The sequence below is a fragment of the Phyllobates terribilis genome, unplaced genomic scaffold (genome assembly GCF_046119375.1).
Source record: "Phyllobates terribilis strain yellow unplaced genomic scaffold, ASM4611937v1 Scaffold_5__5_contigs__length_657084704, whole genome shotgun sequence".
Lineage (NCBI taxonomy): Eukaryota > Metazoa > Chordata > Amphibia > Anura > Dendrobatidae > Phyllobates > Phyllobates terribilis.
Window position 1 is genome coordinate 648,794,004 of NW_027362765.1, and position 288,358 is coordinate 649,082,361.

Here is a 288,358-nt window from a genome sequence, read left to right on the forward strand (position 1 = left end):
TTAAATAATGCAGCAAAGTCCTTATATACCACAGCAGAGTCATTAAATAATTCAGCAAAGTCCTTAAATAATGCAGCAGAGTCCTTAAATAATGCAGCAGACTCCTTAAGTAATTCAGCAAAGTCCTTAAATAATGCAGCAGAGTCCTTAAATAATGCAACAAAGTCCTTAAATAATGCAGCAGAGTCCTTAAATATTGCAGCAAAGTCCTTTAATAATGCAGCAGAGCCCTTAAATAATGCAATAAAGTCATTAAATAATGCAGCAGAGTCCTTAAATACGGAAGCAGAGTCCTTAAATACTGCAGCAAAGTCCTTAAATAATGCAGCAGAGTCCTTAAATAATGCAACAAAGTCCTTAAATAATGCAGCAGAGTCCTTAAATAATGCAACAAAGTCCTTAAATAATGCAGCAGAGTCCTTAAATAATGCAGCACAGTCCTCAAATGCTTCAGCAGAGTGAATAAATAATGCAGCAGAGTCCTTAAATAATGCAGCAAATTCCTTAAATATGCAGCATATATCCTTAAATAATACAGCAGAGTACTAAAATAATCCAACAAAGTCATTAAATAATGCAGCAAAGTCCTTAAATAATGCAGCAGAGTCCTCAAATAATGCAGCAGAGTTCTCAAATGCTTCAGCAGAGTCATTAAATAATGCAGCAGAGTCCTTAAATAATGCAGCAAATTCCTTAAATAATGCATCAGAGTCCTTAAATAATGCAACAAAGTCCTTAATTAATGCAGCAAAGTTCTTAAATAATGCAGCAGAGTCCTTAAATAATGCAACAAAGTCCTTAAATAATGCAGCAGAGTCCTTAAATACTGAAGCAAAGTCCTTAAATATTGCAGCACAGTCCTTAAATAATGCAGCAGAGTCCTTAAATAATGCAACAAAGTCCTTAAATAATGCAGCAGAGTCCTTAAATAATGCAGCAAAGTCCTTAAATAATGCAGCAGAGTCCTTAAATAATGCAGCAGAGTCCTTAAATAATGCAACAAAGTCCTTAAATAATGCAGCAAAGTCCTTAAATACCACAGCAGAGTCATTAAATAATTCAGCAAAGTCCTTAAATAATGCAGCAGAGTCCTTAAATAATGCAGCAGACTCCTTAAGTAATTCAGCAAAGTCCTTAAATAATGCAGCAGAGTCCTTAAATAATGCAGCAAAGTCCTTTAATAATGCAGCAGAGCCCTTAAATAATGCAATAAAGTGATTAAATAATGCAGCAGAGTCCTTAAATACGGAAGCAGAGTCCTTAAATACTGCAGCAAAGTCCTTAAATAATGCAGCAGAGTCCTTAAATAATGCAACAAAGTCCTTAAATAATGCAGCAGAGTCCTTAAATAATGCAGCACAGTCCTCAAATGCTTCAGCAGAGTGAATAAATAATGCAGCAGAGTCCTTAAATAATGCAGCAAATTCCTTAAATATGCAGCAAATTCCTTAAATAATACAGCAGAGTACTAAAATAATCCAACAAAGTCCTTAAATAATGCACTAAAGTCCTTAAATAATGCAGCAGAGTCCTCAAATAATGCAGCAGAGTCCTCAAATGCTTCAGCAGAGTCCTTAAATAATGCAGCAGAGTCCTTAAATAATGCAGCAAATTCCTTAAATAATGCATCAGAGTCCTTAAATAATGCAACAAAGTCCTTAATTAATGCAGCAAAGTTCTTAAATAATGCAGCAGAGTCCTTAAATAATGCAACAAAGTCCTTAAATAATGCAGCAGAGTCCTTAAATACTGAAACAGAGTCCTTAAATATTGCAGCAAAGTCCTTAAATAATGCAGCAGAGTCCTTAAATAGTGCAACAAAGTCCTTAAATAATGCAGCAGAGTCCTTAAATAATGCAGCAAAGTCCTTAAATAATGCAGCAGAGTCCTTAAATAATGCAGCAGAGTCCTTAAATACCGCAGCAGAGTACTTAAATACTGAAGCAGAGTCCTTTAATATAGCAGCAAGTTCCTTAAATAATGCAGCAGAGTCCTTAAAAAATCCAACAAAGTCATTAAATAATGCAGCAAGTGCTTAAATAATGCAGCAGAGTCCTCTAATAATGCAGCAGAGTCCTCAAATGCTTCAGCAAAGTCATTAAATAATGCAGCATAGTCCTTAAATAATGCAGCAAAGTCCTTAAATAATGCAGCACAGTTCTTAAATAGTGCAACAACGTCGGTAAATAATGCAGCAGAGTCCTTAAATAATGCAGCAAAGTCCTTAACTAATGCAGCAGAGTCCTTAAATAATGCAACAAAGTCCTTAAATAATGCAGGAGAGTCCTTAAATACCGCAGCAAAGTCCTTAAATAATGCAGCAGAGTCCTTAAATAATGCAACAAAGTCCTTAAATAATGCAGCAGAGTCCTTAAATAATGCAGCAAAGTCCTTTAATAATGCAGCAGAGTCCTTAAATAATGAAACAAAGTCCTTAAATAATGCAGCAGAGTCCTTAAATACTGAAGCAGAGTCCTTAAATAATGCAGCAATGTCCATAAATAATGCAGCAGAGTCCTTAAATAATGCAACAAAGTCCTTAAATAATGCAGCAGAGTCCTTAAATAATGCAGCAGAGTCCTTAAATAATGCAGCAGAGTGAATAAATAATGCAGCAGAGTCCTTAAATAATCCAACAAAGTCCTTAAATAATGCAGCAAAGTCCTTAAATAATGCAGCAGAGTCCTTAAATAATGCAGCAAAGTCCTTAAATAATGCAGCAGAGTCCTTAAATAATGCAACAAAGTCCTTAAATAATGCAGCAGAGTCCTTAAATACTGAAGCAGAGTCCTTAAATATTGCAGCAAAGTCCTTAAATAATGCAGCAGAGTCATTAAATAATGCAACAAAGTCCTTAAATAATGCAGCAGAGTCCTTAAATAATGCAATAAAGTCCTTAAATAATGCAGCAGAGTACTTAAATAATGCAACAAAGTCCTTAAATAATGCAGCAAAGTCCTTAAATACCACAGCAGAGTCATTAAATAATTCAGCAAAGTCCTTAAATAATGCAGCAGAGTCCTTAAATAATGCAGCAGACTCCTTAAATAATTCAGCAAAGTCCTTAAATAATGCAGCAGAGTCCTTAAATAATGCAACAAAGTCCTTAAATAATGCAGCAGAGTACTTAAATAATGCAGCAAAGTCCTTTAATAATGCAGCAGAGCCCTTACATAATGCAATAAAGTCCTTAAATAATGCATCAGAGTCCTTAAATACGGAAGCAGAGTCCTTAAATATTGCAGCAAAGTCCTTAAATAATGCAGCAGAGTCCTTAAATAATGCAGCAAAGTCCTTAAATAATGCAGCGGAGTCCTTAAATAATGCAACAAAGTCCTTAAATAATGCAGCAGAGTCCTTAAATAATGCAGCACAGTCCTCAAATGCTTCAGCAGAGTGAATAATTAATGCAGCAGAGTCCTTAAATAATGCAGCAAATTCCTTAAATATGCAGCAAATTCCTTAAATATGCAGCAAATTCCTTAAATAATACAGCAGAGTACTTAAATAATCCAACAAAGTCCTTAAATAATGCAGCAAAGTCCTTAAATAATGCAGCAGAGTCCTCAAATAATGCAGCAGAGTCCTCAAATGCTTCAGCAGAGTCATTAAATAATGCAGCAGAGTCCTTAAATAATGCAGCAAATTCCTTAAATAATGAATCAGAGTCCTTAAATAATGCAGCAAAGTTCTTAAATAATGCAGCAGAGTCCTTAAATAATGCAACAAAGTCCTTAAATAATGCAGCAGAGTCCTTAAATAATGAAGCAAAGTCCTTAAATATTGCAGCAAAGTCCTTAAATAATGCAGCAGAGTCCTTAAATAATGCAACAAAGTCCTTAAATAATGCAGCAGAGTCCTTAAATAATGCAGCAAAGTCCTTAAATAATGCAGCAGAGTCATTAAATAATGCAGCAGAGTCCTTAAATATCGCAGCAGAGTACTTAAATACTGAAGCAGAGTCCTTTAATATAGCAGCAAGTTCCTTAAATAATGCAGCAGAGTCCTTAAAAAATCCAACAAAGTCATTAAATAATGCAGCAAGTCCTTAAATAATGCAGCCGAGTCCTCTAATAATGCAGCAGAGTCCTCAAATGCTTCAGCAAAGTCATTCAATAATGCAGCATAGTCCTTAAATAATGCAGCAAAGTCCTTAAATAATGCAGCACAGTTCTTAAATAGTGCAATAACGTCGGTAAATAAGGCAGCAGAGTCCTTAAATAATGCAACAAAGTCCTTAACTAATGCAGCAGAGTCCTTAAATAATGCAACAAAGTCCTTAAATAATGCAGCAGAGTCCTTAAATACCGCAGCAAAGTCCTTAAATAATGCAGCAGAGTCCTTAAATAATGCAACAAAGTCCTTAAATAATGCAGCAGAGTCCTTAAATAATGCAGCAAAGTCCTTTAATAATGCAGCAGAGTCCTTAAATAATGCAACAAAGTCCTTAAATAATGCAGCAGAGTCCTTAAATACTGAAGCAGAGTCCTTAAATAATGCAGAAAAGTCCTTAAATAATGCAACAAAGTCCTTAAATAATGCAGCAGAGTCCTTAAATAATGCATCAAATTCCTTAAATATGCAGCAAATTCCTTAAATAATACAGCAGAGTCCTTAAATAATCCAACAAAGTCCTTAAATAATGCAGCAAAGTCCTTAAATAATGCAGCAGAGTCCTTAAATAATGCAGCAAAGTCCTTAAATAATGCAGCAGAGTCCTTAAATAATGCAACAAAGTCCTTAAATAATGCAGCAGAGTCCTTAAATACTGAAGCAGAGTCCTTAAATATTGCAGCAAAGTCCTTAAATAATGCAGCAGAGTCATTAAATAATGCAACAAAGTCCTTAAATAATGCAGCAGAGTCCTTAAATAATGCAACAAAGTCCTTAAATAATGCAGCAGAGTACTTAAATAATGCAACAAAGTCCTTAAATAATGCAGCAAAGTCCTTAAATACCACAGCAGAGTCATTAAATAATTCAGCAAAGTCCTTAAATAATGCAGCAGAGTCCTTAAATAATGCAGCAGACTCCTTAAATAATTCAGCAAAGTCCTTAAATAATGCAGCAGAGTCCTTAAATAATGCAACAAAGTCCTTAAATAATGCAGCAGAGTACTTAAATAATGCAGCAAACTCCTTTAATAATGCAGCAGAGCCCTTAAATAATGCAATAAAGTCCTTAAATAATGCAGCAGAGTCCTTAAATACGGAAGCAGAGTCCTTAAATATTGCAGCAAAGTCCTTAAATAATGCAGCAGAGTCCTTAAATAATGCAACAAAGTCCTTAAATAATGCAGCAGAGTCCTTAAATAATGCAGCAAAGTCCTTAACTAATGCAGCAGAGTAATTAAATAATGCAACAAAGTCCTTAAATAATGCAACAGAGTCCTTAAATACCGCAGCAAAGTGCTTAGATAATGCAGCAGAGTCCTCAAATGCTTCAGCAGAGTCCTTAAATAATGCAGCAGAGTCCTTAAATAATGCAGCAGAGTCCTCAAATAATGCAGCAGAGTCCTCAAATGCTTCAGCAGAGTCATTAAATAATGCAGCAGAGTCCTTAAATAATGCAGCAAATTCCTTAAATAATGAATCAGAGTCCTTAAATAATGCAGCAAAGTTCTTAAATAATGCAGCAGAGTCCTTAAATAATGCAACAAAGTCCTTAAATAATGCAGCAGAGTCCTTAAATAATGAAGCAAAGTCCTTAAATATTGCAGCAAAGTCCTTAAATAATGCAGCAGAGTCCTTAAATAATGCAACAAAGTCCTTAAATAATGCAGCAGAGTCCTTAAATAATGCAGCAAAGTCCTTAAATAATGCAGCAGAGTCATTAAATAATGCAGCAGAGTCCTTAAATACCGCAGCAGAGTACTTAAATACTGAAGCAGAGTCCTTTAATATAGCAGCAAGTTCCTTAAATAATGCAGCAGAGTCCTTAAAAAATCCAACAAAGTCATTAAATAATGCAGCAAGTCCTTAAATAATGCAGCCGAGTCCTCTAATAATGCAGCAGAGTCCTCAAATGCTTCAGCAAAGTCATTCAATAATGCAGCATAGTCCTTAAATAATGCAGCAAAGTCCTTAAATAATGCAGCACAGTTCTTAAATAGTGCAATAACGTCGGTAAATAAGGCAGCAGAGTCCTTAAATAATGCAGCAAAGTCCTTAACTAATGCAGCAGAGTCCTTAAATAATGCAACAAAGTCCTTAAATAATGCAGCAGAGTCCTTAAATACCGCAGCAAAGTCCTTAAATAATGCAGCAGAGTCCTTAAATAATGCAACAAAGTCCTTAAATAATGCAGCAGAGTCCTTAAATAATGCAGCAAAGTCCTTTAATAATGCAGCAGAGTCCTTAAATAATGCAACAAAGTCCTTAAATAATGCAGCAGAGTCCTTAAATAATGCATCAAATTCCTTAAATATGCAGCAAATTCCTTAAATAATACAGCAGAGTCCTTAAATAATCCAACAAAGTCCTTAAATAATGCAGCAAAGTCCTTAAATAATGCAGCAGAGTCCTTAAATAATGCAGCAAAGTCCTTAAATAATGCAGCAGAGTCCTTAAATAATGCAACAAAGTCCTTAAATAATGCAGCAGAGTCCTTAAATACTGAAGCAGAGTCCTTAAATATTGCAGCAAAGTCCTTAAATAATGCAGCAGAGTCATTAAATAATGCAACAAAGTCCTTAAATAATGCAGCAGAGTCCTTAAATAATGCAGCAAAGTCCTTTAATAATGCAGCAGAGTCCTTAAATAATGAAACAAAGTCCTTAAATAATGCAGCAGAGTCCTTAAATACTGAAGCAGAGTCCTAAAATAATGCAGCAATGTCCTTAAATAATGCAGCAGAGTCCTTAAATAATGCAACAAAGTCCTTAAATAATGCAGCAGAGTCCTTAAATAATGCAGCAGAGTCCTTAAATAATGCAGCAGAGTGAATAAATAATACAGCAGAGTCCTTAAATAATCCAACAAAGTCCTTAAATAATGCAGCAAAGTCCTTAAATAATGCAGCAGAGTCCTTAAATAATGCAGCAAAGTCCTTAAATAATGCAGCAGAGTCCTTAAATAATGCAGCACAGTCCTCAAATGCTTCAGCAGAGTGAATAAATAATGCAGCAGAGTCCTTAAATAATGCAGCAAATTCCTTAAATATGCAGCAAATTCCTTAAATAATACAGCAGAGTACTAAAATAATCCATCAATGTCCTTAAATAATGCAGCAAAGTCCTTAAATAATGCAGCAGAGTCCTCAAATAATGCAGCAGAGTCCTCAAATGCTTCAGCAGAGTCATTAAATAATGCAGCAGAGTCCTTAAATAATGCAGCAAATTCCTTAAATAATGCATCAGAGTCCTTAAATAATGCAACAAAGTCCTTAATTAATGCAGCAAAGTTCTTAAATAATGCAGCAGAGTCCTTAAATAATGCAACAAAGTCCTTAAATAATGCAGCAGAGTCCTTAAATACTGAAGCAAAGTCCTTAAATATTGCAGCAAAGTCCTTAAATAATGCAGCAGAGTCCTTAAATAATGCAACAAAGTCCTTAAATAATGCAGCAAAGTCCTTAAATAATGCAGCAGAGTCCTTAAATAATGCAGCAAAGTCCTTAAATAATGCAGCAGAGTCCTTAAATAATGCAGCAGAGTCCTTAAATACCGCAGCAGAGTACTTAAATACTGAAGCAGAGTCCTTTAATATAGCAGCAAGTTCCTTAAATAATGCAGCAGAGTCCTTAAAAAATCCAACAAAGTCATTAAATAATGCAGCAAGTCCTTAAATAATGCAGCAGAGTCCTCTAATAATGCAGCAGAGTCCTCAAATGCTTCAGCAAAGTCATTAAATAATGCAGCATAGTCCTTAAATAATGCAGCAAAGTCCTTAAATAATGCAGCACAGTTCTTAAATAGTGCAACAACGTCGGTAAATAATGCAGCAGAGTCCTTAAATAATGCAGCAAAGTCCTTAACTAATGCAGCAGAGTCCTTAAATAATGCAAAAAAGTCCTTAAATAATGCAGCAGACTCCTTAAATACCGCAGCAAAGTCCTTAAATAATGCAGCAGAGTCCTTAAATAATGCAACAAAGTCGTTAAATAATGCAGCAGAGTCCTTAAATAATGCAGCAAAGTCCTTTAATAATGCAGCAGAGTCCTTAAATAATGAAACAAAGTCCTTAAATAATGCAGCAGAGTCCTTAAATACTGAAGCAGAGTCCTTAAATAATGCAGCAATGTCCTTAAATAATGCAGCAGAGTCCTTAAATAATGCAACAAAGTCCTTAAATAATGCAGCAGAGTCCTTAAATAATGCAGCAGAGTGAATAAATAATGCAGCAGAGTCCTTAAATAATCCAACAAAGTCCTTAAATAATGCAGCAAAGTCCTTGAATAATGCAGCAGAGTCCTTAAATAATGCAGCAAAGTCCTTAAATAATGCAGCAGAGTCCTTAAATAATGCAACAAAGTCCTTAAATAATGCAGCAGAGTCCTTAAATACTGAAGCAGAGTCCTTAAATATTGCAGCAAAGTCCTTAAATAATGCAGCAGAGTCATTAAATAATGCAACAAAGTCCTTAAATAATGCAGCAGAGTCCTTAAATAATGCAATAAAGTCCTTAAATAATGCAGCAGAGTACTTAAATAATGCAACAAAGTCCTTAAATAATGCAGCAAAGTCCTTAAATACCACAGCAGAGTCATTAAATAATTCAGCAAAGTCCTTAAATAATGCAGCATAGTCCTTAAATAATGCAGCAAAGTCCTTAAATAATGCAGCACAGTTCTTAAATAGTGCAACAACGTCGGTAAATAATGCAGCAGAGTCCTTAAATAATGCAGCAAAGTCCTTAACTAATGCAGCAGAGTCCTTAAATAATGCAACAAAGTCCTTAAATAATGCAGCAGAGTCCTTAAATACCGCAGCAAAGTCCTTAAATAATGCAGCAGAGTCCTTAAATAATGCAACAAAGTCCTTAAATAATGCAGCAGAGTCCTTAAATAATGCAGCAAAGTCCTTTAATAATGCAGCAGAGTCCTTAAATAATGAAACAAAGTCCTTAAATAATGCAGCAGAGTCCTTAAATACTACAGCAGAGTCCTTAAATAATCCAACAAAGTCCTTAAATAATGCAGCAAATCCTTAAATAATGCAGCAGAGTCCTTAAATAATGCAGCAAAGTCCTTAAATAATGCAGCAGAGTCCTTAAATAATGCAACAAAGTCCTTAAATAATGCAGCAGAGTCCTTAAATACTGAAGCAGAGTCCTTAAATATTGCAGCAAAGTCCTTAAATAATGCAGCAGAGTCAGTAAATAATGCAACAAAGTCCTTAAATAATGCAGCAGAGTCCTTAAATAATGCAGCAGAGTCCTTAAATAATGCAACAAAGTCCTTAAATAATGCAGCAAAGTCCTTAAATAATGCAGCAGAGTCCTTAAATAATGCAACAAAGTCCTTAAATAATGCAGCAGAGTCCTTAAATACTGAAGCAGAGTCCTTAAATATTGCAGCAAAGTCCTTAAATAATGCAGCAGAGTCATTAAATAATGCAACAAAGTCCTTAAATAATGCAGCAGAGTCCTTAAATGCTTCAGCAGAGTCATTAAATAATGCAGCAGAGTCCTTAAATAATGCAGCAAATTCCTTAAATAATGAATCAGAGTCCTTAAATAATGCAGCAAAGTTCTTAAATAATGCAGCAGAGTCCTTAAATAATGCAACAAAGTCCTTAAATAATGCAGCAGAGTCCTTAAATAATGAAGCAAAGTCCTTAAATATTGCAGCAAAGTCCTTAAATAATGCAGCAGAGTCCTTAAATAATGCAACAAAGTCCTTAAATAATGCAGCAGAGTCGTTAAATAATGAAGCAAAGTCCTTAAATATTGCAGCAAAGTCCTTAAATAATGCAGCAGAGTCCTTAAATAATGCAACAAAGTCCTTAAATAATGCAGCAGAGTCCTTAAATAATGCAGCAAAGTCCTTAAATAATGCAGCAGAGTCATTAAATAATGCAGCAGAGTCCTTAAATACCGCAGCAGAGTACTTAAATACTGAAGCAGAGTCCTTTAATATAGCAGCAAGTTCCTTAAATAATGCAGCAGAGTCCTTAAAAAATCCAACAAAGTCATTAAATAATGCAGCAAGTCCTTAAGTAATGCAGCAGAGTCCTCTAATAATGCAGCAGAGTCCTCAAATGCTTCAGCAAAGTCATTCAATAATGCAGCATAGTCCTTAAATAATGCAGCAAAGTCCTTAAATAATGCAGCACAGTTCTTAAATAGTGCAATAACGTCGGTAAATAAGGCAGCAGAGTCCTTAAATAATGCAGCAAAGTCCTTAAATAATGCAGCAGAGTCCTTAAATAATGCAGCAAAGTCCTTAAATAATGCAGCAGAGTCCTTAAATAATGCAACAAAGTCCTTAAATAATGCAGCAGAGTCCTTAAATACTGAAGCAGAGTCCTTAAATATTGCAGCAAAGTCCTTAAATAATGCAGCAGAGTCATTAAATAATGCAACAAAGTCCTTAAATAATGCAGCAGAGTCCTTAAATAATGCAATAAAGTCCTTAAATAATGCAGCAGAGTACTTAAATAATGCAACAAAGTCCTTAAATAATGCAGCAAAGTCCTTAAATACCACAGCAGAGTCATTAAATAATTCAGCAAAGTCATTAAATAATGCAGCATAGTCCTTAAATAATGCAGCAAAGTCCTTAAATAATGCAGCACAGTTCTTAAATAGTGCAACAACGTCGGTAAATAATGCAGCAGAGTCCTTAAATAATGCAGCAAAGTCCTTAACTAATGCAGCAGAGTCCTTAAATAATGCAACAAAGTCCTTAAATAATGCAGCAGAGTCCTTAAATACCGCAGCAAAGTCCTTAAATAATGCAGCAGAGTCCTTAAATAATGCAGCAAAGTCCTTAAATAATGCAGCAGAGTCCTTAAATAATGCAGCAAAGTCCTTTAATAATGCAGCAGAGTCCTTAAATAATGAAACAAAGTCCTTAAATAATGCAGCAGAGTCCTTAAATACTGAAGCAGAGTCCTAAAATAATGCAGCAATGTCCTTAAATAATGCAGCAGAGTCCTTAAATAATGCAACAAAGTCCTTAAATAATGCAGCAGAGTCCTTAAATAATGCAGCAGAGTCCTTAAATAATGCAGCAGAGTGAATAAATAATACAGCAGAGTCCTTAAATAATCCAACAAAGTCCTTAAATAATGCAGCAAAGTCCTTAAATAATGCAGCAGAGTCCTTAAATAATGCAGCAAAGTCCTTAAATAATGCAGCAGAGTCCTTAAATAATGCAACAAAGTCCTTAAATAATGCAGCAGAGTCCTTAAATACTGAAGCAGAGTCCTTAAATATTGCAGCAAAGTCCTTAAATAATGCAGCAGAGTCATTAAATAATGCAACAAAGTCCTTAAATAATGCAGCAGAGTCCTTAAATAATGCAGCAGAGTCCTTAAATAATGCAACAAAGTCCTTAAATAATGCAGCAAAGTCCTTAAATAATGCAGCAGAGTCCTTAAATAATGCAACAAAGTCCTTAAATAATGCAGCAGAGTCCTTAAATACTGAAGCAGAGTCCTTAAATATTGCAGAAAAGTCCTTAAATAATGCAGCAGAGTCATTAAATAATGCAACAAAGTCCTTAAATAATGCAGCAGAGTCCTTAAATGCTTCAGCAGAGTCATTAAATAATGCAGCAGAGTCCTTAAATAATGCAGCAAATTCCTTAAATAATGAATCAGAGTCCTTAAATAATGCAGCAAAGTTCTTAAATAATGCAGCAGAGTCCTTAAATAATGCAACAAAGTCCTTAAATAATGCAGCAGAGTCCTTAAATAATGAAGCAAAGTCCTTAAATATTGCAGCAAAGTCCTTAAATAATGCAGCAGAGTCCTTAAATAATGCAACAAAGTCCTTAAATAATGCAGCAGAGTCCTTAAATAATGAAGCAAAGTCCTTAAATATTGCAGCAAAGTCCTTAAATAATGCAGCAGAGTCCTTAAATAATGCAACAAAGTCCTTAAATAATGCAGCAGAGTCCTTAAATAATGCAGCAAAGTCCTTAAATAATGCAGCAGAGTCATTAAATAATGCAGCAGAGTCCTTAAATACCGCAGCAGAGTACTTAAATACTGAAGCAGAGTCCTTTAATATAGCAGCAAGTTCCTTAAATAATGCAGCAGAGTCCTTAAAAAATCCAACAAAGTCATTAAATAATGCAGCAAGTCCTTAAATAATGCAGCAGAGTCCTCTAATAATGCAGCAGAGTCCTCAAATGCTTCAGCAAAGTCATTCAATAATGCAGCATAGTCCTTAAATAATGCAGCAAAGTCCTTAAATAATGCAGCACAGTTCTTAAATAGTGCAATAACGTCGGTAAATAAGGCAGCAGAGTCCTTAAATAATGCAGCAAAGTCCTTAACTAATGCAGCAGAGTCCTTAAATAATGCAACAAAGTCCTTAAATAATGCAGCAGAGTCCTTAAATACCGCAGCAAAGTCCTTAAATAATGCAGCAGAGTCCTTAAATAATGCAACAAAGTCCTTAAATAATGCAGCAGAGTCCTTAAATAATGCAGCAAAGTCCTTTAATAATGCAGCAGAGTCCTTAAATAATGCAACAAAGTCCTTAAATAATGCAGCAGAGTCCTTAAATACTGAAGCAGAGTCCTTAAATAATGCAGAAAAGTCCTTAAATAATGCAACAAAGTCCTTAAATAATGCAGCAGAGTCCTTAAATAATGCATCAAATTCCTTAAATATGCAGCAAATTCCTTAAATAATTCAGCAGAGTCCTTAAATAATCCAACAAAGTCCTTAAATAATGCAGCAAAGTCCTTAAATAATGCAGCAGAGTCCTTAAATAATGCAGCAAAGTCCTTAACTAATGCAGCAGAGTCCTTAAATAATGCAACAAAGTCCTTAAATAATGCAGCAGAGTCCTTAAATACTGAAGCAGAGTCCTTAAATATTGCAGCAAAGTCCTTAAATAATGCAGCAGAGTCATTAAATAATGCAACAAAGTCCTTAAATAATGCAGCAGAGTCCTTAAATAATGCAACAAAGTCCTTAAATAATGCAGCAGAGTACTTAAATAATGCAACAAAGTCCTTAAATAATGCAGCAAAGTCCTTAAATACCACAGCAGAGTCATTAAATAATTCAGCAAAGTCCTTAAATAATGCAGCAGAGTCCTTAAATAATGCAGCAGACTCCTTAAATAATTCAGCAAAGTCCTTAAATAATGCAGCAAAGTCCTTAAATAATGCAACAAAGTCCTTAAATAATGCAGCAGAGTACTTAAATAATGCAGCAAACTCCTTTAATAATGCAGCAGAGCCCTTAAATAATGCAATAAAGTCCTTAAATAATGCAGCAGAGTCCTTAAATACGGAAGCAGAGTCCTTAAATATTGCAGCAAAGTCCTTAAATAATGCAGCAGTGTCCTTAAATAATGCAACAAAGTCCTTAAATAATGCAGCAAAGTCCTTAAATAATGCAGCAAAGTCCTTAACTAATGCAGCAGAGTAATTAAATAATGCAACAAAGTCCTTAAATAATGCAACAGAGTCCTTAAATACCGCAGCAAAGTGCTTAAATAATGCAGCAGAGTCCTCAAATGCTTCAGCAGAGTCCTTAAATAATGCAGCAGAGTCCTTAAATAATGTAACAAAGTCCTTAAATAATGCAGCAGAGTCCTTAAATTCTGAAGCAGAGTCCTTAAATATTGCAGCAAAGTCCTTAAATAATGCAGCAGAGTCCTTAAATAATGCAACAAAGTCCTTAATAATGCAGCAGAGTCCTTAAATAATGCAACAAAGTCCTTAAATAATGCAGCAGAGTACTTAAATAATGCAACAAAGTCCTTAAATAATGCAGCAAAGTCCTTAAATACCACAGCAGAGTCATTAAATAATTCAGCAAAGTCCTTAAATAATGCAGCAGAGTCCTTAAATAATGCAGCAGACTCCTTAAGTAATTCAGCAAAGTCCTTAAATAATGCAGCAGAGTCCTTAAATAATGCAGCAAAGTCCTTTAATAATGCAGCAGAGCCCTTAAATAATGCAATAAAGTCATTAAATAATGCAGCAGAGTCCTTAAATACGGAAGCAGAGTCCTTAAATACTGCAGCAAAGTCCTTAAATAATGCAGCAGAGTCCTTAAATAATGCAACAAAGTCCTTAAATAATGCAGCAGAGTCCTTAAATAATGCAGCACAGTCCTCAAATGCTTCAGCAGAGTGAATAAATAATGCAGCAGAGTCCTTAAATAATGCAGCAAATTCCTTAAATATGCAGCAAATTCCTTAAATAATACAGCAGAGTACTAAAATAATCCAACAAAGTCCTTAAATAATGCACTAAAGTCCTTAAATAATGCAGCAGAGTCCTCAAATAATGCAGCAGAGTCCTCAAATGCTTCAGCAGAGTCCTTAAATAATGCAGCAGAGTCCTTAAATAATGCAGCAAATTCCTTAAATAATGCATCAGAGTCCTTAAATAATGCAACAAAGTCCTTAATTAATGCAGCAAAGTTCTTAAATAATGCAGCAGAGTCCTTAAATAATGCAACAAAGTCCTTAAATAATGCAGCAGAGTCCTTAAATACTGAAACAGAGTCCTTAAATATTGCAGCAAAGTCCTTAAATAATGCAGCAGAGTCCTTAAATAGTGCAACAAAGTCCTTAAATAATGCAGCAGAGTCCTTAAATAATGCAGCAAAGTCCTTAAATAATGCAGCAGAGTCCTTAAATAATGCAGCAGAGTCCTTAAATACCGCAGCAGAGTACTTAAATACTGAAGCAGAGTCCTTTAATATAGCAGCAAGTTCCTTAAATAATGCAGCAGAGTCCTTAAAAAATCCAACAAAGTCATTAAATAATGCAGCAAGTGCTTAAATAATGCAGCAGAGTCCTCTAATAATGCAGCAGAGTCCTCAAATGCTTCAGCAAAGTCATTAAATAATGCAGCATAGTCCTTAAATAATGCAGCAAAGTCCTTAAATAATGCAGCACAGTTCTTAAATAGTGCAACAACGTCGGTAAATAATGCAGCAGAGTCCTTAAATAATGCAGCAAAGTCCTTAACTAATGCAGCAGAGTCCTTAAATAATGCAACAAAGTCCTTAAATAATGCAGGAGAGTCCTTAAATACCGCAGCAAAGTCCTTAAATAATGCAGCAGAGTCCTTAAATAATGCAACAAAGTCCTTAAATAATGCAGCAGAGTCCTTAAATAATGCAGCAAAGTCCTTTAATAATGCAGCAGAGTCCTTAAATAATGAAACAAAGTCCTTAAATAATGCAGCAGAGTCCTTAAATACTGAAGCAGAGTCCTTAAATAATGCAGCAATGTCCATAAATAATGCAGCAGAGTCCTTAAATAATGCAACAAAGTCCTTAAATAATGCAGCAGAGTCCTTAAATAATGCAGCAGAGTCCTTAAATAATGCAGCAGAGTGAATAAATAATGCAGCAGAGTCCTTAAATAATCCAACAAAGTCCTTAAATAATGCAGCAAAGTCCTTAAATAATGCAGCAGAGTCCTTAAATAATGCAGCAAAGTCCTTAAATAATGCAGCAGAGTCCTTAAATAATGCAACAAAGTCCTTAAATAATGCAGCAGAGTCCTTAAATACTGAAGCAGAGTCCTTAAATATTGCAGCAAAGTCCTTAAATAATGCAGCAGAGTCATTAAATAATGCAACAAAGTCCTTAAATAATGCAGCAGAGTCCTTAAATAATGCAATAAAGTCCTTAAATAATGCAGCAGAGTACTTAAATAATGCAACAAAGTCCTTAAATAATGCAGCAAAGTCCTTAAATACCACAGCAGAGTCATTAAATAATTCAGCAAAGTCCTTAAATAATGCAGCAGAGTCCTTAAATAATGCAGCAGACTCCTTAAATAATTCAGCAAAGTCCTTAAATAATGCAGCAGAGTCCTTAAATAATGCAACAAAGTCCTTAAATAATGCAGCAGAGTACTTAAATAATGCAGCAAAGTCCTTTAATAATGCAGCAGAGCCCTTACATAATGCAATAAAGTCCTTAAATAATGCATCAGAGTCCTTAAATACGGAAGCAGAGTCCTTAAATATTGCAGCAAAGTCCTTAAATAATGCAGCAGAGTCCTTAAATAATGCAGCAAAGTCCTTAAATAATGCAGCGGAGTCCTTAAATAATGCAACAAAGTCCTTAAATAATGCAGCAGAGTCCTTAAATAATGCAGCACAGTCCTCAAATGCTTCAGCAGAGTGAATAATTAATGCAGCAGAGTCCTTAAATAATGCAGCAAATTCCTTAAATATGCAGCAAATTCCTTAAATATGCAGCAAATTCCTTAAATAATACAGCAGAGTACTTAAATAATCCAACAAAGTCCTTAAATAATGCAGCAAAGTCCTTAAATAATGCAGCAGAGTCCTCAAATAATGCAGCAGAGTCCTCAAATGCTTCAGCAGAGTCATTAAATAATGCAGCAGAGTCCTTAAATAATGCAGCAAATTCCTTAAATAATGAATCAGAGTCCTTAAATAATGCAGCAAAGTTCTTAAATAATGCAGCAGAGTCCTTAAATAATGCAACAAAGTCCTTAAATAATGCAGCAGAGTCCTTAAATAATGAAGCAAAGTCCTTAAATATTGCAGCAAAGTCCTTAAATAATGCAGCAGAGTCCTTAAATAATGCAACAAAGTCCTTAAATAATGCAGCAGAGTCCTTAAATAATGCAGCAAAGTCCTTAAATAATGCAGCAGAGTCATTAAATAATGCAGCAGAGTCCTTAAATACCGCAGCAGAGTACTTAAATACTGAAGCAGAGTCCTTTAATATAGCAGCAAGTTCCTTAAATAATGCAGCAGAGTCCTTAAAAAATCCAACAAAGTCATTAAATAATGCAGCAAGTCCTTAAATAATGCAGCCGAGTCCTCTAATAATGCAGCAGAGTCCTCAAATGCTTCAGCAAAGTCATTCAATAATGCAGCATAGTCCTTAAATAATGCAGCAAAGTCCTTAAATAATGCAGCACAGTTCTTAAATAGTGCAATAACGTCGGTAAATAAGGCAGCAGAGTCCTTAAATAATGCAACAAAGTCCTTAACTAATGCAGCAGAGTCCTTAAATAATGCAACAAAGTCCTTAAATAATGCAGCAGAGTCCTTAAATACCGCAGCAAAGTCCTTAAATAATGCAGCAGAGTCCTTAAATAATGCAACAAAGTCCTTAAATAATGCAGCAGAGTCCTTAAATAATGCAGCAAAGTCCTTTAATAATGCAGCAGAGTCCTTAAATAATGCAACAAAGTCCTTAAATAATGCAGCAGAGTCCTTAAATAATGCATCAAATTCCTTAAATATGCAGCAAATTCCTTAAATAATACAGCAGAGTCCTTAAATAATCCAACAAAGTCCTTAAATAATGCAGCAAAGTCCTTAAATAATGCAGCAGAGTCCTTAAATAATGCAGCAAAGTCCTTAAATAATGCAGCAGAGTCCTTAAATAATGCAACAAAGTCCTTAAATAATGCAGCAGAGTCCTTAAATACTGAAGCAGAGTCCTTAAATATTGCAGCAAAGTCCTTAAATAATGCAGCAGAGTCATTAAATAATGCAACAAAGTCCTTAAATAATGCAGCAGAGTCCTTAAATAATGCAACAAAGTCCTTAAATAATGCAGCAGAGTACTTAAATAATGCAACAAAGTCCTTAAATAATGCAGCAAAGTCCTTAAATACCACAGCAGAGTCATTAAATAATTCAGCAAAGTCCTTAAATAATGCAGCAGAGTCCTTAAATAATGCAGCAGACTCCTTAAATAATTCAGCAAAGTCCTTAAATAATGCAGCAGAGTCCTTAAATAATGCAACAAAGTCCTTAAATAATGCAGCAGAGTACTTAAATAATGCAGCAAACTCCTTTAATAATGCAGCAGAGCCCTTAAATAATGCAATAAAGTCCTTAAATAATGCAGCATAGTCCTTAAATACGGAAGCAGAGTCCTTAAATATTGCAGCAAAGTCCTTAAATAATGCAGCAGAGTCCTTAAATAATGCAACAAAGTCCTTAAATAATGCAGCAGAGTCCTTAAATAATGCAGCAAAGTCCTTAACTAATGCAGCAGAGTAATTAAATAATGCAACAAAGTCCTTAAATAATGCAACAGAGTCCTTAAATACCGCAGCAAAGTGCTTAAATAATGCAGCAGAGTCCTCAAATGCTTCAGCAGAGTCCTTAAATAATGCAGCAGAGTCCTTAAATAATGCAGCAGAGTCCTTAAATAATGTAACAAAGTCCTTAAATAATGCAGCAGAGTCCTTAAATACTGAAGCAGAGTCCTTAAATATTGCAGCAAAGTCCTTAAATAATGCAGCAGAGTCATTAAATAATGCAACAAAGTCCTTAATAATGCAGCAGAGTCCTTAAATAATGCAACAAAGTCCTTAAATAATGCAGCAAAGTCCTTATATACCACAGCAGAGTCATTAAATAATTCAGCAAAGTCCTTAAATAATGCAGCAGAGTCCTTAAATAATGCAGCAGACTCCTTAAGTAATTCAGCAAAGTCCTTAAATAATGCAGCAGAGTCCTTAAATAATGCAACAAAGTCCTTAAATAATGCAGCAGAGTCCTTAAATATTGCAGCAAAGTCCTTTAATAATGCAGCAGAGCCCTTAAATAATGCAATAAAGTCATTAAATAATGCAGCAGAGTCCTTAAATACGGAAGCAGAGTCCTTAAATACTGCAGCAAAGTCCTTAAATAATGCAGCAGAGTCCTTAAATAATGCAACAAAGTCCTTAAATAATGCAGCAGAGTCCTTAAATAATGCAACAAAGTCCTTAAATAATGCAGCAGAGTCCTTAAATAATGCAGCACAGTCCTCAAATGCTTCAGCAGAGTGAATAAATAATGCAGCAGAGTCCTTAAATAATGCAGCAAATTCCTTAAATATGCAGCAAATTCCTTAAATAATACAGCAGAGTACTAAAATAATCCAACAAAGTCATTAAATAATGCAGCAAAGTCCTTAAATAATGCAGCAGAGTCCTCAAATAATGCAGCAGAGTTCTCAAATGCTTCAGCAGAGTCATTAAATAATGCAGCAGAGTCCTTAAATAATGCAGCAAATTCCTTAAATAATGCATCAGAGTCCTTAAATAATGCAACAAAGTCCTTAATTAATGCAGCAAAGTTCTTAAATAATGCAGCAGAGTCCTTAAATAATGCAACAAAGTCCTTAAATAATGCAGCAGAGTCCTTAAATACTGAAGCAAAGTCCTTAAATATTGCAGCACAGTCCTTAAATAATGCAGCAGAGTCCTTAAATAATGCAACAAAGTCCTTAAATAATGCAGCAGAGTCCTTAAATAATGCAGCAAAGTCCTTAAATAATGCAGCAGAGTCCTTAAATAATGCAGCAGAGTCCTTAAATAATGCAACAAAGTCCTTAAATAATGCAGCAAAGTCCTTAAATACCACAGCAGAGTCATTAAATAATTCAGCAAAGTCCTTAAATAATGCAGCAGAGTCCTTAAATAATGCAGCAGACTCCTTAAGTAATTCAGCAAAGTCCTTAAATAATGCAGCAGAGTCCTTAAATAATGCAGCAAAGTCCTTTAATAATGCAGCAGAGCCCTTAAATAATGCAATAAAGTCATTAAATAATGCAGCAGAGTCCTTAAATACGGAAGCAGAGTCCTTAAATACTGCAGCAAAGTCCTTAAATAATGCAGCAGAGTCCTTAAATAATGCAACAAAGTCCTTAAATAATGCAGCAGAGTCCTTAAATAATGCAGCACAGTCCTCAAATGCTTCAGCAGAGTGAATAAATAATGCAGCAGAGTCCTTAAATAATGCAGCAAATTCCTTAAATATGCAGCAAATTCCTTAAATAATACAGCAGAGTACTAAAATAATCCAACAAAGTCCTTAAATAATGCACTAAAGTCCTTAAATAATGCAGCAGAGTCCTCAAATAATGCAGCAGAGTCCTCAAATGCTTCAGCAGAGTCCTTAAATAATGCAGCAGAGTCCTTAAATAATGCAGCAAATTCCTTAAATAATGCATCAGAGTCCTTAAATAATGCAACAAAGTCCTTAATTAATGCAGCAAAGTTCTTAAATAATGCAGCAGAGTCCTTAAATAATGCAACAAAGTCCTTAAATAATGCAGCAGAGTCCTTAAATACTGAAACAGAGTCCTTAAATATTGCAGCAAAGTCCTTAAATAATGCAGCAGAGTCCTTAAATAGTGCAACAAAGTCCTTAAATAATGCAGCAGAGTCCTTAAATAATGCAGCAAAGTCCTTAAATAATGCAGCAGAGTCCTTAAATAATGCAGCAGAGTCCTTAAATACCGCAGCAGAGTACTTAAATACTGAAGCAGAGTCCTTTAATATAGCAGCAAGTTCCTTAAATAATGCAGCAGAGTCCTTAAAAAATCCAACAAAGTCATTAAATAATGCAGCAAGTGCTTAAATAATGCAGCAGAGTCCTCTAATAATGCAGCAGAGTCCTCAAATGCTTCAGCAAAGTCATTAAATAATGCAGCATAGTCCTTAAATAATGCAGCAAAGTCCTTAAATAATGCAGCACAGTTCTTAAATAGTGCAACAACGTCGGTAAATAATGCAGCAGAGTCCTTAAATAATGCAGCAAAGTCCTTAACTAATGCAGCAGAGTCCTTAAATAATGCAACAAAGTCCTTAAATAATGCAGGAGAGTCCTTAAATACCGCAGCAAAGTCCTTAAATAATGCAGCAGAGTCCTTAAATAATGCAACAAAGTCCTTAAATAATGCAGCAGAGTCCTTAAATAATGCAGCAAAGTCCTTTAATAATGCAGCAGAGTCCTTAAATAATGAAACAAAGTCCTTAAATAATGCAGCAGAGTCCTTAAATACTGAAGCAGAGTCCTTAAATAATGCAGCAATGTCCATAAATAATGCAGCAGAGTCCTTAAATAATGCAACAAAGTCCTTAAATAATGCAGCAGAGTCCTTAAATAATGCAGCAGAGTCCTTAAATAATGCAGCAGAGTGAATAAATAATGCAGCAGAGTCCTTAAATAATCCAACAAAGTCCTTAAATAATGCAGCAAAGTCCTTAAATAATGCAGCAGAGTCCTTAAATAATGCAGCAAAGTCCTTAAATAATGCAGCAGAGTCCTTAAATAATGCAACAAAGTCCTTAAATAATGCAGCAGAGTCCTTAAATACTGAAGCAGAGTCCTTAAATATTGCAGTAAAGTCCTTAAATAATGCAGCAGAGTCATTAAATAATGCAACAAAGTCCTTAAATAATGCAGCAGAGTCCTTAAATAATGCAATAAAGTCCTTAAATAATGCAGCAGAGTACTTAAATAATGCAACAAAGTCCTTAAATAATGCAGCAAAGTCCTTAAATACCACAGCAGAGTCATTAAATAATTCAGCAAAGTCCTTAAATAATGCAGCAGAGTCCTTAAATAATGCAGCAGACTCCTTAAATAATTCAGCAAAGTCCTTAAATAATGCAGCAGAGTCCTTAAATAATGCAACAAAGTCCTTAAATAATGCAGCAGAGTACTTAAATAATGCAGCAAAGTCCTTTAATAATGCAGCAGAGCCCTTACATAATGCAATAAAGTCCTTAAATAATGCATCAGAGTCCTTAAATACGGAAGCAGAGTCCTTAAATATTGCAGCAAAGTCCTTAAATAATGCAGCAGAGTCCTTAAATAATGCAGCAAAGTCCTTAAATAATGCAGCGGAGTCCTTAAATAATGCAACAAAGTCCTTAAATAATGCAGCAGAGTCCTTAAATAATGCAGCACAGTCCTCAAATGCTTCAGCAGAGTGAATAATTAATGCAGCAGAGTCCTTAAATAATGCAGCAAATTCCTTAAATATGCAGCAAATTCCTTAAATATGCAGAAAATTCCTTAAATAATACAGCAGAGTACTTAAATAATCCAACAAAGTCCTTAAATAATGCAGCAAAGTCCTTAAATAATGCAGCAGAGTCCTCAAATAATGCAGCAGAGTCCTCAAATGCTTCAGCAGAGTCATTAAATAATGCAGCAGAGTCCTTAAATAATGCAGCAAATTCCTTAAATAATGAATCAGAGTCCTTAAATAATGCAGCAAAGTTCTTAAATAATGCAGCAGAGTCCTTAAATAATGCAACAAAGTCCTTAAATAATGCAGCAGAGTCCTTAAATAATGAAGCAAAGTCCTTAAATATTGCAGCAAAGTCCTTAAATAATGCAGCAGAGTCCTTAAATAATGCAACAAAGTCCTTAAATAATGCAGCAGAGTCCTTAAATAATGCAGCAAAGTCCTTAAATAATGCAGCAGAGTCATTAAATAATGCAGCAGAGTCCTTAAATATCGCAGCAGAGTACTTAAATACTGAAGCAGAGTCCTTTAATATAGCAGCAAGTTCCTTAAATAATGCAGCAGAGTCCTTAAAAAATCCAACAAAGTCATTAAATAATGCAGCAAGTCCTTAAATAATGCAGCCGAGTCCTCTAATAATGCAGCAGAGTCCTCAAATGCTTCAGCAAAGTCATTCAATAATGCAGCATAGTCCTTAAATAATGCAGCAAAGTCCTTAAATAATGCAGCACAGTTCTTAAATAGTGCAATAACGTCGGTAAATAAGGCAGCAGAGTCCTTAAATAATGCAACAAAGTCCTTAACTAATGCAGCAGAGTCCTTAAATAATGCAACAAAGTCCTTAAATAATGCAGCAGAGTCCTTAAATACCGCAGCAAAGTCCTTAAATAATGCAGCAGAGTCCTTAAATAATGCAACAAAGTCCTTAAATAATGCAGCAGAGTCCTTAAATAATGCAGCAAAGTCCTTTAATAATGCAGCAGAGTCCTTAAATAATGCAACAAAGTCCTTAAATAATGCAGCAGAGTCCTTAAATACTGAAGCAGAGTCCTTAAATAATGCAGAAAAGTCCTTAAATAATGCAACAAAGTCCTTAAATAATGCAGCAGAGTCCTTAAATAATGCATCAAATTCCTTAAATATGCAGCAAATTCCTTAAATAATACAGCAGAGTCCTTAAATAATCCAACAAAGTCCTTAAATAATGCAGCAAAGTCCTTAAATAATGCAGCAGAGTCCTTAAATAATGCAGCAAAGTCCTTAAATAATGCAGCAGAGTCCTTAAATAATGCAACAAAGTCCTTAAATAATGCAGCAGAGTCCTTAAATACTGAAGCAGAGTCCTTAAATATTGCAGCAAAGTCCTTAAATAATGCAGCAGAGTCATTAAATAATGCAACAAAGTCCTTAAATAATGCAGCAGAGTCCTTAAATAATGCAACAAAGTCCTTAAATAATGCAGCAGAGTACTTAAATAATGCAACAAAGTCCTTAAATAATGCAGCAAAGTCCTTAAATACCACAGCAGAGTCATTAAATAATTCAGCAAAGTCCTTAAATAATGCAGCAGAGTCCTTAAATAATGCAGCAGACTCCTTAAATAATTCAGCAAAGTCCTTAAATAATGCAGCAGAGTCCTTAAATAATGCAACAAAGTCCTTAAATAATGCAGCAGAGTACTTAAATAATGCAGCAAACTCCTTTAATAATGCAGCAGAGCCCTTAAATAATGCAATAAAGTCCTTAAATAATGCAGCAGAGTCCTTAAATACGGAAGCAGAGTCCTTAAATATTGCAGCAAAGTCCTTAAATAATGCAGCAGAGTCCTTAAATAATGCAACAAAGTCCTTAAATAATGCAGCAGAGTCCTTAAATAATGCAGCAAAGTCCTTAACTAATGCAGCAGAGTAATTAAATAATGCAACAAAGTCCTTAAATAATGCAACAGAGTCCTTAAATACCGCAGCAAAGTGCTTAAATAATGCAGCAGAGTCCTCAAATGCTTCAGCAGAGTCCTTAAATAATGCAGCAGAGTCCTTAAATAATGCAGCAGAGTCCTCAAATAATGCAGCAGAGTCCTCAAATGCTTCAGCAGAGTCATTAAATAATGCAGCAGAGTCCTTAAATAATGCAGCAAATTCCTTAAATAATGAATCAGAGTCCTTAAATAATGCAGCAAAGTTCTTAAATAATGCAGCAGAGTCCTTAAATAATGCAACAAAGTCCTTAAATAATGCAGCAGAGTCCTTAAATAATGAAGCAAAGTCCTTAAATATTGCAGCAAAGTCCTTAAATAATGCAGCAGAGTCCTTAAATAATGCAACAAAGTCCTTAAATAATGCAGCAGAGTCCTTAAATAATGCAGCAAAGTCCTTAAATAATGCAGCAGAGTCATTAAATAATGCAGCAGAGTCCTTAAATACCGCAGCAGAGTACTTAAATACTGAAGCAGAGTCCTTTAATATAGCAGCAAGTTCCTTAAATAATGCAGCAGAGTCCTTAAAAAATCCAACAAAGTCATTAAATAATGCAGCAAGTCCTTAAATAATGCAGCCGAGTCCTCTAATAATGCAGCAGAGTCCTCAAATGCTTCAGCAAAGTCATTCAATAATGCAGCATAGTCCTTAAATAATGCAGCAAAGTCCTTAAATAATGCAGCACAGTTCTTAAATAGTGCAATAACGTCGGTAAATAAGGCAGCAGAGTCCTTAAATAATGCAACAAAGTCCTTAAATAATGCAGCAGAGTCCTTAAATACCGCAGCAAAGTCCTTAAATAATGCAGCAGAGTCCTTAAATAATGCAACAAAGTCCTTAAATAATGCAGCAGAGTCCTTAAATAATGCAGCAAAGTCCTTTAATAATGCAGCAGAGTCCTTAAATAATGCAACAAAGTCCTTAAATAATGCAGCAGAGTCCTTAAATAATGCATCAAATTCCTTAAATATGCAGCAAATTCCTTAAATAATACAGCAGAGTCCTTAAATAATCCAACAAAGTCCTTAAATAATGCAGCAAAGTCCTTAAATAATGCAGCAGAGTCCTTAAATAATGCAGCAAAGTCCTTAAATAATGCAGCAGAGTCCTTAAATAATGCAACAAAGTCCTTAAATAATGCAGCAGAGTCCTTAAATACTGAAGCAGAGTCCTTAAATATTGCAGCAAAGTCCTTAAAGAATGCAGCAGAGTCATTAAATAATGCAACAAAGTCCTTAAATAATGCAGCAGAGTCCTTAAATAATGCAACAAAGTCCTTAAATAATGCAGCAGAGTACTTAAATAATGCAACAAAGTCCTTAAATAATGCAGCAAAGTCCTTAAATACCACAGCAGAGTCATTAAATAATTCAGCAAAGTCCTTAAATAATGCAGCAGAGTCCTTAAATAATGCAGCAGACTCCTTAAATAATTCAGCAAAGTCCTTAAATAATGCAGCAGAGTCCTTAAATAATGCAACAAAGTCCTTAAATAATGCAGCAGAGTACTTAAATAATGCAGCAAACTCCTTTAATAATGCAGCAGAGCCCTTAAATAATGCAATAAAGTCCTTAAATAATGCAGCATAGTCCTTAAATACGGAAGCAGAGTCCTTAAATATTGCAGCAAAGTCCTTAAATAATGCAGCAGAGTCCTTAAATAATGCAACAAAGTCCTTAAATAATGCAGCAGAGTCCTTAAATAATGCAGCAAAGTCCTTAACTAATGCAGCAGAGTAATTAAATAATGCAACAAAGTCCTTAAATAATGCAACAGAGTCCTTAAATACCGCAGCAAAGTGCTTAAATAATGCAGCAGAGTCCTCAAATGCTTCAGCAGAGTCCTTAAATAATGCAGCAGAGTCCTTAAATAATGCAGCAGAGTCCTTAAATAATGTAACAAAGTCCTTAAATAATGCAGCAGAGTCCTTAAATACTGAAGCAGAGTCCTTAAATATTGCAGCAAAGTCCTTAAATAATGCAGCAGAGTCATTAAATAATGCAACAAAGTCCTTAATAATGCAGCAGAGTCCTTAAATAATGCAACAAAGTCCTTAAATAATGCAGCAAAGTCCTTATATACCACAGCAGAGTCATTAAATAATTCAGCAAAGTCCTTAAATAATGCAGCAGAGTCCTTAAATAATGCAGCAGACTCCTTAAGTAATTCAGCAAAGTCCTTAAATAATGCAGCAGAGTCCTTAAATAATGCAACAAAGTCCTTAAATAATGCAGCAGAGTCCTTAAATATTGCAGCAAAGTCCTTTAATAATGCAGCAGAGCCCTTAAATAATGCAATAAAGTCATTAAATAATGCAGCAGAGTCCTTAAATACGGAAGCAGAGTCCTTAAATACTGCAGCAAAGTCCTTAAATAATGCAGCAGAGTCCTTAAATAATGCAACAAAGTCCTTAAATAATGCAGCAGAGTCCTTAAATAATGCAACAAAGTCCTTAAATAATGCAGCAGAGTCCTTAAATAATGCAGCACAGTCCTCAAATGCTTCAGCAGAGTGAATAAATAATGCAGCAGAGTCCTTAAATAATGCAGCAAATTCCTTAAATATGCAGCAAATTCCTTAAATAATACAGCAGAGTACTAAAATAATCCAACAAAGTCATTAAATAATGCAGCAAAGTCCTTAAATAATGCAGCAGAGTCCTCAAATAATGCAGCAGAGTTCTCAAATGCTTCAGCAGAGTCATTAAATAATGCAGCAGAGTCCTTAAATAATGCAGCAAATTCCTTAAATAATGCATCAGAGTCCTTAAATAATGCAACAAAGTCCTTAATTAATGCAGCAAAGTTCTTAAATAATGCAGCAGAGTCCTTAAATAATGCAACAAAGTCCTTAAATAATGCAGCAGAGTCCTTAAATACTGAAGCAAAGTCCTTAAATATTGCAGCACAGTCCTTAAATAATGCAGCAGAGTCCTTAAATAATGCAACAAAGTCCTTAAATAATGCAGCAGAGTCCTTAAATAATGCAGCAAAGTCCTTAAATAATGCAGCAGAGTCCTTAAATAATGCAGCAGAGTCCTTAAATACCGCAGCAGAGTACTTAAATACTGAAGCAGAGTCCTTTAATATAGCAGCAAGTTCCTTAAATAATGCAGCAGAGTCCTTAAAAAATCCAACAAAGTCATTAAATAATGCAGCAAGTCCTTAAATAATGCAGCAGAGTCCTCTAATAATGCAGCAGAGTCCTCAAATGCTTCAGCAAAGTCATTAAATAATGCAGCATAGTCCTTAAATAATGCAGCAAAGTCCTTAAATAATGCAGCACAGTTCTTAAATAGTGCAACAACGTCAGTAAATAATGCAGCAGAGTCCTTAAATAATGCAGCAAAGTCCTTAACTAATGCAGCAGAGTCCTTAAATAATGCAAAAAAGTCCTTAAATAATGCAGCAGACTCCTTAAATACCGCAGCAAAGTCCTTAAATAATGCAGCAGAGTCCTTAAATAATGCAACAAAGTCCTTAATTAATGCAGCAGAGTCCTTAAATAATGCAGCAAAGTCCTTTAATAATGCAGCAGAGTCCTTAAATAATGAAACAAAGTCCTTAAATAATGCAGCAGAGTCCTTAAATACTGAAGCAGAGTCCTTAAATAATGCAGCAATGTCCTTAAATAATGCAGCAGAGTCCTTAAATAATGCAACAAAGTCCTTAAATAATGCAGCAGAGTCCTTAAATAATGCAGCAGAGTCCTTAAATAATGCAGCAGAGTGAATAAATAATGCAGCAGAGTCCTTAAATAATCCAACAAAGTCCTTAAATAATGCAGCAAAGTCCTTAAATAATGCAGCAGAGTCCTCTAATAATGCAGCAGAGTCCTCAAATGCTTCAGCAAAGTCATTTAATAATGCAGCATAGTCCTTAAATAATGCAGCAAAGTCCTTAAATAATGCAGCACAGTTCTTAAATAGTGCAACAACGTCGGTAAATAAGGCAGCAGAGTCCTTAAATAATGCAGCAAAGTCCTTAACTAATGCAGCAGAGTCCTTAAATAATGCATCACATTCCTTAAATATGCAGCAAATTCCTTAAATAATACAGCAGAGTCCTTAAATAATCCAACAAAGTCCTTAAAAAATGCAGCAAAGTCCTTAAATAATGCAGCAGAGTCCTTAAATAATGCAGCAGAGTCCTTAAATAATGCAACAAAGTCCTTAAATAATGCAGCAGAGTCCTTAAATACTGAAGCAGAGTCCTTAAATATTGCAGCAAAGTCCTTAAATAATGCAGCAGAGTCATTAAATAATGCAACAAAGTCCTTAAATAATGCAGCAGAGTCCTTAAATAATGCAACAAAGTCCTTAAATAATGCAGCAGAGTACTTAAATAATGCAACAAAGTCCGTAAATAATGCAGCAAAGTCCTTAAATACCACAGCAGAGTCATTAAATAATTCAGCAAAGTCCTTAAATAATGCAGCAGAGTCCTTAAATAATGCAGCAGACTCCTTAAATAATTCAGCAAAGTCCTTAAATAATGCAGCAGAGTCCTTAAATAATGCAACAAAGTCCTTAAATGATGCAGCAGAGTACTTAAATAATGCAGCAAACTCCTTTAATAATGCAGCAGAGCCCTTAAATAATGCAATAAAGTCCTTAAATAATGCAGCAGAGTCCTTAAATACGGAAGCAGAGTCCTTAAATATTGCAGCAAAGTCCTTAAATAATGCAGCAGAGTCCTTAAATAATGCAACAAATTCCTTAAATAATGCAGCAGAGTCCTTAAATAATGCAGCAAAGTCCTTAACTAATGCAGCAGAGTAATTAAATAATGCAACAAAGTCCTTAAATAATGCAGCAGAGTCCTTAAATAATGCAACAAAGTCCTTAAATAATGCAGCAGAGTCCTTAAATAATGCAACAAAGTCCTTAAATAATGCAGCAGAGTCCTTAAATAATGCAACAAAGTCCTTAAATAATGCAGCAGAGTCCTTAAATAATGCAGCACAGTCCTCAAATGCTTCAGCAGAGTGAATAAATAATGCAGCAGAGTCCTTAAATAATGCAGCAAATTCCTTAAATATGCAGCAAATTCCTTAAATAATACAGCAGAGTACTAAAATAATCCAACAAAGTCCTTAAATAATGCAGCAAAGTCCTTAAATAATGCAGCAGAGTCCTCAAATAATGCAGCAGAGTCCTCAAATGCTTCAGCAGAGTCATTAAATAATGCAGCAGAGTCCTTAAATAATGCAGCAAATTCCTTAAATAATGCATCAGAGTCCTTAAATAATGCAACAAAGTCCTTAATTAATGCAGCAAAGTTCTTAAATAATGCAGCAGAGTCCTTAAATAATGCAACAAAGTCCTTAAATAATGCAGCAGAGTCCTTAAATACTGAAGCAAAGTCCTTAAATATTGCAGCAAAGTCCTTAAATAATGCAGCAGAGTCCTTAAATAATGCAACAAAGTCCTTAAATAATGCAGCAGAGTCCTTAAATAATGCAGCAAAGTCCTTAAATAATGCAGCAGAGTCCTTAAATAATGCAGCAGAGTCCTTAAATACCGCAGCAGAGTACTTAAATACTGAAGCAGAGTCCTTTAATATAGCAGCAAGTTCCTTAAATAATGCAGCAGAGTCCTTAAAAAATCCAACAAAGTCATTAAATAATGCAGCAAGTCCTTAAATAATGCAGCAGAGTCCTCTAATAATGCAGCAGAGTCCTCAAATGCTTCAGCAAAGTCATTAAATAATGCAGCATAGTCCTTAAATAATGCAGCAAAGTCCTTAAATAATGCAGCACAGTTCTTAAATAGTGCAACAACGTCGGTAAATAATGCAGCAGAGTCCTTAAATAATGCAGCAAAGTCCTTAACTAATGCAGCAGAGTCATTAAATAATGCAAAAAAGTCCTTAAATAATGCAGCAGACTCCTTAAATACCGCAGCAAAGTCCTTAAATAATGCAGCAGAGTCCTTAAATAATGCAACAAAGTCGTTAAATAATGCAGCAGAGTCCTTAAATAATGCAGCAAAGTCCTTTAATAATGCAGCAGAGTCCTTAAATAATGAAACAAAGTCCTTAAATAATGCAGCAGAGTCCTTAAATACTGAAGCAGAGTCCTTAAATAATGCAGCAATGTCCTTAAATAATGCAGCAGAGTCCTTAAATAATGCAACAAAGTCCTTAAATAATGCAGCAGAGTCCTTAAATAATGCAGCAGAGTCCTTAAATAATGCAGCAGAGTGAATAAATAATGCAGCAGAGTCCTTAAATAATCCAACAAAGTCCTTAAATAATGCAGCAAAGTCCTTAAATAATGCAGCAGAGTCCTTAAATAATGCAGCAAAGTCCTTAAATAATGCAGCAGAGTCCTTAAATAATGCAACAAAGTCCTTAAATAATGCAGCAGAGTCCTTAACTACTGAAGCAGAGTCCTTAAATATTGCAGCAAAGTCCTTAAATAATGCAGCAGAGTCATTAAATAATGCAACAAAGTCCTTAAATAATGCAGCAGAGTCCTTAAATAATGCAATAAAGTCCTTAAATAATGCAGCAGAGTACTTAAATAATGCAACAAAGTCCTTAAATAATGCAGCAAAGTCCTTAAATACCACAGCAGAGTCATTAAATAATTCAGCAAAGTCCTTAAATAATGCAGCATAGTCCTTAAATAATGCAGCAAAGTCCTTAAATAATGCAGCACAGTTCTTAAATAGTGCAACAACGTCGGTAAATAATGCAGCAGAGTCCTTAAATAATGCAGCAAAGTCCTTAACTAATGCAGCAGAGTCCTTAAATAATGCAACAAAGTCCTTAAATAATGCAGCAGAGTCCTTAAATACCACAGCAAAGTCCTTAAATAATGCAGCAGAGTCCTTAAATAATGCAACAAAGTCCTTAAATAATGCAGCAGAGTCCTTAAATAATGCAGCAAAGTCCTTTAATAATGCAGCAGAGTCCTTAAATAATGAAACAAAGTCCTTAAATAATGCAGCAGAGTCCTTAAATACTGAAGCAGAGTCCTTAAATAATGCAGCAATGTCCTTAAATAATGCAGCAGAGTCCTTAAATAATGCAACAAAGTCCTTAAATAATGCAGCAGAGTCCTTAAATAATGCAGCAGAGTCCTTAAATAATGCAGCAGAGTGAATAAATAATACAGCAGAGTCCTTAAATAATCCAACAAAGTCCTTAAATAATGCAGCAAAGTCCTTAAATAATGCAGCAGAGTCCTTAAATAATGCAGCAAAGTCCTTAAATAATGCAGCAGAGTCCTTAAATAATGCAACAAAGTCCTTAAATAATGCAGCAGAGTCCTTAAATACTGAAGCAGAGTCCTTAAATATTGCAGCAAAGTCCTTAAATAATGCAGCAGAGTCATTAAATAATGCAACAAAGTCCTTAAATAATGCAGCAGAGTCCTTAAATAATGCAATAAAGTCCTTAAATAATGCAGCAGAGTCCTTAAATGCTTCAGCAGAGTCATTAAATAATGCAGCAGAGTCCTTAAATAATGCAGCAAATTCCTTAAATAATGAATCAGAGTCCTTAAATAATGCAGCAAAGTTCTTAAATAATGCAGCAGAGTCCTTAAATAATGCAACAAAGTCCTTAAATAATGCAGCAGAGTCCTTAAATAATGAAGCAAAGTCCTTAAATATTGCAGCAAAGTCCTTAAATAATGCAGCAGAGTCCTTAAATAATGCAACAAAGTCCTTAAATAATGCAGCAGAGTCCTTAAATAATGAAGCAAAGTCCTTAAATATTGCAGCAAAGTCCTTAAATAATGCAGCAGAGTCCTTAAATAATGCAACAAAGTCCTTAAATAATGCAGCAGAGTCCTTAAATAATGCAGCAAAGTCCTTAAATAATGCAGCAGAGTCATTAAATAATGCAGCAGAGTCCTTAAATACCGCAGCAGAGTACTTAAATACTGAAGCAGAGTCCTTTAATATAGCAGCAAGTTCCTTAAATAATGCAGCAGAGTCCTTAAAAAATCCAACAAAGTCATTAAATAATGCAGCAAGTCCTTAAATAATGCAGCAGAGTCCTCTAATAATGCAGCAGAGTCCTCAAATGCTTCAGCAAAGTCATTCAATAATGCAGCATAGTCCTTAAATAATGCAGCAAAGTCCTTAAATAATGCAGCACAGTTCTTAAATAGTGCAATAACGTCGGTAAATAAGGCAGCAGAGTCCTTAAATAATGCAGCAAAGTCCTTAACTAATGCAGCAGAGTCCTTAAATAATGCAACAAAGTCCTTAAATAATGCAGCAGAGTCCTTAAATACCGCAGCAAAGTCCTTAAATAATGCAGCAGAGTCCTTAAATAATGCAACAAAGTCCTTAAATAATGCAGCAGAGTCCTTAAATAATGCAGCAAAGTCCTTTAATAATGCAGCAGAGTCCTTAAATAATGCAACAAAGTCCTTAAATAATGCAGCAGAGTCCTTAAATACTGAAGCAGAGTCCTTAAATAATGCAGAAAAGTCCTTAAATAATGCAACAAAGTCCTTAAATAATGCAGCAGAGTCCTTAAATAATGCATCAAATTCCTTAAATATGCAGCAAATTCCTTAAATAATTCAGCAGAGTCCTTAAATAATCCAACAAAGTCCTTAAATAATGCAGCAAAGTCCTTAAATAATGCAGCAGAGTCCTTAAATAATGCAGCAAAGTCCTTAAATAATGCAGCAGAGTCCTTAAATAATGCAACAAAGTCCTTAAATAATGCAGCAGAGTCCTTAAATACTGAAGCAGAGTCCTTAAATATTGCAGCAAAGTCCTTAAATAATGCAGCAGAGTCATTAAATAATGCAACAAAGTCCTTAAATAATGCAGCAGAGTCTTTAAATAATGCAACAAAGTCCTTAAATAATGCAGCAGAGTACTTAAATAATGCAACAAAGTCCTTAAATAATGCAGCAAAGTCCTTAAATACCACAGCAGAGTCATTAAATAATTCAGCAAAGTCCTTAAATAATGCAGCAGAGTCCTTAAATAATGCAGCAGACTCCTTAAATAATTCAGCAAAGTCCTTAAATAATGCAGCAGAGTCCTTAAATAATGCAACAAAGTCCTTAAATAATGCAGCAGAGTACTTAAATAATGCAGCAAACTCCTTTAATAATGCAGCAGAGCCCTTAAATAATGCAATAAAGTCCTTAAATAATGCAGCAGAGTCCTTAAATACGGAAGCAGAGTCCTTAAATATTGCAGCAAAGTCCTTAAATAATGCAGCAAAGTCCTTAACTAATGCAGCAGAGTAATTAAATAATGCAACAAAGTCCTTAAATAATGCAACAGAGTCCTTAAATACCGCAGCAAAGTGCTTAAATAATGCAGCAGAGTCCTCAAATGCTTCAGCAGAGTACTTAAATAATGCAGCAGAGTCCTTAAATAATGTAACAAAGTCCTTAAATAATGCAGCAGAGTCCTTAAATTCTGAAGCAGAGTCCTTAAATATTGCAGCAAAGTCCTTAAATAATGCAGCAGAGTCATTAAATAATGCAACAAAGTCCTTAATAATGCAGCAGAGTCCTTAAATAATGCAACAAAGTCCTTAAATAATGCAGCAGAGTACTTAAATAATGCAACAAAGTCCTTAAATAATGCAGCAAAGTCCTTAAATACCACAGCAGAGTCATTAAATAATCCAGCAAAGTCCTTAAATAATGCAGCAGAGTCCTTAAATAATGCAGCAGACTCCTTAAGTAATTCAGCAAAGTCCTTAAATAATGCAGCAGAGTCCTTAAATAATGCAGCAAAGTCCTTTAATAATGCAGCAGAGCCCTTAAATAATGCAATAAAGTCATTAAATAATGCAGCAGAGTCCTTAAATACGGAAGCAGAGTCCTTAAATACTGCAGCAAAGTCCTTAAATAATGCAGCAGAGTCCTTAAATAATGCAACAAAGTCCTTAAATAATGCAGCAGAGTCCTTAAATAATGCAACAAAGTCCTTAAATAATGCAGCAGAGTCCTTAAATAATGCAGCACAGTCCTCAAATGCTTCAGCAGAGTGAATAAATAATGCAGCAGAGTCCTTAAATAATGCAGCAAATTCCTTAAATATGCAGCAAATTCCTTAAATAATACAGCAGAGTACTAAAATAATCCAACAAAGTCCTTAAATAATGCACCAAAGTCCTTAAATAATGCAGCAGAGTCCTCAAATAATGCAGCAGAGTCCTCAAATGCTTCAGCAGAGTCCTTAAATAATGCAGCAGAGTCCTTAAATAATGCAGCAAATTCCTTAAATAATGCATCAGAGTCCTTAAATAATGCAACAAAGTCCTTAATTAATGCAGCAAAGTTCTTAAATAATGCAGCAGAGTCCTTAAATAATGCAACAAAGTCCTTAAATAATGCAGCAGAGTCCTTAAATACTGAAGCAAAGTCCTTAAATATTGCAGCACAGTCCTTAAATAATGCAGCAGAGTCCTTAAATAATGCAACAAAGTCCTTAAATAATGCAGCAGAGTCCTTAAATAATGCAGCAAAGTCCTTAAATAATGCAGCAGAGTCCTTAAATAATGCAGCAGAGTCCTTAAATACCGCAGCAGAGTACTTAAATACTGAAGCAGAGTCCTTTAATATAGCAGCAAGTTCCTTAAATAATGCAGCAGAGTCCTTAAAAAATCCAACAAAGTCATTAAATAATGCAGCAAGTCCTTAAATAATGCAGCAGAGTCCTCTAATAATGCAGCAGAGTCCTCAAATGCTTCAGCAAAGTCATTAAATAATGCAGCATAGTCCTTAAATAATGCAGCAAAGTCCTTAAATAATGCAGCACAGTTCTTAAATAGTGCAACAACGTCAGTAAATAATGCAGCAGAGTCCTTAAATAATGCAGCAAAGTCCTTAACTAATGCAGCAGAGTCCTTAAATAATGCAAAAAAGTCCTTAAATAATGCAGCAGACTCCTTAAATACCGCAGCAAAGTCCTTAAATAATGCAGCAGAGTCCTTAAATAATGCAACAAAGTCCTTAATTAATGCAGCAGAGTCCTTAAATAATGCAGCAAAGTCCTTTAATAATGCAGCAGAGTCCTTAAATAATGAAACAAAGTCCTTAAATAATGCAGCAGAGTCCTTAAATACTGAAGCAGAGTCCTTAAATAATGCAGCAATGTCCTTAAATAATGCAGCAGAGTCCTTAAATAATGCAACAAAGTCCTTAAATAATGCAGCAGAGTCCTTAAATAATGCAGCAGAGTGAATAAATAATGCAGCAGAGTCCTTAAATAATCCAACAAAGTCCTTAAATAATGCAGCAAAGTCCTTAAATAATGCAGCAGAGTCCTCTAATAATGCAGCAGAGTCCTCAAATGCTTCAGCAAAGTCATTTAATAATGCAGCATAGTCCTTAAATAATGCAGCAAAGTCCTTAAATAATGCAGCACAGTTCTTAAATAGTGCAACAACGTCGGTAAATAAGGCAGCAGAGTCCTTAAATAATGCAGCAAAGTCCTTAACTAATGCAGCAGAGTCCTTAAATAATGCAACAAAGTCCTTAAATAATGCAGCAGAGTCCTTAAATACCGCAGCAAAGTCCTTAAATAATGCAGCAGAGTCCTTAAATAATGCAACAAAGTCCTTAAATAATGCAGCAGAGTCCTTAAATAATGCAGCAAAGTCCTTTAATAATGCAGCAGAGTCCTTAAATAATGCAACAAAGTCCTTAAATAATGCAGCAGAGTCCTTAAATACTGAAGCAGAGTCCTTAAATAATGCAGAAAAGTCCTTAAATAATGCAACAAAGTCCTTAAATAATGCAGCAGAGTCCTTAAATAATGCATCAAATTCCTTAAATATGCAGCAAATTCCTTAAATAATTCAGCAGAGTCCTTAAATAATCCAACAAAGTCCTTAAATAATGCAGCAAAGTCCTTAAATAATGCAGCAGAGTCCTTAAATAATGCAGCAAAGTCCTTAAATAATGCAGCAGAGTCCTTAAATAATGCAACAAAGTCCTTAAATAATGCAGCAGAGTCCTTAAATACTGAAGCAGAGTCCTTAAATATTGCAGCAAAGTCCTTAAATAATGCAGCAGAGTCATTAAATAATGCAACAAAGTCCTTAAATAATGCAGCAGAGTCTTTAAATAATGCAACAAAGTCCTTAAATAATGCAGCAGAGTACTTAAATAATGCAACAAAGTCCTTAAATAATGCAGCAAAGTCCTTAAATACCACAGCAGAGTCATTAAATAATTCAGCAAAGTCCTTAAATAATGCAGCAGAGTCCTTAAATAATGCAGCAGACTCCTTAAATAATTCAGCAAAGTCCTTAAATAATGCAGCAGAGTCCTTAAATAATGCAACAAAGTCCTTAAATAATGCAGCAGAGTACTTAAATAATGCAGCAAACTCCTTTAATAATGCAGCAGAGCCCTTAAATAATGCAATAAAGTCCTTAAATAATGCAGCAGAGTCCTTAAATACGGAAGCAGAGTCCTTAAATATTGCAGCAAAGTCCTTAAATAATGCAGCAAAGTCCTTAACTAATGCAGCAGAGTAATTAAATAATGCAACAAAGTCCTTAAATAATGCAACAGAGTCCTTAAATACCGCAGCAAAGTGCTTAAATAATGCAGCAGAGTCCTCAAATGCTTCAGCAGAGTACTTAAATAATGCAGCAGAGTCCTTAAATAATGTAACAAAGTCCTTAAATAATGCAGCAGAGTCCTTAAATTCTGAAGCAGAGTCCTTAAATATTGCAGCAAAGTCCTTAAATAATGCAGCAGAGTCATTAAATAATGCAACAAAGTCCTTAATAATGCAGCAGAGTCCTTAAATAATGCAACAAAGTCCTTAAATAATGCAGCAGAGTACTTAAATAATGCAACAAAGTCCTTAAATAATGCAGCAAAGTCCTTAAATACCACAGCAGAGTCATTAAATAATCCAGCAAAGTCCTTAAATAATGCAGCAGAGTCCTTAAATAATGCAGCAGACTCCTTAAGTAATTCAGCAAAGTCCTTAAATAATGCAGCAGAGTCCTTAAATAATGCAGCAAAGTCCTTTAATAATGCAGCAGAGCCCTTAAATAATGCAATAAAGTCATTAAATAATGCAGCAGAGTCCTTAAATACGGAAGCAGAGTCCTTAAATACTGCAGCAAAGTCCTTAAATAATGCAGCAGAGTCCTTAAATAATGCAACAAAGTCCTTAAATAATGCAGCAGAGTCCTTAAATAATGCAACAAAGTCCTTAAATAATGCAGCAGAGTCCTTAAATAATGCAGCACAGTCCTCAAATGCTTCAGCAGAGTGAATAAATAATGCAGCAGAGTCCTTAAATAATGCAGCAAATTCCTTAAATATGCAGCAAATTCCTTAAATAATACAGCAGAGTACTAAAATAATCCAACAAAGTCCTTAAATAATGCACCAAAGTCCTTAAATAATGCAGCAGAGTCCTCAAATAATGCAGCAGAGTCCTCAAATGCTTCAGCAGAGTCCTTAAATAATGCAGCAGAGTCCTTAAATAATGCAGCAAATTCCTTAAATAATGCATCAGAGTCCTTAAATAATGCAACAAAGTCCTTAATTAATGCAGCAAAGTTCTTAAATAATGCAGCAGAGTCCTTAAATAATGCAACAAAGTCCTTAAATAATGCAGCAGAGTCCTTAAATACTGAAGCAAAGTCCTTAAATATTGCAGCACAGTCCTTAAATAATGCAGCAGAGTCCTTAAATAATGCAACAAAGTCCTTAAATAATGCAGCAGAGTCCTTAAATAATGCAGCAAAGTCCTTAAATAATGCAGCAGAGTCCTTAAATAATGCAGCAGAGTCCTTAAATACCGCAGCAGAGTACTTAAATACTGAAGCAGAGTCCTTTAATATAGCAGCAAGTTCCTTAAATAATGCAGCAGAGTCCTTAAAAAATCCAACAAAGTCATTAAATAATGCAGCAAGTCCTTAAATAATGCAGCAGAGTCCTCTAATAATGCAGCAGAGTCCTCAAATGCTTCAGCAAAGTCATTAAATAATGCAGCATAGTCCTTAAATAATGCAGCAAAGTCCTTAAATAATGCAGCACAGTTCTTAAATAGTGCAACAACGTCAGTAAATAATGCAGCAGAGTCCTTAAATAATGCAGCAAAGTCCTTAACTAATGCAGCAGAGTCCTTAAATAATGCAAAAAAGTCCTTAAATAATGCAGCAGACTCCTTAAATACCGCAGCAAAGTCCTTAAATAATGCAGCAGAGTCCTTAAATAATGCAACAAAGTCCTTAATTAATTCAGCAGAGTCCTTAAATAATGCAGCAAAGTCCTTTAATAATGCAGCAGAGTCCTTAAATAATGAAACAAAGTCCTTAAATAATGCAGCAGAGTCCTTAAATACTGAAGCAGAGTCCTTAAATAATGCAGCAATGTCCTTAAATAATGCAGCAGAGTCCTTAAATAATGCAACAAAGTCCTTAAATAATGCAGCAGAGTCCTTAAATAATGCAGCAGAGTCCTTAAATAATGCAGCAGAGTGAATAAATAATGCAGCAGAGTCCTTAAATAATCCAACAAAGTCCTTAAATAATGCAGCAAAGTCCTTAAATAATGCAGCAGAGTCCTCTAATAATGCAGCAGAGTCCTCAAATGCTTCAGCAAAGTCATTTAATAATGCAGCATAGTCCTTAAATAATGCAGCAAAGTCCTTAAATAATGCAGCACAGTTCTTAAATAGTGCAACAACGTCGGTAAATAAGGCAGCAGAGTCCTTAAATAATGCAGCAAAGTCCTTAACTAATGCAGCAGAGTCCTTAAATAATGCATCAAATTCCTTAAATATGCAGCAAATTCCTTAAATAATACAGCAGAGTCCTTAAATAATCCAACAAAGTCCTTAAATAATGCAGCAAAGTCCTTAAATAATGCAGCAGAGTCCTTAAATAATGCAGCAGAGTCCTTAAATAATGCAGCAGAGTCCTTAAATACTGAAGCAGAGTCCTTAAATATTGCAGCAAAGTCCTTAAATAATGCAGCAGAGTCATTAAATAATGCAACAAAGTCCTTAAATAATGCAGCAGAGTCCTTAAATAATGCAACAAAGTCCTTAAATAATGCAGCAGAGTACTTAAATAATGCAACAAAGTCCTTAAATAATGCAGCAAAGTCCTTAAATACCACAGCAGAGTCATTAAATAATTCAGCAAAGTCCTTAAATAATGCAGCAGAGTCCTTAAATAATGCAGCAGACTCCTTAAATAATTCAGCAAAGTCCTTAAATAATGCAGCAGAGTCCTTAAATAATGCAACAAAGTCCTTAAATGATGCAGCAGAGTACTTAAATAATGCAGCAAACTCCTTTAATAATGCAGCAGAGCCCTTAAATAATGCAATAAAGTCCTTAAATAATGCAGCAGAGTCCTTAAATACGGAAGCAGAGTCCTTAAATATTGCAGCAAAGTCCTTAAATAATGCAGCAGAGTCCTTAAATAATGCAACAAATTCCTTAAATAATGCAGCAGAGTCCTTAAATAATGCAGCAAAGTCCTTAACTAATGCAGCAGAGTAATTAAATAATGCAACAAAGTCCTTAAATAATGCAGCAGAGTCCTTAAATAATGCAACAAAGTCCTTAAATAATGCAGCAGAGTCCTTAAATAATGCAACAAAGTCCTTAAATAATGCAGCAGAGTCCTTAAATAATGCAACAAAGTCCTTAAATAATGCAGCAGAGTCCTTAAATAATGCAGCACAGTCCTCAAATGCTTCAGCAGAGTGAATAAATAATGCAGCAGAGTCCTTAAATAATGCAGCAAATTCCTTAAATATGCAGCAAATTCCTTAAATAATACAGCAGAGTACTAAAATAATCCAACAAAGTCCTTAAATAATGCAGCAAAGTCCTTAAATAATGCAGCAGAGTCCTCAAATAATGCAGCAGAGTCCTCAAATGCTTCAGCAGAGTCATTAAATAATGCAGCAGAGTCCTTAAATAATGCAGCAAATTCCTTAAATAATGCATCAGAGTCCTTAAATAATGCAACAAAGTCCTTAATTAATGCAGCAAAGTTCTTAAATAATGCAGCAGAGTCCTTAAATAATGCAACAAAGTCCTTAAATAATGCAGCAGAGTCCTTAAATACTGAAGCAAAGTCCTTAAATATTGCAGCAAAGTCCTTAAATAATGCAGCAGAGTCCTTAAATAATGCAACAAAGTCCTTAAATAATGCAGCAGAGTCCTTAAATAATGCAGCAAAGTCCTTAAATAATGCAGCAGAGTCCTTAAATAATGCAGCAGAGTCCTTAAATACCGCAGCAGAGTACTTAAATACTGAAGCAGAGTCCTTTAATATAGCAGCAAGTTCCTTAAATAATGCAGCAGAGTCCTTAAAAAATCCAACAAAGTCATTAAATAATGCAGCAAGTCCTTAAATAATGCAGCAGAGTCCTCTAATAATGCAGCAGAGTCCTCAAATGCTTCAGCAAAGTCATTAAATAATGCAGCATAGTCCTTAAATAATGCAGCAAAGTCCTTAAATAATGCAGCACAGTTCTTAAATAGTGCAACAACGTCGGTAAATAATGCAGCAGAGTCCTTAAATAATGCAGCAAAGTCCTTAACTAATGCAGCAGAGTCATTAAATAATGCAAAAAAGTCCTTAAATAATGCAGCAGACTCCTTAAATACCGCAGCAAAGTCCTTAAATAATGCAGCAGAGTCCTTAAATAATGCAACAAAGTCCTTAAATAATGCAGCAGAGTCCTTAAATAATGCAGCAAAGTCCTTTAATAATGCAGCAGAGTCCTTAAATAATGAAACAAAGTCCTTAAATAATGCAGCAGAGTCCTTAAATACTGAAGCAGAGTCCTTAAATAATGCAGCAATGTCCTTAAATAATGCAGCAGAGTCCTTAAATAATGCAACAACTTCCTTAAATAATGCAGCAGAGTCCTTAAATAATGCAGCAGAGTCCTTAAATAATGCAGCAGAGTGAATAAATAATGCAGCAGAGTCCTTAAATAATCCAACAAAGTCCTTAAATAATGCAGCAAAGTCCTTAAATAATGCAGCAGAGTCCTTAAATAATGCAGCAAAGTCCTTAAATAATGCAGCAGAGTCCTTAAATAATGCAACAAAGTCCTTAAATAATGCAGCAGAGTCCTTAAATACTGAAGCAGAGTCCTTAAATATTGCAGCAAAGTCCTTAAATAATGCAGCAGAGTCATTAAATAATGCAACAAAGTCCTTAAATAATGCAGCAGAGTCCTTAAATAATGCAATAAAGTCCTTAAATAATGCAGCAGAGTACTTAAATAATGCAACAAAGTCCTTAAATAATGCAGCAAAGTCCTTAAATACCACAGCAGAGTCATTAAATAATTCAGCAAAGTCCTTAAATAATGCAGCATAGTCCTTAAATAATGCAGCAAAGTCCTTAAATAATGCAGCACAGTTCTTAAATAGTGCAACAACGTCGGTAAATAATGCAGCAGAGTCCTTAAATAAAGCAGCAAAGTCCTTAACTAATGCAGCAGAGTCCTTAAATAATGCAACAAAGTCCTTAAATAATGCAGCAGAGTCCTTAAATACCGCAGCAAAGTCCTTAAATAATGCAGCAGAGTCCTTAAATAATGCAACAAAGTCCTTAAATAATGCAGCAGAGTCCTTAAATAATGCAGCAAAGTCCTTTAATAATGCAGCAGAGTCCTTAAATACTGAAACAAAGTCCTTAAATAATGCAGCAGAGTCCTTAAATACTGAAGCAGAGTCCTTAAATAATGCAGCAATGTCCTTAAATAATGCAGCAGAGTCCTTAAATAATGCAACAAAGTCCTTAAATAATGCAGCAGAGTCCTTAAATAATGCAGCAGAGTCCTTAAATAATGCAGCAGAGTGAATAAATAATACAGCAGAGTCCTTAAATAATCCAACAAAGTCCTTAAATAATGCAGCAAAGTCCTTAAATAATGCAGCAGAGTCCTTAAATAATGCAGCAAAGTCCTTAAATAATGCAGCAGAGTCCTTAAATAATGCAACAAAGTCCTTAAATAATGCAGCAGAGTCCTTAAATACTGAAGCAGAGTCCTTAAATATTGCAGCAAAGTCCTTAAATAATGCAGCAGAGTCATTAAATAATGCAACAAAGTCCTTAAATAATGCAGCAGAGTCCTTAAATAATGCAATAAAGTCCTTAAATAATGCAGCAGAGTCCTTAAATGCTTCAGCAGAGTCATTAAATAATGCAGCAGAGTCCTTAAATAATGCAGCAAATTCCTTAAATAATGAATCAGAGTCCTTAAATAATGCAGCAAAGTTCTTAAATAATGCAGCAGAGTCCTTAAATAATGCAACAAAGTCCTTAAATAATGCAGCAGAGTCCTTAAATAATGAAGCAAAGTCCTTAAATATTGCAGCAAAGTCCTTAAATAATGCAGCAGAGTCCTTAAATAATGCAACAAAGTCCTTAAATAATGCAGCAGAGTCCTTAAATAATGAAGCAAAGTCCTTAAATATTGCAGCAAAGTCCTTAAATAATGCAGCAGAGTCCTTAAATAATGCAACAAAGTCCTTAAATAATGCAGCAGAGTCCTTAAATAATGCAGCAAAGTCCTTAAATAATGCAGCAGAGTCATTAAATAATGCAGCAGAGTCCTTAAATACCGCAGCAGAGTACTTAAATACTGAAGCAGAGTCCTTTAATATAGCAGCAAGTTCCTTAAATAATGCAGCAGAGTCCTTAAAAAATCCAACAAAGTCATTAAATAATGCAGCAAGTCCTTAAATAATGCAGCAGAGTCCTCTAATAATGCAGCAGAGTCCTCAAATGCTTCAGCAAAGTCATTCAATAATGCAGCATAGTCCTTAAATAATGCAGCAAAGTCCTTAAATAATGCAGCACAGTTCTTAAATAGTGCAATAACGTCGGTAAATAAGGCAGCAGAGTCCTTAAATAATGCAGCAAAGTCCTTAACTAATGCAGCAGAGTCCTTAAATAATGCAACAAAGTCCTTAAATAATGCAGCAGAGTCCTTAAATACCGCAGCAAAGTCCTTAAATAATGCAGCAGAGTCCTTAAATAATGCAACAAAGTCCTTAAATAATGCAGCAGAGTCCTTAAATAATGCAGCAAAGTCCTTTAATAATGCAGCAGAGTCCTTAAATAATGCAACAAAGTCCTTAAATAATGCAGCAGAGTCCTTAAATACTGAAGCAGAGTCCTTAAATAATGCAGAAAAGTCCTTAAATAATGCAACAAAGTCCTTAAATAATGCAGCAGAGTCCTTAAATAATGCATCAAATTCCTTAAATATGCAGCAAATTCCTTAAATAATTCAGCAGAGTCCTTAAATAATCCAACAAAGTCCTTAAATAATGCAGCAAAGTCCTTAAATAATGCAGCAGAGTCCTTAAATAATGCAGCAAAGTCCTTAAATAATGCAGCAGAGTCCTTAAATAATGCAACAAAGTCCTTAAATAATGCAGCAGAGTCCTTAAATACTGAAGCAGAGTCCTTAAATATTGCAGCAAAGTCCTTAAATAATGCAGCAGAGTCATTAAATAATGCAACAAAGTCCTTAAATAATGCAGCAGAGTCTTTAAATAATGCAACAAAGTCCTTAAATAATGCAGCAGAGTACTTAAATAATGCAACAAAGTCCTTAAATAATGCAGCAAAGTCCTTAAATACCACAGCAGAGTCATTAAATAATTCAGCAAAGTCCTTAAATAATGCAGCAGAGTCCTTAAATAATGCAGCAGACTCCTTAAATAATTCAGCAAAGTCCTTAAATAATGCAGCAGAGTCCTTAAATAATGCAACAAAGTCCTTAAATAATGCAGCAGAGTACTTAAATAATGCAGCAAACTCCTTTAATAATGCAGCAGAGCCCTTAAATAATGCAATAAAGTCCTTAAATAATGCAGCAGAGTCCTTAAATACGGAAGCAGAGTCCTTAAATATTGCAGCAAAGTCCTTAAATAATGCAGCAAAGTCCTTAACTAATGCAGCAGAGTAATTAAATAATGCAACAAAGTCCTTAAATAATGCAACAGAGTCCTTAAATACCGCAGCAAAGTGCTTAAATAATGCAGCAGAGTCCTCAAATGCTTCAGCAGAGTACTTAAATAATGCAGCAGAGTCCTTAAATAATGTAACAAAGTCCTTAAATAATGCAGCAGAGTCCTTAAATTCTGAAGCAGAGTCCTTAAATATTGCAGCAAAGTCCTTAAATAATGCAGCAGAGTCATTAAATAATGCAACAAAGTCCTTAATAATGCAGCAGAGTCCTTAAATAATGCAACAAAGTCCTTAAATAATGCAGCAGAGTACTTAAATAATGCAACAAAGTCCTTAAATAATGCAGCAAAGTCCTTAAATACCACAGCAGAGTCATTAAATAATCCAGCAAAGTCCTTAAATAATGCAGCAGAGTCCTTAAATAATGCAGCAGACTCCTTAAGTAATTCAGCAAAGTCCTTAAATAATGCAGCAGAGTCCTTAAATAATGCAGCAAAGTCCTTTAATAATGCAGCAGAGCCCTTAAATAATGCAATAAAGTCATTAAATAATGCAGCAGAGTCCTTAAATACGGAAGCAGAGTCCTTAAATACTGCAGCAAAGTCCTTAAATAATGCAGCAGAGTCCTTAAATAATGCAACAAAGTCCTTAAATAATGCAGCAGAGTCCTTAAATAATGCAACAAAGTCCTTAAATAATGCAGCAGAGTCCTTAAATAATGCAGCACAGTCCTCAAATGCTTCAGCAGAGTGAATAAATAATGCAGCAGAGTCCTTAAATAATGCAGCAAATTCCTTAAATATGCAGCAAATTCCTTAAATAATACAGCAGAGTACTAAAATAATCCAACAAAGTCCTTAAATAATGCACCAAAGTCCTTAAATAATGCAGCAGAGTCCTCAAATAATGCAGCAGAGTCCTCAAATGCTTCAGCAGAGTCCTTAAATAATGCAGCAGAGTCCTTAAATAATGCAGCAAATTCCTTAAATAATGCATCAGAGTCCTTAAATAATGCAACAAAGTCCTTAATTAATGCAGCAAAGTTCTTAAATAATGCAGCAGAGTCCTTAAATAATGCAACAAAGTCCTTAAATAATGCAGCAGAGTCCTTAAATACTGAAACAGAGTCCTTAAATATTGCAGCAAAGTCCTTAAATAATGCAGCAGAGTCCTTAAATAGTGCAACAAAGTCCTTAAATAATGCAGCAGAGTCCTTAAATAATGCAGCAAAGTCCTTAAATAATGCAGCAGAGTCCTTAAATAATGCAGCAGAGTCCTTAAATACCGCAGCAGAGTACTTAAATACTGAAGCAGAGTCCTTTAATATAGCAGCAAGTTCCTTAAATAATGCAGCAGAGTCCTTAAAAAATCCAACAAAGTCATTAAATAATGCAGCAAGTGCTTAAATAATGCAGCAGAGTCCTCTAATAATGCAGCAGAGTCCTCAAATGCTTCAGCAAAGTCATTAAATAATGCAGCATAGTCCTTAAATAATGCAGCAAAGTCCTTAAATAATGCAGCACAGTTCTTAAATAGTGCAACAACGTCGGTAAATAATGCAGCAGAGTCCTTAAATAATGCAGCAAAGTCCTTAACTAATGCAGCAGAGTCCTTAAATAATGCAACAAAGTCCTTAAATAATGCAGGAGAGTCCTTAAATACCGCAGCAAAGTCCTTAAATAATGCAGCAGAGTCCTTAAATAATGCAACAAAGTCCTTAAATAATGCAGCAGAGTCCTTAAATAATGCAGCAAAGTCCTTAACTAATGCAGCAGAGTCCTTAAATAATGCAACAAAGTCCTTAAATAATGCAGCAGAGTCCTTAAATAATGCAACAAAGTCCTTAAATAATGCAGCAGAGTCCTTAAATAATGCAGCACAGTCCTCAAATGCTTCAGCAGAGTGAATAAATAATGCAGCAGAGTCCTTAAATAATGCAGCAAATTCCTTAAATATGCAGCAAATTCCTTAAATAATACAGCAGAGTACTAAAATAATCCAACAAAGTCCTTAAATAATGCACCAAAGTCCTTAAATAATGCAGCAGAGTCCTCAAATAATGCAGCAGAGTCCTCAAATGCTTCAGCAGAGTCCTTAAATAATGCAGCAGAGTCCTTAAATAATGCAGCAAATTCCTTAAATAATGCATCAGAGTCCTTAAATAATGCAACAAAGTCCTTAATTAATGCAGCAAAGTTCTTAAATAATGCAGCAGAGTCCTTAAATAATGCAACAAAGTCCTTAAATAATGCAGCAGAGTCCTTAAATACTGAAGCAAAGTCCTTAAATATTGCAGCACAGTCCTTAAATAATGCAGCAGAGTCCTTAAATAATGCAACAAAGTCCTTAAATAATGCAGCAGAGTCCTTAAATAATGCAGCAAAGTCCTTAAATAATGCAGCAGAGTCCTTAAATAATGCAGCAGAGTCCTTAAATACCGCAGCAGAGTACTTAAATACTGAAGCAGAGTCCTTTAATATAGCAGCAAGTTCCTTAAATAATGCAGCAGAGTCCTTAAAAAATCCAACAAAGTCATTAAATAATGCAGCAAGTCCTTAAATAATGCAGCAGAGTCCTCTAATAATGCAGCAGAGTCCTCAAATGCTTCAGCAAAGTCATTAAATAATGCAGCATAGTCCTTAAATAATGCAGCAAAGTCCTTAAATAATGCAGCACAGTTCTTAAATAGTGCAACAACGTCAGTAAATAATGCAGCAGAGTCCTTAAATAATGCAGCAAAGTCCTTAACTAATGCAGCAGAGTCCTTAAATAATGCAAAAAAGTCCTTAAATAATGCAGCAGACTCCTTAAATACCGCAGCAAAGTCCTTAAATAATGCAGCAGAGTCCTTAAATAATGCAACAAAGTCCTTAATTAATGCAGCAGAGTCCTTAAATAATGCAGCAAAGTCCTTTAATAATGCAGCAGAGTCCTTAAATAATGAAACAAAGTCCTTAAATAATGCAGCAGAGTCCTTAAATACTGAAGCAGAGTCCTTAAATAATGCAGCAATGTCCTTAAATAATGCAGCAGAGTCCTTAAATAATGCAACAAAGTCCTTAAATAATGCAGCAGAGTCCTTAAATAATGCAGCAGAGTCCTTAAATAATGCAGCAGAGTGAATAAATAATGCAGCAGAGTCCTTAAATAATCCAACAAAGTCCTTAAATAATGCAGCAAAGTCCTTAAATAATGCAGCAGAGTCCTCTAATAATGCAGCAGAGTCCTCAAATGCTTCAGCAAAGTCATTTAATAATGCAGCATAGTCCTTAAATAATGCAGCAAAGTCCTTAAATAATGCAGCACAGTTCTTAAATAGTGCAACAACGTCGGTAAATAAGGCAGCAGAGTCCTTAAATAATGCAGCAAAGTCCTTAACTAATGCAGCAGAGTCCTTAAATAATGCATCAAATTCCTTAAATATGCAGCAAATTCCTTAAATAATACAGCAGAGTCCTTAAATAATCCAACAAAGTCCTTAAATAATGCAGCAAAGTCCTTAAATAATGCAGCAGAGTCCTTAAATAATGCAGCAGAGTCCTTAAATAATGCAACAAAGTCCTTAAATAATGCAGCAGAGTCCTTAAATACTGAAGCAGAGTCCTTAAATATTGCAGCAAAGTCCTTAAATAATGCAGCAGAGTCATTAAATAATGCAACAAAGTCCTTAAATAATGCAGCAGAGTCCTTAAATAATGCAACAAAGTCCTTAAATAATGCAGCAGAGTACTTAAATAATGCAACAAAGTCCTTAAATAATGCAGCAAAGTCCTTAAATACCACAGCAGAGTCATTAAATAATTCAGCAAAGTCCTTAAATAATGCAGCAGAGTCCTTAAATAATGCAGCAGACTCCTTAAATAATTCAGCAAAGTCCTTAAATAATGCAGCAGAGTCCTTAAATAATGCAACAAAGTCCTTAAATGATGCAGCAGAGTACTTAAATAATGCAGCAAACTCCTTTAATAATGCAGCAGAGCCCTTAAATAATGCAATAAAGTCCTTAAATAATGCAGCAGAGTCCTTAAATACGGAAGCAGAGTCCTTAAATATTGCAGCAAAGTCCTTAAATAATGCAGCAGAGTCCTTAAATAATGCAACAAATTCCTTAAATAATGCAGCAGAGTCCTTAAATAATGCAGCAAAGTCCTTAACTAATGCAGCAGAGTAATTAAATAATGCAACAAAGTCCTTAAATAATGCAGCAGAGTCCTTAAATAATGCAACAAAGTCCTTAAATAATGCAGCAGAGTCCTTAAATAATGCAACAAAGTCCTTAAATAATGCAGCAGAGTCCTTAAATAATGCAACAAAGTCCTTAAATAATGCAGCAGAGTCCTTAAATAATGCAGCACAGTCCTCAAATGCTTCAGCAGAGTGAATAAATAATGCAGCAGAGTCCTTAAATAATGCAGCAAATTCCTTAAATATGCAGCAAATTCCTTAAATAATACAGCAGAGTACTAAAATAATCCAACAAAGTCCTTAAATAATGCAGCAAAGTCCTTAAATAATGCAGCAGAGTCCTCAAATAATGCAGCAGAGTCCTCAAATGCTTCAGCAGAGTCATTAAATAATGCAGCAGAGTCCTTAAATAATGCAGCAAATTCCTTAAATAATGCATCAGAGTCCTTAAATAATGCAACAAAGTCCTTAATTAATGCAGCAAAGTTCTTAAATAATGCAGCAGAGTCCTTAAATAATGCAACAAAGTCCTTAAATAATGCAGCAGAGTCCTTAAATACTGAAGCAAAGTCCTTAAATATTGCAGCAAAGTCCTTAAATAATGCAGCAGAGTCCTTAAATAATGCAACAAAGTCCTTAAATAATGCAGCAGAGTCCTTAAATAATGCAGCAAAGTCCTTAAATAATGCAGCAGAGTCCTTAAATAATGCAGCAGAGTCCTTAAATACCGCAGCAGAGTACTTAAATACTGAAGCAGAGTCCTTTAATATAGCAGCAAGTTCCTTAAATAATGCAGCAGAGTCCTTAAAAAATCCAACAAAGTCATTAAATAATGCAGCAAGTCCTTAAATAATGCAGCAGAGTCCTCTAATAATGCAGCAGAGTCCTCAAATGCTTCAGCAAAGTCATTAAATAATGCAGCATAGTCCTTAAATAATGCAGCAAAGTCCTTAAATAATGCAGCACAGTTCTTAAATAGTGCAACAACGTCGGTAAATAATGCAGCAGAGTCCTTAAATACCGCAGCAAAGTCCTTAACTAATGCAGCAGAGTCCTTAAATAATGCAACAAAGTCCTTAAATAATGCAGCAGAGTCCTTAAATACCGCAGCAAAGTCCTTAAATAATGCAGCAGAGTCCTTAAATAATGCAACAAAGTCCTTAAATAATGCAGCAGAGTCCTTAAATAATGCAGCAAAGTCCTTTAATAATGCAGCAGAGTCCTTAAATAATGAAACAAAGTCCTTAAATAATGCAGCAGAGTCCTTAAATACTGAAGCAGAGTCCTTAAATAATGCAGCAATGTCCTTAAATAATGCAGCAGAGTCCTTAAATAATGCAACAACTTCCTTAAATAATGCAGCAGAGTCCTTAAATAATGCAGCAGAGTCCTTAAATAATGCAGCAGAGTGAATAAATAATGCAGCAGAGTCCTTAAATAATCCAACAAAGTCCTTAAATAATGCAGCAAAGTCCTTAAATAATGCAGCAGAGTCCTTAAATAATGCAGCAAAGTCCTTAAATAATGCAGCAGAGTCCTTAAATAATGCAACAAAGTCCTTAAATAATGCAGCAGAGTCCTTAAATACTGAAGCAGAGTCCTTAAATATTGCAGCAAAGTCCTTAAATAATGCAGCAGAGTCATTAAATAATGCAACAAAGTCCTTAAATAATGCAGCAGAGTCCTTAAATAATGCAATAAAGTCCTTAAATAATGCAGCAGAGTACTTAAATAATGCAACAAAGTCCTTAAATAATGCAGCAAAGTCCTTAAATACCACAGCAGAGTCATTAAATAATTCAGCAAAGTCCTTAAATAATGCAGCATAGTCCTTAAATAATGCAGCAAAGTCCTTAAATAATGCAGCACAGTTCTTAAATAGTGCAACAACGTCGGTAAATAATGCAGCAGAGTCCTTAAATAAAGCAGCAAAGTCCTTAACTAATGCAGCAGAGTCCTTAAATAATGCAACAAAGTCCTTAAATAATGCAGCAGAGTCCTTAAATACCGCAGCAAAGTCCTTAAATAATGCAGCAGAGTCCTTAAATAATGCAACAAAGTCCTTAAATAATGCAGCAGAGTCCTTAAATAATGCAGCAAAGTCCTTTAATAATGCAGCAGAGTCCTTAAATACTGAAACAAAGTCCTTAAATAATGCAGCAGAGTCCTTAAATACTGAAGCAGAGTCCTTAAATAATGCAGCAATGTCCTTAAATAATGCAGCAGAGTCCTTAAATAATGCAACAAAGTCCTTAAATAATGCAGCAGAGTCCTTAAATAATGCAGCAGAGTCCTTAAATAATGCAGCAGAGTGAATAAATAATACAGCAGAGTCCTTAAATAATCCAACAAAGTCCTTAAATAATGCAGCAAAGTCCTTAAATAATGCAGCAGAGTCCTTAAATAATGCAGCAAAGTCCTTAAATAATGCAGCAGAGTCCTTAAATAATGCAACAAAGTCCTTAAATAATGCAGCAGAGTCCTTAAATACTGAAGCAGAGTCCTTAAATATTGCAGCAAAGTCCTTAAATAATGCAGCAGAGTCATTAAATAATGCAACAAAGTCCTTAAATAATGCAGCAGAGTCCTTAAATAATGCAATAAAGTCCTTAAATAATGCAGCAGAGTCCTTAAATGCTTCAGCAGAGTCATTAAATAATGCAGCAGAGTCCTTAAATAATGCAGCAAATTCCTTAAATAATGAATCAGAGTCCTTAAATAATGCAGCAAAGTTCTTAAATAATGCAGCAGAGTCCTTAAATAATGCAACAAAGTCCTTAAATAATGCAGCAGAGTCCTTAAATAATGAAGCAAAGTCCTTAAATATTGCAGCAAAGTCCTTAAATAATGCAGCAGAGTCCTTAAATAATGCAACAAAGTCCTTAAATAATGCAGCAGAGTCCTTAAATAATGAAGCAAAGTCCTTAAATATTGCAGCAAAGTCCTTAAATAATGCAGCAGAGTCCTTAAATAATGCAACAAAGTCCTTAAATAATGCAGCAGAGTCCTTAAATAATGCAGCAAAGTCCTTAAATAATGCAGCAGAGTCATTAAATAATGCAGCAGAGTCCTTAAATACCGCAGCAGAGTACTTAAATACTGAAGCAGAGTCCTTTAATATAGCAGCAAGTTCCTTAAATAATGCAGCAGAGTCCTTAAAAAATCCAACAAAGTCATTAAATAATGCAGCAAGTCCTTAAATAATGCAGCAGAGTCCTCTAATAATGCAGCAGAGTCCTCAAATGCTTCAGCAAAGTCATTCAATAATGCAGCATAGTCCTTAAATAATGCAGCAAAGTCCTTAAATAATGCAGCACAGTTCTTAAATAGTGCAATAACGTCGGTAAATAAGGCAGCAGAGTCCTTAAATAATGCAGCAAAGTCCTTAACTAATGCAGCAGAGTCCTTAAATAATGCAACAAAGTCCTTAAATAATGCAGCAGAGTCCTTAAATACCGCAGCAAAGTCCTTAAATAATGCAGCAGAGTCCTTAAATAATGCAACAAAGTCCTTAAATAATGCAGCAGAGTCCTTAAATAATGCAGCAAAGTCCTTTAATAATGCAGCAGAGTCCTTAAATAATGCAACAAAGTCCTTAAATAATGCAGCAGAGTCCTTAAATACTGAAGCAGAGTCCTTAAATAATGCAGAAAAGTCCTTAAATAATGCAACAAAGTCCTTAAATAATGCAGCAGAGTCCTTAAATAATGCATCAAATTCCTTAAATATGCAGCAAATTCCTTAAATAATTCAGCAGAGTCCTTAAATAATCCAACAAAGTCCTTAAATAATGCAGCAAAGTCCTTAAATAATGCAGCAGAGTCCTTAAATAATGCAGCAAAGTCCTTAAATAATGCAGCAGAGTCCTTAAATAATGCAACAAAGTCCTTAAATAATGCAGCAGAGTCCTTAAATACTGAAGCAGAGTCCTTAAATATTGCAGCAAAGTCCTTAAATAATGCAGCAGAGTCATTAAATAATGCAACAAAGTCCTTAAATAATGCAGCAGAGTCTTTAAATAATGCAACAAAGTCCTTAAATAATGCAGCAGAGTACTTAAATAATGCAACAAAGTCCTTAAATAATGCAGCAAAGTCCTTAAATACCACAGCAGAGTCATTAAATAATTCAGCAAAGTCCTTAAATAATGCAGCAGAGTCCTTAAATAATGCAGCAGACTCCTTAAATAATTCAGCAAAGTCCTTAAATAATGCAGCAGAGTCCTTAAATAATGCAACAAAGTCCTTAAATAATGCAGCAGAGTACTTAAATAATGCAGCAAACTCCTTTAATAATGCAGCAGAGCCCTTAAATAATGCAATAAAGTCCTTAAATAATGCAGCAGAGTCCTTAAATACGGAAGCAGAGTCCTTAAATATTGCAGCAAAGTCCTTAAATAATGCAGCAAAGTCCTTAACTAATGCAGCAGAGTAATTAAATAATGCAACAAAGTCCTTAAATAATGCAACAGAGTCCTTAAATACCGCAGCAAAGTGCTTAAATAATGCAGCAGAGTCCTCAAATGCTTCAGCAGAGTACTTAAATAATGCAGCAGAGTCCTTAAATAATGTAACAAAGTCCTTAAATAATGCAGCAGAGTCCTTAAATTCTGAAGCAGAGTCCTTAAATATTGCAGCAAAGTCCTTAAATAATGCAGCAGAGTCATTAAATAATGCAACAAAGTCCTTAATAATGCAGCAGAGTCCTTAAATAATGCAACAAAGTCCTTAAATAATGCAGCAGAGTACTTAAATAATGCAACAAAGTCCTTAAATAATGCAGCAAAGTCCTTAAATACCACAGCAGAGTCATTAAATAATCCAGCAAAGTCCTTAAATAATGCAGCAGAGTCCTTAAATAATGCAGCAGACTCCTTAAGTAATTCAGCAAAGTCCTTAAATAATGCAGCAGAGTCCTTAAATAATGCAGCAAAGTCCTTTAATAATGCAGCAGAGCCCTTAAATAATGCAATAAAGTCATTAAATAATGCAGCAGAGTCCTTAAATACGGAAGCAGAGTCCTTAAATACTGCAGCAAAGTCCTTAAATAATGCAGCAGAGTCCTTAAATAATGCAACAAAGTCCTTAAATAATGCAGCAGAGTCCTTAAATAATGCAACAAAGTCCTTAAATAATGCAGCAGAGTCCTTAAATAATGCAGCACAGTCCTCAAATGCTTCAGCAGAGTGAATAAATAATGCAGCAGAGTCCTTAAATAATGCAGCAAATTCCTTAAATATGCAGCAAATTCCTTAAATAATACAGCAGAGTACTAAAATAATCCAACAAAGTCCTTAAATAATGCACCAAAGTCCTTAAATAATGCAGCAGAGTCCTCAAATAATGCAGCAGAGTCCTCAAATGCTTCAGCAGAGTCCTTAAATAATGCAGCAGAGTCCTTAAATAATGCAGCAAATTCCTTAAATAATGCATCAGAGTCCTTAAATAATGCAACAAAGTCCTTAATTAATGCAGCAAAGTTCTTAAATAATGCAGCAGAGTCCTTAAATAATGCAACAAAGTCCTTAAATAATGCAGCAGAGTCCTTAAATACTGAAACAGAGTCCTTAAATATTGCAGCAAAGTCCTTAAATAATGCAGCAGAGTCCTTAAATAGTGCAACAAAGTCCTTAAATAATGCAGCAGAGTCCTTAAATAATGCAGCAAAGTCCTTAAATAATGCAGCAGAGTCCTTAAATAATGCAGCAGAGTCCTTAAATACCGCAGCAGAGTACTTAAATACTGAAGCAGAGTCCTTTAATATAGCAGCAAGTTCCTTAAATAATGCAGCAGAGTCCTTAAAAAATCCAACAAAGTCATTAAATAATGCAGCAAGTGCTTAAATAATGCAGCAGAGTCCTCTAATAATGCAGCAGAGTCCTCAAATGCTTCAGCAAAGTCATTAAATAATGCAGCATAGTCCTTAAATAATGCAGCAAAGTCCTTAAATAATGCAGCACAGTTCTTAAATAGTGCAACAACGTCGGTAAATAATGCAGCAGAGTCCTTAAATAATGCAGCAAAGTCCTTAACTAATGCAGCAGAGTCCTTAAATAATGCAACAAAGTCCTTAAATAATGCAGGAGAGTCCTTAAATACCGCAGCAAAGTCCTTAAATAATGCAGCAGAGTCCTTAAATAATGCAACAAAGTCCTTAAATAATGCAGCAGAGTCCTTAAATAATGCAGCAAAGTCCTTAACTAATGCAGCAGAGTCCTTAAATAATGCAACAAAGTCCTTAAATAATGCAGCAGAGTCCTTAAATAATGCAACAAAGTCCTTAAATAATGCAGCAGAGTCCTTAAATAATGCAGCACAGTCCTCAAATGCTTCAGCAGAGTGAATAAATAATGCAGCAGAGTCCTTAAATAATGCAGCAAATTCCTTAAATATGCAGCAAATTCCTTAAATAATACAGCAGAGTACTAAAATAATCCAACAAAGTCCTTAAATAATGCACCAAAGTCCTTAAATAATGCAGCAGAGTCCTCAAATAATGCAGCAGAGTCCTCAAATGCTTCAGCAGAGTCCTTAAATAATGCAGCAGAGTCCTTAAATAATGCAGCAAATTCCTTAAATAATGCATCAGAGTCCTTAAATAATGCAACAAAGTCCTTAATTAATGCAGCAAAGTTCTTAAATAATGCAGCAGAGTCCTTAAATAATGCAACAAAGTCCTTAAATAATGCAGCAGAGTCCTTAAATACTGAAACAGAGTCCTTAAATATTGCAGCAAAGTCCTTAAATAATGCAGCAGAGTCCTTAAATAGTGCAACAAAGTCCTTAAATAATGCAGCAGAGTCCTTAAATAATGCAGCAAAGTCCTTAAATAATGCAGCAGAGTCCTTAAATAATGCAGCAGAGTCCTTAAATACCGCAACAGAGTACTTAAATACTGAAGCAGAGTCCTTTAATATAGCAGCAAGTTCCTTAAATAATGCAGCAGAGTCCTTAAAAAATCCAACAAAGTCATTAAATAATGCAGCAAGTGCTTAAATAATGCAGCAGAGTCCTCTAATAATGCAGCAGAGTCCTCAAATGCTTCAGCAAAGTCATTAAATAATGCAGCATAGTCCTTAAATAATGCAGCAAAGTCCTTAAATAATGCAGCACAGTTCTTAAATAGTGCAACAACGTCGGTAAATAATGCAGCAGAGTCCTTAAATAATGCAGCAAAGTCCTTAACTAATGCAGCAGAGTCCTTAAATAATGCAACAAAGTCCTTAAATAATGCAGGAGAGTCCTTAAATACCGCAGCAAAGTCCTTAAATAATGCAGCAGAGTCCTTAAATAATGCAACAAAGTCCTTAAATAATGCAGCAGAGTCCTTAAATAATGCAGCAAAGTCCTTTAATAATGCAGCAGAGTCCTTAAATAATGAAACAAAGTCCTGAAATAATGCAGCAGAGTCCTTAAATACTGAAGCAGAGTCCTTAAATAATGCAGCAATGTCCTTAAATAATGCAGCAGAGTCCTTAAATAATGCAACAAAGTCCTTAAATAATGCAGCAGAGTCCTTAAATAATGCAACAAAGTCCTTAAATAATGCAGCAGAGTCATTAAATAATGCAACAAAGTCCTTAAATAATGCAGCAGAGTCCTTAAATAATGCAATAAAGTCCTTAAATAATGCAGCAGAGTACTTAAATAATGCAACAAAGTCCTTAAATAATGCAGCAAAGTCCTTAAATACCACAGCAGAGTCATTAAATAATTCAGCAAAGTCCTTAAATAATGCAGCAGAGTCCTTAAATAATGCAGCAGACTCCTTAAATAATTCAGCAAAGTCCTTAAATAATGCAGCAGAGTCCTTAAATAATGCAACAAAGTCCTTAAATAATGCAGCAGAGTCCTTAAATAATGCAGCAAAGTCCTTTAATAATGCAGCAGAGCCCTTACATAATGCAATAAAGTCCTTAAATAATGCATCAGAGTCCTTAAATACGGAAGCAGAGTCCTTAAATATTGCAGCAAAGTCCTTAAATAATGCAGCAGAGTCCTTAAATAATGCAGCAAAGTCCTTAAATAATGCAGCGGAGTCCTTAAATAATGCAACAAAGTCCTTAAATAATGCAGCAGAGTCCTTAAATAATGCAGCACAGTCCTCAAATGCTTCAGCAGAGTGAATAATTAATGCAGCAGAGTCCTTAAATAATGCAGCAAATTCCTTAAATATGCAGCAAATTCCTTAAATATGCAGCAAATTCCTTAAATAATACAGCAGAGTACTTAAATAATCCAACAAAGTCCTTAAATAATGCAGCAAAGTCCTTAAATAATGCAGCAGAGTCCTCAAATAATGCAGCAGAGTCCTCAAATGCTTCAGCAGAGTCATTAAATAATGCAGCAGAGTCCTTAAATAATGCAGCAAATTCCTTAAATAATGAATCAGAGTCCTTAAATAATGCAGCAAAGTTCTTAAATAATGCAGCAGAGTCCTTAAATAATGCAACAAAGTCCTTAAATAATGCAGCAGAGTCCTTAAATAATGAAGCAAAGTCCTTAAATATTGCAGCAAAGTCCTTAAATAATGCAGCAGAGTCCTTAAATAATGCAACAAAGTCCTTAAATAATGCAGCAGAGTCCTTAAATAATGCAGCAAAGTCCCTAAATAATGCAGCAGAGTCATTAAATAATGCAGCAGAGTCCTTAAATACCGCAGCAGAGTACTTAAATACTGAAGCAGAGTCCTTTAATATAGCAGCAAGTTCCTTAAATAATGCAGCAGAGTCCTTAAAAAATCCAACAAAGTCATTAAATAATGCAGCAAGTCCTTAAATAATGCAGCCGAGTCCTCTAATAATGCAGCAGAGTCCTCAAATGCTTCAGCAAAGTCATTCAATAATGCAGCATAGTCCTTAAATAATGCAGCAAAGTCCTTAAATAATGCAGCACAGTTCTTAAATAGTGCAATAACGTCGGTAAATAAGGCAGCAGAGTCCTTAAATAATGCAGCAAAGTCCTTAACTAATGCAGCAGAGTCCTTAAATAATGCAACAAAGTCCTTAAATAATGCAGCAGAGTCCTTAAATACCGCAGCAAAGTCCTTAAATAATGCAGCAGAGTCCTTAAATAATGCAACAAAGTCCTTAAATAATGCAGCAGAGTCCTTAAATAATGCAGCAAAGTCCTTTAATAATGCAGCAGAGTCCTTAAATAATGCAACAAAGTCCTTAAATAATGCAGCAGAGTCCTTAAATACTGAAGCAGAGTCCTTAAATAATGCAGAAAAGTCCTTAAATAATGCAACAAAGTCCTTAAATAATGCAGCAGAGTCCTTAAATAATGCATCAAATTCCTTAAATATGCAGCAAATTCCTTAAATAATACAGCAGAGTCCTTAAATAATCCAACAAAGTCCTTAAATAATGCAGCAAAGTCCTTAAATAATGCAGCAGAGTCCTTAAATAATGCAGCAAAGTCCTTAAATAATGCAGCAGAGTCCTTAAATAATGCAACAAAGTCCTTAAATAATGCAGCAGAGTCCTTAAATACTGAAGCAGAGTCCTTAAATATTGCAGCAAAGTCCTTAAATAATGCAGCAGAGTCATTAAATAATGCAACAAAGTCCTTAAATAATGCAGCAGAGTCCTTAAATAATGCAACAAAGTCCTTAAATAATGCAGCAGAGTACTTAAATAATGCAACAAAGTCCTTAAATAATGCAGCAAAGTCCTTAAATACCACAGCAGAGTCATTAAATAATTCAGCAAAGTCCTTAAATAATGCAGCAGAGTCCTTAAATAATGCAGCAGACTCCTTAAATAATTCAGCAAAGTCCTTAAATAATGCAGCAGAGTCCTTAAATAATGCAACAAAGTCCTTAAATAATGCAGCAGAGTACTTAAATAATGCAGCAAACTCCTTTAATAATGCAGCAGAGCCCTTAAATAATGCAATAAAGTCCTTAAATAATGCAGCAGAGTCCTTAAATACGGAAGCAGAGTCCTTAAATATTGCAGCAAAGTCCTTAAATAATGCAGCAGAGTCCTTAAATAATGCAACAAAGTCCTTAAATAATGCAGCAGAGTCCTTAAATAATGCAGCAAAGTCCTTAACTAATGCAGCAGAGTAATTAAATAATGCAACAAAGTCCTTAAATAATGCAACAGAGTCCTTAAATACCGCAGCAAAGTGCTTAAATAATGCAGCAGAGTCCTCAAATGCTTCAGCAGAGTCCTTAAATAATGCAGCAGAGTCCTTAAATAATGCAGCAGAGTCCTCAAATAATGCAGCAGAGTCCTCAAATGCTTCAGCAGAGTCATTAAATAATGCAGCAGAGTCCTTAAATAATGCAGCAAATTCCTTAAATAATGAATCAGAGTCCTTAAATAATGCAGCAAAGTTCTTAAATAATGCAGCAGAGTCCTTAAATAATGCAACAAAGTCCTTAAATAATGCAGCAGAGTCCTTAAATAATGAAGCAAAGTCCTTAAATATTGCATCAAAGTCCTTAAATAATGCAGCAGAGTCCTTAAATAATGCAACAAAGTCCTTAAATAATGCAGCAGAGTCCTTAAATAATGCAGCAAAGTCCTTAAATAATGCAGCAGAGTCATTAAATAATGCAGCAGAGTCCTTAAATACCGCAGCAGAGTACTTAAATACTGAAGCAGAGTCCTTTAATATAGCAGCAAGTTCCTTAAATAATGCAGCAGAGTCCTTAAAAAATCCAACAAAGTCATTAAATAATGCAGCAAGTCCTTAAATAATGCAGCCGAGTCCTCTAATAATGCAGCAGAGTCCTCAAATGCTTCAGCAAAGTCATTCAATAATGCAGCATAGTCCTTAAATAATGCAGCAAAGTCCTTAAATAATGCAGCACAGTTCTTAAATAGTGCAATAACGTCGGTAAATAAGGCAGCAGAGTCCTTAAATAATGCAGCAAAGTCCTTAACTAATGCAGCAGAGTCCTTAAATAATGCAACAAAGTCCTTAAATAATGCAGCAGAGTCCTTAAATACCGCAGCAAAGTCCTTAAATAATGCAGCAGAGTCCTTAAATAATGCAACAAAGTCCTTAAATAATGCAGCAGAGTCCTTAAATAATGCAGCAAAGTCCTTTAATAATGCAGCAGAGTCCTTAAATAATGCAACAAAGTCCTTAAATAATGCAGCAGAGTACTTAAATACTGAAGCAGAGTCCATAAATAATGCAGAAAAGTCCTTAAATAATGCAACAAAGTCCTTAAATAATGCAGCAGAGTCCTTAAATAATGCATCAAATTCCTTAAATATGCAGCAAATTCCTTAAATAATACAGCAGAGTCCTTAAATAATCCAACAAAGTCCTTAAATAATGCAGCAAAGTCCTTAAATAATGCAGCAGAGTCCTTAAATAATGCAACAAAGTCCTTAAATAATGCAGCAGAGTCCTTAAATACTGAAGCAGAGTCCTTAAATATTGCAGCAAAGTCCTTAAATAATGCAGCAGAGTCATTAAATAATGCAACAAAGTCCTTAAATAATGCAGCAGAGTCCTTAAATAATGCAACAAAGTCCTTAAATAATGCAGCAGAGTACTTAAATAATGCAACAAAGTCCTTAAATAATGCAGCAAAGTCCTTAAATACCACAGCAGAGTCATTAAATAATTCAGCAAAGTCCTTAAATAATGCAGCAGAGTCCTTAAATAATGCAGCAGACTCCTTAAATAATTCAGCAAAGTCCTTAAATAATGCAGCAGAGTCCTTAAATAATGCAACAAAGTCCTTAACTAATGCAACAGAGTCCTTAAATAATGCAACAAAGTCCTTAAATAATGCAGCAGAGTCCTTAAATACCGCAGCAAAGTCCTTAAATAATGCAGCAGAGTCCTTAAATAATGCAACAAAGTCCTTAAATAATGCAGCAGAGTCCTTAAATAATGCAGCAAAGTCCTTTAATAATGCAGCAGAGTCCTTAAATAATGCAACAAAGTCCTTAAATAATGCAGCAGAGTCCTTAAATACTGAAGCAGAGTCCTTAAATAATGCAGAAAAGTCCTTAAATAATGCAACAAAGTCCTTAAATAATGCAGCAGAGTCCTTAAATAATGCATCAAATTCCTTAAATATGCAGCAAATTCCTTAAATAATACAGCAGAGTCCTTAAATAATCCAACAAAGTCCTTAAATAATGCAGCAAAGTCCTTAAATAATGCAGCAGAGTCCTTAAATAATGCAGCAAAGTCCTTAAATAATGCAGCAGAGTCCTTAAATAATGCAACAAAGTCCTTAAATAATGCAGCAGAGTCCTTAAATACTGAAGCAGAGTCCTTAAATATTGCAGCAAAGTCCTTAAATAATGCAGCAGAGTCATTAAATAATGCAACAAAGTCCTTAAATAATGCAGCAGAGTCCTTAAATAATGCAACAAAGTCCTTAAATAATGCAGCAGAGTACTTAAATAATGCAACAAAGTCCTTAAATAATGCAGCAAAGTCCTTAAATACCACAGCAGAGTCATTAAATAATTCAGCAAAGTCGTTAAATAATGCAGCAGAGTCCTTAAATAATGCAGCAGACTCCTTAAATAATTCAGCAAAGTCCTTAAATAATGCAGCAGAGTCCTTAAATAATGCAACAAAGTCCTTAAATAATGCAGCAGAGTACTTAAATAATGCAGCAAACTCCTTTAATAATGCAGCAGAGCCCTTAAATAATGCAATAAAGTCCTTAAATAATGCAGCAGAGTCCTTAAATACGGAAGCAGAGTCCTTAAATATTGCAGCAAAGTCCTTAAATAATGCAGCAGAGTCGTTAAATAATGCAACAAAGTCCTTAAATAATGCAGCAGAGTCCTTAAATAATGCAGCAAAGTCCTTAACTAATGCAGCAGAGTAATTAAATAATGCAACAAAGTCCTTAAATAATGCAACAGAGTCCTTAAATACCGCAGCAAAGTGCTTAAATAATGCAGCAGAGTCCTCAAATGCTTCAGCAGAGTCCTTAAGTAATGCAGCAGAGTCCTTAAATAATGCAGCAAAGTCCTTAAATAATGCAGCAGAGTCCTTAAATAATGCAGCAGAGTCCTTAAATACCGCAGCAGAGTACTTAAATACTGAAGCAGAGTCCTTTAATATAGCAGCAAGTTCCTTAAATAATGCAGCAGAGTCCTTAAAAAATCCAACAAAGTCATTAAATAATGCAGCAAGTGCTTAAATAATGCAGCAGAGCCCTCTAATAATGCAGCAGAGTCCTCAAATGCTTCAGCAAAGTCATTAAATAATGCAGCATAGTCCTTAAATAATGCAGCAAAGTCCTTAAATAATGCAGCACAGTTCTTAAATAGTGCAACAACGTCGGTAAATAATGCAGTAGAGTCCTTAAATAATGCAGCAAAGTCCTTAACTAATGCAGCAGAGTCCTTAAATAATGCAACAAAGTCCTTAAATAATGCAGGAGAGTCCTTAAATACCGCAGCAAAGTCCTTAAATAATGCAGCAGAGTCCTTAAATAATGCAACAAAGTCCTTAAATAATGCAGCAGAGTCCTTAAATAATGCAGCAAAGTCCTTTAATAATGCAGCAGAGTCCTTAAATAATGAAACAAAGTCCTTAAATAATGCAGCAGAGTCCTTAAATACTGAAGCAGAGTCCTTAAATAATGCAGCAATGTCCTTAAATAATGCAGCAGAGTCCTTAAATAATGCAACAAAGTCCTTAAATAATGCAGCAGAGTCCTTAAATAATGCAGCAGAGTCCTTAAATAATGCAGCAGAGTGAATAAATAATGCAGCAGAGTCCTTAAATAATCCAACAAAGTCCTTAAATAATGCAGCAAAGTCCTTAAATAATGCAGCAGAGTCCTTAAATAATGCAGCAAAGTCCTTAAATAATGCAGAAGAGTCCTTAAATAATGCAACAAAGTCCTTAAATAATGCAGCAGAGTCCTTAAATACTGAAGCAGAGTCCTTAAATATTGCAGCAAAGTCCTTAAATAATGCAGCAGAGTCATTAAATAATGCAACAAAGTCCTTAAATAATGCAGCAGAGTCCTTAAATAATGCAATAAAGTCCTTAAATAATGCAGCAGAGTACTTAAATAATGCAACAAAGTCCTTAAATAATGCAGCAAAGTCCTTAAATACCACAGCAGAGTCATTAAATAATTCAGCAAAGTCCTTAAATAATGCAGCAGAGTCCTTAAATAATGCAGCAGACTCCTTAAATAATTCAGCAAAGTCCTTAAATAATGCAGCAGAGTCCTTAAATAATGCAACAAAGTCCTTAAATAATGCAGCAGAGTACTTAAATAATGCAGCAAAGTCCTTTAATAATGCAGCAGAGCCCTTACATAATGCAATAAAGTCCTTAAATAATGCATCAGAGTCCTTAAATACGGAAGCAGAGTCCTTAAATATTGCAGCAAAGTCCTTAAATAATGCAGCAGAGTCCTTAAATAATGCAGCAAAGTCCTTAAATAATGCAGCGGAGTCCTTAAATAATGCAACAAAGTCCTTAAATAATGCAGCAGAGTCCTTAAATAATGCAGCACAGTCCTCAAATGCTTCAGCAGAGTGAATAATTAATGCAGCAGAGTCCTTAAATAATGCAGCAAATTCCTTAAATATGCAGCAAATTCCTTAAATATGCAGCAAATTCCTTAAATAATACAGCAGAGTACTTAAATAATCCAACAAAGTCCTTAAATATTGCAGCAAAGTCCTTAAATAATGCAGCAGAGTCCTCAAATAATGCAGCAGAGTCCTCAAATGCTTCAGCAGAGTCATTAAATAATGCAGCAGAGTCCTTAAATAATGCAGCAAATTCCTTAAATAATGAATCAGAGTCCTTAAATAATGCAGCAAAGTTCTTAAATAATGCAGCAGAGTCCTTAAATAATGCAACAAAGTCCTTAAATAATGCAGCAGAGTCCTTAAATAATGAAGCAAAGTCCTTAAATATTGCAGCAAAGTCCTTAAATAATGCAGCAGAGTCCTTAAATAATGCAACAAAGTCCTTAAATAATGCAGCAGAGTCCTTAAATAATGCAGCAAAGTCCCTAAATAATGCAGCAGAGTCATTAAATAATGCAGCAGAGTCCTTAAATACCGCAGCAGAGTACTTAAATACTGAAGCAGAGTCCTTTAATATAGCAGCAAGTTCCTTAAATAATGCAGCAGAGTCCTTAAAAAATCCAACAAAGTCATTAAATAATGCAGCAAGTCCTTAAATAATGCAGCCGAGTCCTCTAATAATGCAGCAGAGTCCTCAAATGCTTCAGCAAAGTCATTCAATAATGCAGCATAGTCCTTAAATAATGCAGCAAAGTCCTTAAATAATGCAGCACAGTTCTTAAATAGTGCAATAACGTCGGTAAATAAGGCAGCAGAGTCCTTAAATAATGCAGCAAAGTCCTTAACTAATGCAGCAGAGTCCTTAAATAATGCAACAAAGTCCTTAAATAATGCAGCAGAGTCCTTAAATACCGCAGCAAAGTCCTTAAATAATGCAGCAGAGTCCTTAAATAATGCAACAAAGTCCTTAAATAATGCAGCAGAGTCCTTAAATAATGCAGCAAAGTCCTTTAATAATGCAGCAGAGTCCTTAAATAATGCAACAAAGTCCTTAAATAATGCAGCAGAGTCCTTAAATACTGAAGCAGAGTCCTTAAATAATGCAGAAAAGTCCTTAAATAATGCAACAAAGTCCTTAAATAATGCAGCAGAGTCCTTAAATAATGCATCAAATTCCTTAAATATGCAGCAAATTCCTTAAATAATACAGCAGAGTCCTTAAATAATCCAACAAAGTCCTTAAATAATGCAGCAAAGTCCTTAAATAATGCAGCAGAGTCCTTAAATAATGCAGCAAAGTCCTTAAATAATGCAGCAGAGTCCTTAAATAATGCAACAAAGTCCTTAAATAATGCAGCAGAGTCCTTAAATACTGAAGCAGAGTCCTTAAATATTGCAGCAAAGTCCTTAAATAATGCAGCAGAGTCATTAAATAATGCAACAAAGTCCTTAAATAATGCAGCAGAGTCCTTAAATAATGCAACAAAGTCCTTAAATAATGCAGCAGAGTACTTAAATAATGCAACAAAGTCCTTAAATAATGCAGCAAAGTCCTTAAATACCACAGCAGAGTCATTAAATAATTCAGCAAAGTCCTTAAATAATGCAGCAGAGTCCTTAAATAATGCAGCAGACTCCTTAAATAATTCAGCAAAGTCCTTAAATAATGCAGCAGAGTCCTTAAATAATGCAACAAAGTCCTTAAATAATGCAGCAGAGTACTTAAATAATGCAGCAAACTCCTTTAATAATGCAGCAGAGCCCTTAAATAATGCAATAAAGTCCTTAAATAATGCAGCAGAGTCCTTAAATACGGAAGCAGAGTCCTTAAATATTGCAGCAAAGTCCTTAAATAATGCAGCAGAGTCCTTAAATAATGCAACAAAGTCCTTAAATAATGCAGCAGAGTCCTTAAATAATGCAGCAAAGTCCTTAACTAATGCAGCAGAGTAATTGAATAATGCAACAAAGTCCTTAAATAATGCAACAGAGTCCTTAAATACCGCAGCAAAGTGCTTAAATAATGCAGCAGAGTCCTCAAATGCTTCAGCAGAGTCCTTAAATAATGCAGCAGAGTCCTTAAATAATGCAACAGAGTCCTCAAATAATGCAGCAGAGTCCTCAAATGCTTCAGCAGAGTCATTAAATAATGCAGCAGAGTCCTTAAATAATGCAGCAAATTCCTTAAATAATGAATCAGAGTCCTTAAATAATGCAGCAAAGTTCTTAAATAATGCAGCAGAGTCCTTAAATAATGCAACAAAGTCCTTAAATAATGCAGCAGAGTCCTTAAATAATGAAGCAAAGTCCTTAAATATTGCAGCAAAGTCCTTAAATAATGCAGCAGAGTCCTTAAATAATGCAACAAAGTCCTTAAATAATGCAGCAGAGTCCTTAAATAATGCAGCAAAGTCCTTAAATAATGCAGCAGAGTCATTAAATAATGCAGCAGAGTCCTTAAATACCGCAGCAGAGTACTTAAATACTGAAGCAGAGTCCTTTAATATAGCAGCAAGTTCCTTAAATAATGCAGCAGAGTCCTTAAAAAATCCAACAAAGTCATTAAATAATGCAGCAAGTCCTTAAATAATGCAGCCGAGTCCTCTAATAATGCAGCAGAGTCCTCAAATGCTTCAGCAAAGTCATTCAATAATGCAGCATAGTCCTTAAATAATGCAGCAAAGTCCTTAAATAATGCAGCACAGTTCTTAAATAGTGCAATAACGTCGGTAAATAAGGCAGCAGAGTCCTTAAATAATGCAGCAAAGTCCTTAACTAATGCAGCAGAGTCCTTAAATAATGCAACAAAGTCCTTAAATAATGCAGCAGAGTCCTTAAATACCGCAGCAAAGTCCTTAAATAATGCAGCAGAGTCCTTAAATAATGCAACAAAGTCCTTAAATAATGCAGCAGAGTCCTTAAATAATGCAGCAAAGTCCTTTAATAATGCAGCAGAGTCCTTAAATAATGCAACAAAGTCCTTAAATAATGCAGCAGAGTCCTTAAATACTGAAGCAGAGTCCTTAAATAATGCAGAAAAGTCCTTAAATAATGCAACAAAGTCCTTAAATAATGCAGCAGAGTCCTTAAATAATGCATCAAATTCCTTAAATATGCAGCAAATTCCTTAAATAATACAGCAGAGTCCTTAAATAATCCAACAAAGTCCTTAAATAATGCAGCAAAGTCCTTAAATAATGCAGCAGAGTCCTTAAATAATGCAGCAAAGTCCTTAAATAATGCAGCAGAGTCCTTAAATAATGCAACAAAGTCCTTAAATAATGCAGCAGAGTCCTTAAATACTGAAGCAGAGTCCTTAAATATTGCAGCAAAGTCCTTAAATAATGCAGCAGAGTCATTAAATAATGCAACAAAGTCCTTAAATAATGCAGCAGAGTCCTTAAATAATGCAACAAAGTCCTTAAATAATGCAGCAGAGTACTTAAATAATGCAACAAAGTCCTTAAATAATGCAGCAAAGTCCTTAAATACCACAGCAGAGTCATTAAATAATTCAGCAAAGTCCTTAAATAATGCAGCAGAGTCCTTAAATAATGCAGCAGACTCCTTAAATAATTCAGCAAAGTCCTTAAATAATGCAGCAGAGTCCTTAAATAATGCAACAAAGTCCTTAAATAATGCAGCAGAGTACTTAAATAATGCAGCAAACTCCTTTAATAATGCAGCAGAGCCCTTAAATAATGCAATAAAGTCCTTAAATAATGCAGCAGAGTCCTTAAATACGGAAGCAGAGTCCTTAAATATTGCAGCAAAGTCCTTAAATAATGCAGCAGAGTCCTTAAATAATGCAACAAAGTCCTTAAATAATGCAGCAGAGTCCTTAAATAATGCAGCAAAGTCCTTAACTAATGCAGCAGAGTAATTAAATAATGCAACAAAGTCCTTAAATAATGCAACAGAGTCCTTAAATACCGCAGCAAAGTGCTTAAATAATGCAGCAGAGTCCTCAAATGCTTCAGCAGAGTCCTTAAATAATGCAGCAGAGTCCTTAAATAATGCAGCAGAGTCCTTAAATAATGTAACAAAGTCCTTAAATAATGCAGCAGAGTCCTTAAATACTGAAGCAGAGTCCTTAAATATTGCAGCAAAGTCCTTAAATAATGCAGCAGAGTCATTAAATAATGCAACAAAGTCCTTAATAATGCAGCAGAGTCCTTAAATAATGCAACAAAGTCCTTAAATAATGCAGCAAAGTCCTTATATACCACAGCAGATTCATTAAATAATTCAGCAAAGTCCTTAAATAATGCAGCAGAGTCCTTAAATAATGCAGCAGACTCCTTAAGTAATTCATCAAAGTCCTTAAATAATGCAGCAGAGTCCTTAAATAATGCAACAAAGTCCTTAAATAATGCAGCAGAGTCCTTAAATATTGCAGCAAAGTCCTTTAATAATGCAGCAGAGCCCTTAAATAATGCAATAAAGTCATTAAATAATGCAGCAGAGTCCTTAAATACGGAAGCAGAGTCCTTAAATACTGCAGCAAAGTCCTTAAATAATGCAGCAGAGTCCTTAAATAATGCAACAAAGTCCTTAAATAATGCAGCAGAGTCCTTAAATAATGCAACAAAGTCCTTAAATAATGCAGCAGAGTCCTTAAATAATGCAGCACAGTCCTCAAATGCTTCAGCAGAGTGAATAAATAATGCAGCAGAGTCCTTAAATAATGCAGCAAATTCCTTAAATATGCAGCAAATTCCTTAAATAATACAGCAGAGTACTAAAATAATCCAACAAAGTCATTAAATAATGCAGCAAAGTCCTTAAATAATGCAGCAGAGTCCTCAAATAATGCAGCAGAGTCCTCAAATGCTTCAGCAGAGTCATTAAATAATGCAGCAGAGTCCTTAAATAATGCAGCAAATTCCTTAAATAATGCATCAGAGTCCTTAAATAATGCAACAAAGTCCTTAATTAATGCAGCAAAGTTCTTAAATAATGCAGCAGAGTCCTTAAATAATGCAACAAAGTCCTTAAATAATGCAGCAGAGTCCTTAAATACTGAAGCAAAGTCCTTAAATATTGCAGCAAAGTCCTTAAATAATGCAGCAGAGTCCTTAAATAATGCAACAAAGTCCTTAAATAATGCAGCAGAGTCCTTAAATAATGCAGCAAAGTCCTTAAATAATGCAGCAGAGTCCTTAAATACCGCAGCAGAGTACTTAAATACTGAAGCAGAGTCCTTTAATATAGCAGCAAGTTCCTTAAATAATGCAGCAGAGTCCTTAAAAAATCCAACAAAGTCATTAAATAATGCAGCAAGTCCTTAAATAATGCAGCAGAGTCCTCTAATAATGCAGCAGAGTCCTCAAATGCTTCAGCAAAGTCATTAAATAATGCAGCATAGTCCTTAAATAATGCAGCAAAGTCCTTAAATAATGCAGCACAGTTCTTAAATAGTGCAACAACGTCAGTAAATAATGCAGCAGAGTCCTTAAATAATGCAGCAAAGTCCTTAACTAATGCAGCAGAGTCCTTAAATAATGCAAAAAAAGTCCTTAAATAATGCAGCAGACTCCTTAAATACCGCAGCAAAGTCCTTAAATAATGCAGCAGAGTCCTTAAATAATGCAACAAAGTCCTTAATTAATGCAGCAGAGTCCTTAAATAATGCAGCAAAGTCCTTTAATAATGCAGCAGAGTCCTTAAATAATGAAACAAAGTCCTTAAATAATGCAGCAGAGTCCTTAAATACTGAAGCAGAGTCCTTAAATAATGCAGCAATGTCCTTAAATAATGCAACAGAGTCCTTAAATAATGCAACAAAGTCCTTAAATAATGCAGCAGAGTCCTTAAATAATGCAGCAGAGTGAATAAATAATGCAGCAGAGTCCTTAAATAATCCAACAAAGTCCTTAAATAATGCAGCAAAGTCCTTAAATAATGCAGCAGAGTCCTTAAATAATGCAGCAAAGTCCTTAAATAATGCAGCAGAGTCCTTAAATAATGCAACAAAGTCCTTAAATAATGCAGCAGAGTCCTTAAATACTGAAGCAGAGTCCTTGAATATTGCAGCAAAGTCCTTAAATAATGCAGCAGAGTCATTAAATAATGCAACAAAGTCCTTAAATAATGCAGCAGAGTCCTTAAATAATGCAATAAAGTCCTTAAATAATGCAGCAGAGTACTTAAATAATGCAACAAAGTCCTTAAATAATGCAGCAAAGTCCTTAAATACCACAGCAGAGTCATTAAATAATTCAGCAAAGTCCTTAAATAATGCAGCATAGTCCTTAAATAATGCAGCAAAGTCCTTAAATAATGCAGCAGAGTTCTTAAATAGTGCAACAACGTCGGTAAATAATGCAGCAGAGTCCTTAAATAATGCAGCAAAGTCCTTAACTAATGCAGCAGAGTCCTTAAATAATGCAACAAAGTCCTTAAATAATGCAGCAGAGTCCTTAAATACCGCAGCAAAGTCCTTAAATAATGCAGCAGAGTCCTTAAATAATGCAACAAAGTCCTTAAATAATGCAGCAGAGTCCTTAAATAATGCAGCAAAGTCCTTTAATAATGCAGCAGAGTCCTTAAATAATGAAACAAAGTCCTTAAATAATGCAGCAGAGTCCTTAAATACTGAAGCAGAGTCCTTAAATAATGCAGCAATGTCCTTAAATAATGCAGCAGAGTCCTTAAATAATGCAACAAAGTCCTTAAATAATGCAGCAGAGTCCTTAAATAATGCAGCAGAGTCCTTAAATAATGCAGCAGAGTGAATAAATAATTCAGCAGAGTCCTTAAATAATCCAACAAAGTCCTTAAATAATGCAGCAAAGTCCTTAAATAATGCAGCAGAGTCCTTAAATAATGCAGCAAAGTCCTTAAATAATGCAGCAGAGTCCTTAAATAATGCAACAAAGTCCTTAAATAATGCAGCAGAGTCCTTAAATACTGAAGCAGAGTCCTTAAATATTGCAGCAAAGTCCTTAAATAATGCAGCAGAGTCATTAAATAATTCAACAAAGTCCTTAAATAATGCAGCAGAGTCCTTAAATAATGCAATAAAGTCCTTAAATAATGCAGCAGAGTCCTTAAATGCTTCAGCAGAGTCATTAAATAATGCAGCAGAGTCCTTAAATAATGCAGCAAATTCCTTAAATAATGAATCAGAGTCCTTAAATAATGCAGCAAAGTTCTTAAATAATGCAGCAGAGTCCTTAAATAATGCAACAAAGTCCTTAAATAATGCAGCAGAGTCCTTAAATAATGAAGCAAAGTCCTTAAATATTGCAGCAAAGTCCTTAAATAATGCAGCAGAGTCCTTAAATAATGCAACAAAGTCCTTAAATAATGCAGCAGAGTCCTTAAATAATGAAGCAAAGTCCTTAAATATTGCAGCAAAGTCCTTAAATAATGCAGCAGAGTCCTTAAATAATGCAACAAAGTCCTTAAATAATGCAGCAGAGTCCTTAAATAATGCAGCAAAGTCCTTAAATAATGCAGCAGAGTCATTAAATAATGCAGCAGAGTCCTTAAATACCGCAGCAGAGTACTTAAATACTGAAGCAGAGTCCTTTAATATAGCAGCAAGTTCCTTAAATAATGCAGCAGAGTCCTTAAAAAATCCAACAAAGTCATTAAATAATGCAGCAAGTCCTTAAATAATGCAGCAGAGTCCTCTAATAATGCAGCAGAGTCCTCAAATGCTTCAGCAAAGTCATTCAATAATGCAGCATAGTCCTTAAATAATGCAGCAAAGTCCTTAAATAATGCAGCACAGTTCTTAAATAGTGCAATAACGTCGGTAAATAAGGCAGCAGAGTCCTTAAATAATGCAGCAAAGTCCTTAACTAATGCAGCAGAGTCCTTAAATAATGCAACAAAGTCCTTAAATAATGCAGCAGAGTCCTTAAATACCGCAGCAAAGTCCTTAAATAATGCAGCAGAGTCCTTAAATAATGCAACAAAGTCCTTAAATAATGCAGCAGAGTCCTTAAATAATGCAGCAAAGTCCTTTAATAATGCAGCAGAGTCCTTAAATAATGCAACAAAGTCCTTAAATAATGCAGCAGAGTCCTTAAATACTGAAGCAGAGTCCTTAAATATTGCAGAAAAGTCCTTAAATAATGCAACAAAGTCCTTAAATAATGCAGCAGAGTCCTTAAATAATGCATCAAATTCCTTAAATATGCAGCAAATTCCTTAAATAATTCAGCAGAGTCCTTAAATAATCCAACAAAGTCCTTAAATAATGCAGCAAAGTCCTTAAATAATGCAGCAGAGTCCTTAAATAATGCAGCAAAGTCCTTAAATAATGCAGCAGAGTCCTTAAATAATGCAACAAAGTCCTTAAATAATGCAGCAGAGTCCTTAAATACTGAAGCAGAGTCTTTAAATATTGCAGCAAAGTCCTTAAATAATGCAGCAGAGTCATTAAATAATGCAACAAAGTCCTTAAATAATGCAGCAGAGTCCTTAAATAATGCAACAAAGTCCTTAAATAATGCAGCAGAGTACTTAAATAATGCAACAAAGTCCTTAAATAATGCAGCAAAGTCCTTAAATACCACAGCAGATTCATTAAATAATTCAGCAAAGTCCTTAAATAATGCAGCAGAGTCCATAAATAATGCAGCAGACTCCTTAAATAATTCAGCAAAGTCCTTAAATAATGCAGCAGAGTCCTTAAATAATGCAACAAAGTCCTTAAATAATGCAGCAGAGTACTTAAATAATGCAGCAAACTCCTTTAATAATGCAGCAGAGCCCTTAAATAATGCAATAAAGTCCTTAAATAATGCAGCAGAGTCCTTAAATACGGAAGCAGAGCCCTTAAATAATGCAATAAAGTCCTTAAATAATGCAGCAGAGTCCTTAAATAATGCAACAAAGTCCTTAAATAATGCAGCAGAGTCCTTAAATACTGAAGCAGAGTCCTTAAATATTGCAGCAAAGTCCTTAAATAATGCAGCAGAGTCATTAAATAATGCAACAAAGTCCTTAATAATGCAGCAGAGTCCTTAAATAATGCAACAAAGTCCTTAAATAATGCAGCAAAGTCCTTATATACCACAGCAGATTCATTAAATAATTCAGCAAAGTCCTTAAATAATGCAGCAGAGTCCTTAAATAATGCAGCAGACTCCTTAAGTAATTCATCAAAGTCCTTAAATAATGCAGCAGAGTCCTTAAATAATGCAACAAAGTCCTTAAATAATGCAGCAGAGTCCTTAAATATTGCAGCAAAGTCCTTTAATAATGCAGCAGAGCCCTTAAATAATGCAATAAAGTCATTAAATAATGCAGCAGAGTCCTTAAATACGGAAGCAGAGTCCTTAAATACTGCAGCAAAGTCCTTAAATAATGCAGCAGAGTCCTTAAATAATGCAACAAAGTCCTTAAATAATGCAGCAGAGTCCTTAAATAATGCAACAAAGTCCTTAAATAATGCAGCAGAGTCCTTAAATAATGCAGCACAGTCCTCAAATGCTTCAGCAGAGTGAATAAATAATGCAGCAGAGTCCTTAAATAATGCAGCAAATTCCTTAAATATGCAGCAAATTCCTTAAATAATACAGCAGAGTACTAAAATAATCCAACAAAGTCATTAAATAATGCAGCAAAGTCCTTAAATAATGCAGCAGAGTCCTCAAATAATGCAGCAGAGTCCTCAAATGCTTCAGCAGAGTCATTAAATAATGCAGCAGAGTCCTTAAATAATGCAGCAAATTCCTTAAATAATGCATCAGAGTCCTTAAATAATGCAACAAAGTCCTTAATTAATGCAGCAAAGTTCTTAAATAATGCAGCAGAGTCCTTAAATAATGCAACAAAGTCCTTAAATAATGCAGCAGAGTCCTTAAATACTGAAGCAAAGTCCTTAAATATTGCAGCAAAGTCCTTAAATAATGCAGCAGAGTCCTTAAATAATGCAACAAAGTCCTTAAATAATGCAGCAGAGTCCTTAAATAATGCAGCAAAGTCCTTAAATAATGCAGCAGAGTCCTTAAATACCGCAGCAGAGTACTTAAATACTGAAGCAGAGTCCTTTAATATAGCAGCAAGTTCCTTAAATAATGCAGCAGAGTCCTTAAAAAATCCAACAAAGTCATTAAATAATGCAGCAAGTCCTTAAATAATGCAGCAGAGTCCTCTAATAATGCAGCAGAGTCCTCAAATGCTTCAGCAAAGTCATTAAATAATGCAGCATAGTCCTTAAATAATGCAGCAAAGTCCTTAAATAATGCAGCACAGTTCTTAAATAGTGCAACAACGTCAGTAAATAATGCAGCAGAGTCCTTAAATAATGCAGCAAAGTCCTTAACTAATGCAGCAGAGTCCTTAAATAATGCAAAAAAAGTCCTTAAATAATGCAGCAGACTCCTTAAATACCGCAGCAAAGTCCTTAAATAATGCAGCAGAGTCCTTAAATAATGCAACAAAGTCCTTAATTAATGCAGCAGAGTCCTTAAATAATGCAGCAAAGTCCTTTAATAATGCAGCAGAGTCCTTAAATAATGAAAAAAAGTCCTTAAATAATGCAGCAGAGTCCTTAAATACTGAAGCAGAGTCCTTAAATAATGCAGCAATGTCCTTAAATAATGCAACAGAGTCCTTAAATAATGCAACAAAGTCCTTAAATAATGCAGCAGAGTCCTTAAATAATGCAGCAGAGTGAATAAATAATGCAGCAGAGTCCTTAAATAATCCAACAAAGTCCTTAAATAATGCAGCAAAGTCCTTAAATAATGCAGCAGAGTCCTTAAATAATGCAGCAAAGTCCTTAAATAATGCAGCAGAGTCCTTAAATAATGCAACAAAGTCCTTAAATAATGCAGCAGAGTCCTTAAATACTGAAGCAGAGTCCTTAAATATTGCAGCAAAGTCCTTAAATAATGCAGCAGAGTCATTAAATAATGCAACAAAGTCCTTAAATAATGCAGCAGAGTCCTTAAATAATGCAATAAAGTCCTTAAATAATGCAGCAGAGTACTTAAATAATGCAACAAAGTCCTTAAATAATGCAGCAAAGTCCTTAAATACCACAGCAGAGTCATTAAATAATTCAGCAAAGTCCTTAAATAATGCAGCATAGTCCTTAAATAATGCAGCAAAGTCCTTAAATAATGCAGCAGAGTTCTTAAATAGTGCAACAACGTCGGTAAATAATGCAGCAGAGTCCTTAAATAATGCAGCAAAGTCCTTAACTAATGCAGCAGAGTCCTTAAATAATGCAACAAAGTCCTTAAATAATGCAGCAGAGTCCTTAAATACCGCAGCAAAGTCCTTAAATAATGCAGCAGAGTCCTTAAATAATGCAACAAAGTCCTTAAATAATGCAGCAGAGTCCTTAAATAATGCAGCAAAGTCCTTTAATAATGCAGCAGAGTCCTTAAATAATGAAACAAAGTCCTTAAATAATGCAGCAGAGTCCTTAAATACTGAAGCAGAGTCCTTAAATAATGCAGCAATGTCCTTAAATAATGCAGCAGAGTCCTTAAATAATGCAACAAAGTCCTTAAATAATGCAGCAGAGTCCTTAAATAATGCAGCAGAGTCCTTAAATAATGCAGCAGAGTGAATAAATAATACAGCAGAGTCCTTAAATAATCCAACAAAGTCCTTAAATAATGCAGCAAAGTCCTTAAATAATGCAGCAGAGTCCTTAAATAATGCAGCAAAGTCCTTAAATAATGCAGCAGAGTCCTTAAATAATGCAACAAAGTCCTTAAATAATGCAGCAGAGTCCTTAAATACTGAAGCAGAGTCCTTAAATATTGCAGCAAAGTCCTTAAATAATGCAGCAGAGTCATTAAATAATTCAACAAAGTCCTTAAATAATGCAGCAGAGTCCTTAAATAATGCAATAAAGTCCTTAAATAATGCAGCAGAGTCCTTAAATGCTTCAGCAGAGTCATTAAATAATGCAGCAGAGTCCTTAAATAATGCAGCAAATTCCTTAAATAATGAATCAGAGTCCTTAAATAATGCAGCAAAGTTCTTAAATAATGCAGCAGAGTCCTTAAATAATGCAACAAAGTCCTTAAATAATGCAGCAGAGTCCTTAAATAATGAAGCAAAGTCCTTAAATATTGCAGCAAAGTCCTTAAATAATGCAGCAGAGTCCTTAAATAATGCAACAAAGTCCTTAAATAATGCAGCAGAGTCCTTAAATAATGAAGCAAAGTCCTTAAATATTGCAGCAAAGTCCTTAAATAATGCAGCAGAGTCCTTAAATAATGCAACAAAGTCCTTAAATAATGCAGCAGAGTCCTTAAATAATGCAGCAAAGTCCTTAAATAATGCAGCAGAGTCATTAAATAATGCAGCAGAGTCCTTAAATACCGCAGCAGAGTACTTAAATACTGAAGCAGAGTCCTTTAATATAGCAGCAAGTTCCTTAAATAATGCAGCAGAGTCCTTAAAAAATCCAACAAAGTCATTAAATAATGCAGCAAGTCCTTAAATAATGCAGCAGAGTCCTCTAATAATGCAGCAGAGTCCTCAAATGCTTCAGCAAAGTCATTCAATAATGCAGCATAGTCCTTAAATAATGCAGCAAAGTCCTTAAATAATGCAGCACAGTTCTTAAATAGTGCAATAACGTCGGTAAATAAGGCAGCAGAGTCCTTAAATAATGCAGCAAAGTCCTTAAATAATGCAGCAGAGTCCTTAAATAATGCAGCAAAGTCCTTAAAAAATGCAGCAGAGTCCTTAAATAATGCAACAAAGTCCTTAAATAATGCAGCAGAGTCCTTAAATACTGAAGCAGAGTCTTTAAATATTGCAGCAAAGTCCTTAAATAATGCAGCAGAGTCATTAAATAATGCAACAAAGTCCTTAAATAATGCAGCAGAGTCCTTAAATAATGCAACAAAGTCCTTAAATAATGCAGCAGAGTACTTAAATAATGCAACAAAGTCCTTAAATAATGCAGCAAAGTCCTTAAATACCACAGCAGATTCATTAAATAATTCAGCAAAGTCCTTAAATAATGCAGCAGAGTCCATAAATAATGCAGCAGACTCCTTAAATAATTCAGCAAAGTCCTTAAATAATGCAGCAGAGTCCTTAAATAATGCAACAAAGTCCTTAAATAATGCAGCAGAGTACTTAAATAATGCAGCAAACTCCTTTAATAATGCAGCAGAGCCCTTAAATAATGCAATAAAGTCCTTAAATAATGCAGCAGAGTCCTTAAATACGGAAGCAGAGTCCTTAAATATTGCAGCAAAGTCCTTAAATAATGCAGCAGAGTCCTTAAATAATGCAACAAAGTCCTTAAATAATGCAGCAGAGTCCTTAAATAATGCAGCAAAGTCCTTAAATAATGCAGCAGAGTCATTAAATAATGCAGCAGAGTCCTTAAATACCGCAGCAGAGTACTTAAATACTGAAGCAGAGTCCTTTAATATAGCAGCAAGTTCCTTAAATAATGCAGCAGAGTCCTTAAAAAATCCAACAAAGTCATTAAATAATGCAGCAAGTCCTTAAATAATGCAGCAGAGTCCTCTAATAATGCAGCAGAGTCCTCAAATGCTTCAGCAAAGTCATTCAATAATGCAGCATAGTCCTTAAATAATGCAGCAAAGTCCTTAAATAATGCAGCACAGTTCTTAAATAGTGCAATAACGTCGGTAAATAAGGCAGCAGAGTCCTTAAATAATGCAGCAAAGTCCTTAACTAATGCAGCAGAGTCCTTAAATAATGCAACAAAGTCCTTAAATAATGCAGCAGAGTCCTTAAATACCGCAGCAAAGTCCTTAAATAATGCAGCAGAGTCCTTAAATAATGCAACAAAGTCCTTAAATAATGCAGCAGAGTCCTTAAATAATGCAGCAAAGTCCTTTAATAATGCAGCAGAGTCCTTAAATAATGCAACAAAGTCCTTAAATAATGCAGCAGAGTCCTTAAATACTGAAGCAGAGTCCTTAAATATTGCAGAAAAGTCCTTAAATAATGCAACAAAGTCCTTAAATAATGCAGCAGAGTCCTTAAATAATGCATCAAATTCCTTAAATATGCAGCAAATTCCTTAAATAATTCAGCAGAGTCCTTAAATAATCCAACAAAGTCCTTAAATAATGCAGCAAAGTCCTTAAATAATGCAGCAGAGTCCTTAAATAATGCAGCAAAGTCCTTAAATAATGCAGCAGAGTCCTTAAATAATGCAACAAAGTCCTTAAATAATGCAGCAGAGTCCTTAAATACTGAAGCAGAGTCTTTAAATATTGCAGCAAAGTCCTTAAATAATGCAGCAGAGTCATTAAATAATGCAACAAAGTCCTTAAATAATGCAGCAGAGTCCTTAAATAATGCAACAAAGTCCTTAAATAATGCAGCAGAGTACTTAAATAATGCAACAAAGTCCTTAAATAATGCAGCAAAGTCCTTAAATACCACAGCAGATTCATTAAATAATTCAGCAAAGTCCTTAAATAATGCAGCAGAGTCCATAAATAATGCAGCAGACTCCTTAAATAATTCAGCAAAGTCCTTAAATAATGCAGCAGAGTCCTTAAATAATGCAACAAAGTCCTTAAATAATGCAGCAGAGTACTTAAATAATGCAGCAAACTCCTTTAATAATGCAGCAGAGCCCTTAAATAATGCAATAAAGTCCTTAAATAATGCAGCAGAGTCCTTAAATACGGAAGCAGAGTCCTTAAATATTGCAGCAAAGTCCTTAAATAATGCAGCAGAGTCCTTAAATAATGCAACAAAGTCCTTAAATAATGCAGCAGAGTCCTTAAATAATGCAGCAAAGTCCTTAACTAATGCAGCAGAGTAATTAAATAATGCAACAAAGTCCTTAAATAATGCAACAGAGTCCTTAAATACCGCAGCAAAGTGCTTAAATAATGCAGCAGAGTCCTCAAATGCTTCAGCAGAGTCCTTAAATAATGCAGCAGAGTCCTTAAATAATGTAACAAAGTCCTTAAATAATGCAGCAGAGTCCTTAAATTCTGAAGCAGAGTCCTTAAATATTGCAGCAAAGTCCTTAAATAATGCAGCAGAGTCATTAAATAATGCAACAAAGTCCTTAATAATGCAGCAGAGTCCTTAAATAATGCAACAAAGTCCTTAAATAATGCAGCAGAGTACTTAAATAATGCAACAAAGTCCTTAAATAATGCAGCAAAGTCCTTAAATACCACAGCAGAGTCATTAAATAATTCAGCAAAGTCCTTAAATAATGCAGCAGAGTCCTTAAATAATGCAGCAGACTCCTTAAGTAATTCAGCAAAGTCCTTAAATAATGCAGCAGAGTCCTTAAATAATGCAGCAAAGTCCTTTAATAATGCAGCAGAGCCCTTAAATAATGCAATAAAGTCATTAAATAATGCAGCAGAGTCCTTAAATACGGAAGCAGAGTCCTTAAATACTGCAGCAAAGTCCTTAAATAATGCAGCAGAGTCCTTAAATAATGCAACAAAGTCCTTAAATAATGCAGCAGAGTCCTTAAATAATGCAACAAAGTCCTTAAATAATGCAGCAGAGTCCTTAAATAATGCAGCACAGTCCTCAAATGCTTCAGCAGAGTGAATAAATAATGCAGCAGAGTCCTTAAATAATGCAGCAAATTCCTTAAATATGCAGCAAATTCCTTAAATAATACAGCAGAGTACTAAAATAATCCAACAAAGTCCTTAAATAATGCACCAAAGTCCTTAAATAATGCAGCAGAGTCCTCAAATAATGCAGCAGAGTCCTCAAATGCTTCAGCAGAGTCCTTAAATAATGCAGCAGAGTCCTTAAATAATGCAGCAAATTCCTTAAATAATGCATCAGAGTCCTTAAATAATGCAACAAAGTCCTTAATTAATGCAGCAAAGTTCTTAAATAATGCAGCAGAGTCCTTAAATAATGCAACAAAGTCCTTAAATAATGCAGCAGAGTCCTTAAATACTGAAACAGAGTCCTTAAATATTGCAGCAAAGTCCTTAAATAATGCAGCAGAGTCCTTAAATAGTGCAACAAAGTCCTTAAATAATGCAGCAGAGTCCTTAAATAATGCAGCAAAGTCCTTAAATAATGCAGCAGAGTCCTTAAATAATGCAGCAGAGTCCTTAAATACCGCAGCAGAGTACTTAAATACTGAAGCAGAGTCCTTTAATATAGCAGCAAGTTCCTTAAATAATGCAGCAGAGTCCTTAAAAAATCCAACAAAGTCATTAAATAATGCAGCAAGTGCTTAAATAATGCAGCAGAGTCCTCTAATAATGCAGCAGAGTCCTCAAATGCTTCAGCAAAGTCATTAAATAATGCAGCATAGTCCTTAAATAATGCAGCAAAGTCCTTAAATAATGCAGCACAGTTCTTAAATAGTGCAACAACGTCGGTAAATAATGCAGCAGAGTCCTTAAATAATGCAGCAAAGTCCTTAACTAATGCAGAAGAGTCCTTAAATAATGCAACAAAGTCCTTAAATAATGCAGGAGAGTCCTTAAATACCGCAGCAAAGTCCTTAAATAATGCAGCAGAGTCCTTAAATAATGCAACAAAGTCCTTAAATAATGCAGCAAAGTCCTTTAATAATGCAGCAGAGTCCTTAAATAATGAAACAAAGTCCTTAAATAATGCAGCAGAGTCCTTAAATACTGAAGCAGAGTCCTTAAATAATGCAGCAATGTCCTTAAATAATGCAGCAGAGTCCTTAAATAATGCAACAAAGTCCTTAAATAATGCAGCAGAGTCCTTAAATAATGCAATAAAGTCCTTAAATAATGCAGCAGAGTACTTAAATAATGCAACAAAGTCCTTAAATAATGCAGCAAAGTCCTTAAATACCACAGCAGAGTCATTAAATAATTCAGCAAAGTCCTTAAATAATGCAGCAGAGTCCTTAAATAATGCAGCAGACTCCTTAAATAATTCAGCAAAGTCCTTAAATAATGCAGCAGAGTCCTTAAATAATGCAACAAAGTCCTTAAATAATGCAGCAGAGTACTTAAATAATGCAGCAAAGTCCTTTAATAATGCAGCAGAGCCCTTACATAATGCAATAAAGTCCTTAAATAATGCATCAGAGTCCTTAAATACGGAAGCAGAGTCCTTAAATATTGCAGCAAAGTCCTTAAATAATGCAGCAGAGTCCTTAAATAATGCAGCAAAGTCCTTAAATAATGCAGCGGAGTCATTAAATAATGCAACAAAGTCCTTAAATAATGCAGCAGAGTCCTTAAATAATGCAGCACAGTCCTCAAATGCTTCAGCAGAGTGAATAATTAATGCAGCAGAGTCCTTAAATAATGCAGCAAATTCCTTAAATATGCAGCAAATTCCTTAAATATGCAGCAAATTCCTTAAATAATACAGCAGAGTACTTAAATAATCCAACAAAGTCCTTAAATAATGCAGCAAAGTCCTTAAATAATGCAGCAGAGTCCTCAAATAATGCAGCAGAGTCCTCAAATGCTTCAGCAGAGTCATTAAATAATGCAGCAGAGTCCTTAAATAATGCAGCAAATTCCTTAAATAATGAATCAGAGTCCTTAAATAATGCAGCAAAGTTCTTAAATAATGCAGCAGAGTCCTTAAATAATGCAACAAAGTCCTTAAATAATGCAGCAGAGTCCTTAAATAATGCAGCAAAGTCCTTAAATAATGCAGCAGAGTCATTAAATAATGCAGCAGAGTCCTTAAATACCGCAGCAGAGTACTTAAATACTGAAGCAGAGTCATTCAATAATGCAGCATAGTCCTTAAATAATGCAGCAAAGTCCTTAAATAATGCAGCACAGTTCTTAAATAGTGCAATAACGTCGGTAAATAAGGCAGCAGAGTCCTTAAATAATGCAGCAAAGTCCTTAACTAATGCAGCAGAGTCCTTAAATAATGCAACAAAGTCCTTAAATAATGCAGCAGAGTCCTTAAATACCGCAGCAAAGTCCTTAAATAATGCAGCAGAGTCCTTAAATAATGCAACAAAGTCCTTAAATAATGCAGCAGAGTCCTTAAATAATGCAGCAAAGTCCTTTAATAATGCAGCAGAGTCCTTAAATAATGCAACAAAGTCCTTAAATAATGCAGCAGAGTCCTTAAATACTGAAGCAGGGTCCTTAAATAATGCAGAAAAGTCCTTAAATAATGCAACAAAGTCCTTAAATAATGCAGCAGAGTCCTTAAATAATGCATCAAATTCCTTAAATATGCAGCAAATTCCTTAAATAATACAGCAGAGTCCTTAAATGATCCAACAAAGTCCTTAAATAATGCAGCAAAGTCCTTAAATAATGCAGCAGAGTCCTTAAATAATGCAGCAAAGTCCTTAAATAATGCAGCAGAGTCCTTAAATAATGCAACAAAGTCCTTAAATAATGCAGCAGAGTCCTTAAATACTGAAGCAGAGTCCTTAAATATTGCAGCAAAGTCCTTAAATAATGCAGCAGAGTCATTAAATAATGCAACAAAGTCCTTAAATAATGCAGCAGAGTCCTTAAATAATGCAACAAAGTCCTTAAATAATGCAGCAGAGTACTTAAATAATGCAACAAAGTCCTTAAATAATGCAGCAAAGTCCTTAAATACCACAGCAGAGTCATTAAATAATTCAGCAAAGTCCTTAAATAATGCAGCAGAGTCCTTAAATAATGCAGCAGACTCCTTAAATAATTCAGCAAAGTCCTTAAATAATGCAGCAGAGTCCTTAAATAATGCAACAAAGTCCTTAAATAATGCAGCAGAGTACTTAAATAATGCAGCAAACTCCTTTAATAATGCAGCAGAGCCCTTAAATAATGCAATAAAGTCCTTAAATAATGCAGCAGAGTCCTTAAATACGGAAGCAGAGTCCTTAAATATTGCAGCAAAGTCCTTAAATAATGCAGCAGAGTCCTTAAATAATGCAACAAAATCCTTAAATAATGCAGCAGAGTCCTTAAATAATGCAGCAAAGTCCTTAACTAATGCAGCAGAGTAATTAAATAATGCAACAAAGTCCTTAAATAATGCAACAGAGTCCTTAAATACCGCAGCAAAGTGCTTAAATAATGCAGCAGAGTCCTCAAATGCTTCAGCAGAGTCCTTAAATAATGCAGCAGAGTCCTTAAATAATGCAGCAGAGTCCTCAAATAATGCAGCAGAGTCCTCAAATGCTTCAGCAGAGTCATTAAATAATGCAGCAGAGTCCTTAAATAATGCAGCAAATTCCTTAAATAATGAATCAGAGTCCTTAAATAATGCAGCAAAGTTCTTCCATAATGCAGCAGAGTCCTTAAATAATGCAACAAAGTCCTTAAATAATGCAGCAGAGTCCTTAAATAATGAAGCAAAGTCCTTAAATATTGCAGCAAAGTCCTTAAATAATGCAGCAGAGTCCTTAAATAATGCAACAAAGTCCTTAAATAATGCAGCAGAGTCCTTAAATAATGCAGCAAAGTCCTTAAATAATGCAGCAGAGTCATTAAATAATGCAGCAGAGTCCTTAAATACCGCAGCAGAGTACTTAAATACTGAAGCAGAGTCCTTTAATATAGCAGCAAGTTCCTTAAATAATGCAGCAGAGTCCTTAAAAAATCCAACAAAGTCATTAAATAATGCAGCAAGTCCTTAAATAATGCAGCCGAGTCTTCTAATAATGCAGCAGAGTCCTCAAATGCTTCAGCAAAGTCATTCAATAATGCAGCATAGTCCTTAAATAATGCAGCAAAGTCCTTAAATAATGCAGCACAGTTCTTAAATAGTGCAATAACGTCGGTAAATAAGGCAGCAGAGTCCTTAAATAATGCAGCAAAGTCCTTAACTAATGCAGCAGAGTCCTTAAATAATGCAACAAAGTCCTTAAATAATGCAGCAGAGTCCTTAAATACCGCAGCAAAGTCCTTAAATAATGCAGCAGAGTCCTTAAATAATGCAACAAAGTCCTTAAATAATGCAGCAGAGTCCTTAAATAATGCAGCAAAGTCCTTTAATAATGCAGCAGAGTCCTTAAATAATGCAACAAAGTCCTTAAATAATGCAGCAGAGTCCTTAAATACTGAAGCAGAGTCCTTAAATAATGCAGAAAAGTCCTTAAATAATGCAACAAAGTCCTTAAATAATGCAGCAGAGTCCTTAAATAATGCATCAAATTCCTTAAATATGCAGCAAATTCCTTAAATAATACAGCAGAGTCCTTAAATAATCCAACAAAGTCCTTAAATAATGCAGCAAAGTCCTTAAATAATGCAGCAGAGTCCTTAAATAATGCAGCAAAGTCCTTAAATAATGCAGCAGAGTCCTTAAATAATGCAACAAAGTCCTTAAATAATGCAGCAGAGTCCTTAAATACTGAAGCAGAGTCCTTAAATATTGCAGCAAAGTCCTTAAATAATGCAGCAGAGTCATTAAATAATGCAACAAAGTCCTTAAATAATGCAGCAGAGTCCTTAAATAATGCAACAAAGTCCTTAAATAATGCAGCAGAGTACTTAAATAATGCAACAAAGTCCTTAAATAATGCAGCAAAGTCCTTAAATACCACAGCAGAGTCATTAAATAATTCAGCAAAGTCCTTAAATAATGCAGCAGAGTCCTTAAATAATGAAGCAGACTCCTTAAATAATTCAGCAAAGTCCTTAAATAATGCAGCAGAGTCCTTAAATAATGCAACAAAGTCCTTAAATAATGCAGCAGAGTACTTAAATAATGCAGCAAACTCCTTTAATAATGCAGCAGAGCCCTTAAATAATGCAATAAAGTCCTTAAATAATGCAGCAGAGTCCTTTAATACGGAAGCAGAGTCCTTAAATATTGCAGCAAAGTCCTTAAATAATGCAGCAGAGTCCTTAAATAATGCAACAAAGTCCTTAAATAATGCAGCAGAGTCCTTAAATAATGCAGCAAAGTCCTTAACTAATGCAGCAGAGTAATTAAATAATGCAACAAAGTCCTTAAATAATGCAACAGAGTCCTTAAATACCGCAGCAAAGTGCTTAAATAATGCAGCAGAGTCCTCAAATGCTTCAGCAGAGTCCTTAAATAATGCAGCAGAGTCCTTAAATAATGCAGCAGAGTCCTTAAATAATGTAACAAAGTCCTTAAATAATGCAGCAGAGTCCTTAAATACTGAAGCAGAGTCCTTAAATATTGCAGCAAAGTCCTTAAATAATGCAGCAGAGTCATTAAATAATGCAACAAAGTCCTTAATAATGCAGCAGAGTCCTTAAATAATGCAACAAAGTCCTTAAATAATGCAGCAAAGTCCTTATATACCACAGCAGAGTCATTAAATAATTCAGCAAAGTCCTTAAATAATGCAGCAGAGTCCTTAAATAATGCAGCAGACTCCTTAAGTAATTCAGCAAAGTCCTTAAATAATGCAGCAGAGTCCTTAAATAATGCAACAAAGTCCTTAAATAATGCAGCAGAGTCCTTAAATATTGCAGCAAAGTCCTTTAATAATGCAGCAGAGCCCTTAAATAATGCAATAAAGTCATTAATTAATGCAGCAGAGTCCTTAAATACGGAAGCAGAGTCCTTAAATACTGCAGCAAAGTCCTTAAATAATGCAGCAGAGTCCTTAAATAATGCAACAAAGTCCTTAAATAATGCAGCAGAGTCCTTAAATAATGCAATAAAGTCCTTAAATAATGCAGCAGAGTCCTTAAATAATGCAGCACAGTCCTCAAATGCTTCAGCAGAGTGAATAAATAATGCAGCAGAGTCCTTAAATAATGCAGCAAATTCCTTAAATATGCAGCAAATTCCTTAAATAATACAGCAGAGTACTAAAATAATCCAACAAAGTCATTAAATAATGCAGCAAAGTCCTTAAATAATGCAGCAGAGTCCTCAAATAATGCAGCAGAGTCCTCAAATGCTTCAGCAGAGTCATTAAATAATGCAGCAGAGTCCTTAAATAATGCAGCAAATTCCTTAAATAATGCATCAGAGTCCTTAAATAATGCAACAAAGTCCTTAATTAATGCAGCAAAGTTCTTAAATAATGCAGCAGAGTCCTTAAATAATGCAACAAAGTCCTTAAATAATGCAGCAGAGTCCTTAAATACTGAAGCAAAGTCCTTAAATATTGCAGCAAAGTCCTTAAATAATGCAGCAGAGTCCTTAAATAATGCAACAAAGTCCTTAAATAATGCAGCAGAGTCCTTAAATAATGCAGCAAAGTCCTTAAATAATGCAGCAGAGTCCTTAAATAATGCAGCAGAGTCCTTAAATACCGCAGCAGAGTACTTAAATACTGATGCAGAGTCCTTTAATATAGCAGCAAGTTCCTTAAATAATGCAGCAGAGTCCTTAAAAAATCCAACAAAGTCATTAAATAATGCAGCAAGTCCTTAAATAATGCAGCAGAGTCCTCTAATAATGCAGCAGAGTCCTCAAATGCTTCAGCAAAGTCATTAAATAATGCAGCATAGTCCTTAAATAATGCAGCAAAGTCCTTAAATAATGCAGCACAGTTCTTAAATAGTGCAACAACGTCAGTAAATAATGCAGCAGAGTCCTTAAATAATGCAGCAAAGTCCTTAACTAATGCAGCAGAGTCCTTAAATAATGCAAAAAAGTCCTTAAATAATGCAGCAGACTCCTTAAATACCGCAGCAAAGTCCTTAAATAATGCAGCAGAGTCCTTAAATAATGCAACAAAGTCCTTAATTAATGCAGCAGAGTCCTTAAATAATGCAGCAAAGTCCTTTAATAATGCAGCAGAGTCCTTAAATAATGAAACAAAGTCCTTAAATAATGCAGCAGAGTCCTTAAATACTGAAGCAGAGTCCTTAAATAATGCAGCAATGTCCTTAAATAATGCAGCAGAGTCCTTAAATAATGCAACAAAGTCCTTAAATAATGCAGCAGAGTCCTTAAATAATGCAGCAGAGTCCTTAAATAATGCAGCAGAGTGAATAAATAATGCAGCAGAGTCCTTAAATAATCCAACAAAGTCCTTAAATAATGCAGCAAAGTCCTTAAATAATGCAGCAGAGTCCTTAAATAATGCAGCAAAGTCCTTAAATAATGCAGCAGAGTCCTTAAATAATGCAACAAAGTCCTTAAATAATGCAGCAGAGTCCTTAAATACTGAAGCAGAGTAATTAAATATTGCAGCAAAGTCCTTAAATAATGCAGCAGAGTCATTAAATAATGCAACAAAGTCCTTAAATAATGCAGCAGAGTCCTTAATAATGCAATAAAGTCCTTAAATAATGCAGCAGAGTACTTAAATAATGCAACAAAGTCCTTAAATAATGCAGCAAAGTCCTTAAATACCACAGCAGAGTCATTAAATAATTCAGCAAAGTCCTTAAATAATGCAGCATAGTCCTTAAATAATGCAGCAAAGTCCTTAAATAATGCAGCACAGTTCTTAAATAGTGCAACAACGTCGGTAAATAATGCAGCAGAGTCCTTAAATAATGCAGCAAAGTCCTTAACTAATGCAGCAGAGTCCTTAAATAATGCAACAAAGTCCTTAAATAATGCAGCAGAGTCCTTAAATACCGCAGCAAAGTCCTTAAATAATGCAGCAGAGTCCTTAAATAATGCAACAAAGTCCTTAAATAATGCAGCAGAGTCCTTAAATAATGCAGCAAAGTCCTTTAATAATGCAGCAGAGTAATTAAATAATGCAACAAAGTCCTTAAATAATGCAACAGAGTCCTTAAATACCGCAGCAAAGTGCTTAAATAATGCAGCAGAGTCCTCAAATGCTTCAGCAGAGTCCTTAAATAATGCAGCAGAGTCCTTAAATAATGCAGCAGAGTCCTTAAATAATGTAACAAAGTCCTTAAATAATGCAGCAGAGTCCTTAAATACTGAAGCAGAGTCCTTAAATATTGCAGCAAAGTCCTTAAATAATGCAGCAGAGTCATTAAATAATGCAACAAAGTCCTTAATAATGCAGCAGAGTCCTTAAATAATGCAACAAAGTCCTTAAATAATGCAGCAGAGTACTTAAAAAATGCAACAAAGTCCTTAAATAATGCAGCAAAGTCCTTATATACCACAGCAGAGTCATTAAATAATTCAGCAAAGTCCTTAAATAATGCAGCAGAGTCCTTAAATAATGCAGCAGACTCCTTAAGTAATTCAGCAAAGTCCTTAAATAATGCAGCAGAGTCCTTAAATAATGCAACAAAGTCCTTAAATAATGCAGCAGAGTCCTTAAATATTGCAGCAAAGTCCTTTAATAATGCAGCAGAGCCCTTAAATAATGCAATAAAGTCATTAAAGAATGCAGCAGAGTCCTTAAATACGGAAGCAGAGTCCTTAAATACTGCAGCAAAGTCCTTAAATAATGCAGCAGAGTCCTTAAATAATGCAACAAAGTCCTTAAATAATGCAGCAGAGTCCTTAAATAATGCAGCACAGTCCTCAAATGCTTCAGCAGAGTGAATAAATAATGCAGCAGAGTCCTTAAATAATGCAGCAAATTCCTTAAATATGCAGCAAATTCCTTAAATAATACAGCAGAGTACTAAAATAATCCAACAAAGTCCTTAAATAATGCAGCAAAGTCCTTAAATAATGCAGCAGAGTCCTCAAATAATGCAGCAGAGTCCTCAAATGCTTCAGCAGAGTCATTAAATAATGCAGCAGAGTCCTTAAATAATGCAGCAAATTCCTTAAATAATGCATCAGAGTCCTTAAATAATGCAACAAAGTCCTTAATTAATGCAGCAAAGTTCTTAAATAATGCAGCAGAGTCCTTAAATAATGCAACAAAGTCCTTAAATAATGCAACAGAGTCCTTAAATACTGAAGCAAAGTCCTTAAATATTGCAGCAAAGTCCTTAAATAATGCAGCAGAGTCCTTAAATAATGCAACAAAGTCCTTAAATAATGCAGCAGAGTCCTTAAATAATGCAGCAAAGTCCTTAAATAATGCAGCAGAGTCCTTAAATAATGCAGCAGAGTCCTTAAATACCGCAGCAGAGTACTTAAATACTGAAGCAGAGTCCTTTAATATAGCAGCAAGTTCCTTAAATAATGCAGCAGAGTCCTTAAAAAATCCAACAAAGTCATTAAATAATGCAGCAAGTCCTTAAATAATGCAGCAGAGTCCTCTAATAATGCAGCAGAGTCCTCAAATGCTTCAGCAAAGTCATTAAATAATGCAGCATAGTCCTTAAATAATGCAGCAAAGTCCTTAAATAATGCAGCACAGTTCTTAAATAGTGCAACAACGTCGGTAAATAATGCAGCAGAGTCCTTAAATAATGCAGCAAAGTCCTTAACTAATGCAGCAGAGTCCTTAAATAATGCAAAAAAGTCCTTAAATAATGCAGCAGACTCCTTAAATACCGCAGCAAAGTCCTTAAATAATGCAGCAGAGTCCTTAAATAATGCAACAAAGTCGTTAAATAATGCAGCAGAGTCCTTAAATAATGCAGCAAAGTCCTTTAATAATGCAGCAGAGTCCTTAAATAATGAAACAAAGTCCTTAAATAATGCAGCAGAGTCCTTAAATACTGAAGCAGAGTCCTTAAATAATGCAGCAATGTCCTTAAATAATGCAGCAGAGTCCTTAAATAATGCAACAAAGTCCTTAAATAATGCAGCAGAGTCCTTAAATAATGCAGCAGAGTGAATAAATAATGCAGCAGAGTCCTTAAATAATCCAACAAAGTCCTTAAATAATGCAGCAAAGTCCTTAAATAATGCAGCAGAGTCATTAAATAATGCAGCAAAGTCCTTAAATAATGCAGCAGAGTCCTTAAATAATGCAACAAAGTCCTTAAATAATGCAGCAGAGTCCTTAAATACTGAAGCAGAGTCCTTAAATACTGCAGCAAAGTCCTTAAATAATGCAGCAGAGTCATTAAATAATGCAACAAAGTCCTTAAATAATGCAGCAGAGTCCTTAAATAATGCAATAAAGTCCTTAAATAATGCAGCAGAGTACTTAAATAATGCAACAAAGTCCTTAAATAATGCAGCAAAGTCCTTAAATACCACAGCAGAGTCATTAAATAATTCAGCAAAGTCCTTAAATAATGCAGCATAGTCCTTAAATAATGCAGCAAAGTCCTTAAATAATGCAGCACAGTTCTTAAATAGTGCAACAACGTCGGTAAATAATGCAGCAGAGTCCTTAAATAATGCAGCAAAGTCCTTAACTAATGCAGCAGAGTCCTTAAATAATGCAACAAAGTCCTTAAATAATGCAGCAGAGTCCTTAAATACCGCAGCAAAGTCCTTAAATAATGCAGCAGAGTCCTTAAATAATGCAACAAAGTCCTTAAATAATGCAGCAGAGTCCTTAAATAATGCAGCAAAGTCCTTTAATAATGCAGCAGAGTCCTTAAATAATGAAACAAAGTCCTTAAATAATGCAGCAGAGTCCTTAAATACTGAAGCAGAGTCCTTAAATAATGCAGCAATGTCCTTAAATAATGCAGCAGAGTCCTTAAATAATGCAACAAAGTCCTTAAATAATGCAGCAGAGTCCTTAAATAATGCAGCAGAGTCCTTAAATAATGCAGCAGAGTGAATAAATAATACAGCAGAGTCCTTAAATAATCCAACAAAGTCCTTAAATAATGCAGCAAAGTCCTTAAATAATGCAGCAGAGTCCTTAAATAATGCAGCAAAGTCCTTAAATAATGCAGCAGAGTCCTTAAATAATGCAACAAAGTCCTTAAATAATGCAGCAGAGTCCTTAAATACTGAAGCAGAGTCCTTAAATATTGCAGCAAAGTCCTTAAATAATGCAGCAGAGTCATTAAATAATTCAACAAAGTCCTTAAATAATGCAGCAGAGTCCTTAAATAATGCAATAAAGTCCTTAAATAATGCAGCAGAGTCCTTAAATGCTTCAGCAGAGTCATTAAATAATGCAGCAGAGTCCTTAAATAATGCAGCAAATTCCTTAAATAATGAATCAGAGTCCTTAAATAATGCAGCAAAGTTCTTAAATAATGCAGCAGAGTCCTTAAATAATGCAACAAAGTCCTTAAATAATGCAGCAGAGTCCTTAAATAATGAAGCAAAGTCCTTAAATATTGCAGCAAAGTCCTTAAATAATGCAGCAGAGTCCTTAAATAATGCAACAAAGTCCTTAAATAATGCAGCAGAGTCCTTAAATAATGAAGCAAAGTCCTTAAATATTGCAGCAAAGTCCTTAAATAATGCAGCAGAGTCCTTAAATAATGCAACAAAGTCCTTAAATAATGCAGCAGAGTCCTTAAATAATGCAGCAAAGTCCTTAAATAATGCAGCAGAGTCATTAAATAATGCAGCAGAGTCCTTAAATACCGCAGCAGAGTACTTAAATACTGAAGCAGAGTCCTTTAATATAGCAGCAAGTTCCTTAAATAATGCAGCAGAGTCCTTAAAAAATCCAACAAAGTCATTAAATAATGCAGCAAGTCCTTAAATAATGCAGCAGAGTCCTCTAATAATGCAGCAGAGTCCTCAAATGCTTCAGCAAAGTCATTCAATAATGCAGCATAGTCCTTAAATAATGCAGCAAAGTCCTTAAATAATGCAGCACAGTTCTTAAATAGTGCAATAACGTCGGTAAATAAGGCAGCAGAGTCCTTAAATAATGCAGCAAAGTCCTTAACTAATGCAGCAGAGTCCTTAAATAATGCAACAAAGTCCTTAAATAATGCAGCAGAGTCCTTAAATACCGCAGCAAAGTCCTTAAATAATGCAGCAGAGTCCTTAAATAATGCAACAAAGTCCTTAAATAATGCAGCAGAGTCCTTAAATAATGCAGCAAAGTCCTTTAATAATGCAGCAGAGTCCTTAAATAATGCAACAAAGTCCTTAAATAATGCAGCAGAGTCCTTAAATACTGAAGCAGAGTCCTTAAATATTGCAGAAAAGTCCTTAAATAATGCAACAAAGTCCTTAAATAATGCAGCAGAGTCCTTAAATAATGCATCAAATTCCTTAAATATGCAGCAAATTCCTTAAATAATTCAGCAGAGTCCTTAAATAATCCAACAATGTCCTTAAATAATGCAGCAAAGTCCTTAAATAATGCAGCAGAGTCCTTAAATAATGCAGCAAAGTCCTTAAATAATGCAGCAGAGTCCTTAAATAATGCAACAAAGTCCTTAAATAATGCAGCAGAGTCCTTAAATACTGAAGCAGAGTCTTTAAATATTGCAGCAAAGTCCTTAAATAATGCAGCAGAGTCATTAAATAATGCAACAAAGTCCTTAAATAATGCAGCAGAGTCCTTAAATAATGCAACAAAGTCCTTAAATAATGCAGCAGAGTACTTAAATAATGCAACAAAGTCCTTAAATAATGCAGCAAAGTCCTTAAATACCACAGCAGATTCATTAAATAATTCAGAAAAGTCCTTAAATAATGCAGCAGAGTCCATAAATAATGCAGCAGACTCCTTAAATAATTCAGCAAAGTCCTTAAATAATGCAGCAGAGTCCTTAAATAATGCAACAAAGTCCTTAAATAATGCAGCAGAGTACTTAAATAATGCAGCAAACTCCTTTAATAATGCAGCAGAGCCCTTAAATAATGCAATAAAGTCCTTAAATAATGCAGCAGAGTCCTTAAATACGGAAGCAGAGTCCTTAAATATTGCAGCAAAGTCCTTAAATAATGCAGCAGAGTCCTTAAATAATGCAACAAAGTCCTTAAATAATGCAGCAGAGTCCTTAAATAATGCAGCAAAGTCCTTAACTAATGCAGCAGAGTAATTAAATAATGCAACAAAGTCCTTAAATAATGCAACAGAGTCCTTAAATACCGCAGCAAAGTGCTTAAATAATGCAGCAGAGTCCTCAAATGCTTCAGCAGAGTCCTTAAATAATGCAGCAGAGTCCTTAAATAATGTAACAAAGTCCTTAAATAATGCAGCAGAGTCCTTAAATTCTGAAGCAGAGTCCTTAAATATTGCAGCAAAGTCCTTAAATAATGCAGCAGAGTCATTAAATAATGCAACAAAGTCCTTAATAATGCAGCAGAGTCCTTAAATAATGCAACAAAGTCCTTAAATAATGCAGCAGAGTACTTAAATAATGCAACAAAGTCCTTAAATAATGCAGCAAAGTCCTTAAATACCACAGCAGAGTCATTAAATAATTCAGCAAAGTCCTTAAATAATGCAGCAGAGTCCTTAAATAATGCAGCAGACTCCTTAAGTAATTCAGCAAAGTCCTTAAATAATGCAGCAGAGTCCTTAAATAATGCAGCAAAGTCCTTTAATAATGCAGCAGAGCCCTTAAATAATGCAATAAAGTCATTAAATAATGCAGCAGAGTCCTTAAATACGGAAGCAGAGTCCTTAAATACTGCAGCAAAGTCCTTAAATAATGCAGCAGAGTCCTTAAATAATGCAACAAAGTCCTTAAATAATGCAGCAGAGTCCTTAAATAATGCAACAAAGTCCTTAAATAATGCAGCAGAGTCCTTAAATAATGCAGCACAGTCCTCAAATGCTTCAGCAGAGTGAATAAATAATGCAGCAGAGTCCTTAAATAATGCAGCAAATTCCTTAAATATGCAGCAAATTCCTTAAATAATACAGCAGAGTACTAAAATAATCCAACAAAGTCCTTAAATAATGCACCAAAGTCCTTAAATAATGCAGCAGAGTCCTCAAATAATGCAGCAGAGTCCTCAAATGCTTCAGCAGAGTCCTTAAATAATGCAGCAGAGTCCTTAAATAATGCAGCAAATTCCTTAAATAATGCATCAGAGTCCTTAAATAATGCAACAAAGTCCTTAATTAATGCAGCAAAGTTCTTAAATAATGCAGCAGAGTCCTTAAATAATGCAACAAAGTCCTTAAATAATGCAGCAGAGTCCTTAAATACTGAAACAGAGTCCTTAAATATTGCAGCAAAGTCCTTAAATAATGCAGCAGAGTCCTTAAATAGTGCAACAAAGTCCTTAAATAATGCAGCAGAGTCCTTAAATAATGCAGCAAAGTCCTTAAATAATGCAGCAGAGTCCTTAAATAATGCAGCAGAGTCCTTAAATACCGCAGCAGAGTACTTAAATACTGAAGCAGAGTCCTTTAATATAGCAGCAAGTTCCTTAAATAATGCAGCAGAGTCCTTAAAAAATCCAACAAAGTCATTAAATAATGCAGCAAGTGCTTAAATAATGCAGCAGAGTCCTCTAATAATGCAGCAGAGTCCTCAAATGCTTCAGCAAAGTCATTAAATAATGCAGCATAGTCCTTAAATAATGCAGCAAAGTCCTTAAATAATGCAGCACAGTTCTTAAATAGTGCAACAACGTCGGTAAATAATGCAGCAGAGTCCTTAAATAATGCAGCAAAGTCCTTAACTAATGCAGAAGAGTCCTTAAATAATGCAACAAAGTCCTTAAATAATGCAGGAGAGTCCTTAAATACCGCAGCAAAGTCCTTAAATAATGCAGCAGAGTCCTTAAATAATGCAACAAAGTCCTTAAATAATGCAGCAGAGTCCTTAAATAATGCAGCAAAGTCCTTTAATAATGCAGCAGAGTCCTTAAATAATGAAACAAAGTCCTTAAATAATGCAGCAGAGTCCTTAAATACTGAAGCAGAGTCCTTAAATAATGCAGCAATGTCCTTAAATAATGCAGCAGAGTCCTTAAATAATGCAACAAAGTCCTTAAATAATGCAGCAGAGTCCTTAAATAATGCAGCAGAGTGAATAAATAATGCAGCAGAGTCCTTAAATAATCCAACAAAGTCCTTAAATAATGCAGCAAAGTCCTTAAATAATGCAGCAGAGTCCTTAAATAATGCAGCAAAGTCCTTAAATAATGCAGCAGAGTCATTAAATAATGCAACAAAGTCCTTAAATAATGCAGCAGAGTCCTTAAATAATGCAATAAAGTCCTTAAATAATGCAGCAGAGTACTTAAATAATGCAACAAAGTCCTTAAATAATGCAGCAAAGTCCTTAAATACCACAGCAGAGTCATTAAATAATTCAGCAAAGTCCTTAAATAATGCAGCAGAGTCCTTAAATAATGCAGCAGACTCCTTAAATAATTCAGCAAAGTCCTTAAATAATGCAGCAGAGTCCTTAAATAATGCAACAAAGTCCTTAAATAATGCAGCAGAGTACTTAAATAATGCAGCAAAGTCCTTTAATAATGCAGCAGAGCCCTTACATAATGCAATAAAGTCCTTAAATAATGCATCAGAGTCCTTAAATACGGAAGCAGAGTCCTTAAATATTGCAGCAAAGTCCCTAAATAATGCAGCAGAGTCCTTAAATAATGCAGCAAAGTCCTTAAATAATGCAGCGGAGTCCTTAAATAATGCAACAAAGTCCTTAAATAATGCAGCAGAGTCCTTAAATAATGCAGCACAGTCCTCAAATGCTTCAGCAGAGTGAATAATTAATGCAGCAGAGTCCTTAAATAATGCAGCAAATTCCTTAAATATGCAGCAAATTCCTTAAATATGCAGCAAATTCCTTAAATAATACAGCAGAGTACTTAAATAATCCAACAAAGTCCTTAAATAATGCAGCAAAGTCCTTAAATAATGCAGCAGAGTCCTCAAATAATGCAGCAGAGTCCTCAAATGCTTCAGCAGAGTCATTAAATAATGCAGCAGAGTCCTTAAATAATGCAGCAAATTCCTTAAATAATGAATCAGAGTCCTTAAATAATGCAGCAAAGTTCTTAAATAATGCAGCAGAGTCCTTAAATAATGCAACAAAGTCCTTAAATAATGCAGCAGAGTCCTTAAATAATGAAGCAAAGTCCTTAAATATTGCAGCAAAGTCCTTAAATAATGCAGCAGAGTCCTTAAATAATGCAACAAAGTCCTTAAATAATGCAGCAGAGTCCTTAAATAATGCAGCAAAGTCCTTAAATAATGCAGCAGAGTCATTAAATAATGCAGCAGAGTCCTTAAATACCGCAGCAGAGTACTTAAATACTGAAGCAGAGTCATTCAATAATGCAGCATAGTCCTTAAATAATGCAGCAAAGTCCTTAAATAATGCAGCACAGTTCTTAAATAGTGCAATAACGTCGGTAAATAAGGCAGCAGAGTCCTTAAATAATGCAGCAAAGTCCTTAACTAATGCAGCAGAGTCCTTAAATAATGCAACAAAGTCCTTAAATAATGCAGCAGAGTCCTTAAATACCGCAGCAAAGTCCTTAAATAATGCAGCAGAGTCCTTAAATAATGCAACAAAGTCCTTAAATAATGCAGCAGAGTCCTTAAATAATGCAGCAAAGTCCTTTAATAATGCAGCAGAGTCCTTAAATAATGCAACAAAGTCCTTAAATAATGCAGCAGAGTCCTTAAATACTGAAGCAGGGTCCTTAAATAATGCAGAAAAGTCCTTAAATAATGCAACAAAGTCCTTAAATAATGCAGCAGAGTCCTTAAATAATGCATCAAATTAATTAAATATGCAGCAAATTCCTTAAATAATACAGCAGAGTCCTTAAATGATCCAACAAAGTCCTTAAATAATGCAGCAAAGTCCTTAAATAATGCAGCAGAGTCCTTAAATAATGCAGCAAAGTCCTTAAATAATGCAGCAGAGTCCTTAAATAATGCAACAAAGTCCTTAAATAATGCAGCAGAGTCCTTAAATACTGAAGCAGAGTCCTTAAATATTGCAGCAAAGTCCTTAAATAATGCAGCAGAGTCATTAAATAATGCAACAAAGTCCTTAAATAATGCAGCAGAGTCCTTAAATAATGCAACAAAGTCCTTAAATAATGCAGCAGAGTACTTAAATAATGCAACAAAGTCCTTAAATAATGCAGCAAAGTCCTTAAATACCACAGCAGAGTCATTAAATAATTCAGCAAAGTCCTTAAATAATGCAGCAGAGTCCTTAAATAATGCAGCAGACTCCTTAAATAATTCAGCAAAGTCCTTAAATAATGCAGCAGAGTCCTTAAATAATGCAACAAAGTCCTTAAATAATGCAGCAGAGTACTTAAATAATGCAGCAAACTCCTTTAATAATGCAGCAGAGCCCTTAAATAATGCAATAAAGTCCTTAAATAATGCAGCAGAGTCCTTATATACGGAAGCAGAGTCCTTAAATATTGCAGCAAAGTCCTTAAATAATGCAGCAGAGTCCTTAAATAATGCAACAAAATCCTTAAATAATGCAGCAGAGTCCTTAAATAATGCAGCAAAGTCCTTAACTAATGCAGCAGAGTAATTAAATAATGCAACAAAGTCCTTAAATAATGCAACAGAGTCCTTAAATACCGCAGCAAAGTGCTTAAATAATGCAGCAGAGTCCTCAAATGCTTCAGCAGAGTCCTTAAATAATGCAGCAGAGTCCTTAAATAATGCAGCAGAGTCCTCAAATAATGCAGCAGAGTCCTCAAATGCTTCAGCAGAGTCATTAAATAATGCAGCAGAGTCCTTAAATAATGCAGCAAATTCCTTAAATAATGAATCAGAGTCCTTAAATAATGCAGCAAAGTTCTTACATAATGCAGCAGAGTCCTTAAATAATGCAACAAAGTCCTTAAATAATGCAGCAGAGTCCTTAAATAATGAAGCAAAGTCCTTAAATATTGCAGCAAAGTCCTTAAATAATGCAGCAGAGTCCTTAAATAATGCAACAAAGTCCTTAAATAATGCAGCAGAGTCCTTAAATAATGCAGCAAAGTCCTTAAATAATGCAGCAGAGTCATTAAATAATGCAGCAGAGTCCTTAAATACCGCAGCAGAGTACTTAAATACTGAAGCAGAGTCCTTTAATATAGCAGCAAGTTCCTTAAATAATGCAGCAGAGTCCTTAAAAAATCCAACAAAGTCATTAAATAATGCAGCAAGTCCTTAAATAATGCAGCCGAGTCTTCTAATAATGCAGCAGAGTCCTCAAATGCTTCAGCAAAGTCATTCAATAATGCAGCATAGTCCTTAAATAATGCAGCAAAGTCCTTAAATAATGCAGCACAGTTCTTAAATAGTGCAATAACGTCGGTAAATAAGGCAGCAGAGTCCTTAAATAATGCAGCAAAGTCCTTAACTAATGCAGCAGAGTCCTTAAATAATGCAACAAAGTCCTTAAATAATGCAGCAGAGTCCTTAAATACCGCAGCAAAGTCCTTAAATAATGCAGCAGAGTCCTTAAATAATGCAACAAAGTCCTTAAATAATGCAGCAGAGTCCTTAAATAATGCAGCAAAGTCCTTTAATAATGCAGCAGAGTCCTTAAATAATGCAACAAAGTCCTTAAATAATGCAGCAGAGTCCTTAAATACTGAAGCAGAGTCCTTAAATAATGCAGAAAAGTCCTTAAATAATGCAACAAAGTCCTTAAATAATGCAGCAGAGTCCTTAAATAATGCATCAAATTCCTTAAATATGCAGCAAATTCCTTAAATAATACAGCAGAGTCCTTAAATAATCCAACAAAGTCCTTAAATAATGCAGCAAAGTCCTTAAATAATGCAGCAGAGTCCTTAAATAATGCAGCAAAGTCCTTAAATAATGCAGCAGAGTCCTTAAATAATGCAACAAAGTCCTTAAATAATGCAGCAGAGTCCTTAAATACTGAAGCAGAGTCCTTAAATATTGCAGCAAAGTCCTTAAATAATGCAGCAGAGTCATTAAATAATGCAACAAAGTCCTTAAATAATGCAGCAGAGTCCTTAAATAATGCAACAAAGTCCTTAAATAATGCAGCAGAGTACTTAAATAATGCAACAAAGTCCTTAAATAATGCAGCAAAGTCCTTAAATACCACAGCAGAGTCATTAAATAATTCAGCAAAGTCCTTAAATAATGCAGCAGAGTCCTTAAATAATGCAGCAGACTCCTTAAATAATTCAGCAAAGTCCTTAAATAATGCAGCAGAGTCCTTAAATAATGCAACAAAGTCCTTAAATAATGCAGCAGAGTACTTAAATAATGCAGCAAACTCCTTTAATAATGCAGCAGAGCCCTTAAATAATGCAATAAAGTCCTTAAATAATGCAGCAGAGTCCTTTAATACGGAAGCAGAGTCCTTAAATATTGCAGCAAAGTCCTTAAATAATGCAGCAGAGTCCTTAAATAATGCAACAAAGTCCTTAAATAATGCAGCAGAGTCCTTAAATAATGCAGCAAAGTCCTTATCTAATGCAGCAGAGTAATTAAATAATGCAACAAAGTCCTTAAATAATGCAACAGAGTCCTTAAATACCGCAGCAAAGTGCTTAAATAATGCAGCAGAGTCCTCAAATGCTTCAGCAGAGTCCTTAAATAATGCAGCAGAGTCCTTAAATAATGCAGCAGAGTCCTTAAATAATGTAACAAAGTCCTTAAATAATGCAGCAGAGTCCTTAAATACTGAAGCAGAGTCCTTAAATATTGCAGCAAAGTCCTTAAATAATGCAGCAGAGTCATTAAATAATGCAACAAAGTCCTTAATAATGCAGCAGAGTCCTTAAATAATGCAACAAAGTCCTTAAATAATGCAGCAAAGTCCTTATATACCACAGCAGAGTCATTAAATAATTCAGCAAAGTCCTTAAATAATGCAGCAGAGTCCTTAAATAATGCAGCAGACTCCTTAAGTAATTCAGCAAAGTCCTTAAATAATGCAGCAGAGTCCTTAAATAATGCAACAAAGTCCTTAAATAATGCAGCAGAGTCCTTAAATATTGCAGCAAAGTCCTTTAATAATGCAGCAGAGCCCTTAAATAATGCAATAAAGTCATTAATTAATGCAGCAGAGTCCTTAAATACGGAAGCAGAGTCCTTAAATACTGCAGCAAAGTCCTTAAATAATGCAGCAGAGTCCTTAAATAATGCAACAAAGTCCTTAAATAATGCAGCAGAGTCCTTAAATAATGCAATAAAGTCCTTAAATAATGCAGCAGAGTCCTTAAATAATGCAGCACAGTCCTCAAATGCTTCAGCAGAGTGAATAAATAATGCAGCAGAGTCCTTAAATAATGCAGCAAATTCCTTAAATATGCAGCAAATTCCTTAAATAATACAGCAGAGTACTAAAATAATCCAACAAAGTCATTAAATAATGCAGCAAAGTCCTTAAATAATGCAGCAGAGTCCTCAAATAATGCAGCAGAGTCCTCAAATGCTTCAGCAGAGTCATTAAATAATGCAGCAGAGTCCTTAAATAATGCAGCAAATTCCTTAAATAATGCATCAGAGTCCTTAAATAATGCAACAAAGTCCTTAATTAATGCAGCAAAGTTCTTAAATAATGCAGCAGAGTCCTTAAATACTGAAGCAGAGTCCTTAAATATTGCAGCAAAGTCCTTAAATAATGCAGCAGAGTCATTAAATAATGCAACAAAGTCCTTAAATAATGCAGCAGAGTCCTTAAATAATGCAACAAAGTCCTTAAATAATGCAGCAGAGTACTTAAATAATGCAACAAAGTCCTTAAATAATGCAGCAAAGTCCTTAAATACCACAGCAGAGTCATTAAATAATTCAGCAAAGTCCTTAAATAATGCAGCAGAGTCCTTAAATAATGCAGCAGACTCCTTAAATAATTCAGCAAAGTCCTTAAATAATGCAGCAGAGTCCTTAAATAATGCAACAAAGTCCTTAAATAATGCAGCAGAGTACTTAAATAATGCAGCAAACTCCTTTAATAATGCAGCAGAGCCCTTAAATAATGCAATAAAGTCCTTAAATAATGCAGCAGAGTCCTTATATACGGAAGCAGAGTCCTTAAATATTGCAGCAAAGTCCTTAAATAATGCAGCAGAGTCCTTAAATAATGCAACAAAATCCTTAAATAATGCAGCAGAGTCCTTAAATAATGCAGCAAAGTCCTTAACTAATGCAGCAGAGTAATTAAATAATGCAACAAAGTCCTTAAATAATGCAACAGAGTCCTTAAATACCGCAGCAAAGTGCTTAAATAATGCAGCAGAGTCCTCAAATGCTTCAGCAGAGTCCTTAAATAATGCAGCAGAGTCCTTAAATAATGCAGCAGAGTCCTCAAATAATGCAGCAGAGTCCTCAAATGCTTCAGCAGAGTCATTAAATAATGCAGCAGAGTCCTTAAATAATGCAGCAAATTCCTTAAATAATGAATCAGAGTCCTTAAATAATGCAGCAAAGTTCTTACATAATGCAGCAGAGTCCTTAAATAATGCAACAAAGTCCTTAAATAATGCAGCAGAGTCCTTAAATAATGAAGCAAAGTCCTTAAATATTGCAGCAAAGTCCTTAAATAATGCAGCAGAGTCCTTAAATAATGCAACAAAGTCCTTAAATAATGCAGCAGAGTCCTTAAATAATGCAGCAAAGTCCTTAAATAATGCAGCAGAGTCATTAAATAATGCAGCAGAGTCCTTAAATACCGCAGCAGAGTACTTAAATACTGAAGCAGAGTCCTTTAATATAGCAGCAAGTTCCTTAAATAATGCAGCAGAGTCCTTAAAAAATCCAACAAAGTCATTAAATAATGCAGCAAGTCCTTAAATAATGCAGCCGAGTCTTCTAATAATGCAGCAGAGTCCTCAAATGCTTCAGCAAAGTCATTCAATAATGCAGCATAGTCCTTAAATAATGCAGCAAAGTCCTTAAATAATGCAGCACAGTTCTTAAATAGTGCAATAACGTCGGTAAATAAGGCAGCAGAGTCCTTAAATAATGCAGCAAAGTCCTTAACTAATGCAGCAGAGTCCTTAAATAATGCAACAAAGTCCTTAAATAATGCAGCAGAGTCCTTAAATACCGCAGCAAAGTCCTTAAATAATGCAGCAGAGTCCTTAAATAATGCAACAAAGTCCTTAAATAATGCAGCAGAGTCCTTAAATAATGCAGCAAAGTCCTTTAATAATGCAGCAGAGTCCTTAAATAATGCAACAAAGTCCTTAAATAATGCAGCAGAGTCCTTAAATACTGAAGCAGAGTCCTTAAATAATGCAGAAAAGTCCTTAAATAATGCAACAAAGTCCTTAAATAATGCAGCAGAGTCCTTAAATAATGCATCAAATTCCTTAAATATGCAGCAAATTCCTTAAATAATACAGCAGAGTCCTTAAATAATCCAACAAAGTCCTTAAATAATGCAGCAAAGTCCTTAAATAATGCAGCAGAGTCCTTAAATAATGCAGCAAAGTCCTTAAATAATGCAGCAGAGTCCTTAAATAATGCAACAAAGTCCTTAAATAATGCAGCAGAGTCCTTAAATACTGAAGCAGAGTCCTTAAATATTGCAGCAAAGTCCTTAAATAATGCAGCAGAGTCATTAAATAATGCAACAAAGTCCTTAAATAATGCAGCAGAGTCCTTAAATAATGCAACAAAGTCCTTAAATAATGCAGCAGAGTACTTAAATAATGCAACAAAGTCCTTAAATAATGCAGCAAAGTCCTTAAATACCACAGCAGAGTCATTAAATAATTCAGCAAAGTCCTTAAATAATGCAGCAGAGTCCTTAAATAATGCAGCAGACTCCTTAAATAATTCAGCAAAGTCCTTAAATAATGCAGCAGAGTCCTTAAATAATGCAACAAAGTCCTTAAATAATGCAGCAGAGTACTTAAATAATGCAGCAAACTCCTTTAATAATGCAGCAGAGCCCTTAAATAATGCAATAAAGTCCTTAAATAATGCAGCAGAGTCCTTTAATACGGAAGCAGAGTCCTTAAATATTGCAGCAAAGTCCTTAAATAATGCAGCAGAGTCCTTAAATAATGCAACAAAGTCCTTAAATAATGCAGCAGAGTCCTTAAATAATGCAGCAAAGTCCTTATCTAATGCAGCAGAGTAATTAAATAATGCAACAAAGTCCTTAAATAATGCAACAGAGTCCTTAAATACCGCAGCAAAGTGCTTAAATAATGCAGCAGAGTCCTCAAATGCTTCAGCAGAGTTCTTAAATAATGCAGCAGAGTCCTTAAATAATGCAGCAGAGTCCTTAAATAATGTAACAAAGTCCTTAAATAATGCAGCAGAGTCCTTAAATACTGAAGCAGAGTCCTTAAATATTGCAGCAAAGTCCTTAAATAATGCAGCAGAGTCATTAAATAATGCAACAAAGTCCTTAATAATGCAGCAGAGTCCTTAAATAATGCAACAAAGTCCTTAAATAATGCAGCAAAGTCCTTATATACCACAGCAGAGTCATTAAATAATTCAGCAAAGTCCTTAAATAATGCAGCAGAGTCCTTAAATAATGCAGCAGACTCCTTAAGTAATTCAGCAAAGTCCTTAAATAATGCAGCAGAGTCCTTAAATAATGCAACAAAGTCCTTAAATAATGCAGCAGAGTCCTTAAATATTGCAGCAAAGTCCTTTAATAATGCAGCAGAGCCCTTAAATAATGCAATAAAGTCATTAATTAATGCAGCAGAGTCCTTAAATACGGAAGCAGAGTCCTTAAATACTGCAGCAAAGTCCTTAAATAATGCAGCAGAGTCCTTAAATAATGCAACAAAGTCCTTAAATAATGCAGCAGAGTCCTTAAATAATGCAATAAAGTCCTTAAATAATGCAGCAGAGTCCTTAAATAATGCAGCACAGTCCTCAAATGCTTCAGCAGAGTGAATAAATAATGCAGCAGAGTCCTTAAATAATGCAGCAAATTCCTTAAATATGCAGCAAATTCCTTAAATAATACAGCAGAGTACTAAAATAATCCAACAAAGTCATTAAATAATGCAGCAAAGTCCTTAAATAATGCAGCAGAGTCCTCAAATAATGCAGCAGAGTCCTCAAATGCTTCAGCAGAGTCATTAAATAATGCAGCAGAGTCCTTAAATAATGCAGCAAATTCCTTAAATAATGCATCAGAGTCCTTAAATAATGCAACAAAGTCCTTAATTAATGCAGCAAAGTTCTTAAATAATGCAGCAGAGTCCTTAAATAATGCAACAAAGTCCTTAAATAATGCAGCAGAGTCCTTAAATACTGAAGCAAAGTCCTTAAATATTGCAGCAAAGTCCTTAAATAATGCAGCAGAGTCCTTAAATAATGCAACAAAGTCCTTAAATAATGCAGCAGAGTCCTTAAATAATGCAGCAAAGTCCTTAAATAATGCAGCAGAGTCCTTAAATAATGCAGCAGAGTCCTTAAATACCGCAGCAGAGTACTTAAATACTGAAGCAGAGTCCTTTAATATAGCAGCAAGTTCCTTAAATAATGCAGCAGAGTCCTTAAAAAATCCAACAAAGTCATTAAATAATGCAGCAAGTCCTTAAATAATGCAGCAGAGTCCTCTAATAATGCAGCAGAGTCCTCAAATGCTTCAGCAAAGTCATTAAATAATGCAGCATAGTCCTTAAATAATGCAGCAAAGTCCTTAAATAATGCAGCACAGTTCTTAAATAGTGCAACAACGTCAGTAAATAATGCAGCAGAGTCCTTAAATAATGCAGCAAAGTCCTTAACTAATGCAGCAGAGTCCTTAAATAATGCAAAAAAGTCCTTAAATAATGCAGCAGACTCCTTAAATACCGCAGCAAAGTCCTTAAATAATGCAGCAGAGTCCTTAAATAATGCAACAAAGTCCTTAATTAATGCAGCAGAGTCCTTAAATAATGCAGCAAAGTCCTTTAATAATGCAGCAGAGTCCTTAAATAATGAAACAAAGTCCTTAAATAATGCAGCAGAGTCCTTAAATACTGAAGCAGAGTCCTTAAATAATGCAGCAATGTCCTTAAATAATGCAGCAGAGTCCTTAAATAATGCAACAAAGTCCTTAAATAATGCAGCAGAGTCCTTAAATAATGCAGCAGAGTCCTTAAATAATGCAGCAGAGTGAATAAATAATGCAGCAGAGTCCTTAAATAATCCAACAAAGTCCTTAAATAATGCAGCAAAGTCCTTAAATAATGCAGCAGAGTCCTTAAATAATGCAGCAAAGTCCTTAAATAATGCAGCAGAGTCCTTAAATAATGCAACAAAGTCCTTAAATAATGCAGCAGAGTCCTTAAATACTGAAGCAGAGTAATTAAATATTGCAGCAAAGTCCTTAAATAATGCAGCAGAGTCATTAAATAATGCAACAAAGTCCTTAAATAATGCAGCAGAGTCCTTAATAATGCAATAAAGTCCTTAAATAATGCAGCAGAGTACTTAAATAATGCAACAAAGTCCTTAAATAATGCAGCAAAGTCCTTAAATACCACAGCAGAGTCATTAAATAATTCAGCAAAGTCCTTAAATAATGCAGCATAGTCCTTAAATAATGCAGCAAAGTCCTTAAATAATGCAGCACAGTTCTTAAATAGTGCAACAACGTCGGTAAATAATGCAGCAGAGTCCTTAAATAATGCAGCAAAGTCCTTAACTAATGCAGCAGAGTCCTTAAATAATGCAACAAAGTCCTTAAATAATGCAGCAGAGTCCTTAAATACCGCAGCAAAGTCCTTAAATAATGCAGCAGAGTCCTTAAATAATGCAACAAAGTCCTTAAATAATGCAGCAGAGTCCTTAAATAATGCAGCAAAGTCCTTTAATAATGCAGCAGAGTAATTAAATAATGCAACAAAGTCCTTAAATAATGCAACAGAGTCCTTAAATACCGCAGCAAAGTGCTTAAATAATGCAGCAGAGTCCTCAAATGCTTCAGCAGAGTCCTTAAATAATGCAGCAGAGTCCTTAAATAATGTAACAAAGTCCTTAAATAATGCAGCAGAGTCCTTAAATACTGAAGCAGAGTCCTTAAATATTGCAGCAAAGTCCTTAAATAATGCAGCAGAGTCATTAAATAATGCAACAAAGTCCTTAATAATGCAGCAGAGTCCTTAAATAATGCAACAAAGTCCTTAAATAATGCAGCAGAGTACTTAAAAAATGCAACAAAGTCCTTAAATAATGCAGCAAAGTCCTTATATACCACAGCAGAGTCATTAAATAATTCAGCAAAGTCCTTAAATAATGCAGCAGAGTCCTTAAATAATGCAGCAGACTCCTTAAGTAATTCAGCAAAGTCCTTAAATAATGCAGCAGAGTCCTTAAATAATGCAACAAAGTCCTTAAATAATGCAGCAGAGTCCTTAAATATTGCAGCAAAGTCCTTTAATAATGCAGCAGAGCCCTTAAATAATGCAATAAAGTCATTAAATAATGCAGCAGAGTCCTTAAATACGGAAGCAGAGTCCTTAAATACTGCAGCAAAGTCCTTAAATAATGCAGCAGAGTCCTTAAATAATGCAACAAAGTCCTTAAATAATGCAGCAGAGTCCTTAAATAATGCAGCACAGTCCTCAAATGCTTCAGCAGAGTGAATAAATAATGCAGCAGAGTCCTTAAATAATGCAGCAAATTCCTTAAATATGCAGCAAATTCCTTAAATAATACAGCAGAGTACTAAAATAATCCAACAAAGTCCTTAAATAATGCAGCAAAGTCCTTAAATAATGCAGCAGAGTCCTCAAATAATGCAGCAGAGTCCTCAAATGCTTCAGCAGAGTCATTAAATAATGCAGCAGAGTCCTTAAATAATGCAGCAAATTCCTTAAATAATGCATCAGAGTCCTTAAATAATGCAACAAAGTCCTTAATTAATGCAGCAAAGTTCTTAAATAATGCAGCAGAGTCCTTAAATAATGCAACAAAGTCCTTAAATAATGCAACAGAGTCCTTAAATACTGAAGCAAAGTCCTTAAATATTGCAGCAAAGTCCTTAAATAATGCAGCAGAGTCCTTAAATAATGCAACAAAGTCCTTAAATAATGCAGCAGAGTCCTTAAATAATGCAGCAAAGTCCTTAAATAATGCAGCAGAGTCCTTAAATAATGCAGCAGAGTCCTTAAATACCGCAGCAGAGTACTTAAATACTGAAGCAGAGTCCTTTAATATAGCAGCAAGTTCCTTAAATAATGCAGCAGAGTCCTTAAAAAATCCAACAAAGTCATTAAATAATGCAGCAAGTCCTTAAATAATGCAGCAGAGTCCTCTAATAATGCAGCAGAGTCCTCAAATGCTTCAGCAAAGTCATTAAATAATGCAGCATAGTCCTTAAATAATGCAGCAAAGTCCTTAAATAATGCAGCACAGTTCTTAAATAGTGCAACAACGTCGGTAAATAATGCAGCAGAGTCCTTAAATAATGCAGCAAAGTCCTTAACTAATGCAGCAGAGTCCTTAAATAATGCAAAAAAGTCCTTAAATAATGCAGCAGACTCCTTAAATACCGCAGCAAAGTCCTTAAATAATGCAGCAGAGTCCTTAAATAATGCAACAAAGTCGTTAAATAATGCAGCAGAGTCCTTAAATAATGCAGCAAAGTCCTTTAATAATGCAGCAGAGTCCTTAAATAATGAAACAAAGTCCTTAAATAATGCAGCAGAGTCCTTAAATACTGAAGCAGAGTCCTTAAATAATGCAGCAATGTCCTTAAATAATGCAGCAGAGTCCTTAAATAATGCAACAAAGTCCTTAAATAATGCAGCAGAGTCCTTAAATAATGCAGCAGAGTCCTTAAATAATGCAGCAGAGTGAATAAATAATGCAGCAGAGTCCTTAAATAATCCAACAAAGTCCTTAAATAATGCAGCAAAGTCCTTAAATAATGCAGCAGAGTCATTAAATAATGCAGCAAAGTCCTTAAATAATGCAGCAGAGTCCTTAAATAATGCAACAAAGTCCTTAAATAATGCAGCAGAGTCCTTAAATACTGAAGCAGAGTCCTTAAATACTGCAGCAAAGTCCTTAAATAATGCAGCAGAGTCATTAAATAATGCAACAAAGTCCTTAAATAATGCAGCAGAGTCCTTAAATAATGCAATAAAGTCCTTAAATAATGCAGCAGAGTACTTAAATAATGCAACAAAGTCCTTAAATAATGCAGCAAAGTCCTTAAATACCACAGCAGAGTCATTAAATAATTCAGCAAAGTCCTTAAATAATGCAGCATAGTCCTTAAATAATGCAGCAAAGTCCTTAAATAATGCAGCACAGTTCTTAAATAGTGCAACAACGTCGGTAAATAATGCAGCAGAGTCCTTAAATAATGCAGCAAAGTCCTTAACTAATGCAGCAGAGTCCTTAAATAATGCAACAAAGTCCTTAAATAATGCAGCAGAGTCCTTAAATACCACAGCAAAGTCCTTAAATAATGCAGCAGAGTCCTTAAATACCGCAGCAAAGTCCTTAACTAATGCAGCAGAGTCCTTAAATAATGCAACAAAGTCCTTAAATAATGCAGCAGAGTCCTTAAATACCGCAGCAAAGTCCTTAAATAATGCAGCAGAGTCCTTAAATAATGCAACAAAGTCCTTAAATAATGCAGCAGAGTCCTTAAATAATGCAGCAGAGTCCTTAAATAATGCAGCAGAGTGAATAAATAATGCAGCAGAGTCCTTAAATAATCCAACAAAGTCCTTAAATAATGCAGCAAAGTCCTTAAATAATGCAGCAGAGTCCTTAAATAATGCAGCAAAGTCCTTAAATAATGCAGCAGAGTCCTTAAATAATGCAACAAAGTCCTTAAATAATGCAGCAGAGTCCTTAAATACTGAAGCAGAGTCCTTAAATATTGCAGCAAAGTCCTTAAATAATGCAGCAGAGTCATTAAATAATGCAACAAAGTCCTTAAATAATGCAGCAGAGTCCTTAAATAATGCAATAAAGTCCTTAAATAATGCAGCAGAGTACTTAAATAATGCAACAAAGTCCTTAAATAATGCAGCAAAGTCCTTAAATACCACAGCAGATTCATTAAATAATTCAGCAAAGTCCTTAAATAATGCAGCAGAGTCCTTAAATAATGCAGCAGACTCCTTAAATAATTCAGCAAAGTCCTTAAATAATGCAGCAGAGTCCTTAAATAATGCAACAAAGTCCTTAAATAATGCAGCAGAGTACTTAAATAATGCAGCAAAGTCCTTTAATAATGCAGCAGAGCCCTTAAATAATGCAATAAAGTCCTTAAATAATGCAGCAGAGTCCTTAAATAATGCAGCAGAGTCCTTAAATAATGCAGCAAAGTCCTTAAATAATGCAGCGGAGTCCTTAAATAATGCAACAAAGTCCTTAAATAATGCAGCAGAGTCCTTAAATAATGCAGCACAGTCCTCAAATGCTTCAACAGAGTGAATAATTAATGCAGCAGAGTCCTTAAATAATGCAGCAAATTCCTTAAATATGCAGCAAATTCCTTAAATAATACAGCAGAGTACTTAAATAATCCAACAAAGTCCTTAAATAATGCAGCAAAGTCCTTAAATAATGCAGCAGAGTCCTCAAATAATGCAGCAGAGTCCTCAAATGCTTCAGCAGAGTCATTAAATAATGCAGCAGAGTCCTTAAATAATGCAGCAAATTCCTTAAATAATGAATCAGAGTCCTTAAATAATGCAGCAAAGTTCTTAAATAATGCAGCAGAGTCCTTAAATAATGCAACAAAGTCCTTAAATAATGCAGCAGAGTCCTTAAATAATGAAGCAAAGTCCTTAAATATTGCAGCAAAGTCCTTAAATAATGCAGCAGAGTCCTTAAATAATGCAACAAAGTCCTTAAATAATGCAGCAGAGTCCTTAAATAATGCAGCAAAGTCCTTAAATAATGCAGCAGAGTCATTAAATAATGCAGCAGAGTCTTTAAATACCGCAGCAGAGTACTTAAATACTGAAGCAGAGTCCTTTAATATAGCAGCAAGTTCCTTAAATAATGCAGCAGAGTCCTTAAAAAATCCAACAAAGTCATTAAATAATGCAGCAAGTCCTTAAATAATGCAGCAGAGTCCTCTAATAATGCAGCAGAGTCCTCAAATGCTTCAGCAAAGTCATTCAATAATGCAGCATAGTCCTTAAATAATGCAGCAAAGTCCTTAAATAATGCAGCACAGTCCTTAAATAATGCAGCAAAGTCCTTAAATAATGCAGCACAGTTCTTAAATAGTGCAACAACGTCGGTAAATAAGGCAGCAGAGTCCTTAAATAATGCAGCAAAGTCCTTAACTAATGCAGCAGAGTCCTTAAATAATGCAACAAAGTCCTTAAATAATGCAGCAGAGTCCTTAAATACCGCAGCAAAGTCCTTAAATAATGCAGCAGAGTCCTTAAATAATGCAACAAAGTCCTTAAATAATGCAGCAGAGTCCTTAAATAATGCAGCAAAGTCCTTTAATAATGCAGCAGAGTCCTTAAATAATGCAACAAAGTCCTTAAATAATGCAGCAGAGTCCTTAAATACTGAAGCAGAGTCCTTAAATAATGCAGAAAAGTCCTTAAATAATGCAACAAAGTCCTTAAATAATGCAGCAGAGTCCTTAAATAATGCAGCAGAGTCGTCAAATGCTTCAGCAGAGTGAATAAATAATGCAGCAGAGTCCTTAAATAATGCATCAAATTCCTTAAATATGCAGCAAATTCCTTAAATAATACAGCAGAGTCCTTAAATAATCCAACAAAGTCATTAAATAATGCAGGAAAGTCCTTAAATAATGCAGCAGAGTCCTTAAATAATGCAGCAAAGTCCTTAAATAATGCAGCAGAGTCCTTAAATAATGCAACAAAGTCCTTAAATAATGCAGCAGAGTCCTTAAATACTGAAGCAGAGTCCTTAAATATTGCAGCAAAGTCCTTAAATAATGCAGCAGAGTCATTAAATAATGCAACAAAGTCCTTAAATAATGCAGCAGAGTCCTTAAATAATGCAACAAAGTCCTTAAATAATGCAGCAGAGTACTTAAATAATGCAACAAAGTCCTTAAATAATGCAGCAAAGTCCTTAAATACCACAGCAGAGTCATTAAATAATTCAGCAAAGTCCTTAAATAATGCAGCAGAGTCCTTAAATAATGCAGCAGACTCCTTAAATAATTCAGCAAAGTCCTTAAATAATGCAGCAGAGTCCTTAAATAATGCAACAAAGTCCTTAAATAATGCAGCAGAGTACTTAAATAATGCAGCAAACTCCTTTAATAATGCAGCAGAGCCCTTAAATAATGCAATAAAGTCCTTAAATAATGCAGCAGAGTCCTTAAATACGGAAGCAGAGTCCTTAAATATTGCAGCAAAGTCCTTAAATAATGCAGCAGAGTCCTTAAATAATGCAACAAAGTCCTTAAATAATGCAGCAGAGTCCTTAAATAATGCAGCAAAGTCCTTAACTAATGCAGCAGAGTAATTAAATAATGCAACAAAGTCCTTAAATAATGCAGCAGAGTCCTTAAATAATGCAACAAAGTCCTTAAATAATGCAGCAGAGTCCTTAAATAATGCAACAAAGTCCTTAAATAATGCAGCAGAGTCCTTAAATAATGCAACAAAGTCCTTAAATAATGCAGCAGAGTCCTTAAATAATGCAGCACAGTCCTCAAATGCTTCAGCAGAGTGAATAAATAATGCAGCAGAGTCCTTAAATAATGCAGCAAATTCCTTAAATATGCAGCAAATTCCTTAAATAATACAGCAGAGTACTAAAATAATCCAACAAAGTCCTTAAATAATGCAGCAAAGTCCTTAAATAATGCAGCAGAGTCCTCAAATAATGCAGCAGAGTCCTCAAATGCTTCAGCAGAGTCATTAAATAATGCAGCAGAGTCCTTAAATAATGCAGCAAATTCCTTAAATAATGCATCAGAGTCCTTAAATAATGCAACAAAGTCCTTAATTAATGCAGCAAAGTTCTTAAATAATGCAGCAGAGTCCTTAAATAATGCAACAAAGTCCTTAAATAATGCAGCAGAGTCCTTAAATACTGAAGCAAAGTCCTTAAATATTGCAGCAAAGTCCTTAAATAATGCAGCAGAGTCCTAAAATAATGCAACAAAGTCCTTAAATAATGCAGCAAAGTCCTTAAATAATGCAGCAGAGTCCTTAAATAATGCAGCAGAGTCCTTAAATACCGCAGCAGAGTACTTAAATACTGAAGCAGAGTCCTTTAATATAGCAGCAAGTTCCTTAAATAATGCAGCAGAGTCCTTAAAAAATCCAACAAAGTCATTAAATAATGCAGCAAGTCCTTAAATAATGCAGCAGAGTCCTCTAATAATGCAGCAGAGTCCTCAAATGCTTCAGCAAAGTCATTAAATAATGCAGCATAGTCCTTAAATAATGCAGCAAAGTCCTTAAATAATGCAGCACAGTTCTTAAATAGTGCAACAACGTCGGTAAATAATGCAGCAGAGTCCTTAAATAATGCAGCAAAGTCCTTAACTAATGCAGCAGAGTCCTTAAATAATGCAAAAAAGTCCTTAAATAATGCAGCAGACTCCTTAAATACCGCAGCAAAGTCCTTAAATAATGCAGCAGAGTCCTTAAATAATGCAACAAAGTCGTTAAATAATGCATCAGAGTCCTTAAATAATGCAGCAAAGTCCTTTAATAATGCAGCAGAGTCCTTAAATAATGAAACAAAGTCCTTAAATAATGCAGCAGAGTCCTTAAATACTGAAGCAGAGTCCTTAAATAATGCAGCAATGTCCTTAAATAATGCAGCAGAGTCCTTAAATAATGCAACAAAGTCCTTAAATAATGCAGCAGAGTCCTTAAATAATGCAGCAGAGTGAATAAATAATGCAGCAGAGTCCTTAAATAATCCAACAAAGTCCTTAAATAATGCAGCAAAGTCCTTAAATAATGCAGCAGAGTCCTTAAATAATGCAGCAAAGTCCTTAAATAATGCAGCAGAGTCCTTAAATAATGCAACAAAGTCCTTAAATAATGCAGCAGAGTCCTTAAATACTGAAGCAGAGTCCTTAAATATTGCAGCAAAGTCCTTAAATAATGCAGCAGAGTCATTAAATAATGCAACAAAGTCCTTAAATAATGCAGCAGAGTCCTTAAATAATGCAATAAAGTCCTTAAATAATGCAGCAGAGTACTTAAATAATGCAACAAAGTCCTTAAATAATGCAGCAAAGTCCTTAAATACCACAGCAGAGTCATTAAATAATTCAGCAAAGTCCTTAAATAATGCAGCATAGTCCTTAAATAATGCAGCAAAGTCCTTAAATAATGCAGCACAGTTCTTAAATAGTGCAACAACGTCGGTAAATAATGCAGCAGAGTCCTTAAATAATGCAGCAAAGTCCTTAACTAATGCAGCTGAGTCCTTAAATAATGCAACAAAGTCCTTAAATAATGCAGCAGAGTCCTTAAATACCGCAGCAAAGTCCTTAAATAATGCAGCAGAGTCCTTAAATAATGCAACAAAGTCCTTAAATAATGCAGCAGAGTCCTTAAATATTGCAGCAAAGTCCTTTAATAATGCAGCAGAGTCCTTAAATAATGAAACAAAGTCCTTAAATAATGCAGCAGAGTCCTTAAATACTGAAGCAGAGTCCTTAAATAATGCAGCAATGTCCTTAAATAATGCAGCAGAGTCCTTAAATAATGCAACAAAGTCCTTAAATAATGCAGCAGAGTCCTTAAATAATGCAGCAGAGTCCTTAAATAATGCAGCACAGTGAATAAATAATGCAGCAGAGTCCTTAAATAATCCAACAAAGTCCTTAAATAATGCAGCAAAGTCCTTAAATAATGCAGCAGAGTCCTTAAATAATGCAGCAAAGTCCTTAAATAATGCAGCAGAGTCCTTAAATAATGCAACAAAGTCCTTAAATAATGCAGCAGAGTCCTTAAATACTGAAGCAGAGTCCTTAAATATTGCAGCAAAGTCCTTAAATAATGCAGCAGAGTCATTATATAATGCAACAAAGTCCTTAAATAATGCAGCAGAGTCCTTAAATAATGCAATAAAGTCCTTAAATAATGCAGCAGAGTACTTACATAATGCAACAAAGTCCTTAAATAATGCAGCAAAGTCCTTAAATACCACAGCAGAGTCATTAAATAATTCAGCAAAGTCCTTAAATAATGCAGCAGAGTCCTTAAATAATGCAGCAGACTCCTTAAATAATTCAGCAAAGTCCTTAAATAATGCAGCAGAGTCCTTAAATAATGCAACAAAGTCCTTAAATAATGCAGCAGAGTACTTAAATAATGCAGCAAAGTCCTTTAATAATGCAGCAGAGCCCTTAAATAATGCAATAAAGTCCTTAAATAATGCATCAGAGTCCTTAAATACGGAAGCAGAGTCATTAAATATTGCAGCAAAGTCCTTAAATAATGCAGCAGAGTCCTTAAATAATGCAGCAAAGTCCTTAAATAATGCAGCGGAGTCCTTAAATAATGCAACAAAGTCCTTAAATAATGCAGCAGAGTCCTTAAATAATGCAGCACAGTCCTCAAATGCTTCAGCAGAGTGAATAATTAATGCAGCAGAGTCCTTAAATAATGCAGCAAATTCCTTAAATATGCAGCAAATTCCTTAAATATGCAGCAAATTCCTTAAATAATACAGCAGAGTACTTAAATAATCCAACAAAGTCCTTAAATAATGCAGCAAAGTCCTTAAATAATGCAGCAGAGTCCTCAAATAATGCAGCAGAGTCCTCAAATGCTTCAGCAGAGTCATTAAATAATGCAGCAGAGTCCTTAAATAATGCAGCAAATTCCTTAAATAATGAATCAGAGTCCTTAAATAATGCAGCAAAGTTCTTAAATAATGCAGCAGAGTCCTTAAATAATGCATCAAAGTCCTTAAATAATGCAGCAGAGTCATTAAATAATGAAGCAAAGTCCTTAAATATTGCAGCAAAGTCCTTAAATAATGCAGCAGAGTCCTTAAATAATGCAACAAAGTCCTTAAATAATGCAGCAGAGTCCTTAAATAATGCAGCAAAGTCCTTAAATAATGCAGCAGAGTCATTAAATAATGCAGCAGAGTCTTTAAATACCGCAGCAGAGTACTTAAATACTGAAGCAGAGTCCTTTAATATAGCAGCAAGTTCCTTAAAAAATGCAGCAGAGTCCTTAAAAAATCCAACAAAGTCATTAAATAATGCAGCAAGTCCTTAAATAATGCAGCAGAGTCCTCTAATAATGCAGCAGAGTCCTCAAATGCTTCAGCAAAGTCATTCAATAATGCAGCATAGTCCTTAAATAATGCAGCAAAGTCCTTAAATAATGCAGCACAGTTCTTAAATAGTGCAACAACGTCGGTAAATAAGGCAGCAGAGTCCTTAAATAATGCAGCAAAGTCCTTAACTAATGCAGCAGAGTCCTTAAATAATGCAACAAAGTCCTTAAATAATGCAGCAGAGTCCTTAAATACCGCAGCAAAGTCCTTAAATAATGCAGCAGAGTCCTTAAATAATGCAACAAAGTCCTTAAATAATGCAGCAGAGTCCTTAAATAATGCAGCAAAGTCCTTTAATAATGCAGCAGAGTCCTTAAATAATGCAACAAAGTCCTTAAATAATGCAGCAGAGTCCTTAAATACTGAAGCAGAGTCCTTAAATAATGCAGAAAAGTCCTTAAATAATGCAACAAAGTCCTTAAATAATGCAGCAGAGTCCTTAAATAATGCAGCAGAGTCCTCAAATGCTTCAGCAGAGTGAATAAATAATGCAGCAGAGTCCTTAAATAATGCATCAAATTCCTTAAATATGCAGCAAATTCCTTAAATAATACAGCAGAGTCCTTAAATAATCCAACAAAGTCCTTAAATAATGAAACAAAGTCCTTAAATAATGCAGCAGAGTCCTTAAATAATGCAGCAAAGTCCTTAAATAATGCAGCAGAGTCCTTAAATAATGCAACAAAGTCCTTAAATAATGCAGCAGAGTCCTTAAATACTGAAGCAGAGTCCTTAAATATTGCAGCAAAGTCCTTAAATAATGCAGCAGAGTCATTAAATAATGCAACAAAGTCCTTAAATAATGCAGCAGAGTCCTTAAATAATGCAACAAAGTCCTTAAATAATGCAGCAGAGTACTTAAATAATGCAACAAAGTCCTTAAATAATGCAGCAAAGTCCTTAAATACCACAGCAGAGTCATTAAATAATTCAGCAAAGTCCTTAAATAATGCAGCAGAGTCCTTAAATAATGCAGCAGACTCCTTAAATAATTCAGCAAAGTCCTTAAATAATGCAGCAGAGTCCTTAAATAATGCAACAAAGTCCTTAAATAATGCAGCAGAGTACTTAAATAATGCAGCAAACTCCTTTAATAATGCAGCAGAGCCCTTAAATAATGCAATAAAGTCCTTAAATAATGCAGCAGAGTCCTTAAATACGGAAGCAGAGTCCTTAAATATTGCAGCAAAGTCCTTAAATAATGCAGCAGAGTCCTTAAATAATGCAACAAAGTCCTTAAATAATGCAGCAGAGTCCTTAAATAATGCAGCAAAGTCCTTAACTAATGCAGCAGAGTCCTTAAATAATGCAACAAAGTCCTTAAATAATGCAGCAGAGTCCTTAAATAATGCAGCAAAGTCCTTAAATAATGCAGCAGAGTCATTAAATAATGCAGCAGAGTCTTTAAATACCGCAGCAGAGTACTTAAATACTGAAGCAGAGTCCTTTAATATAGCAGCAAGTTCCTTAAATAATGCAGCAGAGTCCTTAAAAAATCCAACAAAGTCATTAAATAATGCAGCAAGTCCTTAAATAATGCAGCAGAGTCCTCTAATAATGCAGCAGAGTCCTCAAATGCTTCAGCAAAGTCATTCAATAATGCAGCATAGTCCTTAAATAATGCAGCAAAGTCCTTAAATAATGCAGCACAGTTCTTAAATAGTGCAACAACGTCGGTAAATAAGGCAGCAGAGTCCTTAAATAATGCAGCAAAGTCCTTAACTAATGCAGCAGAGTCCTTAAATAATGCAACAAAGTCCTTAAATAATGCAGCAGAGTCCTTAAATACCGCAGCAAAGTCCTTAAATAATGCAGCAGAGTCCTTAAATAATGCAACAAAGTCCTTAAATAATGCAGCAGAGTCCTTAAATAATGCAGCAAAGTCCTTTAATAATGCAGCAGAGTCCTTAAATAATGCAACAAAGTCCTTAAATAATGCAGCAGAGTCCTTAAATACTGAAGCAGAGTCCTTAAATAATGCAGAAAAGTCCTTAAATAATGCAACAAAGTCCTTAAATAATGCAGCAGAGTCCTTAAATAATGCAGCAGAGTCCTCAAATGCTTCAGCAGAGTGAATAAATAATGCAGCAGAGTCCTTAAATAATGCATCAAATTCCTTAAATATGCAGCAAATTCCTTAAATAATACAGCAGAGTCCTTAAATAATCCAACAAAGTCCTTAAATAATGAAGCAAAGTCCTTAAATAATGCAGCAGAGTCCTTAAATAATGCAGCAAAGTCCTTAAATAATGCAGCAGAGTCCTTAAATAATGCAACAAAGTCCTTAAATAATGCAGCAGAGTCCTTAAATACTGAAGCAGAGTCCTTAAATATTGCAGCAAAGTCCTTAAATAATGCAGCAGAGTCATTAAATAATGCAACAAAGTCCTTAAATAATGCAGCAGAGTCCTTAAATACTGAAGCAAAGTCCTTAAATATTGCAGCAAAGTCCTTAAATAATGCAGCAGAGTCCTTAAATAATGCAACAAAGTCCTTAAATAATGCAGCAGAGTCCTTAAATAATGCAGCAAAGTCCTTAAATAATGCAGCAGAGTCCTTAAATAATGCAGCAGAGTCCTTAAATACCGCAGCAGAGTACTTAAATACTGAAGCAGAGTCCTTTAATATAGCAGCAAGTTCCTTAAATAATGCAGCAGAGTCCTTAAAAAATCCAAAAAAGTCATTAAATAATGCAGCAAGTCCTTAAATAATGCAGCAGAGTCCTCTAATAATGCAGCAGAGTCCTCAAATGCTTCAGCAAAGTCATTAAATAATGCAGCATAGTCCTTAAATAATGCAGCAAAGTCCTTAAATAATGCAGCACAGTTCTTAAATAGTGCAACAACGTCAGTAAATAATGCAGCAGAGTCCTTAAATAATGCAGCAAAGTCCTTAACTAATGCAGCAGAGTCCTTAAATAATGCAAAAAAGTCCTTAAATAATGCAGCAGACTCCTTAAATACCGCAGCAAAGTTCTTAAATAATGCAGCAGAGTCCTTAAATAATGCAACAAAGTCCTTAATTAATGCAGCAGAGTCCTTAAATAATGCAGCAAAGTCCTTTAATAATGCAGCAGAGTCCTTAAATAATGAAACAAAGTCCTTAAATAATGCAGCAGAGTCCTTAAATACTGAAGCAGAGTCCTTAAATAATGCAGCAATGTCCTTAAATAATGCAGCAGAGTCCTTAAATAATGCAACAAAGTCCTTAAATAATGCAGCAGAGTCCTTAAATAATGCAGCAGAGTCCTTAAATAATGCAGCAGAGTGAATAAATAATGCAGCAGAGTCCTTAAATAATCCAACAAAGTCCTTAAATAATGCAGCAAAGTCCTTAAATAATGCAGCAGAGTCCTTAAATAATGCAGCAAAGTCCTTAAATAATGCAGCAGAGTCCTTAAATAATGCAACAAAGTCCTTAAATAATGCAGCAGAGTCCTTAAATACTGAAGCAGAGTAATTAAATATTGCAGCAAAGTCCTTAAATAATGCAGCAGAGTCACTAAATAATGCAACAAAGTCCTTAAATAATGCAGCAGAGTCCTTAAATAATGCAATAAAGTCCTTAAATAATGCAGCAGAGTACTTAAATAATGCAACAAAGTCCTTAAATAATGCAGCAAAGTCCTTAAATACCACAGCAGAGTCATTAAATAATTCAGCAAAGTCCTTAAATAATGCAGCATAGTCCTTAAATAATGCAGCAAAGTCCTTAAATAATGCAGCACAGTTCTTAAATAGTGCAACAACGTCGGTAAATAATGCAGCAGAGTCCTTAAATAATGCAGCAAAGTCCTTAACTAATGCAGCAGAGTCCTTAAATAATGCAACAAAGTCCTTAAATAATGCAGCAGAGTCCTTAAATACCGCAGCAAAGTCCTTAAATAATGCAGCAGAGTCCTTAAATAATGCAACAAAGTCCTTAAATAATGCAGCAGAGTCCTTAAATAATGCAGCAAAGTCCTTTAATAATGCAGCAGAGTAATTAAATAATGCAACAAAGTCCTTAAATAATGCAACAGAGTCCTTAAATACCGCAGCAAATTGCTTAAATAATGCAGCAGAGTCCTCAAATGCTTCAGCAGAGTCCTTAAATAATGCAGCAGAGTCCTTAAATAATGCAGCAGAGCCCTTAAATAATGTAACAAAGTCCTTAAATAATGCAGCAGAGTCCTTAAATACTGAAGCAGAGTCCTTAAATATTGCAGCAAAGTCCTTAAATAATGCAGCAGAGTCATTAAATAATGCAACAAAGTCCTTAATAATGCAGCAGAGTCCTTAAATAATGCAACAAAGTCCTTAAATAATGCAGCAGAGTACTTAAATAATGCAACAAAGTCCTTAAATAATGCAGCAAAGTCCTTATATACCACAGCAGAGTCATTAAATAATTCAGCAAAGTCCTTAAATAATGCAGCAGAGTCCTTAAATAATGCAGCAGACTCCTTAAGTAATTCAGCAAAGTCCTTAAATAATGCAGCAGATTCCTTAAATAATGCAACAAAGTCCTTAAATAATGCAGCAGAGTCCTTAAATATTGCAGCAAAGTCCTTTAATAATGCAGCAGAGCCCTTAAATAATGCAATAAAGTCATTAAATAATGCAGCAGAGTCCTTAAATACGGAAGCAGAGTCCTTAAATACTGCAGCAAAGTCCTTAAATAATGCAGCAGAGTCCTTAAATAATGCAACAAAGTCCTTAAATAATGCAGCAGAGTCCTTAAATAATGCAGCACAGTCCTCAAATGCTTCAGCAGAGTGAATAAATAATGCAGCAGAGTCCTTAAATAATGCAGCAAATTCCTTAAATATGCAGCAAATTCCTTAAATAATACAGCAGAGTACTAAAATAATCCAACAAAGTCCTTAAATAATGCAGCAAAGTCCTTAAATAATGCAGCAGAGTCCTCAAATAATGCAGCAGAGTCCTCAAATGCTTCAGCAGAGTCATTAAATAATGCAGCAGAGTCCTTAAATAATGCAGCAAATTCCTTAAATAATGCATCAGAGTCCTTAAATAATGCAACAAAGTCCTTAATTAATGCAGCAAAGTTCTTAAATAATGCAGCAGAGTCCTTAAATAATGCAACAAAGTCCTTAAATAATGCAACAGAGTCCTTAAATACTGAAGCAAAGTCCTTAAATATTGCAGCAAAGTCCTTAAATAATGCAGCAGAGTCCTTAAATAATGCAGCAAAGTCCTTAAATAATGCAGCAGAGTCCTTAAATAATGCAGCAGAGTCCTTAAATACCGCAGCAGAGTACTTAAATACTGAAGCAGAGTCCTTTAATATAGCAGCAAGTTCCTTAAATAATGCAGCAGAGTCCTTAAAAAATCCAACAAAGTCATTAAATAATGCAGCAAGTCCTTAAATAATGCAGCAGAGTCCTCTAATAATGCAGCAGAGTCCTCAAATGCTTCAGCAAAGTCATTAAATAATGCAGCATAGTCCTTAAATAATGCAGCAAAGTCCTTAAATAATGCAGCACAGTTCTTAAATAGTGCAACAACGTCGGTAAATAATGCAGCAGAGTCCTTAAATAATGCAGCAAAGTCCTTAACTAATGCAGCAGAGTCCTTAAATAATGCAAAAAAGTCCTTAAATAATGCAGCAGACTCCTTAAATACCGCAGCAAAGTCCTTAAATAATGCAGCAGAGTCCTTAAATAATGCAACAAAGTCGTTAAATAATGCAGCAGAGTCCTTAAATAATGCAGCAAAGTCCTTTAATAATGCAGCAGAGTCCTTAAATAATGAAACAAAGTCCTTAAATAATGCAGCAGAGTCCTTAAATACTGAAGCAGAGTCCTTAAATAATGCAGCAATGTCCTTAAATAATGCAGCAGAGTCCTTAAATAATGCAACAAAGTCCTTAAATAATGCAGCAGAGTCCTTAAATAATGCAGCAGAGTCCTTAAATAATGCAGCAGAGTGAATAAATAATGCAGCAGGGTCCTTAAATAATCCAACAAAGTCCTTAAATAATGCAGCAAAGTCCTTAAATAATGCAGCAGAGTCATTAAATAATGCAGCAAAGTCCTCAAATAATGCAGCAGAGTCCTTAAATAATGCAACAAAGTCCTTAAATAATGCAGCAGAGTCCTTAAATACTGAAGCAGAGTCCTTAAATACTGCAGCAAAGTCCTTAAATAATGCAGCAGAGTCATTAAATAATGCAACAAAGTCCTTAAATAATGCAGCAGAGTCCTTAAATAATGCAATAAAGTCCTTAAATAATGCAGCAGAGTACTTAAATAATGCAACAAAGTCCTTAAATAATGCAGCAAAGTCCTTAAATACCACAGCAGAGTCATTAAATAATTCAGCAAAGTCCTTAAATAATGCAGCATAGTCCTTAAATAATGCAGCAAAGTCCTTAAATAATGCAGCACAGTTCTTAAATAGTGCAACAACGTCGGTAAATAATGCAGCAGAGTCCTTAAATAATGCAGCAAAGTCCTTAACTAATGCAGCAGAGTCCTTAAATAATGCAACAAAGTCCTTAAATAATGCAGCAGAGTCCTTAAATACCGCAGCAAAGTCCTTAAATAATGCAGCAGAGTCCTTAAATAATGCAACAGAGTCCTTAAATAATGCAGCAGAGTCCTTAAATAATGCAGCAAAGTCCTTTAATAATGCAGCAGAGTCCTTAAATAATGAAACAAAGTCCTTAAATAATGCAGCAGAGTCCTTAAATACTGAAGCAGAGTCCTTAAATAATGCAGCAATGTCCTTAAATAATGCAGCAGAGTCCTTAAATAATGCAACAAAGTCCTTAAATAATGCAGCAGAGTCCTTAAATAATGCAGCAGAGTCCTTAAATAATGCAGCAGAGTGAATAAATAATGCAGCAGAGTCCTTAAATAATCCAACAAAGTCCTTAAATAATGCAGCAAAGTCCTTAAATAATGCAGCAGAGTCCTTAAATAATGCAGCAAAGTCCTTAAATAATGCAGCAGAGTCCTTAAATAATGCAACAAAGTCCTTAAATAATGCAGCAGAGTCCTTAAATACTGAAGCAGAGTCCTTAAATATTGCAGCAAAGTCCTTAAATAATGCAGCAGAGTCATTAAATAATGCAACAAAGTCCTTAAATAATGCAGCAGAGTCCTTAAATAATGCAACAAAGTCCTTAAATAATGCAGCAGAGTACTTAAATAATGCAACAAAGTCCTTAAATAATGCAGCAAAGTCCTTAAATACCACAGCAGAGTCATTAAATAATTCAGCAAAGTCCTTAAATAATGCAGCAGAGTCCTTAAATAATGCAGCAGACTCCTTAAATAATTCAGCAAAGTCCTTAAATAATGCAGCAGAGTCCTTAAATAATGCAACAAAGTCCTTAAATAATGCAGCAGAGTACTTAAATAATGCAGCAAACTCCTTTAATAATGCAGCAGAGCCCTTAAATAATGCAATAAAGTCCTTAAATAATGCAGCAGAGTCCTTAAATACGGAAGCAGAGTCCTTAAATATTGCAGCAAAGTCCTTAAATAATGCAGCAGAGTCCTTAAATAATGCAACAAAGTCCTTAAATAATGCAGCAGAGTCCTTAAATAATGCAGCAAAGTCCTTAACTAATGCAGCAGAGTAATTAAATAATGCAACAAAGTCCTTAAATAATGCAACAGAGTCCTTAAATACCGCAGCAAAGTGCTTAAATAATGCAGCAGAGTCCTCAAATGCTTCAGCAGAGTCCTTAAATAATGCAGCAGAGTCCTTAAATAATGCAGCAGAGTCCTCAAATAATGCAGCAGAGTCCTCAAATGCTTCAGCAGAGTCATTAAATAATGCAGCAGAGTCCTTAAATAATGCAGCAAATTCCTTAAATAATGAATCAGAGTCCTTAAATAATGCAGCAAAGTTCTTAAGTAATGCAGCAGAGTCCTTAAATAATGCAACAAAGTCCTTAAATAATGCAGCAGAGTCCTTAAATAATGAAGCAAAGTCCTTAAATATTGCATCAAAGTCCTTAAATAATGCAGCAGAGTCCTTAAATAATGCAACAAAGTCCTTAAATAATGCAGCAGAGTCCTTAAATAATGCAGCAAAGTCCTTAAATAATGCAGCAGAGTCATTAAATAATGCAGCAGAGTCCTTAAATACCGCAGCAGAGTACTTAAATACTGAAGCAGAGTCCTTTAATATAGCAGCAAGTTCCTTAAATAATGCAGCAGAGTCCTTAAAAAATCCAACAAAGTCATTAAATAATGCAGCAAGTCCTTAAATAATGCAGCCGAGTCCTCTAATAATGCAGCAGAGTCCTCAAATGCTTCAGCAAAGTCATTCAATAATGCAGCATAGTCCTTAAATAATGCAGCAAAGTCCTTAAATAATGCAGCACAGTTCTTAAATAGTGCAATAACGTCGGTAAATAAGGCAGCAGAGTCCTTAAATAATGCAGCAAAGTCCTTAACTAATGCAGCAGAGTCCTTAAATAATGCAACAAAGTCCTTAAATAATGCAGCAGAGTCCTTAAATACCGCAGCAAAGTCCTTAAATAATGCAGCAGAGTCCTTAAATAATGCAACAAAGTCCTTAAAGAATGCAGCAGAGTCCTTAAATAATGCAGCAAAGTCCTTTAATAATGCAGCAGAGTCCTTAAATAATGCAACAAAGTCCTTAAATAATGCAGCAGAGTCCTTAAATACTGAAGCAGAGTCCTTAAATAATGCAGAAAAGTCCTTAAATAATGCAACAAAGTCCTTAAATAATGCAGCAGAGTCCTTAAATAATGCATCAAATTCCTTAAATATGCAGCAAATTCCTTAAATAATACAGCAGAGTCCTTAAATAATCCAACAAAGTCCTTAAATAATGCAGCAAAGTCCTTAAATAATGCAGCAGAGTCCTTAAATAATGCAGCAAAGTCCTTAAATAATGCAGCAGAGTCCTTAAATAATGCAACAAAGTCCTTAAATAATGCAGCAGAGTCCTTAAATACTGAAGCAGAGTCCTTAAATATTGCAGCAAAGTCCTTAAATAATGCAGCAGAGTCATTAAATAATGCAACAAAGTCCTTAAATAATGCAGCAGAGTCCTTAAATAATGCAACAAAGTCCTTAAATAATGCAGCAGAGTACTTAAATAATGCAACAAAGTCCTTAAATAATGCAGCAAAGTCCTTAAATACCACAGCAGAGTCATTAAATAATTCAGCAAAGTCCTTAAATAATGCAGCAGAGTCCTTAAATAATGCAGCAGACTCCTTAAATAATTCAGCAAAGTCCTTAAATAATGCAGCAGAGTCCTTAAATAATGCAACAAAGTCCTTAAATAATGCAGCAGAGTACTTAAATAATGCAGCAAACTCCTTTAATAATGCAGCAGAGCCCTTAAATAATGCAATAAAGTCCTTAAATAATGCAGCAGAGTCCTTAAATACGGAAGCAGAGTCCTTAAATATTGCAGCAAAGTCCTTAAATAATGCAGCAGAGTCCTTAAATAATGCAACAAAGTCCTTAAATAATGCAGCAGAGTCCTTAAATAATGCAGCAAAGTCCTTAACTAATGCAGCAGAGTAATTAAATAATGCAACAAAGTCCTTAAATAATGCAACAGAGTCCTTAAATACCGCAGCAAAGTGCTTAAATAATGCAGCAGAGTCCTCAAATGCTTCAGCAGAGTCCTTAAGTAATGCAGCAGAGTCCTTAAATAATGCAGCAAAGTCCTTAAATAATGCAGCAGAGTCCTTAAATAATGCAGCAGAGTCCTTAAATACCGCAGCAGAGTACTTAAATACTGAAGCAGAGTCCTTTAATATAGCAGCAAGTTCCTTAAATAATGCAGCAGAGTCCTTAAAAAATCCAACAAAGTCATTAAATAATGCAGCAAGTGCTTAAATAATGCAGCAGAGCCCTCTAATAATGCAGCAGAGTCCTCAAATGCTTCAGCAAAGTCATTAAATAATGCAGCATAGTCCTTAAATAATGCAGCAAAGTCCTTAAATAATGCAGCACAGTTCTTAAATAGTGCAACAACGTCGGTAAATAATGCAGTAGAGTCCTTAAATAATGCAGCAAAGTCCTTAACTAATGCAGCAGAGTCCTTAAATAATGCAACAAAGTCCTTAAATAATGCAGGAGAGTCCTTAAATACCGCAGCAAAGTCCTTAAATAATGCAGCAGAGTCCTTAAATAATGCAACAAAGTCCTTAAATAATGCAGCAGAGTCCTTAAATAATGCAGCAAAGTCCTTTAATAATGCAGCAGAGTCCTTAAATAATGAAACAAAGTCCTTAAATAATGCAGCAGAGTCCTTAAATACTGAAGCAGAGTCCTTAAATAATGCAGCAATGTCCTTAAATAATGCAGCAGAGTCCTTAAATAATGCAACAAAGTCCTTAAATAATGCAGCAGAGTCCTTAAATAATGCAGCAGAGTCCTTAAATAATGCAGCAGAGTGAATAAATAATGCAGCAGAGTCCTTAAATAATCCAACAAAGTCCTTAAATAATGCAGCAAAGTCCTTAAATAATGCAGCAGAGTCCTTAAATAATGCAGCAAAGTCCTTAAATAATGCAGCAGAGTCCTTAAATAATGCAACAAAGTCCTTAAATAATGCAGCAGAGTCCTTAAATACTGAAGCAGAGTCCTTAAATATTGCAGCAAAGTCCTTAAATAATGCAGCAGAGTCATTAAATAATGCAACAAAGTCCTTAAATAATGCAGCAGAGTCCTTAAATAATGCAATAAAGTCCTTAAATAATGCAGCAGAGTACTTAAATAATGCAACAAAGTCCTTAAATAATGCAGCAAAGTCCTTAAATACCACAGCAGAATCATTAAATAATTCAGCAAAGTCCTTAAATAATGCAGCAGAGTCCTTAAATAATGCAGCAGACTCCTTAAATAATTCAGCAAAGTCCTTAAATAATGCAGCAGAGTCCTTAAATAATGCAACAAAGTCCTTAAATAATGCAGCAGAGTACTTAAATAATGCAGCAAAGTCCTTTAATAATGCAGCAGAGCCCTTACATAATGCAATAAAGTCCTTAAATAATGCATCAGAGTCCTTAAATACGGAAGCAGAGTCCTTAAATATTGCAGCAAAGTCCTTAAATAATGCAGCAGAGTCCTTAAATAATGCAATAAAGTCCTTAAATAATGCAGCAGAGTACTTAAATAATGCAACAAAGTCCTTAAATAATGCAGCAAAGTCCTTAAATACCACAGCAGAGTCATTAAATAATTCAGCAAAGTCCTTAAATAATGCAGCATAGTCCTTAAATAATGCAGCAAAGTCCTTAAATAATGCAGCACAGTTCTTAAATAGTGCAACAACGTCGGTAAATAATGCAGCAGAGTCCTTAAATAATGCAGCAAAGTCCTTAACTAATGCAGCAGAGTCCTTAAATAATGCAACAAAGTCCTTAAATAATGCAGCAGAGTCCTTAAATACCGCAGCAAAGTCCTTAAATAATGCAGCAGAGTCCTTAAATAATGCAACAGAGTCCTTAAATAATGCAGCAGAGTCCTTAAATAATGCAGCAAAGTCCTTTAATAATGCAGCAGAGTCCTTAAATAATGAAACAAAGTCCTTAAATAATGCAGCAGAGTCCTTAAATACTGAAGCAGAGTCCTTAAATAATGCAGCAATGTCCTTAAATAATGCAGCAGAGTCCTTAAATAATGCAACAAAGTCCTTAAATAATGCAGCAGAGTCCTTAAATAATGCAGCAGAGTCCTTAAATAATGCAGCAGAGTGAATAAATAATGCAGCAGAGTCCTTAAATAATCCAACAAAGTCCTTAAATAATGCAGCAGAGTCCTTAAATACTGAAGCAGAGTCCTTAAATATTGCAGCAAAGTCCTTAAATAATGCAGCAGAGTCATTAAATAATGCAACAAAGTCCTTAAATAATGCAGCAGAGTCCTTAAATAATGCAATAAAGTCCTTAAATAATGCAGCAAAGTCCTTAAATAATGCAGCAGAGTCCTTAAATAATGCAACAAAGTCCTTAAATAATGCAGCAGAGTCCTTAAATACTGAAGCAGAGTCCTTAAATATTGCAGCAAAGTCCTTAAATAATGCAGCAGAGTCATTAAATAATGCAACAAAGTCCTTAAATAATGCAGCAGAGTCCTTAAATAATGCAATAAAGTCCTTAAATAATGCAGCAGAGTACTTAAATAATGCAACAAAGTCCTTAAATAATGCAGCAAAGTCCTTAAATACCACAGCAGAGTCATTAAATAATTCAGCAAAGTCCTTAAATAATGCAGCAGAGTCCTTAAATAATGCAGCAGACTCCTTAAATAATTCAGCAAAGTCCTTAAATAATGCAGCAGAGTCCTTAAATAATGCAACAAAGTCCTTAAATAATGCAGCAGAGTACTTAAATAATGCAGCAAAGTCCTTTAATAATGCAGCAGAGCCCTTACATAATGCAATAAAGTCCTTAAATAATGCATCAGAGTCCTTAAATACGGAAGCAGAGTCCTTAAATATTGCAGCAAAGTCCTTAAATAATGCAGCAGAGTCCTTAAATAATGCAATAAAGTCCTTAAATAATGCAGCAGAGTACTTAAATAATGCAACAAAGTCCTTAAATAATGCAGCAAAGTCCTTAAATACCACAGCAGAGTCATTAAATAATTCAGCAAAGTCCTTAAATAATGCAGCATAGTCCTTAAATAATGCAGCAAAGTCCTTAAATAATGCAGCACAGTTCTTAAATAGTGCAACAACGTCGGTAAATAATGCAGCAGAGTCCTTAAATAATGCAGCAAAGTCCTTAACTAATGCAGCAGAGTCCTTAAATAATGCAACAAAGTCCTTAAATAATGCAGCAGAGTCCTTAAATACCGCAGCAAAGTCCTTAAATAATGCAGCAGAGTCCTTAAATAATGCAACAGAGTCCTTAAATAATGCAGCAGAGTCCTTAAATAATGCAGCAAAGTCCTTTAATAATGCAGCAGAGTCCTTAAATAATGAAACAAAGTCCTTAAATAATGCAGCAGAGTCCTTAAATACTGAAGCAGAGTCCTTAAATAATGCAGCAATGTCCTTAAATAATGCAGCAGAGTCCTTAAATAATGCAACAAAGTCCTTAAATAATGCAGCAGAGTCCTTAAATAATGCAGCAGAGTCCTTAAATAATGCAGCAGAGTGAATAAATAATGCAGCAGAGTCCTTAAATAATCCAACAAAGTCCTTAAATAATGCAGCAAAGTCCTTAAATAATGCAGCAGAGTCCTTAAATAATGCAGCAAAGTCCTTAAATAATGCAGCAGAGTCCTTAAATAATGCAACAAAGTCCTTAAATAATGCAGCAGAGTCCTTAAATACTGAAGCAGAGTCCTTAAATATTGCAGCAAAGTCCTTAAATAATGCAGCAGAGTCATTAAATAATGCAACAAAGTCCTTAAATAATGCAGCAGAGTCCTTAAATAATGCAACAAAGTCCTTAAATAATGCAGCAGAGTACTTAAATAATGCAACAAAGTCCTTAAATAATGCAGCAAAGTCCTTAAATACCACAGCAGAGTCATTAAATAATTCAGCAAAGTCCTTAAATAATGCAGCAGAGTCCTTAAATAATGCAGCAGACTCCTTAAATAATTCAGCAAAGTCCTTAAATAATGCAGCAGAGTCCTTAAATAATGCAACAAAGTCCTTAAATAATGCAGCAGAGTACTTAAATAATGCAGCAAACTCCTTTAATAATGCAGCAGAGCCCTTAAATAATGCAATAAAGTCCTTAAATAATGCAGCAGAGTCCTTAAATACGGAAGCAGAGTCCTTAAATATTGCAGCAAAGTCCTTAAATAATGCAGCAGAGTCCTTAAATAATGCAACAAAGTCCTTAAATAATGCAGCAGAGTCCTTAAATAATGCAGCAAAGTCCTTAACTAATGCAGCAGAGTAATTAAATAATGCAACAAAGTCCTTAAATAATGCAACAGAGTCCTTAAATACCGCAGCAAAGTGCTTAAATAATGCAGCAGAGTCCTCAAATGCTTCAGCAGAGTCCTTAAATAATGCAGCAGAGTCCTTAAATAATGCAGCAGAGTCCTCAAATAATGCAGCAGAGTCCTCAAATGCTTCAGCAGAGTCATTAAATAATGCAGCAGAGTCCTTAAATAATGCAGCAAATTCCTTAAATAATGAATCAGAGTCCTTAAATAATGCAGCAAAGTTCTTAAATAATGCAGCAGAGTACTTAAATAATGCAACAAAGTCCTTAAATAATGCAGCAGAGTCCTTAAATAATGAAGCAAAGTCCTTAAATATTGCAGCAAAGTCCTTAAATAATGCAGCAGAGTCCTTAAATAATGCAACAAAGTCCTTAAATAATGCAGCAGAGTCCTTAAATAATGCAGCAAAGTACTTAAATAATGCAGCAGAGTCATTAAATAATGCAGCAGAGTCCTTAAATACCGCAGCAGAGTACTTAAATACTGAAGCAGAGTCCTTTAATATAGCAGCAAGTTCCTTAAATAATGCAGCAGAGTCCTTAAAAAATCCAACAAAGTCATTAAATAATGCAGCAAGTCCTTAAATAATGCAGCCGAGTCCTCTAATAATGCAGCAGAGTCCTCAAATGCTTCAGCAAAGTCATTCAATAATGCAGCATAGTCCTTAAATAATGCAGCAAAGTCCTTAAATAATGCAGCACAGTTCTTAAATAGTGCAATAACGTCGGTAAATAAGGCAGCAGAGTCCTTAAATAATGCAGCAAAGTCCTTAACTAATGCAGCAGAATCCTTAAATAATGCAACAAAGTCCTTAAATAATGCAGCAGAGTCCTTAAATACCGCAGCAAAGTCCTTAAATAATGCAGCAGAGTCCTTAAATAATGCAACAAAGTCCTTAAATAATGCAGCAGAGTCCTTAAATAATGCAGCAAAGTCCTTTAATAATGCAGCAGAGTCCTTAAATAATGCAACAAAGTCCTTAAATAATGCAGCAGAGTCCTTAAATACTGAAGCAGAGTCCTTAAATAATGCAGAAAAGTCCTTAAATAATGCAGCAGAGTCATTAAATAATGCAACAAAGTCCTTAATAATGCAGCAGAGTCCTTAAATAATGCAACAAAGTCCTTAAATAATGCAGCAAAGTCCTTATATACCACAGCAGATTCATTAAATAATTCAGCAAAGTCCTTAAATAATGCAGCAGAGTCCTTAAATAATGCAGCAGACTCCTTAAGTAATTCAGCAAAGTCCTTAAATAATGCAGCAGAGTCCTTAAATAATGCAACAAAGTCCTTAAATAATGCAGCAGAGTCCTTAAATATTGCAGCAAAGTCCTTTAATAATGCAGCAGAGCCCTTAAATAATGCAATAAAGTCATTAAATAATGCAGCAGAGTCCTTAAATACGGAAGCAGAGTCCTTAAATACTGCAGCAAAGTCCTTAAATAATGCAGCAGAGTCCTTAAATAATGCAACAAAGTCCTTAAATAATGCAGCAGAGTCCTTAAATAATGCAACAAAGTCCTTAAATAATGCAGCAGAGTCCTTAAATAATGCAGCACAGTCCTCAAATGCTTCAGCAGAGTGAATAAATAATGCAGCAGAGTCCTTAAATAATGCAGCAAATTCCTTAAATATGCAGCAAATTCCTTAAATAATACAGCAGAGTACTAAAATAATCCAACAAAGTCATTAAATAATGCAGCAAAGTCCTTAAATAATGCAGCAGAGTCCTCAAATAATGCAGCAGAGTCCTCAAATGCTTCAGCAGAGTCATTAAATAATGCAGCAGAGTCCTTAAATAATGCAGCAAATTCCTTAAATAATGCATCAGAGTCCTTAAATAATGCAACAAAGTCCTTAATTAATGCAGCAAAGTTCTTAAATAATGCAGCAGAGTCCTTAAATAATGCAACAAAGTCCTTAAATAATGCAGCAGAGTCCTTAAATACTGAAGCAAAGTCCTTAAATATTGCAGCAAAGTCCTTAAATAATGCAGCAGAGTCCTTAAATAATGCAACAAAGTCCTTAAATAATGCAGCAGAGTCCTTAAATAATGCAGCAAAGTCCTTAAATAATGCAGCAGAGTCCTTAAATAATGCAGCAGAGTCCTTAAATACCGCAGCAGAGTACTTAAATACTGAAGCAGAGTCCTTTAATATAGCAGCAAGTTCCTTAAATAATGCAGCAGAGTCCTTAAAAAATCCAACAAAGTCATTAAATAATGCAGCAAGTCCTTAAATAATGCAGCAGAGTCCTCTAATAATGCAGCAGAGTCCTCAAATGCTTCAGCAAAGTCATTAAATAATGCAGCATAGTCCTTAAATAATGCAGCAAAGTCCTTAAATAATGCAGCACAGTTCTTAAATAGTGCAACAACGTCAGTAAATAATGCAGCAGAGTCCTTAAATAATGCAGCAAAGTCCTTAACTAATGCAGCAGAGTCCTTAAATAATGCAAAAAAGTCCTTAAATAATGCAGCAGACTCCTTAAATACCGCAGCAAAGTCCTTAAATAATGCAGCAGAGTCCTTAAATAATGCAACAAAGTCCTTAATTAATGCAGCAGAGTCCTTAAATAATGCAGCAAAGTCCTTTAATAATGCAGCAGAGTCCTTAAATAATGAAACAAAGTCCTTAAATAATGCAGCAGAGTCCTTAAATACTGAAGCAGAGTCCTTAAATAATGCAGCAATGTCCTTAAATAATGCAACAGAGTCCTTAAATAATGCAACAAAGTCCTTAAATAATGCAGCAGAGTCCTTAAATAATGCAGCAGAGTCCTTAAATAATGCAGCAGAGTGAATAAATAACGCAGCAGAGTCCTTAAATAATCCAACAAAGTCCTTAAATAATGCAGCAAAGTCCTTAAATAATGCAGCAGAGTCCTTAAATAATGCAGCAAAGTCCTTAAATAATGCAGCAGAGTCCTTAAATAATGCAACAAAGTCCTTAAATAATGCAGCAGAGTCCTTAAATACTGAAGCAGAGTCCTTAAATATTGCAGCAAAGTCCTTAAATAATGCAGCAGAGTCATTAAATAATGCAACAAAGTCCTTAAATAATGCAGCAGAGTCCTTAAATAATGCAATAAAGTCCTTAAATAATGCAGCAGAGTACTTAAATAATGCAACAAAGTCCTTAAATAATGCAGCAAAGTCCTTAAATACCACAGCAGAGTCATTAAATAATTCAGCAAAGTCCTTAAATAATGCAGCATAGTCCTTAAATAATGCAGCAAAGTCCTTAAATAATGCAGCACAGTTCTTAAATAGTGCAACAACGTCGGTAAATAATGCAGCAGAGTCCTTAAATAATGCAGCAAAGTCCTTAACTAATGCAGCAGAGTCCTTAAATAATGCAACAAAGTCCTTAAATAATGCAGCAGAGTCCTTAAATAATGCAGCAAAGTCCTTTAATAATGCAGCAGAGTCCTTAAATAATGAAACAAAGTCCTTAAATAATGCAGCAGAGTCCTTAAATACTGAAGCAGAGTCCTTAAATAATGCAGCAATGTCCTTAAATAATGCAGCAGAGTCCTTAAATAATGCAACAAAGTCCTTAAATAATGCAGCAGAGTCCTTAAATAATGCAGCAGAGTCCTTAAATAATGCAGCAGAGTGAATAAATAATACAGCAGAGTCCTTAAATAATCCAACAAAGTCCTTAAATAATGCAGCAAAGTCCTTAAATAATGCAGCAGAGTCCTTAAATAATGCAGCAAAGTCCTTAAATAATGCAGCAGAGTCCTTAAATAATGCAGCAGAGTCCTTAAATACCGCAGCAGAGTACTTAAATACTGAAGCAGAGTCCTTTAATATAGCAGCAAGTTCCTTAAATAATGCAGCAGAGTCCTTAAAAAATCCAACAAAGTCATTAAATAATGCAGCAAGTCCTTAAATAATGCAGCAGAGTCCTCTAATAATGCAGCAGAGTCCTCAAATGCTTCAGCAAAGTCATTAAATAATGCAGCATAGTCCTTAAATAATGCAGCAAAGTCCTTAAATAATGCAGCACAGTTCTTAAATAGTGCAACAACGTCGGTAAATAATGCAGCAGAGTCCTTAAATAATGCAGCAAAGTCCTTAACTAATGCAGCAGAGTCCTTAAATAATGCAAAAAAGTCCTTAAATAATGCAGCAGACTCCTTAAATACCGCAGCAAAGTCCTTAAATAATGCAGCAGAGTCCTTAAATAATGCAACAAAGTCGTTAAATAATGCAGCAGAGTCCTTAAATAATGCAGCAAAGTCCTTTAATAATGCAGCAGAGTCCTTAAATAATGAAACAAAGTCCTTAAATAATGCAGCAGAGTCCTTAAATACTGAAGCAGAGTCCTTAAATAATGCAGCAATGTCCTTAAATAATGCAGCAGAGTCCTTAAATAATGCAACAAAGTCCTTAAATAATGCAGCAGAGTCCTTAAATAATGCAGCAGAGTGAATAAATAATGCAGCAGAGTCCTTAAATAATCCAACAAAGTCCTTAAATAATGCAGCAAAGTCCTTAAATAATGCAGCAGAGTCCTTAAATAATGCAGCAAAGTCCTTAAATAATGCAGCAGAGTCCTTAAATAATGCAACAAAGTCCTTAAATAATGCAGCAGAGTCCTTAAATACTGAAGCAGAGTCCTTAAATATTGCAGCAAAGTCCTTAAATAATGCAGCAGAGTCATTAAATAATGCAACAAAGTCCTTAAATAATGCAGCAGAGTCCTTAAATAATGCAATAAAGTCCTTAAATAATGCAGCAGAGTACTTAAATAATGCAACAAAGTCCTTAAATAATGCAGCAAAGTCCTTAAATACCACAGCAGAGTCATTAAATAATTCAGCAAAGTCCTTAAATAATGCAGCATAGTCCTTAAATAATGCAGCAAAGTCCTTAAATAATGCAGCACAGTTCTTAAATAGTGCAACAACGTCGGTAAATAATGCAGCAGAGTCCTTAAATAATGCAGCAAAGTCCTTAAATACCGCAGCAGAGTACTTAAATACTGAAGCAGAGTCCTTTAATATAGCAGCAAGTTCCTTAAATAATGCAGCAGAGTCCTTAAAAAATCCAACAAAGTCATTAAATAATGCAGCAAGTCCTTAAATAATGCAGCAGAGTCCTCTAATAATGCAGCAGAGTCCTCAAATGCTTCAGCAAAGTCATTAAATAATGCAGCATAGTCCTTAAATAATGCAGCAAAGTCCTTAAATAATGCAGCACAGTTCTTAAATAGTGCAACAACGTCGGTAAATAATGCAGCAGAGTCCTTAAATAATGCAGCAAAGTCCTTAACTAATGCAGCAGAGTCCTTAAATAATGCAAAAAAGTCCTTAAATAATGCAGCAGACTCCTTAAATACCGCAGCAAAGTCCTTAAATAATGCAGCAGAGTCCTTAAATAATGCAGCAAAGTCCTTAAATAATGCAGCACAGTTCTTAAATAGTGCAACAACATCGGTAAATAATGCAGCAGAGTCCTTAAATAATGCAGCAAAGTCCTTAACTAATGCAGCTGAGTCCTTAAATAATGCAACAAAGTCCTTAAATAATGCAGCAGAGTCCTTAAATACCGCAGCAAAGTCCTTAAATAATGCAGCAGAGTCCTTAAATAATGCAACAAAGTCCTTAAATAATGCAGCAGAGTCCTTAAATATTGCAGCAAAGTCCTTTAATAATGCAGCAGAGTCCTTAAATAATGAAACAAAGTCCTTAAATAATGCAGCAGAGTCCTTAAATACTGAAGCAGAGTCCTTAAATAATGCAGCAATGTCCTTAAATAATGCAGCAGAGTCCTTAAATAATGCAACAAAGTCCTTAAATAATGCAGCAGAGTCCTTAAATAATGCAGCAGAGTCCTTAAATAATGCAGCACAGTGAATAAATAATGCAGCAGAGTCCTTAAATAATCCAACAAAGTCCTTAAATAATGCAGCAAAGTCCTTAAATAATGCAGCAGAGTCCTTAAATAATGCAGCAAAGTCCTTAAATAATGCAGCAGAGTCCTTAAATAATGCAACAAAGTCCTTAAATAATGCAGCAGAGTCCTTAAATACTGAAGCAGAGTCCTTAAATATTGCAGCAAAGTCCTTAAATAATGCAGCAGAGTCATTATATAATGCAACAAAGTCCTTAAATAATGCAGCAGAGTCCTTAAATAATGCAATAAAGTCCTTAAATAATGCAGCAGAGTACTTACATAATGCAACAAAGTCCTTAAATAATGCAGCAAAGTCCTTAAATACCACAGCAGAGTCATTAAATAATTCAGCAAAGTCCTTAAATAATGCAGCAGAGTCCTTAAATAATGCAGCAGACTCCTTAAATAATTCAGCAAAGTCCTTAAATAATGCAGCAGAGTCCTTAAATAATGCAACAAAGTCCTTAAATAATGCAGCAGAGTACTTAAATAATGCAGCAAAGTCCTTTAATAATGCAGCAGAGCCCTTAAATAATGCAATAAAGTCCTTAAATAATGCATCAGAGTCCTTAAATACGGAAGCAGAGTCATTAAATATTGCAGCAAAGTCCTTAAATAATGCAGCAGAGTCCTTAAATAATGCAGCAAAGTCCTTAAATAATGCAGCGGAGTCCTTAAATAATGCAACAAAGTCCTTAAATAATGCAGCAGAGTCCTTAAATAATGCAGCACAGTCCTCAAATGCTTCAGCAGAGTGAATAATTAATGCAGCAGAGTCCTTAAATAATGCAGCAAATTCCTTAAATATGCAGCAAATTCCTTAAATATGCAGCAAATTCCTTAAATAATACAGCAGAGTACTTAAATAATCCAACAAAGTCCTTAAATAATGCAGCAAAGTCCTTAAATAATGCAGCAGAGTCCTCAAATAATGCAGCAGAGTCCTCAAATGCTTCAGCAGAGTCATTAAATAATGCAGCAGAGTCCTTAAATAATGCAGCAAATTCCTTAAATAATGAATCAGAGTCCTTAAATAATGCAGCAAAGTTCTTAAATAATGCAGCAGAGTCCTTAAATAATGCATCAAAGTCCTTAAATAATGCAGCAGAGTCATTAAATAATGAAGCAAAGTCCTTAAATATTGCAGCAAAGTCCTTAAATAATGCAGCAGAGTCCTTAAATAATGCAACAAAGTCCTTAAATAATGCAGCAGAGTCCTTAAATAATGCAGCAAAGTCCTTAAATAATGCAGCAGAGTCATTAAATAATGCAGCAGAGTCTTTAAATACCGCAGCAGAGTACTTAAATACTGAAGCAGAGTCCTTTAATATAGCAGCAAGTTCCTTAAAAAATGCAGCAGAGTCCTTAAAAAATCCAACAAAGTCATTAAATAATGCAGCAAGTCCTTAAATAATGCAGCAGAGTCCTCTAATAATGCAGCAGAGTCCTCAAATGCTTCAGCAAAGTCATTCAATAATGCAGCATAGTCCTTAAATAATGCAGCAAAGTCCTTAAATAATGCAGCACAGTTCTTAAATAGTGCAACAACGTCGGTAAATAAGGCAGCAGAGTCCTTAAATAATGCAGCAAAGTCCTTAACTAATGCAGCAGAGTCCTTAAATAATGCAACAAAGTCCTTAAATAATGCAGCAGAGTCCTTAAATACCGCAGCAAAGTCCTTAAATAATGCAGCAGAGTCCTTAAATAATGCAACAAAGTCCTTAAATAATGCAGCAGAGTCCTTAAATAATGCAGCAAAGTCCTTTAATAATGCAGCAGAGTCCTTAAATAATGCAACAAAGTCCTTAAATAATGCAGCAGAGTCCTTAAATACTGAAGCAGAGTCCTTAAATAATGCAGAAAAGTCCTTAAATAATGCAACAAAGTCCTTAAATAATGCAGCAGAGTCCTTAAATAATGCAGCAGAGTCCTCAAATGCTTCAGCAGAGTGAATAAATAATGCAGCAGAGTCCTTAAATAATGCATCAAATTCCTTAAATATGCAGCAAATTCCTTAAATAATACAGCAGAGTCCTTAAATAATCCAACAAAGTCCTTAAATAATGAAACAAAGTCCTTAAATAATGCAGCAGAGTCCTTAAATAATGCAGCAAAGTCCTTAAATAATGCAGCAGAGTCCTTAAATAATGCAACAAAGTCCTTAAATAATGCAGCAGAGTCCTTAAATACTGAAGCAGAGTCCTTAAATATTGCAGCAAAGTCCTTAAATAATGCAGCAGAGTCATTAAATAATGCAACAAAGTCCTTAAATAATGCAGCAGAGTCCTTAAATAATGCAACAAAGTCCTTAAATAATGCAGCAGAGTACTTAAATAATGCAACAAAGTCCTTAAATAATGCAGCAAAGTCCTTAAATACCACAGCAGAGTCATTAAATAATTCAGCAAAGTCCTTAAATAATGCAGCAGAGTCCTTAAATAATGCAGCAGACTCCTTAAATAATTCAGCAAAGTCCTTAAATAATGCAGCAGAGTCCTTAAATAATGCAACAAAGTCCTTAAATAATGCAGCAGAGTACTTAAATAATGCAGCAAACTCCTTTAATAATGCAGCAGAGCCCTTAAATAATGCAATAAAGTCCTTAAATAATGCAGCAGAGTCCTTAAATACGGAAGCAGAGTCCTTAAATATTGCAGCAAAGTCCTTAAATAATGCAGCAGAGTCCTTAAATAATGCAACAAAGTCCTTAAATAATGCAGCAGAGTCCTTAAATAATGCAGCAAAGTCCTTAACTAATGCAGCAGAGTCCTTAAATAATGCAACAAAGTCCTTAAATAATGCAGCAGAGTCCTTAAATAATGCAGCAAAGTCCTTAAATAATGCAGCAGAGTCATTAAATAATGCAGCAGAGTCTTTAAATACCGCAGCAGAGTACTTAAATACTGAAGCAGAGTCCTTTAATATAGCAGCAAGTTCCTTAAATAATGCAGCAGAGTCCTTAAAAAATCCAACAAAGTCATTAAATAATGCAGCAAGTCCTTAAATAATGCAGCAGAGTCCTCTAATAATGCAGCAGAGTCCTCAAATGCTTCAGCAAAGTCATTCAATAATGCAGCATAGTCCTTAAATAATGCAGCAAAGTCCTTAAATAATGCAGCACAGTTCTTAAATAGTGCAACAACGTCGGTAAATAAGGCAGCAGAGTCCTTAAATAATGCAGCAAAGTCCTTAACTAATGCAGCAGAGTCCTTAAATAATGCAACAAAGTCCTTAAATAATGCAGCAGAGTCCTTAAATACCGCAGCAAAGTCCTTAAATAATGCAGCAGAGTCCTTAAATAATGCAACAAAGTCCTTAAATAATGCAGCAGAGTCCTTAAATAATGCAGCAAAGTCATTTAATAATGCAGCAGAGTCCTTAAATAATGCAACAAAGTCCTTAAATAATGCAGCAGAGTCCTTAAATACTGAAGCAGAGTCCTTAAATAATGCAGAAAAGTCCTTAAATAATGCAACAAAGTCCTTAAATAATGCAGCAGAGTCCTTAAATAATGCAGCAGAGTCCTCAAATGCTTCAGCAGAGTGAATAAATAATGCAGCAGAGTCCTTAAATAATGCATCAAATTCCTTAAATATGCAGCAAATTCCTTAAATAATACAGCAGAGTCCTTAAATAATCCAACAAAGTCCTTAAATAATGAAGCAAAGTCCTTAAATAATGCAGCAGAGTCCTTAAATAATGCAGCAAAGTCCTTAAATAATGCAGCAGAGTCCTTAAATAATGCAACAAAGTCCTTAAATAATGCAGCAGAGTCCTTAAATACTGAAGCAGAGTCCTTAAATATTGCAGCAAAGTCCTTAAATAATGCAGCAGAGTCATTAAATAATGCAACAAAGTCCTTAAATAATGCAGCAGAGTCCTTAAATACTGAAGCAAAGTCCTTAAATATTGCAGCAAAGTCCTTAAATAATGCAGCAGAGTCCTTAAATAATGCAACAAAGTCCTTAAATAATGCAGCAGAGTCCTTAAATAATGCAGCAAAGTCCTTAAATAATGCAGCAGAGTCCTTAAATAATGCAGCAGAGTCCTTAAATACCGCAGCAGAGTACTTAAATACTGAAGCAGAGTCCTTTAATATAGCAGCAAGTTCCTTAAATAATGCAGCAGAGTCCTTAAAAAATCCAAAAAAGTCATTAAATAATGCAGCAAGTCCTTAAATAATGCAGCAGAGTCCTCTAATAATGCAGCAGAGTCCTCAAATGCTTCAGCAAAGTCATTAAATAATGCAGCATAGTCCTTAAATAATGCAGCAAAGTCCTTAAATAATGCAGCACAGTTCTTAAATAGTGCAACAACGTCAGTAAATAATGCAGCAGAGTCCTTAAATAATGCAGCAAAGTCCTTAACTAATGCAGCAGAGTCCTTAAATAATGCAAAAAAGTCCTTAAATAATGCAGCAGACTCCTTAAATACCGCAGCAAAGTTCTTAAATAATGCAGCAGAGTCCTTAAATAATGCAACAAAGTCCTTAATTAATGCAGCAGAGTCCTTAAATAATGCAGCAAAGTCCTTTAATAATGCAGCAGAGTCCTTAAATAATGAAACAAAGTCCTTAAATAATGCAGCAGAGTCCTTAAATACTGAAGCAGAGTCCTTAAATAATGCAGCAATGTCCTTAAATAATGCAGCAGAGTCCTTAAATAATGCAACAAAGTCCTTAAATAATGCAGCAGAGTCCTTAAATAATGCAGCAGAGTCCTTAAATAATGCAGCAGAGTGAATAAATAATGCAGCAGAGTCCTTAAATAATCCAACAAAGTCCTTAAATAATGCAGCAAAGTCCTTAAATAATGCAGCAGAGTCCTTAAATAATGCAGCAAAGTCCTTAAATAATGCAGCAGAGTCCTTAAATAATGCAACAAAGTCCTTAAATAATGCAGCAGAGTCCTTAAATACTGAAGCAGAGTAATTAAATATTGCAGCAAAGTCCTTAAATAATGCAGCAGAGTCACTAAATAATGCAACAAAGTCCTTAAATAATGCAGCAGAGTCCTTAAATAATGCAATAAAGTCCTTAAATAATGCAGCAGAGTACTTAAATAATGCAACAAAGTCCTTAAATAATGCAGCAAAGTCCTTAAATACCACAGCAGAGTCATTAAATAATTCAGCAAAGTCCTTAAATAATGCAGCATAGTCCTTAAATAATGCAGCAAAGTCCTTAAATAATGCAGCACAGTTCTTAAATAGTGCAACAACGTCGGTAAATAATGCAGCAGAGTCCTTAAATAATGCAGCAAAGTCCTTAACTAATGCAGCAGAGTCCTTAAATAATGCAACAAAGTCCTTAAATAATGCAGCAGAGTCCTTAAATACCGCAGCAAAGTCCTTAAATAATGCAGCAGAGTCCTTAAATAATGCAACAAAGTCCTTAAATAATGCAGCAGAGTCCTTAAATAATGCAGCAAAGTCCTTTAATAATGCAGCAGAGTAATTAAATAATGCAACAAAGTCCTTAAATAATGCAACAGAGTCCTTAAATACCGCAGCAAATTGCTTAAATAATGCAGCAGAGTCCTCAAATGCTTCAGCAGAGTCCTTAAATAATGCAGCAGAGTCCTTAAATAATGCAGCAGAGCCCTTAAATAATGTAACAAAGTCCTTAAATAATGCAGCAGAGTCCTTAAATACTGAAGCAGAGTCCTTAAATATTGCAGCAAAGTCCTTAAATAATGCAGCAGAGTCATTAAATAATGCAACAAAGTCCTTAATAATGCAGCAGAGTCCTTAAATAATGCAACAAAGTCCTTAAATAATGCAGCAGAGTACTTAAATAATGCAACAAAGTCCTTAAATAATGCAGCAAAGTCCTTATATACCACAGCAGAGTCATTAAATAATTCAGCAAAGTCCTTAAATAATGCAGCAGAGTCCTTAAATAATGCAGCAGACTCCTTAAGTAATTCAGCAAAGTCCTTAAATAATGCAGCAGATTCCTTAAATAATGCAACAAAGTCCTTAAATAATGCAGCAGAGTCCTTAAATATTGCAGCAAAGTCCTTTAATAATGCAGCAGAGCCCTTAAATAATGCAATAAAGTCATTAAATAATGCAGCAGAGTCCTTAAATACGGAAGCAGAGTCCTTAAATACTGCAGCAAAGTCCTTAAATAATGCAGCAGAGTCCTTAAATAATGCAACAAAGTCCTTAAATAATGCAGCAGAGTCCTTAAATAATGCAGCACAGTCCTCAAATGCTTCAGCAGAGTGAATAAATAATGCAGCAGAGTCCTTAAATAATGCAGCAAATTCCTTAAATATGCAGCAAATTCCTTAAATAATACAGCAGAGTACTAAAATAATCCAACAAAGTCCTTAAATAATGCAGCAAAGTCCTTAAATAATGCAGCAGAGTCCTCAAATAATGCAGCAGAGTCCTCAAATGCTTCAGCAGAGTCATTAAATAATGCAGCAGAGTCCTTAAATAATGCAGCAAATTCCTTAAATAATGCATCAGAGTCCTTAAATAATGCAACAAAGTCCTTAATTAATGCAGCAAAGTTCTTAAATAATGCAGCAGAGTCCTTAAATAATGCAACAAAGTCCTTAAATAATGCAACAGAGTCCTTAAATACTGAAGCAAAGTCCTTAAATATTGCAGCAAAGTCCTTAAATAATGCAGCAGAGTCCTTAAATAATGCAGCAAAGTCCTTAAATAATGCAGCAGAGTCCTTAAATAATGCAGCAGAGTCCTTAAATACCGCAGCAGAGTACTTAAATACTGAAGCAGAGTCCTTTAATATAGCAGCAAGTTCCTTAAATAATGCAGCAGAGTCCTTAAAAAATCCAACAAAGTCATTAAATAATGCAGCAAGTCCTTAAATAATGCAGCAGAGTCCTCTAATAATGCAGCAGAGTCCTCAAATGCTTCAGCAAAGTCATTAAATAATGCAGCATAGTCCTTAAATAATGCAGCAAAGTCCTTAAATAATGCAGCACAGTTCTTAAATAGTGCAACAACGTCGGTAAATAATGCAGCAGAGTCCTTAAATAATGCAGCAAAGTCCTTAACTAATGCAGCAGAGTCCTTAAATAATGCAAAAAAGTCCTTAAATAATGCAGCAGACTCCTTAAATACCGCAGCAAAGTCCTTAAATAATGCAGCAGAGTCCATAAATAATGCAACAAAGTCGTTAAATAATGCAGCAGAGTCCTTAAATAATGCAGCAAAGTCCTTTAATAATGCAGCAGAGTCCTTAAATAATGAAACAAAGTCCTTAAATAATGCAGCAGAGTCCTTAAATACTGAAGCAGAGTCCTTAAATAATGCAGCAATGTCCTTAAATAATGCAGCAGAGTCCTTAAATAATGCAACAAAGTCCTTAAATAATGCAGCAGAGTCCTTAAATAATGCAGCAGAGTCCTTAAATAATGCAGCAGAGTGAATAAATAATGCAGCAGGGTCCTTAAATAATCCAACAAAGTCCTTAAATAATGCAGCAAAGTCCTTAAATAATGCAGCAGAGTCATTAAATAATGCAGCAAAGTCCTCAAATAATGCAGCAGAGTCCTTAAATAATGCAACAAAGTCCTTAAATAATGCAGCAGAGTCCTTAAATACTGAAGCAGAGTCCTTAAATACTGCAGCAAAGTCCTTAAATAATGCAGCAGAGTCATTAAATAATGCAACAAAGTCCTTAAATAATGCAGCAGAGTCCTTAAATAATGCAATAAAGTCCTTAAATAATGCAGCAGAGTACTTAAATAATGCAACAAAGTCCTTAAATAATGCAGCAAAGTCCTTAAATACCACAGCAGAGTCATTAAATAATTCAGCAAAGTCCTTAAATAATGCAGCATAGTCCTTAAATAATGCAGCAAAGTCCTTAAATAATGCAGCACAGTTCTTAAATAGTGCAACAACGTCGGTAAATAATGCAGCAGAGTCCTTAAATAATGCAGCAAAGTCCTTAACTAATGCAGCAGAGTCCTTAAATAATGCAACAAAGTCCTTAAATAATGCAGCAGAGTCCTTAAATACCGCAGCAAAGTCCTTAAATAATGCAGCAGAGTCCTTAAATAATGCAACAGAGTCCTTAAATAATGCAGCAGAGTCCTTAAATAATGCAGCAAAGTCCTTTAATAATGCAGCAGAGTCCTTAAATAATGAAACAAAGTCCTTAAATAATGCAGCAGAGTCCTTAAATACTGAAGCAGAGTCCTTAAATAATGCAGCAATGTCCTTAAATAATGCAGCAGAGTCCTTAAATAATGCAACAAAGTCCTTAAATAATGCAGCAGAGTCCTTAAATAATGCAGCAGAGTCCTTAAATAATGCAGCAGAGTGAATAAATAATGCAGCAGAGTCCTTAAATAATCCAACAAAGTCCTTAAATAATGCAGCAAAGTCCTTAAATAATGCAGCAGAGTCCTTAAATAATGCAGCAAAGTCCTTAAATAATGCAGCAGAGTCCTTAAATAATGCAACAAAGTCCTTAAATAATGCAGCAGAGTCCTTAAATACTGAAGCAGAGTCCTTAAATATTGCAGCAAAGTCCTTAAATAATGCAGCAGAGTCATTAAATAATGCAACAAAGTCCTTAAATAATGCAGCAGAGTCCTTAAATAATGCAACAAAGTCCTTAAATAATGCAGCAGAGTACTTAAATAATGCAACAAAGTCCTTAAATAATGCAGCAAAGTCCTTAAATACCACAGCAGAGTCATTAAATAATTCAGCAAAGTCCTTAAATAATGCAGCAGAGTCCTTAAATAATGCAGCAGACTCCTTAAATAATTCAGCAAAGTCCTTAAATAATGCAGCAGAGTCCTTAAATAATGCAACAAAGTCCTTAAATAATGCAGCAGAGTACTTAAATAATGCAGCAAACTCCTTTAATAATGCAGCAGAGCCCTTAAATAATGCAATAAAGTCCTTAAATAATGCAGCAGAGTCCTTAAATACGGAAGCAGAGTCCTTAAATATTGCAGCAAAGTCCTTAAATAATGCAGCAGAGTCCTTAAATAATGCAACAAAGTCCTTAAATAATGCAGCAGAGTCCTTAAATAATGCAGCAAAGTCCTTAACTAATGCAGCAGAGTAATTAAATAATGCAACAAAGTCCTTAAATAATGCAACAGAGTCCTTAAATACCGCAGCAAAGTGCTTAAATAATGCAGCAGAGTCCTCAAATGCTTCAGCAGAGTCCTTAAATAATGCAGCAGAGTCCTTAAATAATGCAGCAGAGTCCTCAAATAATGCAGCAGAGTCCTCAAATGCTTCAGCAGAGTCATTAAATAATGCAGCAGAGTCCTTAAATAATGCAGCAAATTCCTTAAATAATGAATCAGAGTCCTTAAATAATGCAGCAAAGTTCTTAAATAATGCAGCAGAGTCCTTAAATAATGCAACAAAGTCCTTAAATAATGCAGCAGAGTCCTTAAATAATGAAGCAAAGTCCTTAAATATTGCATCAAAGTCCTTAAATAATGCAGCAGAGTCCTTAAATAATGCAACAAAGTCCTTAAATAATGCAGCAGAGTCCTTAAATAATGCAGCAAAGTCCTTAAATAATGCAGCAGAGTCATTAAATAATGCAGCAGAGTCCTTAAATACCGCAGCAGAGTACTTAAATACTGAAGCAGAGTCCTTTAATATAGCAGCAAGTTCCTTAAATAATGCAGCAGAGTCCTTAAAAAATCCAACAAAGTCATTAAATAATGCAGCAAGTCCTTAAATAATGCAGCCGAGTCCTCTAATAATGCAGCAGAGTCCTCAAATGCTTCAGCAAAGTCATTCAATAATGCAGCATAGTCCTTAAATAATGCAGCAAAGTCCTTAAATAATGCAGCACAGTTCTTAAATAGTGCAATAACGTCGGTAAATAAGGCAGCAGAGTCCTTAAATAATGCAGCAAAGTCCTTAACTAATGCAGCAGAGTCCTTAAATAATGCAACAAAGTCCTTAAATAATGCAGCAGAGTCCTTAAATACCGCAGCAAAGTCCTTAAATAATGCAGCAGAGTCCTTAAATAATGCAACAAAGTCCTTAAAGAATGCAGCAGAGTCCTTAAATAATGCAGCAAAGTCCTTTAATAATGCAGCAGAGTCCTTAAATAATGCAACAAAGTCCTTAAATAATGCAGCAGAGTCCTTAAATACTGAAGCAGAGTCCTTAAATAATGCAGAAAAGTCCTTAAATAATGCAACAAAGTCCTTAAATAATGCAGCAGAGTCCTTAAATAATGCATCAAATTCCTTAAATATGCAGCAAATTCCTTAAATAATACAGCAGAGTCCTTAAATAATCCAACAAAGTCCTTAAATAATGCAGCAAAGTCCTTAAATAATGCAGCAGAGTCCTTAAATAATGCAGCAAAGTCCTTAAATAATGCAGCAGAGTCCTTAAATAATGCAACAAAGTCCTTAAATAATGCAGCAGAGTCCTTAAATACTGAAGCAGAGTCCTTAAATATTGCAGCAAAGTCCTTAAATAATGCAGCAGAGTCATTAAATAATGCAACAAAGTCCTTAAATAATGCAGCAGAGTCCTTAAATAATGCAACAAAGTCCTTAAATAATGCAGCAGAGTACTTAAATAATGCAACAAAGTCCTTAAATAATGCAGCAAAGTCCTTAAATACCACAGCAGAGTCATTAAATAATTCAGCAAAGTCCTTAAATAATGCAGCAGAGTCCTTAAATAATGCAGCAGACTCCTTAAATAATTCAGCAAAGTCGTTAAATAATGCAGCAGAGTCCTTAAATAATGCAACAAAGTCCTTAAATAATGCAGCAGAGTACTTAAATAATGCAGCAAACTCCTTTAATAATGCAGCAGAGCCCTTAAATAATGCAATAAAGTCCTTAAATAATGCAGCAGAGTCCTTAAATACGGAAGCAGAGTCCTTAAATATTGCAGCAAAGTCCTTAAATAATGCAGCAGAGTCCTTAAATAATGCAACAAAGTCCTTAAATAATGCAGCAGAGTCCTTAAATAATGCAGCAAAGTCCTTAACTAATGCAGCAGAGTAATTAAATAATGCAACAAAGTCCTTAAATAATGCAACAGAGTCCTTAAATACCGCAGCAAAGTGCTTAAATAATGCAGCAGAGTCCTCAAATGCTTCAGCAGAGTCCTTAAGTAATGCAGCAGAGTCCTTAAATAATGCAGCAAAGTCCTTAAATAATGCAGCAGAGTCCTTAAATAATGCAGCAGAGTCCTTAAATACCGCAGCAGAGTACTTAAATACTGAAGCAGAGTCCTTTAATATAGCAGCAAGTTCCTTAAATAATGCAGCAGAGTCCTTAAAAAATCCAACAAAGTCATTAAATAATGCAGCAAGTGCTTAAATAATGCAGCAGAGCCCTCTAATAATGCAGCAGAGTCCTCAAATGCTTCAGCAAAGTCATTAAATAATGCAGCATAGTCCTTAAATAATGCAGCAAAGTCCTTAAATAATGCAGCACAGTTCTTAAATAGTGCAACAACGTCGGTAAATAATGCAGTAGAGTCCTTAAATAATGCAGCAAAGTCCTTAACTAATGCAGCAGAGTCCTTAAATAATGCAACAAAGTCCTTAAATAATGCAGGAGAGTCCTTAAATACCGCAGCAAAGTCCTTAAATAATGCAGCAGAGTCCTTAAATAATGCAACAAAGTCCTTAAATAATGCAGCAGAGTCCTTAAATAATGCAGCAAAGTCCTTTAATAATGCAGCAGAGTCCTTAAATAATGAAACAAAGTCCTTAAATAATGCAGCAGAGTCCTTAAATACTGAAGCAGAGTCCTTAAATAATGCAGCAATGTCCTTAAATAATGCAGCAGAGTCCTTAAATAATGCAACAAAGTCCTTAAATAATGCAGCAGAGTCCTTAAATAATGCAGCAGAGTCCTTAAATAATGCAGCAGAGTGAATAAATAATGCAGCAGAGTCCTTAAATAATCCAACAAAGTCCTTAAATAATGCAGCAAAGTCCTTAAATAATGCAGCAGAGTCCTTAAATAATGCAGCAAAGTCCTTAAATAATGCAGCAGAGTCCTTAAATAATGCAACAAAGTCCTTAAATAATGCAGCAGAGTCCTTAAATACTGAAGCAGAGTCCTTAAATATTGCAGCAAAGTCCTTAAATAATGCAGCAGAGTCATTAAATAATGCAACAAAGTCCTTAAATAATGCAGCAGAGTCCTTAAATAATGCAATAAAGTCCTTAAATAATGCAGCAGAGTACTTAAATAATGCAACAAAGTCCTTAAATAATGCAGCAAAGTCCTTAAATACCACAGCAGAGTCATTAAATAATTCAGCAAAGTCCTTAAATAATGCAGCAGAGTCCTTAAATAATGCAGCAGACTCCTTAAATAATTCAGCAAAGTCCTTAAATAATGCAGCAGAGTCCTTAAATAATGCAACAAAGTCCTTAAATAATGCAGCAGAGTACTTAAATAATGCAGCAAAGTCCTTTAATAATGCAGCAGAGCCCTTACATAATGCAATAAAGTCCTTAAATAATGCATCAGAGTCCTTAAATACGGAAGCAGAGTCCTTAAATATTGCAGCAAAGTCCTTAAATAATGCAGCAGAGTCCTTAAATAATGCAATAAAGTCCTTAAATAATGCAGCAGAGTACTTAAATAATGCAACAAAGTCCTTAAATAATGCAGCAAAGTCCTTAAATACCACAGCAGAGTCATTAAATAATTCAGCAAAGTCCTTAAATAATGCAGCATAGTCCTTAAATAATGCAGCAAAGTCCTTAAATAATGCAGCACAGTTCTTAAATAGTGCAACAACGTCGGTAAATAATGCAGCAGAGTCCTTAAATAATGCAGCAAAGTCCTTAACTAATGCAGCAGAGTCCTTAAATAATGCAACAAAGTCCTTAAATAATGCAGCAGAGTCCTTAAATACCGCAGCAAAGTCCTTAAATAATGCAGCAGAGTCCTTAAATAATGCAACAGAGTCCTTAAATAATGCAGCAGAGTCCTTAAATAATGCAGCAAAGTCCTTTAATAATGCAGCAGAGTCCTTAAATAATGAAACAAAGTCCTTAAATAATGCAGCAGAGTCCTTAAATACTGAAGCAGAGTCCTTAAATAATGCAGCAATGTCCTTAAATAATGCAGCAGAGTCCTTAAATAATGCAACAAAGTCCTTAAATAATGCAGCAGAGTCCTTAAATAATGCAGCAGAGTCCTTAAATAATGCAGCAGAGTGAATAAATAATGCAACAGAGTCCTTAAATAATCCAACAAAGTCCTTAAATAATGCAGCAGAGTCCTTAAATACTGAAGCAGAGTCCTTAAATATTGCAGCAAAGTCCTTAAATAATGCAGCAGAGTCATTAAATAATGCAACAAAGTCCTTAAATAATGCAGCAGAGTCCTTAAATAATGCAATAAAGTCCTTAAATAATGCAGCAAAGTCCTTAAATAATGCAGCAGAGTCCTTAAATAATGCAACAAAGTCCTTAAATAATGCAGCAGAGTCCTTAAATACTGAAGCAGAGTCCTTAAATATTGCAGCAAAGTCCTTAAATAATGCAGCAGAGTCATTAAATAATGCAACAAAGTCCTTAAATAATGCAGCAGAGTACTTAAATAATGCAACAAAGTCCTTAAATAATGCAGCAAAGTCCTTAAATACCACAGCAGAGTCATTAAATAATTCAGCAAAGTCCTTAAATAATGCAGCAGAGTCCTTAAATAATGCAGCAGACTCCTTAAATAATTCAGCAAAGTCCTTAAATAATGCAGCAGAGTCCTTAAATAATGCAACAAAGTCCTTAAATAATGCAGCAGAGTACTTAAATAATGCAACAAAGTCCTTAAATAATGCAGCAAAGTCCTTAAATACCACAGCAGAGTCATTAAATAATTCAGCAAAGTCCTTAAATAATGCAGCAGAGTCCTTAAATAATGCAGCAGACTCCTTAAATAATTCAGCAAAGTCCTTAAATAATGCAGCAGAGTCCTTAAATAATGCAACAAAGTCCTTAAATAATGCAGCAGAGTACTTAAATAATGCAGCAAAGTCCTTTAATAATGCAGCAGAGCCCTTACATAATGCAATAAAGTCCTTAAATAATGCATCAGAGTCCTTAAATACGGAAGCAGAGTCCTTAAATATTGCAGCAAAGTCCTTAAATAATGCAGCAGAGTCCTTAAATAATGCAATAAAGTCCTTAAATAATGCAGCAGAGTACTTAAATAATGCAACAAAGTCCTTAAATAATGCAGCAAAGTCCTTAAATACCACAGCAGAGTCATTAAATAATTCAGCAAAGTCCTTAAATAATGCAGCATAGTCCTTAAATAATGCAGCAAAGTCCTTAAATAATGCAGCACAGTTCTTAAATAGTGCAACAACGTCGGTAAATAATGCAGCAGAGTCCTTAAATAATGCAGCAAAGTCCTTAACTAATGCAGCAGAGTCCTTAAATAATGCAACAAAGTCCTTAAATAATGCAGCAGAGTCCTTAAATACCGCAGCAAAGTCCTTAAATAATGCAGCAGAGTCCTTAAATAATGCAACAGAGTCCTTAAATAATGCAGCAGAGTCCTTAAATAATGCAGCAAAGTCCTTTAATAATGCAGCAGAGTCCTTAAATAATGAAACAAAGTCCTTAAATAATGCAGCAGAGTCCTTAAATACTGAAGCAGAGTCCTTAAATAATGCAGCAATGTCCTTAAATAATGCAGCAGAGTCCTTAAATAATGCAACAAAGTCCTTAAATAATGCAGCAGAGTCCTTAAATAATGCAGCAGAGTCCTTAAATAATGCAGCAGAGTGAATAAATAATGCAGCAGAGTCCTTAAATAATCCAACAAAGTCCTTAAATAATGCAGCAAAGTCCTTAAATAATGCAGCAGAGTCCTTAAATAATGCAGCAAAGTCCTTAAATAATGCAGCAGAGTCCTTAAATAATGCAACAAAGTCCTTAAATAATGCAGCAGAGTCCTTAAATACTGAAGCAGAGTCCTTAAATATTGCAGCAAAGTCCTTAAATAATGCAGCAGAGTCATTAAATAATGCAACAAAGTCCTTAAATAATGCAGCAGAGTCCTTAAATAATGCAACAAAGTCCTTAAATAATGCAGCAGAGTACTTAAATAATGCAACAAAGTCCTTAAATAATGCAGCAAAGTCCTTAAATACCACAGCAGAGTCATTAAATAATTCAGCAAAGTCCTTAAATAATGCAGCAGAGTCCTTAAATAATGCAGCAGACTCCTTAAATAATTCAGCAAAGTCCTTAAATAATGCAGCAGAGTCCTTAAATAATGCAACAAAGTCCTTAAATAATGCAGCAGAGTACTTAAATAATGCAGCAAACTCCTTTAATAATGCAGCAGAGCCCTTAAATAATGCAATAAAGTCCTTAAATAATGCAGCAGAGTCCTTAAATACGGAAGCAGAGTCCTTAAATATTGCAGCAAAGTCCTTAAATAATGCAGCAGAGTCCTTAAATAATGCAACAAAGTCCTTAAATAATGCAGCAGAGTCCTTAAATAATGCAGCAAAGTCCTTAACTAATGCAGCAGAGTAATTAAATAATGCAACAAAGTCCTTAAATAATGCAACAGAGTCCTTAAATACCGCAGCAAAGTGCTTAAATAATGCAGCAGAGTCCTCAAATGCTTCAGCAGAGTCCTTAAATAATGCAGCAGAGTCCTTAAATAATGCAGCAGAGTCCTCAAATAATGCAGCAGAGTCCTCAAATGCTTCAGCAGAGTCATTAAATAATGCAGCACAGTCCTTAAATAATGCAGCAAATTCCTTAAATAATGAATCAGAGTCCTTAAATAATGCAGCAAAGTTCTTAAATAATGCAGCAGAGTACTTAAATAATGCAACAAAGTCCTTAAATAATGCAGCAGAGTCCTTAAATAATGAAGCAAAGTCCTTAAATATTGCAGCAAAGTCCTTAAATAATGCAGCAGAGTCCTTAAATAATGCAACAAAGTCCTTAAATAATGCAGCAGAGTCCTTAAATAATGCAGCAAAGTACTTAAATAATGCAGCAGAGTCATTAAATAATGCAGCAGAGTCCTTAAATACCGCAGCAGAGTACTTAAATACTGAAGCAGAGTCCTTTAATATAGCAGCAAGTTCCTTAAATAATGCAGCAGAGTCCTTAAAAAATCCAACAAAGTCATTAAATAATGCAGCAAGTCCTTAAATAATGCAGCCGAGTCCTCTAATAATGCAGCAGAGTCCTCAAATGCTTCAGCAAAGTCATTCAATAATGCAGCATAGTCCTTAAATAATGCAGCAAAGTCCTTAAATAATGCAGCACAGTTCTTAAATAGTGCAATAACGTCGGTAAATAAGGCAGCAGAGTCCTTAAATAATGCAGCAAAGTCCTTAACTAATGCAGCAGAGTCCTTAAATAATGCAACAAAGTCCTTAAATAATGCAGCAGAGTCCTTAAATACCACAGCAAAGTCCTTAAATAATGCAGCAGAGTCCTTAAATAATGCAACAAAGTCCTTAAATAATGCAGCAGAGTCCTTAAATAATGCAGCAAAGTCCTTTAATAATGCAGCAGAGTCCTTAAATAATGCAACAAAGTCCTTAAATAATGCAGCAGAGTCCTTAAATACTGAAGCAGAGTCCTTAAATAATGCAGAAAAGTCCTTAAATAATGCAGCAGAGTCATTAAATAATGCAACAAAGTCCTTAATAATGCAGCAGAGTCCTTAAATAATGCAACAAAGTCCTTAAATAATGCAGCAAAGTCCTTATATACCACAGCAGATTCATTAAATAATTCAGCAAAGTCCTTAAATAATGCAGCAGAGTCCTTAAATAATGCAGCAGACTCCTTAAGTAATTCAGCAAAGTCCTTAAATAATGCAGCAGAGTCCTTAAATAATGCAACAAAGTCCTTAAATAATGCAGCAGAGTCCTTAAATATTGCAGCAAAGTCCTTTAATAATGCAGCAGAGCCCTTAAATAATGCAATAAAGTCATTAAATAATGCAGCAGAGTCCTTAAATACGGAAGCAGAGTCCTTAAATACTGCAGCAAAGTCCTTAAATAATGCAGCAGAGTCCTTAAATAATGCAACAAAGTCCTTAAATAATGCAGCAGAGTCCTTAAATAATGCAACAAAGTCCTTAAATAATGCAGCAGAGTCCTTAAATAATGCAGCACAGTCCTCAAATGCTTCAGCAGAGTGAATAAATAATGCAGCAGAGTCCTTAAATAATGCAGCAAATTCCTTAAATATGCAGCAAATTCCTTAAATAATACAGCAGAGTACTAAAATAATCCAACAAAGTCATTAAATAATGCAGCAAAGTCCTTAAATAATGCAGCAGAGTCCTCAAATAATGCAGCAGAGTCCTCAAATGCTTCAGCAGAGTCATTAAATAATGCAGCAGAGTCCTTAAATAATGCAGCAAATTCCTTAAATAATGCATCAGAGTCCTTAAATAATGCAACAAAGTCCTTAATTAATGCAGCAAAGTTCTTAAATAATGCAGCAGAGTCCTTAAATAATGCAACAAAGTCCTTAAATAATGCAGCAGAGTCCTTAAATACTGAAGCAAAGTCCTTAAATATTGCAGCAAAGTCCTTAAATAATGCAGCAGAGTCCTTAAATAATGCAACAAAGTCCTTAAATAATGCAGCAGAGTCCTTAAATAATGCAGCAAAGTCCTTAAATAATGCAGCAGAGTCCTTAAATAATGCAGCAGAGTCCTTAAATACCGCAGCAGAGTACTTAAATACTGAAGCAGAGTCCTTTAATATAGCAGCAAGTTCCTTAAATAATGCAGCAGAGTCCTTAAAAAATCCAACAAAGTCATTAAATAATGCAGCAAGTCCTTAAATAATGCAGCAGAGTCCTCTAATAATGCAGCAGAGTCCTCAAATGCTTCAGCAAAGTCATTAAATAATGCAGCATAGTCCTTAAATAATGCAGCAAAGTCCTTAAATAATGCAGCACAGTTCTTAAATAGTGCAACAACGTCAGTAAATAATGCAGCAGAGTCCTTAAATAATGCAGCAAAGTCCTTAACTAATGCAGCAGAGTCCTTAAATAATGCAAAAAAGTCCTTAAATAATGCAGCAGACTCCTTAAATACCGCAGCAAAGTCCTTAAATAATGCAGCAGAGTCCTTAAATAATGCAACAAAGTCCTTAATTAATGCAGCAGAGTCCTTAAATAATGCAGCAAAGTCCTTTAATAATGCAGCAGAGTCCTTAAATAATGAAACAAAGTCCTTAAATAATGCAGCAGAGTCCTTAAATACTGAAGCAGAGTCCTTAAATAATGCAGCAATGTCCTTAAATAATGCAACAGAGTCCTTAAATAATGCAACAAAGTCCTTAAATAATGCAGCAGAGTCCTTAAATAATGCAGCAGAGTCCTTAAATAATGCAGCAGAGTGAATAAATAACGCAGCAGAGTCCTTAAATAATCCAACAAAGTCCTTAAATAATGCAGCAAAGTCCTTAAATAATGCAGCAGAGTCCTTAAATAATGCAGCAAAGTCCTTAAATAATGCAGCAGAGTCCTTAAATAATGCAACAAAGTCCTTAAATAATGCAGCAGAGTCCTTAAATACTGAAGCAGAGTCCTTAAATATTGCAGCAAAGTCCTTAAATAATGCAGCAGAGTCATTAAATAATGCAACAAAGTCCTTAAATAATGCAGCAGAGTCCTTAAATAATGCAATAAAGTCCTTAAATAATGCAGCAGAGTACTTAAATAATGCAACAAAGTCCTTAAATAATGCAGCAAAGTCCTTAAATACCACAGCAGAGTCATTAAATAATTCAGCAAAGTCCTTAAATAATGCAGCATAGTCCTTAAATAATGCAGCAAAGTCCTTAAATAATGCAGCACAGTTCTTAAATAGTGCAACAACGTCGGTAAATAATGCAGCAGAGTCCTTAAATAATGCAGCAAAGTCCTTAACTAATGCAGCAGAGTCCTTAAATAATGCAACAAAGTCCTTAAATAATGCAGCAGAGTCCTTAAATACCGCAGCAATGTCCTTAAATAATGCAGCAGAGTCCTTAAATAATGCAACAAAGTCCTTAAATAATGCAGCAGAGTCCTTAAATAATGCAGCAAAGTCCTTTAATAATGCAGCAGAGTCCTTAAATAATGAAACAAAGTCCTTAAATAATGCAGCAGAGTCCTTAAATACTGAAGCAGAGTCCTTAAATAATGCAGCAATGTCCTTAAATAATGCAGCAGAGTCCTTAAATAATGCAACAAAGTCCTTAAATAATGCAGCAGAGTCCTTAAATAATGCAGCAGAGTCCTTAAATAATGCAGCAGAGTGAATAAATAATACAGCAGAGTCCTTAAATAATCCAACAAAGTCCTTAAATAATGCAGCAAAGTCCTTAAATAATGCAGCAGAGTCCTTAAATAATGCAGCAAAGTCCTTAAATAATGCAGCAGAGTCCTTAAATAATGCAACAAAGTCCTTAAATAATGCAGCAGAGTCCTTAAATACTGAAGCAGAGTCCTTAAATATTGCAGCAAAGTCCTTAAATAATGCAGCAGAGTCATTAAATAATGAAGCAAAGTCCTTAAATATTGCAGCAAAGTCCTTAAATAATGCAGCAGAGTCCTTAAATAATGCAACAAAGTCCTTAAATAATGCAGCAGAGTCCTTAAATAATGCAGCAAAGTACTTAAATAATGCAGCAGAGTCATTAAATAATGCAGCAGAGTCCTTAAATACCGCAGCAGAGTACTTAAATACTGAAGCAGAGTCCTTTAATATAGCAGCAAGTTCCTTAAATAATGCAGCAGAGTCCTTAAAAAATCCAACAAAGTCATTAAATAATGCAGCAAGTCCTTAAATAATGCAGCCGAGTCCTCTAATAATGCAGCAGAGTCCTCAAATGCTTCAGCAAAGTCATTCAATAATGCAGCATAGTCCTTAAATAATGCAGCAAAGTCCTTAAATAATGCAGCACAGTTCTTAAATAGTGCAATAACGTCGGTAAATAAGGCAGCAGAGTCCTTAAATAATGCAGCAAAGTCCTTAACTAATGCAGCAGAGTCCTTAAATAATGCAACAAAGTCCTTAAATAATGCAGCAGAGTCCTTAAATACCGCAGCAAAGTCCTTAAATAATGCAGCAGAGTCCTTAAATAATGCAACAAAGTCCTTAAATAATGCAGCAGAGTCCTTAAATAATGCAGCAAAGTCCTTTAATAATGCAGCAGAGTCCTTAAATAATGCAACAAAGTCCTTAAATAATGCAGCAGAGTCCTTAAATACTGAAGCAGAGTCCTTAAATAATGCAGAAAAGTCCTTAAATAATGCAGCAGAGTCATTAAATAATGCAACAAAGTCCTTAATAATGCAGCAGAGTCCTTAAATAATGCAACAAAGTCCTTAAATAATGCAGCAAAGTCCTTATATACCACAGCAGATTCATTAAATAATTCAGCAAAGTCCTTAAATAATGCAGCAGAGTCCTTAAATAATGCAGCAGACTCCTTAAGTAATTCAGCAAAGTCCTTAAATAATGCAGCAGAGTCCTTAAATAATGCAACAAAGTCCTTAAATAATGCAGCAGAGTCCTTAAATATTGCAGCAAAGTCCTTTAATAATGCAGCAGAGCCCTTAAATAATGCAATAAAGTCATTAAATAATGCAGCAGAGTCCTTAAATACGGAAGCAGAGTCCTTAAATACTGCAGCAAAGTCCTTAAATAATGCAGCAGAGTCCTTAAATAATGCAACAAAGTCCTTAAATAATGCAGCAGAGTCCTTAAATAATGCAACAAAGTCCTTAAATAATGCAGCAGAGTCCTTAAATAATGCAGCACAGTCCTCAAATGCTTCAGCAGAGTGAATAAATAATGCAGCAGAGTCCTTAAATAATGCAGCAAATTCCTTAAATATGCAGCAAATTCCTTAAATAATACAGCAGAGTACTAAAATAATCCAACAAAGTCATTAAATAATGCAGCAAAGTCCTTAAATAATGCAGCAGAGTCCTCAAATAATGCAGCAGAGTCCTCAAATGCTTCAGCAGAGTCATTAAATAATGCAGCAGAGTCCTTAAATAATGCAGCAAATTCCTTAAATAATGCATCAGAGTCCTTAAATAATGCAACAAAGTCCTTAATTAATGCAGCAAAGTTCTTAAATAATGCAGCAGAGTCCTTAAATAATGCAACAAAGTCCTTAAATAATGCAGCAGAGTCCTTAAATACTGAAGCAAAGTCCTTAAATATTGCAGCAAAGTCCTTAAATAATGCAGCAGAGTCCTTAAATAATGCAACAAAGTCCTTAAATAATGCAGCAGAGTCCTTAAATAATGCAGCAAAGTCCTTAAATAATGCAGCAGAGTCCTTAAATAATGCAGCAGAGTCCTTAAATACCGCAGCAGAGTACTTAAATACTGAAGCAGAGTCCTTTAATATAGCAGCAAGTTCCTTAAATAATGCAGCAGAGTCCTTAAAAAATCCAACAAAGTCATTAAATAATGCAGCAAGTCCTTAAATAATGCAGCAGAGTCCTCTAATAATGCAGCAGAGTCCTCAAATGCTTCAGCAAAGTCATTAAATAATGCAGCATAGTCCTTAAATAATGCAGCAAAGTCCTTAAATAATGCAGCACAGTTCTTAAATAGTGCAACAACGTCAGTAAATAATGCAGCAGAGTCCTTAAATAATGCAGCAAAGTCCTTAACTAATGCAGCAGAGTCCTTAAATAATGCAAAAAAGTCCTTAAATAATGCAGCAGACTCCTTAAATACCGCAGCAAAGTCCTTAAATAATGCAGCAGAGTCCTTAAATAATGCAACAAAGTCCTTAATTAATGCAGCAGAGTCCTTAAATAATGCAGCAAAGTCCTTTAATAATGCAGCAGAGTCCTTAAATAATGAAACAAAGTCCTTAAATAATGCAGCAGAGTCCTTAAATACTGAAGCAGAGTCCTTAAATAATGCAGCAATGTCCTTAAATAATGCAACAGAGTCCTTAAATAATGCAACAAAGTCCTTAAATAATGCAGCAGAGTCCTTAAATAATGCAGCAGAGTCCTTAAATAATGCAGCAGAGTGAATAAATAACGCAGCAGAGTCCTTAAATAATCCAACAAAGTCCTTAAATAATGCAGCAAAGTCCTTAAATAATGCAGCAGAGTCCTTAAATAATGCAGCAAAGTCCTTAAATAATGCAGCAGAGTCCTTAAATAATGCAACAAAGTCCTTAAATAATGCAGCAGAGTCCTTAAATACTGAAGCAGAGTCCTTAAATATTGCAGCAAAGTCCTTAAATAATGCAGCAGAGTCATTAAATAATGCAACAAAGTCCTTAAATAATGCAGCAGAGTCCTTAAATAATGCAATAAAGTCCTTAAATAATGCAGCAGAGTACTTAAATAATGCAACAAAGTCCTTAAATAATGCAGCAAAGTCCTTAAATACCACAGCAGAGTCATTAAATAATTCAGCAAAGTCCTTAAATAATGCAGCATAGTCCTTAAATAATGCAGCAAAGTCCTTAAATAATGCAGCACAGTTCTTAAATAGTGCAACAACGTCGGTAAATAATGCAGCAGAGTCCTTAAATAATGCAGCAAAGTCCTTAACTAATGCAGCAGAGTCCTTAAATAATGCAACAAAGTCCTTAAATAATGCAGCAGAGTCCTTAAATACCGCAGCAAAGTCCTTAAATAATGCAGCAGAGTCCTTAAATAATGCAACAAAGTCCTTAAATAATGCAGCAGAGTCCTTAAATAATGCAGCAAAGTCCTTTAATAATGCAGCAGAGTCCTTAAATAATGAAACAAAGTCCTTAAATAATGCAGCAGAGTCCTTAAATACTGAAGCAGAGTCCTTAAATAATGCAGCAATGTCCTTAAATAATGCAGCAGAGTCCTTAAATAATGCAACAAAGTCCTTAAATAATGCAGCAGAGTCCTTAAATAATGCAGCAGAGTCCTTAAATAATGCAGCAGAGTGAATAAATAATACAGCAGAGTCCTTAAATAATCCAACAAAGTCCTTAAATAATGCAGCAAAGTCCTTAAATAATGCAGCAGAGTCCTTAAATAATGCAGCAAAGTCCTTAAATAATGCAGCAGAGTCCTTAAATAATGCAACAAAGTCCTTAAATAATGCAGCAGAGTCCTTAAATACTGAAGCAGAGTCCTTAAATATTGCAGCAAAGTCCTTAAATAATGCAGCAGAGTCATTAAATAATGCAACAAAGTCCTTAAATAATGCAGCAGAGTCCTTAAATAATGCAATAAAGTCCTTAAATAATGCAGCAGAGTCCTTAAATGCTTCAGCAGAGTCATTAAATAATGCAGCAGAGTCCTTAAATAATGCAGCAAATTCCTTAAATAATGAATCAGAGTCCTTAAATAATGCAGCAAAGTTCTTAAATAATGCAGCAGAGTCCTTAAATAATGCAACAAAGTCCTTAAATAATGCAGCAGAGTCCTTAAATAATGAAGCAAAGTCCTTAAATATTGCAGCAAAGTCCTTAAATAATGCAGCAGAGTCCTTAAATAATGCAACAAAGTCCTTAAATAATGCAGCAGAGTCCTTAAATAATGATGCAAAGTCCTTAAATATTGCAGCAAAGTCCTTAAATAATGCAGCAGAGTCCTTAAATAATGCAACAAAGTCCTTAAATAATGCAGCAGAGTCCTTAAATAATGCAGCAAAGTCCTTAAATAATGCAGCAGAGTCATTAAATAATGCAGCAGAGTCCTTAAATACCGCAGCAGAGTACTTAAATACTGAAGCAGAGTCCTTTAATATAGCAGCAAGTTCCTTAAATAATGCAGCAGAGTCCTTAAAAAATCCAACAAAGTCATTAAATAATGCAGCAAGTCCTTAAATAATGCAGCAGAGTCCTCTAATAATGCAGCAGAGTCCTCAAATGCTTCAGCAAAGTCATTCAATAATGCAGCATAGTCCTTAAATAATGCAGCAAAGTCCTTAAATAATGCAGCACAGTTCTTAAATAGTGCAATAACGTCGGTAAATAAGGCAGCAGAGTCCTTAAATAATGCAGCAAAGTCCTTAACTAATGCAGCAGAGTCCTTAAATAATGCAACAAAGTCCTTAAATAATGCAGCAGAGTACTTACATAATGCAACAAAGTCCTTAAATAATGCAGCAAAGTCCTTAAATACCACAGCAGAGTCATTAAATAATTCAGCAAAGTCCTTAAATAATGCAGCAGAGTCCTTAAATAATGCAGCAGACTCCTTAAATAATTCAGCAAAGTCCTTAAATAATGCAGCAGAGTCCTTAAATAATGCAACAAAGTCCTTAAATAATGCAGCAGAGTACTTAAATAATGCAGCAAAGTCCTTTAATAATGCAGCAGAGCCCTTAAATAATGCAATAAAGTCCTTAAATAATGCATCAGAGTCCTTAAATACGGAAGCAGAGTCATTAAATATTGCAGCAAAGTCCTTAAATAATGCAGCAGAGTCCTTAAATAATGCAGCAAAGTCCTTAAATAATGCAGCGGAGTCCTTAAATAATGCAACAAAGTCCTTAAATAATGCAGCAGAGTCCTTAAATAATGCAGCACAGTCCTCAAATGCTTCAGCAGAGTGAATAATTAATGCAGCAGAGTCCTTAAATAATGCAGCAAATTCCTTAAATATGCAGCAAATTCCTTAAATATGCAGCAAATTCCTTAAATAATACAGCAGAGTACTTAAATAATCCAACAAAGTCCTTAAATAATGCAGCAAAGTCCTTAAATAATGCAGCAGAGTCCTCAAATAATGCAGCAGAGTCCTCAAATGCTTCAGCAGAGTCATTAAATAATGCAGCAGAGTCCTTAAATAATGCAGCAAATTCCTTAAATAATGAATCAGAGTCCTTAAATAATGCAGCAAAGTTCTTAAATAATGCAGCAGAGTCCTTAAATAATGCATCAAAGTCCTTAAATAATGCAGCAGAGTCATTAAATAATGAAGCAAAGTCCTTAAATATTGCAGCAAAGTCCTTAAATAATGCAGCAGAGTCCTTAAATAATGCAACAAAGTCCTTAAATAATGCAGCAGAGTCCTTAAATAATGCAGCAAAGTCCTTAAATAATGCAGCAGAGTCATTAAATAATGCAGCAGAGTCTTTAAATACCGCAGCAGAGTACTTAAATACTGAAGCAGAGTCCTTTAATATAGCAGCAAGTTCCTTAAAAAATGCAGCAGAGTCCTTAAAAAATCCAACAAAGTCATTAAATAATGCAGCAAGTCCTTAAATAATGCAGCAGAGTCCTCTAATAATGCAGCAGAGTCCTCAAATGCTTCAGCAAAGTCATTCAATAATGCAGCATAGTCCTTAAATAATGCAGCAAAGTCCTTAAATAATGCAGCACAGTTCTTAAATAGTGCAACAACGTCGGTAAATAAGGCAGCAGAGTCCTTAAATAATGCAGCAAAGTCCTTAACTAATGCAGCAGAGTCCTTAAATAATGCAACAAAGTCCTTAAATAATGCAGCAGAGTCCTTAAATACCGCAGCAAAGTCCTTAAATAATGCAGCAGAGTCCTTAAATAATGCAACAAAGTCCTTAAATAATGCAGCAGAGTCCTTAAATAATGCAGCAAAGTCCTTTAATAATGCAGCAGAGTCCTTAAATAATGCAACAAAGTCCTTAAATAATGCAGCAGAGTCCTTAAATACTGAAGCAGAGTCCTTAAATAATGCAGAAAAGTCCTTAAATAATGCAACAAAGTCCTTAAATAATGCAGCAGAGTCCTTAAATAATGCAGCAGAGTCCTCAAATGCTTCAGCAGAGTGAATAAATAATGCAGCAGAGTCCTTAAATAATGCATCAAATTCCTTAAATATGCAGCAAATTCCTTAAATAATACAGCAGAGTCCTTAAATAATCCAACAAAGTCCTTAAATAATGAAACAAAGTCCTTAAATAATGCAGCAGAGTCCTTAAATAATGCAGCAAAGTCCTTAAATAATGCAGCAGAGTCCTTAAATAATGCAACAAAGTCCTTAAATAATGCAGCAGAGTCCTTAAATACTGAAGCAGAGTCCTTAAATATTGCAGCAAAGTCCTTAAATAATGCAGCAGAGTCATTAAATAATGCAACAAAGTCCTTAAATAATGCAGCAGAGTCCTTAAATAATGCAACAAAGTCCTTAAATAATGCAGCAGAGTACTTAAATAATGCAACAAAGTCCTTAAATAATGCAGCAAAGTCCTTAAATACCACAGCAGAGTCATTAAATAATTCAGCAAAGTCCTTAAATAATGCAGCAGAGTCCTTAAATAATGCAGCAGACTCCTTAAATAATTCAGCAAAGTCCTTAAATAATGCAGCAGAGTCCTTAAATAATGCAACAAAGTCCTTAAATAATGCAGCAGAGTACTTAAATAATGCAGCAAACTCCTTTAATAATGCAGCAGAGCCCTTAAATAATGCAATAAAGTCCTTAAATAATGCAGCAGAGTCCTTAAATACGGAAGCAGAGTCCTTAAATATTGCAGCAAAGTCCTTAAATAATGCAGCAGAGTCCTTAAATAATGCAACAAAGTCCTTAAATAATGCAGCAGAGTCCTTAAATAATGCAGCAAAGTCCTTAACTAATGCAGCAGAGTCCTTAAATAATGCAACAAAGTCCTTAAATAATGCAGCAGAGTCCTTAAATAATGCAGCAAAGTCCTTAAATAATGCAGCAGAGTCATTAAATAATGCAGCAGAGTCTTTAAATACCGCAGCAGAGTACTTAAATACTGAAGCAGAGTCCTTTAATATAGCAGCAAGTTCCTTAAATAATGCAGCAGAGTCCTTAAAAAATCCAACAAAGTCATTAAATAATGCAGCAAGTCCTTAAATAATGCAGCAGAGTCCTCTAATAATGCAGCAGAGTCCTCAAATGCTTCAGCAAAGTCATTCAATAATGCAGCATAGTCCTTAAATAATGCAGCAAAGTCCTTAAATAATGCAGCACAGTTCTTAAATAGTGCAACAACGTCGGTAAATAAGGCAGCAGAGTCCTTAAATAATGCAGCAAAGTCCTTAACTAATGCAGCAGAGTCCTTAAATAATGCAACAAAGTCCTTAAATAATGCAGCAGAGTCCTTAAATACCGCAGCAAAGTCCTTAAATAATGCAGCAGAGTCCTTAAATAATGCAACAAAGTCCTTAAATAATGCAGCAGAGTCCTTAAATAATGCAGCAAAGTCCTTTAATAATGCAGCAGAGTCCTTAAATAATGCAACAAAGTCCTTAAATAATGCAGCAGAGTCCTTAAATACTGAAGCAGAGTCCTTAAATAATGCAGAAAAGTCCTTAAATAATGCAACAAAGTCCTTAAATAATGCAGCAGAGTCCTTAAATAATGCAGCAGAGTCCTCAAATGCTTCAGCAGAGTGAATAAATAATGCAGCAGAGTCCTTAAATAATGCATCAAATTCCTTAAATATGCAGCAAATTCCTTAAATAATACAGCAGAGTCCTTAAATAATCCAACAAAGTCCTTAAATAATGAAGCAAAGTCCTTAAATAATGCAGCAGAGTCCTTAAATAATGCAGCAAAGTCCTTAAATAATGCAGCAGAGTCCTTAAATAATGCAACAAAGTCCTTAAATAATGCAGCAGAGTCCTTAAATACTGAAGCAGAGTCCTTAAATATTGCAGCAAAGTCCTTAAATAATGCAGCAGAGTCATTAAATAATGCAACAAAGTCCTTAAATAATGCAGCAGAGTCCTTAAATACTGAAGCAAAGTCCTTAAATATTGCAGCAAAGTCCTTAAATAATGCAGCAGAGTCCTTAAATAATGCAACAAAGTCCTTAAATAATGCAGCAGAGTCCTTAAATAATGCAGCAAAGTCCTTAAATAATGCAGCAGAGTCCTTAAATAATGCAGCAGAGTCCTTAAATACCGCAGCAGAGTACTTAAATACTGAAGCAGAGTCCTTTAATATAGCAGCAAGTTCCTTAAATAATGCAGCAGAGTCCTTAAAAAATCCAAAAAAGTCATTAAATAATGCAGCAAGTCCTTAAATAATGCAGCAGAGTCCTCTAATAATGCAGCAGAGTCCTCAAATGCTTCAGCAAAGTCATTAAATAATGCAGCATAGTCCTTAAATAATGCAGCAAAGTCCTTAAATAATGCAGCACAGTTCTTAAATAGTGCAACAACGTCAGTAAATAATGCAGCAGAGTCCTTAAATAATGCAGCAAAGTCCTTAACTAATGCAGCAGAGTCCTTAAATAATGCAAAAAAGTCCTTAAATAATGCAGCAGACTCCTTAAATACCGCAGCAAAGTTCTTAAATAATGCAGCAGAGTCCTTAAATAATGCAACAAAGTCCTTAATTAATGCAGCAGAGTCCTTAAATAATGCAGCAAAGTCCTTTAATAATGCAGCAGAGTCCTTAAATAATGAAACAAAGTCCTTAAATAATGCAGCAGAGTCCTTAAATACTGAAGCAGAGTCCTTAAATAATGCAGCAATGTCCTTAAATAATGCAGCAGAGTCCTTAAATAATGCAACAAAGTCCTTAAATAATGCAGCAGAGTCCTTAAATAATGCAGCAGAGTCCTTAAATAATGCAGCAGAGTGAATAAATAATGCAGCAGAGTCCTTAAATAATCCAACAAAGTCCTTAAATAATGCAGCAAAGTCCTTAAATAATGCAGCAGAGTCCTTAAATAATGCAGCAAAGTCCTTAAATAATGCAGCAGAGTCCTTAAATAATGCAACAAAGTCCTTAAATAATGCAGCAGAGTCCTTAAATACTGAAGCAGAGTAATTAAATATTGCAGCAAAGTCCTTAAATAATGCAGCAGAGTCACTAAATAATGCAACAAAGTCCTTAAATAATGCAGCAGAGTCCTTAAATAATGCAATAAAGTCCTTAAATAATGCAGCAGAGTACTTAAATAATGCAACAAAGTCCTTAAATAATGCAGCAAAGTCCTTAAATACCACAGCAGAGTCATTAAATAATTCAGCAAAGTCCTTAAATAATGCAGCATAGTCCTTAAATAATGCAGCAAAGTCCTTAAATAATGCAGCACAGTTCTTAAATAGTGCAACAACGTCGGTAAATAATGCAGCAGAGTCCTTAAATAATGCAGCAAAGTCCTTAACTAATGCAGCAGAGTCCTTAAATAATGCAACAAAGTCCTTAAATAATGCAGCAGAGTCCTTAAATACCGCAGCAAAGTCCTTAAATAATGCAGCAGAGTCCTTAAATAATGCAACAAAGTCCTTAAATAATGCAGCAGAGTCCTTAAATAATGCAGCAAAGTCCTTTAATAATGCAGCAGAGTAATTAAATAATGCAACAAAGTCCTTAAATAATGCAACAGAGTCCTTAAATACCGCAGCAAATTGCTTAAATAATGCAGCAGAGTCCTCAAATGCTTCAGCAGAGTCCTTAAATAATGCAGCAGAGTCCTTAAATAATGCAGCAGAGCCCTTAAATAATGTAACAAAGTCCTTAAATAATGCAGCAGAGTCCTTAAATACTGAAGCAGAGTCCTTAAATATTGCAGCAAAGTCCTTAAATAATGCAGCAGAGTCATTAAATAATGCAACAAAGTCCTTAATAATGCAGCAGAGTCCTTAAATAATGCAACAAAGTCCTTAAATAATGCAGCAGAGTACTTAAATAATGCAACAAAGTCCTTAAATAATGCAGCAAAGTCCTTATATACCACAGCAGAGTCATTAAATAATTCAGCAAAGTCCTTAAATAATGCAGCAGAGTCCTTAAATAATGCAGCAGACTCCTTAAGTAATTCAGCAAAGTCCTTAAATAATGCAGCAGATTCCTTAAATAATGCAACAAAGTCCTTAAATAATGCAGCAGAGTCCTTAAATATTGCAGCAAAGTCCTTTAATAATGCAGCAGAGCCCTTAAATAATGCAATAAAGTCATTAAATAATGCAGCAGAGTCCTTAAATACGGAAGCAGAGTCCTTAAATACTGCAGCAAAGTCCTTAAATAATGCAGCAGAGTCCTTAAATAATGCAACAAAGTCCTTAAATAATGCAGCAGAGTCCTTAAATAATGCAGCACAGTCCTCAAATGCTTCAGCAGAGTGAATAAATAATGCAGCAGAGTCCTTAAATAATGCAGCAAATTCCTTAAATATGCAGCAAATTCCTTAAATAATACAGCAGAGTACTAAAATAATCCAACAAAGTCCTTAAATAATGCAGCAAAGTCCTTAAATAATGCAGCAGAGTCCTCAAATAATGCAGCAGAGTCATTAAATAATGCAGCAGAGTCCTTAAATAATGCAGCAAATTCCTTAAATAATGCATCAGAGTCCTTAAATAATGCAACAAAGTCCTTAATTAATGCAGCAAAGTTCTTAAATAATGCAGCAGAGTCCTTAAATAATGCAACAAAGTCCTTAAATAATGCAACAGAGTCCTTAAATACTGAAGCAAAGTCCTTAAATATTGCAGCAAAGTCCTTAAATAATGCAGCAGAGTCCTTAAATAATGCAGCAAAGTCCTTAAATAATGCAGCAGAGTCCTTAAATAATGCAGCAGAGTCCTTAAATACCGCAGCAGAGTACTTAAATACTGAAGCAGAGTCCTTTAATATAGCAGCAAGTTCCTTAAATAATGCAGCAGAGTCCTTAAAAAATCCAACAAAGTCATTAAATAATGCAGCAAGTCCTTAAATAATGCAGCAGAGTCCTCTAATAATGCAGCAGAGTCCTCAAATGCTTCAGCAAAGTCATTAAATAATGCAGCATAGTCCTTAAATAATGCAGCAAAGTCCTTAAATAATGCAGCACAGTTCTTAAATAGTGCAACAACGTCGGTAAATAATGCAGCAGAGTCCTTAAATAATGCAGCAAAGTCCTTAACTAATGCAGCAGAGTCCTTAAATAATGCAAAAAAGTCCTTAAATAATGCAGCAGACTCCTTAAATACCGCAGCAAAGTCCTTAAATAATGCAGCAGAGTCCTTAAATAATGCAACAAAGTCGTTAAATAATGCAGCAGAGTCCTTAAATAATGCAGCAAAGTCCTTTAATAATGCAGCAGAGTCCTTAAATAATGAAACAAAGTCCTTAAATAATGCAGCAGAGTCCTTAAATACTGAAGCAGAGTCCTTAAATAATGCAGCAATGTCCTTAAATAATGCAGCAGAGTCCTTAAATAATGCAACAAAGTCCTTAAATAATGCAGCAGAGTCCTTAAATAATGCAGCAGAGTCCTTAAATAATGCAGCAGAGTGAATAAATAATGCAGCAGGGTCCTTAAATAATCCAACAAAGTCCTTAAATAATGCAGCAAAGTCCTTAAATAATGCAGCAGAGTCATTAAATAATGCAGCAAAGTCCTCAAATAATGCAGCAGAGTCCTTAAATAATGCAACAAAGTCCTTAAATAATGCAGCAGAGTCCTTAAATACTGAAGCAGAGTCCTTAAATACTGCAGCAAAGTCCTTAAATAATGCAGCAGAGTCATTAAATAATGCAACAAAGTCCTTAAATAATGCAGCAGAGTCCTTAAATAATGCAATAAAGTCCTTAAATAATGCAGCAGAGTACTTAAATAATGCAACAAAGTCCTTAAATAATGCAGCAAAGTCCTTAAATACCACAGCAGAGTCATTAAATAATTCAGCAAAGTCCTTAAATAATGCAGCATAGTCCTTAAATAATGCAGCAAAGTCCTTAAATAATGCAGCACAGTTCTTAAATAGTGCAACAACGTCGGTAAATAATGCAGCAGAGTCCTTAAATAATGCAGCAAAGTCCTTAACTAATGCAGCAGAGTCCTTAAATAATGCAACAAAGTCCTTAAATAATGCAGCAGAGTCCTTAAATACCGCAGCAAAGTCCTTAAATAATGCAGCAGAGTCCTTAAATAATGCAACAGAGTCCTTAAATAATGCAGCAGAGTCCTTAAATAATGCAGCAAAGTCCTTTAATAATGCAGCAGAGTCCTTAAATAATGAAACAAAGTCCTTAAATAATGCAGCAGAGTCCTTAAATACTGAAGCAGAGTCCTTAAATAATGCAGCAATGTCCTTAAATAATGCAGCAGAGTCCTTAAATAATGCAACAAAGTCCTTAAATAATGCAGCAGAGTCCTTAAATAATGCAGCAGAGTCCTTAAATAATGCAGCAGAGTGAATAAATAATGCAGCAGAGTCCTTAAATAATCCAACAAAGTCCTTAAATAATGCAGCAAAGTCCTTAAATAATGCAGCAGAGTCCTTAAATAATGCAGCAAAGTCCTTAAATAATGCAGCAGAGTCCTTAAATAATGCAACAAAGTCCTTAAATAATGCAGCAGAGTCCTTAAATACTGAAGCAGAGTCCTTAAATATTGCAGCAAAGTCCTTAAATAATGCAGCAGAGTCATTAAATAATGCAACAAAGTCCTTAAATAATGCAGCAGAGTCCTTAAATAATGCAACAAAGTCCTTAAATAATGCAGCAGAGTACTTAAATAATGCAACAAAGTCCTTAAATAATGCAGCAAAGTCCTTAAATACCACAGCAGAGTCATTAAATAATTCAGCAAAGTCCTTAAATAATGCAGCAGAGTCCTTAAATAATGCAGCAGACTCCTTAAATAATTCAGCAAAGTCCTTAAATAATGCAGCAGAGTCCTTAAATAATGCAACAAAGTCCTTAAATAATGCAGCAGAGTACTTAAATAATGCAGCAAACTCCTTTAATAATGCAGCAGAGCCCTTAAATAATGCAATAAAGTCCTTAAATAATGCAGCAGAGTCCTTAAATACGGAAGCAGAGTCCTTAAATATTGCAGCAAAGTCCTTAAATAATGCAGCAGAGTCCTTAAATAATGCAACAAAGTCCTTAAATAATGCAGCAGAGTCCTTAAATAATGCAGCAAAGTCCTTAACTAATGCAGCAGAGTAATTAAATAATGCAACAAAGTCCTTAAATAATGCAACAGAGTCCTTAAATACCGCAGCAAAGTGCTTAAATAATGCAGCAGAGTCCTCAAATGCTTCAGCAGAGTCCTTAAATAATGCAGCAGAGTCCTTAAATAATGCAGCAGAGTCCTCAAATAATGCAGCAGAGTCCTCAAATGCTTCAGCAGAGTCATTAAATAATGCAGCAGAGTCCTTAAATAATGCAGCAAATTCCTTAAATAATGAATCAGAGTCCTTAAATAATGCAGCAAAGTTCTTAAATAATGCAGCAGAGTCCTTAAATAATGCAACAAAGTCCTTAAATAATGCAGCAGAGTCCTTAAATAATGAAGCAAAGTCCTTAAATATTGCATCAAAGTCCTTAAATAATGCAGCAGAGTCCTTAAATAATGCAACAAAGTCCTTAAATAATGCAGCAGAGTCCTTAAATAATGCAGCAAAGTCCTTAAATAATGCAGCAGAGTCATTAAATAATGCAGCAGAGTCCTTAAATACCGCAGCAGAGTACTTAAATACTGAAGCAGAGTCCTTTAATATAGCAGCAAGTTCCTTAAATAATGCAGCAGAGTCCTTAAAAAATCCAACAAAGTCATTAAATAATGCAGCAAGTCCTTAAATAATGCAGCCGAGTCCTCTAATAATGCAGCAGAGTCCTCAAATGCTTCAGCAAAGTCATTCAATAATGCAGCATAGTCCTTAAATAATGCAGCAAAGTCCTTAAATAATGCAGCACAGTTCTTAAATAGTGCAATAACGTCGGTAAATAAGGCAGCAGAGTCCTTAAATAATGCAGCAAAGTCCTTAACTAATGCAGCAGAGTCCTTAAATAATGCAACAAAGTCCTTAAATAATGCAGCAGAGTCCTTAAATACCGCAGCAAAGTCCTTAAATAATGCAGCAGAGTCCTTAAATAATGCAACAAAGTCCTTAAAGAATGCAGCAGAGTCCTTAAATAATGCAGCAAAGTCCTTTAATAATGCAGCAGAGTCCTTAAATAATGCAACAAAGTCCTTAAATAATGCAGCAGAGTCCTCAAATACTGAAGCAGAGTCCTTAAATAATGCAGAAAAGTCCTTAAATAATGCAACAAAGTCCTTAAATAATGCAGCAGAGTCCTTAAATAATGCATCAAATTCCTTAAATATGCAGCAAATTCCTTAAATAATACAGCAGAGTCCTTAAATAATCCAACAAAGTCCTTAAATAATGCAGCAAAGTCCTTAAATAATGCAGCAGAGTCCTTAAATAATGCAGCAAAGTCCTTAAATAATGCAGCAGAGTCCTTAAATAATGCAACAAAGTCCTTAAATAATGCAGCAGAGTTCTTAAATACTGAAGCAGAGTCCTTAAATATTGCAGCAAAGTCCTTAAATAATGCAGCAGAGTCATTAAATAATGCAACAAAGTCCTTAAATAATGCAGCAGAGTCCTTAAATAATGCAACAAAGTCCTTAAATAATGCAGCAGAGTACTTAAATAATGCAACAAAGTCCTTAAATAATGCAGCAAAGTCCTTAAATACCACAGCAGAGTCATTAAATAATTCAGCAAAGTCCTTAAATAATGCAGCAGAGTCCTTAAATAATGCAGCAGACTCCTTAAATAATTCAGCAAAGTCGTTAAATAATGCAGCAGAGTCCTTAAATAATGCAACAAAGTCCTTAAATAATGCAGCAGAGTACTTAAATAATGCAGCAAACTCCTTTAATAATGCAGCAGAGCCCTTAAATAATGCAATAAAGTCCTTAAATAATGCAGCAGAGTCCTTAAATACGGAAGCAGAGTCCTTAAATATTGCAGCAAAGTCCTTAAATAATGCAGCAGAGTCCTTAAATAATGCAACAAAGTCCTTAAATAATGCAGCAGAGTCCTTAAATAATGCAGCAAAGTCCTTAACTAATGCAGCAGAGTAATTAAATAATGCAACAAAGTCCTTAAATAATGCAACAGAGTCCTTAAATACCGCAGCAAAGTGCTTAAATAATGCAGCAGAGTCCTCAAATGCTTCAGCAGAGTCCTTAAGTAATGCAGCAGAGTCCTTAAATAATGCAGCAAAGTCCTTAAATAATGCAGCAGAGTCCTTAAATAATGCAGCAGAGTCCTTAAATACCGCAGCAGAGTACTTAAATACTGAAGCAGAGTCCTTTAATATAGCAGCAAGTTCCTTAAATAATGCAGCAGAGTCCTTAAAAAATCCAACAAAGTCATTAAATAATGCAGCAAGTGCTTAAATAATGCAGCAGAGCCCTCTAATAATGCAGCAGAGTCCTCAAATGCTTCAGCAAAGTCATTAAATAATGCAGCATAGTCCTTAAATAATGCAGCAAAGTCCTTAAATAATGCAGCACAGTTCTTAAATAGTGCAACAACGTCGGTAAATAATGCAGTAGAGTCCTTAAATAATGCAGCAAAGTCCTTAACTAATGCAGCAGAGTCCTTAAATAATGCAACAAAGTCCTTAAATAATGCAGGAGAGTCCTTAAATACCGCAGCAAAGTCCTTAAATAATGCAGCAGAGTCCTTAAATAATGCAACAAAGTCCTTAAATAATGCAGCAGAGTCCTTAAATAATGCAGCAAAGTCCTTTAATAATGCAGCAGAGTCCTTAAATAATGAAACAAAGTCCTTAAATAATGCAGCAGAGTCCTTAAATACTGAAGCAGAGTCCTTAAATAATGCAGCAATGTCCTTAAATAATGCAGCAGAGTCCTTAAATAATGCAACAAAGTCCTTAAATAATGCAGCAGAGTCCTTAAATAATGCAGCAGAGTCCTTAAATAATGCAGCAGAGTGAATAAATAATGCAGCAGAGTCCTTAAATAATCCAACAAAGTCCTTAAATAATGCAGCAAAGTCCTTAAATAATGCAGCAGAGTCCTTAAATAATGCAGCAAAGTCCTTAAATAATGCAGCAGAGTCCTTAAATAATGCAACAAAGTCCTTAAATAATGCAGCAGAGTCCTTAAATACTGAAGCAGAGTCCTTAAATATTGCAGCAAAGTCCTTAAATAATGCAGCAGAGTCATTAAATAATGCAACAAAGTCCTTAAATAATGCAGCAGAGTCCTTAAATAATGCAATAAAGTCCTTAAATAATGCAGCAGAGTACTTAAATAATGCAACAAAGTCCTTAAATAATGCAGCAAAGTCCTTAAATACCACAGCAGAGTCATTAAATAATTCAGCAAAGTCCTTAAATAATGCAGCAGAGTCCTTAAATAATGCAGCAGACTCCTTAAATAATTCAGCAAAGTCCTTAAATAATGCAGCAGAGTCCTTAAATAATGCAACAAAGTCCTTAAATAATGCAGCAGAGTACTTAAATAATGCAGCAAAGTCCTTTAATAATGCAGCAGAGCCCTTACATAATGCAATAAAGTCCTTAAATAATGCATCAGAGTCCTTAAATACGGAAGCAGAGTCCTTAAATATTGCAGCAAAGTCCTTAAATAATGCAGCAGAGTCCTTAAATAATGCAATAAAGTCCTTAAATAATGCAGCAGAGTACTTAAATAATGCAACAAAGTCCTTAAATAATGCAGCAAAGTCCTTAAATACCACAGCAGAGTCATTAAATAATTCAGCAAAGTCCTTAAATAATGCAGCATAGTCCTTAAATAATGCAGCAAAGTCCTTAAATAATGCAGCACAGTTCTTAAATAGTGCAACAACGTCGGTAAATAATGCAGCAGAGTCCTTAAATAATGCAGCAAAGTCCTTAACTAATGCAGCAGAGTCCTTAAATAATGCAACAAAGTCCTTAAATAATGCAGCAGAGTCCTTAAATACCGCAGCAAAGTCCTTAAATAATGCAGCAGAGTCCTTAAATAATGCAACAGAGTCCTTAAATAATGCAGCAGAGTCCTTAAATAATGCAGCAAAGTCCTTTAATAATGCAGCAGAGTCCTTAAATAATGAAACAAAGTCCTTAAATAATGCAGCAGAGTCCTTAAATACTGAAGCAGAGTCCTTAAATAATGCAGCAATGTCCTTAAATAATGCAGCAGAGTCCTTAAATAATGCAACAAAGTCCTTAAATAATGCAGCAGAGTCCTTAAATAATGCAGCAGAGTCCTTAAATAATGCAGCAGAGTGAATAAATAATGCAACAGAGTCCTTAAATAATCCAACAAAGTCCTTAAATAATGCAGCAGAGTCCTTAAATACTGAAGCAGAGTCCTTAAATATTGCAGCAAAGTCCTTAAATAATGCAGCAGAGTCATTAAATAATGCAACAAAGTCCTTAAATAATGCAGCAGAGTCCTTAAATAATGCAATAAAGTCCTTAAATAATGCAGCAAAGTCCTTAAATAATGCAGCAGAGTCCTTAAATAATGCAACAAAGTCCTTAAATAATGCAGCAGAGTCCTTAAATACTGAAGCAGAGTCCTTAAATATTGCAGCAAAGTCCTTAAATAATGCAGCAGAGTCATTAAATAATGCAACAAAGTCCTTAAATAATGCAGCAGAGTCCTTAAATAATGCAATAAAGTCCTTAAATAATGCAGCAGAGTACTTAAATAATGCAACAAAGTCCTTAAATAATGCAGCAAAGTCCTTAAATACCACAGCAGAGTCATTAAATAATTCAGCAAAGTCCTTAAATAATGCAGCAGAGTCCTTAAATAATGCAGCAGACTCCTTAAATAATTCAGCAAAGTCCTTAAATAATGCAGCAGAGTCCTTAAATAATGCAACAAAGTCCTTAAATAATGCAGCAGAGTACTTAAATAATGCAGCAAAGTCCTTTAATAATGCAGCAGAGCCCTTACATAATGCAATAAAGTCCTTAAATAATGCATCAGAGTCCTTAAATACGGAAGCAGAGTCCTTAAATATTGCAGCAAAGTCCTTAAATAATGCAGCAGAGTCCTTAAATAATGCAATAAAGTCCTTAAATAATGCAGCAGAGTACTTAAATAATGCAACAAAGTCCTTAAATAATGCAGCAAAGTCCTTAAATACCACAGCAGAGTCATTAAATAATTCAGCAAAGTCCTTAAATAATGCAGCATAGTCCTTAAATAATGCAGCAAAGTCCTTAAATAATGCAGCACAGTTCTTAAATAGTGCAACAACGTCGGTAAATAATGCAGCAGAGTCCTTAAATAATGCAGCAAAGTCCTTAACTAATGCAGCAGAGTCCTTAAATAATGCAACAAAGTCCTTAAATAATGCAGCAGAGTCCTTAAATACCGCAGCAAAGTCCTTAAATAATGCAGCAGAGTCCTTAAATAATGCAACAGAGTCCTTAAATAATGCAGCAGAGTCCTTAAATAATGCAGCAAAGTCCTTTAATAATGCAGCAGAGTCCTTAAATAATGAAACAAAGTCCTTAAATAATGCAGCAGAGTCCTTAAATACTGAAGCAGAGTCCTTAAATAATGCAGCAATGTCCTTAAATAATGCAGCAGAGTCCTTAAATAATGCAACAAAGTCCTTAAATAATGCAGCAGAGTCCTTAAATAATGCAGCAGAGTCCTTAAATAATGCAGCAGAGTGAATAAATAATGCAGCAGAGTCCTTAAATAATCCAACAAAGTCCTTAAATAATGCAGCAAAGTCCTTAAATAATGCAGCAGAGTCCTTAAATAATGCAGCAAAGTCCTTAAATAATGCAGCAGAGTCCTTAAATAATGCAACAAAGTCCTTAAATAATGCAGCAGAGTCCTTAAATACTGAAGCAGAGTCCTTAAATATTGCAGCAAAGTCCTTAAATAATGCAGCAGAGTCATTAAATAATGCAACAAAGTCCTTAAATAATGCAGCAGAGTCCTTAAATAATGCAACAAAGTCCTTAAATAATGCAGCAGAGTACTTAAATAATGCAACAAAGTCCTTAAATAATGCAGCAAAGTCCTTAAATACCACAGCAGAGTCATTAAATAATTCAGCAAAGTCCTTAAATAATGCAGCAGAGTCCTTAAATAATGCAGCAGACTCCTTAAATAATTCAGCAAAGTCCTTAAATAATGCAGCAGAGTCCTTAAATAATGCAACAAAGTCCTTAAATAATGCAGCAGAGTACTTAAATAATGCAGCAAACTCCTTTAATAATGCAGCAGAGCCCTTAAATAATGCAATAAAGTCCTTAAATAATGCAGCAGAGTCCTTAAATACGGAAGCAGAGTCCTTAAATATTGCAGCAAAGTCCTTAAATAATGCAGCAGAGTCCTTAAATAATGCAACAAAGTCCTTAAATAATGCAGCAGAGTCCTTAAATAATGCAGCAAAGTCCTTAACTAATGCAGCAGAGTAATTAAATAATGCAACAAAGTCCTTAAATAATGCAACAGAGTCCTTAAATACCGCAGCAAAGTGCTTAAATAATGCAGCAGAGTCCTCAAATGCTTCAGCAGAGTCCTTAAATAATGCAGCAGAGTCCTTAAATAATGCAGCAGAGTCCTCAAATAATGCAGCAGAGTCCTCAAATGCTTCAGCAGAGTCATTAAATAATGCAGCACAGTCCTTAAATAATGCAGCAAATTCCTTAAATAATGAATCAGAGTCCTTAAATAATGCAGCAAAGTTCTTAAATAATGCAGCAGAGTACTTAAATAATGCAACAAAGTCCTTAAATAATGCAGCAGAGTCCTTAAATAATGAAGCAAAGTCCTTAAATATTGCAGCAAAGTCCTTAAATAATGCAGCAGAGTCCTTAAATAATGCAACAAAGTCCTTAAATAATGCAGCAGAGTCCTTAAATAATGCAGCAAAGTACTTAAATAATGCAGCAGAGTCATTAAATAATGCAGCAGAGTCCTTAAATACCGCAGCAGAGTACTTAAATACTGAAGCAGAGTCCTTTAATATAGCAGCAAGTTCCTTAAATAATGCAGCAGAGTCCTTAAAAAATCCAACAAAGTCATTAAATAATGCAGCAAGTCCTTAAATAATGCAGCCGAGTCCTCTAATAATGCAGCAGAGTCCTCAAATGCTTCAGCAAAGTCATTCAATAATGCAGCATAGTCCTTAAATAATGCAGCAAAGTCCTTAAATAATGCAGCACAGTTCTTAAATAGTGCAATAACGTCGGTAAATAAGGCAGCAGAGTCCTTAAATAATGCAGCAAAGTCCTTAACTAATGCAGCAGAGTCCTTAAATAATGCAACAAAGTCCTTAAATAATGCAGCAGAGTCCTTAAATACCGCAGCAAAGTCCTTAAATAATGCAGCAGAGTCCTTAAATAATGCAACAAAGTCCTTAAATAATGCAGCAGAGTCCTTAAATAATGCAGCAAAGTCCTTTAATAATGCAGCAGAGTCCTTAAATAATGCAACAAAGTCCTTAAATAATGCAGCAGAGTCCTTAAATACTGAAGCAGAGTCCTTAAATAATGCAGAAAAGTCCTTAAATAATGCAGCAGAGTCATTAAATAATGCAACAAAGTCCTTAATAATGCAGCAGAGTCCTTAAATAATGCAACAAAGTCCTTAAATAATGCAGCAAAGTCCTTATATACCACAGCAGATTCATTAAATAATTCAGCAAAGTCCTTAAATAATGCAGCAGAGTCCTTAAATAATGCAGCAGACTCCTTAAGTAATTCAGCAAAGTCCTTAAATAATGCAGCAGAGTCCTTAAATAATGCAACAAAGTCCTTAAATAATGCAGCAGAGTCCTTAAATATTGCAGCAAAGTCCTTTAATAATGCAGCAGAGCCCTTAAATAATGCAATAAAGTCATTAAATAATGCAGCAGAGTCCTTAAATACGGAAGCAGAGTCCTTAAATACTGCAGCAAAGTCCTTAAATAATGCAGCAGAGTCCTTAAATAATGCAACAAAGTCCTTAAATAATGCAGCAGAGTCCTTAAATAATGCAACAAAGTCCTTAAATAATGCAGCAGAGTCCTTAAATAATGCAGCACAGTCCTCAAATGCTTCAGCAGAGTGAATAAATAATGCAGCAGAGTCCTTAAATAATGCAGCAAATTCCTTAAATATGCAGCAAATTCCTTAAATAATACAGCAGAGTACTAAAATAATCCAACAAAGTCATTAAATAATGCAGCAAAGTCCTTAAATAATGCAGCAGAGTCCTCAAATAATGCAGCAGAGTCCTCAAATGCTTCAGCAGAGTCATTAAATAATGCAGCAGAGTCCTTAAATAATGCAGCAAATTCCTTAAATAATGCATCAGAGTCCTTAAATAATGCAACAAAGTCCTTAATTAATGCAGCAAAGTTCTTAAATAATGCAGCAGAGTCCTTAAATAATGCAACAAAGTCCTTAAATAATGCAGCAGAGTCCTTAAATACTGAAGCAAAGTCCTTAAATATTGCAGCAAAGTCCTTAAATAATGCAGCAGAGTCCTTAAATAATGCAACAAAGTCCTTAAATAATGCAGCAGAGTCCTTAAATAATGCAGCAAAGTCCTTAAATAATGCAGCAGAGTCCTTAAATAATGCAGCAGAGTCCTTAAATACCGCAGCAGAGTACTTAAATACTGAAGCAGAGTCCTTTAATATAGCAGCAAGTTCCTTAAATAATGCAGCAGAGTCCTTAAAAAATCCAACAAAGTCATTAAATAATGCAGCAAGTCCTTAAATAATGCAGCAGAGTCCTCTAATAATGCAGCAGAGTCCTCAAATGCTTCAGCAAAGTCATTAAATAATGCAGCATAGTCCTTAAATAATGCAGCAAAGTCCTTAAATAATGCAGCACAGTTCTTAAATAGTGCAACAACGTCAGTAAATAATGCAGCAGAGTCCTTAAATAATGCAGCAAAGTCCTTAACTAATGCAGCAGAGTCCTTAAATAATGCAAAAAAGTCCTTAAATAATGCAGCAGACTCCTTAAATACCGCAGCAAAGTCCTTAAATAATGCAGCAGAGTCCTTAAATAATGCAACAAAGTCCTTAATTAATGCAGCAGAGTCCTTAAATAATGCAGCAAAGTCCTTTAATAATGCAGCAGAGTCCTTAAATAATGAAACAAAGTCCTTAAATAATGCAGCAGAGTCCTTAAATACTGAAGCAGAGTCCTTAAATAATGCAGCAATGTCCTTAAATAATGCAACAGAGTCCTTAAATAATGCAACAAAGTCCTTAAATAATGCAGCAGAGTCCTTAAATAATGCAGCAGAGTCCTTAAATAATGCAGCAGAGTGAATAAATAACGCAGCAGAGTCCTTAAATAATCCAACAAAGTCCTTAAATAATGCAGCAAAGTCCTTAAATAATGCAGCAGAGTCCTTAAATAATGCAGCAAAGTCCTTAAATAATGCAACAAAGTCCTTAAATAATGCAGCAGAGTCCTTAAATACTGAAGCAGAGTCCTTAAATATTGCAGCAAAGTCCTTAAATAATGCAGCAGAGTCATTAAATAATGCAACAAAGTCCTTAAATAATGCAGCAGAGTCCTTAAATAATGCAATAAAGTCCTTAAATAATGCAGCAGAGTACTTAAATAATGCAACAAAGTCCTTAAATAATGCAGCAAAGTCCTTAAATACCACAGCAGAGTCATTAAATAATTCAGCAAAGTCCTTAAATAATGCAGCATAGTCCTTAAATAATGCAGCAAAGTCCTTAAATAATGCAGCACAGTTCTTAAATAGTGCAACAACGTCGGTAAATAATGCAGCAGAGTCCTTAAATAATGCAGCAAAGTCCTTAACTAATGCAGCAGAGTCCTTAAATAATGCAACAAAGTCCTTAAATAATGCAGCAGAGTCCTTAAATACCGCAGCAAAGTCCTTAAATAATGCAGCAGAGTCCTTAAATAATGCAACAAAGTCCTTAAATAATGCAGCAGAGTCCTTAAATAATGCAGCAAAGTCCTTTAATAATGCAGCAGAGTCCTTAAATAATGAAACAAAGTCCTTAAATAATGCAGCAGAGTCCTTAAATACTGAAGCAGAGTCCTTAAATAATGCAGCAATGTCCTTAAATAATGCAGCAGAGTCCTTAAATAATGCAACAAAGTCCTTAAATAATGCAGCAGAGTCCTTAAATAATGCAGCAGAGTCCTTAAATAATGCAGCAGAGTGAATAAATAATACAGCAGAGTCCTTAAATAATCCAACAAAGTCCTTAAATAATGCAGCAAAGTCCTTAAATAATGCAGCAGAGTCCTTAAATAATGCAGCAAAGTCCTTAAATAATGCAGCAGAGTCCTTAAATAATGCAACAAAGTCCTTAAATAATGCAGCAGAGTCCTTAAATACTGAAGCAGAGTCCTTAAATATTGCAGCAAAGTCCTTAAATAATGCAGCAGAGTCATTAAATAATGCAACAAAGTCCTTAAATAATGCAGCAGAGTCCTTAAATAATGCAATAAAGTCCTTAAATAATGCAGCAGAGTCCTTAAATGCTTCAGCAGAGTCATTAAATAATGCAGCAGAGTCCTTAAATAATGCAGCAAATTCCTTAAATAATGAATCAGAGTCCTTAAATAATGCAGCAAAGTTCTTAAATAATGCAGCAGAGTCCTTAAATAATGCAACAAAGTCCTTAAATAATGCAGCAGAGTCCTTAAATAATGAAGCAAAGTCCTTAAATATTGCAGCAAAGTCCTTAAATAATGCAGCAGAGTCCTTAAATAATGCAACAAAGTCCTTAAATAATGCAGCAGAGTCCTTAAATAATGATGCAAAGTCCTTAAATATTGCAGCAAAGTCCTTAAATAATGCAGCAGAGTCCTTAAATAATGCAACAAAGTCCTTAAATAATGCAGCAGAGTCCTTAAATAATGCAGCAAAGTCCTTAAATAATGCAGCAGAGTCATTAAATAATGCAGCAGAGTCCTTAAATACCGCAGCAGAGTACTTAAATACTGAAGCAGAGTCCTTTAATATAGCAGCAAGTTCCTTAAATAATGCAGCAGAGTCCTTAAAAAATCCAACAAAGTCATTAAATAATGCAGCAAGTCCTTAAATAATGCAGCAGAGTCCTCTAATAATGCAGCAGAGTCCTCAAATGCTTCAGCAAAGTCATTCAATAATGCAGCATAGTCCTTAAATAATGCAGCAAAGTCCTTAAATAATGCAGCACAGTTCTTAAATAGTGCAATAACGTCGGTAAATAAGGCAGCAGAGTCCTTAAATAATGCAGCAAAGTCCTTAACTAATGCAGCAGAGTCCTTAAATAATGCAACAAAGTCCTTAAATAATGCAGCAGAGTCCTTAAATACCGCAGCAAAGTCCTTAAATAATGCAGCAGAGTCCTTAAATAATGCAACAAAGTCCTTAAATAATGCAGCAGAGTCCTTAAATAATGCAGCAAAGTCCTTTAATAATGCAGCAGAGTCCTTAAATAATGCAACAAAGTCCTTAAATAATGCAGCAGAGTCCTTAAATACTGAAGCAGAGTCCTTAAATATTGCAGAAAAGTCCTTAAATAATGCAACAAAGTCCTTAAATAATGCAGCAGAGTCCTTAAATAATGCATCAAATTCCTTAAATATGCAGCAAATTCCTTAAATAATTCAGCAGAGTCCTTAAATAATCCAACAAAGTCCTTAAATAATGCAGCAAAGTCCTTAAATAATGCAGCAGAGTCCTTAAATAATGCAGCAAAGTCCTTAAATAATGCAGCAGAGTCCTTAAATAATGCAACAAAGTCCTTAAATAATGCAGCAGAGTCCTTAAATACTGAAGCAGAGTCTTTAAATATTGCAGCAAAGTCCTTAAATAATGCAGCAGAGTCATTAAATAATGCAACAAAGTCCTTAAATAATGCAGCAGAGTCCTTAAATAATGCAACAAAGTCCTTAAATAATGCAGCAGAGTACTTAAATAATGCAACAAAGTCCTTAAATAATGCAGCAAAGTCCTTAAATACCACAGCAGATTCATTAAATAATTCAGCAAAGTCCTTAAATAATGCAGCAGAGTCCATAAATAATGCAGCAGACTCCTTAAATAATTCAGCAAAGTCCTTAAATAATGCAGCAGAGTCCTTAAATAATGCAACAAAGTCCTTAAATAATGCAGCAGAGTACTTAAATAATGCAGCAAACTCCTTTAATAATGCAGCAGAGCCCTTAAATAATGCAATAAAGTCCTTAAATAATGCAGCAGAGTCCTTAAATACGGAAGCAGAGTCCTTAAATATTGCAGCAAAGTCCTTAAATAATGCAGCAGAGTCCTTAAATAATGCAACAAAGTCCTTAAATAATGCAGCAGAGTCCTTAAATAATGCAGCAAAGTCCTTAACTAATGCAGCAGAGTAATTAAATAATGCAACAAAGTCCTTAAATAATGCAACAGAGTCCTTAAATACCGCAGCAAAGTGCTTAAATAATGCAGCAGAGTCCTCAAATGCTTCAGCAGAGTCCTTAAATAATGCAGCAGAGTCCTTAAATAATGTAACAAAGTCCTTAAATAATGCAGCAGAGTCCTTAAATTCTGAAGCAGAGTCCTTAAATATTGCAGCAAAGTCCTTAAATAATGCAGCAGAGTCATTAAATAATGCAACAAAGTCCTTAATAATGCAGCAGAGTCCTTAAATAATGCAACAAAGTCCTTAAATAATGCAGCAGAGTACTTAAATAATGCAACAAAGTCCTTAAATAATGCAGCAAAGTCCTTAAATACCACAGCAGAGTCATTAAATAATTCAGCAAAGTCCTTAAATAATGCAGCAGAGTCCTTAAATAATGCAGCAGACTCCTTAAGTAATTCAGCAAAGTCCTTAAATAATGCAGCAGAGTCCTTAAATAATGCAGCAAAGTCCTTTAATAATGCAGCAGAGCCCTTAAATAATGCAATAAAGTCATTAAATAATGCAGCAGAGTCCTTAAATACGGAAGCAGAGTCCTTAAATACTGCAGCAAAGTCCTTAAATAATGCAGCAGAGTCCTTAAATAATGCAACAAAGTCCTTAAATAATGCAGCAGAGTCCTTAAATAATGCAACAAAGTCCTTAAATAATGCAGCAGAGTCCTTAAATAATGCAGCACAGTCCTCAAATGCTTCAGCAGAGTGAATAAATAATGCAGCAGAGTCCTTAAATAATGCAGCAAATTCCTTAAATATGCAGCAAATTCCTTAAATAATACAGCAGAGTACTAAAATAATCCAACAAAGTCCTTAAATAATGCACCAAAGTCCTTAAATAATGCAGCAGAGTCCTCAAATAATGCAGCAGAGTCCTCAAATGCTTCAGCAGAGTCCTTAAATAATGCAGCAGAGTCCTTAAATAATGCAGCAAATTCCTTAAATAATGCATCAGAGTCCTTAAATAATGCAACAAAGTCCTTAATTAATGCAGCAAAGTTCTTAAATAATGCAGCAGAGTCCTTAAATAATGCAACAAAGTCCTTAAATAATGCAGCAGAGTCCTTAAATACTGAAACAGAGTCCTTAAATATTGCAGCAAAGTCCTTAAATAATGCAGCAGAGTCCTTAAATAGTGCAACAAAGTCCTTAAATAATGCAGCAGAGTCCTTAAATAATGCAGCAAAGTCCTTAAATAATGCAGCAGAGTCCTTAAATAATGCAGCAGAGTCCTTAAATACCGCAGCAGAGTACTTAAATACTGAAGCAGAGTCCTTTAATATAGCAGCAAGTTCCTTAAATAATGCAGCAGAGTCCTTAAAAAATCCAACAAAGTCATTAAATAATGCAGCAAGTGCTTAAATAATGCAGCAGAGTCCTCTAATAATGCAGCAGAGTCCTCAAATGCTTCAGCAAAGTCATTAAATAATGCAGCATAGTCCTTAAATAATGCAGCAAAGTCCTTAAATAATGCAGCACAGTTCTTAAATAGTGCAACAACGTCGGTAAATAATGCAGCAGAGTCCTTAAATAATGCAGCAAAGTCCTTAACTAATGCAGCAGAGTCCTTAAATAATGCAACAAAGTCCTTAAATAATGCAGGAGAGTACTTAAATACCGCAGCAAAGTCCTTAAATAATGCAGCAGAGTCCTTAAATAATGCAACAAAGTCCTTAAATAATGCAGCAGAGTCCTTAAATAATGCAGCAAAGTCCTTTAATAATGCAGCAGAGTCCTTAAATAATGAAACAAAGTCCTTAAATAATGCAGCAGAGTCCTTAAATACTGAAGCAGAGTCCTTAAATAATGCAGCAATGTCCTTAAATAATGCAGCAGAGTCCTTAAATAATGCAACAAAGTCCTTAAATAATGCAGCAGAGTCCTTAAATAATGCAGCAGAGTGAATAAATAATGCAGCAGAGTCCTTAAATAATCCAACAAAGTCCTTAAATAATGCAGCAAAGTCCTTAAATAATGCAGCAGAGTCCTTAAATAATGCAGCAAAGTCCTTAAATAATGCAGCAGAGTCATTAAATAATGCAACAAAGTCCTTAAATAATGCAGCAGAGTCCTTAAATAATGCAATAAAGTCCTTAAATAATGCAGCAGAGTACTTAAATAATGCAACAAAGTCCTTAAATAATGCAGCAAAGTCCTTAAATACCACAGCAGAGTCATTAAATAATTCAGCAAAGTCCTTAAATAATGCAGCAGAGTCCTTAAATAATGCAGCAGACTCCTTAAATAATTCAGCAAAGTCCTTAAATAATGCAGCAGAGTCCTTAAATAATGCAACAAAGTCCTTAAATAATGCAGCAGAGTACTTAAATAATGCAGCAAAGTCCTTTAATAATGCAGCAGAGCCCTTACATAATGCAATAAAGTCCTTAAATAATGCATCAGAGTCCTTAAATACGGAAGCAGAGTCCTTAAATATTGCAGCAAAGTCCTTAAATAATGCAGCAGAGTCCTTAAATAATGCAGCAAAGTCCTTAAATAATGCAGCGGAGTCCTTAAATAATGCAACAAAGTCCTTAAATAATGCAGCAGAGTCCTTAAATAATGCAGCACAGTCCTCAAATGCTTCAGCAGAGTGAATAATTAATGCAGCAGAGTCCTTAAATAATGCAGCAAATTCCTTAAATATGCAGCAAATTCCTTAAATAATACAGCAGAGTACTTAAATAATCCAACAAAGTCCTTAAATAATGCAGCAAAGTCCTTAAATAATGCAGCAGAGTCCTCAAATAATGCAGCAGAGTCCTCAAATGCTTCAGCAGAGTCATTAAATAATGCAGCAGAGTCCTTAAATAATGCAGCAAATTCCTTAAATAATGAATCAGAGTCCTTAAATAATGCAGCAAAGTTCTTAAATAATGCAGCAGAGTCCTTAAATAATGCAACAAAGTCCTTAAATAATGCAGCAGAGTCCTTAAATAATGAAGCAAAGTCCTTAAATATTGCAGCAAAGTCCTTAAATAATGCAGCAGAGTCCTTAAATAATGCAACAAAGTCCTTAAATAATGCAGCAGAGTCCTTAAATAATGCAGCAAAGTCCTTAAATAATGCAGCAGAGTCATTAAATAATGCAGCAGAGTCCTTAAATACCGCAGCAGAGTACTTAAATACTGAAGCAGAGTCCTTTAATATAGCAGCAAGTTCCTTAAATAATGCAGCAGAGTCCTTAAAAAATCCAACAAAGTCATTAAATAATGCAGCAAGTCCTTAAATAATGCAGCCGAGTCCTCTAATAATGCAGCAGAGTCCTCAAATGCTTCAGCAAAGTCATTCAATAATGCAGCATAGTCCTTAAATAATGCAGCAAAGTCCTTAAATAATGCAGCACAGTTCTTAAATAGTGCAATAACGTCGGTAAATAAGGCAGCAGAGTCCTTAAATAATGCAGCAAAGTCCTTAACTAATGCAGCAGAGTCCTTAAATAATGCAACAAAGTCCTTAAATAATGCAGCAGAGTCCTTAAATACCGCAGCAAAGTCCTTAAATAATGCAGCAGAGTCCTTAAATAATGCAACAAAGTCCTTAAATAATGCAGCAGAGTCCTTAAATAATGCAGCAAAGTCCTTTAATAATGCAGCAGAGTCCTTAAATAATGCAACAAAGTCCTTAAATAATGCAGCAGAGTCCTTAAATACTGAAGCAGGGTCCTTAAATAATGCAGAAAAGTCCTTAAATAATGCAACAAAGTCCTTAAATAATGCAGCAGAGTCCTTAAATAATGCATCAAATTCCTTAAATATGCAGCAAATTCCTTAAATAATACAGCAGAGTCCTTAAATGATCCAACAAAGTCCTTAAATAATGCAGCAAAGTCCATAAATAATGCAGCAGAGTCCTTAAATAATGCAGCAAAGTCCTTAAATAATGCAGCAGAGTCCTTAAATAATGCAACAAAGTCCTTAAATAATGCAGCAGAGTCCTTAAATACTGAAGCAGAGTCCTTAAATATTGCAGCAAAGTCCTTAAATAATGCAGCAGAGTCATTAAATAATGCAACAAAGTCCTTAAATAATGCAGCAGAGTCCTTAAATAATGCAACAAAGTCCTTAAATAATGCAGCAGAGTACTTAAATAATGCAACAAAGTCCTTAAATAATGCAGCAAAGTCCTTAAATACCACAGCAGAGTCATTAAATAATTCAGCAAAGTCCTTAAATAATGCAGCAGAGTCCTTAAATAATGCAGCAGACTCCTTAAATAATTCAGCAAAGTCCTTAAATAATGCAGCAGAGTCCTTAAATAATGCAACAAAGTCCTTAAATAATGCAGCAGAGTACTTAAATAATGCAGCAAACTCCTTTAATAATGCAGCAGAGCCCTTAAATAATGCAATAAAGTCCTTAAATAATGCAGCAGAGTCCTTAAATACGGAAGCAGAGTCCTTAAATATTGCAGCAAAGTCCTTAAATAATGCAGCAGAGTCCTTAAATAATGCAACAAAATCCTTAAATAATGCAGCAGAGTCCTTAAATAATGCAGCAAAGTCCTTAACTAATGCAGCAGAGTAATTAAATAATGCAACAAAGTCCTTAAATAATGCAACAGAGTCCTTAAATACCGCAGCAAAGTGCTTAAATAATGCAGCAGAGTCCTCAAATGCTTCAGCAGAGTCCTTAAATAATGCAGCAGAGTCCTTAAATAATGCAGCAGAGTCCTCAAATAATGCAGCAGAGTCCTCAAATGCTTCAGCAGAGTCATTAAATAATGCAGCAGAGTCCTTAAATAATGCAGCAAATTCCTTAAATAATGAATCAGAGTCCTTAAATAATGCAGCAAAGTTCTTAAATAATGCAGCAGAGTCCTTAAATAATGCAACAAAGTCCTTAAATAATGCAGCAGAGTCCTTAAATAATGAAGCAAAGTCCTTAAATATTGCAGCAAAGTCCTTAAATAATGCAGCAGAGTCCTTAAATAATGCAACAAAGTCCTTAAATAATGCAGCAGAGTCCTTAAATAATGCAGCAAAGTCCTTAAATAATGCAGCAGAGTCATTAAATAATGCAGCAGAGTCCTTAAATACCGCAGCAGAGTACTTAAATACTGAAGCAGAGTCCTTTAATATAGCAGCAAGTTCCTTAAATAATGCAGCAGAGTCCTTAAAAAATCCAACAAAGTCATTAAATAATGCAGCAAGTCCTTAAATAATGCAGCCGAGTCTTCTAATAATGCAGCAGAGTCCTCAAATGCTTCAGCAAAGTCATTCAATAATGCAGCATAGTCCTTAAATAATGCAGCAAAGTCCTTAAATAATGCAGCACAGTTCTTAAATAGTGCAATAACGTCGGTAAATAAGGCAGCAGAGTCCTTAAATAATGCAGCAAAGTCCTTAACTAATGCAGCAGAGTCCTTAAATAATGCAACAAAGTCCTTAAATAATGCAGCAGAGTCCTTAAATACCGCAGCAAAGTCCTTAAATAATGCAGCAGAGTCCTTAAATAATGCAACAAAGTCCTTAAATAATGCAGCAGAGTCTTAAATAATGCAGCAAAGTCCTTTAATAATGCAGCAGAGTCCTTAAATAATGCAACAAAGTCCTTAAATAATGCAGCAGAGTCCTTAAATACTGAAGCAGAGTCCTTAAATAATGCAGAAAAGTCCTTAAATAATGCAACAAAGTCCTTAAATAATGCAGCAGAGTCCTTAAATAATGCATCAAATTCCTTAAATATGCAGCAAATTCCTTAAATAATATAGCAGAGTCCTTAAATAATCCAACAAAGTCCTTAAATAATGCAGCAAAGTCCTTAAATAATGCAGCAGAGTCCTTAAATAATGCAGCAAAGTCCTTAAATAATGCAGCAGAGTCCTTAAATAATGCAACAAAGTCCTTAAATAATGCAGCAGAGTCCTTAAATACTGAAGCAGAGTCCTTAAATATTGCAGCAAAGTCCTTAAATAATGCAGCAGAGTCATTAAATAATGCAACAAAGTCCTTAAATAATGCAGCAGAGTCCTTAAATAATGCAACAAAGTCCTTAAATAATGCAGCAGAGTACTTAAATAATGCAACAAAGTCCTTAAATAATGCAGCAAAGTCCTTAAATACCACAGCAGAGTCATTAAATAATTCAGCAAAGTCCTTAAATAATGCAGCAGAGTCCTTAAATAATGCAGCAGACTCCTTAAATAATTCAGCAAAGTCCTTAAATAATGCAGCAGAGTCCTTAAATAATGCAACAAAGTCCTTAAATAATGCAGCAGAGTACTTAAATAATGCAGCAAACTCCTTTAATAATGCAGCAGAGCCCTTAAATAATGCAATAAAGTCCTTAAATAATGCAGCAGAGTCCTTAAATACGGAAGCAGAGTCCTTAAATATTGCAGCAAAGTCCTTAAATAATGCAGCAGAGTCCTTAAATAATGCAACAAAGTCCTTAAATAATGCAGCAGAGTCCTTAAATAATGCAGCAAAGTCCTTAACTAATGCAGCAGAGTAATTAAATAATGCAACAAAGTCCTTAAATAATGCAACAGAGTCCTTAAATACCGCAGCAAAGTGCTTAAATAATGCAGCAGAGTCCTCAAATGCTTCAGCAGAGTCCTTAAATAATGCAGCAGAGTCCTTAAATAATGCAGCAGAGTCCTTAAATAATGTAACAAAGTCCTTAAATAATGCAGCAGAGTCCTTAAATACTGAAGCAGAGTCCTTAAATATTGCAGCAAAGTCCTTAAATAATGCAGCAGAGTCATTAAATAATGCAACAAAGTCCTTAATAATGCAGCAGAGTCCTTAAATAATGCAACAAAGTCCTTAAATAATGCAGCAAAGTCCTTATATACCAGAGCAGAGTCATTAAATAATTCAGCAAAGTCCTTAAATAATGCAGCAGAGTCCTTAAATAATGCAGCAGACTCCTTAAGTAATTCAGCAAAGTCCTTAAATAATGCAGCAGAGTCCTTAAATAATGCAACAAAGTCCTTAAATAATGCAGCAGAGTCCTTAAATATTGCAGCAAAGTCCTTTAATAATGCAGCAGAGCCCTTAAATAATGCAATAAAGTCATTAATTAATGCAGCAGAGTCCTTAAATACGGAAGCAGAGTCCTTAAATACTGCAGCAAAGTCCTTAAATAATGCAGCAGAGTCCTTAAATAATGCAACAAAGTCCTTAAATAATGCAGCAGAGTCCTTAAATAATGCAATAAAGTCCTTAAATAATGCAGCAGAGTCCTTAAATAATGCAGCACAGTCCTCAAATGCTTCAGCAGAGTGAATAAATAATGCAGCAGAGTCCTTAAATAATGCAGCAAATTCCTTAAATATGCAGCAAATTCCTTAAATAATACAGCAGAGTACTAAAATAATCCAACAAAGTCATTAAATAATGCAGCAAAGTCCTTAAATAATGCAGCAGAGTCCTCAAATAATGCAGCAGAGTCCTCAAATGCTTCAGCAGAGTCATTAAATAATGCAGCAGAGTCCTTAAATAATGCAGCAAATTCCTTAAATAATGCATCAGAGTCCTTAAATAATGCAACAAAGTCCTTAATTAATGCAGCAAAGTTCTTAAATAATGCAGCAGAGTCCTTAAATAATGCAACAAAGTCCTTAAATAATGCAGCAGAGTCCTTAAATACTGAAGCAAAGTCCTTAAATATTGCAGCAAAGTCCTTAAATAATGCAGCAGAGTCCTTAAATAATGCAACAAAGTCCTTAAATAATGCAGCAGAGTCCTTAAATAATGCAGCAAAGTCCTTAAATAATGCAGCAGAGTCCTTAAATAATGCAGCAGAGTCCTTAAATACCGCAGCAGAGTACTTAAATACTGAAGCAGAGTCCTTTAATATAGCAGCAAGTTCCTTAAATAATGCAGCAGAGTCCTTAAAAAATCCAACAAAGTCATTAAATAATGCAGCAAGTCCTTAAATAATGCAGCAGAGTCCTCTAATAATGCAGCAGAGTCCTCAAATGCTTCAGCAAAGTCATTAAATAATGCAGCATAGTCCTTAAATAATGCAGCAAAGTCCTTAAATAATGCAGCACAGTTCTTAAATAGTGCAACAACGTCAGTAAATAATGCAGCAGAGTCCTTAAATAATGCAGCAAAGTCCTTAACTAATGCAGCAGAGTCCTTAAATAATGCAAAAAAGTCCTTAAATAATGCAGCAGACTCCTTAAATACCGCAGCAAAGTCCTTAAATAATGCAGCAGAGTCCTTAAATAATGCAACAAAGTCCTTAATTAATGCAGCAGAGTCCTTAAATAATGCAGCAAAGTCCTTTAATAATGCAGCAGAGTCCTTAAATAATGAAACAAAGTCCGTAAATAATGCAGCAGAGTCCTTAAATACTGAAGCAGAGTCCTTAAGTAATGCAGCAATGTCCTTAAATAATGCAGCAGAGTCCTTAAATAATGCAACAAAGTCCTTAAATAATGCAGCAGAGTCCTTAAATAATGCAGCAGAGTCCTTAAATAATGCAGCAGAGTGAATAAATAATGCAGCAGAGTCCTTAAATAATCCAACAAAGTCCTTAAATAATGCAGCAAAGTCCTTAAATAATGCAGCAGAGTCCTTAAATAATGCAGCAAAGTCCTTAAATAATGCAGCAGAGTCCTTAAATAATGCAACAAAGTCCTTAAATAATGCAGCAGAGTCCTTAAATACTGAAGCAGAGTAATTAAATATTGCAGCAAAGTCCTTAAATAATGCAGCAGAGTCATTAAATAATGCAACAAAGTCCTTAAATAATGCAGCAGAGTCCTTAATAATGCAATAAAGTCCTTAAATAATGCAGCAGAGTACTTAAATAATGCAACAAAGTCCTTAAATAATGCAGCAGAGTACTTAAATAATGCAACAAAGTCCTTAAATAATGCAGCAAAGTCCTTAAATACCACAGCAGAGTCATTAAATAATTCAGCAAAGTCCTTAAATAATGCAGCAGAGTCCTTAAATAATGCAGCAGACTCCTTAAATAATTCAGCAAAGTCCTTAAATAATGCAGCAGAGTCCTTAAATAATGCAACAAAGTCCTTAAATAATGCAGCAGAGTACTTAAATAATGCAGCAAACTCCTTTAATAATGCAGCAGAGCCCTTAAATAATGCAATAAAGTCCTTAAATAATGCAGCAGAGTCCTTAAATACGGAAGCAGAGTCCTTAAATATTGCAGCAAAGTCCTTAAATAATGCAGCAGAGTCCTTAAATAATGCAACAAAGTCCTTAAATAATGCAGCAGAGTCCTTAAATAATGCAGCAAAGTCCTTAACTAATGCAGCAGAGTAATTAAATAATGCAACAAAGTCCTTAAATAATGCAACAGAGTCCTTAAATACCGCAGCAAAGTGCTTAAATAATGCAGCAGAGTCCTCAAATGCTTCAGCAGAGTCCTTAAATAATGCAGCAGAGTCCTTAAATAATGCAGCAGAGTCCTTAAATAATGTAACAAAGTCCTTAAATAATGCAGCAGAGTCCTTAAATACTGAAGCAGAGTCCTTAAATATTGCAGCAAAGTCCTTAAATAATGCAGCAGAGTCATTAAATAATGCAACAAAGTCCTTAATAATGCAGCAGAGTCCTTAAATAATGCAACAAAGTCCTTAAATAATGCAGCAAAGTCCTTATATACCAGAGCAGAGTCATTAAATAATTCAGCAAAGTCCTTAAATAATGCAGCAGAGTCCTTAAATAATGCAGCAGACTCCTTAAGTAATTCAGCAAAGTCCTTAAATAATGCAGCAGAGTCCTTAAATAATGCAACAAAGTCCTTAAATAATGCAGCAGAGTCCTTAAATATTGCAGCAAAGTCCTTTAATAATGCAGCAGAGCCCTTAAATAATGCAATAAAGTCATTAATTAATGCAGCAGAGTCCTTAAATACGGAAGCAGAGTCCTTAAATACTGCAGCAAAGTCCTTAAATAATGCAGCAGAGTCCTTAAATAATGCAACAAAGTCCTTAAATAATGCAGCAGAGTCCTTAAATAATGCAATAAAGTCCTTAAATAATGCAGCAGAGTCCTTAAATAATGCAGCACAGTCCTCAAATGCTTCAGCAGAGTGAATAAATAATGCAGCAGAGTCCTTAAATAATGCAGCAAATTCCTTAAATATGCAGCAAATTCCTTAAATAATACAGCAGAGTACTAAAATAATCCAACAAAGTCATTAAATAATGCAGCAAAGTCCTTAAATAATGCAGCAGAGTCCTCAAATAATGCAGCAGAGTCCTCAAATGCTTCAGCAGAGTCATTAAATAATGCAGCAGAGTCCTTAAATAATGCAGCAAATTCCTTAAATAATGCATCAGAGTCCTTAAATAATGCAACAAAGTCCTTAATTAATGCAGCAAAGTTCTTAAATAATGCAGCAGAGTTCTTAAATAGTGCAATAACGTCGGTAAATAAGGCAGCAGAGTCCTTAAATAATGCAGCAAAGTCCTTAACTAATGCAGCAGAGTCCTTAAATAATGCAACAAAGTCCTTAAATAATGCAGCAGAGTCCTTAAATACCGCAGCAAAGTCCTTAAATAATGCAGCAGAGTCCTTAAATAATGCAACAAAGTCCTTAAATAATGCAGCAGAGTCCTTAAATAATGCAGCAAAGTCCTTTAATAATGCAGCAGAGTCCTTAAATAATGCAACAAAGTCCTTAAATAATGCAGCAGAGTCCTTAAATACTGAAGCAGGGTCCTTAAATAATGCAGAAAAGTCCTTAAATAATGCAACAAAGTCCTTAAATAATGCAGCAGAGTCCTTAAATAATGCATCAAATTCCTTAAATATGCAGCAAATTCCTTAAATAATACAGCAGAGTCCTTAAATGATCCAACAAAGTCCTTAAATAATGCAGCAAAGTCCATAAATAATGCAGCAGAGTCCTTAAATAATGCAGCAAAGTCCTTAAATAATGCAGCAGAGTCCTTAAATAATGCAACAAAGTCCTTAAATAATGCAGCAGAGTCCTTAAATACTGAAGCAGAGTCCTTAAATATTGCAGCAAAGTCCTTAAATAATGCAGCAGAGTCATTAAATAATGCAACAAAGTCCTTAAATAATGCAGCAGAGTCCTTAAATAATGCAACAAAGTCCTTAAATAATGCAGCAGAGTACTTAAATAATGCAACAAAGTCCTTAAATAATGCAGCAAAGTCCTTAAATACCACAGCAGAGTCATTAAATAATTCAGCAAAGTCCTTAAATAATGCAGCAGAGTCCTTAAATAATGCAGCAGACTCCTTAAATAATTCAGCAAAGTCCTTAAATAATGCAGCAGAGTCCTTAAATAATGCAACAAAGTCCTTAAATAATGCAGCAGAGTACTTAAATAATGCAGCAAACTCCTTTAATAATGCAGCAGAGCCCTTAAATAATGCAATAAAGTCCTTAAATAATGCAGCAGAGTCCTTAAATACGGAAGCAGAGTCCTTAAATATTGCAGCAAAGTCCTTAAATAATGCAGCAGAGTCCTTAAATAATGCAACAAAATCCTTAAATAATGCAGCAGAGTCCTTAAATAATGCAGCAAAGTCCTTAACTAATGCAGCAGAGTAATTAAATAATGCAACAAAGTCCTTAAATAATGCAACAGAGTCCTTAAATACCGCAGCAAAGTGCTTAAATAATGCAGCAGAGTCCTCAAATGCTTCAGCAGAGTCCTTAAATAATGCAGCAGAGTCCTTAAATAATGCAGCAGAGTCCTCAAATAATGCAGCAGAGTCCTCAAATGCTTCAGCAGAGTCATTAAATAATGCAGCAGAGTCCTTAAATAATGCAGCAAATTCCTTAAATAATGAATCAGAGTCCTTAAATAATGCAGCAAAGTTCTTAAATAATGCAGCAGAGTCCTTAAATAATGCAACAAAGTCCTTAAATAATGCAGCAGAGTCCTTAAATAATGAAGCAAAGTCCTTAAATATTGCAGCAAAGTCCTTAAATAATGCAGCAGAGTCCTTAAATAATGCAACAAAGTCCTTAAATAATGCAGCAGAGTCCTTAAATAATGCAGCAAAGTCCTTAAATAATGCAGCAGAGTCATTAAATAATGCAGCAGAGTCCTTAAATACCGCAGCAGAGTACTTAAATACTGAAGCAGAGTCCTTTAATATAGCAGCAAGTTCCTTAAATAATGCAGCAGAGTCCTTAAAAAATCCAACAAAGTCATTAAATAATGCAGCAAGTCCTTAAATAATGCAGCCGAGTCTTCTAATAATGCAGCAGAGTCCTCAAATGCTTCAGCAAAGTCATTCAATAATGCAGCATAGTCCTTAAATAATGCAGCAAAGTCCTTAAATAATGCAGCACAGTTCTTAAATAGTGCAATAACGTCGGTAAATAAGGCAGCAGAGTCCTTAAATAATGCAGCAAAGTCCTTAACTAATGCAGCAGAGTCCTTAAATAATGCAACAAAGTCCTTAAATAATGCAGCAGAGTCCTTAAATACCGCAGCAAAGTCCTTAAATAATGCAGCAGAGTCCTTAAATAATGCAACAAAGTCCTTAAATAATGCAGCAGAGTCTTAAATAATGCAGCAAAGTCCTTTAATAATGCAGCAGAGTCCTTAAATAATGCAACAAAGTCCTTAAATAATGCAGCAGAGTCCTTAAATACTGAAGCAGAGTCCTTAAATAATGCAGAAAAGTCCTTAAATAATGCAACAAAGTCCTTAAATAATGCAGCAGAGTCCTTAAATAATGCATCAAATTCCTTAAATATGCAGCAAATTCCTTAAATAATATAGCAGAGTCCTTAAATAATCCAACAAAGTCCTTAAATAATGCAGCAAAGTCCTTAAATAATGCAGCAGAGTCCTTAAATAATGCAGCAAAGTCCTTAAATAATGCAGCAGAGTCCTTAAATAATGCAACAAAGTCCTTAAATAATGCAGCAGAGTCCTTAAATACTGAAGCAGAGTCCTTAAATATTGCAGCAAAGTCCTTAAATAATGCAGCAGAGTCATTAAATAATGCAACAAAGTCCTTAAATAATGCAGCAGAGTCCTTAAATAATGCAACAAAGTCCTTAAATAATGCAGCAGAGTACTTAAATAATGCAACAAAGTCCTTAAATAATGCAGCAAAGTCCTTAAATACCACAGCAGAGTCATTAAATAATTCAGCAAAGTCCTTAAATAATGCAGCAGAGTCCTTAAATAATGCAGCAGACTCCTTAAATAATTCAGCAAAGTCCTTAAATAATGCAGCAGAGTCCTTAAATAATGCAACAAAGTCCTTAAATAATGCAGCAGAGTACTTAAATAATGCAGCAAACTCCTTTAATAATGCAGCAGAGCCCTTAAATAATGCAATAAAGTCCTTAAATAATGCAGCAGAGTCCTTAAATACGGAAGCAGAGTCCTTAAATATTGCAGCAAAGTCCTTAAATAATGCAGCAGAGTCCTTAAATAATGCAACAAAGTCCTTAAATAATGCAGCAGAGTCCTTAAATAATGCAGCAAAGTCCTTAACTAATGCAGCAGAGTAATTAAATAATGCAACAAAGTCCTTAAATAATGCAACAGAGTCCTTAAATACCGCAGCAAAGTGCTTAAATAATGCAGCAGAGTCCTCAAATGCTTCAGCAGAGTCCTTAAATAATGCAGCAGAGTCCTTAAATAATGCAGCAGAGTCCTTAAATAATGTAACAAAGTCCTTAAATAATGCAGCAGAGTCCTTAAATACTGAAGCAGAGTCCTTAAATATTGCAGCAAAGTCCTTAAATAATGCAGCAGAGTCATTAAATAATGCAACAAAGTCCTTAATAATGCAGCAGAGTCCTTAAATAATGCAACAAAGTCCTTAAATAATGCAGCAAAGTCCTTATATACCAGAGCAGAGTCATTAAATAATTCAGCAAAGTCCTTAAATAATGCAGCAGAGTCCTTAAATAATGCAGCAGACTCCTTAAGTAATTCAGCAAAGTCCTTAAATAATGCAGCAGAGTCCTTAAATAATGCAACAAAGTCCTTAAATAATGCAGCAGAGTCCTTAAATATTGCAGCAAAGTCCTTTAATAATGCAGCAGAGCCCTTAAATAATGCAATAAAGTCATTAATTAATGCAGCAGAGTCCTTAAATACGGAAGCAGAGTCCTTAAATACTGCAGCAAAGTCCTTAAATAATGCAGCAGAGTCCTTAAATAATGCAACAAAGTCCTTAAATAATGCAGCAGAGTCCTTAAATAATGCAATAAAGTCCTTAAATAATGCAGCAGAGTCCTTAAATAATGCAGCACAGTCCTCAAATGCTTCAGCAGAGTGAATAAATAATGCAGCAGAGTCCTTAAATAATGCAGCAAATTCCTTAAATATGCAGCAAATTCCTTAAATAATACAGCAGAGTACTAAAATAATCCAACAAAGTCATTAAATAATGCAGCAAAGTCCTTAAATAATGCAGCAGAGTCCTCAAATAATGCAGCAGAGTCCTCAAATGCTTCAGCAGAGTCATTAAATAATGCAGCAGAGTCCTTAAATAATGCAGCAAATTCCTTAAATAATGCATCAGAGTCCTTAAATAATGCAACAAAGTCCTTAATTAATGCAGCAAAGTTCTTAAATAATGCAGCAGAGTCCTTAAATAATGCAACAAAGTCCTTAAATAATGCAGCAGAGTCCTTAAATACTGAAGCAAAGTCCTTAAATATTGCAGCAAAGTCCTTAAATAATGCAGCAGAGTCCTTAAATAATGCAACAAAGTCCTTAAATAATGCAGCAGAGTCCTTAAATAATGCAGCAAAGTCCTTAAATAATGCAGCAGAGTCCTTAAATAATGCAGCAGAGTCCTTAAATACCGCAGCAGAGTACTTAAATACTGAAGCAGAGTCCTTTAATATAGCAGCAAGTTCCTTAAATAATGCAGCAGAGTCCTTAAAAAATCCAACAAAGTCATTAAATAATGCAGCAAGTCCTTAAATAATGCAGCAGAGTCCTCTAATAATGCAGCAGAGTCCTCAAATGCTTCAGCAAAGTCATTAAATAATGCAGCATAGTCCTTAAATAATGCAGCAAAGTCCTTAAATAATGCAGCACAGTTCTTAAATAGTGCAACAACGTCAGTAAATAATGCAGCAGAGTCCTTAAATAATGCAGCAAAGTCCTTAACTAATGCAGCAGAGTCCTTAAATAATGCAAAAAAGTCCTTAAATAATGCAGCAGACTCCTTAAATACCGCAGCAAAGTCCTTAAATAATGCAGCAGAGTCCTTAAATAATGCAACAAAGTCCTTAATTAATGCAGCAGAGTCCTTAAATAATGCAGCAAAGTCCTTTAATAATGCAGCAGAGTCCTTAAATAATGAAACAAAGTCCGTAAATAATGCAGCAGAGTCCTTAAATACTGAAGCAGAGTCCTTAAGTAATGCAGCAATGTCCTTAAATAATGCAGCAGAGTCCTTAAATAATGCAACAAAGTCCTTAAATAATGCAGCAGAGTCCTTAAATAATGCAGCAGAGTCCTTAAATAATGCAGCAGAGTGAATAAATAATGCAGCAGAGTCCTTAAATAATCCAACAAAGTCCTTAAATAATGCAGCAAAGTCCTTAAATAATGCAGCAGAGTCCTTAAATAATGCAGCAAAGTCCTTAAATAATGCAGCAGAGTCCTTAAATAATGCAACAAAGTCCTTAAATAATGCAGCAGAGTCCTTAAATACTGAAGCAGAGTAATTAAATATTGCAGCAAAGTCCTTAAATAATGCAGCAGAGTCATTAAATAATGCAACAAAGTCCTTAAATAATGCAGCAGAGTCCTTAATAATGCAATAAAGTCCTTAAATAATGCAGCAGAGTACTTAAATAATGCAACAAAGTCCTTAAATAATGCAGCAGAGTACTTAAATAATGCAACAAAGTCCTTAAATAATGCAGCAAAGTCCTTAAATACCACAGCAGAGTCATTAAATAATTCAGCAAAGTCCTTAAATAATGCAGCAGAGTCCTTAAATAATGCAGCAGACTCCTTAAATAATTCAGCAAAGTCCTTAAATAATGCAGCAGAGTCCTTAAATAATGCAACAAAGTCCTTAAATAATGCAGCAGAGTACTTAAATAATGCAGCAAACTCCTTTAATAATGCAGCAGAGCCCTTAAATAATGCAATAAAGTCCTTAAATAATGCAGCAGAGTCCTTAAATACGGAAGCAGAGTCCTTAAATATTGCAGCAAAGTCCTTAAATAATGCAGCAGAGTCCTTAAATAATGCAACAAAGTCCTTAAATAATGCAGCAGAGTCCTTAAATAATGCAGCAAAGTCCTTAACTAATGCAGCAGAGTAATTAAATAATGCAACAAAGTCCTTAAATAATGCAACAGAGTCCTTAAATACCGCAGCAAAGTGCTTAAATAATGCAGCAGAGTCCTCAAATGCTTCAGCAGAGTCCTTAAATAATGCAGCAGAGTCCTTAAATAATGCAGCAGAGTCCTTAAATAATGTAACAAAGTCCTTAAATAATGCAGCAGAGTCCTTAAATACTGAAGCAGAGTCCTTAAATATTGCAGCAAAGTCCTTAAATAATGCAGCAGAGTCATTAAATAATGCAACAAAGTCCTTAATAATGCAGCAGAGTCCTTAAATAATGCAACAAAGTCCTTAAATAATGCAGCAAAGTCCTTATATACCAGAGCAGAGTCATTAAATAATTCAGCAAAGTCCTTAAATAATGCAGCAGAGTCCTTAAATAATGCAGCAGACTCCTTAAGTAATTCAGCAAAGTCCTTAAATAATGCAGCAGAGTCCTTAAATAATGCAACAAAGTCCTTAAATAATGCAGCAGAGTCCTTAAATATTGCAGCAAAGTCCTTTAATAATGCAGCAGAGCCCTTAAATAATGCAATAAAGTCATTAATTAATGCAGCAGAGTCCTTAAATACGGAAGCAGAGTCCTTAAATACTGCAGCAAAGTCCTTAAATAATGCAGCAGAGTCCTTAAATAATGCAACAAAGTCCTTAAATAATGCAGCAGAGTCCTTAAATAATGCAATAAAGTCCTTAAATAATGCAGCAGAGTCCTTAAATAATGCAGCACAGTCCTCAAATGCTTCAGCAGAGTGAATAAATAATGCAGCAGAGTCCTTAAATAATGCAGCAAATTCCTTAAATATGCAGCAAATTCCTTAAATAATACAGCAGAGTACTAAAATAATCCAACAAAGTCATTAAATAATGCAGCAAAGTCCTTAAATAATGCAGCAGAGTCCTCAAATAATGCAGCAGAGTCCTCAAATGCTTCAGCAGAGTCATTAAATAATGCAGCAGAGTCCTTAAATAATGCAGCAAATTCCTTAAATAATGCATCAGAGTCCTTAAATAATGCAACAAAGTCCTTAATTAATGCAGCAAAGTTCTTAAATAATGCAGCAGAGTCCTTAAATAATGCAACAAAGTCCTTAAATAATGCAGCAGAGTCCTTAAATACTGAAGCAAAGTCCTTAAATATTGCAGCAAAGTCCTTAAATAATGCAGCAGAGTCCTTAAATAATGCAACAAAGTCCTTAAATAATGCAGCAGAGTCCTTAAATAATGCAGCAAAGTCCTTAAATAATGCAGCAGAGTCCTTAAATAATGCAGCAGAGTCCTTAAATACCGCAGCAGAGTACTTAAATACTGAAGCAGAGTCCTTTAATATAGCAGCAAGTTCCTTAAATAATGCAGCAGAGTCCTTAAAAAATCCAACAAAGTCATTAAATAATGCAGCAAGTCCTTAAATAATGCAGCAGAGTCCTCTAATAATGCAGCAGAGTCCTCAAATGCTTCAGCAAAGTCATTAAATAATGCAGCATAGTCCTTAAATAATGCAGCAAAGTCCTTAAATAATGCAGCACAGTTCTTAAATAGTGCAACAACGTCAGTAAATAATGCAGCAGAGTCCTTAAATAATGCAGCAAAGTCCTTAACTAATGCAGCAGAGTCCTTAAATAATGCAAAAAAGTCCTTAAATAATGCAGCAGACTCCTTAAATACCGCAGCAAAGTCCTTAAATAATGCAGCAGAGTCCTTAAATAATGCAACAAAGTCCTTAATTAATGCAGCAGAGTCCTTAAATAATGCAGCAAAGTCCTTTAATAATGCAGCAGAGTCCTTAAATAATGAAACAAAGTCCGTAAATAATGCAGCAGAGTCCTTAAATACTGAAGCAGAGTCCTTAAGTAATGCAGCAATGTCCTTAAATAATGCAGCAGAGTCCTTAAATAATGCAACAAAGTCCTTAAATAATGCAGCAGAGTCCTTAAATAATGCAGCAGAGTCCTTAAATAATGCAGCAGAGTGAATAAATAATGCAGCAGAGTCCTTAAATAATCCAACAAAGTCCTTAAATAATGCAGCAAAGTCCTTAAATAATGCAGCAGAGTCCTTAAATAATGCAGCAAAGTCCTTAAATAATGCAGCAGAGTCCTTAAATAATGCAACAAAGTCCTTAAATAATGCAGCAGAGTCCTTAAATACTGAAGCAGAGTAATTAAATATTGCAGCAAAGTCCTTAAATAATGCAGCAGAGTCATTAAATAATGCAACAAAGTCCTTAAATAATGCAGCAGAGTCCTTAATAATGCAATAAAGTCCTTAAATAATGCAGCAGAGTACTTAAATAATGCAACAAAGTCCTTAAATAATGCAGCAAAGTCCTTAAATACCACAGCAGAGTCATTAAATAATTCAGCAAAGTCCTTAAATAATGCAGCATAGTCCTTAAATAATGCAGCAAAGTCCTTAAATAATGCAGCACAGTTCTTAAATAGTGCAACAACGTCGGTAAATAATGCAGCAGAGTCCTTAAATAATGCAGCAAAGTCCTTAACTAATGCAGCAGAGTCCTTAAATAATGCAACAAAGTCCTTAAATAATGCAGCAGAGTCCTTAAATACCGCAGCAAAGTCCTTAAATAATGCAGCAGAGTCCTTAAATAATGCAACAAAGTCCTTAAATAATGCAGCAGAGTCCTTAAATAATGCAGCAAAGTCCTTTAATAATGCAGCAGAGTAATTAAATAATGCAACAAAGTCCTTAAATAATGCAACAGAGTCCTTAAATACCGCAGCAAAGTGCTTAAATAATGCAGCAGAGTCCTCAAATGCTTCAGCAGAGTCCTTAAATAATGCAGCAGAGTCCTTAAATAATGCAGCAGAGTCTTTAAATAATGTAACAAAGTCCTTAAATAATGCAGCAGAGTCCTTAAATACTGAAGCAGAGTCCTTAAATATTGCAGCAAAGTCCTTAAATAATGCAGCAGAGTCATTAAATAATGCAACAAAGTCCTTAATAATGCAGCAGAGTCCTTAAATAATGCAACAAAGTCCTTAAATAATGCAGCAGAGTACTTAAAAAATGCAACAAAGTCCTTAAATAATGCAGCAAAGTCCTTATATACCACAGCAGAGTCATTAAATAATTCAGCAAAGTCCTTAAATAATGCAGCAGAGTCCTTAAATAATGCAGCAGACTCCTTAAGTAATTCAGCAAAGTCCTTAAATAATGCAGCAGAGTCCATAAATAATGCAACAAAGTCCTTAAATAATGCAGCAGAGTCCTTAAACATTGCAGCAAAGTCCTTTAATAATGCAGCAGAGCCCTTAAATAATGCAATAAAGTCATTAAATAATGCAGCAGAGTCCTTAAATACGGAAGCAGAGTCCTTAAATACTGCAGCAAAGTCCTTAAATAATGCAGCAGAGTCCTTAAATAATGCAACAAAGTCCTTAAATAATGCAGCAGAGTCCTTAAATAATGCAGCACAGTCCTCAAATGCTTCAGCAGAGTGAATAAATAATGCAGCAGAGTCCTTAAATAATGCAGCAAATTCCTTAAATATGCAGCAAATTCCTTAAATAATACAGCACAGTACTAAAATAATCCAACAAAGTCCTTAAATAATGCAGCAAAGTCCTTAAATAATGCAGCAGAGTCCTCAAATAATGCAGCAGAGTCCTCAAATGCTTCAGCAGAGTCATTAAATAATGCAGCAGAGTCCTTAAATAATGCAGCAAATTCCTTAAATAATGCATCAGAGTCCTTAAATAATGCAACAAAGTCCTTAATTAATGCAGCAAAGTTCTTAAATAATGCAGCAGAGTCCTTAAATAATGCAACAAAGTCCTTAAATAATGCAACAGAGTCCTTAAATACTGAAGCAAAGTCCTTAAATATTGCAGCAAAGTCCTTAAATAATGCAGCAGAGTCCTTAAATAATGCAACAAAGTCCTTAAATAATGCAGCAGAGTCCTTAAATAATGCAGCAAAGTCCTTAAATAATGCAGCAGAGTCCTTAAATAATGCAGCAGAGTCCTTAAATACCGCAGCAGAGTACTTAAATACTGAAGCAGAGTCCTTTAATATAGCAGCAAGTTCCTTAAATAATGCAGCAGAGTCCTTAAAAAATCCAACAAAGTCATTAAATAATGCAGCAAGTCCTTAAATAATGCAGCAGAGTCCTCTAATAATGCAGCAGAGTCCTCAAATGCTTCAGCAGTCATTAAATAATGCAGCATAGTCCTTAAATAATGCAGCAAAGTCCTTAAATAATGCAGCACAGTTCTTAAATAGTGCAACAACGTCGGTAAATAATGCAGCAGAGTCCTTAAATAATGCAGCAAAGTCCTTAACTAATGCAGCAGAGTCCTTAAATAATGCAAAAAAGTCCTTAAATAATGCAGCAGACTCCTTAAATACCGCAGCAAAGTCCTTAAATAATGCAGCAGAGTCCTTAAATAATGCAACAAAGTCGTTAAATAATGCAGCAGAGTCCTTAAATAATGCAGCAAAGTCCTTTAATAATGCAGCAGAGTCCTTAAATAATGAAACAAAGTCCTTAAATAATGCAGCAGAGTCCTTAAATACTGAAGCAGAGTCCTTAAATAATGCAGCAATGTCCTTAAATAATGCAGCAGAGTCCTTAAATAATGCAACAAAGTCCTTAAATAATGCAGCAGAGTCCTTAAATAATGCAGCAGAGTCCTTAAATAATGCAGCAGAGTGAATAAATAATGCAGCAGAGTCCTTAAATAATCCAACAAAGTCCTTAAATAATGCAGCAAAGTCCTTAAATAATGCAGCAGAGTCATTAAATAATGCAGCAAAGTCCTTAAATAATGCAGCAGAGTCCTTAAATAATGCAACAAAGTCCTTAAATAATGCAGCAGAGTCCTTAAATACTGAAGCAGAGTCCTTAAATACTGCAGCAAAGTCCTTAAATAATGCAGCAGAGTCATTAAATAATGCAACAAAGTCCTTAAATAATGCAGCAGAGTCCTTAAATAATGCAATAAAGTCCTTAAATAATGCAGCAGAGTACTTAAATAATGCAACAAAGTCCTTAAATAATGCAGCAAAGTCCTTAAATACCACAGCAGAGTCATTAAATAATTCAGCAAAGTCCTTAAATAATGCAGCATAGTCCTTAAATAATGCAGCAAAGTCCTTAAATAATGCAGCACAGTTCTTAAATAGTGCAACAACGTCGGTAAATAATGCAGCAGAGTCCTTAAATAATGCAGCAAAGTCCTTAACTAATGCAGCAGAGTCCTTAAATAATGCAACAAAGTCCTTAAATAATGCAGCAGAGTCCTTAAATACCGCAGCAAAGTCCTTAAATAATGCAGCAGAGTCCTTAAATAATGCAACAAAGTCCTTAAATAATGCAGCAGAGTCCTTAAATAATGCAGCAAAGTCCTTTAATAATGCAGCAGAGTCCTTAAATAATGAAACAAAGTCCTTAAATAATGCAGCAGAGTCCTTAAATACTGAAGCAGAGTCCTTAAATAATGCAGCAATGTCCTTAAATAATGCAGCAGAGTCCTTAAATAATGCAACAAAGTCCTTAAATAATGCAGCAGAGTCCTTAAATAATGCAGCAGAGTCCTTAAATAATGCAGCAGAGTGAATAAATAATGCAGCAGAGTCCTTAAATAATCCAACAAAGTCCTTAAATAATGCAGCAAAGTCCTTAAATAATGCAGCAGAGTCCTTAAATAATGCAGCAAAGTCCTTAAATAATGCAGCAGAGTCCTTAAATAATGCAACAAAGTCCTTAAATAATGCAGCAGAGTCCTTAAATACTGAAGCAGAGTCCTTAAATATTGCAGCAAAGTCCTTAAATAATGCAGCAGAGTCATTAAATAATGCAACAAAGTCCTTAAATAATGCAGCAGAGTCCTTAAATAATGCAATAAAGTCCTTAAATAATGCAGCAGAGTACTTAAATAATGCAACAAAGTCCTTAAATAATGCAGCAAAGTCCTTAAATACCACAGCAGATTCATTAAATAATTCAGCAAAGTCCTTAAATAATGCAGCAGAGTCCTTAAATAATGCAGCAGACTCCTTAAATAATTCAGCAAAGTCCTTAAATAATGCAGCAGAGTCCTTAAATAATGCAACAAAGTCCTTAAATAATGCAGCAGAGTACTTAAATAATGCAGCAAAGTCCTTTAATAATGCAGCAGAGCCCTTAAATAATGCAATAAAGTCCTTAAATAATGCATCAGAGTCCTTAAATACGGAAGCAGAGTCCTTAAATATTGCAGCAAAGTCCTTAAATAATGCAGCAGAGTCCTTAAATAATGCAGCAAAGTCCTTAAATAATGCAGCGGAGTCCTTAAATAATGCAACAAAGTCCTTAAATAATGCAGCAGAGTCCTTAAATAATGCAGCACAGTCCTCAAATGCTTCAGCAGAGTGAATAATTAATGCAGCAGAGTCCTTAAATAATGCAGCAAATTCCTTAAATATGCAGCAAATTCCTTAAATAATACAGCAGAGTACTTAAATAATCCAACAAAGTCCTTAAATAATGCAGCAAAGTCCTTAAATAATGCAGCAGAGTCCTCAAATAATGCAGCAGAGTCCTCAAATGCTTCAGCAGAGTCATTAAATAATGCAGCAGAGTCCTTAAATAATGCAGCAAATTCCTTAAATAATGAATCAGAGTCCTTAAATAATGCAGCAAAGTTCTTAAATAATGCAGCAGAGTCCTTAAATAATGCAACAAAGTCCTTAAATAATGCAGCAGAGTCCTTAAATAATGAAGCAAAGTCCTTAAATATTGCAGCAAAGTCCTTAAATAATGCAGCAGAGTCCTTAAATAATGCAACAAAGTCCTTAAATAATGCAGCAGAGTCCTTAAATAATGCAGCAAAGTCCTTAAATAATGCAGCAGAGTCATTAAATAATGCAGCAGAGTCTTTAAATACCGCAGCAGAGTACTTAAATACTGAAGCAGAGTCCTTTAATATAGCAGCAAGTTCCTTAAATAATGCAGCAGAGTCCTTAAAAAATCCAACAAAGTCATTAAATAATGCAGCAAGTCCTTAAATAATGCAGCAGAGTCCTCTAATAATGCAGCAGAGTCCTCAAATGCTTCAGCAAAGTCATTCAATAATGCAGCATAGTCCTTAAATAATGCAGCAAAGTCCTTAAATAATGCAGCACAGTCCTTAAATAATGCAGCACAGTTCTTAAATAGTGCAACAACGTCGGTAAATAAGGCAGCAGAGTCCTTAAATAATGCAGCAAAGTCCTTAACTAATGCAGCAGAGTCCTTAAATAATGCAACAAAGTCCTTAAATAATGCAGCAGAGTCCTTAAATAATGCAACAAAGTCCTTAAATAATGCAGCAGAGTCCTTAAATAATGCAGCAAAGTCCTTTAATAATGCAGCAGAGTCCTTAAATAATGCAACAAAGTCCTTAAATAATGCAGCAGAGTCCTTAAATACTGATGCAGAGTCCTTAAATAATGCAGAAAAGTCCTTAAATAATGCAACAAAGTCCTTAAATAATGCAGCAGAGTCCTTAAATAATGCAGCAGAGTCGTCAAATGCTTCAGCAGAGTGAATAAATAATGCAGCAGAGTCCTTAAATAATGCATCAAATTCCTTAAATATGCAGCAAATTCCTTAAATAATACAGCAGAGTCCTTAAATAATCCAACAAAGTCATTAAATAATGCAGGAAAGTCCTTAAATAATGCAGCAGAGTCCTTAAATAATGCAGCAAAGTCCTTAAATAATGCAGCAGAGTCCTTAAATAATGCAACAAAGTCCTTAAATAATGCAGCAGAGTCCTTAAATACTGAAGCAGAGTCCTTAAATATTGCAGCAAAGTCCTTAAATAATGCAGCAGAGTCATTAAATAATGCAACAAAGTCCTTAAATAATGCAGCAGAGTCCTTAAATAATGCAACAAAGTCCTTAAATAATGCAGCAGAGTACTTAAATAATGCAACAAAGTCCTTAAATAATGCAGCAAAGTCCTTAAATACCACAGCAGAGTCATTAAATAATTCAGCAAAGTCCTTAAATAATGCAGCAGAGTCCTTAAATAATGCAGCAGACTCCTTAAATAATTCAGCAAAGTCCTTAAATAATGCAGCAGAGTCCTTAAATAATGCAACAAAGTCCTTAAATAATGCAGCAGAGTACTTAAATAATGCAGCAAACTCCTTTAATAATGCAGCAGAGCCCTTAAATAATGCAATAAAGTCCTTAAATAATGCAGCAGAGTCCTTAAATACGGAAGCAGAGTCCTTAAATATTGCAGCAAAGTCCTTAAATAATGCAGCAGAGTCCTTAAATAATGCAACAAAGTCCTTAAATAATGCAGCAGAGCCCTTAAATAATGCAGCAAAGTCCTTAACTAATGCAGCAGAGTAATTAAATAATGCAACAAAGTCCTTAAATAATGCAGCAGAGTCCTTAAATAATGCAACAAAGTCCTTAAATAATGCAGCAGAGTCCTTAAATAATGCAACAAAGTCCTTAAATAATGCAGCAGAGTCCTTAAATAATGCAACAAAGTCCTTAAATAATGCAGCAGAGTCCTTAAATAATGCAGCACAGTCCTCAAATGCTTCAGCAGAGTGAATAAATAATGCAGCAGAGTCCTTAAATAATGCAGCAAATTCCTTAAATATGCAGCAAATTCCTTAAATAATACAGCAGAGTACTAAAATAATCCAACAAAGTCCTTAAATAATGCAGCAAAGTCCTTAAATAATGCAGCAGAGTCCTCAAATAATGCAGCAGAGTCCTCAAATGCTTCAGCAGAGTCATTAAATAATGCAGCAGAGTCCTTAAATAATGCAGCAAATTCCTTAAATAATGCATCAGAGTCCTTAAATAATGCAACAAAGTCCTTAATTAATGCAGCAAAGTTCTTAAATAATGCAGCAGAGTCCTTAAATAATGCAACAAAGTCCTTAAATAATGCAGCAGAGTCCTTAAATACTGAAGCAAAGTCCTTAAATATTGCAGCAAAGTCCTTAAATAATGCAGCAGAGTCCTTAAATAATGCAACAAAGTCCTTAAATAACGCAGCAAAGTCCTTAAATAATGCAGCAGAGTCCTTAAATAATGCAGCAGAGTCCTTAAATACCGCAGCAGAGTACTTAAATACTGAAGCAGAGTCCTTTAATATAGCAGCAAGTTCCTTAAATAATGCAGCAGAGTCCTTAAAAAATCCAACAAAGTCATTAAATAATGCAGCAAGTCCTTAAATAATGCAGCAGAGTCCTCTAATAATGCAGCAGAGTCCTCAAATGCTTCAGCAAAGTCATTAAATAATGCAGCATAGTCCTTAAATAATGCAGCAAAGTCCTTAAATAATGCAGCACAGTTCTTAAATAGTGCAACAACGTCGGTAAATAATGCAGCAGAGTCCTTAAATAATGCAGCAAAGTCCTTAACTAATGCAGCAGAGTCCTTAAATAATGCAAAAAAGTCCTTAAATAATGCAGCAGACTCCTTAAATACCGCAGCAAAGTCCTTAAATAATGCAGCAGAGTCCTTAAATAATGCAACAAAGTCGTTAAATAATGCAGCAGAGTCCTTAAATAATGCAGCAAAGTCCTTTAATAATGCAGCAGAGTCCTTAAATAATGAAACAAAGTCCTTAAATAATGCAGCAGAGTCCTTAAATACTGAAGCAGAGTCCTTAAATAATGCAGCAATGTCCTTAAATAATGCAGCAGAGTCCTTAAATAATGCAACAAAGTCCTTAAATAATGCAGCAGAGTCCTTAAATAATGCAGCAGAGTGAATAAATAATGCAGCAGAGTCCTTAAATAATCCAACAAAGTCCTTAAATAATGCAGCAAAGTCCTTAAATAATGCAGCAGAGTCCTTAAATAATGCAGCAAAGTCCTTAAATAATGCAGCAGAGTCCTTAAATAATGCAACAAAGTCCTTAAATAATGCAGCAGAGTCCTTAAATACTGAAGCAGAGTCCTTAAATATTGCAGCAAAGTCCTTAAATAATGCAGCAGAGTCATTAAATAATGCAACAAAGTCCTTAAATAATGCAGCAGAGTCCTTAAATAATGCAATAAAGTCCTTAAATAATGCAGCAGAGTACTTAAATAATGCAACAAAGTCCTTAAATAATGCAGCAAAGTCCTTAAATACCACAGCAGAGTCATTAAATAATTCAGCAAAGTCCTTAAATAATGCAGCATAGTCCTTAAATAATGCAGCAAAGTCCTTAAATAATGCAGCACAGTTCTTAAATAGTGCAACAACGTCGGTAAATAATGCAGCAGAGTCCTTAAATAATGCAGCAAAGTCCTTAACTAATGCAGCTGAGTCCTTAAATAATGCAACAAAGTCCTTAAATAATGCAGCAGAGTCCTTAAATACCGCAGCAAAGTCCTTAAATAATGCAGCAGAGTCCTTAAATAATGCAACAAAGTCCTTAAATAATGCAGCAGAGTCCTTAAATATTGCAGCAAAGTCCTTTAATAATGCAGCAGAGTCCTTAAATAATGAAACAAAGTCCTTAAATAATGCAGCAGAGTCCTTAAATACTGAAGCAGAGTCCTTAAATAATGCAGCAATGTCCTTAAATAATGCAGCAGAGTCCTTAAATAATGCAACAAAGTCCTTAAATAATGCAGCAGAGTCCTTAAATAATGCAGCAGAGTCCTTAAATAATGCAGCAGAGTGAATAAATAATGCAGCAGAGTCCTTAAATAATCCAACAAAGTCCTTAAATAATGCAGCAAAGTCCTTAAATAATGCAGCAGAGTCCTTAAATAATGCAGCAAAGTCCTTAAATAATGCAGCAGAGTCCTTAAATAATGCAACAAAGTCCTTAAATAATGCAGCAGAGTCCTTAAATACTGAAGCAGAGTCCTTAAATATTGCAGCAAAGTCCTTAAATAATGCAGCAGAGTCATTATATAATGCAACAAAGTCCTTAAATAATGCAGCAGAGTCCTTAAATAATGCAATAAAGTCCTTAAATAATGCAGCAGAGTACTTACATAATGCAACAAAGTCCTTAAATAATGCAGCAAAGTCCTTAAATACCACAGCAGAGTCATTAAATAATTCAGCAAAGTCCTTAAATAATGCAGCAGAGTCCTTAAATAATGCAGCAGACTCCTTAAATAATTCAGCAAAGTCCTTAAATAATGCAGCAGAGTCCTTAAATAATGCAACAAAGTCCTTAAATAATGCAGCAGAGTACTTAAATAATGCAGCAAAGTCCTTTAATAATGCAGCAGAGCCCTTAAATAATGCAATAAAGTCCTTAAATAATGCATCAGAGTCCTTAAATACGGAAGCAGAGTCCTTAAATATTGCAGCAAAGTCCTTAAATAATGCAGCAGAGTCCTTAAATAATGCAGCAAAGTCCTTAAATAATGCAGCGGAGTCCTTAAATAATGCAACAAAGTCCTTAAATAATGCAGCAGAGTCCTTAAATAATGCAGCACAGTCCTCAAATGCTTCAGCAGAGTGAATAATTAATGCAGCAGAGTCCTTAAATAATGCAGCAAATTCCTTAAATATGCAGCAAATTCCTTAAATATGCAGCAAATTCCTTAAATAATACAGCAGAGTACTTAAATAATCCAACAAAGTCCTTAAATAATGCAGCAAAGTCCTTAAATAATGCAGCAGAGTCCTCAAATAATGCAGCAGAGTCCTCAAATGCTTCAGCAGAGTCATTAAATAATGCAGCAGAGTCCTTAAATAATGCAGCAAATTCCTTAAATAATGAATCAGAGTCATTAAATAATGCAGCAAAGTCCTTAAATAATGCAGCAGAGTCCTTAAATAATGCAACAAAGTCCTTAAATAATGCAGCAGAGTCCTTAAATACTGAAGCAGAGTCCTTAAATACTGCAGCAAAGTCCTTAAATAATGCAGCAGAGTCATTAAATAATGCAACAAAGTCCTTAAATAATGCAGCAGAGTCCTTAAATAATGCAATAAAGTCCTTAAATAATGCAGCAGAGTACTTAAATAATGCAACAAAGTCCTTAAATAATGCAGCAAAGTCCTTAAATACCACAGCAGAGTCATTAAATAATTCAGCAAAGTCCTTAAATAATGCAGCATAGTCCTTAAATAATGCAGCAAAGTCCTTAAATAATGCAGCACAGTTCTTAAATAGTGCAACAACGTCGGTAAATAATGCAGCAGAGTCCTTAAATAATGCAGCAAAGTCCTTAACTAATGCAGCAGAGTCCTTAAATAATGCAACAAAGTCCTTAAATAATGCAGCAGAGTCCTTAAATACCGCAGCAAAGTCCTTAAATAATGCAGCAGAGTCCTTAAATAATGCAACAAAGTCCTTAAATAATGCAGCAGAGTCCTTAAATAATGCAGCAAAGTCCTTTAATAATGCAGCAGAGTCCTTAAATAATGAAACAAAGTCCTTAAATAATGCAGCAGAGTCCTTAAATACTGAAGCAGAGTCCTTAAATAATGCAGCAATGTCCTTAAATAATGCAGCAGAGTCCTTAAATAATGCAACAAAGTCCTTAAATAATGCAGCAGAGTCCTTAAATAATGCAGCAGAGTCCTTAAATAATGCAGCAGAGTGAATAAATAATGCAGCAGAGTCCTTAAATAATCCAACAAAGTCCTTAAATAATGCAGCAAAGTCCTTAAATAATGCAGCAGAGTCCTTAAATAATGCAGCAAAGTCCTTAAATAATGCAGCAGAGTCCTTAAATAATGCAACAAAGTCCTTAAATAATGCAGCAGAGTCCTTAAATACTGAAGCAGAGTCCTTAAATATTGCAGCAAAGTCCTTAAATAATGCAGCAGAGTCATTAAATAATGCAACAAAGTCCTTAAATAATGCAGCAGAGTCCTTAAATAATGCAATAAAGTCCTTAAATAATGCAGCAGAGTACTTAAATAATGCAACAAAGTCCTTAAATAATGCAGCAAAGTCCTTAAATACCACAGCAGATTCATTAAATAATTCAGCAAAGTCCTTAAATAATGCAGCAGAGTCCTTAAATAATGCAGCAGACTCCTTAAATAATTCAGCAAAGTCCTTAAATAATGCAGCAGAGTCCTTAAATAATGCAACAAAGTCCTTAAATAATGCAGCAGAGTACTTAAATAATGCAGCAAAGTCCTTTAATAATGCAGCAGAGCCCTTAAATAATGCAATAAAGTCCTTAAATAATGCATCAGAGTCCTTAAATACGGAAGCAGAGTCCTTAAATATTGCAGCAAAGTCCTTAAATAATGCAGCAGAGTCCTTAAATAATGCAGCAAAGTCCTTAAATAATGCAGCGGAGTCCTTAAATAATGCAACAAAGTCCTTAAATAATGCAGCAGAGTCCTTAAATAATGCAGCACAGTCCTCAAATGCTTCAGCAGAGTGAATAATTAATGCAGCAGAGTCCTTAAATAATGCAGCAAATTCCTTAAATATGCAGCAAATTCCTTAAATAATACAGCAGAGTACTTAAATAATCCAACAAAGTCCTTAAATAATGCAGCAAAGTCCTTAAATAATGCAGCAGAGTCCTCAAATAATGCAGCAGAGTCCTCAAATGCTTCAGCAGAGTCATTAAATAATGCAGCAGAGTCCTTAAATAATGCAGCAAATTCCTTAAATAATGAATCAGAGTCCTTAAATAATGCAGCAAAGTTCTTAAATAATGCAGCAGAGTCCTTAAATAATGCAACAAAGTCCTTAAATAATGCAGCAGAGTCCTTAAATAATGAAGCAAAGTCCTTAAATATTGCAGCAAAGTCCTTAAATAATGCAGCAGAGTCCTTAAATAATGCAACAAAGTCCTTAAATAATGCAGCAGAGTCCTTAAATAATGCAGCAAAGTCCTTAAATAATGCAGCAGAGTCATTAAATAATGCAGCAGAGTCTTTAAATACCGCAGCAGAGTACTTAAATACTGAAGCAGAGTCCTTTAATATAGCAGCAAGTTCCTTAAATAATGCAGCAGAGTCCTTAAAAAATCCAACAAAGTCATTAAATAATGCAGCAAGTCCTTAAATAATGCAGCAGAGTCCTCTAATAATGCAGCAGAGTCCTCAAATGCTTCAGCAAAGTCATTCAATAATGCAGCATAGTCCTTAAATAATGCAGCAAAGTCCTTAAATAATGCAGCACAGTCCTTAAATAATGCAGCACAGTTCTTAAATAGTGCAACAACGTCGGTAAATAAGGCAGCAGAGTCCTTAAATAATGCAGCAAAGTCCTTAACTAATGCAGCAGAGTCCTTAAATAATGCAACAAAGTCCTTAAATAATGCAGCAGAGTCCTTAAATAATGCAACAAAGTCCTTAAATAATGCAGCAGAGTCCTTAAATAATGCAGCAAAGTCCTTTAATAATGCAGCAGAGTCCTTAAATAATGCAACAAAGTCCTTAAATAATGCAGCAGAGTCCTTAAATACTGATGCAGAGTCCTTAAATAATGCAGAAAAGTCCTTAAATAATGCAACAAAGTCCTTAAATAATGCAGCAGAGTCCTTAAATACGGAAGCAAAGTCCTTAAATATTGCAGCAAAGTCCTTAAATAATGCAGCAGAGTCCTTAAATAATGCAACAAAGTCCTTAAATAATGCAGCAGAGTCCTTAAATAATGCAGCAAAGTCCTTAACTAATGCAGCAGAGTAATTAAATAATGCAACAAAGTCCTTAAATAATGCAACAGAGTCCTTAAATACCGCAGCAAAGTGCTTAAATAATGCAGCAGAGTCCTCAAATGCTTCAGCAGAGTCCTTAAATAATGCAGCAGAGTCCTTAAATAATGCAGCAGAGTCCTTAAATAATGTAACAAAGTCCTTAAATAATGCAGCAGAGTCCTTAAATACTGAAGCAGAGTCCTTAAATATTGCAGCAAAGTCCTTAAATAATGCAGCAGAGTCATTAAATAATGCAACAAAGTCCTTAATAATGCAGCAGAGTCCTTAAATAATGCAACAAAGTCCTTAAATAATGCAGCAAAGTCCTTATATACCAGAGCAGAGTCATTAAATAATTCAGCAAAGTCCTTAAATAATGCAGCAGAGTCCTTAAATAATGCAGCAGACTCCTTAAGTAATTCAGCAAAGTCCTTAAATAATGCAGCAGAGTCCTTAAATAATGCAACAAAGTCCTTAAATAATGCAGCAGAGTCCTTAAATATTGCAGCAAAGTCCTTTAATAATGCAGCAGAGCCCTTAAATAATGCAATAAAGTCATTAATTAATGCAGCAGAGTCCTTAAATACGGAAGCAGAGTCCTTAAATACTGCAGCAAAGTCCTTAAATAATGCAGCAGAGTCCTTAAATAATGCAACAAAGTCCTTAAATAATGCAGCAGAGTCCTTAAATAATGCAATAAAGTCCTTAAATAATGCAGCAGAGTCCTTAAATAATGCAGCACAGTCCTCAAATGCTTCAGCAGAGTGAATAAATAATGCAGCAGAGTCCTTAAATAATGCAGCAAATTCCTTAAATATGCAGCAAATTCCTTAAATAATACAGCAGAGTACTAAAATAATCCAACAAAGTCATTAAATAATGCAGCAAAGTCCTTAAATAATGCAGCAGAGTCCTCAAATAATGCAGCAGAGTCCTCAAATGCTTCAGCAGAGTCATTAAATAATGCAGCAGAGTCCTTAAATAATGCAGCAAATTCCTTAAATAATGCATCAGAGTCCTTAAATAATGCAACAAAGTCCTTAATTAATGCAGCAAAGTTCTTAAATAATGCAGCAGAGTCCTTAAATAATGCAACAAAGTCCTTAAATAATGCAGCAGAGTCCTTAAATACTGAAGCAAAGTCCTTAAATATTGCAGCAAAGTCCTTAAATAATGCAGCAGAGTCCTTAAATAATGCAACAAAGTCCTTAAATAATGCAGCAGAGTCCTTAAATAATGCAGCAAAGTCCTTAAATAATGCAGCAGAGTCCTTAAATAATGCAGCAGAGTCCTTAAATACCGCAGCAGAGTACTTAAATACTGAAGCAGAGTCCTTTAATATAGCAGCAAGTTCCTTAAATAATGCAGCAGAGTCCTTAAAAAATCCAACAAAGTCATTAAATAATGCAGCAAGTCCTTAAATAATGCAGCAGAGTCCTCTAATAATGCAGCAGAGTCCTCAAATGCTTCAGCAAAGTCATTAAATAATGCAGCATAGTCCTTAAATAATGCAGCAAAGTCCTTAAATAATGCAGCACAGTTCTTAAATAGTGCAACAACGTCAGTAAATAATGCAGCAGAGTCCTTAAATAATGCAGCAAAGTCCTTAACTAATGCAGCAGAGTCCTTAAATAATGCAAAAAAGTCCTTAAATAATGCAGCAGACTCCTTAAATACCGCAGCAAAGTCCTTAAATAATGCAGCAGAGTCCTTAAATAATGCAACAAAGTCCTTAATTAATGCAGCAGAGTCCTTAAATAATGCAGCAAAGTCCTTTAATAATGCAGCAGAGTCCTTAAATAATGAAACAAAGTCCGTAAATAATGCAGCAGAGTCCTTAAATACTGAAGCAGAGTCCTTAAGTAATGCAGCAATGTCCTTAAATAATGCAGCAGAGTCCTTAAATAATGCAACAAAGTCCTTAAATAATGCAGCAGAGTCCTTAAATAATGCAGCAGAGTCCTTAAATAATGCAGCAGAGTGAATAAATAATGCAGCAGAGTCCTTAAATAATCCAACAAAGTCCTTAAATAATGCAGCAAAGTCCTTAAATAATGCAGCAGAGTCCTTAAATAATGCAGCAAAGTCCTTAAATAATGCAGCAGAGTCCTTAAATAATGCAACAAAGTCCTTAAATAATGCAGCAGAGTCCTTAAATACTGAAGCAGAGTAATTAAATATTGCAGCAAAGTCCTTAAATAATGCAGCAGAGTCATTAAATAATGCAACAAAGTCCTTAAATAATGCAGCAGAGTCCTTAATAATGCAATAAAGTCCTTAAATAATGCAGCAGAGTACTTAAATAATGCAACAAAGTCCTTAAATAATGCAGCAGAGTACTTAAATAATGCAACAAAGTCCTTAAATAATGCAGCAAAGTCCTTAAATACCACAGCAGAGTCATTAAATAATTCAGCAAAGTCCTTAAATAATGCAGCAGAGTCCTTAAATAATGCAGCAGACTCCTTAAATAATTCAGCAAAGTCCTTAAATAATGCAGCAGAGTCCTTAAATAATGCAACAAAGTCCTTAAATAATGCAGCAGAGTACTTAAATAATGCAGCAAACTCCTTTAATAATGCAGCAGAGCCCTTAAATAATGCAATAAAGTCCTTAAATAATGCAGCAGAGTCCTTAAATACGGAAGCAGAGTCCTTAAATATTGCAGCAAAGTCCTTAAATAATGCAGCAGAGTCCTTAAATAATGCAACAAAGTCCTTAAATAATGCAGCAGAGTCCTTAAATAATGCAGCAAAGTCCTTAACTAATGCAGCAGAGTAATTAAATAATGCAACAAAGTCCTTAAATAATGCAACAGAGTCCTTAAATACCGCAGCAAAGTGCTTAAATAATGCAGCAGAGTCCTCAAATGCTTCAGCAGAGTCCTTAAATAATGCAGCAGAGTCCTTAAATAATGCAGCAGAGTCCTTAAATAATGTAACAAAGTCCTTAAATAATGCAGCAGAGTCCTTAAATACTGAAGCAGAGTCCTTAAATATTGCAGCAAAGTCCTTAAATAATGCAGCAGAGTCATTAAATAATGCAACAAAGTCCTTAATAATGCAGCAGAGTCCTTAAATAATGCAACAAAGTCCTTAAATAATGCAGCAAAGTCCTTATATACCAGAGCAGAGTCATTAAATAATTCAGCAAAGTCCTTAAATAATGCAGCAGAGTCCTTAAATAATGCAGCAGACTCCTTAAGTAATTCAGCAAAGTCCTTAAATAATGCAGCAGAGTCCTTAAATAATGCAACAAAGTCCTTAAATAATGCAGCAGAGTCCTTAAATATTGCAGCAAAGTCCTTTAATAATGCAGCAGAGCCCTTAAATAATGCAATAAAGTCATTAATTAATGCAGCAGAGTCCTTAAATACGGAAGCAGAGTCCTTAAATACTGCAGCAAAGTCCTTAAATAATGCAGCAGAGTCCTTAAATAATGCAACAAAGTCCTTAAATAATGCAGCAGAGTCCTTAAATAATGCAATAAAGTCCTTAAATAATGCAGCAGAGTCCTTAAATAATGCAGCACAGTCCTCAAATGCTTCAGCAGAGTGAATAAATAATGCAGCAGAGTCCTTAAATAATGCAGCAAATTCCTTAAATATGCAGCAAATTCCTTAAATAATACAGCAGAGTACTAAAATAATCCAACAAAGTCATTAAATAATGCAGCAAAGTCCTTAAATAATGCAGCAGAGTCCTCAAATAATGCAGCAGAGTCCTCAAATGCTTCAGCAGAGTCATTAAATAATGCAGCAGAGTCCTTAAATAATGCAGCAAATTCCTTAAATAATGCATCAGAGTCCTTAAATAATGCAACAAAGTCCTTAATTAATGCAGCAAAGTTCTTAAATAATGCAGCAGAGTCCTTAAATAATGCAACAAAGTCCTTAAATAATGCAGCAGAGTCCTTAAATACTGAAGCAAAGTCCTTAAATATTGCAGCAAAGTCCTTAAATAATGCAGCAGAGTCCTTAAATAATGCAACAAAGTCCTTAAATAATGCAGCAGAGTCCTTAAATAATGCAGCAAAGTCCTTAAATAATGCAGCAGAGTCCTTAAATAATGCAGCAGAGTCCTTAAATACCGCAGCAGAGTACTTAAATACTGAAGCAGAGTCCTTTAATATAGCAGCAAGTTCCTTAAATAATGCAGCAGAGTCCTTAAAAAATCCAACAAAGTCATTAAATAATGCAGCAAGTCCTTAAATAATGCAGCAGAGTCCTCTAATAATGCAGCAGAGTCCTCAAATGCTTCAGCAAAGTCATTAAATAATGCAGCATAGTCCTTAAATAATGCAGCAAAGTCCTTAAATAATGCAGCACAGTTCTTAAATAGTGCAACAACGTCAGTAAATAATGCAGCAGAGTCCTTAAATAATGCAGCAAAGTCCTTAACTAATGCAGCAGAGTCCTTAAATAATGCAAAAAAGTCCTTAAATAATGCAGCAGACTCCTTAAATACCGCAGCAAAGTCCTTAAATAATGCAGCAGAGTCCTTAAATAATGCAACAAAGTCCTTAATTAATGCAGCAGAGTCCTTAAATAATGCAGCAAAGTCCTTTAATAATGCAGCAGAGTCCTTAAATAATGAAACAAAGTCCGTAAATAATGCAGCAGAGTCCTTAAATACTGAAGCAGAGTCCTTAAGTAATGCAGCAATGTCCTTAAATAATGCAGCAGAGTCCTTAAATAATGCAACAAAGTCCTTAAATAATGCAGCAGAGTCCTTAAATAATGCAGCAGAGTCCTTAAATAATGCAGCAGAGTGAATAAATAATGCAGCAGAGTCCTTAAATAATCCAACAAAGTCCTTAAATAATGCAGCAAAGTCCTTAAATAATGCAGCAGAGTCCTTAAATAATGCAGCAAAGTCCTTAAATAATGCAGCAGAGTCCTTAAATAATGCAACAAAGTCCTTAAATAATGCAGCAGAGTCCTTAAATACTGAAGCAGAGTAATTAAATATTGCAGCAAAGTCCTTAAATAATGCAGCAGAGTCATTAAATAATGCAACAAAGTCCTTAAATAATGCAGCAGAGTCCTTAATAATGCAATAAAGTCCTTAAATAATGCAGCAGAGTACTTAAATAATGCAACAAAGTCCTTAAATAATGCAGCAAAGTCCTTAAATACCACAGCAGAGTCATTAAATAATTCAGCAAAGTCCTTAAATAATGCAGCATAGTCCTTAAATAATGCAGCAAAGTCCTTAAATAATGCAGCACAGTTCTTAAATAGTGCAACAACGTCAGTAAATAATGCAGCAGAGTCCTTAAATAATGCAGCAAAGTCCTTAACTAATGCAGCAGAGTCCTTAAATAATGCAACAAAGTCCTTAAATAATGCAGCAGAGTCCTTAAATACCGCAGCAAAGTCCTTAAATAATGCAGCAGAGTCCTTAAATAATGCAACAAAGTCCTTAAATAATGCAGCAGAGTCCTTAAATAATGCAGCAAAGTCCTTTAATAATGCAGCAGAGTAATTAAATAATGCAACAAAGTCCTTAAATAATGCAACAGAGTCCTTAAATACCGCAGCAAAGTGCTTAAATAATGCAGCAGAGTCCTCAAATGCTTCAGCAGAGTCCTTAAATAATGCAGCAGAGTCCTTAAATAATGCAGCAGAGTCTTTAAATAATGTAACAAAGTCCTTAAATAATGCAGCAGAGTCCTTAAATACTGAAGCAGAGTCCTTAAATATTGCAGCAAAGTCCTTAAATAATGCAGCAGAGTCATTAAATAATGCAACAAAGTCCTTAATAATGCAGCAGAGTCCTTAAATAATGCAACAAAGTCCTTAAATAATGCAGCAGAGTACTTAAAAAATGCAACAAAGTCCTTAAATAATGCAGCAAAGTCCTTATATACCACAGCAGAGTCATTAAATAATTCAGCAAAGTCCTTAAATAATGCAGCAGAGTCCTTAAATAATGCAGCAGACTCCTTAAGTAATTCAGCAAAGTCCTTAAATAATGCAGCAGAGTCCATAAATAATGCAACAAAGTCCTTAAATAATGCAGCAGAGTCCTTAAACATTGCAGCAAAGTCCTTTAATAATGCAGCAGAGCCCTTAAATAATGCAATAAAGTCATTAAATAATGCAGCAGAGTCCTTAAATACGGAAGCAGAGTCCTTAAATACTGCAGCAAAGTCCTTAAATAATGCAGCAGAGTCCTTAAATAATGCAACAAAGTCCTTAAATAATGCAGCAGAGTCCTTAAATAATGCAGCACAGTCCTCAAATGCTTCAGCAGAGTGAATAAATAATGCAGCAGAGTCCTTAAATAATGCAGCAAATTCCTTAAATATGCAGCAAATTCCTTAAATAATACAGCACAGTACTAAAATAATCCAACAAAGTCCTTAAATAATGCAGCAAAGTCCTTAAATAATGCAGCAGAGTCCTCAAATAATGCAGCAGAGTCCTCAAATGCTTCAGCAGAGTCATTAAATAATGCAGCAGAGTCCTTAAATAATGCAGCAAATTCCTTAAATAATGCATCAGAGTCCTTAAATAATGCAACAAAGTCCTTAATTAATGCAGCAAAGTTCTTAAATAATGCAGCAGAGTCCTTAAATAATGCAACAAAGTCCTTAAATAATGCAACAGAGTCCTTAAATACTGAAGCAAAGTCCTTAAATATTGCAGCAAAGTCCTTAAATAATGCAGCAGAGTCCTTAAATAATGCAACAAAGTCCTTAAATAATGCAGCAGAGTCCTTAAATAATGCAGCAAAGTCCTTAAATAATGCAGCAGAGTCCTTAAATAATGCAGCAGAGTCCTTAAATACCGCAGCAGAGTACTTAAATACTGAAGCAGAGTCCTTTAATATAGCAGCAAGTTCCTTAAATAATGCAGCAGAGTCCTTAAAAAATCCAACAAAGTCATTAAATAATGCAGCAAGTCCTTAAATAATGCAGCAGAGTCCTCTAATAATGCAGCAGAGTCCTCAAATGCTTCAGCAGTCATTAAATAATGCAGCATAGTCCTTAAATAATGCAGCAAAGTCCTTAAATAATGCAGCACAGTTCTTAAATAGTGCAACAACGTCGGTAAATAATGCAGCAGAGTCCTTAAATAATGCAGCAAAGTCCTTAACTAATGCAGCAGAGTCCTTAAATAATGCAAAAAAGTCCTTAAATAATGCAGCAGACTCCTTAAATACCGCAGCAAAGTCCTTAAATAATGCAGCAGAGTCCTTAAATAATGCAACAAAGTCGTTAAATAATGCAGCAGAGTCCTTAAATAATGCAGCAAAGTCCTTTAATAATGCAGCAGAGTCCTTAAATAATGAAACAAAGTCCTTAAATAATGCAGCAGAGTCCTTAAATACTGAAGCAGAGTCCTTAAATAATGCAGCAATGTCCTTAAATAATGCAGCAGAGTCCTTAAATAATGCAACAAAGTCCTTAAATAATGCAGCAGAGTCCTTAAATAATGCAGCAGAGTCCTTAAATAATGCAGCAGAGTGAATAAATAATGCAGCAGAGTCCTTAAATAATCCAACAAAGTCCTTAAATAATGCAGCAAAGTCCTTAAATAATGCAGCAGAGTCATTAAATAATGCAGCAAAGTCCTTAAATAATGCAGCAGAGTCCTTAAATAATGCAACAAAGTCCTTAAATAATGCAGCAGAGTCCTTAAATACTGAAGCAGAGTCCTTAAATACTGCAGCAAAGTCCTTAAATAATGCAGCAGAGTCATTAAATAATGCAACAAAGTCCTTAAATAATGCAGCAGAGTCCTTAAATAATGCAATAAAGTCCTTAAATAATGCAGCAGAGTACTTAAATAATGCAACAAAGTCCTTAAATAATGCAGCAAAGTCCTTAAATACCACAGCAGAGTCATTAAATAATTCAGCAAAGTCCTTAAATAATGCAGCATAGTCCTTAAATAATGCAGCAAAGTCCTTAAATAATGCAGCACAGTTCTTAAATAGTGCAACAACGTCGGTAAATAATGCAGCAGAGTCCTTAAATAATGCAGCAAAGTCCTTAACTAATGCAGCAGAGTCCTTAAATAATGCAACAAAGTCCTTAAATAATGCAGCAGAGTCCTTAAATACCGCAGCAAAGTCCTTAAATAATGCAGCAGAGTCCTTAAATAATGCAACAAAGTCCTTAAATAATGCAGCAGAGTCCTTAAATAATGCAGCAAAGTCCTTTAATAATGCAGCAGAGTCCTTAAATAATGAAACAAAGTCCTTAAATAATGCAGCAGAGTCCTTAAATACTGAAGCAGAGTCCTTAAATAATGCAGCAATGTCCTTAAATAATGCAGCAGAGTCCTTAAATAATGCAACAAAGTCCTTAAATAATGCAGCAGAGTCCTTAAATAATGCAGCAGAGTCCTTAAATAATGCAGCAGAGTGAATAAATAATGCAGCAGAGTCCTTAAATAATCCAACAAAGTCCTTAAATAATGCAGCAAAGTCCTTAAATAATGCAGCAGAGTCCTTAAATAATGCAGCAAAGTCCTTAAATAATGCAGCAGAGTCCTTAAATAATGCAACAAAGTCCTTAAATAATGCAGCAGAGTCCTTAAATACTGAAGCAGAGTCCTTAAATATTGCAGCAAAGTCCTTAAATAATGCAGCAGAGTCATTAAATAATGCAACAAAGTCCTTAAATAATGCAGCAGAGTCCTTAAATAATGCAATAAAGTCCTTAAATAATGCAGCAGAGTACTTAAATAATGCAACAAAGTCCTTAAATAATGCAGCAAAGTCCTTAAATACCACAGCAGATTCATTAAATAATTCAGCAAAGTCCTTAAATAATGCAGCAGAGTCCTTAAATAATGCAGCAGACTCCTTAAATAATTCAGCAAAGTCCTTAAATAATGCAGCAGAGTCCTTAAATAATGCAACAAAGTCCTTAAATAATGCAGCAGAGTACTTAAATAATGCAGCAAAGTCCTTTAATAATGCAGCAGAGCCCTTAAATAATGCAATAAAGTCCTTAAATAATGCATCAGAGTCCTTAAATACGGAAGCAGAGTCCTTAAATATTGCAGCAAAGTCCTTAAATAATGCAGCAGAGTCCTTAAATAATGCAGCAAAGTCCTTAAATAATGCAGCGGAGTCCTTAAATAATGCAACAAAGTCCTTAAATAATGCAGCAGAGTCCTTAAATAATGCAGCACAGTCCTCAAATGCTTCAGCAGAGTGAATAATTAATGCAGCAGAGTCCTTAAATAATGCAGCAAATTCCTTAAATATGCAGCAAATTCCTTAAATAATACAGCAGAGTACTTAAATAATCCAACAAAGTCCTTAAATAATGCAGCAAAGTCCTTAAATAATGCAGCAGAGTCCTCAAATAATGCAGCAGAGTCCTCAAATGCTTCAGCAGAGTCATTAAATAATGCAGCAGAGTCCTTAAATAATGCAGCAAATTCCTTAAATAATGAATCAGAGTCCTTAAATAATGCAGCAAAGTTCTTAAATAATGCAGCAGAGTCCTTAAATAATGCAACAAAGTCCTTAAATAATGCAGCAGAGTCCTTAAATAATGAAGCAAAGTCCTTAAATATTGCAGCAAAGTCCTTAAATAATGCAGCAGAGTCCTTAAATAATGCAACAAAGTCCTTAAATAATGCAGCAGAGTCCTTAAATAATGCAGCAAAGTCCTTAAATAATGCAGCAGAGTCATTAAATAATGCAGCAGAGTCTTTAAATACCGCAGCAGAGTACTTAAATACTGAAGCAGAGTCCTTTAATATAGCAGCAAGTTCCTTAAATAATGCAGCAGAGTCCTTAAAAAATCCAACAAAGTCATTAAATAATGCAGCAAGTCCTTAAATAATGCAGCAGAGTCCTCTAATAATGCAGCAGAGTCCTCAAATGCTTCAGCAAAGTCATTCAATAATGCAGCATAGTCCTTAAATAATGCAGCAAAGTCCTTAAATAATGCAGCACAGTCCTTAAATAATGCAGCACAGTTCTTAAATAGTGCAACAACGTCGGTAAATAAGGCAGCAGAGTCCTTAAATAATGCAGCAAAGTCCTTAACTAATGCAGCAGAGTCCTTAAATAATGCAACAAAGTCCTTAAATAATGCAGCAGAGTCCTTAAATAATGCAACAAAGTCCTTAAATAATGCAGCAGAGTCCTTAAATAATGCAGCAAAGTCCTTTAATAATGCAGCAGAGTCCTTAAATAATGCAACAAAGTCCTTAAATAATGCAGCAGAGTCCTTAAATACTGATGCAGAGTCCTTAAATAATGCAGAAAAGTCCTTAAATAATGCAACAAAGTCCTTAAATAATGCAGCAGAGTCCTTAAATAATGCAGCAGAGTCGTCAAATGCTTCAGCAGAGTGAATAAATAATGCAGCAGAGTCCTTAAATAATGCATCAAATTCCTTAAATATGCAGCAAATTCCTTAAATAATACAGCAGAGTCCTTAAATAATCCAACAAAGTCATTAAATAATGCAGGAAAGTCCTTAAATAATGCAGCAGAGTCCTTAAATAATGCAGCAAAGTCCTTAAATAATGCAGCAGAGTCCTTAAATAATGCAACAAAGTCCTTAAATAATGCAGCAGAGTCCTTAAATACTGAAGCAGAGTCCTTAAATATTGCAGCAAAGTCCTTAAATAATGCAGCAGAGTCATTAAATAATGCAACAAAGTCCTTAAATAATGCAGCAGAGTCCTTAAATAATGCAACAAAGTCCTTAAATAATGCAGCAGAGTACTTAAATAATGCAACAAAGTCCTTAAATAATGCAGCAAAGTCCTTAAATACCACAGCAGAGTCATTAAATAATTCAGCAAAGTCCTTAAATAATGCAGCAGAGTCCTTAAATAATGCAGCAGACTCCTTAAATAATTCAGCAAAGTCCTTAAATAATGCAGCAGAGTCCTTAAATAATGCAACAAAGTCCTTAAATAATGCAGCAGAGTACTTAAATAATGCAGCAAACTCCTTTAATAATGCAGCAGAGCCCTTAAATAATGCAATAAAGTCCTTAAATAATGCAGCAGAGTCCTTAAATACGGAAGCAGAGTCCTTAAATATTGCAGCAAAGTCCTTAAATAATGCAGCAGAGTCCTTAAATAATGCAACAAAGTCCTTAAATAATGCAGCAGAGCCCTTAAATAATGCAGCAAAGTCCTTAACTAATGCAGCAGAGTAATTAAATAATGCAACAAAGTCCTTAAATAATGCAGCAGAGTCCTTAAATAATGCAACAAAGTCCTTAAATAATGCAGCAGAGTCCTTAAATAATGCAACAAAGTCCTTAAATAATGCAGCAGAGTCCTTAAATAATGCAACAAAGTCCTTAAATAATGCAGCAGAGTCCTTAAATAATGCAGCACAGTCCTCAAATGCTTCAGCAGAGTGAATAAATAATGCAGCAGAGTCCTTAAATAATGCAGCAAATTCCTTAAATATGCAGCAAATTCCTTAAATAATACAGCAGAGTACTAAAATAATCCAACAAAGTCCTTAAATAATGCAGCAAAGTCCTTAAATAATGCAGCAGAGTCCTCAAATAATGCAGCAGAGTCCTCAAATGCTTCAGCAGAGTCATTAAATAATGCAGCAGAGTCCTTAAATAATGCAGCAAATTCCTTAAATAATGCATCAGAGTCCTTAAATAATGCAACAAAGTCCTTAATTAATGCAGCAAAGTTCTTAAATAATGCAGCAGAGTCCTTAAATAATGCAACAAAGTCCTTAAATAATGCAGCAGAGTCCTTAAATAATGCAACAAAGTCCTTAAATAATGCAGCAGAGTACTTAAATAATGCAACAAAGTCCTTAAATAATGCAGCAAAGTCCTTAAATACCACAGCAGAGTCATTAAATAATTCAGCAAAGTCCTTAAATAATGCAGCAGAGTCCTTAAATAATGCAGCAGACTCCTTAAATAATTCAGCAAAGTCCTTAAATAATGCAGCAGAGTCCTTAAATAATGCAACAAAGTCCTTAAATAATGCAGCAGAGTACTTAAATAATGCAGCAAACTCCTTTAATAATGCAGCAGAGCCCTTAAATAATGCAATAAAGTCCTTAAATAATGCAGCAGAGTCCTTAAATACGGAAGCAGAGTCCTTAAATATTGCAGCAAAGTCCTTAAATAATGCAGCAGAGTCCTTAAATAATGCAACAAAGTCCTTAAATAATGCAGCAGAGCCCTTAAATAATGCAGCAAAGTCCTTAACTAATGCAGCAGAGTAATTAAATAATGCAACAAAGTCCTTAAATAATGCAGCAGAGTCCTTAAATAATGCAACAAAGTCCTTAAATAATGCAGCAGAGTCCTTAAATAATGCAACAAAGTCCTTAAATAATGCAGCAGAGTCCTTAAATAATGCAACAAAGTCCTTAAATAATGCAGCAGAGTCCTTAAATAATGCAGCACAGTCCTCAAATGCTTCAGCAGAGTGAATAAATAATGCAGCAGAGTCCTTAAATAATGCAGCAAATTCCTTAAATATGCAGCAAATTCCTTAAATAATACAGCAGAGTACTAAAATAATCCAACAAAGTCCTTAAATAATGCAGCAAAGTCCTTAAATAATGCAGCAGAGTCCTCAAATAATGCAGCAGAGTCCTCAAATGCTTCAGCAGAGTCATTAAATAATGCAGCAGAGTCCTTAAATAATGCAGCAAATTCCTTAAATAATGCATCAGAGTCCTTAAATAATGCAACAAAGTCCTTAATTAATGCAGCAAAGTTCTTAAATAATGCAGCAGAGTCCTTAAATAATGCAACAAAGTCCTTAAATAATGCAGCAGAGTCCTTAAATACTGAAGCAAAGTCCTTAAATATTGCAGCAAAGTCCTTAAATAATGCAGCAGAGTCCTTAAATAATGCAACAAAGTCCTTAAATAACGCAGCAAAGTCCTTAAATAATGCAGCAGAGTCCTTAAATAATGCAGCAGAGTCCTTAAATACCGCAGCAGAGTACTTAAATACTGAAGCAGAGTCCTTTAATATAGCAGCAAGTTCCTTAAATAATGCAGCAGAGTCCTTAAAAAATCCAACAAAGTCATTAAATAATGCAGCAAGTCCTTAAATAATGCAGCAGAGTCCTCTAATAATGCAGCAGAGTCCTCAAATGCTTCAGCAAAGTCATTAAATAATGCAGCATAGTCCTTAAATAATGCAGCAAAGTCCTTAAATAATGCAGCACAGTTCTTAAATAGTGCAACAACGTCGGTAAATAATGCAGCAGAGTCCTTAAATAATGCAGCAAAGTCCTTAACTAATGCAGCAGAGTCCTTAAATAATGCAAAAAAGTCCTTAAATAATGCAGCAGACTCCTTAAATACCGCAGCAAAGTCCTTAAATAATGCAGCAGAGTCCTTAAATAATGCAACAAAGTCGTTAAATAATGCAGCAGAGTCCTTAAATAATGCAGCAAAGTCCTTTAATAATGCAGCAGAGTCCTTAAATAATGAAACAAAGTCCTTAAATAATGCAGCAGAGTCCTTAAATACTGAAGCAGAGTCCTTAAATAATGCAGCAATGTCCTTAAATAATGCAGCAGAGTCCTTAAATAATGCAACAAAGTCCTTAAATAATGCAGCAGAGTCCTTAAATAATGCAGCAGAGTGAATAAATAATGCAGCAGAGTCCTTAAATAATCCAACAAAGTCCTTAAATAATGCAGCAAAGTCCTTAAATAATGCAGCAGAGTCCTTAAATAATGCAGCAAAGTCCTTAAATAATGCAGCAGAGTCCTTAAATAATGCAACAAAGTCCTTAAATAATGCAGCAGAGTCCTTAAATACTGAAGCAGAGTCCTTAAATATTGCAGCAAAGTCCTTAAATAATGCAGCAGAGTCATTAAATAATGCAACAAAGTCCTTAAATAATGCAGCAGAGTCCTTAAATAATGCAATAAAGTCCTTAAATAATGCAGCAGAGTACTTAAATAATGCAACAAAGTCCTTAAATAATGCAGCAAAGTCCTTAAATACCACAGCAGAGTCATTAAATAATTCAGCAAAGTCCTTAAATAATGCAGCATAGTCCTTAAATAATGCAGCAAAGTCCTTAAATAATGCAGCACAGTTCTTAAATAGTGCAACAACGTCGGTAAATAATGCAGCAGAGTCCTTAAATAATGCAGCAAAGTCCTTAACTAATGCAGCTGAGTCCTTAAATAATGCAACAAAGTCCTTAAATAATGCAGCAGAGTCCTTAAATACCGCAGCAAAGTCCTTAAATAATGCAGCAGAGTCCTTAAATAATGCAACAAAGTCCTTAAATAATGCAGCAGAGTCCTTAAATATTGCAGCAAAGTCCTTTAATAATGCAGCAGAGTCCTTAAATAATGAAACAAAGTCCTTAAATAATGCAGCAGAGTCCTTAAATACTGAAGCAGAGTCCTTAAATAATGCAGCAATGTCCTTAAATAATGCAGCAGAGTCCTTAAATAATGCAACAAAGTCCTTAAATAATGCAGCAGAGTCCTTAAATAATGCAGCAGAGTCCTTAAATAATGCAGCAGAGTGAATAAATAATGCAGCAGAGTCCTTAAATAATCCAACAAAGTCCTTAAATAATGCAGCAAAGTCCTTAAATAATGCAGCAGAGTCCTTAAATAATGCAGCAAAGTCCTTAAATAATGCAGCAGAGTCCTTAAATAATGCAACAAAGTCCTTAAATAATGCAGCAGAGTCCTTAAATACTGAAGCAGAGTCCTTAAATATTGCAGCAAAGTCCTTAAATAATGCAGCAGAGTCATTATATAATGCAACAAAGTCCTTAAATAATGCAGCAGAGTCCTTAAATAATGCAATAAAGTCCTTAAATAATGCAGCAGAGTACTTACATAATGCAACAAAGTCCTTAAATAATGCAGCAAAGTCCTTAAATACCACAGCAGAGTCATTAAATAATTCAGCAAAGTCCTTAAATAATGCAGCAGAGTCCTTAAATAATGCAGCAGACTCCTTAAATAATTCAGCAAAGTCCTTAAATAATGCAGCAGAGTCCTTAAATAATGCAACAAAGTCCTTAAATAATGCAGCAGAGTACTTAAATAATGCAGCAAAGTCCTTTAATAATGCAGCAGAGCCCTTAAATAATGCAATAAAGTCCTTAAATAATGCATCAGAGTCCTTAAATACGGAAGCAGAGTCCTTAAATATTGCAGCAAAGTCCTTAAATAATGCAGCAGAGTCCTTAAATAATGCAGCAAAGTCCTTAAATAATGCAGCGGAGTCCTTAAATAATGCAACAAAGTCCTTAAATAATGCAGCAGAGTCCTTAAATAATGCAGCACAGTCCTCAAATGCTTCAGCAGAGTGAATAATTAATGCAGCAGAGTCCTTAAATAATGCAGCAAATTCCTTAAATATGCAGCAAATTCCTTAAATATGCAGCAAATTCCTTAAATAATACAGCAGAGTACTTAAATAATCCAACAAAGTCCTTAAATAATGCAGCAAAGTCCTTAAATAATGCAGCAGAGTCCTCAAATAATGCAGCAGAGTCCTCAAATGCTTCAGCAGAGTCATTAAATAATGCAGCAGAGTCCTTAAATAATGCAGCAAATTCCTTAAATAATGAATCAGAGTCATTAAATAATGCAGCAAAGTCCTTAAATAATGCAGCAGAGTCCTTAAATAATGCAACAAAGTCCTTAAATAATGCAGCAGAGTCCTTAAATACTGAAGCAGAGTCCTTAAATACTGCAGCAAAGTCCTTAAATAATGCAGCAGAGTCATTAAATAATGCAACAAAGTCCTTAAATAATGCAGCAGAGTCCTTAAATAATGCAATAAAGTCCTTAAATAATGCAGCAGAGTACTTAAATAATGCAACAAAGTCCTTAAATAATGCAGCAAAGTCCTTAAATACCACAGCAGAGTCATTAAATAATTCAGCAAAGTCCTTAAATAATGCAGCATAGTCCTTAAATAATGCAGCAAAGTCCTTAAATAATGCAGCACAGTTCTTAAATAGTGCAACAACGTCGGTAAATAATGCAGCAGAGTCCTTAAATAATGCAGCAAAGTCCTTAACTAATGCAGCAGAGTCCTTAAATAATGCAACAAAGTCCTTAAATAATGCAGCAGAGTCCTTAAATACCGCAGCAAAGTCCTTAAATAATGCAGCAGAGTCCTTAAATAATGCAACAAAGTCCTTAAATAATGCAGCAGAGTCCTTAAATAATGCAGCAAAGTCCTTTAATAATGCAGCAGAGTCCTTAAATAATGAAACAAAGTCCTTAAATAATGCAGCAGAGTCCTTAAATACTGAAGCAGAGTCCTTAAATAATGCAGCAATGTCCTTAAATAATGCAGCAGAGTCCTTAAATAATGCAACAAAGTCCTTAAATAATGCAGCAGAGTCCTTAAATAATGCAGCAGAGTCCTTAAATAATGCAGCAGAGTGAATAAATAATGCAGCAGAGTCCTTAAATAATCCAACAAAGTCCTTAAATAATGCAGCAAAGTCCTTAAATAATGCAGCAGAGTCCTTAAATAATGCAGCAAAGTCCTTAAATAATGCAGCAGAGTCCTTAAATAATGCAACAAAGTCCTTAAATAATGCAGCAGAGTCCTTAAATACTGAAGCAGAGTCCTTAAATATTGCAGCAAAGTCCTTAAATAATGCAGCAGAGTCATTAAATAATGCAACAAAGTCCTTAAATAATGCAGCAGAGTCCTTAAATAATGCAATAAAGTCCTTAAATAATGCAGCAGAGTACTTAAATAATGCAACAAAGTCCTTAAATAATGCAGCAAAGTCCTTAAATACCACAGCAGATTCATTAAATAATTCAGCAAAGTCCTTAAATAATGCAGCAGAGTCCTTAAATAATGCAGCAGACTCCTTAAATAATTCAGCAAAGTCCTTAAATAATGCAGCAGAGTCCTTAAATAATGCAACAAAGTCCTTAAATAATGCAGCAGAGTACTTAAATAATGCAGCAAAGTCCTTTAATAATGCAGCAGAGCCCTTAAATAATGCAATAAAGTCCTTAAATAATGCATCAGAGTCCTTAAATACGGAAGCAGAGTCCTTAAATATTGCAGCAAAGTCCTTAAATAATGCAGCAGAGTCCTTAAATAATGCAGCAAAGTCCTTAAATAATGCAGCGGAGTCCTTAAATAATGCAACAAAGTCCTTAAATAATGCAGCAGAGTCCTTAAATAATGCAGCACAGTCCTCAAATGCTTCAGCAGAGTGAATAATTAATGCAGCAGAGTCCTTAAATAATGCAGCAAATTCCTTAAATATGCAGCAAATTCCTTAAATAATACAGCAGAGTACTTAAATAATCCAACAAAGTCCTTAAATAATGCAGCAAAGTCCTTAAATAATGCAGCAGAGTCCTCAAATAATGCAGCAGAGTCCTCAAATGCTTCAGCAGAGTCATTAAATAATGCAGCAGAGTCCTTAAATAATGCAGCAAATTCCTTAAATAATGAATCAGAGTCCTTAAATAATGCAGCAAAGTTCTTAAATAATGCAGCAGAGTCCTTAAATAATGCAACAAAGTCCTTAAATAATGCAGCAGAGTCCTTAAATAATGAAGCAAAGTCCTTAAATATTGCAGCAAAGTCCTTAAATAATGCAGCAGAGTCCTTAAATAATGCAACAAAGTCCTTAAATAATGCAGCAGAGTCCTTAAATAATGCAGCAAAGTCCTTAAATAATGCAGCAGAGTCATTAAATAATGCAGCAGAGTCTTTAAATACCGCAGCAGAGTACTTAAATACTGAAGCAGAGTCCTTTAATATAGCAGCAAGTTCCTTAAATAATGCAGCAGAGTCCTTAAAAAATCGAACAAAGTCATTAAATAATGCAGCAAGTCCTTAAATAATGCAGCAGAGTCCTCTAATAATGCAGCAGAGTCCTCAAATGCTTCAGCAAAGTCATTCAATAATGCAGCATAGTCCTTAAATAATGCAGCAAAGTCCTTAAATAATGCAGCACAGTCCTTAAATAATGCAGCACAGTTCTTAAATAGTGCAACAACGTCGGTAAATAAGGCAGCAGAGTCCTTAAATAATGCAGCAAAGTCCTTAACTAATGCAGCAGAGTCCTTAAATAATGCAACAAAGTCCTTAAATAATGCAGCAGAGTCCTTAAATAATGCAACAAAGTCCTTAAATAATGCAGCAGAGTCCTTAAATAATGCAGCAAAGTCCTTTAATAATGCAGCAGAGTCCTTAAATAATGCAACAAAGTCCTTAAATAATGCAGCAGAGTCCTTAAATACTGATGCAGAGTCCTTAAATAATGCAGAAAAGTCCTTAAATAATGCAACAAAGTCCTTAAATAATGCAGCAGAGTCCTTAAATAATGCAGCAGAGTCGTCAAATGCTTCAGCAGAGTGAATAAATAATGCAGCAGAGTCCTTAAATAATGCATCAAATTCCTTAAATATGCAGCAAATTCCTTAAATAATACAGCAGAGTCCTTAAATAATCCAACAAAGTCATTAAATAATGCAGGAAAGTCCTTAAATAATGCAGCAGAGTCCTTAAATAATGCAGCAAAGTCCTTAAATAATGCAGCAGAGTCCTTAAATAATGCAACAAAGTCCTTAAATAATGCAGCAGAGTCCTTAAATACTGAAGCAGAGTCCTTAAATATTGCAGCAAAGTCCTTAAATAATGCAGCAGAGTCATTAAATAATGCAACAAAGTCCTTAAATAATGCAGCAGAGTCCTTAAATAATGCAACAAAGTCCTTAAATAATGCAGCAGAGTACTTAAATAATGCAACAAAGTCCTTAAATAATGCAGCAAAGTCCTTAAATACCACAGCAGAGTCATTAAATAATTCAGCAAAGTCCTTAAATAATGCAGCAGAGTCCTTAAATAATGCAGCAGACTCCTTAAATAATTCAGCAAAGTCCTTAAATAATGCAGCAGAGTCCTTAAATAATGCAACAAAGTCCTTAAATAATGCAGCAGAGTACTTAAATAATGCAGCAAACTCCTTTAATAATGCAGCAGAGCCCTTAAATAATGCAATAAAGTCCTTAAATAATGCAGCAGAGTCCTTAAATACGGAAGCAGAGTCCTTAAATATTGCAGCAAAGTCCTTAAATAATGCAGCAGAGTCCTTAAATAATGCAACAAAGTCCTTAAATAATGCAGCAGAGTCCTTAAATAATGCAGCAAAGTCCTTAACTAATGCAGCAGAGTAATTAAATAATGCAACAAAGTCCTTAAATAATGCAGCAGAGTCCTTAAATAATGCAACAAAGTCCTTAAATAATGCAGCAGAGTCCTTAAATAATGCAACAAAGTCCTTAAATAATGCAGCAGAGTCCTTAAATAATGCAACAAAGTCCTTAAATAATGCAGCAGAGTCCTTAAATAATGCAGCACAGTCCTCAAATGCTTCAGCAGAGTGAATAAATAATGCAGCAGAGTCCTTAAATAATGCAGCAAATTCCTTAAATATGCAGCAAATTCCTTAAATAATACAGCAGAGTACTAAAATAATCCAACAAAGTCCTTAAATAATGCAGCAAAGTCCTTAAATAATGCAGCAGAGTCCTCAAATAATGCAGCAGAGTCCTCAAATGCTTCAGCAGAGTCATTAAATAATGCAGCAGAGTCCTTAAATAATGCAGCAAATTCCTTAAATAATGCATCAGAGTCCTTAAATAATGCAACAAAGTCCTTAATTAATGCAGCAAAGTTCTTAAATAATGCAGCAGAGTCCTTAAATAATGCAACAAAGTCCTTAAATAATGCAGCAGAGTCCTTAAATACTGAAGCAAAGTCCTTAAATATTGCAGCAAAGTCCTTAAATAATGCAGCAGAGTCCTTAAATAATGCAACAAAGTCCTTAAATAACGCAGCAAAGTCCTTAAATAATGCAGCAGAGTCCTTAAATAATGCAGCAGAGTCCTTAAATACCGCAGCAGAGTACTTAAATACTGAAGCAGAGTCCTTTAATATAGCAGCAAGTTCCTTAAATAATGCAGCAGAGTCCTTAAAAAATCCAACAAAGTCATTAAATAATGCAGCAAGTCCTTAAATAATGCAGCAGAGTCCTCTAATAATGCAGCAGAGTCCTCAAATGCTTCAGCAAAGTCATTAAATAATGCAGCATAGTCCTTAAATAATGCAGCAAAGTCCTTAAATAATGCAGCACAGTTCTTAAATAGTGCAACAACGTCGGTAAATAATGCAGCAGAGTCCTTAAATAATGCAGCAAAGTCCTTAACTAATGCAGCAGAGTCCTTAAATAATGCAAAAAAGTCCTTAAATAATGCAGCAGACTCCTTAAATACCGCAGCAAAGTCCTTAAATAATGCAGCAGAGTCCTTAAATAATGCAACAAAGTCGTTAAATAATGCAGCAGAGTCCTTAAATAATGCAGCAAAGTCCTTTAATAATGCAGCAGAGTCCTTAAATAATGAAACAAAGTCCTTAAATAATGCAGCAGAGTCCTTAAATACTGAAGCAGAGTCCTTAAATAATGCAGCAATGTCCTTAAATAATGCAGCAGAGTCCTTAAATAATGCAACAAAGTCCTTAAATAATGCAGCAGAGTCCTTAAATAATGCAGCAGAGTGAATAAATAATGCAGCAGAGTCCTTAAATAATCCAACAAAGTCCTTAAATAATGCAGCAAAGTCCTTAAATAATGCAGCAGAGTCCTTAAATAATGCAGCAAAGTCCTTAAATAATGCAGCAGAGTCCTTAAATAATGCAACAAAGTCCTTAAATAATGCAGCAGAGTCCTTAAATACTGAAGCAGAGTCCTTAAATATTGCAGCAAAGTCCTTAAATAATGCAGCAGAGTCATTAAATAATGCAACAAAGTCCTTAAATAATGCAGCAGAGTCCTTAAATAATGCAATAAAGTCCTTAAATAATGCAGCAGAGTACTTAAATAATGCAACAAAGTCCTTAAATAATGCAGCAAAGTCCTTAAATACCACAGCAGAGTCATTAAATAATTCAGCAAAGTCCTTAAATAATGCAGCATAGTCCTTAAATAATGCAGCAAAGTCCTTAAATAATGCAGCACAGTTCTTAAATAGTGCAACAACGTCGGTAAATAATGCAGCAGAGTCCTTAAATAATGCAGCAAAGTCCTTAACTAATGCAGCTGAGTCCTTAAATAATGCAACAAAGTCCTTAAATAATGCAGCAGAGTCCTTAAATACCGCAGCAAAGTCCTTAAATAATGCAGCAGAGTCCTTAAATAATGCAACAAAGTCCTTAAATAATGCAGCAGAGTCCTTAAATATTGCAGCAAAGTCCTTTAATAATGCAGCAGAGTCCTTAAATAATGAAACAAAGTCCTTAAATAATGCAGCAGAGTCCTTAAATACTGAAGCAGAGTCCTTAAATAATGCAGCAATGTCCTTAAATAATGCAGCAGAGTCCTTAAATAATGCAACAAAGTCCTTAAATAATGCAGCAGAGTCCTTAAATAATGCAGCAGAGTCCTTAAATAATGCAGCAGAGTGAATAAATAATGCAGCAGAGTCCTTAAATAATCCAACAAAGTCCTTAAATAATGCAGCAAAGTCCTTAAATAATGCAGCAGAGTCCTTAAATAATGCAGCAAAGTCCTTAAATAATGCAGCAGAGTCCTTAAATAATGCAACAAAGTCCTTAAATAATGCAGCAGAGTCCTTAAATACTGAAGCAGAGTCCTTAAATATTGCAGCAAAGTCCTTAAATAATGCAGCAGAGTCATTATATAATGCAACAAAGTCCTTAAATAATGCAGCAGAGTCCTTAAATAATGCAATAAAGTCCTTAAATAATGCAGCAGAGTACTTACATAATGCAACAAAGTCCTTAAATAATGCAGCAAAGTCCTTAAATACCACAGCAGAGTCATTAAATAATTCAGCAAAGTCCTTAAATAATGCAGCAGAGTCCTTAAATAATGCAGCAGACTCCTTAAATAATTCAGCAAAGTCCTTAAATAATGCAGCAGAGTCCTTAAATAATGCAACAAAGTCCTTAAATAATGCAGCAGAGTACTTAAATAATGCAGCAAAGTCCTTTAATAATGCAGCAGAGCCCTTAAATAATGCAATAAAGTCCTTAAATAATGCATCAGAGTCCTTAAATACGGAAGCAGAGTCCTTAAATATTGCAGCAAAGTCCTTAAATAATGCAGCAGAGTCCTTAAATAATGCAGCAAAGTCCTTAAATAATGCAGCGGAGTCCTTAAATAATGCAACAAAGTCCTTAAATAATGCAGCAGAGTCCTTAAATAATGCAGCACAGTCCTCAAATGCTTCAGCAGAGTGAATAATTAATGCAGCAGAGTCCTTAAATAATGCAGCAAATTCCTTAAATATGCAGCAAATTCCTTAAATATGCAGCAAATTCCTTAAATAATACAGCAGAGTACTTAAATAATCCAACAAAGTCCTTAAATAATGCAGCAAAGTCCTTAAATAATGCAGCAGAGTCCTCAAATAATGCAGCAGAGTCCTCAAATGCTTCAGCAGAGTCATTAAATAATGCAGCAGAGTCCTTAAATAATGCAGCAAATTCCTTAAATAATGAATCAGAGTCCTTAAATAATGCAGCAAAGTTCTTAAATAATGCAGCAGAGTCCTTAAATAATGCATCAAAGTCCTTAAATAATGCAGCAGAGTCATTAAATAATGAAGCAAAGTCCTTAAATATTGCAGCAAAGTCCTTAAATAATGCAGCAGAGTCCTTAAATAATGCAACAAAGTCCTTAAATAATGCAGCAGAGTCCTTAAATAATGCAGCAAAGTCCTTAAATAATGCAGCAGAGTCATTAAATAATGCAGCAGAGTCTTTAAATACCGCAGCAGAGTACTTAAATACTGAAGCAGAGTCCTTTAATATAGCAGCAAGTTCCTTAAAAAATGCAGCAGAGTCCTTAAAAAATCCAACAAAGTCATTAAATAATGCAGCAAGTCCTTAAATAATGCAGCAGAGTCCTCTAATAATGCAGCAGAGTCCTCAAATGCTTCAGCAAAGTCATTCAATAATGCAGCATAGTCCTTAAATAATGCAGCAAAGTCCTTAAATAATGCAGCACAGTTCTTAAATAGTGCAACAACGTCGGTAAATAAGGCAGCAGAGTCCTTAAATAATGCAGCAAAGTCCTTAACTAATGCAGCAGAGTCCTTAAATAATGCAACAAAGTCCTTAAATAATGCAGCAGAGTCCTTAAATACCGCAGCAAAGTCCTTAAATAATGCAGCAGAGTCCTTAAATAATGCAACAAAGTCCTTAAATAATGCAGCAGAGTCCTTAAATAATGCAGCAAAGTCCTTTAATAATGCAGCAGAGTCCTTAAATAATGCAACAAAGTCCTTAAATAATGCAGCAGAGTCCTTAAATACTGAAGCAGAGTCCTTAAATAATGCAGAAAAGTCCTTAAATAATGCAACAAAGTCCTTAAATAATGCAGCAGAGTCCTTAAATAATGCAGCAGAGTCCTCAAATGCTTCAGCAGAGTGAATAAATAATGCAGCAGAGTCCTTAAATAATGCATCAAATTCCTAAAATATGCAGCAAATTCCTTAAATAATACAGCAGAGTCCTTAAATAATCCAACAAAGTCCTTAAATAATGAAACAAAGTCCTTAAATAATGCAGCAGAGTCCTTAAATAATGCAGCAAAGTCCTTAAATAATGCAGCAGAGTCCTTAAATAATGCAACAAAGTCCTTAAATAATGCAGCAGAGTCCTTAAATACTGAAGCAGAGTCCTTAAATATTGCAGCAAAGCCCTTAAATAATGCAGCAGAGTCATTAAATAATGCAACAAAGTCCTTAAATAATGCAGCAGAGTCCTTAAATAATGCAACAAAGTCCTTAAATAATGCAGCAGAGTACTTAAATAATGCAACAAAGTCCTTAAATAATGCAGCAAAGTCCTTAAATACCACAGCAGAGTCATTAAATAATTCAGCAAAGTCCTTAAATAATGCAGCAGAGTCCTTAAATAATGCAGCAGACTCCTTAAATAATTCAGCAAAGTCCTTAAATAATGCAGCAGAGTCCTTAAATAATGCAACAAAGTCCTTAAATAATGCAGCAGAGTACTTAAATAATGCAGCAAACTCCTTTAATAATGCAGCAGAGCCCTTAAATAATGCAATAAAGTCCTTAAATAATGCAGCAGAGTCCTTAAATACGGAAGCAGAGTCCTTAAATATTGCAGCAAAGTCCTTAAATAATGCAGCAGAGTCCTTAAATAATGCAACAAAGTCCTTAAATAATGCAGCAGAGTCCTTAAATAATGCAGCAAAGTCCTTAACTAATGCAGCAGAGTCCTTAAATAATGCAACAAAGTCCTTAAATAATGCAGCAGAGTCCTTAAATAATGCAGCAAAGTCCTTAAATAATGCAGCAGAGTCATTAAATAATGCAGCAGAGTCTTTAAATACCGCAGCAGAGTACTTAAATACTGAAGCAGAGTCCTTTAATATAGCAGCAAGTTCCTTAAATAATGCAGCAGAGTCCTTAAAAAATCCAACAAAGTCATTAAATAATGCAGCAAGTCCTTAAATAATGCAGCAGAGTCCTCTAATAATGCAGCAGAGTCCTCAAATGCTTCAGCAAAGTCATTCAATAATGCAGCATAGTCCTTAAATAATGCAGCAAAGTCCTTAAATAATGCAGCACAGTTCTTAAATAGTGCAACAACGTCGGTAAATAAGGCAGCAGAGTCCTTAAATAATGCAGCAAAGTCCTTAACTAATGCAGCAGAGTCCTTAAATAATGCAACAAAGTCCTTAAATAATGCAGCAGAGTCCTTAAATACCGCAGCAAAGTCCTTAAATAATGCAGCAGAGTCCTTAAATAATGCAACAAAGTCCTTAAATAATGCAGCAGAGTCCTTAAATAATGCAGCAAAGTCCTTTAATAATGCAGCAGAGTCCTTAAATAATGCAACAAAGTCCTTAAATAATGCAGCAGAGTCCTTAAATACTGAAGCAGAGTCCTTAAATAATGCAGAAAAGTCCTTAAATAATGCAACAAAGTCCTTAAATAATGCAGCAGAGTCCTTAAATAATGCAGAAAAGTCCTTAAATAATGCAACAAAGTCCTTAAATAATGCAGCAGAGTCCTTAAATAATGCAGCAGAGTCCTCAAATGCTTCAGCAGAGTGAATAAATAATGCAGCAGAGTCCTTAAATAATGCATCAAATTCCTTAAATATGCAGCAAATTCCTTAAATAATACAGCAGAGTCCTTAAATAATCCAACAAAGTCCTTAAATAATGAAGCAAAGTCCTTAAATAATGCAGCAGAGTCCTTAAATAATGCAGCAAAGTCCTTAAATAATGCAGCAGAGTCCTTAAATAATGCAACAAAGTCCTTAAATAATGCAGCAGAGTCCTTAAATACTGAAGCAGAGTCCTTAAATATTGCAGCAAAGTCCTTAAATAATGCAGCAGAGTCATTAAATAATGCAACAAAGTCCTTAAATAATGCAGCAGAGTCCTTAAATACTGAAGCAAAGTCCTTAAATATTGCAGCAAAGTCCTTAAATAATGCAGCAGAGTCCTTAAATAATGCAACAAAGTCCTTAAATAATGCAGCAGAGTCCTTAAATAATGCAGCAAAGTCCTTAAATAATGCAGCAGAGTCCTTAAATAATGCAGCAGAGTCCTTAAATACCGCAGCAGAGTACTTAAATACTGAAGCAGAGTCCTTTAATATAGCAGCAAGTTCCTTAAATAATGCAGCAGAGTCCTTAAAAAATCCAACAAAGTCATTAAATAATGCAGCAAGTCCTTAAATAATGCAGCAGAGTCCTTAAAAAATCCAACAAAGTCATTAAATAATGCAGCAAGTCCTTAAATAATGCAGCAGAGTCCTCTAATAATGCAGCAGAGTCCTCAAATGCTTCAGCAAAGTCATTAAATAATGCAGCATAGTCCTTAAATAATGCAGCAAAGTCCTTAAATAATGCAGCACAGTTCTTAAATAGTGCAACAACGTCAGTAAATAATGCAGCAGAGTCCTTAAATAATGCAGCAAAGTCCTTAACTAATGCAGCAGAGTCCTTAAATAATGCAAAAAAGTCCTTAAATAATGCAGCAGACTCCTTAAATACCGCAGCAAAGTTCTTAAATAATGCAGCAGAGTCCTTAAATAATGCAACAAAGTCCTTAATTAATGCAGCAGAGTCCTTAAATAATGCAGCAAAGTCCTTTAATAATGCAGCAGAGTCCTTAAATAATGAAACAAAGTCCTTAAATAATGCAGCAGAGTCCTTAAATACTGAAGCAGAGTCCTTAAATAATGCAGCAATGTCCTTAAATAATGCAGCAGAGTCCTTAAATAATGCAACAAAGTCCTTAAATAATGCAGCAGAGTCCTTAAATAATGCAGCAGAGTCCTTAAATAATGCAGCAGAGTGAATAAATAATGCAGCAGAGTCCTTAAATAATCCAACAAAGTCCTTAAATAATGCAGCAAAGTCCTTAAATAATGCAGCAGAGTCCTTAAATAATGCAGCAAAGTCCTTAAATAATGCAGCAGAGTCCTTAAATAATGCAACAAAGTCCTTAAATAATGCAGCAGAGTCCTTAAATACTGAAGCAGAGTAATTAAATATTGCAGCAAAGTCCTTAAATAATGCAGCAGAGTCACTAAATAATGCAACAAAGTCCTTAAATAATGCAGCAGAGTCCTTAAATAATGCAATAAAGTCCTTAAATAATGCAGCAGAGTACTTAAATAATGCAACAAAGTCCTTAAATAATGCAGCAAAGTCCTTAAATACCACAGCAGAGTCATTAAATAATTCAGCAAAGTCCTTAAATAATGCAGCATAGTCCTTAAATAATGCAGCAAAGTCCTTAAATAATGCAGCACAGTTCTTAAATAGTGCAACAACGTCGGTAAATAATGCAGCAGAGTCCTTAAATAATGCAGCAAAGTCCTTAACTAATGCAGCAGAGTCCTTAAATAATGCAACAAAGTCCTTAAATAATGCAGCAGAGTCCTTAAATACCGCAGCAAAGTCCTTAAATAATGCAGCAGAGTCCTTAAATAATGCAACAAAGTCCTTAAATAATGCAGCAGAGTCCTTAAATAATGCAGCAAAGTCCTTTAATAATGCAGCAGAGTAATTAAATAATGCAACAAAGTCCTTAAATAATGCAACAGAGTCCTTAAATACCGCAGCAAAGTGCTTAAATAATGCAGCAGAGTCCTCAAATGCTTCAGCAGAGTCCTTAAATAATGCAGCAGAGTCCTTAAATAATGCAGCAGAGCCCTTAAATAATGTAACAAAGTCCTTAAATAATGCAGCAGAGTCCTTAAATACTGAAGCAGAGTCCTTAAATATTGCAGCAAAGTCCTTAAATAATGCAGCAGAGTCATTAAATAATGCAACAAAGTCCTTAATAATGCAGCAGAGTCCTTAAATAATGCAACAAAGTCCTTAAATAATGCAGCAGAGTACTTAAATAATGCAACAAAGTCCTTAAATAATGCAGCAAAGTCCTTATATACCACAGCAGAGTCATTAAATAATTCAGCAAAGTCCTTAAATAATGCAGCAGAGTCCTTAAATAATGCAGCAGACTCCTTAAGTAATTCAGCAAAGTCCTTAAATAATGCAGCAGAGTCCTTAAATAATGCAACAAAGTCCTTAAATAATGCAGCAGAGTCCTTAAATATTGCAGCAAAGTCCTTTAATAATGCAGCAGAGCCCTTAAATAATGGAATAAAGTCATTAAATAATGCAGCAGAGTCCTTAAATACGGAAGCAGAGTCCTTAAATACTGCAGCAAAGTCCTTAAATAATGCAGCAGAGTCCTTAAATAATGCAACAAAGTCCTTAAATAATGCAGCAGAGTCCTTAAATAATGCAGCACAGTCCTCAAATGCTTCAGCAGAGTGAATAAATAATGCAGCAGAGTCCTTAAATAATGCAGCAAATTCCTTAAATATGCAGCAAATTCCTTAAATAATACAGCAGAGTACTAAAATAATCCAACAAAGTCCTTAAATAATGCAGCAAAGTCCTTAAATAATGCAGCAGAGTCCTCAAATAATGCAGCAGAGTCCTCAAATGCTTCAGCAGAGTCATTAAATAATGCAGCAGAGTCCTTAAATAATGCAGCAAATTCCTTAAATAATGCATCAGAGTCCTTAAATAATGCAACAAAGTCCTTAATTAATGCAGCAAAGTTCTTAAATAATGCAGCAGAGTCCTTAAATAATGCAACAAAGTCCTTAAATAATGCAACAGAGTCCTTAAATACTGAAGCAAAGTCCTTAAATATTGCAGCAAAGTCCTTAAATAATGCAGCAGAGTCCTTAAATAATGCAGCAAAGTCCTTAAATAATGCAGCAGAGTCCTTAAATAATGCAGCAGAGTCCTTAAATACCGCAGCAGAGTACTTAAATACTGAAGCAGAGTCCTTTAATATAGCAGCAAGTTCCTTAAATAATGCAGCAGAGTCCTTAAAAAATCCAACAAAGTCATTAAATAATGCAGCAAGTCCTTAAATAATGCAGCAGAGTCCTCTAATAATGCAGCAGAGTCCTCAAATGCTTCAGCAAAGTCATTAAATAATGCAGCATAGTCCTTAAATAATGCAGCAAAGTCCTTAAATAATGCAGGACAGTTCTTAAATAGTGCAACAACGTCGGTAAATAATGCAGCAGAGTCCTTAAATAATGCAGCAAAGTCCTTAACTAATGCAGCAGAGTCCTTAAATAATGCAAAAAAGTCCTTAAATAATGCAGCAGACTCCTTAAATACCGCAGCAAAGTCCTTAAATAATGCAGCAGAGTCCTTAAATAATGCAACAAAGTCGTTAAATAATGCAGCAGAGTCCTTAAATAATGCAGCAAAGTCCTTTAATAATGCAGCAGAGTCCTTAAATAATGAAACAAAGTCCTTAAATAATGCAGCAGAGTCCTTAAATACTGAAGCAGAGTCCTTAAATAATGCAGCAATGTCCTTAAATAATGCAGCAGAGTCCTTAAATAATGCAACAAAGTCCTTAAATAATGCAGCAGAGTCCTTAAATAATGCAGCAGAGTCCTTAAATAATGCAGCAGAGTGAATAAATAATGCAGCAGAGTCCTTAAATAATCCAACAAAGTCCTTAAATAATGCAGCAAAGTCCTTAAATAATGCAGCAGAGTCATTAAATAATGCAGCAAAGTCCTTAAATAATGCAGCAGAGTCCTTAAATAATGCAACAAAGTCCTTAAATAATGCAGCAGAGTCCTTAAATACTGAAGCAGAGTCCTTAAATACTGCAGCAAAGTCCTTAAATAATGCAGCAGAGTCATTAAATAATGCAACAAAGTCCTTAAATAATGCAGCAGAGTCCTTAAATAATGCAATAAAGTCCTTAAATAATGCAGCAGAGTACTTAAATAATGCAACAAAGTCCTTAAATAATGCAGCAAAGTCCTTAAATACCACAGCAGAGTCATTAAATAATTCAGCAAAGTCCTTAAATAATGCAGCATAGTCCTTAAATAATGCAGCAAAGTCCTTAAATAATGCAGCACAGTTCTTAAATAGTGCAACAACGTCGGTAAATAATGCAGCAGAGTCCTTAAATAATGCAGCAAAGTCCTTAACTAATGCAGCAGAGTCCTTAAATAATGCAACAAAGTCCTTAAATAATGCAGCAGAGTCCTTAAATACCGCAGCAAAGTCCTTAAATAATGCAGCAGAGTCCTTAAATAATGCAACAGAGTCCTTAAATAATGCAGCAGAGTCCTTAAATAATGCAGCAAAGTCCTTTAATAATGCAGCAGAGTCCTTAAATAATGAAACAAAGTCCTTAAATAATGCAGCAGAGTCCTTAAATACTGAAGCAGAGTCCTTAAATAATGCAGCAATGTCCTTAAATAATGCAGCAGAGTCCTTAAATAATGCAACAAAGTCCTTAAATAATGCAGCAGAGTCCTTAAATAATGCAGCAGAGTCCTTAAATAATGCAGCAGAGTGAATAAATAATGCAGCAGAGTCCTTAAATAATCCAACAAAGTCCTTAAATAATGCAGCAAAGTCCTTAAATAATGCAGCAGAGTCCTTAAATAATGCAGCAAAGTCCTTAAATAATGCAGCAGAGTCCTTAAATAATGCAACAAAGTCCTTAAATAATGCAGCAGAGTCCTTAAATACTGAAGCAGAGTCCTTAAATATTGCAGCAAAGTCCTTAAATAATGCAGCAGAGTCATTAAATAATGCAACAAAGTCCTTAAATAATGCAGCAGAGTCCTTAAATAATGCAATAAAGTCCTTAAATAATGCAGCAGAGTACTTAAATAATGCAACAAAGTCTTTAAATAATGCAGCAAAGTCCTTAAATACCACAGCAGAGTCATTAAATAATTCAGCAAAGTCCTTAAATAATGCAGCAGAGTCCTTAAATAATGCAGCAGACTCCTTAAATAATTCAGCAAAGTCCTTAAATAATGCAGCAGAGTCCTTAAATAATGCAACAAAGTCCTTAAATAATGCAGCAGAGTACTTAAATAATGCAGCAAAGTCCTTTAATAATGCAGCAGAGCCCTTAAATAATGCAATAAAGTCCTTAAATAATGCATCAGAGTCCTTAAATACGGAAGCAGGGTCCTTAAATATTGCAGCAAAGTCCTTAAATAATGCAGCAGAGTCCTTAAATAATGCAGCAAAGTCCTTAAATAATGCAGCGGAGTCCTTAAATAATGCAACAAAGTCCTTAAATAATGCAGCAGAGTCCTTAAATAATGCAGCACAGTCCTCAAATGCTTCAGCAGAGTGAATAATTAATGCAGCAGAGTCCTTAAATAATGCAGCAAATTCCTTAAATATGCAGCAAATTCCTTAAATAATACAGCAGAGTACTTAAATAATCCAACAAAGTCCTTAAATAATGCAGCAAAGTCCTTAAATAATGCAGCAGAGTCCTCAAATAATGCAGCAGAGTCCTCAAATGCTTCAGCAGAGTCATTAAATAATGCAGCAGAGTCCTTAAATAATGCAGCAAATTCCTTAAATAATGAATCAGAGTCCTTAAATAATGCAGCAAAGTTCTTAAATAATGCAGCAGAGTCCTTAAATAATGCAACAAAGTCCTTAAATAATGCAGCAGAGTCCTTAAATAATGAAGCAAAGTCCTTAAATATTGCAGCAAAGTCCTTAAATAATGCAGCAGAGTCCTTAAATAATGCAACAAAGTCCTTAAATAATGCAGCAGAGTCCTTAAATAATGCAGCAAAGTCCTTAAATAATGCAGCAGAGTCATTAAATAATGCAGCAGAGTCTTTAAATACCGCAGCAGAGTACTTAAATACTGAAGCAGAGTCCTTTAATATAGCAGCAAGTCCCTTAAATAATGCAGCAGAGTCCTTAAAAAATCCAACAAAGTCATTAAATAATGCAGCAAGTCCTTAAATAATGCAGCAGAGTCCTCTAATAATGCAGCAGAGTCCTCAAATGCTTCAGCAAAGTCATTCAATAATGCAGCATAGTCCTTAAATAATGCAGCAAAGTCCTTAAATAATGCAGCACAGTCCTTAAATAATGCAGCAAAGTCCTTAAATAATGCAGCACAGTTCTTAAATAGTGCAACAACGTCGGTAAATAAGGCAGCAGAGTCCTTAAATAATGCAGCAAAGTCCTTAACTAAAGCAGCAGAGTCCTTAAATAATGCAACAAAGTCCTTAAATAATGCAGCAGAGTCCTTAAATACCGCAGCAAAGTCCTTAAATAATGCAGCAGAGTCCTTAAATAATGCAACAAAGTCCTTAAATAATGCAGCAGAGTCCTTAAATAATGCAGCAAAGTCCTTTAATAATGCAGCAGAGTCCTTAAATAATGCAACAAAGTCCTTAAATAATGCAGCAGAGTCCTTAAATACTGAAGCAGAGTCCTTAAATAATGCAGAAAAGTCCTTAAATAATGCAACAAAGTCCTTAAATAATGCAGCAGAGTCCTTAAATAATGCAGCAGAGTCCTCAAATGCTTCAGCAGAGTGAATAAATAATGCAGCAGAGTCCTTAAATAATGCATCAAATTCCTTAAATATGCAGCAAATTCCTTAAATAATACAGCAGAGTCCTTAAATAATCCAACAAAGTCATTAAATAATGCAGGAAAGTCCTTAAATAATGCAGCAGAGTCCTTAAATAATGCAGCAAAGTCCTTAAATAATGCAGCAGAGTCCTTAAATAATGCAACAGAGTCCTTAAATAATGCAGCAGAGTCCTTAAATACTGAAGCAGAGTCCTTAAATATTGCAGCAAAGTCCTTAAATAATGCAGCAGAGTCATTAAATAATGCAACAAAGTCCTTAAATAATGCAGCAGAGTCCTTAAATAATGCAACAAAGTCCTTAAATAATGCAGCAGAGTACTTAAATAATGCAACAAAGTCCTTAAATAATGCAGCAAAGTCCTTAAATACCACAGCAGAGTCATTAAATAATTCAGCAAAGTCCTTAAATAATGCAGCAGAGTCCTTAAATAATGCAGCAGACTCCTTAAATAATTCAGCAAAGTCCTTAAATAATGCAGCAGAGTCCTTAAATAATGCAACAAAGTCCTTAAATAATGCAGCAGAGTACTTAAATAATGCAGCAAACTCCTTTAATAATGCAGCAGAGCCCTTAAATAATGCAATAAAGTCCTTAAATAATGCAGCAGAGTCCTTAAATACGGAAGCAGAGTCCTTAAATATTGCAGCAAAGTCCTTAAATAATGCAGCAGAGTCCTTAAATAATGCAACAAAGTCCTTAAATAATGCAGCAGAGTCCTTAAATAATGCAGCAAAGTCCTTAACTAATGCAGCAGAGTAATTAAATAATGCAACAAAGTCCTTAAATAATGCAGCAGAGTCCTTAAATAATGCAACAAAGTCCTTAAATAATGCAGCAGAGTCCTTAAATAATGCAACAAAGTCCTTAAATAATGCAGCAGAGTCCTTAAATAATGCAACAAAGTCCTTAAATAATGCAGCAGAGTCCTTAAATAATGCAGCACAGTCCTCAAATGCTTCAGCAGAGTGAATAAATAATGCAGCAGAGTCCTTAAATAATGCAGCAAATTCCTTAAATATGCAGCAAATTCCTTAAATAATACAGCAGAGTACTAAAATAATCCAACAAAGTCCTTAAATAATGCAGCAAAGTCCTTAAATAATGCAGCAGAGTCCTCAAATAATGCAGCAGAGTCCTCAAATGCTTCAGCAGAGTCATTAAATAATGCAGCAGAGTCCTTAAATAATGCAGCAAATTCCTTAAATAATGCATCAGAGTCCTTAAATAATGCAACAAAGTCCTTAATTAATGCAGCAAAGTTCTTAAATAATGCAGCAGAGTCCTTAAATAATGCAACAAAGTCCTTAAATAATGCAGCAAAGTCCTTAAATAATGCAGCAGAGTCCTTAAATAATGCAGCAAAGTCCTTAAATAATGCAGCAGAGTCCTTAAATAATGCAACAAAGTCCTTAAATAATGCAGCAGAGTCCTTAAATACTGAAGCAGAGTCCTTAAATATTGCAGCAAAGTCCTTAAATAATGCAGCAGAGTCATTAAATAATGCAACAAAGTCCTTAAATAATGCAGCAGAGTCCTTAAATAATGCAATAAAGTCCTTAAATAATGCAGCAGAGTACTTAAATAATGCAACAAAGTCTTTAAATAATGCAGCAAAGTCCTTAAATACCACAGCAGAGTCATTAAATAATTCAGCAAAGTCCTTAAATAATGCAGCAGAGTCCTTAAATAATGCAGCAGACTCCTTAAATAATTCAGCAAAGTCCTTAAATAATGCAGCAGAGTCCTTAAATAATGCAACAAAGTCGTTAAATAATGCAGCAGAGTCCTTAAATAATGCAGCAAAGTCCTTTAATAATGCAGCAGAGTCCTTAAATAATGAAACAAAGTCCTTAAATAATGCAGCAGAGTCCTTAAATACTGAAGCAGAGTCCTTAAATAATGCAGCAATGTCCTTAAATAATGCAGCAGAGTCCTTAAATAATGCAACAAAGTCCTTAAATAATGCAGCAGAGTCCTTAAATAATGCAGCAGAGTCCTTAAATAATGCAGCAGAGTGAATAAATAATGCAGCAGAGTCCTTAAATAATCCAACAAAGTCCTTAAATAATGCAGCAAAGTCCTTAAATAATGCAGCAGAGTCATTAAATAATGCAGCAAAGTCCTTAAATAATGCAGCAGAGTCCTTAAATAATGCAACAAAGTCCTTAAATAATGCAGCAGAGTCCTTAAATACTGAAGCAGAGTCCTTAAATACTGCAGCAAAGTCCTTAAATAATGCAGCAGAGTCATTAAATAATGCAACAAAGTCCTTAAATAATGCAGCAGAGTCCTTAAATAATGCAATAAAGTCCTTAAATAATGCAGCAGAGTACTTAAATAATGCAACAAAGTCCTTAAATAATGCAGCAAAGTCCTTAAATACCACAGCAGAGTCATTAAATAATTCAGCAAAGTCCTTAAATAATGCAGCATAGTCCTTAAATAATGCAGCAAAGTCCTTAAATAATGCAGCACAGTTCTTAAATAGTGCAACAACGTCGGTAAATAATGCAGCAGAGTCCTTAAATAATGCAGCAAAGTCCTTAACTAATGCAGCAGAGTCCTTAAATAATGCAACAAAGTCCTTAAATAATGCAGCAGAGTCCTTAAATACCGCAGCAAAGTCCTTAAATAATGCAGCAGAGTCCTTAAATAATGCAACAAAGTCCTTAAATAATGCAGCAGAGTCCTTAAATAATGCAGCAAAGTCCTTTAATAATGCAGCAGAGTCCTTAAATAATGAAACAAAGTCCTTAAATAATGCAGCAGAGTCCTTAAATACTGAAGCAGAGTCCTTAAATAATGCAGCAATGTCCTTAAATAATGCAGCAGAGTCCTTAAATAATGCAACAAAGTCCTTAAATAATGCAGCAGAGTCCTTAAATAATGCAGCAGAGTCCTTAAATAATGCAGCAGAGTGAATAAATAATGCAGCAGAGTCCTTAAATAATCCAACAAAGTCCTTAAATAATGCAGCAAAGTCCTTAAATAATGCAGCAGAGTCCTTAAATAATGCAGCAAAGTCCTTAAATAATGCAGCAGAGTCCTTAAATAATGCAACAAAGTCCTTAAATAATGCAGCAGAGTCCTTAAATACTGAAGCAGAGTCCTTAAATATTGCAGCAAAGTCCTTAAATAATGCAGCAGAGTCATTAAATAATGCAACAAAGTCCTTAAATAATGCAGCAGAGTCCTTAAATAATGCAATAAAGTCCTTAAATAATGCAGCAGAGTACTTAAATAATGCAACAAAGTCCTTAAATAATGCAGCAAAGTCCTTAAATACCACAGCAGATTCATTAAATAATTCAGCAAAGTCCTTAAATAATGCAGCAGAGTCCTTAAATAATGCAGCAGACTCCTTAAATAATTCAGCAAAGTCCTTAAATAATGCAGCAGAGTCCTTAAATAATGCAACAAAGTCCTTAAATAATGCAGCAGAGTACTTAAATAATGCAGCAAAGTCCTTTAATAATGCAGCAGAGCCCTTAAATAATGCAATAAAGTCCTTAAATAATGCATCAGAGTCCTTAAATACGGAAGCAGAGTCCTTAAATATTGCAGCAAAGTCCTTAAATAATGCAGCAGAGTCCTTAAATAATGCAGCAAAGTCCTTAAATAATGCAGCGGAGTCCTTAAATAATGCAACAAAGTCCTTAAATAATGCAGCAGAGTCCTTAAATAATGCAGCACAGTCCTCAAATGCTTCAGCAGAGTGAATAATTAATGCAGCAGAGTCCTTAAATAATGCAGCAAATTCCTTAAATATGCAGCAAATTCCTTAAATAATACAGCAGAGTACTTAAATAATCCAACAAAGTCCTTAAATAATGCAGCAAAGTCCTTAAATAATGCAGCAGAGTCCTCAAATAATGCAGCAGAGTCCTCAAATGCTTCAGCAGAGTCATTAAATAATGCAGCAGAGTCCTTAAATAATGCAGCAAATTCCTTAAATAATGAATCAGAGTCCTTAAATAATGCAGCAAAGTTCTTAAATAATGCAGCAGAGTCCTTAAATAATGCAACAAAGTCCTTAAATAATGCAGCAGAGTCCTTAAATAATGAAGCAAAGTCCTTAAATATTGCAGCAAAGTCCTTAAATAATGCAGCAGAGTCCTTAAATAATGCAACAAAGTCCTTAAATAATGCAGCAGAGTCCTTAAATAATGCAGCAAAGTCCTTAAATAATGCAGCAGAGTCATTAAATAATGCAGCAGAGTCTTTAAATACCGCAGCAGAGTACTTAAATACTGAAGCAGAGTCCTTTAATATAGCAGCAAGTTCCTTAAATAATGCAGCAGAGTCCTTAAAAAATCCAACAAAGTCATTAAATAATGCAGCAAGTCCTTAAATAATGCAGCAGAGTCCTCTAATAATGCAGCAGAGTCCTCAAATGCTTCAGCAAAGTCATTCAATAATGCAGCATAGTCCTTAAATAATGCAGCAAAGTCCTTAAATAATGCAGCACAGTCCTTAAATAATGCAGCACAGTTCTTAAATAGTGCAACAACGTCGGTAAATAAGGCAGCAGAGTCCTTAAATAATGCAGCAAAGTCCTTAACTAATGCAGCAGAGTCCTTAAATAATGCAACAAAGTCCTTAAATAATGCAGCAGAGTCCTTAAATAATGCAACAAAGTCCTTAAATAATGCAGCAGAGTCCTTAAATAATGCAGCAAAGTCCTTTAATAATGCAGCAGAGTCCTTAAATAATGCAACAAAGTCCTTAAATAATGCAGCAGAGTCCTTAAATACTGATGCAGAGTCCTTAAATAATGCAGAAAAGTCCTTAAATAATGCAACAAAGTCCTTAAATAATGCAGCAGAGTCCTTAAATAATGCAGCAGAGTCGTCAAATGCTTCAGCAGAGTGAATAAATAATGCAGCAGAGTCCTTAAATAATGCATCAAATTCCTTAAATATGCAGCAAATTCCTTAAATAATACAGCAGAGTCCTTAAATAATCCAACAAAGTCATTAAATAATGCAGGAAAGTCCTTAAATAATGCAGCAGAGTCCTTAAATAATGCAGCAAAGTCCTTAAATAATGCAGCAGAGTCCTTAAATAATGCAACAAAGTCCTTAAATAATGCAGCAGAGTCCTTAAATACTGAAGCAGAGTCCTTAAATATTGCAGCAAAGTCCTTAAATAATGCAGCAGAGTCATTAAATAATGCAACAAAGTCCTTAAATAATGCAGCAGAGTCCTTAAATAATGCAACAAAGTCCTTAAATAATGCAGCAGAGTACTTAAATAATGCAACAAAGTCCTTAAATAATGCAGCAAAGTCCTTAAATACCACAGCAGAGTCATTAAATAATTCAGCAAAGTCCTTAAATAATGCAGCAGAGTCCTTAAATAATGCAGCAGACTCCTTAAATAATTCAGCAAAGTCCTTAAATAATGCAGCAGAGTCCTTAAATAATGCAACAAAGTCCTTAAATAATGCAGCAGAGTACTTAAATAATGCAGCAAACTCCTTTAATAATGCAGCAGAGCCCTTAAATAATGCAATAAAGTCCTTAAATAATGCAGCAGAGTCCTTAAATACGGAAGCAGAGTCCTTAAATATTGCAGCAAAGTCCTTAAATAATGCAGCAGAGTCCTTAAATAATGCAACAAAGTCCTTAAATAATGCAGCAGAGCCCTTAAATAATGCAGCAAAGTCCTTAACTAATGCAGCAGAGTAATTAAATAATGCAACAAAGTCCTTAAATAATGCAGCAGAGTCCTTAAATAATGCAACAAAGTCCTTAAATAATGCAGCAGAGTCCTTAAATAATGCAACAAAGTCCTTAAATAATGCAGCAGAGTCCTTAAATAATGCAACAAAGTCCTTAAATAATGCAGCAGAGTCCTTAAATAATGCAGCACAGTCCTCAAATGCTTCAGCAGAGTGAATAAATAATGCAGCAGAGTCCTTAAATAATGCAGCAAATTCCTTAAATATGCAGCAAATTCCTTAAATAATACAGCAGAGTACTAAAATAATCCAACAAAGTCCTTAAATAATGCAGCAAAGTCCTTAAATAATGCAGCAGAGTCCTCAAATAATGCAGCAGAGTCCTCAAATGCTTCAGCAGAGTCATTAAATAATGCAGCAGAGTCCTTAAATAATGCAGCAAATTCCTTAAATAATGCATCAGAGTCCTTAAATAATGCAACAAAGTCCTTAATTAATGCAGCAAAGTTCTTAAATAATGCAGCAGAGTCCTTAAATAATGCAACAAAGTCCTTAAATAATGCAGCAGAGTCCTTAAATACTGAAGCAAAGTCCTTAAATATTGCAGCAAAGTCCTTAAATAATGCAGCAGAGTCCTTAAATAATGCAACAAAGTCCTTAAATAACGCAGCAAAGTCCTTAAATAATGCAGCAGAGTCCTTAAATAATGCAGCAGAGTCCTTAAATACCGCAGCAGAGTACTTAAATACTGAAGCAGAGTCCTTTAATATAGCAGCAAGTTCCTTAAATAATGCAGCAGAGTCCTTAAAAAATCCAACAAAGTCATTAAATAATGCAGCAAGTCCTTAAATAATGCAGCAGAGTCCTCTAATAATGCAGCAGAGTCCTCAAATGCTTCAGCAAAGTCATTAAATAATGCAGCATAGTCCTTAAATAATGCAGCAAAGTCCTTAAATAATGCAGCACAGTTCTTAAATAGTGCAACAACGTCGGTAAATAATGCAGCAGAGTCCTTAAATAATGCAGCAAAGTCCTTAACTAATGCAGCAGAGTCCTTAAATAATGCAAAAAAGTCCTTAAATAATGCAGCAGACTCCTTAAATACCGCAGCAAAGTCCTTAAATAATGCAGCAGAGTCCTTAAATAATGCAACAAAGTCGTTAAATAATGCAGCAGAGTCCTTAAATAATGCAGCAAAGTCCTTTAATAATGCAGCAGAGTCCTTAAATAATGAAACAAAGTCCTTAAATAATGCAGCAGAGTCCTTAAATACTGAAGCAGAGTCCTTAAATAATGCAGCAATGTCCTTAAATAATGCAGCAGAGTCCTTAAATAATGCAACAAAGTCCTTAAATAATGCAGCAGAGTCCTTAAATAATGCAGCAGAGTGAATAAATAATGCAGCAGAGTCCTTAAATAATCCAACAAAGTCCTTAAATAATGCAGCAAAGTCCTTAAATAATGCAGCAGAGTCCTTAAATAATGCAGCAAAGTCCTTAAATAATGCAGCAGAGTCCTTAAATAATGCAACAAAGTCCTTAAATAATGCAGCAGAGTCCTTAAATACTGAAGCAGAGTCCTTAAATATTGCAGCAAAGTCCTTAAATAATGCAGCAGAGTCATTAAATAATGCAACAAAGTCCTTAAATAATGCAGCAGAGTCCTTAAATAATGCAATAAAGTCCTTAAATAATGCAGCAGAGTACTTAAATAATGCAACAAAGTCCTTAAATAATGCAGCAAAGTCCTTAAATACCACAGCAGAGTCATTAAATAATTCAGCAAAGTCCTTAAATAATGCAGCATAGTCCTTAAATAATGCAGCAAAGTCCTTAAATAATGCAGCACAGTTCTTAAATAGTGCAACAACGTCGGTAAATAATGCAGCAGAGTCCTTAAATAATGCAGCAAAGTCCTTAACTAATGCAGCTGAGTCCTTAAATAATGCAACAAAGTCCTTAAATAATGCAGCAGAGTCCTTAAATACCGCAGCAAAGTCCTTAAATAATGCAGCAGAGTCCTTAAATAATGCAACAAAGTCCTTAAATAATGCAGCAGAGTCCTTAAATATTGCAGCAAAGTCCTTTAATAATGCAGCACAGTCCTTAAATAATGAAACAAAGTCCTTAAATAATGCAGCAGAGTCCTTAAATACTGAAGCAGAGTCCTTAAATAATGCAGCAATGTCCTTAAATAATGCAGCAGAGTCCTTAAATAATGCAACAAAGTCCTTAAATAATGCAGCAGAGTCCTTAAATAATGCAGCAGAGTCCTTAAATAATGCAGCAGAGTGAATAAATAATGCAGCAGAGTCCTTAAATAATCCAACAAAGTCCTTAAATAATGCAGCAAAGTCCTTAAATAATGCAGCAGAGTCCTTAAATAATGCAGCAAAGTCCTTAAATAATGCAGCAGAGTCCTTAAATAATGCAACAAAGTCCTTAAATAATGCAGCAGAGTCCTTAAATACTGAAGCAGAGTCCTTAAATATTGCAGCAAAGTCCTTAAATAATGCAGCAGAGTCATTATATAATGCAACAAAGTCCTTAAATAATGCAGCAGAGTCCTTAAATAATGCAATAAAGTCCTTAAATAATGCAGCAGAGTACTTACATAATGCAACAAAGTCCTTAAATAATGCAGCAAAGTCCTTAAATACCACAGCAGAGTCATTAAATAATTCAGCAAAGTCCTTAAATAATGCAGCAGAGTCCTTAAATAATGCAGCAGACTCCTTAAATAATTCAGCAAAGTCCTTAAATAATGCAGCAGAGTCCTTAAATAATGCAACAAAGTCCTTAAATAATGCAGCAGAGTACTTAAATAATGCAGCAAAGTCCTTTAATAATGCAGCAGAGCCCTTAAATAATGCAATAAAGTCCTTAAATAATGCATCAGAGTCCTTAAATACGGAAGCAGAGTCCTTAAATATTGCAGCAAAGTCCTTAAATAATGCAGCAGAGTCCTTAAATAATGCAGCAAAGTCCTTAAATAATGCAGCGGAGTCCTTAAATAATGCAACAAAGTCCTTAAATAATGCAGCAGAGTCCTTAAATAATGCAGCACAGTCCTCAAATGCTTCAGCAGAGTGAATAATTAATGCAGCAGAGTCCTTAAATAATGCAGCAAATTCCTTAAATATGCAGCAAATTCCTTAAATATGCAGCAAATTCCTTAAATAATACAGCAGAGTACTTAAATAATCCAACAAAGTCCTTAAATAATGCAGCAAAGTCCTTAAATAATGCAGCAGAGTCCTCAAATAATGCAGCAGAGTCCTCAAATGCTTCAGCAGAGTCATTAAATAATGCAGCAGAGTCCTTAAATAATGCAGCAAATTCCTTAAATAATGAATCAGAGTCATTAAATAATGCAGCAAAGTCCTTAAATAATGCAGCAGAGTCCTTAAATAATGCAACAAAGTCCTTAAATAATGCAGCAGAGTCCTTAAATACTGAAGCAGAGTCCTTAAATACTGCAGCAAAGTCCTTAAATAATGCAGCAGAGTCATTAAATAATGCAACAAAGTCCTTAAATAATGCAGCAGAGTCCTTAAATAATGCAATAAAGTCCTTAAATAATGCAGCAGAGTACTTAAATAATGCAACAAAGTCCTTAAATAATGCAGCAAAGTCCTTAAATACCACAGCAGAGTCATTAAATAATTCAGCAAAGTCCTTAAATAATGCAGCATAGTCCTTAAATAATGCAGCAAAGTCCTTAAATAATGCAGCACAGTTCTTAAATAGTGCAACAACGTCGGTAAATAATGCAGCAGAGTCCTTAAATAATGCAGCAAAGTCCTTAACTAATGCAGCAGAGTCCTTAAATAATGCAACAAAGTCCTTAAATAATGCAGCAGAGTCCTTAAATACCGCAGCAAAGTCCTTAAATAATGCAGCAGAGTCCTTAAATAATGCAACAAAGTCCTTAAATAATGCAGCAGAGTCCTTAAATAATGCAGCAAAGTCCTTTAATAATGCAGCAGAGTCCTTAAATAATGAAACAAAGTCCTTAAATAATGCAGCAGAGTCCTTAAATACTGAAGCAGAGTCCTTAAATAATGCAGCAATGTCCTTAAATAATGCAGCAGAGTCCTTAAATAATGCAACAAAGTCCTTAAATAATGCAGCAGAGTCCTTAAATAATGCAGCAGAGTCCTTAAATAATGCAGCAGAGTGAATAAATAATGCAGCAGAGTCCTTAAATAATCCAACAAAGTCCTTAAATAATGCAGCAAAGTCCTTAAATAATGCAGCAGAGTCCTTAAATAATGCAGCAAAGTCCTTAAATAATGCAGCAGAGTCCTTAAATAATGCAACAAAGTCCTTAAATAATGCAGCAGAGTCCTTAAATACTGAAGCAGAGTCCTTAAATATTGCAGCAAAGTCCTTAAATAATGCAGCAGAGTCATTAAATAATGCAACAAAGTCCTTAAATAATGCAGCAGAGTCCTTAAATAATGCAATAAAGTCCTTAAATAATGCAGCAGAGTACTTAAATAATGCAACAAAGTCCTTAAATAATGCAGCAAAGTCCTTAAATACCACAGCAGATTCATTAAATAATTCAGCAAAGTCCTTAAATAATGCAGCAGAGTCCTTAAATAATGCAGCAGACTCCTTAAATAATTCAGCAAAGTCCTTAAATAATGCAGCAGAGTCCTTAAATAATGCAACAAAGTCCTTAAATAATGCAGCAGAGTACTTAAATAATGCAGCAAAGTCCTTTAATAATGCAGCAGAGCCCTTAAATAATGCAATAAAGTCCTTAAATAATGCATCAGAGTCCTTAAATACGGAAGCAGAGTCCTTAAATATTGCAGCAAAGTCCTTAAATAATGCAGCAGAGTCCTTAAATAATGCAGCAAAGTCCTTAAATAATGCAGCGGAGTCCTTAAATAATGCAACAAAGTCCTTAAATAATGCAGCAGAGTCCTTAAATAATGCAGCACAGTCCTCAAATGCTTCAGCAGAGTGAATAATTAATGCAGCAGAGTCCTTAAATAATGCAGCAAATTCCTTAAATATGCAGCAAATTCCTTAAATAATACAGCAGAGTACTTAAATAATCCAACAAAGTCCTTAAATAATGCAGCAAAGTCCTTAAATAATGCAGCAGAGTCCTCAAATAATGCAGCAGAGTCCTCAAATGCTTCAGCAGAGTCATTAAATAATGCAGCAGAGTCCTTAAATAATGCAGCAAATTCCTTAAATAATGAATCAGAGTCCTTAAATAATGCAGCAAAGTTCTTAAATAATGCAGCAGAGTCCTTAAATAATGCAACAAAGTCCTTAAATAATGCAGCAGAGTCCTTAAATAATGAAGCAAAGTCCTTAAATATTGCAGCAAAGTCCTTAAATAATGCAGCAGAGTCCTTAAATAATGCAACAAAGTCCTTAAATAATGCAGCAGAGTCCTTAAATAATGCAGCAAAGTCCTTAAATAATGCAGCAGAGTCATTAAATAATGCAGCAGAGTCTTTAAATACCGCAGCAGAGTACTTAAATACTGAAGCAGAGTCCTTTAATATAGCAGCAAGTTCCTTAAATAATGCAGCAGAGTCCTTAAAAAATCCAACAAAGTCATTAAATAATGCAGCAAGTCCTTAAATAATGCAGCAGAGTCCTCTAATAATGCAGCAGAGTCCTCAAATGCTTCAGCAAAGTCATTCAATAATGCAGCATAGTCCTTAAATAATGCAGCAAAGTCCTTAAATAATGCAGCACAGTCCTTAAATAATGCAGCACAGTTCTTAAATAGTGCAACAACGTCGGTAAATAAGGCAGCAGAGTCCTTAAATAATGCAGCAAAGTCCTTAACTAATGCAGCAGAGTCCTTAAATAATGCAACAAAGTCCTTAAATAATGCAGCAGAGTCCTTAAATAATGCAACAAAGTCCTTAAATAATGCAGCAGAGTCCTTAAATAATGCAGCAAAGTCCTTTAATAATGCAGCAGAGTCCTTAAATAATGCAACAAAGTCCTTAAATAATGCAGCAGAGTCCTTAAATACTGATGCAGAGTCCTTAAATAATGCAGAAAAGTCCTTAAATAATGCAACAAAGTCCTTAAATAATGCAGCAGAGTCCTTAAATAATGCAGCAGAGTCGTCAAATGCTTCAGCAGAGTGAATAAATAATGCAGCAGAGTCCTTAAATAATGCATCAAATTCCTTAAATATGCAGCAAATTCCTTAAATAATACAGCAGAGTCCTTAAATAATCCAACAAAGTCATTAAATAATGCAGGAAAGTCCTTAAATAATGCAGCAGAGTCCTTAAATAATGCAGCAAAGTCCTTAAATAATGCAGCAGAGTCCTTAAATAATGCAACAAAGTCCTTAAATAATGCAGCAGAGTCCTTAAATACTGAAGCAGAGTCCTTAAATATTGCAGCAAAGTCCTTAAATAATGCAGCAGAGTCATTAAATAATGCAACAAAGTCCTTAAATAATGCAGCAGAGTCCTTAAATAATGCAACAAAGTCCTTAAATAATGCAGCAGAGTACTTAAATAATGCAACAAAGTCCTTAAATAATGCAGCAAAGTCCTTAAATACCACAGCAGAGTCATTAAATAATTCAGCAAAGTCCTTAAATAATGCAGCAGAGTCCTTAAATAATGCAGCAGACTCCTTAAATAATTCAGCAAAGTCCTTAAATAATGCAGCAGAGTCCTTAAATAATGCAACAAAGTCCTTAAATAATGCAGCAGAGTACTTAAATAATGCAGCAAACTCCTTTAATAATGCAGCAGAGCCCTTAAATAATGCAATAAAGTCCTTAAATAATGCAGCAGAGTCCTTAAATACGGAAGCAGAGTCCTTAAATATTGCAGCAAAGTCCTTAAATAATGCAGCAGAGTCCTTAAATAATGCAACAAAGTCCTTAAATAATGCAGCAGAGTCCTTAAATAATGCAGCAAAGTCCTTAACTAATGCAGCAGAGTAATTAAATAATGCAACAAAGTCCTTAAATAATGCAGCAGAGTCCTTAAATAATGCAACAAAGTCCTTAAATAATGCAGCAGAGTCCTTAAATAATGCAACAAAGTCCTTAAATAATGCAGCAGAGTCCTTAAATAATGCAACAAAGTCCTTAAATAATGCAGCAGAGTCCTTAAATAATGCAGCACAGTCCTCAAATGCTTCAGCAGAGTGAATAAATAATGCAGCAGAGTCCTTAAATAATGCAGCAAATTCCTTAAATATGCAGCAAATTCCTTAAATAATACAGCAGAGTACTAAAATAATCCAACAAAGTCCTTAAATAATGCAGCAAAGTCCTTAAATAATGCAGCAGAGTCCTCAAATAATGCAGCAGAGTCCTCAAATGCTTCAGCAGAGTCATTAAATAATGCAGCAGAGTCCTTAAATAATGCAGCAAATTCCTTAAATAATGCATCAGAGTCCTTAAATAATGCAACAAAGTCCTTAATTAATGCAGCAAAGTTCTTAAATAATGCAGCAGAGTCCTTAAATAATGCAACAAAGTCCTTAAATAATGCAGCAGAGTCCTTAAATACTGAAGCAAAGTCCTTAAATATTGCAGCAAAGTCCTTAAATAATGCAGCAGAGTCCTTAAATAATGCAACAAAGTCCTTAAATAACGCAGCAAAGTCCTTAAATAATGCAGCAGAGTCCTTAAATAATGCAGCAGAGTCCTTAAATACCGCAGCAGAGTACTTAAATACTGAAGCAGAGTCCTTTAATATAGCAGCAAGTTCCTTAAATAATGCAGCAGAGTCCTTAAAAAATCCAACAAAGTCATTAAATAATGCAGCAAGTCCTTAAATAATGCAGCAGAGTCCTCTAATAATGCAGCAGAGTCCTCAAATGCTTCAGCAAAGTCATTAAATAATGCAGCATAGTCCTTAAATAATGCAGCAAAGTCCTTAAATAATGCAGCACAGTTCTTAAATAGTGCAACAACGTCGGTAAATAATGCAGCAGAGTCCTTAAATAATGCAGCAAAGTCCTTAACTAATGCAGCAGAGTCCTTAAATAATGCAAAAAAGTCCTTAAATAATGCAGCAGACTCCTTAAATACCGCAGCAAAGTCCTTAAATAATGCAGCAGAGTCCTTAAATAATGCAACAAAGTCGTTAAATAATGCAGCAGAGTCCTTAAATAATGCAGCAAAGTCCTTTAATAATGCAGCAGAGTCCTTAAATAATGAAACAAAGTCCTTAAATAATGCAGCAGAGTCCTTAAATACTGAAGCAGAGTCCTTAAATAATGCAGCAATGTCCTTAAATAATGCAGCAGAGTCCTTAAATAATGCAACAAAGTCCTTAAATAATGCAGCAGAGTCCTTAAATAATGCAGCAGAGTGAATAAATAATGCAGCAGAGTCCTTAAATAATCCAACAAAGTCCTTAAATAATGCAGCAAAGTCCTTAAATAATGCAGCAGAGTCCTTAAATAATGCAGCAAAGTCCTTAAATAATGCAGCAGAGTCCTTAAATAATGCAACAAAGTCCTTAAATAATGCAGCAGAGTCCTTAAATACTGAAGCAGAGTCCTTAAATATTGCAGCAAAGTCCTTAAATAATGCAGCAGAGTCATTAAATAATGCAACAAAGTCCTTAAATAATGCAGCAGAGTCCTTAAATAATGCAATAAAGTCCTTAAATAATGCAGCAGAGTACTTAAATAATGCAACAAAGTCCTTAAATAATGCAGCAAAGTCCTTAAATACCACAGCAGAGTCATTAAATAATTCAGCAAAGTCCTTAAATAATGCAGCATAGTCCTTAAATAATGCAGCAAAGTCCTTAAATAATGCAGCACAGTTCTTAAATAGTGCAACAACGTCGGTAAATAATGCAGCAGAGTCCTTAAATAATGCAGCAAAGTCCTTAACTAATGCAGCTGAGTCCTTAAATAATGCAACAAAGTCCTTAAATAATGCAGCAGAGTCCTTAAATACCGCAGCAAAGTCCTTAAATAATGCAGCAGAGTCCTTAAATAATGCAACAAAGTCCTTAAATAATGCAGCAGAGTCCTTAAATATTGCAGCAAAGTCCTTTAATAATGCAGCAGAGTCCTTAAATAATGAAACAAAGTCCTTAAATAATGCAGCAGAGTCCTTAAATACTGAAGCAGAGTCCTTAAATAATGCAGCAATGTCCTTAAATAATGCAGCAGAGTCCTTAAATAATGCAACAAAGTCCTTAAATAATGCAGCAGAGTCCTTAAATAATGCAGCAGAGTCCTTAAATAATGCAGCAGAGTGAATAAATAATGCAGCAGAGTCCTTAAATAATCCAACAAAGTCCTTAAATAATGCAGCAAAGTCCTTAAATAATGCAGCAGAGTCCTTAAATAATGCAGCAAAGTCCTTAAATAATGCAGCAGAGTCCTTAAATAATGCAACAAAGTCCTTAAATAATGCAGCAGAGTCCTTAAATACTGAAGCAGAGTCCTTAAATATTGCAGCAAAGTCCTTAAATAATGCAGCAGAGTCATTATATAATGCAACAAAGTCCTTAAATAATGCAGCAGAGTCCTTAAATAATGCAATAAAGTCCTTAAATAATGCAGCAGAGTACTTACATAATGCAACAAAGTCCTTAAATAATGCAGCAAAGTCCTTAAATACCACAGCAGAGTCATTAAATAATTCAGCAAAGTCCTTAAATAATGCAGCAGAGTCCTTAAATAATGCAGCAGACTCCTTAAATAATTCAGCAAAGTCCTTAAATAATGCAGCAGAGTCCTTAAATAATGCAACAAAGTCCTTAAATAATGCAGCAGAGTACTTAAATAATGCAGCAAAGTCCTTTAATAATGCAGCAGAGCCCTTAAATAATGCAATAAAGTCCTTAAATAATGCATCAGAGTCCTTAAATACGGAAGCAGAGTCCTTAAATATTGCAGCAAAGTCCTTAAATAATGCAGCAGAGTCCTTAAATAATGCAGCAAAGTCCTTAAATAATGCAGCGGAGTCCTTAAATAATGCAACAAAGTCCTTAAATAATGCAGCAGAGTCCTTAAATAATGCAGCACAGTCCTCAAATGCTTCAGCAGAGTGAATAATTAATGCAGCAGAGTCCTTAAATAATGCAGCAAATTCCTTAAATATGCAGCAAATTCCTTAAATATGCAGCAAATTCCTTAAATAATACAGCAGAGTACTTAAATAATCCAACAAAGTCCTTAAATAATGCAGCAAAGTCCTTAAATAATGCAGCAGAGTCCTCAAATAATGCAGCAGAGTCCTCAAATGCTTCAGCAGAGTCATTAAATAATGCAGCAGAGTCCTTAAATAATGCAGCAAATTCCTTAAATAATGAATCAGAGTCCTTAAATAATGCAGCAAAGTTCTTAAATAATGCAGCAGAGTCCTTAAATAATGCATCAAAGTCCTTAAATAATGCAGCAGAGTCATTAAATAATGAAGCAAAGTCCTTAAATATTGCAGCAAAGTCCTTAAATAATGCAGCAGAGTCCTTAAATAATGCAACAAAGTCCTTAAATAATGCAGCAGAGTCCTTAAATAATGCAGCAAAGTCCTTAAATAATGCAGCAGAGTCATTAAATAATGCAGCAGAGTCTTTAAATACCGCAGCAGAGTACTTAAATACTGAAGCAGAGTCCTTTAATATAGCAGCAAGTTCCTTAAAAAATGCAGCAGAGTCCTTAAAAAATCCAGCAAAGTCATTAAATAATGCAGCAAGTCCTTAAATAATGCAGCAGAGTCCTCTAATAATGCAGCAGAGTCCTCAAATGCTTCAGCAAAGTCATTCAATAATGCAGCATAGTCCTTAAATAATGCAGCAAAGTCCTTAAATAATGCAGCACAGTTCTTAAATAGTGCAACAACGTCGGTAAATAAGGCAGCAGAGTCCTTAAATAATGCAGCAAAGTCCTTAACTAATGCAGCAGAGTCCTTAAATAATGCAACAAAGTCCTTAAATAATGCAGCAGAGTCCTTAAATACCGCAGCAAAGTCCTTAAATAATGCAGCAGAGTCCTTAAATAATGCAACAAAGTCCTTAAATAATGCAGCAGAGTCCTTAAATAATGCAGCAAAGTCCTTTAATAATGCAGCAGAGTCCTTAAATAATGCAACAAAGTCCTTAAATAATGCAGCAGAGTCCTTAAATACTGAAGCAGAGTCCTTAAATAATGCAGAAAAGTCCTTAAATAATGCAACAAAGTCCTTAAATAATGCAGCAGAGTCCTTAAATAATGCAGCAGAGTCCTCAAATGCTTCAGCAGAGTGAATAAATAATGCAGCAGAGTCCTTAAATAATGCATCAAATTCCTTAAATATGCAGCAAATTCCTTAAATAATACAGCAGAGTCCTTAAATAATCCAACAAAGTCCTTAAATAATGAAACAAAGTCCTTAAATAATGCAGCAGAGTCCTTAAATAATGCAGCAAAGTCCTTAAATAATGCAGCAGAGTCCTTAAATAATGCAACAAAGTCCTTAAATAATGCAGCAGAGTCCTTAAATACTGAAGCAGAGTCCTTAAATATTGCAGCAAAGCCCTTAAATAATGCAGCAGAGTCATTAAATAATGCAACAAAGTCCTTAAATAATGCAGCAGAGTCCTTAAATAATGCAACAAAGTCCTTAAATAATGCAGCAGAGTACTTAAATAATGCAACAAAGTCCTTAAATAATGCAGCAAAGTCCTTAAATACCACAGCAGAGTCATTAAATAATTCAGCAAAGTCCTTAAATAATGCAGCAGAGTCCTTAAATAATGCAGCAGACTCCTTAAATAATTCAGCAAAGTCCTTAAATAATGCAGCAGAGTCCTTAAATAATGCAACAAAGTCCTTAAATAATGCAGCAGAGTACTTAAATAATGCAGCAAACTCCTTTAATAATGCAGCAGAGCCCTTAAATAATGCAATAAAGTCCTTAAATAATGCAGCAGAGTCCTTAAATACGGAAGCAGAGTCCTTAAATATTGCAGCAAAGTCCTTAAATAATGCAGCAGAGTCCTTAAATAATGCAACAAAGTCCTTAAATAATGCAGCAGAGTCCTTAAATAATGCAGCAAAGTCCTTAACTAATGCAGCAGAGTCCTTAAATAATGCAACAAAGTCCTTAAATAATGCAGCAGAGTCCTTAAATAATGCAGCAAAGTCCTTAAATAATGCAGCAGAGTCATTAAATAATGCAGCAGAGTCTTTAAATACCGCAGCAGAGTACTTAAATACTGAAGCAGAGTCCTTTAATATAGCAGCAAGTTCCTTAAATAATGCAGCAGAGTCCTTAAAAAATCCAACAAAGTCATTAAATAATGCAGCAAGTCCTTAAATAATGCAGCAGAGTCCTCTAATAATGCAGCAGAGTCCTCAAATGCTTCAGCAAAGTCATTCAATAATGCAGCATAGTCCTTAAATAATGCAGCAAAGTCCTTAAATAATGCAGCACAGTTCTTAAATAGTGCAACAACGTCGGTAAATAAGGCAGCAGAGTCCTTAAATAATGCAGCAAAGTCCTTAACTAATGCAGCAGAGTCCTTAAATAATGCAACAAAGTCCTTAAATAATGCAGCAGAGTCCTTAAATACCGCAGCAAAGTCCTTAAATAATGCAGCAGAGTCCTTAAATAATGCAACAAAGTCCTTAAATAATGCAGCAGAGTCCTTAAATAATGCAGCAAAGTCCTTTAATAATGCAGCAGAGTCCTTAAATAATGCAACAAAGTCCTTAAATAATGCAGCAGAGTCCTTAAATACTGAAGCAGAGTCCTTAAATAATGCAGAAAAGTCCTTAAATAATGCAACAAAGTCCTTAAATAATGCAGCAGAGTCCTTAAATAATGCAGAAAAGTCCTTAAATAATGCAACAAAGTCCTTAAATAATGCAGCAGAGTCCTTAAATAATGCAGCAGAGTCCTCAAATGCTTCAGCAGAGTGAATAAATAATGCAGCAGAGTCCTTAAATAATGCATCAAATTCCTTAAATATGCAGCAAATTCCTTAAATAATACAGCAGAGTCCTTAAATAATCCAACAAAGTCCTTAAATAATGAAGCAAAGTCCTTAAATAATGCAGCAGAGTCCTTAAATAATGCAGCAAAGTCCTTAAATAATGCAGCAGAGTCCTTAAATAATGCAACAAAGTCCTTAAATAATGCAGCAGAGTCCTTAAATACTGAAGCAGAGTCCTTAAATATTGCAGCAAAGTCCTTAAATAATGCAGCAGAGTCATTAAATAATGCAACAAAGTCCTTAAATAATGCAGCAGAGTCCTTAAATACTGAAGCAAAGTCCTTAAATATTGCAGCAAAGTCCTTAAATAATGCAGCAGAGTCCTTAAATAATGCAACAAAGTCCTTAAATAATGCAGCAGAGTCCTTAAATAATGCAGCAAAGTCCTTAAATAATGCAGCAGAGTCCTTAAATAATGCAGCAGAGTCCTTAAATACCGCAGCAGAGTACTTAAATACTGAAGCAGAGTCCTTTAATATAGCAGCAAGTTCCTTAAATAATGCAGCAGAGTCCTTAAAAAATCCAACAAAGTCATTAAATAATGCAGCAAGTCCTTAAATAATGCAGCAGAGTCCTTAAAAAATCCAACAAAGTCATTAAATAATGCAGCAAGTCCTTAAATAATGCAGCAGAGTCCTCTAATAATGCAGCAGAGTCCTCAAATGCTTCAGCAAAGTCATTAAATAATGCAGCATAGTCCTTAAATAATGCAGCAAAGTCCTTAAATAATGCAGCACAGTTCTTAAATAGTGCAACAACGTCAGTAAATAATGCAGCAGAGTCCTTAAATAATGCAGCAAAGTCCTTAACTAATGCAGCAGAGTCCTTAAATAATGCAAAAAAGTCCTTAAATAATGCAGCAGACTCCTTAAATACCGCAGCAAAGTTCTTAAATAATGCAGCAGAGTCCTTAAATAATGCAACAAAGTCCTTAATTAATGCAGCAGAGTCCTTACATAATGCAGCAAAGTCCTTTAATAATGCAGCAGAGTCCTTAAATAATGAAACAAAGTCCTTAAATAATGCAGCAGAGTCCTTAAATACTGAAGCAGAGTCCTTAAATAATGCAGCAATGTCCTTAAATAATGCAGCAGAGTCCTTAAATAATGCAACAAAGTCCTTAAATAATGCAGCAGAGTCCTTAAATAATGCAGCAGAGTCCTTAAATAATGCAGCAGAGTGAATAAATAATGCAGCAGAGTCCTTAAATAATCCAACAAAGTCCTTAAATAATGCAGCAAAGTCCTTAAATAATGCAGCAGAGTCCTTAAATAATGCAGCAAAGTCCTTAAATAATGCAGCAGAGTCCTTAAATAATGCAACAAAGTCCTTAAATAATGCAGCAGAGTCCTTAAATACTGAAGCAGAGTAATTAAATATTGCAGCAAAGTCCTTAAATAATGCAGCAGAGTCACTAAATAATGCAACAAAGTCCTTAAATAATGCAGCAGAGTCCTTAAATAATGCAATAAAGTCCTTAAATAATGCAGCAGAGTACTTAAATAATGCAACAAAGTCCTTAAATAATGCAGCAAAGTCCTTAAATACCACAGCAGAGTCATTAAATAATTCAGCAAAGTCCTTAAATAATGCAGCATAGTCCTTAAATAATGCAGCAAAGTCCTTAAATAATGCAGCACAGTTCTTAAATAGTGCAACAACGTCGGTAAATAATGCAGCAGAGTCCTTAAATAATGCAGCAAAGTCCTTAACTAATGCAGCAGAGTCCTTAAATAATGCAACAAAGTCCTTAAATAATGCAGCAGAGTCCTTAAATACCGCAGCAAAGTCCTTAAATAATGCAGCAGAGTCCTTAAATAATGCAACAAAGTCCTTAAATAATGCAGCAGAGTCCTTAAATAATGCAGCAAAGTCCTTTAATAATGCAGCAGAGTAATTAAATAATGCAACAAAGTCCTTAAATAATGCAACAGAGTCCTTAAATACCGCAGCAAAGTGCTTAAATAATGCAGCAGAGTCCTCAAATGCTTCAGCAGAGTCCTTAAATAATGCAGCAGAGTCCTTAAATAATGCAGCAGAGCCCTTAAATAATGTAACAAAGTCCTTAAATAATGCAGCAGAGTCCTTAAATACTGAAGCAGAGTCCTTAAATATTGCAGCAAAGTCCTTAAATAATGCAGCAGAGTCATTAAATAATGCAACAAAGTCCTTAATAATGCAGCAGAGTCCTTAAATAATGCAACAAAGTCCTTAAATAATGCAGCAGAGTACTTAAATAATGCAACAAAGTCCTTAAATAATGCAGCAAAGTCCTTATATACCACAGCAGAGTCATTAAATAATTCAGCAAAGTCCTTAAATAATGCAGCAGAGTCCTTAAATAATGCAGCAGACTCCTTAAGTAATTCAGCAAAGTCCTTAAATAATGCAGCAGAGTCCTTAAATAATGCAACAAAGTCCTTAAATAATGCAGCAGAGTCCTTAAATATTGCAGCAAAGTCCTTTAATAATGCAGCAGAGCCCTTAAATAATGGAATAAAGTCATTAAATAATGCAGCAGAGTCCTTAAATACGGAAGCAGAGTCCTTAAATACTGCAGCAAAGTCCTTAAATAATGCAGCAGAGTCCTTAAATAATGCAACAAAGTCCTTAAATAATGCAGCAGAGTCCTTAAATAATGCAGCACAGTCCTCAAATGCTTCAGCAGAGTGAATAAATAATGCAGCAGAGTCCTTAAATAATGCAGCAAATTCCTTAAATATGCAGCAAATTCCTTAAATAATACAGCAGAGTACTAAAATAATCCAACAAAGTCCTTAAATAATGCAGCAAAGTCCTTAAATAATGCAGCAGAGTCCTCAAATAATGCAGCAGAGTCCTCAAATGCTTCAGCAGAGTCATTAAATAATGCAGCAGAGTCCTTAAATAATGCAGCAAATTCCTTAAATAATGCATCAGAGTCCTTAAATAATGCAACAAAGTCCTTAATTAATGCAGCAAAGTTCTTAAATAATGCAGCAGAGTCCTTAAATAATGCAACAAAGTCCTTAAATAATGCAACAGAGTCCTTAAATACTGAAGCAAAGTCCTTAAATATTGCAGCAAAGTCCTTAAATAATGCAGCAGAGTCCTTAAATAATGCAGCAAAGTCCTTAAATAATGCAGCAGAGTCCTTAAATAATGCAGCAGAGTCCTTAAATACCGCAGCAGAGTACTTAAATACTGAAGCAGAGTCCTTTAATATAGCAGCAAGTTCCTTAAATAATGCAGCAGAGTCCTTAAAAAATCCAACAAAGTCATTAAATAATGCAGCAAGTCCTTAAATAATGCAGCAGAGTCCTCTAATAATGCAGCAGAGTCCTCAAATGCTTCAGCAAAGTCATTAAATAATGCAGCATAGTCCTTAAATAATGCAGCAAAGTCCTTAAATAATGCAGGACAGTTCTTAAATAGTGCAACAACGTCGGTAAATAATGCAGCAGAGTCCTTAAATAATGCAGCAAAGTCCTTAACTAATGCAGCAGAGTCCTTAAATAATGCAAAAAAGTCCTTAAATAATGCAGCAGACTCCTTAAATACCGCAGCAAAGTCCTTAAATAATGCAGCAGAGTCCTTAAATAATGCAACAAAGTCGTTAAATAATGCAGCAGAGTCCTTAAATAATGCAGCAAAGTCCTTTAATAATGCAGCAGAGTCCTTAAATAATGAAACAAAGTCCTTAAATAATGCAGCAGAGTCCTTAAATACTGAAGCAGAGTCCTTAAATAATGCAGCAATGTCCTTAAATAATGCAGCAGAGTCCTTAAATAATGCAACAAAGTCCTTAAATAATGCAGCAGAGTCCTTAAATAATGCAGCAGAGTCCTTAAATAATGCAGCAGAGTGAATAAATAATGCAGCAGAGTCCTTAAATAATCCAACAAAGTCCTTAAATAATGCAGCAAAGTCCTTAAATAATGCAGCAGAGTCATTAAATAATGCAGCAAAGTCCTTAAATAATGCAGCAGAGTCCTTAAATAATGCAACAAAGTCCTTAAATAATGCAGCAGAGTCCTTAAATACTGAAGCAGAGTCCTTAAATACTGCAGCAAAGTCCTTAAATAATGCAGCAGAGTCATTAAATAATGCAACAAAGTCCTTAAATAATGCAGCAGAGTCCTTAAATAATGCAATAAAGTCCTTAAATAATGCAGCAGAGTACTTAAATAATGCAACAAAGTCCTTAAATAATGCAGCAAAGTCCTTAAATACCACAGCAGAGTCATTAAATAATTCAGCAAAGTCCTTAAATAATGCAGTATAGTCCTTAAATAATGCAGCAAAGTCCTTAAATAATGCAGCACAGTTCTTAAATAGTGCAACAACGTCGGTAAATAATGCAGCAGAGTCCTTAAATAATGCAGCAAAGTCCTTAACTAATGCAGCAGAGTCCTTAAATAATGCAACAAAGTCCTTAAATAATGCAGCAGAGTCCTTAAATACCGCAGCAAAGTCCTTAAATAATGCAGCAGAGTCCTTAAATAATGCAACAGAGTCCTTAAATAATGCAGCAGAGTCCTTAAATAATGCAGCAAAGTCCTTTAATAATGCAGCAGAGTCCTTAAATAATGAAACAAAGTCCTTAAATAATGCAGCAGAGTCCTTAAATACTGAAGCAGAGTCCTTAAATAATGCAGCAATGTCCTTAAATAATGCAGCAGAGTCCTTAAATAATGCAACAAAGTCCTTAAATAATGCAGCAGAGTCCTTAAATAATGCAGCAGAGTCCTTAAATAATGCAGCAGAGTGAATAAATAATGCAGCAGAGTCCTTAAATAATCCAACAAAGTCCTTAAATAATGCAGCAAAGTCCTTAAATAATGCAGCAGAGTCCTTAAATAATGCAGCAAAGTCCTTAAATAATGCAGCAGAGTCCTTAAATAATGCAACAAAGTCCTTAAATAATGCAGCAGAGTCCTTAAATACTGAAGCAGAGTCCTTAAATATTGCAGCAAAGTCCTTAAATAATGCAGCAGAGTCATTAAATAATGCAACAAAGTCCTTAAATAATGCAGCAGAGTCCTTAAATAATGCAATAAAGTCCTTAAATAATGCAGCAGAGTACTTAAATAATGCAACAAAGTCTTTAAATAATGCAGCAAAGTCCTTAAATACCACAGCAGAGTCATTAAATTATTCAGCAAAGTCCTTAAATAATGCAGCAGAGTCCTTAAATAATGCAGCAGACTCCTTAAATAATTCAGCAAAGTCCTTAAATAATGCAGCAGAGTCCTTAAATAATGCAACAAAGTCCTTAAATAATGCAGCAGAGTACTTAAATAATGCAGCAAAGTCCTTTAATAATGCAGCAGAGCCCTTAAATAATGCAATAAAGTCCTTAAATAATGCATCAGAGTCCTTAAATACGGAAGCAGGGTCCTTAAATATTGCAGCAAAGTCCTTAAATAATGCAGCAGAGTCCTTAAATAATGCAGCAAAGTCCTTAAATAATGCAGCGGAGTCCTTAAATAATGCAACAAAGTCCTTAAATAATGCAGCAGAGTCCTTAAATAATGCAGCACAGTCCTCAAATGCTTCAGCAGAGTGAATAATTAATGCAGCAGAGTCCTTAAATAATGCAGCAAATTCCTTAAATATGCAGCAAATTCCTTAAATAATACAGCAGAGTACTTAAATAATCCAACAAAGTCCTTAAATAATGCAGCAAAGTCCTTAAATAATGCAGCAGAGTCCTCAAATAATGCAGCAGAGTCCTCAAATGCTTCAGCAGAGTCATTAAATAATGCAGCAGAGTCCTTAAATAATGCAGCAAATTCCTTAAATAATGAATCAGAGTCCTTAAATAATGCAGCAAAGTTCTTAAATAATGCAGCAGAGTCCTTAAATAATGCAACAAAGTCCTTAAATAATGCAGCAGAGTCCTTAAATAATGAAGCAAAGTCCTTAAATATTGCAGCAAAGTCCTTAAATAATGCAGCAGAGTCCTTAAATAATGCAACAAAGTCCTTAAATAATGCAGCAGAGTCCTTAAATAATGCAGCAAAGTCCTTAAATAATGCAGCAGAGTCATTAAATAATGCAGCAGAGTCTTTAAATACCGCAGCAGAGTACTTAAATACTGAAGCAGAGTCCTTTAATATAGCAGCAAGTCCCTTAAATAATGCAGCAGAGTCCTTAAAAAATCCAACAAAGTCATTAAATAATGCAGCAAGTCCTTAAATAATGCAGCAGAGTCCTCTAATAATGCAGCAGAGTCCTCAAATGCTTCAGCAAAGTCATTCAATAATGCAGCATAGTCCTTAAATAATGCAGCAAAGTCCTTAAATAATGCAGCACAGTCCTTAAATAATGCAGCAAAGTCCTTAAATAATGCAGCACAGTTCTTAAATAGTGCAACAACGTCGGTAAATAAGGCAGCAGAGTCCTTAAATAATGCAGCAAAGTCCTTAACTAAAGCAGCAGAGTCCTTAAATAATGCAACAAAGTCCTTAAATAATGCAGCAGAGTCCTTAAATACCGCAGCAAAGTCCTTAAATAATGCAGCAGAGTCCTTAAATAATGCAACAAAGTCCTTAAATAATGCAGCAGAGTCCTTAAATAATGCAGCAAAGTCCTTTAATAATGCAGCAGAGTCCTTAAATAATGCAACAAAGTCCTTAAATAATGCAGCAGAGTCCTTAAATACTGAAGCAGAGTCCTTAAATAATGCAGAAAAGTCCTTAAATAATGCAACAAAGTCCTTAAATAATGCAGCAGAGTCCTTAAATAATGCAGCAGAGTCCTCAAATGCTTCAGCAGAGTGAATAAATAATGCAGCAGAGTCCTTAAATAATGCATCAAATTCCTTAAATATGCAGCAAATTCCTTAAATAATACAGCAGAGTCCTTAAATAATCCAACAAAGTCATTAAATAATGCAGGAAAGTCCTTAAATAATGCAGCAGAGTCCTTAAATAATGCAGCAAAGTCCTTAAATAATGCAGCAGAGTCCTTAAATAATGCAACAGAGTCCTTAAATAATGCAGCAGAGTCCTTAAATACTGAAGCAGAGTCCTTAAATATTGCAGCAAAGTCCTTAAATAATGCAGCAGAGTCATTAAATAATGCAACAAAGTCCTTAAATAATGCAGCAGAGTCCTTAAATAATGCAACAAAGTCCTTAAATAATGCAGCAGAGTACTTAAATAATGCAACAAAGTCCTTAAATAATGCAGCAAAGTCCTTAAATACCACAGCAGAGTCATTAAATAATTCAGCAAAGTCCTTAAATAATGCAGCAGAGTCCTTAAATAATGCAGCAGACTCCTTAAATAATTCAGCAAAGTCCTTAAATAATGCAGCAGAGTCCTTAAATAATGCAACAAAGTCCTTAAATAATGCAGCAGAGTACTTAAATAATGCAGCAAACTCCTTTAATAATGCAGCAGAGCCCTTAAATAATGCAATAAAGTCCTTAAATAATGCAGCAGAGTCCTTAAATACGGAAGCAGAGTCCTTAAATATTGCAGCAAAGTCCTTAAATAATGCAGCAGAGTCCTTAAATAATGCAACAAAGTCCTTAAATAATGCAGCAGAGTCCTTAAATAATGCAGCAAAGTCCTTAACTAATGCAGCAGAGTAATTAAATAATGCAACAAAGTCCTTAAATAATGCAGCAGAGTCCTTAAATAATGCAACAAAGTCCTTAAATAATGCAGCAGAGTCCTTAAATAATGCAACAAAGTCCTTAAATAATGCAGCAGAGTCCTTAAATAATGCAACAAAGTCCTTAAATAATGCAGCAGAGTCCTTAAATAATGCAGCACAGTCCTCAAATGCTTCAGCAGAGTGAATAAATAATGCAGCAGAGTCCTTAAATAATGCAGCAAATTCCTTAAATATGCAGCAAATTCCTTAAATAATACAGCAGAGTACTAAAATAATCCAACAAAGTCCTTAAATAATGCAGCAAAGTCCTTAAATAATGCAGCAGAGTCCTCAAATAATGCAGCAGAGTCCTCAAATGCTTCAGCAGAGTCATTAAATAATGCAGCAGAGTCCTTAAATAATGCAGCAAATTCCTTAAATAATGCATCAGAGTCCTTAAATAATGCAACAAAGTCCTTAATTAATGCAGCAAAGTTCTTAAATAATGCAGCAGAGTCCTTAAATAATGCAACAAAGTCCTTAAATAATGCAGCAAAGTCCTTAAATAATGCAGCAGAGTCCTTAAATAATGCAGCAAAGTCCTTAAATAATGCAGCAGAGTCCTTAAATAATGCAACAAAGTCCTTAAATAATGCAGCAGAGTCCTTAAATACTGAAGCAGAGTCCTTAAATATTGCAGCAAAGTCCTTAAATAATGCAGCAGAGTCATTAAATAATGCAACAAAGTCCTTAAATAATGCAGCAGAGTCCTTAAATAATGCAATAAAGTCCTTAAATAATGCAGCAGAGTACTTAAATAATGCAACAAAGTCTTTAAATAATGCAGCAAAGTCCTTAAATACCACAGCAGAGTCATTAAATAATTCAGCAAAGTCCTTAAATAATGCAGCAGAGTCCTTAAATAATGCAGCAGACTCCTTAAATAATTCAGCAAAGTCCTTAAATAATGCAGCAGAGTCCTTAAATAATGCAACAAAGTCCTTAAATAATGCAGCAGAGTACTTAAATAATGCAGCAAAGTCCTTTAATAATGCAGCAGAGCCCTTAAATAATGCAATAAAGTCCTTAAATAATGCATCAGAGTCCTTAAATACGGAAGCAGGGTCCTTAAATATTGCAGCAAAGTCCTTAAATAATGCAGCAGAGTCCTTAAATAATGCAGCAAAGTCCTTAAATAATGCAGCGGAGTCCTTAAATAATGCAACAAAGTCCTTAAATAATGCAGCAGAGTCCTTAAATAATGCAGCACAGTCCTCAAATGCTTCAGCAGAGTGAATAATTAATGCAGCAGAGTCCTTAAATAATGCAGCAAATTCCTTAAATATGCAGCAAATTCCTTAAATAATACAGCAGAGTACTTAAATAATCCAACAAAGTCCTTAAATAATGCAGCAAAGTCCTTAAATAATGCAGCAGAGTCCTCAAATAATGCAGCAGAGTCCTCAAATGCTTCAGCAGAGTCATTAAATAATGCAGCAGAGTCCTTAAATAATGCAGCAAATTCCTTAAATAATGAATCAGAGTCCTTAAATAATGCAGCAAAGTTCTTAAATAATGCAGCAGAGTCCTTAAATAATGCAACAAAGTCCTTAAATAATGCAGCAGAGTCCTTAAATAATGAAGCAAAGTCCTTAAATATTGCAGCAAAGTCCTTAAATAATGCAGCAGAGTCCTTAAATAATGCAACAAAGTCCTTAAATAATGCAGCAGAGTCCTTAAATAATGCAGCAAAGTCCTTAAATAATGCAGCAGAGTCATTAAATAATGCAGCAGAGTCTTTAAATACCGCAGCAGAGTACTTAAATACTGAAGCAGAGTCCTTTAATATAGCAGCAAGTCCCTTAAATAATGCAGCAGAGTCCTTAAAAAATCCAACAAAGTCATTAAATAATGCAGCAAGTCCTTAAATAATGCAGCAGAGTCCTCTAATAATGCAGCAGAGTCCTCAAATGCTTCAGCAAAGTCATTCAATAATGCAGCATAGTCCTTAAATAATGCAGCAAAGTCCTTAAATAATGCAGCACAGTCCTTAAATAATGCAGCAAAGTCCTTAAATAATGCAGCACAGTTCTTAAATAGTGCAACAACGTCGGTAAATAAGGCAGCAGAGTCCTTAAATAATGCAGAAAAGTCCTTAACTAAAGCAGCAGAGTCCTTAAATAATGCAGCAATGTCCTTAAATAATGCAGCAGAGTCCTTAAATAATGCAACAAAGTCCTTAAATAATGCAGCAGAGTCCTTAAATAATGCAGCAGAGTCCTTAAATAATGCAGCAGAGTGAATAAATAATGCAGCAGAGTCCTTAAATAATCCAACAAAGTCCTTAAATAATGCAGCAAAGTCCTTAAATAATGCAGCAGAGTCCTTAAATAATGCAGCAAAGTCCTTAAATAATGCAGCAGAGTCCTTAAATAATGCAACAAAGTCCTTAAATAATGCAGCAGAGTCCTTAAATACTGAAGCAGAGTAATTAAATATTGCAGCAAAGTCCTTAAATAATGCAGCAGAGTCACTAAATAATGCAACAAAGTCCTTAAATAATGCAGCAGAGTCCTTAAATAATGCAATAAAGTCCTTAAATAATGCAGCAGAGTACTTAAATAATGCAACAAAGTCCTTAAATAATGCAGCAAAGTCCTTAAATACCACAGCAGAGTCATTAAATAATTCAGCAAAGTCCTTAAATAATGCAGCATAGTCCTTAAATAATGCAGCAAAGTCCTTAAATAATGCAGCACAGTTCTTAAATAGTGCAACAACGTCGGTAAATAATGCAGCAGAGTCCTTAAATAATGCAGCAAAGTCCTTAACTAATGCAGCAGAGTCCTTAAATAATGCAACAAAGTCCTTAAATAATGCAGCAGAGTCCTTAAATACCGCAGCAAAGTCCTTAAATAATGCAGCAGAGTCCTTAAATAATGCAACAAAGTCCTTAAATAATGCAGCAGAGTCCTTAAATAATGCAGCAAAGTCCTTTAATAATGCAGCAGAGTAATTAAATAATGCAACAAAGTCCTTAAATAATGCAACAGAGTCCTTAAATACCGCAGCAAAGTGCTTAAATAATGCAGCAGAGTCCTCAAATGCTTCAGCAGAGTCCTTAAATAATGCAGCAGAGTCCTTAAATAATGCAGCAGAGCCCTTAAATAATGTAACAAAGTCCTTAAATAATGCAGCAGAGTCCTTAAATACTGAAGCAGAGTCCTTAAATATTGCAGCAAAGTCCTTAAATAATGCAGCAGAGTCATTAAATAATGCAACAAAGTCCTTAATAATGCAGCAGAGTCCTTAAATAATGCAACAAAGTCCTTAAATAATGCAGCAGAGTACTTAAATAATGCAACAAAGTCCTTAAATAATGCAGCAAAGTCCTTATATACCACAGCAGAGTCATTAAATAATTCAGCAAAGTCCTTAAATAATGCAGCAGAGTCCTTAAATAATGCAGCAGACTCCTTAAGTAATTCAGCAAAGTCCTTAAATAATGCAGCAGAGTCCTTAAATAATGCAACAAAGTCCTTAAATAATGCAGCAGAGTCCTTAAATATTGCAGCAAAGTCCTTTAATAATGCAGCAGAGCCCTTAAATAATGGAATAAAGTCATTAAATAATGCAGCAGAGTCCTTAAATACGGAAGCAGAGTCCTTAAATACTGCAGCAAAGTCCTTAAATAATGCAGCAGAGTCCTTAAATAATGCAACAAAGTCCTTAAATAATGCAGCAGAGTCCTTAAATAATGCAGCACAGTCCTCAAATGCTTCAGCAGAGTGAATAAATAATGCAGCAGAGTCCTTAAATAATGCAGCAAATTCCTTAAATATGCAGCAAATTCCTTAAATAATACAGCAGAGTACTAAAATAATCCAACAAAGTCCTTAAATAATGCAGCAAAGTCCTTAAATAATGCAGCAGAGTCCTCAAATAATGCAGCAGAGTCCTCAAATGCTTCAGCAGAGTCATTAAATAATGCAGCAGAGTCCTTAAATAATGCAGCAAATTCCTTAAATAATGCATCAGAGTCCTTAAATAATGCAACAAAGTCCTTAATTAATGCAGCAAAGTTCTTAAATAATGCAGCAGAGTCCTTAAATAATGCAACAAAGTCCTTAAATAATGCAACAGAGTCCTTAAATACTGAAGCAAAGTCCTTAAATATTGCAGCAAAGTCCTTAAATAATGCAGCAGAGTCCTTAAATAATGCAGCAAAGTCCTTAAATAATGCAGCAGAGTCCTTAAATAATGCAGCAGAGTCCTTAAATACCGCAGCAGAGTACTTAAATACTGAAGCAGAGTCCTTTAATATAGCAGCAAGTTCCTTAAATAATGCAGCAGAGTCCTTAAAAAATCCAACAAAGTCATTAAATAATGCAGCAAGTCCTTAAATAATGCAGCAGAGTCCTCTAATAATGCAGCAGAGTCCTCAAATGCTTCAGCAAAGTCATTAAATAATGCAGCATAGTCCTTAAATAATGCAGCAAAGTCCTTAAATAATGCAGGACAGTTCTTAAATAGTGCAACAACGTCGGTAAATAATGCAGCAGAGTCCTTAAATAATGCAGCAAAGTCCTTAACTAATGCAGCAGAGTCCTTAAATAATGCAAAAAAGTCCTTAAATAATGCAGCAGACTCCTTAAATACCGCAGCAAAGTCCTTAAATAATGCAGCAGAGTCCTTAAATAATGCAACAAAGTCGTTAAATAATGCAGCAGAGTCCTTAAATAATGCAGCAAAGTCCTTTAATAATGCAGCAGAGTCCTTAAATAATGAAACAAAGTCCTTAAATAATGCAGCAGAGTCCTTAAATACTGAAGCAGAGTCCTTAAATAATGCAGCAATGTCCTTAAATAATGCAGCAGAGTCCTTAAATAATGCAACAAAGTCCTTAAATAATGCAGCAGAGTCCTTAAATAATGCAGCAGAGTCCTTAAATAATGCAGCAGAGTGAATAAATAATGCAGCAGAGTCCTTAAATAATCCAACAAAGTCCTTAAATAATGCAGCAAAGTCCTTAAATAATGCAGCAGAGTCATTAAATAATGCAGCAAAGTCCTTAAATAATGCAGCAGAGTCCTTAAATAATGCAACAAAGTCCTTAAATAATGCAGCAGAGTCCTTAAATACTGAAGCAGAGTCCTTAAATACTGCAGCAAAGTCCTTAAATAATGCAGCAGAGTCATTAAATAATGCAACAAAGTCCTTAAATAATGCAGCAGAGTCCTTAAATAATGCAATAAAGTCCTTAAATAATGCAGCAGAGTACTTAAATAATGCAACAAAGTCCTTAAATAATGCAGCAAAGTCCTTAAATACCACAGCAGAGTCATTAAATAATTCAGCAAAGTCCTTAAATAATGCAGCATAGTCCTTAAATAATGCAGCAAAGTCCTTAAATAATGCAGCACAGTTCTTAAATAGTGCAACAACGTCGGTAAATAATGCAGCAGAGTCCTTAAATAATGCAGCAAAGTCCTTAACTAATGCAGCAGAGTCCTTAAATAATGCAACAAAGTCCTTAAATAATGCAGCAGAGTCCTTAAATACCGCAGCAAAGTCCTTAAATAATGCAGCAGAGTCCTTAAATAATGCAACAGAGTCCTTAAATAATGCAGCAGAGTCCTTAAATAATGCAGCAAAGTCCTTTAATAATGCAGCAGAGTCCTTAAATAATGAAACAAAGTCCTTAAATAATGCAGCAGAGTCCTTAAATACTGAAGCAGAGTCCTTAAATAATGCAGCAATGTCCTTAAATAATGCAGCAGAGTCCTTAAATAATGCAACAAAGTCCTTAAATAATGCAGCAGAGTCCTTAAATAATGCAGCAGAGTCCTTAAATAATGCAGCAGAGTGAATAAATAATGCAGCAGAGTCCTTAAATAATCCAACAAAGTCCTTAAATAATGCAGCAAAGTCCTTAAATAATGCAGCAGAGTCCTTAAATAATGCAGCAAAGTCCTTAAATAATGCAGCAGAGTCCTTAAATAATGCAACAAAGTCCTTAAATAATGCAGCAGAGTCCTTAAATACTGAAGCAGAGTCCTTAAATATTGCAGCAAAGTCCTTAAATAATGCAGCAGAGTCATTAAATAATGCAACAAAGTCCTTAAATAATGCAGCAGAGTCCTTAAATAATGCAATAAAGTCCTTAAATAATGCAGCAGAGTACTTAAATAATGCAACAAAGTCTTTAAATAATGCAGCAAAGTCCTTAAATACCACAGCAGAGTCATTAAATAATTCAGCAAAGTCCTTAAATAATGCAGCAGAGTCCTTAAATAATGCAGCAGACTCCTTAAATAATTCAGCAAAGTCCTTAAATAATGCAGCAGAGTCCTTAAATAATGCAACAAAGTCCTTAAATAATGCAGCAGAGTACTTAAATAATGCAGCAAAGTCCTTTAATAATGCAGCAGAGCCCTTAAATAATGCAATAAAGTCCTTAAATAATGCATCAGAGTCCTTAAATACGGAAGCAGGGTCCTTAAATATTGCAGCAAAGTCCTTAAATAATGCAGCAGAGTCCTTAAATAATGCAGCAAAGTCCTTAAATAATGCAGCGGAGTCCTTAAATAATGCAACAAAGTCCTTAAATAATGCAGCAGAGTCCTTAAATAATGCAGCACAGTCCTCAAATGCTTCAGCAGAGTGAATAATTAATGCAGCAGAGTCCTTAAATAATGCAGCAAATTCCTTAAATATGCAGCAAATTCCTTAAATAATACAGCAGAGTACTTAAATAATCCAACAAAGTCCTTAAATAATGCAGCAAAGTCCTTAAATAATGCAGCAGAGTCCTCAAATAATGCAGCAGAGTCCTCAAATGCTTCAGCAGAGTCATTAAATAATGCAGCAGAGTCCTTAAATAATGCAGCAAATTCCTTAAATAATGAATCAGAGTCCTTAAATAATGCAGCAAAGTTCTTAAATAATGCAGCAGAGTCCTTAAATAATGCAACAAAGTCCTTAAATAATGCAGCAGAGTCCTTAAATAATGAAGCAAAGTCCTTAAATATTGCAGCAAAGTCCTTAAATAATGCAGCAGAGTCCTTAAATAATGCAACAAAGTCCTTAAATAATGCAGCAGAGTCCTTAAATAATGCAGCAAAGTCCTTAAATAATGCAGCAGAGTCATTAAATAATGCAGCAGAGTCTTTAAATACCGCAGCAGAGTACTTAAATACTGAAGCAGAGTCCTTTAATATAGCAGCAAGTCCCTTAAATAATGCAGCAGAGTCCTTAAAAAATCCAACAAAGTCATTAAATAATGCAGCAAGTCCTTAAATAATGCAGCAGAGTCCTCTAATAATGCAGCAGAGTCCTCAAATGCTTCAGCAAAGTCATTCAATAATGCAGCATAGTCCTTAAATAATGCAGCAAAGTCCTTAAATAATGCAGCACAGTCCTTAAATAATGCAGCAAAGTCCTTAAATAATGCAGCACAGTTCTTAAATAGTGCAACAACGTCGGTAAATAAGGCAGCAGAGTCCTTAAATAATGCAGCAAAGTCCTTAACTAAAGCAGCAGAGTCCTTAAATAATGCAACAAAGTCCTTAAATAATGCAGCAGAGTCCTTAAATACCGCAGCAAAGTCCTTAAATAATGCAGCAGAGTCCTTAAATAATGCAACAAAGTCCTTAAATAATGCAGCAGAGTCCTTAAATAATGCAGCAAAGTCCTTTAATAATGCAGCAGAGTCCTTAAATAATGCAACAAAGTCCTTAAATAATGCAGCAGAGTCCTTAAATACTGAAGCAGAGTCCTTAAATAATGCAGAAAAGTCCTTAAATAATGCAACAAAGTCCTTAAATAATGCAGCAGAGTCCTTAAATAATGCAGCAGAGTCCTCAAATGCTTCAGCAGAGTGAATAAATAATGCAGCAGAGTCCTTAAATAATGCATCAAATTCCTTAAATATGCAGCAAATTCCTTAAATAATACAGCAGAGTCCTTAAATAATCCAACAAAGTCATTAAATAATGCAGGAAAGTCCTTAAATAATGCAGCAGAGTCCTTAAATAATGCAGCAAAGTCCTTAAATAATGCAGCAGAGTCCTTAAATAATGCAACAGAGTCCTTAAATAATGCAGCAGAGTCCTTAAATACTGAAGCAGAGTCCTTAAATATTGCAGCAAAGTCCTTAAATAATGCAGCAGAGTCATTAAATAATGCAACAAAGTCCTTAAATAATGCAGCAGAGTCCTTAAATAATGCAACAAAGTCCTTAAATAATGCAGCAGAGTACTTAAATAATGCAACAAAGTCCTTAAATAATGCAGCAAAGTCCTTAAATACCACAGCAGAGTCATTAAATAATTCAGCAAAGTCCTTAAATAATGCAGCAGAGTCCTTAAATAATGCAGCAGACTCCTTAAATAATTCAGCAAAGTCCTTAAATAATGCAGCAGAGTCCTTAAATAATGCAACAAAGTCCTTAAATAATGCAGCAGAGTACTTAAATAATGCAGCAAACTCCTTTAATAATGCAGCAGAGCCCTTAAATAATGCAATAAAGTCCTTAAATAATGCAGCAGAGTCCTTAAATACGGAAGCAGAGTCCTTAAATATTGCAGCAAAGTCCTTAAATAATGCAGCAGAGTCCTTAAATAATGCAACAAAGTCCTTAAATAATGCAGCAGAGTCCTTAAATAATGCAGCAAAGTCCTTAACTAATGCAGCAGAGTAATTAAATAATGCAACAAAGTCCTTAAATAATGCAGCAGAGTCCTTAAATAATGCAACAAAGTCCTTAAATAATGCAGCAGAGTCCTTAAATAATGCAACAAAGTCCTTAAATAATGCAGCAGAGTCCTTAAATAATGCAACAAAGTCCTTAAATAATGCAGCAGAGTCCTTAAATAATGCAGCACAGTCCTCAAATGCTTCAGCAGAGTGAATAAATAATGCAGCAGAGTCCTTAAATAATGCAGCAAATTCCTTAAATATGCAGCAAATTCCTTAAATAATACAGCAGAGTACTAAAATAATCCAACAAAGTCCTTAAATAATGCAGCAAAGTCCTTAAATAATGCAGCAGAGTCCTCAAATAATGCAGCAGAGTCCTCAAATGCTTCAGCAGAGTCATTAAATAATGCAGCAGAGTCCTTAAATAATGCAGCAAATTCCTTAAATAATGCATCAGAGTCCTTAAATAATGCAACAAAGTCCTTAATTAATGCAGCAAAGTTCTTAAATAATGCAGCAGAGTCCTTAAATAATGCAACAAAGTCCTTAAATAATGCAGCAAAGTCCTTAAATAATGCAGCAGAGTCCTTAAATAATGCAGCAAAGTCCTTAAATAATGCAGCAGAGTCCTTAAATAATGCAACAAAGTCCTTAAATAATGCAGCAGAGTCCTTAAATACTGAAGCAGAGTCCTTAAATATTGCAGCAAAGTCCTTAAATAATGCAGCAGAGTCATTAAATAATGCAACAAAGTCCTTAAATAATGCAGCAGAGTCCTTAAATAATGCAATAAAGTCCTTAAATAATGCAGCAGAGTACTTAAATAATGCAACAAAGTCTTTAAATAATGCAGCAAAGTCCTTAAATACCACAGCAGAGTCATTAAATAATTCAGCAAAGTCCTTAAATAATGCAGCAGAGTCCTTAAATAATGCAGCAGACTCCTTAAATAATTCAGCAAAGTCCTTAAATAATGCAGCAGAGTCCTTAAATAATGCAACAAAGTCCTTAAATAATGCAGCAGAGTACTTAAATAATGCAGCAAAGTCCTTTAATAATGCAGCAGAGCCCTTAAATAATGCAATAAAGTCCTTAAATAATGCATCAGAGTCCTTAAATACGGAAGCAGGGTCCTTAAATATTGCAGCAAAGTCCTTAAATAATGCAGCAGAGTCCTTAAATAATGCAGCAAAGTCCTTAAATAATGCAGCGGAGTCCTTAAATAATGCAACAAAGTCCTTAAATAATGCAGCAGAGTCCTTAAATAATGCAGCACAGTCCTCAAATGCTTCAGCAGAGTGAATAATTAATGCAGCAGAGTCCTTAAATAATGCAGCAAATTCCTTAAATATGCAGCAAATTCCTTAAATAATACAGCAGAGTACTTAAATAATCCAACAAAGTCCTTAAATAATGCAGCAAAGTCCTTAAATAATGCAGCAGAGTCCTCAAATAATGCAGCAGAGTCCTCAAATGCTTCAGCAGAGTCATTAAATAATGCAGCAGAGTCCTTAAATAATGCAGCAAATTCCTTAAATAATGAATCAGAGTCCTTAAATAATGCAGCAAAGTTCTTAAATAATGCAGCAGAGTCCTTAAATAATGCAACAAAGTCCTTAAATAATGCAGCAGAGTCCTTAAATAATGAAGCAAAGTCCTTAAATATTGCAGCAAAGTCCTTAAATAATGCAGCAGAGTCCTTAAATAATGCAACAAAGTCCTTAAATAATGCAGCAGAGTCCTTAAATAATGCAGCAAAGTCCTTAAATAATGCAGCAGAGTCATTAAATAATGCAGCAGAGTCTTTAAATACCGCAGCAGAGTACTTAAATACTGAAGCAGAGTCCTTTAATATAGCAGCAAGTCCCTTAAATAATGCAGCAGAGTCCTTAAAAAATCCAACAAAGTCATTAAATAATGCAGCAAGTCCTTAAATAATGCAGCAGAGTCCTCTAATAATGCAGCAGAGTCCTCAAATGCTTCAGCAAAGTCATTCAATAATGCAGCATAGTCCTTAAATAATGCAGCAAAGTCCTTAAATAATGCAGCACAGTCCTTAAATAATGCAGCAAAGTCCTTAAATAATGCAGCACAGTTCTTAAATAGTGCAACAACGTCGGTAAATAAGGCAGCAGAGTCCTTAAATAATGCAGCAAAGTCCTTAACTAAAGCAGCAGAGTCCTTAAATAATGCAACAAAGTCCTTAAATAATGCAGCAGAGTCCTTAAATACCGCAGCAAAGTCCTTAAATAATGCAGCAGAGTCCTTAAATAATGCAACAAAGTCCTTAAATAATGCAGCAGAGTCCTTAAATAATGCAGCAAAGTCCTTTAATAATGCAGCAGAGTCCTTAAATAATGCAACAAAGTCCTTAAATAATGCAGCAGAGTCCTTAAATACTGAAGCAGAGTCCTTAAATAATGCAGAAAAGTCCTTAAATAATGCAACAAAGTCCTTAAATAATGCAGCAGAGTCCTTAAATAATGCAGCAGAGTCCTCAAATGCTTCAGCAGAGTGAATAAATAATGCAGCAGAGTCCTTAAATAATGCATCAAATTCCTTAAATATGCAGCAAATTCCTTAAATAATACAGCAGAGTCCTTAAATAATCCAACAAAGTCATTAAATAATGCAGGAAAGTCCTTAAATAATGCAGCAGAGTCCTTAAATAATGCAGCAAAGTCCTTAAATAATGCAGCAGAGTCCTTAAATAATGCAACAGAGTCCTTAAATAATGCAGCAGAGTCCTTAAATACTGAAGCAGAGTCCTTAAATATTGCAGCAAAGTCCTTAAATAATGCAGCAGAGTCATTAAATAATGCAACAAAGTCCTTAAATAATGCAGCAGAGTCCTTAAATAATGCAACAAAGTCCTTAAATAATGCAGCAGAGTACTTAAATAATGCAACAAAGTCCTTAAATAATGCAGCAAAGTCCTTAAATACCACAGCAGAGTCATTAAATAATTCAGCAAAGTCCTTAAATAATGCAGCAGAGTCCTTAAATAATGCAGCAGACTCCTTAAATAATTCAGCAAAGTCCTTAAATAATGCAGCAGAGTCCTTAAATAATGCAACAAAGTCCTTAAATAATGCAGCAGAGTACTTAAATAATGCAGCAAACTCCTTTAATAATGCAGCAGAGCCCTTAAATAATGCAATAAAGTCCTTAAATAATGCAGCAGAGTCCTTAAATACGGAAGCAGAGTCCTTAAATATTGCAGCAAAGTCCTTAAATAATGCAGCAGAGTCCTTAAATAATGCAACAAAGTCCTTAAATAATGCAGCAGAGTCCTTAAATAATGCAGCAAAGTCCTTAACTAATGCAGCAGAGTAATTAAATAATGCAACAAAGTCCTTAAATAATGCAGCAGAGTCCTTAAATAATGCAACAAAGTCCTTAAATAATGCAGCAGAGTCCTTAAATAATGCAACAAAGTCCTTAAATAATGCAGCAGAGTCCTTAAATAATGCAACAAAGTCCTTAAATAATGCAGCAGAGTCCTTAAATAATGCAGCACAGTCCTCAAATGCTTCAGCAGAGTGAATAAATAATGCAGCAGAGTCCTTAAATAATGCAGCAAATTCCTTAAATATGCAGCAAATTCCTTAAATAATACAGCAGAGTACTAAAATAATCCAACAAAGTCCTTAAATAATGCAGCAAAGTCCTTAAATAATGCAGCAGAGTCCTCAAATAATGCAGCAGAGTCCTCAAATGCTTCAGCAGAGTCATTAAATAATGCAGCAGAGTCCTTAAATAATGCAGCAAATTCCTTAAATAATGCATCAGAGTCCTTAAATAATGCAACAAAGTCCTTAATTAATGCAGCAAAGTTCTTAAATAATGCAGCAGAGTCCTTAAATAATGCAACAAAGTCCTTAAATAATGCAGCAGAGTCCTTAAATACTGAAGCAAAGTCCTTAAATATTGCAGCAAAGTCCTTAAATAATGCAGCAGAGTCCTTAAATAATGCAACAAAGTCCTTAAATAATGCAGCAAAGTCCTTAAATAATGCAGCAGAGTCCTTAAAAAATCCAAAAAAGTCATTAAATAATGCAGCAAGTCCTTAAATAATGCAGCAGAGTCCTCTAATAATGCAGCAGAGTCCTCAAATGCTTCAGCAAAGTCATTAAATAATGCAGCATAGTCCTTAAATAATGCAGCAAAGTCCTTAAATAATGCAGCACAGTTCTTAAATAGTGCAACAACGTCAGTAAATAATGCAGCAGAGTCCTTAAATAATGCAGCAAAGTCCTTAACTAATGCAGCAGAGTCCTTAAATAATGCAAAAAAGTCCTTAAATAATGCAGCAGACTCCTTAAATACCGCAGCAAAGTTCTTAAATAATGCAGCAGAGTCCTTAAATAATGCAACAAAGTCCTTAATTAATGCAGCAGAGTCCTTAAATAATGCAGCAAAGTCCTTTAATAATGCAGCAGAGTCCTTAAATAATGAAACAAAGTCCTTAAATAATGCAGCAGAGTCCTTAAATACTGAAGCAGAGTCCTTAAATAATGCAGCAATGTCCTTAAATAATGCAGCAGAGTCCTTAAATAATGCAACAAAGTCCTTAAATAATGCAGCAGAGTCCTTAAATAATGCAGCAGAGTCCTTAAATAATGCAGCAGAGTGAATAAATAATGCAGCAGAGTCCTTAAATAATCCAACAAAGTCCTTAAATAATGCAGCAAAGTCCTTAAATAATGCAGCAGAGTCCTTAAATAATGCAGCAAAGTCCTTAAATAATGCAGCAGAGTCCTTAAATAATGCAACAAAGTCCTTAAATAATGCAGCAGAGTCCTTAAATACTGAAGCAGAGTAATTAAATATTGCAGCAAAGTCCTTAAATAATGCAGCAGAGTCACTAAATAATGCAACAAAGTCCTTAAATAATGCAGCAGAGTCCTTAAATAATGCAATAAAGTCCTTAAATAATGCAGCAGAGTACTTAAATAATGCAACAAAGTCCTTAAATAATGCAGCAAAGTCCTTAAATACCACAGCAGAGTCATTAAATAATTCAGCAAAGTCCTTAAATAATGCAGCATAGTCCTTAAATAATGCAGCAAAGTCCTTAAATAATGCAGCACAGTTCTTAAACAGTGCAACAACGTCGGTAAATAATGCAGCAGAGTCCTTAAATAATGCAGCAAAGTCCTTAACTAATGCAGCAGAGTCCTTAAATAATGCAACAAAGTCCTTAAATAATGCAGCAGAGTCCTTAAATACCGCAGCAAAGTCCTTAAATAATGCAGCAGAGTCCTTAAATAATGCAACAAAGTCCTTAAATAATGCAGCAGAGTCCTTAAATAATGCAGCAAAGTCCTTTAATAATGCAGCAGAGTAATTAAATAATGCAACAAAGTCCTTAAATAATGCAACAGAGTCCTTAAATACCGCAGCAAAGTGCTTAAATAATGCAGCAGAGTCCTCAAATGCTTCAGCAGAGTCCTTAAATAATGCAGCAGAGTCCTTAAATAATGCAGCAGAGCCCTTAAATAATGTAACAAAGTCCTTAAATAATGCAGCAGAGTCCTTAAATACTGAAGCAGAGTCCTTAAATATTGCAGCAAAGTCCTTAAATAATGCAGCAGAGTCATTAAATAATGCAACAAAGTCCTTAATAATGCAGCAGAGTCCTTAAATAATGCAACAAAGTCCTTAAATAATGCAGCAGAGTACTTAAATAATGCAACAAAGTCCTTAAATAATGCAGCAAAGTCCTTATATACCACAGCAGAGTCATTAAATAATTCAGCAAAGTCCTTAAATAATGCAGCAGAGTCCTTAAATAATGCAGCAGACTCCTTAAGTAATTCAGCAAAGTCCTTAAATAATGCAGCAGAGTCCTTAAATAATGCAACAAAGTCCTTAAATAATGCAGCAGAGTCCTTAAATATTGCAGCAAAGTCCTTTAATAATGCAGCAGAGCCCTTAAATAATGGAATAAAGTCATTAAATAATGCAGCAGAGTCCTTAAATACGGAAGCAGAGTCCTTAAATACTGCAGCAAAGTCCTTAAATAATGCAGCAGAGTCCTTAAATAATGCAACAAAGTCCTTAAATAATGCAGCAGAGTCCTTAAATAATGCAGCACAGTCCTCAAATGCTTCAGCAGAGTGAATAAATAATGCAGCAGAGTCCTTAAATAATGCAGCAAATTCCTTAAATATGCAGCAAATTCCTTAAATAATACAGCAGAGTACTAAAATAATCCAACAAAGTCCTTAAATAATGCAGCAAAGTCCTTAAATAATGCAGCAGAGTCCTCAAATAATGCAGCAGAGTCCTCAAATGCTTCAGCAGAGTCATTAAATAATGCAGCAGAGTCCTTAAATAATGCAGCAAATTCCTTAAATAATGCATCAGAGTCCTTAAATAATGCAACAAAGTCCTTAATTAATGCAGCAAAGTTCTTAAATAATGCAGCAGAGTCCTTAAATAATGCAACAAAGTCCTTAAATAATGCAACAGAGTCCTTAAATACTGAAGCAAAGTCCTTAAATATTGCAGCAAAGTCCTTAAATAATGCAGCAGAGTCCTTAAATAATGCAGCAAAGTCCTTAAATAATGCAGCAGAGTCCTTAAATAATGCAGCAGAGTCCTTAAATACCGCAGCAGAGTACTTAAATACTGAAGCAGAGTCCTTTAATATAGCAGCAAGTTCCTTAAATAATGCAGCAGAGTCCTTAAAAAATCCAACAAAGTCATTAAATAATGCAGCAAGTCCTTAAATAATGCAGCAGAGTCCTCTAATAATGCAGCAGAGTCCTCAAATGCTTCAGCAAAGTCATTAAATAATGCAGCATAGTCCTTAAATAATGCAGCAAAGTCCTTAAATAATGCAGGACAGTTCTTAAATAGTGCAACAACGTCGGTAAATAATGCAGCAGAGTCCTTAAATAATGCAGCAAAGTCCTTAACTAATGCAGCAGAGTCCTTAAATAATGCAAAAAAGTCCTTAAATAATGCAGCAGACTCCTTAAATACTGCAGCAAAGTCCTTAAATAATGCAGCAGAGTCCTTAAATAATGCAACAAAGTCGTTAAATAATGCAGCAGAGTCCTTAAATAATGCAGCAAAGTCCTTTAATAATGCAGCAGAGTCCTTAAATAATGAAACAAAGTCCTTAAATAATGCAGCAGAGTCCTTAAATACTGAAGCAGAGTCCTTAAATAATGCAGCAATGTCCTTAAATAATGCAGCAGAGTCCTTAAATAATGCAACAAAGTCCTTAAATAATGCAGCAGAGTCCTTAAATAATGCAGCAGAGTCCTTAAATAATGCAGCAGAGTGAATAAATAATGCAGCAGAGTCCTTAAATAATCCAACAAAGTCCTTAAATAATGCAGCAAAGTCCTTAAATAATGCAGCAGAGTCATTAAATAATGCAGCAAAGTCCTTAAATAATGCAGCAGAGTCCTTAAATAATGCAACAAAGTCCTTAAATAATGCAGCAGAGTCCTTAAATACTGAAGCAGAGTCCTTAAATACTGCAGCAAAGTCCTTAAATAATGCAGCAGAGTCATTAAATAATGCAACAAAGTCCTTAAATAATGCAGCAGAGTCCTTAAATAATGCAATAAAGTCCTTAAATAATGCAGCAGAGTACTTAAATAATGCAACAAAGTCCTTAAATAATGCAGCAAAGTCCTTAAATACCACAGCAGAGTCATTAAATAATTCAGCAAAGTCCTTAAATAATGCAGCATAGTCCTTAAATAATGCAGCAAAGTCCTTAAATAATGCAGCACAGTTCTTAAATAGTGCAACAACGTCGGTAAATAATGCAGCAGAGTCCTTAAATAATGCAGCAAAGTCCTTAACTAATGCAGCAGAGTCCTTAAATAATGCAACAAAGTCCTTAAATAATGCAGCAGAGTCCTTAAATACCGCAGCAAAGTCCTTAAATAATGCAGCAGAGTCCTTAAATAATGCAACAGAGTCCTTAAATAATGCAGCAGAGTCCTTAAATAATGCAGCAAAGTCCTTTAATAATGCAGCAGAGTCCTTAAATAATGAAACAAAGTCCTTAAATAATGCAGCAGAGTCCTTAAATACTGAAGCAGAGTCCTTAAATAATGCAGCAATGTCCTTAAATAATGCAGCAGAGTCCTTAAATAATGCAACAAAGTCCTTAAATAATGCAGCAGAGTCCTTAAATAATGCAGCAGAGTCCTTAAATAATGCAGCAGAGTGAATAAATAATGCAGCAGAGTCCTTAAATAATCCAACAAAGTCCTTAAATAATGCAGCAAAGTCCTTAAATAATGCAGCAGAGTCCTTAAATAATGCAGCAAAGTCCTTAAATAATGCAGCAGAGTCCTTAAATAATGCAACAAAGTCCTTAAATAATGCAGCAGAGTCCTTAAATACTGAAGCAGAGTCCTTAAATATTGCAGCAAAGTCCTTAAATAATGCAGCAGAGTCATTAAATAATGCAACAAAGTCCTTAAATAATGCAGCAGAGTCCTTAAATAATGCAATAAAGTCCTTAAATAATGCAGCAGAGTATTTAAATAATGCAACAAAGTCTTTAAATAATGCAGCAAAGTCCTTAAATACCACAGCAGAGTCATTAAATAATTCAGCAAAGTCCTTAAATAATGCAGCAGAGTCCTTAAATAATGCAGCAGACTCCTTAAATAATTCAGCAAAGTCCTTAAATAATGCAGCAGAGTCCTTAAATAATGCAACAAAGTCCTTAAATAATGCAGCAGAGTACTTAAATAATGCAGCAAAGTCCTTTAATAATGCAGCAGAGCCCTTAAATAATGCAATAAAGTCCTTAAATAATGCATCAGAGTCCTTAAATACGGAAGCAGGGTCCTTAAATATTGCAGCAAAGTCCTTAAATAATGCAGCAGAGTCCTTAAATAATGCAGCAAAGTCCTTAAATAATGCAGCGGAGTCCTTAAATAATGCAACAAAGTCCTTAAATAATGCAGCAGAGTCCTTAAATAATGCAGCACAGTCCTCAAATGCTTCAGCAGAGTGAATAATTAATGCAGCAGAGTCCTTAAATAATGCAGCAAATTCCTTAAATATGCAGCAAATTCCTTAAATAATACAGCAGAGTACTTAAATAATCCAACAAAGTCCTTAAATAATGCAGCAAAGTCCTTAAATAATGCAGCAGAGTCCTCAAATAATGCAGCAGAGTCCTCAAATGCTTCAGCAGAGTCATTAAATAATGCAGCAGAGTCCTTAAATAATGCAGCAAATTCCTTAAATAATGAATCAGAGTCCTTAAATAATGCAGCAAAGTTCTTAAATAATGCAGCAGAGTCCTTAAATAATGCAACAAAGTCCTTAAATAATGCAGCAGAGTCCTTAAATAATGAAGCAAAGTCCTTAAATATTGCAGCAAAGTCCTTAAATAATGCAGCAGAGTCCTTAAATAATGCAACAAAGTCCTTAAATAATGCAGCAGAGTCCTTAAATAATGCAGCAAAGTCCTTAAATAATGCAGCAGAGTCATTAAATAATGCAGCAGAGTATTTAAATACCGCAGCAGAGTACTTAAATACTGAAGCAGAGTCCTTTAATATAGCAGCAAGTCCCTTAAATAATGCAGCAGAGTCCTTAAAAAATCCAACAAAGTCATTAAATAATGCAGCAAGTCCTTAAATAATGCAGCAGAGTCCTCTAATAATGCAGCAGAGTCCTCAAATGCTTCAGCAAAGTCATTCAATAATGCAGCATAGTCCTTAAATAATGCAGCAAAGTCCTTAAATAATGCAGCACAGTCCTTAAATAATGCAGCAAAGTCCTTAAATAATGCAGCACAGTTCTTAAATAGTGCAACAACGTCGGTAAATAAGGCAGCAGAGTCCTTAAATAATGCAGCAAAGTCCTTAACTAAAGCAGCAGAGTCCTTAAATAATGCAACAAAGTCCTTAAATAATGCAGCAGAGTCCTTAAATACCGCAGCAAAGTCCTTAAATAATGCAGCAGAGTCCTTAAATAATGCAACAAAGTCCTTAAATAATGCAGCAGAGTCCTTAAATAATGCAGCAAAGTCCTTTAATAATGCAGCAGAGTCCTTAAATAATGCAACAAAGTCCTTAAATAATGCAGCAGAGTCCTTAAATACTGAAGCAGAGTCCTTAAATAATGCAGAAAAGTCCTTAAATAATGCAACAAAGTCCTTAAATAATGCAGCAGAGTCCTTAAATAATGCAGCAGAGTCCTCAAATGCTTCAGCAGAGTGAATAAATAATGCAGCAGAGTCCTTAAATAATGCATCAAATTCCTTAAATATGCAGCAAATTCCTTAAATAATACAGCAGAGTCCTTAAATAATCCAACAAAGTCATTAAATAATGCAGGAAAGTCCTTAAATAATGCAGCAGAGTCCTTAAATAATGCAGCAAAGTCCTTAAATAATGCAGCAGAGTCCTTAAATAATGCAACAGAGTCCTTAAATAATGCAGCAGAGTCCTTAAATACTGAAGCAGAGTCCTTAAATATTGCAGCAAAGTCCTTAAATAATGCAGCAGAGTCATTAAATAATGCAACAAAGTCCTTAAATAATGCAGCAGAGTCCTTAAATAATGCAACAAAGTCCTTAAATAATGCAGCAGAGTACTTAAATAATGCAACAAAGTCCTTAAATAATGCAGCAAAGTCCTTAAATACCACAGCAGAGTCATTAAATAATTCAGCAAAGTCCTTAAATAATGCAGCAGAGTCCTTAAATAATGCAGCAGACTCCTTAAATAATTCAGCAAAGTCCTTAAATAATGCAGCAGAGTCCTTAAATAATGCAACAAAGTCCTTAAATAATGCAGCAGAGTACTTAAATAATGCAGCAAACTCCTTTAATAATGCAGCAGAGCCCTTAAATAATGCAATAAAGTCCTTAAATAATGCAGCAGAGTCCTTAAATACGGAAGCAGAGTCCTTAAATATTGCAGCAAAGTCCTTAAATAATGCAGCAGAGTCCTTAAATAATGCAACAAAGTCCTTAAATAATGCAGCAGAGTCCTTAAATAATGCAGCAAAGTCCTTAACTAATGCAGCAGAGTAATTAAATAATGCAACAAAGTCCTTAAATAATGCAGCAGAGTCCTTAAATAATGCAACAAAGTCCTTAAATAATGCAGCAGAGTCCTTAAATAATGCAACAAAGTCCTTAAATAATGCAGCAGAGTCCTTAAATAATGCAACAAAGTCCTTAAATAATGCAGCAGAGTCCTTAAATAATGCAGCACAGTCCTCAAATGCTTCAGCAGAGTGAATAAATAATGCAGCAGAGTCCTTAAATAATGCAGCAAATTCCTTAAATATGCAGCAAATTCCTTAAATAATACAGCAGAGTACTAAAATAATCCAACAAAGTCCTTAAATAATGCAGCAAAGTCCTTAAATAATGCAGCAGAGTCCTCAAATAATGCAGCAGAGTCCTCAAATGCTTCAGCAGAGTCATTAAATAATGCAGCAGAGTCCTTAAATAATGCAGCAAATTCCTTAAATAATGCATCAGAGTCCTTAAATAATGCAACAAAGTCCTTAATTAATGCAGCAAAGTTCTTAAATAATGCAGCAGAGTCCTTAAATAATGCAACAAAGTCCTTAAATAATGCAGCAGAGTCCTTAAATACTGAAGCAAAGTCCTTAAATATTGCAGCAAAGTCCTTAAATAATGCAGCAGAGTCCTTAAATAATGCAACAAAGTCCTTAAATAATGCAGCAAAGTCCTTAAATAATGCAGCAGAGTCCTTAAATAATGCAGCAGAGTCCTTAAATACCGCAGCAGAGTACTTAAATACTGAAGCAGAGTCCTTTAATATAGCAGCAAGTTCCTTAAATAATGCAGCAGAGTCCTTAAAAAATCCAACAAAGTCATTAAATAATGCAGCAAGTCCTTAAATAATGCAGCAGAGTCCTCTAATAATTCAGCAGAGTCCTCAAATGCTTCAGCAAAGTCATTAAATAATGCAGCATAGTCCTTAAATAATGCAGCAAAGTCCTTAAATAATGCAGCACAGTTCTTAAATAGTGCAACAACGTCGGTAAATAATGCAGCAGAGTCCTTAAATAATGCAGCAAAGTCCTTAACTAATGCAGCAGAGTCCTTAAATAATGCAAAAAAGTCCTTAAATAATGCAGCAGACTCCTTAAATACCGCAGCAAAGTCCTTAAATAATGCAGCAGAGTCCTTAAATAATGCAACAAAGTCGTTAAATAATGCAGCAGAGTCATTAAATAATGCAGCAAAGTCCTTTAATAATGCAGCAGAGTCCTTAAATAATGAAACAAAGTCCTTAAATAATGCAGCAGAGTCCTTAAATACTGAAGCAGAGTCCTTAAATAATGCAGCAATGTCCTTAAATAATGCAGCAGAGTCCTTAAATAATGCAAAAAAGTCCTTAAATAATGCAGCAGAGTCCTTAAATAATGCAGCAGAGTCCTTAAATAATGCAGCAGAGTGAATAAATAATGCAGCAGAGTCCTTAAATAATCCAACAAAGTCCTTAAATAATGCAGCAAAGTCCTTAAATAATGCAGCAGAGTCCTTAAATAATGCAGCAAAGTCCTTAAATAATGCAGCAGAGTCCTTAAATAATGCAACAAAGTCCTTAAATAATGCAG